Raw genomic sequence first — 233009 nt, 5'->3', positions numbered from 1 at the left:
CCCTCCCTATCCCCTTCTACCATGATATGACACTACCTCCCCAGAAAGAGTCTGTTCCCCTAAGCTCTTAAGGCAGGCAGCATTTTTCCCTTCTAAATCAGACAACAAAACATGAATTAGGTCTAAAATGAACCATGTTTCAGTGCTCAGATTTCTCAGGTCATATCTAATATTGTAGCTCCGTCCAACCCTGTTGGGTATTGTAATTCACTGAGTACTGTAGATGCTTTATTTTACAGGGTGTATTAAGAAGTCCTACAGCTCAGGGGTTTCAAGCCAGTAAGAGTCTACTCAGAAGACAAGGGCCCAGAGATAGGGTTATATTACAGACATCGTTAAGAAGAGTGCTCTCACCTCTGCTAGAGGGCTTCTTGAAGGTAGTTCGTGACGAGGAGGTAGTGAAGCCCTTGAGTTGATTAAATCCCTTAAGATGAGTTCTTGTTTGACTGTGGGCATCTAGGCCAAGCAAACTGAAAGGGCACAGATTTGTTTATTGCTACATGTGTGCTGCTCTAAGGGAGAGGGTCCCTGGTTTTCATCAGATTCTCCAAGGTCATGATCCCCCAAGTTATTAAGAACCATGGATTCTAGTCCAACTCCCTCTTGAAACTGATGGAGAATCTGAGATGGCAGCATAGATCGTGCAGGGACTTGACCATGATCAACACAACAGATCAGTTGCAGAGCCAAATCTGAACCCAGTTCCCCTGACTCCCGGTATAGCTCACAGCAACAGCTCATCAAACATTTTGAGGGCTTCCCTGGTGGCGCAGAGGTTAAGAACCCGCCTGCCAATGCAGGGGCCACGGGTTTGAGCCCTGGTCCGGGAAGATCCCACATGTCATGGAGCAACTAAGCCCGTGCGCTACAACTACTGAGCCTGCGCTCTGGAGCCCGCGAGCCACAACTACTGAAGCCTGTGCGCCTAGAGCCCGTGCTCCGCAACAAGAGAAGCCACCGCAATGAGAAGCCCGGGCACTGCAACAAAGAGTAGCCCCTGCTCACCGCAACTAGAGAAAGACCGTGCACAGCAACGAAGACCCAATAGACCCAATGCAACTAAAAATAATTAATTTAAAAAGAATGTATTAAAAAAATTTTGAGCACCTGCTGTATGCCAGACACTAGGATGGTGCTGGTGAAGAGGCAAAGATAAGTCATATGATGTAAAACCAGGCGTCAGCTATGACAGGACTTCTTCATCACATTTATGTTATGACCCAGGAAATATCTGTAGGGCACTCTGAGATAAACAGATGAGGCTGCCTGTGGCCAGAGGAGACTGTCTTGCCTGGCTACCCTAGTGGCCCCAAGGGCTCACCATTTAGCACACCTATAAACCATTCTTGACAGACAGGGAAGCTTTGAGCTAAGACACCTCCATTGAGCCTGGCAAGTGCTCTGCTGCCCTCTAAGCTCTGCTTGCTCGATGCAGCTGCTCTACGCACCTCCCTGCCCACACCTCCTCCACATCTTTAGTCTCTTGCCACAACTGGAACGCTATTTCCCTGAGCACACCACCGTTCTTACACATTTCAATACCCTCTCCCCTTTCATCTCCCAGGTGTCCCTCCCCCAGAATTCCTCCTCCTTCCTCAACATTTTAACCCCATGATTATGTTTACCATGATCTAAACTCCAAATTCCTTCTCCACTCCACCTCACTACCCACTAAATGGTTAACCTTGGCAGCACCTAAAATTTCTCCACCTTCAAACCCTCCCCCTTTTCTGTTCTGACACCCTCATCCTGTTCTCAGATCCTTCCTTCAACCTGTCATCTCTTATTCTTGGCTCTTCTCCAGGGCCACCACTTCCCCCCGCAGTCCTTAACTGTGGATGCTTCTAGGAATGGGTGCAATCCGCATTCTTTTGATTGTCCTTTGAGTAAAAATCTGTTTTGACAGGTTTCACACTATTCACTTATATTACTCGTTAGCCCTCTTTTTTGCTATTAGTCATCCCCACATTGACTAAAGATTGACTAAAGATTTTAGCACCTGGTTTACGGTCTCCCACCTTCTCTACCTCTGAATTCCAATATCTGATTTTTCTAGCTTCTCACTTCCACTTCAGCTACCATATTCCATGGCTCTGTCCTGGAGTTTATTGTCTCCTAGTACTGTTTAACTTATGAACTTCAGTTTGCCACCCTAACACAGGGCTCTCACAACCTTGTTCACACTGCATTGGTCTTCAATATTATAGAGACCTGCAGTTTTATGACTCGTACATCAGCCTCTACCCAGTCTGCACCAGAGCTATATTCTCACAGCACTCTCAATTTCTTTTTGGCAATGAATCCCAAGCCCTGGGCAAATGCTACAATCCATATTCTCTGCTTCTGCAGCCAGGTGGCTGAGTTCTGCTAGAAAAAAGTGACCCATCCACACACTCAGAAGACACCTGCAACCAGGCCTTCCAAATTCAGGTTCCTCTCCCAAATTTTCTTCACTCTTTTTTGGTCCAGTCAGTGCTTGATAAGTCCAGAGCCTCGAAAATATAGGTGAAGAGAGCGAGGCTCTCGGTTCTTCCCACGTCCAGCTACCTCCTCCACTTTCATTCACTGCTCTTACCTAGTCTCGACCCCTCCCTCTCCCTGGCCCCCATGACTCTCGCGAGACTTGGGGACCTCCGTTACGCACTGCCCAAGTCGAGCAGCGCACTTCTCGCGAGGCTGAGGCAGGGCTGGGCCCGACATGGCGGAAGGTAGGGTTTTTGTGGAGCAGCGCGGGAAGGCGCGGAGCTGTGGGGGCGCTGCTGGCTGGGCGAAGCAGCCCTGAGAGGGAATGGCCGGGCGTGTTCGCTTGGGGCACAGCGGGTCTCGCGAGCCTTCCTCTCCAGCCTCTGCCGGGCGCCTCGGGCCGGGGTACTGAGCGCTATTCCTATGGCAACGCCCCTCCCGGCGTCTCCGACCCCGCGGGACCTTGGCAGGGTGCCGGGCCGGTCGCGAGGTCCCGTGCCGGCACTAAGTGCAGCCTCGGGGATCCCGAGGGCCGCCGGGGAGGCTCCTTTGATTCCCGGCGGTGCTGGGACGGCGGGGGACGTAACCCTTCTCCTTAGGAAATCGAAACTGCTGTCCTGGCAGGTCCCGCATCCGGAAGGGGTACATCCCTCCCCTGCGAAAGAGCTTAGGACTCTTCCCAGGGTGAGGGGTGGGGGTGAGCCAGGGCTGTCACGGGCCAACGAGCCAAACAGGAGGGGGCTGTAGGCTCTGGGCTCCCCAGCAGCCTCGGGATTCGGGGCGGCTGGGATTCTTTCCCCAGGTTGAGAGATGTGGACGGGAGGAGGGGGTTTGCTTGGTAGGGGAGTTGGCCAAGGTCACGCTGCTCCTAAGAGATGTGCTAAACCAGACCTCGACTCCTTTGCCTCTCAGTCCTGTCTTTACCCGCTTTTGTGGCACTTTCTTTGTGCCCCTGCAGGTGAAGGCAATTTGGCCTCTCGGATTGAGCCTCCCTTAACGTAGCAATATTAGAAGCCTTCATTGTCAAAGCCTTGTTGTACAGGTGGCGGGAAAGGAGACCCAGAGATGGGAGTTACCTGCCAGGGACCCTAAAGTGACGCTGTCGGACCTGGCTAGTGTGCTTCTCCTGTACACCCCATTACTGGAGGAAAATACTCCTTATTTGACTTAATGTTTATTGAGTGACTGCAGTGTGCTGGTCCTCCACCTGTCCGATTGGTTTTGAGCTAAGCTTTGTCTGAACCTACCTTTACTTGGATCTTACTTTTGGGCAGCACCTGACAGTTTGCAGGCTTTTCTCATTTGGATTAGACTTGGCAACAACCTTGTGAAGGAGGTCTGGCATGGGTGTTACTTGCACTTTATAGATAAAGGAATTGAGGCCAGAGTTCTAGAGATATCCGGGTCAGGCACCCACTTTTTGTCTGCTCTTTCTACCATGTTAGACCCCCTGAGGGGGAAACGTCAGATAAATATTGTATGAAAGCAGAGGAGGATTAAAAGGAACAGAAGAAAGCTGAGGCATCCCCTGAAGCTAGTTTTTGGATGAGTCACAGAATGTTGTTTAAGATTTTTTAATACAGTGGGCAGCCAGCGAAATGGAGCTTGTTGCCCTGAGCAGTGAGTTGGGGTGGAAAGGTTCAGGAAGGCTTTATGTGAGGTGACGGGGACTCCATCGCTTTTACAGCAGTTAGGGAAGTTAAGGAATGTTTTGGGAATACGTTACCAAGATTGAAATTGTAGAAGGCAGTTGGTTTTTCATTCAGCAGTTTTACTGAGCACCTGCTGTGCCTCGCAGTCCGGTTCCAGCCTGAAGAGCTCCTACTGGCTGAATATGCTGATTGTTATCTTGCAAGTGCCTTGAGATTTGTGTTAGGATAACCTTGAGAGACATGCAGCTGGTGGAGAACACACCTTAAAACATCCTTTCAGGGTTAAATTGGCAAGGGAGTACGGATAGGTAAGCATAGTCAGAAGGTTCTGACTCGACGGTTTTTTTTTTTTAATTTATTTATTTTATTATTTTATTTATTTATTTTTCGGCTGCTTTGGGTCTTCGTTGCTGCGCGCGGGCTTTTCTCCGGTTGCGGCGAGCGGGGGCCACTCCCCGCCGCGGTGCGCAGGCTTCTCATTGCGGTGGCCTCTCTCGTCGTGGAGCGGAGCATGGGCTCTAGGCACGCGGGCTTCGGCCGTTGTGGCACACGGGCTCAGTAGTTGTGGCTCGCGGGCTCCCGAGCGCAGGCTCCGTAGTTGTGGCGCACGGTCCCAGCTGCTCCGCGGCATGTGGGATCCTCCCGGACCAGGGCTCAAACGCGTGCCCCCGGCACTGGCAGGCAGACTCCCAACCACTGCGCCACCTGGGAAGCCCTCGACAGTTTTTATTTTACTTTTTTGTGTGTGTTCCAATTTCCTAGCCTGTGTTCTGACTTAAGCTTTTTGGAAACAGTGTCACAGACTTTGGGAAGAATTGAGTGGAGCATCCTAGTCCAGTTACCTCATTAAACTGCAACTGCTTGTTATGCGCAGGAAGGCAAGGTTATCTAAACAGTGTTTTGCGCGGGGGTGTTACGCGGCATGTACTCTAATCAGAATTTATCGGAGCTGGCTATGCTTGTTCAGAAATACTCATTTAAATATAAACAAATAGCAGAAATCTGTGTCATGTAACAGTTGGATGATCTGTAAGCACGCTCTGTGGGAATTTCCCTGATAATGGTCTTTGTTAGGTGGTGTGAGTGTGAGCATGTGGGAAATTGCGCTTAGGAATAGTAAATAGAACCTGCAGGGGCTGAGTTATACAGTAACTTCTTAATGCGACTCGTTTAGAAACCAAGCTTCTTTCTTTCCATGCATCCATGGGTATTGGTTTGACCATATATATTTAGCTAAAGTCTCTCCTAAAATTAGTTGCCATTTCCACTCTACATCGCTGTAGCTATCCTTCATCTAAGCTTCCTTCATCACTCGAACAAGTCCCTCCAACTTGGTCTTTCCGCTTTTACTTTTTCTCCTTGATTTTGCTTCCCCATAGCCTGTTTTTATAATTTCCAGTGTTCCTTTTAAAGCATAAATCAGATCATGTCTCTCCCACTCTTCGCAATACACCTACCCTTCCACATGCTCTCCTCACTCCCCGTGGCTCTCCATGATCTTATATATATTTTATAATTTATATATTTTATATCTTATATATATTTGGAATATATTTTTCCAGAGCCTTCCAGTGACCTTTACAGGCCAACAGGATCTGGCCGCTGGTTAACACTGATACTTTATTTCTTCTCCTTCACAGAGCTCTTGCACACTAACTTCCTTGCTATTCTTTGTATTGTACATTCCCAACACACCTCTATATCTTTGTCTTGCAGTTTCCTTGGCCTCGAACAGTCTTTCTCAGTTTCTCCACGCAGCTAATCAACTTTTATTCACTCAGGTGTCTGTTCAGTTCTCACCTCTTTAGAGATCGTCCCTAGGTTTTGTTTGTTTTTTAATTCCCTTACTGGAATATAACCCCCATGAGGGCAGAGACTTTTCCTGTTTTGTTCACTGCTGTATCTTCCAACTTAGAATCGTGCCTATGGTTGAAGGAGTGGATGAATTATTGAGCATCATTTACCAGACATCAAGAAAAGTTGCCAGGAATTGCCTGGCGGTCCAGTGGTTAGGACTCCTCGCTTTCATTGCGGAGGGCACAGGTTCAATCCCTGGTCGGGGAACTAAGATCCCTCAAGCGGTGTGGCCAAAATAAATAAATAAATAAAATAAAATAAAATAAAAAAAAGAAGAAAGAAAGAAAGTTGCCTGGATACATCCTTAGTCTCTTGTCAAGTAAGCTGGCTGGTCCAGCTTTTAATGTGCTCTGAATAACATTAGCCTGCTGGGAGCTGCCTAACCTACTTTTCATCCAGCCCAGTTCAGTCTTAGCAATTTAAGCATGCTTAAGAGCTCAGTCTCTGCAGGCAGACATGGGTTTGAATCCTAGTTTTACTAAGCTGTGATCACAGGTAAGCCAATTAATTGCTCTCAGTCTCAGTTTCCTCAGCTTTGAAAGGGGGATAGTCTCTATCTCAAAAGAAATAGTGTATCATGCAGTCTACCTGCCATGCAGTTTGTCTCTTAGTCTCTCTTTTTTTTTAAAAATTATTATTTATTTATTTGGCTGCACCAGGTCTTAGTTTTGGCATGCGGGATTTTTTTTTTTTTGAGTTATTTTTATTTATTTATTTTTGGCTGCATTGGGTCTTCATTGCTGTGCGGGCTTTCTCTAGTTGCGGTGAGCAGGCTTCTCATTGCGGTGGCTTCTCTTGTTGCGGAGCACGGGCTCTAGGGTGCAGGCTCAGTAGTTGTGGCTCACCGGCTCTAGAGCGCAGGTTCAGTAGTTGTGGCGCACGGGCTTAGTTGCTCCGCAGCATGTGGGATCTTCCTGGACCAGGGCTCGAACCCGTGTTCCCTGCCTTGGCAGGCAGATTCTTAACCACTACAGCACCAGGGAAGCCCCATGCGGGAGTTTTTAGCTGCGGCATGCGGAATCTATTTCCCTGACCAGGGATCGAACCCGGGCCCCCTGCATTGGGAGCGTGGAGTATTAGCCACTGAACCACCAGGGAAGTCCCCTCTCTTAGTCTCCTCTTAAACCACTCTCCCCTCAATAAAATAAAAGTGAAAATTGGAAAAAAATGTAAGTGACTTGTTAAACGGAAAAATGATCATGGACTTTTATAAGCTTACTGGAATTTGGTCAGGAAAATACTTCTGACAACAATTCAAGTAACAAGGTGAAGACATTCTGTATTCTGGACAATACAGTATACAGTATTGTAATACAGTATATTATACAGTATGTATACAGTATACAGTAATGTATACAGTAGCCATTAGCTACATATGTCTTCTTAAATTTAATTAAAATTAAATAAAATTTAAAATTCAGTTCCTTAGTCATGCTAGCCTCATTCCAGGTGTTCAATAACCGTGTGGTTAGCGGCTCCCATGTTAGCAGACAGCACAGATGAATAGAACACTTGCATCATTCCAGAAGGTGCTGTTGGACAGCAGTGTTCCAGAAAATGCTTGGTATAGGCTGGTAGAAACAGGGAAAGGAGAAATTTTGCTCCTTCCAGTTTGGAAGTTTATCTCCATTTATTATTTTATTCATTCATCAGATGTCCCAGTCTGTTCATAATTATGTACTGTCTGGTGACCCCTCAAGCAGTACCTCTCTATATACCATTCCTTTCTTTTCTCTATCTTCCCTTTCTTTCGTTTCTGTCACCAGCAGAGGCTGTTAGCTTTCTCCTTGAGGATATATATATTTTTTTAAAACAAAGAAACAAAGTTTATCCAGTCACTGCAGTGACCGTGGATGTGCCAGAGTAGAGCTACTGAATCATGCTGAGATATGTGGGGTTCAGTCACCGGCAAGGTGAGTTGCTGTAGTTGGGACATTATCATGATTTACAGACATGCCCAACAAAATGAGAAACTATGTCCTCAGGCTCTCTTGTTAAATCTGAGTAGGCCAGGGACCTACAGTATTTATTGAACTCCACCTACTAAGGCACTGTAGGGTGGAGGATGAGATGAGCATGGAGTGGGGGTGGAGGGAGAGGTAGGGGTGGTTAAAAAAAGAAGAGCCAGACCTAGAGCCTATTCACAGGGAACACTGCAGTCCAGGAGGGGAGACGAAAGCATGTGTGTTAGAAACTGCGTTGTAGGGACTTCCCTGGTGGCACAGTGGTTAAGAATCTGCCTGCCAATGCAGGGGACACGGGTTCGAGCCCTGGTCCGGGAAGATCCCACATACCGTGGGGCAACTAGGCCCGTGCTCCACAACTACTGAGCCTGTGCTCTAGAGCCCACGAGCCACGACTACTGAGCCCGTGTGCCACAACTACTGAACCTGCACTCTAGAGCCGGTGAGTCACAACTACTGAGCCTGCACCCTAGAGCCCGTGCTCCGCAACAAGAGAAGCCGCTGCAATGAGAAGCCCGCGCACCGCAATGAAGAGTAGCCCCCGCTCACCGCAACTAGAGAAAGCTCGCGCGCAGCAACGAAGACCCAACACAGCCAAAAATAAATTAATTTAGATAAAAAGAAAAAGAAACTGCCTTGTAGGGTGGAAGGTGAAAAATGCTTAGGAGTTACTTTGAGAATTCAGAGTAGGAAGAGATGTTTTAGGGAAGTGGGGAGTATGCTTTGGGTGTCAGGGGAGGCCTTTGCTGCAGGAGATAAGCTGGGCTTATCTGGGCTGGACTTTGGAAAAATAGGCCGCTTTTGGACATGGGGAGATGTGGGTGGGAAGAGGTCACTATTCTCGGTGGAAGAAATATCAATAGCAGGATGTGAGGTTGGAAAAGTATGTTAAGGGCTAGATTATGAAGGGATTGGTTAAGCATTTGCATTTTGCTCTGTGGGCCGTGGGGTGAGGCTACTGAAAGGTATCAGCCAAGGTAGTGACGTGACTAGAATTGTCTGAGGCCTGTTGAAAAGGCTATATAATGTAGAGGATGGATTTGGGAGGGAGCGAGGGAGGGAGGCTGGAGTGGGTGCCGTAGCAATTGAAGATGAGTCCTTGGGTAAGGGGCATTGGGGTTGGTGAGGACTGCTGTGAGAGATACTCACTATAGACAGCATAAAAGACAGGACTCTGGAAACCTGTTTGCATGCTGACAAGAGGGCGATATCAAAGATGACTCAAGCGTTCTAGGTCTGGGTGACTCAGATAATGGCTGGGCTGTTAACAGGAAGAAGAGGAACAGATTTGAGAACAAATATCTGGACCTCAGGTGTGGACAGATTTTGCCATGCCCAATATACCTTTGGGTGGTTATGTCTTAGCAGGCAGTTGGAAGCATTTCCAGTCAGACTGGCGTTTGTGTGAAAATTAGCTAGTGAGCTAATATTTGTTGACTATCTCCTGTGAAGCCAGCCCTATCTGTGATCAGTGCTACACGGAGTGAGGTTTTTTCTTTTTTTTAATGCTGTGCTTTTTAAAAACAATTTATTAATTTAGGCTGCACCGGGTCTTAGTTGTGGCATGCGGACTTTAGTTGCAGCATGTGGACTTCTTAGTTGTGGCATGTGAACTTTTAGTTGCGGCCTTCATGCAGGATCTAGTTCCCTGGCCAAGGATCAAACCCGGGCCCCCTGCATTGGGAGTGCGCAGTCTTACCCACTGGACCACGAAGGGAAGTCCCCAGAGTGAGGTCTTGAAAAACATATTAAGTCACGCCACTGACTTGCAGACAAGTCTTAACAGAGTTGAATCACAATCAGGAAAAATGTATTTCATTTCTATTAAGTACAAGCAACTATTGCTAGGGATGACACCGTGAGCAACACACAGTTGCAGCCTTAATGGAAGTGGAACCGAGAGGGGAAGGCAAAGTTTCTCATAAAAGCATGCATATTGTGCTTTATAGTTTACTAACTTTTCTCTTTTGCATTGATGCTTAGTGGCACTACCGTCCAGCCGAACTCAAGTCCGTAACCTAGTAATCATCCCTGACTTCCCCCTAAGCCTGTAGTCAGTCACCAAATCCCGTGACTCCTATAAAGCTCTCGCATACGTTCTTTCCTTTCTGCTGTCATTCTGGTAGTTCATGCTAGTGGTTCTCAACCTGGAGAACCCTGCATATTAGAATCACCTGGGGAGTTTTTAAAAACTCAGATTTTTGCATCACTCAGCTTCAGCGAAGATCAGTATATCCCACAAAACATTTTTTTCAAACTGAGCCAATATTGAATAAAAGAGGGCTTTACTGGATCATTTTTTTAAACAAATATAACTATGTGCATATACACACATATACGTAAATAAAATAAGGTCATCTTTCCTAACTAAGAAGTCCTGAGTAATTGGTTTTATTTGTAAACTGGGGTAAAAGGATTTTTTAAAGCAAACTTTTGTTAAATAATGGCTTTTGGACTTCGTCAGTGCATTTGAGTTATGACAGAATTGCTAGACTTTAAAGTGTGAAAAGTCAAAATGTGAAATGTCTCTTAGCACCATTATGTTTTTAGTAATATCCAAACTTTGTGTGAACTGGGAGGGTACAGACTGGCAGGGGTATCTTACTATTCCTTTGTAATCTCCTCCTGATGGTATTCCTGTCTTCTTTCCCCTTCCCTTCCTCTTTTGTTTTTTTGGCCTAGCTGTGCAGTTTGCGGGATCTCAGTTCCCTGACCAGGGATTGAACCCTTGCCACGGCAATGAAAGCCCGGAATCCTAACCACTAGGCCACCAGGAATTCCTTCCCTTCCTTTTTTCATTAGGGTATTTTGTGAACTTGAATTCTCAACAGTAAATATATCCACTTATTTCTTATTCTCCATTACACAATTTTCCCATAGTTAGCACTCTTGCTTAGTGAATATTCAGTAATCCCAGTGAAAGAAAAATTACATCTTTAGTATGACAGGTTTAGGAAAGTAGTAGTGGTAGTAATTCATCACCTGTGAGGGGCTTATCTTTTCTGATGCCAACAAAGAAGACAGTATTTTCTGGGACTTTGATACATGCTTTAATGAAATATTGTTATGTGGAAGACTCTAATATATGTCTGAAACAAAAATTATTCTTGTAGTTCTCAAAATGAGATGTTATCACAGCTTTTACGATATTTTTCTTTTATCTGATGGACATAGTTAAAGCAGAGTAGGGAGAAAGTCAGTAATTAAAGAATTATACAAAGAACACTAATTCACTGCTAAAATTGGGACTAGAAAGTAAGAACTATAGAAGTGTAGAGAAAGGAAATATCAGGGTTTTGTTAGTCTAAAAAGATTTAATGAATACAGTGTGGGTTAGTATTGGAGTAGGCAGAGGGGAGTAGAAATCACATTTAAGGTAGGGAATGGAAAGAGCATTTAATTTCTAAATCAGTGAATTAATAATAAATACGTGTTTGATGTCCTGACATTAGAGCTGAAAATAGGTAGCATGGTACAGTGGGATGAGCATGGGCTTTGGCTTAAGATCTTAAATCATGTTATAGAACATTTTTATAATCTTAAAAAATTTCCTTGAACTCCTTTGCATTCATTCAATCCCATTCCCTTGACCTCTGGCAACCACTGATCTGCTTTCTACCACAAAGCCTAAACTATTTACTATCTGGCCCTTCACAGAAAAAGTTTGCCAACTCCTGACCTAGAAGGAAGAGTCTTATAAGGATCATTGTTGGTTCCTTTTCTGACTGTCCCATGACTTACTGATTAAAAAAAAAAAAAAAAAAATATATATATATATATATATATATATATATTGCAGTTGATGTTGGTCTCTTTTTTAGGCTATTCATAGTGAATGTAGATTTTTTTTGTCTCAAGCATCTTTGGTTAGGTCAAGAGTGATGAATTACAGAGAGCTCATCAAAATGTCTCGCCTCCAACTGCATTGGTGAAGAGCAAATGGGTATTGTTTGGAAAGAAACATGATTAAATTATAGTGCAAGTGCTGACATTCTTCACCGATACTTAGCATAGCTCTTTCGGCAAAACTGTAGGTTTATCTATTATTTAAATTTCTAGTCTTATTTTTCAAAAGGAAAGTTGGAGGAAGAGAAAGAAGAAGCCACAGCTGAAAACTAGTCACTTGATAAAGAAGTGGTAGTAAACCTTTAAACTAGACACTGTTCTAAGTAATTTAATCTATCTTAACTCAATTACTCCTCGACAGCACTCTGAGACACCATTATTATTGCCACTTTCCACCTGTGAAAATCGAAGCACGGAGAGGAGTAAGTGACTTGCCAAGGTCACACAGCTAGTAATGGGCAGGCCAGGGTTTCAGCCCAGTCAAGTGAGGCTCCAGAGTACACTCTTTTTTTTTTTTTTTTTTTGGGCCGCTCAGCATGTGGGATCTTAGTTCCCCGACCAGGGATCGAACCCGTGTCCCCTGCAGTGGAAGCGCGGATTCTTAACCACCGGACCGCCAGGGAAGTCCCAGAGTACACTCTCTTAAGGGCTGTATCATGTTGCCTTTCTAAGAATTGTAATAATTAACATTTATTGACCACTTACTGCAAGGCAGGTTATCTTCTAAGGTCTTTGTATGTATTAGCATGTTTAATGTTTACAACGTACTTAACATGTGAGGAGAAGGAGGCCTTTGCCTAGAGTGTCGCAACTAGAAAGTGCTGGGGCTGGGATCTGACCCCAGTCAGTCTACCTCTGGAGCCTGTGCTCCTCACCACTGTGCTGTGCTGTAGATTCTCTCTCCATTAGAACTCGACAGCTTGGTGGTACTCAAGGACACATTTGTATTGCCATTTGCAAGCAGACACATTGCCCACAGAATGATATCTCAGCCTTGGGTGCTGTCTCCATTATACTATGAAATGGTGTGGCAGTTGCAATACCACTGGTAGGTGCACCTGGGATCAGGGTTTCCTCCTACAAAAGATGCTAGGCGGGGAGCATCTCTGATTTCATGACTGAGAGCCCTATATCCTAAAGCCCTCCTTTCATCTTGCCTCTTCTCTTTGTAATTTATATAACCTTTGTAATTTATGTCTCGTGTTGTGAGGGAACTGTTGACCGAAACAACAGTGTCAGGGTCGAGGTTGCAGGTAGAAATTTGTGTCAGTAATTCTGGAGAGAGACTAGGGTTATTGCTGTAGATTTTGGATTTACATGTGTATAACTGATATCCAAAGAAATTTACAAGGATTCCTTGAGAAGGTGTTTCAAACAGAACTTTTATGATCTTTTCTTTAAGGGTTAAAGGAGTTGGTAATTTTCTACTCTTGAAGGCAAATGTCCTCATAATTCCCCCACATGAATCGGTATCCAGATTCTTTGTGACTATTAGCTTTGTTCTTTTCCCTCCTGTTTGTGAGTTCCTGTAGATACTACTTTGATTCTATATTTGGTACTCCTTTGGTGCAATCAATACATTATTTGTTTGGAAGAGGTGCAAATTAGACTGCCCTTTTAAAAAACTCTTAAAGAGGCAACTGCTGATGTACCATAATGCTTAGTTCATAGCTGGTGCTTCATAAATACTTACAGAATGATAGTTTAAGTGAAATGGAAATACAGAGTATTTACAGATGCTATAGTCTTGATGGATTGGAGCTCTTGAGCAAAAGGTTGGCTAGAATATGGCGTGATTGAAACCAAGGTTAAAGGATCCAGTTTGCTTCAGGGAAGAAAAATCTGCAGTCGACAGCCACAGGCTATATACCCTGTGAAAACTTGGAAGCTATCTCTTGGGCAAGTGGGATGTGACTGTAGCCACTAGTTTGAACTAGCAAGATAAGGTGTCCTCTGGCCATCCATTTAGTTGACTTAGGGAGAGGCAGGTGAGTGGTGCCAGTGACTTTTATGGAGGACAAGACTAGGTCTTGCCTTCTAATTATTTGTATTTCTCCTAGAGCCTAGTATTATGCCTGTTGCACAAACCCGTTGACTGATACTAGTTTAAAAGGAATATCTGACGAGGAAAACAAAAGACTGAAGCCTTTTGCTTATATTTTCTCGACCCAGTATGCTACAAACAGAGGCTTTATTTAAATCTTCTGGAGTACAGCATCACTTGTCTGGAGTGTCTTTCCTTGCGCTGGCTTAAGCCAGGTGGTCTTTCTCCGTGCTCTGTTTGCATCCCCTGTCAGAGTGCTGTCAGGTTTTACTGATTTGTCTTCTTTAATTGCCCATCTTCTCTATTACCCTGTAACTTTGTAAAAAAACATGTGCCAAGATGGTTTTCTTTACTTTGACACTGGCACTACATAGGTGCTTAATAAATTTTTACTGAATGACTAGGTTATACAGTTGTCTTCCTAAGAGATGAAAACCTTTGAACAAGTCAATGAATGAACAGAAAAATTGCAGTTCAGTCGGTCTTCTATCTAAACAGTAGTATTCCCAGAGCAGTCTGTGTGTGACTTGGGGAGGCACGTGCTGGGGGCTGAACTTTTCCCCCAGGCTAGTCATCCCCATACCTGCGGTAGTCTTAAAAGTACTATGTATTTCCTGTGACCCCACTCCCGATCTACTGAATTTGGGTGCGCTCTCTCTCTTTAGTTCAAACTGCCTAAGTGATTCTTACGCAGCCAGTTTGGGAGTAGTGTCATCAAGCACGGTCTGAGGCAAGAGGTGGGTAGGCTGCTGGTCGTGGGCCTGTCCCCTTCTGCTCCTCAGTTCACTATCTGGGAATTGAACCAAAAGAGATGATCTTTAGGTTCCTTCCCTTCCTAAAGTTTTGTGATATATAAAAACCCTTACACTTGGGTATTAGAAAATTATTTATTTTTCCTCATACTTGTAACTGTTTTCCATAATCTTTAAAATTTGTGTAAAATAGTATATTTGCTTTGTAAGTGCACGTAGATTTAAAATTCAAATAATATTACAAGACTTACAACAAAAAATAAATTTGCTACCCCTCAGACCCACTCCGCAGACCACTTTCCACTCTTCTCTGTTTACCTCTAAGTGATAATACTGCCATTTCTAGATTGATCAATTATAGACATTGACTGACTTTCCTATGGTAGATTAGGAGTTGCCTCTTTGAGAGCTTTTTTTAAGGTGCAGCCTAACTTACACCTCTTTCAAATGAATAGTAGTGATGATTTTTTAAAGCGTGTTAGGCTTTACTTTTTGGTTTGGGAATTGTCAGTGCAGACTTACTATACGAGGTGATGCAGTATTTCAAGTAGCTCGTTCAGTAGTTAGCGGTGTTTCCATTTCTGTTTTTACTTTTGTTCATCACCTCATCCTTCTGATAATGTCCTGTTGATTTGCCATGATTTTAATTGATCAATCTTAATTCCTAAGTCAATAAAACATTTGAAACTCATTCTCATGAGTTTTGAAAAGCATTCTCATGCTTTTCATGACTCAAAAAAAATGTTGTGTAAACAGTTATAATAGTTTAAACTATTTATCCAATAATTATGTAATTGTGAAATGCAGAGAGGAGGGTGGAGGCAATGCTGACAGTTTTGAGTGCATGTGCAAGTTACAGTAGTTTCATTGAATTTTTACTACAGCACTGAGTAGTAGATTCCTGGCCGCCCCCCATTTTACATATAAAGAAACTGAAGCTCAGAGAATTGAATTGCCCATGGTCCCCATAGCTAGTTACTAAAAGGATTTAGATCCCCATCGCTTGGACTCCAGAATTCACTACAGGTGTATTTGAATTTTTTAAAACTTGAATTGAAGCATAAGATACGTGCAAAGAGCAAAGCATTAGTATAGAGCTTAATGAATTACCAAAATAAAACATGAATGTAACCATTACTAAGTTAAACAACAACAAAAAAGGATGTTGCCAGCATCCCAGAGGGCACCCCTCATGTGCCCTCCCAGTTACCACTCTCCTGCCATTCCTCCAAAGATAACCATTATCGTGACACCATAGATTCATTTTGCTACTAGTGTTAGCAGTTTTGGGACATAATTTGAAGCTATTTCTAATTCATATGTCCTTTTACATTTTCTGTTACCACATCTAGAAAATGAGTGCCAGTTTTTCTTTAAAGAGACCCATCAACTCCATTTCTTTCTCTACAGGAAGAAAAAAAGTATAAATTTTTTACAATCACGTGAATTTATTGCTTTGTGTTAAATGTGTCCCCGTTTTAGGTAAATAATTGCAGTTTCTTGGCTCTTTAGTCTGAGTAACTATGAAGAACTCTTTAAAACCAGTGATTTGTCACACCAGAATAGAAGTGTAGACCTGAGTCCTACTGAAGGGGTTTTGTGTAAATGTAAATGCTAAGATTTGAAAAATATTGCAATAGGATCATTGTAAGTACTGTTTTCCTTTAGCCAGTGTTTTTTAAAACAATATTTGGTTTAACGGTTAGTAGGCCAAATAATTGCAGTATTTTGAAAAAAAAATAGTTTTAGGAATTCTCATCTGATATGTTACTCATGAGCAGTGATCATTTTAGCAGTTGTAAGCAAGTTTTCATCTTGCAAGTGCCTTCTCCTTTATTTTCCCAAGGATACTGATTTATACCTGAGATAGCCAGGTTTTTGACTCCAGGCATTTATTTAATGTGGATTCTCTAGATGAAGGGGAAGAAGTTCCCTACTGTATGTATGAAGAAGATAGGCTATTAGTATTTAAGTATTTAAACACATTTCTCTTTAAATATTTTTTTATAATTATGAAAAGAGAACACATTTGTTGTAGAATACCTGAAATGTGTAGGAAAGCGCAAAGAAGAGAAAAATCTGCTGATATTTTGTGGTATTTGTCTTTTTATTCCTCATATATGTGAATGTTTTTAATAAAACTGGACTTATAAAATATGTTGTTTCACAGCCTCCTTTTTTCTGTTAATAATATTTATAATTTGAAAATGCATGTTTAGTATTACATATTTCTTTGAAAACATTAATAGTTGCATAATAACTTCAAACTCATGTATCACTTTATTTAACCATTCCTTTGTTTTTTAAGTGGGAAGGTCAGTTTTTGAGTTGGGGTAGGGTTAGAGTCAGGTGAGTGAACGGGAGACATCCAAGATCCCTCCCACATTTCTTCTTCAGGTAACTAGGATAGATGCTGGTGTCATTTATTAATATAGGGACCATACAAAGGAAGAGCAAATTTGCTGGAAGCTTTGTTTTGGGGATAGAGAATTTGACGTGCCTGTGGGCCGCTAGGGAGAAGTGTCTGTCGGGCAGATGGATAGTTGAAGCTAAGAAGAGAGATCTGGAAGGCCAACATGGCCGCCGCCGCCGCTGGGAGCTGAGGTGCCGCCGCCGCCGGGCAGCCGGGGGGAATCCGCCCGCATCGCCGCCCTCGCCGGCCGGGCGGCCGCGGGGCCCGGAGCGCCGGAGGCCGGGGCTGGGGCGGCACCGCGCGGCGGCCACGGGGTCCCGCTAGAGCAGCCTCCGGCGGCTATGCCGAGGGCCCGGAGCGGCCGGCGAAGCAGGGGGGCCGGCGGGAGGGAGGAAGTAGACCTTCTTGCGAGTGCGAGCCAACCGGCAGACCCGACTGAATGCTCGGATTGGGAAAATGAAACGGAGGAAGCAAGATGAAGGGCAGAGGGAAGGCTCCTGCATGGCTGAGGATGATGCCGTGGACATCGAGCATGAGAACAGCAACCGCTTTGAGGAGTATGAGTGGTGCGGGCAGAAGCGGATACGGGCCACCACTCTCCTGGAAGGTGGTTTCCGAGGTACAAGCAGCTGACACATAGGCGGTGGCACTCTGGTGGCCAGGCCTCTGCTGGGTATCCATCTGTTGGGAGCCAAGAGGCCAGGGCTGGTGGCTGGTCATCCATTCCACCACGTGCAAGCTGCTGCTGGCGGGGCTCCTTTGTGACCGTGCTGCCTGCCTGTGATGTGCATATTAAAATGGATGTATTTGGGTGGGGAAATGGAACTGTGAGGCTGCAAGCTAGGAGTGACGAGGGGGGTCTCTCAGCCTCGGGTGATGCGTTGAAGGTGACAGCCAAGCCACGTTAGCACCTGCATAAAATATTAAAGGGACGGTTATGCATTTATCACTCCAAAAAAAAAAAAAAAAAAAAAAAAAAAAAAAAAAAGAAGAGAGATCTGCACTAGAGAGATGGCTCTACGGATCACTGGCACTAGATTTTGGTATCAACCACAGACCAAAGATCTGCTGCCTTGGGAGATCACACAGTGGAGAAGAGGGCCAAGGATAGACCCCCGGGGAGTGCCAGAGGTCAAGTGTTGGGAGGGATGCAGAGAAGCATGTGAAAGGGACAGAGCGCCAGAACTGGAGAGAAGGTGGCATTGTGGCTGCTGGAAGAAGAGAAGAAAAAGGGGATGGACAGTAGTGTCCTGAGTCACGTTACAGAGGTGAGGGAGGAGACCCCCTGGCAAGTGTCTGTTGGGTTTGGCAATTAGAAGGTCATCAGTGAGAGGAGTTTCAAGGGAGTGGTGGGGACAGAAGGAGGGAGTGGCAGGGGAATAGTGGGTGAGGAAATGTGTGTGGTAGATAGAGCTGGAAGGGCAGAGGTGGGTCAGATGTGTGGAAGGAGAGTTTTGTTTTTGCTAGGTACGGACCTGGACAGCATTATGTGCTGATGAGAAGGACTCAGCTGAAAGAGATTGAAGTTGCTGGAGGAGGCGGGGTTGATGAGCAAGCAGAGGACCAGGGGAGAGTGATGGGTTTGGGGCAGAGGTGGGTCAGATGTGTGGAAGGAGAGTTTTGTTTTTGCTAGGTACGGACCTGGACAGCTTTATGTGCTGATGAGAAGGACCCAGCTGAAAGAGATTGAAGTTGCTGGAGGAGGCGGGGTTGATGAGCAAGCAGAGGACCAGGGGAGAGTGATGGGTTTGGAGCAGAGGTGGAGGGATTAAGCTTGGATAGGAGGGAGATGGTCTCCCTGAGAAAGCCTAGGGTAGATGGGAGTAGTTGCTGGCCCGGTGGGGGTCGGTGGCAGTAGCTCAGTTTTCTCAAGACATTGGCCAAGAATGAGGCAGATTGGGTGGGAGATGGGCTTGAGGGTGGTGTCAAGATTTGGAATATCTGTGGTGGGGAGTAGGGGGTGGATGGACCGCAGCCCAGAGAATGACCATAGCAGCACTGTGGTTCCCTAGATACGATGATTTATGCATGGTTGCATGAATCCCCAAGACTCCGGGTGAAGGAAGAGAGAAGTCTCTTGACTGCTTGCATCCTCAGGGGAGTCTTCCCTGATGTCCCAAGTTAAATTTCTTTATTATAGGTTCTCATAGCTCTGTTCTTTTCTTCTAGTACTCATTAGAGTTGTAGTTTTGCATTTGGTTGTTGCAATCGTTATTTTAATTATAAAAATTTACTTTCCCTGGTAACTAAAAGCTCTGAGGAAAGATATGTCTGATTTTGCTTACCACTGTAGTGTCTGGCACCTCATAGCTACTCGGTAAATGTTTGTTGAATTTAATGAATCAAATACAGTGGTTCTCAACCTTTTAAATCTGCCCCAGCACACCTGTGGAATATTACTTGCTTCCCTCTGAACCATTATTGACTGCCCTGAGGCTTCCTGAGGGAGGGCAGGTGTCAGGTAGTGTGGGGTAGTGGTTAATAGATCACAGGCCCTGGAATGAGAATGCCTGGGCTCATACCCCAGCCCCGCCTCTCACCAGCTTCATGACCTTGGGCAAATTCTTAATCTGTGGCCCAGTGTCCTCATCTGAAAAGTGTGGCTAGTAATAGTACCTACCCCATGGGGTTGTCATGAATCTTGCATGAGAGTTCACGGAAAGCTTGTAGAACAGCATGTGATATGTAGAAGTTACTTATTACTACTAGTGGTTTGAAAAAGCCTCCCAAGTAATTTTGATAATCATTCCTGAGACTCCATATATTAAATATTGATCTTCAGGGAAACTGGGAAGGAATCCCTGGACTGTGATGGCACCCTGAAACAAAACCATTCTTGATCTTTTAGGAGTATCAATAAGAAATAGGAATGTCACGTGACTACAGTTGACCCTTGAACAACTCCAGGGGCTAGGAACACCTACGTTCCGGCACGGTGGAAAATCTTCGTGTAATTTGTAGCCCTCCGTGACCTTGATTCCTCCATATCTTCGGATTCAGCCAACTGTGGATGGTGTAGTACTGTATATATTTACTAATGAAACATATCTGTGTGTAAGTAGACCCACGCAGTTCAACCCCGTGTTCGAGGGTCAGCTGTCGTCATTTTGGTAGCCATCCTGGCTGCAGGATGAGGGATGAGTGGATGCTGTCTGCTTTACACCTGCTGTGGTAAACTTGATTCTTTGTCTCCCTTGCAGAGGAGGTGGCCAAGTTGGAGAAGCACTTGATGCTTCTCCGACAGGAGTATGTCAAGCTGCAGAAGAAATTGGCAGAGACAGAGAAGAGATGCACCCTTTTGGCTGCGCAAGCAAACAAGGAAAGCAGCAAAGAGTCCTTCATCAGCCGCCTGCTGACGATTGTGGCTGACCTCTACGAGCAGGAGCAGTATAGGTGAGCTCCTGGCCCTGGGCCAGTGTGGGGAAGCAAGCCCTTTGCTTTATTCCCAGGCCACATTGCAACTTCTCCTCTCTTATTGACTTTCTTCCCAAGTTTATTTCTAATAGTTGACCAGCCTTTAGTCTCTGGAATGTAAGCCCCTTGAGGCAAGATTTGTTGTTTGCTGCTTATATTCAGTACAGAGTATAGGAGTGATGGTGATAGCATCGCTGGTATAGATAGGAATTAGCTTACAGGTCCAGGGATCCAGAGGGGAGAGGTCACTTTCTCTTGAGCTGGTCAAAGAGGGCATCTTGGAACTAGTGGGTAGTGTAGCGTGATGGTTGAGGGTAGACTTTGAGCCACACAGCCTGTGTTAGAAGCTCAGCTGGCCACTTACTATGTGACCTGGAGCTATATGACATGCCTCAGGCTCCTAATCTGTAAAATGGGGATAATAATACGACTGTTTACCTTAGGGTTGTTGTGAGGATTAAATTAATAAAATACTGTTTAAGCACTTAGAACAACAGTCTAGCATAGAGTAAGTGCTCGGTTTTTAATTGTTATTAAAACAATATTGTTATTAAGTGAGTTTTGAGGTAAATGTTAAAGGCTGAGTAGGATTTAATAGATAAAGACAGTGATATTACTAGTAGAGGGAGTGGCTGAGAATAGGCTCAAACATGGGAAACATGTGGAGGATTTAGAGGACAGTGAGGGGCCCATTTTAGGGTACATGTCCATGTAGAGGAGCACTGGGAGAGGTGGGTAAGGTAGGGTGGATTGGGGATGCCAAGGTGAGGAATTTGGACTTGATCCTCTAGGAAGTGTGGAGCAGTGTTTTTGAGTTATAGGACTATCATAATCAAAGTGGCGTTTTAGGCAGATTAGCCTGGTAACATCGTATAGATGAAATTATAAAGAGACAAGAGCAGCCATGATGTTGTCGTAGATAGTCCAGACCGGAACAGATGAAGGACTGAGCTGGGATGCGGATGTGGAAAAGAAACATGGACATGAATGTATGTGGAAGGAAGGATTTGCCTACTAGGGAGAAGGATGATTGGATTAGATGATTAAGTAAAATTTTGAAATTATGACATTTAAAATAGATCAAAATCCAAAATTGCCATCTACCATCTTAATCATTTCTAAAAGAAAAGAAAAATTTAATAACAAAAAAATAGGAAGTACATACTCTGAGTAAAGGACAGGGCTTTCTTTAAATCTAATGGATGTATCTACTTGTAAAATATAGTTCATTGTCTTTTTTTCTTTTCCCCCTCCTCTTTTTCCCATGGACAAGTGAAAACTTTGTTTCCATTGGCCCCAGAAAGCCTGGCATTTCTATTACAGACACAGCTCTCCCACTGTCCAAGGCTCTTACCCGTTAGAATTCCCATAATTTACTTTCTGTAATACATAACAGTTGATTGCATTCTTTTTTTTAAATTTTATTTTATTAATTAATTAATTAATTTTTGGCTGCATTGGGTCTTTGTTGCTGTGCGCGGGCTTTCTCTAGTTGCAGTGAGAGGGGGCTGCTCTTCATTGGGGTGCGTGGGCTTCTCCTTGCAGTGACTCCTCTTGTTGTGGAGCACGGGCTCTAGGCATGCGAGCTACAGTAGTTGTGGCACAAGGGCTCAGTAGTTGTGGCTTGTGGACTCTAGAGTGCAGGCTCAGTAGCTGTGGCACACGGGCTTAGTTGCTCCGCAGCATGTGGGATCTTCCCGGACCAGGGCTCAAACCCATGTCTCCTGCATTGGCAGGCAGATTCTTAACCACTGCACCACCAGGGAAGTCCCTGATTGCATTCTTATACTGTAGTCCTTCTAGGAGACTGGGAATGAGACTGGGCAGTTTCCTCTTCTGGCCACTTTTTACCTGGTCGGCTATGGTATGATCCCATGGTTTTGGTGGGTCTCTCTTCCTCTTCTAAAACCTGTCCTTTATCAAAAGAAGGCTGAATACCTTTGTTATCTACAATTGATAATCAGATGAGGAATGGAGACTTCAAAGAGGACTTACCTTTTGAGATGGGATAAGTGAAACTGGAATACCAATTTCTGAAGCAGATGCTCTTTTACCAAGATAGGGGGGAAAAAAAAACTTTGTCCCATGAACATGCATTTTGTTGAATTTAAATAGTGTTTTTATGTGTATTTCAGTAATTGGAATAACTGAAGAGTCAGTGTTAAAATTTTTAATTTGAGCAATGTGGAAGAAATTGGTGCATTTCTTTTATTCTTAAGTTCAGGAGGAGGCTTTGGTCCCATAAGACAGTTAAAAATGATGGTTATATGTAGTTATTTACTACCATTCTTTTAACAAACAAGCTTATAATTTTTCCTATTAAAGTGTTTGATTGAGACACTCTAGCAAGAAGCTCTTTATTTATGTTTCCTCTCCAGTTGTTACATCCTAACATCCATATTTTAAAAGGAAATGCCTTTAATTGACTAGGATGAAATTTTAAAAAAATTGCTAGCCTCCTAATTGTTTCCGCATAGAGTCCTCATAGACTTGACCTGTCCAATTTTCCATTTTTGAATCATATTTTTAAAAATTATTATTATTAGAGATTATTAGTGAAATCCTTATATTTATTTACCTTTGAGATGTTAAGACTACAAAAGAAAAAATTTTGACTTGACATTTATGAATAATAGTAGGAATTTTATAGAAACATTCATTTTTATAATTTTGTGGCTAAAGTCAGATTTGTGGCAGAAACAGTAAGCAGTGACTGTTCATTTACATTATTAGAATTTAATACTTTACAAATAAATTTAGAGTTTAAAAATTATTTGTGCTTTGTTTTCATTATATTTTTTAAACCTTGTCATAGGATATGATATGAGACAGAGTTTTATGTTCCATTTTAAATAGAATATCAATTCTATTTCTTCTTTATTAATAGTGTTTTGTGTTAACAGTATTTTCTAATAGTTTGAAACAATAAGTACCCTGTTACTCTTTTGATCTAACATAATTAGTTGCAACTTGGTTAGTTCTTTAATAGAAGTAGAATTGATACACTTACATAATTATAAAGTATGTTCTAGACAGTGCTTTTGTGGGGTAAAATGTGTTTGCATCAAGCATTATATAGAAACAATATTCTGTTTGCATCTCCTTTTAAGTGGATGAGTCAATTCATGTAATAGTTTTTTCTTTCTTTCTTTCTCTCTTTCTCTCTCTCTCCTCCCTCCCTTTCTCTCTCCCTTTCTTTCTTTCTCTCTCTCTCCTCCCTCCCTCCCTTTCTCTTTCCCTTTCTTTCTTTCTTTCTTTCTTTTCTTTCTCTCTTTCTTTCTCTCTTTCTGTCTCTCTCCTCCCTCCCTCTTGCTCTCCCTTTCCCTTTCTTTCTTTCTTTCTTTCTTTCTTTCTTTCTCCCTCTCTCTTTCTTTCTTTCTTCATGTAATAGTTTTTGTGTATTTAGTTTCTAAAAGCTTTCCAACCTAACACATTATTTTCAAGGGGAATATGAAAATAAAAAGACGTGCAGATACAGGCAGGGTGATGCTGATTCGTGCCTGTGGATTGCTGCCAGCGTAGCCATCTGGCACGTGCTTGTGTCAGCCCAGTGGGTCACCCTTAGGTTTTTGTTAACTGCTCAGATGCTTTCCCACCTTGGCATTTGACATTTCAGAGTTAAAAATAAATAACTATTTGGAAGGCTCTTTTCATATAGCGGTTAAGTCATACATATGGAAACATGTTTGAAAAAAAGATTTCTCTCACCCCATTTCTTTATAAATGGTTGAGTAAAAAATGGCCAGTAATAGGTCTGAATGTTTCTGGTGAGAACAGGAGTGTAGATATTGGGTTTCATATTCTTGACTGCTTTGTCAAAGCTAATTTGCTCATGGTTTTTGGTTTAACCTTGCTTGAGCATTAGTATAGTGTGGAGCATTGCAGCACTGTAGTCTCAGAGCTGTTGTCACAGTCTTTAATCTTTCTGTCTCTCTCTCCTGATGATTAATCTTGATTTTTTTTTCTTCATAAAACCTCTTCTACTCTTTTTTTTTTTTTTTTTTTTGCCTCGCGGCTTGTGGGATTTTAGTTCCCCGACCAGGGATTGAACTCGGGCCCTCCGCAGTGAGAGCGCGGAGTCCTCACCACTGGACCGCCAGGGAACTCCCTCTTCTACTCTTTATGTGAATATTAATAATCCTATGTATCGATAACTTGTAGGTTCACCATCTTGTGGGTGACATTAGGGAATGTCTTTGAAAGCAGAACATCCCATTTGAACTAAAGCTAGCAGTTAGAAATAGAAAACGTGTCTAGCAACATATTGTAAATATGAGCCATCAGAATTCAGTGCTAGCATAGAGAAATAATTTTGCTGTGATTTTTTTTTTTTCTTTTGCAGATGTATGTTGATCAGTCAATACTCATATATTTATCAGCTGTGAATCCTAGCTATACCTAGTTATAATGATGTTTTATATCTGTGGGTATTTTTCTTCATCAGTGATCTGAAGATAAAGGTTGGGGGCAGGCACATCAATGCTCACAAGTTTGTCCTGGCGGCCCGCAGTGACAGCTGGAGTCTGGCCAGTTTGTCTTCCACCGAGGAGCTGGACCTGTCAGGTGAGCCTCTGACGGGCTGGGGACTCAAAACTCCCAGCACAAGAGCACTTGGCAGAAGGTTATGGTGTGTAATTTTGAAATATTTGTGGTTTAATGAACGTAGAATACTTTTCTTATAAATTGATGGTGACCATAAACTAGTTAAATAATTCGTGAATCAGTAGATTGTACTTTGTGGACACTTCTGTTTAATATCTGGCTAATAAATCATAAATATTTGAGGATTTACAGTATTCTTATAATTTATAAAATAAGAATATTTATCCAGAAACTCTTTTCATATAGTAGTATGTTATGAATATGGGAGCATGTGTAGAGAAAAATTTTTCTTCCACTCTAAGAAAAAGTCCTGCTGCTGTTCAGTTGCTTAAAATTTAATCATAGTTGCCAAAATTACTTTTCCTGGTCTATAAGAACTGAATTCAGAAGTAGCATTTATTTCAAAGAATAAGAATATTCTTTCTTTAACATCAAAGGATGACCATCAGTCTTCAGGATTTGAATAAGTGCATTGAGCTGTTTAATGTTATTATTTAATTGTTTTATTTTAAAGTATGTTGTGTAGAATTTGGGTAAATATGGTGGTTAAGTAAACTTAAAAACATCGTTTTCAAAAGTTGATTTCAAAATTGCATTTTCACTTAGTACTTGCCTAACAGCTGCTTAAAAAAAATAAAAAGAGCAAATTTTGAATTTAATTCTGCTATTAATAATCAAGAGAATTATAACATGTGGTAAGGAGCATACCCAGGCATTAAGATATGAGTTACTTGCAGAAGTGATTGACTGTGTGGAAAGTCTGAATTATGTCTTTGTTCAAAAGGTTTGCCAATTCAGAAGGTACTGTTTTCCATGTGTAGTGTTAGGAACACTGAGATGATTATAACACCATCCTTGCCATACAGAGCTCATACTCTGTTGGAGGAAATGGGCTAATAACAAATCATTTAAGGCCAAGGCTGTATATACAGTAGTATAATGGCTTTATGTCTAAGGTACAGAAGAGACCAACTTGGGCTGATGAGGAACGTGTCAGAGGTGGCTAACACCTGAGCAGTGTTGCACAGGTTAAATAGGCATTTATCTCAAGAATTTAGGGGGTAGATGTCTGATGCTTCTCCACTGTGAGTGAACTCTGTCTCATGATCATTTCTAGGATTTAACCTGAGGTCCGTAATTCATAGCTGTAAACACACAAATATACATACATGCATATACAGGAGCATATGCATTCATGCCTATAACTAAAACATCTACTTGAGAAACGGTCTTTACTGGAAGGACACCAGTCCACATGATTGAAATCTGAGCAGTTTTTCTTTTTTAAAAGTAAAATCTTTTGAAGCCGTATATCTTTGACCCCATATAACACAATTATGGATAACTTTTAAAACCCATTGGATCATGAGGTGTTCTTCACAATGCATGATAGGATCTTGATTACATGAACAGATAGTTTGCCAAGACTAGTAGAGATAATAAAATATTGAAAATATACAACTTAGTTAGAAAAAAGTTTAGAATAAGTTACCACCTTTTGATACCTACAGTGTCAAAAATTGATGGTCCCAGCAGTTGCGAGGCTCATGAAATTGGCATTCTTGCACATTGCCAGTCACATTATAAATGGGTATGAAGGGTTTAGAAAGCAGTTAGACAGATGAGCTATAAAATAGTCATACTTTTTTTTTTTACCTCATCATCTGACTTCCGTCAGATGGATTCTGTTATAGATAATTCAGACAGTGTAAATGTTTATCATGGTAAATGTAACTGTGAAACATTGAATACAACCAAAATGAATGAGTGGGAAAAATAAAATATGACTGCTCCCCAGAACAAACAAAATTACATAAGAACACAGAAAATTGCATTAATGTATGAAAAGCTTAAACATTGAACTTAAAATTTTGCTTTTACTTTTTTAGTACATTAGAACATTTAAGAGCTGCTTTAACACTATCTGTGACTATCTGACCACAAGATTGGATCACTGAGAAGCAGGAGATTTTCTAGAGTTTAGGAAGGTATAATGTTAATGCCTTTAAATGTCCCTGAACATGCCTCCTGCTGTAAATAATCGGCATGGTTTGATCCGGGCTACAAGGTTTGCTTTCAGGAGTGAGCGGCTGCAGAGTCAATGTTTCTGGTGGCTTTGGTAAATCAGGCATCTACTAAAATAGCTGTAGTGGAGCTTATGGTATCTTTTCTTTTTTTTTTTTTTTTAAGGGTTTTTAAATTTTATTTATTTATTTTGGCTGCGTTGGGTCTTCGTTGCTGCGCGCAGGCTTTCTCTAGTTGCGGCGAGCGGGGGCTACTCTTCGTTGCGTTGTGCGGGCTTCTCATTGTGGTGGCTTCTCTTGCTGCAGAGCACGGGCTCTAGGCGCGTGGGCTTCAGGAGTTGTGGCGCACAGGCTTAGTTGCTCCGCGGCATGTGGGATCTTCCCAGACCAGGGCTCAAACCCGTGGCCCCTGCATTGGCAGGCGTATTCTTAATCACTGCGCCACCAGGGAAGCCCATCTTTACTTTTCTTTATAAAGTTTATCTTTGAAGCGTATCTTTGAAGGATTCCAAGGAGGTGGTTGCATTTGTGGACCTGTTCATGTTTGTGTGTTTTGTGCAGGGTCCTGCTGAGTTGCCTGGGTGGGCATGGGTGTGATTACCTAAATCTGGGCTTGCAGCAACTGAAACTGCCTAAGAAGCCTGTGTGTTATACGATACCTGTAAGCACTACTGCCCATGGCTGCCTCACCCCTGAGGGAGATTGGAAATAGGCTCTTGTAAACAAGTGTATAAATAGCGTAAAAGCTGTGCTTTAAATGGTTGAATCTTTTCCACACTCATGAACTTAATAAAATCATTTTATGAATTTATTGGTATTTTGCTTCTTCAGAATTAGTCCATTAATATCACAAATGCTGAGTGGCAGGCACCTTTCAAGGTACTAGGGTTATAGCAGTGAACAAAATTAAATTCTTATTTGCATGGAACTTACATTCTTAGAGATTGACATCCTAAGTCTCACATTTTCTTTGGAGGTTCTTGTGTAACTGCTATTTCTTAAAATTCAAAATAAGCACAACTTTAATTCTATTAATTGTTATAAGAATTTTAGCACATGTTGATGAAGATACAGTAGGCATTATATACCAAGTATTTAAAATGTATTTGGGTACATGAAAGTTTTCTTAAATCATACCTTGTTCAAAAAAGTAAAATATTTTCTGCTTGATAAGATGCAGTGACAAAGGCACAATCACTTCTGTAGGATTCTTGCCATAAATGCATGACCTCAATCTGATTATGGGAAAGCATCAAACTAACCCAAATTGAGGAACATTCCACAGAATAACTGGCCAGTATTACTCAAATATGTTAAGGTCATGAAAGATTAAGGAACTGTTAGAGATTGGAGGAGACTAAGGAGACATGATAATGAAATGCAGTGTGGTACCTCAATTGGATTCTGGCCCATAAAAAGGACATTACTGGGATAATTGGCAAAGTTTGTAATTAGTTAATAGTATTGTATCGGTCCTAATCACCTGGTTTTAATAATTGTGCTATGGTTATGTAAGATGCTAATATTAGGGGAAGATGGGTAGAGGGTATATGGGAACTCTACCACTGTTCTGTTAAGTCTGAAATTGTTTCAAAATATAAAGGTAAAAAGTATAAATTTGCTTTTTATTTATTGGTTATTTTAAGTATAAAGATGTTTATAAAGTTACTGACTGATCAACTGGGAAGAGAAAGAATATAACTGTTAGCTCAACACAGTACAACAAATCTTGATGCACGATATTTACTTCTTTATGAAGTAAAGCAGTTTGCTTCAGGCTAAATGGTTTGTTTATAGCCTCTCTATAGCACTTCAGTAATAGCAGCTGACACTGAGCAGTTCCAATGCCGTAGAATGGCTGTTTTGAAGCTATAATTTCTTGCATGCTTCCTCCAGCAAAGATCTTATGGTTCCCTGGCATGAGAGTCTATGGTGAGTCATTCCGCTTTCCTGGAATGTGTCCTGCGTCCTGTCAAGCCATTCCAAAAACAGAAAGCATCCTCCTTCCCTCCTTTTCAGTCCAGTTAGGAAAACTACGCACCAAAGCACAGACCTGGGAGGTTGCACTGTGCAGTGGAAGGAGCATAGGGTCCCAGACTCTGTGCTCAGGCACACTAAGGTGCTCCAGCAAACGCACAGGGACAATAGTATCTGTTAGATACCATGTGAACTGCTAGTTCTAGGTTGTTCAGTTTCAGTATTTTGAAGATATCCATGGTTGTTTAAAATATGTCCATAAATTATTTGTTATTCCTCCCTTCAAAGGAGGATCCTGATTCCCCTCCTCTTAAGTATAGGCTGATTGAGCTTGTAAATGATAACATATTACTGCAGAGATAGGTTCTTAGAAGGCATTGTGACTTCTTCCTTGCTCTGTCTTTTGGATTGCTCACTTTGGAAGAAGTTCGCTGCTGTGTCATGAGGACACTCAAACAGCCTTGTGGCCTCCTGCTAACAGCTGAGACCCCCTCCCAGAGATTCTCTTAGAGCTTCAAATAATCTGTGTTATCTGTGGTCATGTCCCCTTACTCAACCCTAACATGGCTTTTGTGTTTTTCTCTCTAATCTCTGTTTATGCTAACTTTGTCTGTGTGTTGGTTTAAAATAGTCTGTTTTAATAATAATCATAGGAAATTTTTGTATAGCAATTAACATGGGGTGGTAGTTTACAGGTATTATCTCATTTATCTTTAGAATAACACTTTGAGGTAAGTACTATTGTTTATTCCCTCATATAGAGGAGGAATATATGGTCATCTACGTATTGAGCAATATATGCTTCCATCTATTGGCTAGTGTAAATAATGTTGCAGTGAATATTGGTGCACAAATCTCTCTTCAGGAGCCTGCTTTCAGTTCTCTTGGGTACATACCCAGAAGTGGAATTGCTGGATCATATAGTAGTTTTATTTTAAATTTTCGAGGGACTGTTTTCTATACGGTCTGCACCATTTTACATTTCCCCCAACAGTGCACAAGGGTTCCAGTTTCTCCACATCCTCACCAGTACTTGTTGTTTACTGTGTTTTGTTTTGTTTTGATAGAGGCTATTCTACCTGCTGTGAAGTGGTAAAGACTTGTTCGTTATGTTTAGTTTGCAGTAGTTTGCTGATGATGTATCTAGATACGATTTTCTTCTTGTTTAGGGTACTCTGATCTTGAATCTAAAAATTTAGGTCTGTCACCAAATTAGGAAAGGACCATCATTTCTTCAATATTTTTCTTCCTTGATCTCTTCTCTCTTTCTGAGACTCCAGTGACACACATACTAGACCCTTTGTTACTATCCAACAGGTCTCTTTGAGGCTCTCTCTTTTTTTTTCCTCCCAACCTTTTTTTTTTTCTGTTCTTCAGATAGGATAAATTCTACTGATCTATCTTCAAGTTTACTGACTTTTTGCACTGCTGTTTTCATTCTGCTCTTGAGCCCACTGAGTATGTTTTTATTATACATATCATATTTTTCATTTCTATAATTTCTATTTGTTTCTTATAGTTTATATGCTGAAAATTTTTCTTTTAGTTTCAAGTGTGTTTTCCTTTACCTTCTGGAGCACAGTTATACTAGATGTTTTCAAGTCTTTCATAAGTTCAATATCTGGGTCATCTTGACGTTAGCATCTGTTGGTTGTCTTTTCCCTTGAAAAATGGTCATATTTTCCAGATGTTTTTCTTTATCAAATGATTTTGAATTGTATTCTGGACATTGCCATTATGTTGTGTAGACTTTGGTCCTGTGTCATCCTCTGGAAAATGCTAAGTCTCCTTAGGTGGAAACTGCAGGTTCGGTTTCACCTGTGGGTGGTGGTTCAAATATCACTTCAGTTCTTAAAGCTGGGCTAGGACTGTTCCATGCATCAGTGGCTTAGAGGCCTATAGCCTGAGGCCTATGCGGCTTCGTACACAGAATTAGGAGATCTCCTTCTCTGGTTCTCTTCACTCTGGGATTCTCCCCTGACCCTTCAGCGCCCTTGGGGCTCCTTTTCCTGGTTCATCTGACCAGAAAGGTGGAGTTTTAGGCGTCCTCGTGGTCACTATGGCAGTGTTCCTCCTGGACAGGTCTACCCTCGGGACAAAGCCATAAAGGGAAAAAAAACAATGGAGAAGCTCGTCCAGTGCAATTGCTTCTTCAAGGTTTGCCTCCCCCTACAATTCAGATGCTTTTGTTTACTTTCAGAATCCTCTGGTAGCTGTTTTTGGTACACTGTCTACAGTTTTTAGCTATAATCAGTTAAAATAGCATGGGTTGTCACACTGCCATAACAGAACTAGACCCTCTATCCTTTTATTCCTTTTTGACACTGGGATTATTTAGAAGTACGGTATGAGGTTTATTTTTATTTCCAAGAAGTTATATTTAAGGGTACATCCTTAAACTGACTAAAGAGGATGTTTATACTGATAAAAGATGCAGTCTATGGGAATTCCCTGGAGGTCCACTGGTTAGGACTCGACGTTTTCACTGCTAGGGCCCGGGTTCAATCCCTGGTTGGGGAACTAAGATCCTGCAAGTCCTGCAGTGTGGCAAAAATAAAAAAGATACAGTCTATCATGATTTTTAAATTTTATGAGCTAAAAACTTTTTGTAAAGTGGATGAAGAAAAAAATAGTTGGAAACTCAAAGACAAACCAGAGTCATAGTAGGAGATTCAAAACACCTTTCTCAGGTTTGACAGATTGAATAGAGGATTTAAGTAACAAAATTAATTTCCTCAGTTTGCTTCATTTAATGGTTAATTGCATACAGATAAGTTTATTCCCATTCTTTCCAAATGTCTTATAAAACATTTATTTAAAATCAGACCAAAAAAAAAAAACCAACTGGGTCACATAGAAAATTTCAAGTTCTCCAAAAGAAAATGTCAAGTTTTCCAAAGCGTGACTATATGCATCGTGGACTACAGTGAAGTCGGAAGGTTGGGTGTTACCTTCTTTTCATCCTTGCAGTCACAGATTTTTACCAGCTTCTGCGCTGGGCCTGATGAGGGGGTGACGGCTTCTAGCAGCAGATATACCAGGCAAGTCATGGATGCCAACTGGTTTCACTTCTCAGAGTCTAATCTTTTTAAAGGTAATTTCTGGTTTATGGGGTCATCTGACTTTTATAGCCACTTGCTTACGTAGATTGGAAGCAGATAGACTGAATCACTTGCCTAAAAGTACACAGTTGCAAGCACATACCCTTCTTCTGGTTCATTGTTCTCTGCCCACCTTATACCACGGGCTGCTTAGTCTGAGTCTCAAAATGGATCTATTCTCAGTTTATTTTGGAGATTAAGGGAAGAGTCAAGGCAGGAGTGGGAAAGTTTGGCAATCACTTGGATCTTATTTCATTTGAAATTTTGAGGGCTTCCAGGACGTCCCTGCTAATGTGGTTTTTAAGAAAACTAGATTTTGGTTTATCAACCGTACAGGTCAAATTTGTTTGTTTGGACAGTTGGGGTAAGGGTTGTTAAAGGAAACCAGCCAAATTTTAAAACAAAATTAATTAAAGAAACTACCACAGAGAAGATATTTGAGGGTTGTGGCGCTGGGGATGGTCTCATCATTAGGAATAAGCTATCTTTCCAAGATAAGGCTGTATGAGCCGAGTGGTGGTATACGGGCAGACCTCGGAGATATTGCAGGTTCAGTCCCAGACCACTGCCATAAAGAGCAAAAATTGTAACAAAGTGAGTCACATGAATTTTTTGTTTTCCCAGTGCATGTAAATGTTATGTTTACACATAGCCTATTAAGTGTGCATTGCCATTATGTCTAAAAAAACAATGTACATACCTTAATTTAAAAATACCTTATGGCTAAAAATTCTAACCATCATCTGATAACACAGGGTTACCATAAACCTTCAATATGTGAAAAAACACTATCTGCAAAGTGTGATAAAGTGAAGTGTAATAAAATGAGGTCTGCCTGTACACAGTTTTGGCGTTTTTGGTGACTCTGGACAAATTGCATGGCCTACTTATTTTTTCTTTTCATTAAGAGACTACTGAGGCATTAAACCCAGTTTACAAAGCTAGCTTAGAATTTCACTGTTTCAAGATCTACTTTGTATACCTTAGACAGCTTAGTTGAAGTACTTCTTCAAGTAAATTGTTTAAATAAATCTAATTAGATTTTCATCTGATTTTAAAATGTTTTTCTCTCTCTTAAGACATTTAAAAAAGTATTATTACTACATCAGCAGGTAAGAGAGAAAAGGAAAAAAAATAGACCTTAACCTAATCACTGTTAGCATTTCGGTGCATTATTTTTCACTGTTTTTTTTTCCCCGCCAATTACACCTTTTTTTTTCTCCTTTTACTATCTGGCTACTTAAGGGGGATGATGGTGAATTAATGTGGTTGCAAGTTAATCAGGGGCCTTCAGTTTCACTCACTTGACATTACTCCCTTCAACCCTCTCCTCCCCACTAGAGTTGGAAGAGAAGGGGTTAATAAGAGCCATTCAGTTGTTGCCTAATTACTAAGTTAATGGGATGTTCCTGTCCCACGTTCCACCTTTCCTAGGTAATCAAGAATTGAGTATCATTTCTTAAACCTTAGCAAGCGTCAAAGTCACATGAAGGACTTGTTAAAACACAAATGCTGGGCCCCACTCTTATATTTTCTGACTCAATAGATCAGGGCGGGCCTGAGAATAAGACTTTCTAACACGTTCCCAGATGATGCTGATTCTGTTAGCCCAGGACCACAGTTGAGAACTATTGGTGTGTAGACCATGATTTTTTGAGTGATCCTCTGACCATCACTGACCTTTTTCTGATTAGCCAAGAGTTGATTTTAGTTGAAATCATAATTTAGATATTTTACATTATGATTTTCATCTCAAGCATTTCCCCGAGTTACTGTAAAGCATTTTAACTTAAAAAAACTACACAAGTAATGCATGTTCATTAAATAAAAATCAGGGAGAAAAGAAGCTAAAAGAAAAATTAGTTACAAATTCCTCCAGGTCGATACTTTTAGTGTATATCTTACCAGTCTCTCAATAGATAGACAGACAGACAGATGGACAATCTCTCTGTGGTCATACCACCCAGAATGTCTTCGATTTTGTCTGATCTTGGAAGCTAAGTAGGGCCGGACTTGGTTAGTACTTGGATGGAAGACAGACACGAAACTATGTATGTGGGTGTGGGTGTGTGTGTGTGTGTGTGTTTGTATGTGTATACACACACATATATACACAGACGAATATATTTAACAAAAAGTGAAATCATTTAATACATGTATTTTTAGTTATGTAGTTTTTTTACTTGCTATGTAGTGAATATCTTTTTATGTTGAATATAGATCTAAATAATTTTAATTGATGCAACATTTTCCAGTTTATACTCTAATTTATTTAATTAGTTCTCTTAAGAGTTTTGCTCCAATTTTTCATTATTAAAAATAATACTGCATTGACTATCTTATGTTTCTCTGTATTTGCTTAGTTATTTTCTTAGGATAATAATCTATATGTATGATTGCTGTGTCAAAGGTTATGCACCTCCCTGGCAGTCCAGTGGTTAAGACTCTGCGCTTCCACTGCAGCACAGCCAAAGGAAAAAAAAAAGGTTACGCACTTTTAAGAATCTTTGCTAGTCTGAGAAACAAAAAAAGTATTCTAGTTTAAGTTTATATTTAGTTATCAGTAAGGTTTATTGGCCATTTTATGTATCTTTGTGAATTACCTATTTATATCCATTGCTGATATTTCCATTGAGTGTCCATCTTCTCATTTTTATTTGTAAGATCTTTTTATTAGAATGTAAACTCTTTGCCATATGTTTAAAATAGTTTCCCCCAGTTTATTTGACTTATATCTTTAATAGGTTCATTTCCCCCACCTACTGCCCCGTGCAGAACTTTTAACACTTTTCTGGAGTCAGATGGTACCCAGAATGCTTAATTACCATTTTTAATGGCTGTGTGATACTTCTTTGAGTGGGGTCTACCAGAATTTAGTTTATTATCCTCAACTTTTAGGGGTCCTCAGGAAGGCCTGAGTATGTCATCTGTGCTTTGTTTTCAAAGTTTTTCTACTTTCTTTCTTTAACCAGATGCTAACCCTGAGGTGACCATGACAATGCTTCGCTGGATCTATACGGATGAGTTGGAGTTCAGAGAAGATGATGTGTTCCTGACCGAGCTGATGAAACTAGCTAATCGGTTTCAGCTACAGCTCCTTAGGGAGAGGCAAGTCACAGCAGATATATTCAAGCACCTCAGATGGTGGTGGCTGAGCTTTAATTATGCCAAGCTCTGGGAAAACAGCTGCTTCTGCTAATGTAAATAACTTTTGCAAGGTGTTCTTTTAAACGCAATAGTGGGGAGAGAATTTTATCTCCCTTGCTTCATGTTATCTTGTAAGCTAAATTTTGCCAAAGCTTTTAGGTATTCTCTTTTCTGTCACTGGTTTATTACCTGAGACTACATAGCTATGTGAGCTGATGAACTGAATGTGAAATAATATAATCCAATGTCCAACGCCTCAACTTTCCCTCCTATACCATTTCCTTTGACATTTTGTTCTACTTTCTGGTATATCTACTTAGAAGGAGTTCTTGGTCGTATTTTCTTGTTAGAAACACATTAATGACTAAATTAGTACATGAGAATCTGCCTCAGTAAGTTTCATAGTGTTTCTGAGGTCTCACTTCATTTGTTAACTGCTTTTTAGGTTCCAAGGAGATAGCCTCCTATGTTTTTTATATTGCATTTTCTCTGTTGCCCTCCCGAGTTGGCCTTTATAACAACAGAAAACAAAACGTTCACCAGACGATATCAAGCAAAATGCCCTTGAGTTTTTGTTGGAGATGTGGCCCTTGGTAGTCAGCTTGGTAGATGGAGCGTCTTTTTATGTCACTTAGTAATCTTTTGTATTCTGCGTGCGTGAAGGAATGGCTTTTTTCCTGGGTGGGTGGAGAGGTAGTTTTAGCTATCAAGAGGCATTCCACTTGTTGTGTTGCCCTCAGTGAGTCAAGAGAGACCTTGCTACTAGAGCTGCTTGTTCTGTTTTCATTATGAGGCTGATGTTTCCCCTGAGATGGCCCACTGTGCCCCACATGAGTCCAGTACACAGGTTACTCCTGACTATCTGTGATTGATGTGGGCTTGAGTGCATTTTAATACCTAAATACAATAAGTAAAAAAAAACCAAACAAGCAGGTCTAAGGTTTGTAGGTACATATAGTATTAGGTTAGCAAAGATAACTTTACTGTCAGGGCCTTTCTTTGGGTGAGTTTTTGAATCATCTGAGAGTGAAATGAGAATGATTTTAATTAGATTGAGTGTGATTTATATCTACTTTTTCCCCCCCAGATTTCCTGAGCTTTCTCCCATTGACCTTGTCAAACTTGCTTGTAAATTAAATTGCTTTGATAAAAGTGCCCTGCAGTTTGGAGTAGTTTAGATAATTGTAATCTGTGTAATGGATTCTTTAATTAGAATGTTTGTTGTTTATTGACTGATTAGGCTTCATAACTGTCAACATTACCAGATGCTCAATGTTGTATTGTTGGATGTGGGCATTAAGTTTATCTGTCATGGCTTTGTTAAGGGCTGGGATGGAAGAGACCCAGTAGCGGGTTCAATTGTTGGCTTTTGAAAGGTCACAGAGCGCCCACTGCTGCCTGCAGGAGAAATTACACATTTGAAATAGTAAGTGAAAGGGCCCCAACACAAATGTGTGCAGTTAAATGTGAAGCCCGTGTTGCTCATTTTTGTAATGTAGGGATCTTGGTGGTTTGGGAATGCTATCACCAGTTTGATGAAAAGGAAGTTTTGGGCATAAGCATTATCAGGAAAATACTCTTAAAAAAGGAGAGAATTAATAGTGTATGCTAACAACTGACAGTTTATATAATTTTTCCTGATTATTAACTACATGTTCAGTGTATGGTATTTAGAAAGTATAGAATGATATAAAAAAAAAAGGAAATCGTCTGTAATTCAACCACTGTTAACTTTTTGTTGTTCATTCTTTCAGTAATTTTTCTGCCTTATATTCACACACGGGATTGATAAAAAACTAGACAGGAGTTTGTGGGACGCTTGAGTATATGCTTGACTTTGTACTTTAAAAATTAGGTTTATCGTTTTTGTGCATCTGTGTCCTTTTTGTACTCTAAAATTAAAAACGTGTATTAACAGCAACAAAATCCCTTTAGAGGAAAGCTAGTCTGCGTTTCCACTTTTCAAAGAGAAGACACAACTGAGAATCTGAGTTTTTAGATATAATTACATGTTCTTCAGTTGTGTAAATCATGTCAGTTACTATTTATAGGCTATCCAAATAGTGAATGGCACTCTGGGGATCCTAGAATTTAGTGAAAATGAAGTGTCTGCCAGTTGTAACAAAACATCTGTCTTCATGAAACATAGTTGAGTATCTTGATGCAGTGTATTTTGGCAGTAGTAAGGAGGGGAATGGAATTTTCAGACTCTCAGCATTTGTCTGTAAAAATGCTTTGTAAAGTCAGTACTCCCTGAGATCACACCATGTTTTAGGATATTAGGATATTTGTCATTGTAAAAGTGGTAAAAGTTTCACATACCTGAAAAGAGGACTTTTCTCCTGGAATGCTCTGATTTCATAGCCTGGGTCAGAATGACTTCAAACATTGCTGTCAGTCTGCTAATAGTTTGGGGAAACTAGTGGTACAGACAGCAGAGGCTCAGAAATAGAACATTGTTATTCATTATTATAGTAACTTATTTAGATATTGTGACAATTTGATTTATAAGTGCCCTGGGGGAGATGCTTCTTCACGCCAAGCTGTGTAGCTTAAAAACAAAGCGCTTAAGCACAGGTCTTGGAATAAAATGGGTGCCTGCATTTACTGCCAGATGGAGAAATGACTCCACGATTATTCTTGCTCCTACCCTAAGGTCTCATTTGTGAGGTTTAGAAAGTTTGTTCCCCCTTCTTCCCAGGTCTTTCTCATGACTTTCCTGCTTTCCTCCCCCATCTCCCACTCTCCACTTGGTATCCAAACCTCACCTGTTAGAATTGGGAGTTATCCGCTCGCCAATCAGTTATTCTTATTTATAGTAGTACTGAAACCCATTCGTATTAGTTATTAAATTATGCAGCTTCCTTGAGAAGGACCTCAGCTTGCAAGCAAACATACCTCCTATGTACCTCAGACTGTGCAAGGCTTACATAGTTTTCCTTTATCTTGGAAAACACACAGAGATCCCCTGAACCTCTGAGATAGAGTAATGTCTCACGGGGGAGAAGGTGGGGTCACAGGGAGCTCGTGTAGTTTGGCCCCTCAAATTCCGTGGGCCTCAACTCAGGTCTTTCTTACCTCACGGTTCACTTTGCGTTCAGCACTGTGTGCTGCCCTTGTGATCAGAACATGGTTTTTGTGGGAGCTGGGGACAGAAGCGGCGGTGGGGTGTCGGGGAATACCTGACGCCACTTTAGGCCTCTCGACTGCCCTTGGAGGTGAACCTGATTTGTAGGGAGATGTTCAGGCAAAGGAGATGGGAGGGCCGTGTCACCTGCCTCCTTCCCCCGGGCCCTGTGCTGTGGAGGCCCACCAAGGTTTCCAGGAATTCTGGGGCAGTGGAAGTGTGGGCCTTCCCAGTGCTACATCTTCTAGGCTAGGACATGCGTGTGCCTGCTTTGTGCTACCAGAGGCCTGCGTGCAGCCCTCTCTTCCCTGACGTAGTTGGGGCTCTCCTAGTGATTGTGAGAGTCTTGTTATTGTTGCTGTTGTTGTTGTCATGTTGTTACCAGGCTCTATGGGACATCCGTTGTAGCCAGTTCTTCTCTGTCTGGTATACTATAGTTTGACTCTTAACTCAGTTGTTTCTATACATGATAGATTTTTTAAAGTGGGCTTTCTAAAATCAGCTTTATTGAGTTACAATTCACATACCATATAGATCACCGTTTGGGGAAGACCTTTAAGGAGGTGTTCATTTATTGAGGCATAGAGCCTCATATTTGAAGTGATTTCTAAGCCACACTGGTTGCATGATAGAGTTGTGCTAGTGGGAACTGCAAACATGTCCCCTACAGTTAAATACCAAAGGACTGAATTTGATGCATTGTGTGTTTGATATTACAATTGCCTGTGTGGTATGATTACCAAGTTTCACGTGATTACTTTCAAGGCAGTTGGGGGGTTATGCTTAACATATTTATTTACAGATTATTTTGGTTCTGACCAGAATGAGCAATATAATAATGAACTTCTAGTACTTGTAAAATATAGTAACTCAGCTGCAATTCATTCGTAGCTGCTTTGCTTAAACCTTACTTACACTTTAGTGCTATTGGACATGGCCAGGCAGTACCCAGATTATTGCTTTGGTTTGTTTGTTTGTGAATAAATTGGTCCTAATAATACTGTTGGTCATTAAAATTGTCTCGTAGATGTGAGAAGGGTGTGATGTCCCTGGTGAACGTCAGGAACTGTATCCGCTTCTATCAGACTGCGGAGGAACTGAACGCCAGCACGCTGATGAACTACTGTGCAGAAATTATTGCAAGTCATTGGGTGAGTGTGAGACCGAGAGGTGTGGAAAAGCACCTTCTCTGGAAGTCAGAAGACTGGGGCTTGGGACCTGGTTCCACAGAAGGATACCTCGCTGGCCCCTCATTTCCTTTCATAACAAAATTGAAGGCTAAGTAGTCGCATTAGGTGATCTGTGAGATTCTTTTGGGCTCTAAAAGTCTCATGGTTCTGATTTCGGAGTAGAGGAGCAGAAGATGGCTCAGGTCAAGAAGCAGGCTTGGAGCGGAGGGACGCAGGCCCGCTCTGCCCTCCGTCTGCGGGCGTGGCGGCTGAGCCCCGGGAGCGGGTGCTGCTGTGCGGCCCTCCGGGCGCTCCCTGCCGCCTGGTCGTGTGGAAGGCGCTGTTAAATGCACACGTGCCCTTCTTAGCTAGCTTCCATCATAAAGACAGGTCTTGCACTTCTTCGTCTGTTTTGCATTTTTCAGAAAATCATGGCTAGGGCTACGTTTATAACCTAGTTTCTGCAAATTGTTCGGTACTCCACAGCATTATGAGAAAAAGTGTCTTAAAGAACCGGATTTTAAAGAATTGAAACAGGAACGGTAACCTTTCTGCTAAAGCAGGTAGAAACTTAGAGAGCTGCAGCAGTAGAGAGCGGTGGTGACTCAGTGGACTGAATTGTTTGTGGAAGTTCTGATTAATTCTGTAGCTGTCACCCTTGTGGGGTTGAGGGGCAGGACTCTTCTCGCGGGCAGGGCTCCTTGTGACTCCGTCCCTGTGGAGTGTCCGCGTTGCCCGTGCTGTGCCGTCTCGCCCAGAGGCAGGGTAGTGCTGTGGTGAGGGGGGGGGGGGTCCTCGCTCGGCAGGTGGGCCTCTGGGCTCCAGATCCCGGCTTGGCCGTTCACTCAGTGTGCGAGCTGGGCACATTAATTAGCCTCTTTATGCTTTACTTTCTTCATCTGTGAATGGGGATAATAATAGTACCTACCTCATAGGGTTTTCGTGAGGATTAAATGAGTTGGGAAATGTTAAGCCCTTTAAAATAGGGCCAGACACATTCCAAGGGCTTCTTAAGAAATGTCAGTTGCCGTTATTGTTGATATGTTGAATCTGTTCTGCTTTTCACTGTCTCTTTAATCCTTAGGATGACTTACGGAAGGAGGACTTCAGCAGCATGAGTGCTCAGTTGTTATACAAAATGATCAAATCCAAGACTGAGTACCCGTTACATAAAGCTATCAAAGTGGAGAGAGAAGACGTGGTCTTCCTTTATCTAATTGAAATGGATTCACAGGTACTGTACCTTTTCCCCAAACTATACTTCTCTTGTTCTTCTCTACAACGCTCCTCACTTTCTCTGAGCCATTGCTGGCACAGTCTTTAATGTGCATATTTCTACTAGTAGTTTGTTCGAGGCAGTCTGAGCTTTTCCTCTCATGCTTCTCAGTTTTCTTCCAGCCTCTGCCCATTGCCCACTTCCAAAGACACGTCCACATTTTTAGATAGTTGTTACAGCAGTACTTAACTTCCAGGTACCAAAATCTGCCTTAGTTTCTCTTTTGCTACTGTAAGAAATTACCACAAACCTAGTGGCTTAAAACAACACAAATTTATTATCTTACAGTTTTGTAGCTTGGAAGTCCAGTACAGGCATCACCCATCTAGAAGTCAGAGTGTTGGCAGGCTGTGTTCCTTTCCGGAGGCTCTAGGGAAGCCTGCTTGTTTGGGTTGTTGGCAGAATTCAGTTCCTTGTGATTATAGGACCAACATCCCCATTTTCTTCTGGCTGTCAGCTGAGTCAGGGCCATTCTCAGCTTCTAGAGGCCACCACATTTCCTTAGCCCGTGGCCCCCTTCCTCTGTCTTCAAAGCCAATAGTGGCAAATCAAGTCTTTCTCGTGTCACAACTGTCTGACCTACTCTTCTGCTTCCCTCTTTCACTTTTAAGGACTCATGGGATTAGATAGATTGGGCCCTCCTGGATAGTCCAGGGACACTCTCCCCATCTCAGGGTCCTTAACCGTAATCACATCTGCCAAGTGCCTTTCATTGTGTGAGGTGACATAGTCACAGGTTCGGGAGATTAGGACGTGGACATCTTTGGGGGCTGTTCTTCTGCTTGCCACACCGCCTTAGAAGAAATGTAGCTGCTCTGGGCAGATGGCTGTGTCGTGTGTTTTATCCTGGGTGTCCAGGGTGTGGGGGAGGCATTAAACTGCTAGGAGGAATTAGATAGTTAAGCAAGCCACAGTCTTTTGTGAAAATGTGAGCTGTTTCCCATCAGGCTCTCTGAACCTCTGTCCTGACACTTGTGTTCCTACAGCATTGTCTGCATTTCCCCCTTGTACTGTCTTCCATGGTGTTTGCACCTGCTCTGTGATCCCCGTTAGTCCTGGGCTGCCTGAAAGGCGTGAGCCCTGAGGAGGCCTGAGAGAAGTTTGTGAATTCAGTTGAATTTGGAGAGTAAGCTATAGTAAGTTATAGGACTAAAATTTGACATTTGTGTGAGATGATTTTTAAGAGTCAAGGTGTGAGAGATTCAGTTGTATTCTCTACTGGATGGGTGCTGATTTACAAATTTCTCTGCGCAGCTCCCTGGGAAGCTGAATGAGTTGGATCATAACGGAGATCTTGCTTTAGATCTAGCCCTTTCACGACGACTAGAGAGTATCGCCACCACTCTGGTTAGTCACAAAGCTGACGTGGACATGGTGGGCAAGAATGGCTGGAGCTTGTTACATAAAGGCATCCAAAGAGGTAGGAAGAAGCGTATTTTATATTTTTCGCGGTGGGCAATTTTACTTTTATCCAGGTAACTTTTGAAGACTGACCCTGTTCCACAGATTCTCAAAGGCTTCTTGAGTCTGTACTTGCAGGCTACATGATTTAGAATTTGTGATCAGTGGGTCAGAAGAGAGATGGAAGAGCTATTGCCTTATGCCTTGTTGGTTAGGCTCTTCAGAATGTCAGCAGGACCCCCAGAAGAAGGCTAGAAAGATGGTACTTATAGAAAAAGTACCTTTTACTTGTAAGCAATTGATGTGTTATTTGCTTATTCAGTACATCGCTTTCTCCAGAAATTGTGCTAGGAAGACTTTACTTGTATCAGTTGCTGTAAGAGAGGGAAAGTATCAAGAACACGAATATTTAAACGCATTCTTGGATTCAAGAGTTTTCACTTTTACAGAATAGACTTGTCATAGATCATGACAAAGTGATGAAGTTTCATTTTGTTCTTGGGAAGTTATTTGAAATTGTAGCTCTGTTTGAGTACATTGTCATTAGTAGTGGGAAGCTATGTAAGTGATAGAATTACGATCAAAGCATTTTCACCTTATTGAATTAAAGGGAAACAAGTACTAGTCTTTTGTTTTTCCCATGGCCTTAGTAATTCTTAAGTCCCAAATGGATCCTGCCTGACTCTACTTTGCAGTAGTCATTTTTTTTTGACAGAGTGAGAAGCTATATAGGGGTAGAGTTCCAGTATGGAATGAAACCTTTCAGATGTCTCAAAGCCTTCATTTTGTAGAGTATAGAGGGATAGATGACTTGATTGAAGTACTTGACTGTGGCCACTTTTTTGTTTACATGTGGACATCAGAAACAGAGTACGTGTAATGGTTTCCCCATATCTTAATCATGTATGTTTAATCTTCCAGCTGTGCATTATTATACCGTTATTATCTCTGCTACACTTTTACCATTCACAAGTTGCTCCTAGTTGGTGGAATGTAGTTACTTCAAGTAAGGTCCTGTTGCAGCTGTGGCTTTGCCCTTTTTGGGCATAGGTTTTAATATAAATATCCCTCTAGGTCATGTGTTAGAGTGTTAAGCATGCTGGCTGATGGAGAGGAAAATTTTGTTCATCATGGGGAAGGAAATCCTTAGAGTATGTCAGTGTCAAGAGCAGATGCATTTTTCCCAAGCACCACTCCACGCTGTGCAAAGCCATTGGATGCTGAGCACTGGGTGTGTGTTCAGTGGGGAAAGTTTCCACCACATCAGGAACTATTCTTTCCCATACTGTTTAGTGTCTGAAATGTTTATTTTGGAAACAAGTAAACTTGTTACTAAAAAAACAATCTCAGAATTATGTCTCTTTCCTCTTAAGGACTTAAATTCTTATGTATGATGAAAAAACATCTTTGATGAGTTATTAAATATTTTGATGATTGCTTAGTTACAAGAATTGCCAAGAATTGGGGGTGCATTTTTGGTGCTTATTTGCAGATGATTTAATCTTCTGCTCTGAATTTATTAGTTGCTTGCAAGCGTGTGGGCTGCAGTGTGGGCGTGGTAAACTTGATTGTTGAACGTGGCAGTGTGGCCTGGTGTGGAGCACGGAGTATTGGCATTGGAGCCTGGATGTACCAAGATGGGAATCCTGGCTCATCCACTTACTCTGTGGCCTTGGGCAAGTCACTTAACCATTCTTGAGTCTCCTTTTCCTCACCTGTAAGGCGGGAATCATTTCTGCTTTACTGGTTGTTGGGAGACTGAGAGACAGGTTAGTAGCACACCTCGCCCAGTGACTAGCATGTGGCAGGGTCAGCCTGCAGCTCTTACCTTGCCCCTGTGTTGCAGTGCCATGACCAGCTTCAATTTCTGTAGGAATTTTTTTCACCTTTCCTTCTTCACCTTGAGCTGTCAGTCTGTTGACCTGCCCAAATGATTAAATTGAGTAATATACCTAAAATTTAACTGTTAACCTTACTTTTTTTTTTTTTTAATTTTATTTATTTATTTATTTTATTTATGGCTGTGTTGGGTCTTCGTTTCTGTGCGAGGGCTTTCTCTAGTTGTGGCGAGCGGGGGCCACTCTTCATCGCGGTGCGCGGGCCTCTCACTATCGCGGCCTCTCTTGTTGCGGAGCACAGGCTCCAGACGCGCAGGCTCAGCAATTGTGGCTCACGGGGCCAGTTGCTCCACGGCATGTGGGATCTTCCCAGACCAGGGCTTGAACCCGTGTCCCCTGCATTGACAGGCAGATTCTCAACCACTGCGCCACCAGGGAAGCCCACTGTTAACCTTACTTTAAGTTCATTGTAATATGAGTGAAGATCCTCAGTATATGAGGTTTAGGTCTGGTTGTGGACACACATTAGAATCTCTAACCAGAAGAGTCACCAATCATCCTAATAACCAAGTGTACCCATCAGTTTGTTTCGAGAGTGCACCTGTGAATGAGTCCACAGGAGATATACATGTGACCAGAGGGACGCCATCTCCTCTGATTAGCTGGATCTGAGCAAGAAGATGAATCCTTGCTTTTTAAAACAATCTTCTTGTGCTTATTTTCCTTGATGATCAACATCAATCAGTGGGTCTCTTAAGCAGCATGCTCCTATCTAATTGTTTGTAGGAGGTTTGCAGATGATGCCACCAACTGGAGCAGCATGAGATACAGCTTTTGTTAATTAAATAATGAAAGTTACTGCCTGGTCCCTGAATGAAACTTCGGTCAGGGAGCTTTGTTGAAAGAAAAATTGTGTGTGGATTTTTTTTAAACATTAACTACATTGTTAGGAATATTTTTATGTGGACAAGTCATTATACATTTACTTGGCAATTTCAGGGAGTGAAGTGATGAAGTAATTGGAACTGTTAAGCACCAAGCAGTTTTTGTTTTAACGGTTTTTGATGGAAGTCGTTCTAAAATGTATTAGAAGTTTTCTTATTGACAGAAACTTTATAAATGGTGTTTTTGGCATTTTCTGTTCCCTCCCTTGGTTCTGCTTTTTTGATGTCAGTTGTCTATTTCCTCTAGGTTGTAGATCCATGGGCTGACTTTCTGTTAATGTAAAACATCATCAATTTTCAGTTGCCAATAATTCCTAAATGACTTCTTGTGTAGGGTGCGTATATTGTATGTATGTATATATGTGTAAGTTAAAAAAAAAAAAAAAAACTTCGGCGCTTATGAATAAAGTAAATCTAATCTAAAAGCTATGATTCTTTTTAAGAGGGCTTAAGATATAAAAAGTTTTTTTATTATGCCATCCATCTGAATCCAACCATTGATCTGTACCCTTATTTCTGTGTGCACTATTGCCCAGTTTATCTTCTGTGTGTATAGTGTATTACAAGCTTTTCATTGACATATTTTAGCTTTACTATCTGTTTACTACTTAGTTTGGAATATATGCCAAGCTTAAAGATAATGAAACCACATTTCACCTGTCCCCCAGTACGTTATTTATCAGATTTGTCATTTTAAGGCTCTCTGTCCTCATAATTCTAAATTTTCTTTCCACTTCCAGAATGTAAGTGGCTTTCTCTAGGATATTTTATTCTATTGCTAATGTATTGTTTTTACATATTCTCTCCTAGACTGAATCTCTGTGGGGTTTGTTCATATTACACATTAGGGCCCTACTGAGAACCCTAGTATGTCTGTGTACATATGGACAGCAAAGGTCTGATCCAGGCTAATCCCTGATATGCATGTTACCTGCTGCTTTCAGAGCTCTACCGACATCTTTCTGTAAAGAAATCTAAGCTTTGGTCCTTTGCACACGATGCTGGTAAAGATTGTATCTTCCCCTACCCCCCAAGAAAAAAATCAGGGACAGAAGAATGAAAAGATTTCAGAAGGGTCTGGTTAGAGAACTCTTAAGTTACCCAGAATCATAATTGATTGGAATTAGAGCCAGTCTGTTAAAGTGGAACCTTATAACTTCAACCAGTCAGTCCATTTTCTTCCCAAACATGTCCCTGGTGCCTGTTTTGTATAAGACAGTGGTAGATACAAAAATAAATCAGACACGGACCAATCAGAATATGAGGGGCCTGTGGTGGCCTAGCCACCTCAGTGCCAGAGCTCACACTCTCCAGCAAGATGGTCCCTTGGAAGAAAGAATAGAGCGGATGGGAAATACTGAAAACCAGTTGATTTTGAAATTCCATGTCTACTGAAGACTAGATGAAACTCATATCATTCGGATGAATAATACAGGAATACAGCTAACAGACTTGAGAGCTTTGCCACTCCTGAAATCCTAAGCCCCGTTCTCGATATTCAGACAGCAAAAGTATAGTTGAAGAAGATGAAACGATATTGCGAGATATAAAGGAAAACTTCTCATAAGTGCCTGTGTAAGAGCCACTGCACGTATAGCAGGTTAGAGGTAAGTATTGCTTAGGTACAGACTGTGGTCAAGAATGAGAGAGGGAGATAAATTGTGTTGTGGAGGAATCTCGGAACCCTTTATGAGAGTTAATGACCTTCGAAGGATAGAAGCCTGGTATACTTAAAATTGTGAAGTGATATTGAAGCGAGGGGTCAGGACAGATGACAACAGGTAATCAGTTGAATTTGAGTATGTAAGTCCGTGATCTCAATGATGAGATCTTCTTTGTCTGCAGTTACTGACTGGTACCTTTTTGAGGAAACATTGGTCAGAAAAGCTTGCCCTGGGTGTTGTCATATGTGACCATTTCTTCTATTGTTTCTTTTCAAGGAGATCTCTTTGCTGCCACTTTCCTCATTAAGAACGGGGCCCTTGTCAATGCTGCTACGTTGGGTGCCCAGGAGACACCGTTGCACCTTGTAGCATCGTACAGTTCAAAAAAACACTCAGCAGATGTGATGTCCGAGATGGCACAGATTGCAGAGGCCCTCCTGCAGGCTGGCGCCAACCCCAACATGCAGGACAGCAAGGGCCGGTAAGTCGGGGAGCAGATCACCTGCTCTGAGCACAGTTCCCGGAGTGTTATTTTACGGTGGCACATAACTGGCAGGCGGGGACCTCATGTTTTTTAGTTCAGCATTATTCGCTCTGAATTCTATGGAAGTTACAAACATCGATTCGTTTTGCAAATGAGAGAGACGACTAAGGCCAGAGGCACTTGGGGAAACCATTTCCATCCTGGGTGACTGAGGTCCTTGGATCTTGAAGCAGTTTCTGCCATCTCCACAAAACTCCATTTCCACCTTCTTGTAAATACCTCCGCTTTAGACAGCTCTGTCCTCACAGCTTGCCATCTTCTTCCACAGCGTACTGACAGTAGTTGTCGTGTTCCTTTTGCCCCTTCCCAGAAATATTTGGTTGAGGATTCCTTGTGGTTTAGAATCTGAGAACGGGCTGCTTATCTCTGGGACAGCAGTGTGTGAGGCATTGAAGGGAGTTAAGCCACCTGAATCACCAACACTAGGGGGACCCACTTCTTATCATAGCAGCTCAGTATTTTGTACCTTTAAAAAACCCTCTCAAAAAATAACTGTGAGATCCTGTCAGAACAGGAAACTAGATTTGTGTGATGGGTAAGGTACTTAAATAAGGCGGATCTCCATGAACTCAGTATAATGTCATAATTACCTTATTTCCCAAAATAATTGCATTCTTTTTTTTCTTCTGGTGATTCCTTAATTTTTTTCCTCCAAGTGTAATAAATTCTGGCATTCTGTACCTCTGAGGTAGATACCAGCCTGGGAGTCCCTGTGCTCTGTGGTGGCCGTCTTCCTCAGGGCACATGAGGGCTAAATAAAAGCAGTGAAGGGTGGTTACTCAATTCCTACCGTTGCCACTCATAGTGTGTTTGAGTATAACAGAGAATTATGGGAAGAAAAAAATTTCTTTTCAGAATTGTGGAGGATAGGTAGGGGAAAGTAGGCATACCTATGGCAGAAACTACTGTTTTATTTGTTTTAAAAACGTGAGTACATATACATTCAATGAGGGTCAGTATTTAACTGAAGAGTATTTTATATCTCTTCCTTTTATTGATTCTTGTTCTTTTGGCTACTGAATAAATTGTAACATATAATCAGATCCATTTTCATCCTTTGATACTTGGTCATGGTTTTGGAAGACTGTTTGTCAGGATAGAAAAAGAAACCCTGGCAGAAATGGGGAATTTCTTGTGGATTCTAGTTGCCTCCTGCTGTGAGTGGTCCTGAACTGGGCCCGTCCTGAATTGACACCTCTTCTTCTTCTTCGTCCTGTAGGTCTCCCTTACACTTGTCCATCATGGCCAGGAATGAATACGTGTTCAACCAGTTGCTGCAGTGTAAACAGTACGTAGGGAGACATGGAGAAATGCAAAAGCAGTTGTGAGGGTGGGATTGTGAGTGAAAAATAATTCTCTTAAAATGTCTTTTAGCATTATCCATTTTAGTAAGTAAAAGTAAAATAAAAAATTGTCATTCATAAAGTACAAAGATAAAGAATGAGGCTGTTGACAGTACGGAGTGTCAGAAGACGATTATACTTGCTATTCACATTGCTTCCTCATTCCAGATTAGATTTAGAGCTGAAAGACCGTGAGGGCAGCACAGCTCTGTGGCTTGCCGTGCAGTACATCACTGTGTCTTCCGACCAGTCCGTAAATCCCTTTGAAGACCCCCCTGTGGTAAATGGGACTTCATTTGATGAAAATAGCTTTGCAGCCAGACTCATTCAGCGTGGCAGCAACACCAATGCACCTGATACAATAACAGGTAAAACACAGACCCCTAAGAGCTGATGCTCAAGTCTGGAGACCCCATGAAATATTGTGTCAGTGTTTTTACCAAAAATTTAAAAACTGAACGGCATGCTATTATGAGAATTATTTTGTACGTAATTTTAACCATAGTAAAAAGCCCGATCTTGTGCTTCCAAAAATCTAGCCAGACTCTATAAGTCCGTTAAGCTGAAACACTTCTATTTATTTAATGCAGTGAATTTCAGTCTTTCTGGACTCAGAACTCTTTTCACCCTCTTAAAAATTATATCCCAAAGAGCTTTTGTTTAAGTGGATATCTTTGGTATTTACCATATTAGAAATTAAAACTGAGAAATTTTTAAAAGATGCATTAATTAATAAAAATAACAACAAACCATTTTATGTTGACATATAACATTTTTTATGAAGAATAACTTTCAGAACAAAATTTAGTTGGAAGAGTGACTGGTTTCTAGTATCTGCATCTGTATTCAATCTTTTGAGATACGTTGTTTTGGTTAAAGAAGATACCCTCACACACTGATGTAGTTGGAAAACGGGGCATATTTTCAGAGCCTTTTCAGATAATTGTGGATATATTTCTTTGATACTACAGCGAGCAGAATTTATCAAGGGATAATTTTTTTAAGGTTAGTTGCAATATGGAATCTGAAACTATATCAATGAACTTTTTGTACTCTGTTATATAAAATCCATGGTCTGTGTGTGCTTTGAATGGATTTCTTCATGTGTGATTTTGTAACATCATGCCTTAGTCATTTGGAAAATCTTGTTTCACTGAGTTATGCAGATCTTCAAAATGTTCATTTATTTTAGAATCACATTTATTAATATCACCACTGATCTCATTGGAAAAGTCTTTTCAGTATTGAGAAGCTGTTAAACTTACAGTTGCAGACAAAAATTTTCCAAAATTCTAATATTTCACCTGCAAGATCAAATTTTATCATTTGGTGGAAATATTGCCAGTTGTTTTTCTTACAGAGACAGGCTTACTTTTTAAGAAATTGTCTGTCAAATAGTCAGGTTTGAATAACCATAGTTTGTTAATCAGTCATTCTTTCAAGTAAAAATGGTGTTGTTAATCAGTCATTCTTTCAAGTAAAAATGGTGTTCCGTGAAAAAACTGTTAGTTCAGCTTGCAGTGTAACAATGGCACAAGTGCTTTCCTTTGAGACAACTTGTGTAATTTGCTACACAACAGACGTAACATACTTTATTTACTTTATGCGTACTTCTTATTTTGTCACACAGAATTTTAAAGACATGTACTCGGTGTTGAGGTTTATTAAAGTTAGTAATTTCTGCTGCTTTATCAAGGGCCACCGTCAGTGAAACTGGTTATTTTTTGGACCGAGTGCGTCGCCGTGAGGAGTACAGTGACTACCACTAGTACATTTTGGGGCCCCTGCCTTGATTTGTGTTAAGGCTCCCCAGTTTGATCCACCATTGCTTTTGTGCCATCAGTGCAAATGTCAGCACAGTGGGAAAAAGCAGATAACATCAAGTATTATTATTATGAAAAGAGTTTTGACCTCCTGGACCCCCTGAAAGACTCTGAGGAACCCCTACGAATCCAAAGACCACACTTTGAGAACCACTTTTAATGTGAATATGTCCTTGATCTGACTAAATAAAACATGGGGATATTTTAAGGAGCGGGATTCCATATGGTTCAGTATTGAGTGCTAGCAGTGTATAAAGGATGGGTAAGTGCCACTAATGAGGGGAATTGGCCAAAAAAAAAAAAAAAAAAAAAGATAGATATTAAATATCCCTTCCCCTAAAAGAAGTTAATAATTAACTTTAAATAAAGGTCAAATGAAATCACCCTTTGGGTGACATAAAAGCTAAAGGCAGCAGTACTACAGGATAGGGAGTACAGGCAGAACTGTGTTTTAGACTAAAGATCCTCTGGAAATGAGATAGTTACTAAATTGCTTTTAATTTATAAATGTATGTTGGTTATTGACCATACTTCTACTGATTTCTGATTTAACTGCATTATAGAAGAGTGTGACATATAAGAGATAGGTTCTTTGGTGTTTCGGACTTGAATGTTAGACTCCTAGAGATACAGTTTTTATGAAAGTCTGACGTGTACTTGAAAAGAATTGCATTCTTTAATTGTAGGGTGCATGTAGCATTCTCTGTTTACGTCCATTAAATCAAGCTTGTTCATTGTGCTGTTCAGATCTTACTCATTAGCTTACTAACTTTTGGACTCCTTGATCTGTCAGTTTCTGGGAGGTATATTAGAAATGGTCACTGCGATTATGGATTTGTCCATTTTTCTTGCTAGTTCTGTCAATTTTACATTATATACTTTGAGTTTTCATAGACACATCAGTAATGTTTTAGCAGTAGCAGGTTATCTTTGTTCTGTAGGGAGGTATATGATTTAGTTATTGTGTACACTGGCATGACTACAGAAGTGAAAATGGGACTCTTATTAGGAGTCTCTCAATTAGAAAGACTCTTAACTAGGCGTGGAATCACTTTCTCTGAGGGAAAAGATAAAAATGGCATGGAAACAAAGCAGTACTTTGCCCCGTTGCTTTTCCTTGGTTTTAGTCCTGGTATTTAATTTATTTTGAGTTTTCAAATAGCATAGCTGTAGAACGTGAGACTTGTGTTTATCCAAAAAGGAAATGGATTTTAATAGAGAAAATACTGTTCTGGGACTAAAACCATTTCAAGAGGAAAAGAAGGAAAAAAAATTTTTTTTGTAATTGAGTATAATTGCTTTACAGTGTTGTGTTAGTTTCTGCTGTACAGTGAAGTGAATCAGCTCTATGTATACCTATATCCCCTCCCTCTGGGACCTCCCTCCCACCCCCATCCCCACCCCACCCATCTAGGTCGTCACAGAGCACCGAGCGGAGCTTCCTGTGCTTTATAGCATGTTCCCGCTAGCTATCTGTTTTATGCATCGTAGTGTATATGTGTCAATCCTAATCTCCCAATTTGTCCCACCCTCCCCGTCCCACTTGGTGTCCACATGTCCGTTCTCTACGTCTGTGTCTCTATTCCTGCCCTGCAGATAGGTTCATCTGTACCATTTTGCTAGATTCCACATATATGTGTTAATATACAATGTTTGTTTTTCTCTTTCTGGCTTACTTCAGTCTGTATGACAGACTCTAGGTCCATCCACATCTCTACAAATGACCCAATTTCATTCCTTTTTATGGCTGAGTAATATTCCATTGTATATATGTACCACATCTTCTTTATCCATTCATCTGTTGTTGGACATTTAGGTTGTTTCCATGTCCTGGCTATTGTAAATAGTGCTGCAATGAACATTGGGATACATGTGTCCTTTTGAATTATGGTTTTCTCTGGGTATATGCCCAGTAGTGGGATTGCTGGGTTATATGTTAGTTCTATTTTTAGTTTTTTAAGGAACCTCCATACTGTTCTCCACAGTGGCTGTCAGTTTACATTCCCACCAACAGTGCAAAAGGGTTCCCTTTTCTCCACACCCTCTCCAGCATTTATTGTTTATAGATTTTTTGATGATGGCCATTCTGTTAGGTGTGAGGTGATACCTCATTGTAGTTTTGATTTGCATTTCTCTAATAATTAGTGATGTTGAGCATCTTTTCATGTGCCTCTTGGCCATCTGTATGTCTTCTTTGGTGAAATGTCTATTTAGGTCTTCTGCTCATTTTAATTGGGTTGTTTGTTTTTTTGATATTGAGCTCCATGAGCTGTTTGTATATTTCGGAGATTAATCCTTTGTCCGTTGCTTCGTTTGCAAATATTTTCTCCCATTCTGAGGGTTGTATTTTCGTCTGGTTTATGGTTTCCTTTGCTGTGCAAAAGCTTTTGTGGGATTTTTTTTTTTTTTTAAATTCAGACAGAAAGTCACACAAATTATACTCATCCTCATCAGTTCACTCAGTCCCATCTAATTAATTTTTTTTTCATCTTGATCTTTTGTTAGCACTTTTATGAGTTCATCAGTTTTTCATTAGAGTTCTGAAAATGCTTATTCATTCAGTTCAGCAGTACAGTCAGTTACCAGAAACCTGTACTTGTCAGAGTCTTTTCCATGAATTTCTTGAAGATGAAACCCTTTTTTTTTTTTTTTTTTTTTTTTTTTCACACACACACACTGTATTTTATTTTTACAAGAGATAAATCGACTGACACCAAGCATTGTACATGGATGACCACAACAAAAGCAACAATGATTGCAATTACCAAACATGAAACACACTCATACTATGTCATAGTATTGACATTCAGTCCAGTAATCCTCCACTGTAACAGCTCCTTTACTTTGCAGTGAAAATTGATTTGTATATTCTTTGCCTCTGAGTCCTTGTGGAATTTTTTTTTTTTTTTTTAATTCAGACAGAAAGTCACAAAAATTATACTCATCCTCATCAGTTCACTCAGTCCCATGTAATTAATTTTTTTTTTTCATCTTGATCTTTTGTTAGCACTTTTATGAGTTCATCAGTTTTTCATTAGAGTTCTGAAAATGCTTATTCATTCAGTTCAGCAGTACAGTCCGTTACCAGAAACCCGTACTTGTCAGAGTCTTTTCCATGTATTTCTTGAAGATGAAACCCTTTTATAGGAACATATTTGCAAAATCATCAGAGTACACCCAGAACTGTCTGTAAATGACAAAAGACTTAAAAATGACCACTGTTAAAGATTTGATGAAAGTTCATAATAATGCAGTTGACAAGAAAATTAGTTATTTCTGAGATATACATTTTAAAGTAATAACTAGGATTATTACTTATAACATTATACCAGAACATATAAGATTTTTAGAAATTTCATGCAATGTCTGAAACATTTATATTAACATATTTCCATACATATTTCCATACAAATACAAATATAAGATTTTTAGAAATTTCATGTAATGTCGGAAACATTTATATTAACATATTTCCATACAAATACAAATATAAGATTTTTAGAAATTTCATGTAATGTCTGAAACATTTATATTAACATATTTCCATACAAATAACCCAATGAAAGTTTAGTATTAGTTGTTTTGTTTGTTTTTTTATACTGCAGGTTCTTATTAGGCATCAGTTTTATACACATCAGTGTATACATGTCAATCCCAATCGCCCAATTCAGCACACCACCATCCCCACCTCACCGCAGTTTTCCCCCCTTGGTGTCCATATGTCCGTTCTCTACATCTGTGTCTCAACTTCTGCCCTGCAAACTGGCTCATCTGTACCATTTTTCTAGGTTCCACATACATGCGTTAATATACGATATTTGTTTTTCTCTTTCTGACTTACTTCACTCTGTATGACAGTCTCTAGATCCATCCACGTCTCAACAAGTGACTCAATTTCGTTCCTTTTTATGGCTGAGTAATATTCCATTGTATATATGTACCACACCTTCTTTATCCATTCGTCTGTTGATGGGCATTTAGGTTGCTTCCATGACCTGGCTATTGTAAATAGTGCTGCAATAAACATTCGGGTGCATGTGTCTTTTTGAATTACGGTTTTCTCTGGGTAAATGCCCAGTAGTGGGATTGCTGGGTCATATGGTAATTCTATTTTTAGTTTTTTAAGGAACCTCCATATTGTTCTCCATAGTGGCTGTATCAATTTACATTCCCACCAACAGTGCAAGAGGGTTCCCTTTTCTCCACACCCTCTCCAGCATTTGTTGTTTGTAGATTTTCTGATGATGCCCATTCTAACAGGAGTGAGGTGATACCTCATTGTAATTTTGATTTGCATTTCTCTAATAATTAGTGATGTTGAGCATCTTTTCATGTGCTTCGTGGCCGTCTGTATGTCTTCTTTGGAGAAATGTCTATTTAGGTCTTCTGCCCATTTTTGGATTGGGGTGTTTGTTTCTTTGATATTGAGCTGAATGAGCTGTTTATATATTTTGGAGATTAATCCTTTGTCCGTTGATTCATTTGCAAATATTTTCTCCCATTCTGAGGGTTGTCTTTTTGTCTTGTTTATGGTTTCCTTTGCTGTGCAAAAGCTTTGAAGTTTCATTAGGTCCCACTTGTTTATTTTTGTTCTTATTTCCATTACTCTAGGAGGTGGATCAAAAAAGATCTTGCTATGATTTATGTCAAAGAGTGTTCTTCCTATGTTTTCCTCTAAGAGTTTTATAGTGTCCAGTCTTATATTTAGGTCTCTAATCCATTTTGAGTTTATTTTTGTGTATGGTGTTAGGGAGTATTCTAATTTCATTCTTTTACATGTAGCTGTCCAGTTTTCCCAGCACCACTTATTGAAGAGACTGTCTTTTCTCCATTGTATATCTTTGCCACCTTTGTCATAGATTAGTTGACCATAGGTGCGTGGGTTAATCTCTGGGCTTTCTATCTTGTTCCATTGATCTATGTTTCTGTTTTTGTGCCAGTACCATATTGTCTTGATTACTGTAGCTTTGTAGTATAGTCTGAAGTCTGGGAGTCTGATTCCTCCAGCTCCATTTTTTTGCCTCAAGACTGCTTTGGCTATTCGGGGTCTTTTGTGTCTCCATACAAATTTTAAGATGATTTGTTCTAGCTCCGTAAAAAATGCCATTGGTAATTTGATAGGGATTGCATTGAATCTGTAGATTGCTTTGGGTAGTATACTCATTTTCACAATGTTGATTCTTCCAATCCAAGAACATGGTATATCTCTCCATCTGTTGGTATCATCTTTAATTTCTTTCATCAGTGTCTTATAGTTTTCTGCATACAGGTCTTTTGTCTCCCTAGGTAGGTTTATTCCTAGGTATTTTATTCTTTCTGTTGCAATGGTAAATGGGAGTGTTTCCATAATTTCTCTTTCAGATTTTTCATCATTAGTGTATAGGAATGCAAGAGATTTCTGTGCATTAATTTTGTATCCTGCAACTTTACCATATTCATTAATTAGCTCTAGCAGTTTTCTGGTGGCAGTTTTAGGATTCTCTATGTATAGTATCATGTCATCCGCAAACAGTGACAGTTTTACTTCTTCCTTTCCAATTTGTATTCCTTTTATTTCTTTTTCTTCTCTGATTGCCGTGGCTAGGACTTCCAGAACTATGTTGAATAATAGTGGTGAGAGTGGACATCCTTGTCTCGTTCCTGATCTTAGAGGAAATGCTTTCAGTTTTTCACCATTGAGAATGATGTTTGCTGTGGGTTTGTCATATATGGCCTTTATTATGTTGAGGTAGGTTCCCTCTATGCCCACTTTCTGGAGAGTTTTTATCAGAAATGGGTGTTGTGCAAAAGCTTTTAAGTTTAATTAGGTCCCATTTGTTTATTTTTGTTTTTATTTTCATTACTCTAGGAGGTGGGTCAAAAAAGATCTTGCTGTGGTTTATGTCAAAGAGAGTTTTTCCTATTGTTTTTTTCTTTCTAAGATTTTTATTTAGAAGAGTGATAGTGCGAAGTAAAACATTTCTAAGCCAAGAACAAACATATTTAAGGCCATAGGAGTAAAACTAAAGTATTTAAGGAGCATTTTCTGCTAGAACTTCAGCTCACAGTGTCTTCAAAATGGTCATCTACCCCAGAGGTTCTCAGAGATGACCTCCCAAGCCTCAGCCCCCAAGGGACGTTTGGTAACATATGTAGACAGTCTTGATTGTCACAATAAGGTTGAGGGTCGTGGTGCAGTGGTTAAGAATCCACTTGCCAATGCAGGGGACACAGGTTCGAGCCCTGGTCTGGGAAGATCCCACATGCCGCAGAGCAACTAAGCCCACGTGCCACAACTACTGAGCCCAGGTGTTGCAACTACTGAATCCCACGTGCCTAGAGCCCATGCTCCGCAACAAGAGAAGCCACCGCAATGAGAAGCCCGTGCACCGCAACCAAGAGTAGCCCCCGCTCGCCACAACTAGAGAAAGCCCGTGCGCAGCGACAAAGACCCAACGCAGCCAAAAATAAATAAATTAATTAATAAAAAATAAGGTTGAGAGTGTTACTGGCATCTATTGGGCAGAAGCCAGGGATACTGCTAAATATCACACTGTGTACAGGTCAGACTCCTCACAGCAAAGAATTATCTGGCCCAAAATGTCAGTAGCACTGCTGTTGAGAAATTATGTTCTAACCAACCCTGGTAAGGAGACATAGCTTCCCCCTGGTCCTAGGAGGTGGCTAGTGGGAAATCCAGGGAGGAATGAATGTCTTCTGACTTCCAGACCAAGTGTTTTCTCCCCACACAGGCTCATTTGAGTCTCTGTGTTCACACACAGGGTGCCTGTGTAGACTTAAATGTCACCTACGTCTGGTGTGGGCTTGTAAGTTGTGAAAGGTGGTAGGGAAGGGCAGGGTGTGGTGCAGTGTGGAAATTGACCTCATTTTTATGCAAATGGCAGAATGAATATACCCATTTTCTCCTAGGAAATTGCTTACTACAGCGGGCAGCTGAAGCAGGAAATGAGGCAGCAGCTCTTTTCCTGGCAACCAATGGTGCCCACGTCAACCACAGAAACAAGTGGGTAAGTGTGACAGGACAGCCAGGTGAAGCGGCTTTGGTCTGTGGAAGAAATGGCAGTGGTGGATGGGTAGGAAAAAACAGAATAGATTCTCTTCAATTTTTGTCCAAAAAAAAAAAAAAAAATACATGGACATTGTTAAAAAACCAGAGTCTAGTAGATGCTTTTATCCTCAAATATTGGTTGATCGATTCATTCAGCAACCACTTCTTAAGCGTTTGTGGTATGTCAGGTCCTAAACAATACACTGTGGACTTCATGGTCTACTAGAGATTAGCAAACATGGACACAAAAACCTACCATATTAGCATCTTAATTTTTTGTAACATTTTGCATTTGCTAAAGTTTTCCTATGTGAATGTTTATTTAGTCTGTATCTCAAGCTAAGGCAGATGGTGCAGTGTTAAAGGGGGGCCTTTCGGGTTGGACATTTCTGGACTTACCAGGTTTCCCATTTCCCATCCTGCTGTATGTGGTCTTAGGCAAGTTGCTTAATGTTTCTGAGCTTCAGTTCTCATCTGTAAAGTGGGATTAATATTGATTTCATAAGGTGTGGTTAAGATAAAAATAAATGATAAATTTAAGTGCTTATTAGCATAACATCTGGGACATTAGAAACTAAATGATAGTTATTTTTACTTTATACTTTTCAGACAGGGAGGATGTGTTTATCTTTAAGATCACATTTATTCTGCAGCTACTTTGTGCTAGGAGCTTTAAGGTTATTATCCCTTTCAGTTCTCACAATGGATCTAGAAGCAGCATGTGTTGAAGAGACATTATCAACATCTGTAAATCCCTCATTTCAGGGTAAAGAACCTTGAGGTTCTGAGAGGTTAAGTGACTCGTAAATAACGGAGCCAGTATTAAGACTCAGGCACTACAACATACAGTTGCATTTTCTCTCAACAGCGCTGGGCAAAGCAGTAAACAGTAAGCTTGGTGTATGAGACAATGTGTCGTGGAAGCACAGCGGGGGGGCAGCGCCATTTTTTCCCACCATTAAATCTACTAATCTGTCTGCACCTAAACCTTCACCCGGCCTGCTCTCCAGCTAGAATGATGGCATGGCCCTGTACGCACCAGCGGCTGGTTTCTTGGCTTTGCTCCTGCCATTATGTGTGTCTGCTTCTGTCTGTCTCTCTCCTGTATCATCAGTGTTGCCCACTGTTCATTTCTAATAGCATACAGATATGCTCTACTGTCTCTCAACTGTAAAAAAAATTCTCCCTTGAGCCCACATTGTCTACCAACTGTTCCTTCTCTGATACCCTTCAGAGCAAAACTGGGTGAAACCTTAAGATGTAGAGGCACAGAGGAGACTCGACTTGAAAGCAAGTGAGAATGACACTGGAGACGGGTCTGGAATGCTGGTTTAAGGTCTTTGGACTTTATCCTGTGGGAAGAGAAAATCCACAGAAGTAGACAAGCAGTATGATCATTTTCGGGTTGAGAAAGCTTCCTGGGATAGCTGGTGGGGTGGATGTACCATTGAGATCCAGGCTGGAGCCAGGTGGGAATCATCTAGACAAGCAATGGCTTGTCCTGACCTCTGATACCAGATTTGGACCCAACGGGATGGGTTTCAGAGGAATTGCAGAAAGATAGTCCATGGGACCTACCTCTGTGGCTCTCAGAAGCCAGGGCTGGAGAGGTGTTAAGACGGTTGTGTTGGATCCAAGAAGAGAAGCAGGGGACTGGCCAGGGGGATGAACTGCTGTGGGGAGAGTGAATTCCATTTTGTGATTGTTGAACTCCTTTTTAAACATTCAGGTGGGGATATCCTGCAGGCAGTGGGAAAATTGGATGTACAGACAAGGCTGGAGATCCGGGTTTGAGAGTCCCCTGCTTGTATTCCCTGGTAGAAGTCATGGGCGTCGATAAGCGTACCCAGGGAGGCTGTGTGGGGGGAAGGACTGGAGCAGAAGACAGCCCCGAGGAGGAGGCTGTAGGGAGAGGGTGGGGTGGGAAGGGGGTCCACTGGGAGAAAGAAGTGAAAGAGCCAAATCCTTATCATCCAGTGAGATCACAGTGGCAGGACCCACAGGGAATCCCACACCTGGAAAGTCAACGGGCGGCAATAAAAACACGTTAACTAGAAATGAGGAAATTACAAAACCCGCTCAAAGAATTCAAAGTGGTTCCCTCTGGGGAAGGAGAGTTTTTTTTAGGGAAAAGGAGGTGAGATCTTGACGTTTTTCACAGCAAGCCTTGTAGGTGAAGCTGCTGGACTCTAAACAGTGAGGATGTGTAGCTTCGGTAGGAGCCGGTGCAGAGTGGTGTGTGTGTGTGTGTACGTGTGTACACGTATATGTATTCACACATATATACACGTGTGTATATGTCTTTGTGTGAATATTCCGCCACTGGAGAGAAACATGAAACTGGTAATAACGGTTCCTTCAGGGGAGGATAATTGGGTAGGTGGGGGGGAGGGCATGGGGGGAAACTTCTTTTCGCTGTACACTCTTGCACCTTTTGAATATTGAATCAGGTACTTCTAATACCAATTAAAATTTTTTTAATTTTAAAAAGTGGGGGAAAGAGGTGTTTCTTGATCAGAGTTCAAGATGAGGTTGATACAAGCTGGTGAAAGAATCAGGGCATCAGTGTGCTGGAGGGGATTAAAAAGCCATGACGGTCGACTGACAGCACCGCTTACCTCTGGGGCTGTGGATGTGAGGCTTTTCTGATTTCTACAGTGTTTATTTTAGTGACGCTTGGAGGTCGTCTGTTGTTTAATAATAATAATAATAATGTATTATTTTTATAATTAGCAACATAATTTTAAAAACTAAGTGAAGGGTGGAAATGCAGAGGATGAGGACCCAGGGTGTTTGGAGGGTGCTTGGGAGGACATTGGAGGAACTAAGGATGATGGCACAGGAGAAAGGGAAGGAGAGGAGACCTGAGGAGTGGGACAGACCTCATGGAGCTGGAGACAGGATGAGCCAGGGGCTGTGCCTGGCACTGGGGACCTGAGTTGCAGCACGTAGGCTGTCTTTGGCCCTTTGTGAAGGGGCCTCCTAGCCTGAAGTGCTCTGACTGGGACTATTCGTTTCTGTTCAGGGAGAAACCCCGTTGCACACGGCCTGTCGGCATGGCCTGGCCAACCTCACTGCAGAGCTTCTGCAGCAGGGAGCCAACCCAAACCTACAGACGGAGGAGGCCCTGCCTTCACCAAAGGAGCCTGCGTCCTTGCCCAGCTCAGCGGACAGCAGTGTCTGCCTGCAGACACCTCTGCACATGGCGATTGCCTATAATCATCCAGATGTGGTGTCTGTCATCCTGGAGCAAAAAGGTAGGTAGTTAGGGATTACTGCCCATCACCGTGACCTTTGCACAGTGGTTTTGAGTAGTTAATGACAGAGTTGTTGTTTCTTCCATTGGTGAGTTTTCTTACCCAAAAAATCCTTTGCAGTCAAACCAGATAAGCATATATTCTGGCTCCGGCTACTGTTTTTCCCTGTGTACATTTTCAGGATGGGGCCTGCCCACTTCACCCGCGGGGTTAAGGTTTAGAATCTCTGGCTACTCCTCTGTTGTTTTGGGGTGTGGTCCCAGGCCACTTCAGTGCAGGTCAAGCAGAGTTCTGCCTTGGCGTGAGCACTGTCTCTGAAAACTCTGCTGCCGCCGGTCTTCCACGAGCCGGTCAGCCCTCTCACCAACCTCTGAGCCTCCCTGGCAGGTGAACCATGAGAGAGGAGCCAGAAAGAGGGGCCGAGGGAAGCCCCTACCACGAGGGAGGCCCGTTTCCCTCAGAAAGTCATCTTCCAGTTTTTCTCTTTCCTGCCTTGAAATTTGTTTTACTCTTTCCTGTGCCCTTGTTAAGGCCAGCATCTTTTAGCACTGAGCTTATGGAAGGAAGTGGAGTGTTAGGTAGGCTGTGCCTTTTTCTTAGCCCACACAGGAGGTATGCAATGGTAGGACTTACGTGTTAGGGAAATGTCACCAGGGCATTGTTTTGATCCTCTTTTCAGTAATCAAGTAATTAATGTGTGTTTCCATCGTGGACGCTGTTTTCCTTTTGTGAAGATTCAGTATTTTAACCTTTAAAACCGTTCATTTTTCCTGATAAACTTTGCTCCAAAATATCAAATGTCTTGGCTTCCACTTCCCACAACAAGATTTATCAGTTCTCTTTGTATAGAAATGATCAGTCAGTCAGTTTGAGATTGAGCTGGTATTCTCTTGAATACTTTAAATGTGATCCATGGGATGGTGAAATCAAGTGTTCTTTTCCTTTTAAAAAATTTAGCTAATGCTCTTCATGCCACCAACAACCTGCAAATTATTCCAGACTTCAGCCTCAAGGATTCCCGAGACCAAACTGTGCTGGGCCTGGCATTATGGACTGGTAAGGTGGTGCCAGAGGCTGCAGACAGACATACGCCAGACGGTGGGCGCTAGAGGAAGGGAGGTGGAAGGGTTGGAGCTAATCATTTGTTGTAGGACAGCCTTTCTGTTTGGGTTCAGCCCGTAATATCCAGTGGAGAACTGCTGGCTTTGCAAAGTTGAGAGGGTGTTTGTTGTAGTAAGAGGTTGATGAAGTGGGAGAAGCTGAGCCCACGTTAATCGGGGCGTGTCTCTTTCCCAGGCATGCACACGATCGCAGCCCAGCTGCTGGGCTCTGGGGCTTGCATCAACGACACCATGTCGGACGGGCAGACCTTGCTGCACATGGCCATGCAGCGGCAGGACAGCAAGAGCGCGCTCTTTCTCCTGGAGCACCAGGCGGACATAAACGTCAGGTGGGCTGGAACAGCACTCCGCCACAGCACCAGGTCACGTTTAGTTGAGATGGTTCATAGCCTTGCTTGTAGAAGAGTTTTGTTCCTTGTTAAAGGGAGAGAAACAATGACTTTGAAAAAGTACCAATACAGTGTTGTAATTAAATGTAATCATAGACTCAGAAGGAGAATTGTGTGCTTTGCTCTTATTTGAACCTTTTGAGACCAGGGCACAATATTGCACAAATCTCATTAAAAAGGACAGTCCAAAATCAATTGTTTAAGTAGGAATTTCAGTTATAACAAAGAACATTCCAACAGATGAGCTATCAAAAGGCTTGAGGGGCGAAAATACACAGTTAAATTTTTATTATTTTTGTTTTTTCAAAGGAATTTATCTTTATCTCCAATGTCAGCTGACCCAGAATGACTGAGTGGGTGAAAGTGTTTTGTCAAGTGGGTAGTTGGGGTGACATTTTATTCAGATGCTGTTGAAAGCAGCTGTATGCCTGTAAGAGTTCAGCATGCTGGGATGTTTGGCAGTTATCTTCTCTGTGCAATAGGATAGCCTGGCTGTATTTTTTAAAAAGACAGGAGGGACAGATGCTATGGACAGCTTAACTTTCTCTGAAAGAATATTAATGAATGTGGGTGAAGTGTGTTTAAGGGATACAGTGGACTCTGGCCTCTAGGATGCCCAGAAGGGCACCCTTTATCATTTGGCCCCAGATACAAACATTGGTTTTGGTGTCCATGTCCCAGCAGGACTCAGGATGGGGAGACGGCTCTTCAGCTGGCCATCAGAAATCAGCTTCCCCTTGTCGTGGATGCCATATGCACCCGAGGAGCTGACATGTCTGTGCCAGATGAGAAGGGGAACCCCCCGCTGTGGCTTGCGCTGGCAGATAATCTGGAGGACATCGCATCCACTCTGGTGAGACAGGCTCAACTTCAGCTCCGTTTACACGTGGGGATATTGTGTGTCAGAGGTGGATTTGGGGCCTCCATAGCAATCATAAGGAGCATGAGATCTACCAAGTGACAGATTGGGTCAAGGGCAAGCAGTCCAAAGTCATGTTAAAGAAGCTTGCGGTTCAACGTAGCCTTGGCCAACACCTTTTCGTAGGGTGTCTTTATCAAGAAAACTACCAAGAAGCAAGAGAGCCGAGGCATTTCCTCAGGGGTCTGCCCCAGAGGTGGCTTAACTGGCTGTGGGATGTCCTCACTGTCACCACAGTGATAAGTTCTCAAGTCTCAGGTTTGTCCCCCTTATTCAGAAGACAGGCTCCAAAAGTGGAGGTAGCCCCAGAAGCTCTTTTAGTTTTGTGAAGGGCCTGAAATGTGACATAAAGGCATTTTACACCTGTGGATTTTACCCAACTGTTCTTGAGATTACCTGCTGTTTACAGGTGTGTGTTACTGGGGGCTCATGGGTGTGTGTATGCAGGCATTTGTGTGTGTTTTCTGTCCCTTCTAGGACACAGCTCTAGAGGGCACTAATCAAACATATCTTCCTTTTATTTCTCAAACCCCTCCCGCAGAACCTAGTGCAAAAACTTGCACCGAGCAGATTTTAATCAGTGTTTGTAAAACTAATGAATGGTACAGATTAAACTAAATATCAGTTAACTATCAGCTGTATCTCGCCTGAAAACTGGGTCTAATGATGTGTGTAGGGCTCACAGATGGTAATAAACGTGTTTACCTTTGCTTGGCAGTGCTTGTGAGTGACCTGTGTTTCCCTGCAGGTCAGACATGGCTGTGACGCCACGTGCTGGGGCCCAGGACCTAGTGGGTGCCTTCAGACACTGCTGCACAGAGCCATTGATGGAAACAACGAGTCCATCGCCTGCTTTCTTATTCGCAGGTCTGAGAGGCCTGAGTATCCCTTCAGATCTTACTCAGCTTATTGCAAACTGGCTCTTTTCTCATTTACTCCAACTATAGTCTTGACCTGCCTGTAGCTAGCTTGACCTTTGTAATGAAGGCTAGAGAGGGTCATTGTTCTGTCAGATGAAGTCAGCCAGGGAGAGGGGCTTATGTGCCCAGATCAAAGAGTCTAAAAGCTAAGCCAGCTTCCTGCTTTGGGAGCCGTATAGGTCCCTGTAGTCACGTCAGACCAGTTCACACAGTGAGACCAGGAGGCTGGGGTGGAGGAGACCGAATGGCCTCTGCAGGACTCCACCGAGTTGCCTGAGTCGTGCCAGCCTCCACGGCCTCAGAGTGCAGGAGGTGTGGGAGGTGAGGTTGTTCAGGAAAGCTTTAGAGCAGTAATTCTCAAACTTTAAATGCATGCAGATCCCCCGGGGGAGTTTTTAAGAGTTCTGATACCCAGGTTGCCCCCAGGAGCAATTGCCAAAGAATCTATGGGAGGGAGGGGATTCCCTGGCAGTCCAGTGGTTAGGACTCTGCGCTTCCAGTGCAGGGGCCCGGGTTCCATCCCTCGTCGGGAACTAAGATCCTGCAAGATACGTGGCGTGGCCAAAAAAAAAAAAAGAAAAAAATCTATGGGAGCAGGACACACACACCAGTATTTGAGGCCAGGGACCAAGGACTGCAGTCCCTGGTGGTGGCAGCCTTTCTGTTGGGTTGGATAAGGCTGCTGCTTTACACCTGTTAGCATGCCTTCAGGCTCGGTGGAAGCATGCCTTCCTTTTGCTTCCCCTTCCTTTCAGTGGCTGCGATGTGAACAGTCCCAGACAACCTGGTGCTAATGGAGAAGGAGAGGAAGAGGCCAGGGATGGGCAGACCCCCTTGCATTTGGCAGCCTCCTGGGGGCTGGAAGAGACGATACAGTGTCTTCTGGAGTTTGGTGCCAATGTAAACGCACAGGTAAGGAGAGTGTCTCTTTTCCAGGGAGATGGATGGTAACCCCAGAATCAGGGAAATCTCCTCTTATGGCCAGGGACCTTGCAGAGTCTCTGGTCTCGGGCCTCTGCTTTTCCATGACTGGGCCTAAGGGACGGACACACGAAGTGACGGTCTCTTGGGTCATGTAGCCTGTCTAGTAGTTTTAATGATTTCAGGTTAAGACTTTTCTTCTCTTTGCCTTTGTCCTTTCTACAAAGTGAGGAAGGTTCGTTCAATCAACTTTTCTTTGCCTCCTGTCCACATTAGTTACAGATTTCCATTGAGAATTTGTTCCTGTCCCAAGCTGAGTACTGTGTTTAGGAAAATGTTCCAGTAGCTCAATAGGGCATCCCTGAGTTACGTTCCTTGATGCTTCTCAACGTTCTAGCCTGTAAAGATTTGTGTGCAGTGGACTTCCCTGGCAGTCCAGTAGTTAAGGTTCTTCTAATACAGGGGACGGGTTCGATCCCTGGTTGGGGAACTAAGATCCCACGTGCCGCACGGTGCGGCCAAAACCAGAAAAGATTTATCTGGCCCTGCAGCCACATAAGTAGTGGTTTAACTTAGAGGTGAGGGTGACTGCAGCTTTTTTTTTAAAAAATAAATTTATTTATTTTATTTATTTATATTTGGCTGCGTTGGGTCTTCATTGCTGCACGTGGGCTTTCTCTAGTTGCGGCGAGCGGGGGCTACTCTTCGTTGCGGCGTGCGGGCTTCTCGTGGTGGCTTCTCTTGTTGCAGAGCATGGGCTCTAGGTGCGTGGGCTTCAGTAGTTGTGGCACACGGGCTCAGTAGTTGTGGCTCGCGGGCTCTAGAGCACAGGCTCAGTAGTTGTAGCACACGGGCTTAGTTGCTCCGCGGCATGTGGGATCTTCCCGGACCAGGGCTCGAACCTGTGTGCCCTGCATTGGCAGGTGGATTCCCAACCACTTCACCACCAGGAAAGCCCATACCGCAGCTTTTCTAAACCAAACGTGTTTGTGCCCCTGCTCACTGGAGCGTGGAGGTAACGGGGAGTGGCTGTCAGTCATCTCTGTGTTTGGCCTCTTGAAAAGTTGATTTCAAATACAGAGTGGCAGTATTGATTCTCAGAACTGAATTCTGTTTACAGGTTACTCCCCTTCATATTTTTCCTGGGTTTTATCTTTGCTTGGACATTGAAATCTGTGCCTTGTCCCCACAGGATGCAGAAGGAAGAACGCCTGTCCATGTGGCCATCAGCAACCAACACGGCGTCATCATTCAGCTGCTGATTTCCCACCCTGACATCCACCTGAATGTCCGAGACAGGCAGGGCCTGACCCCCTTTGCCTGTGCCATGACCTACAAGAACAACAAGGCGGCCGAGGCCATCCTGAAACGAGAGTCCGGGGCTGCTGAGCAGGTGAGTGACCGGCCCCCAACATTCTCCACGGCGCCCCAAGCACTAAACATGTGCCACCAACTAAACAGCGCTCTTCTAGTTACAGACATTGTACTCCCCTCTCTTAAACGTCGGCCGTTCCGATGCCCTGTCAGTGCTGGACGGAACGTGCCTGCTGTGCCCCGCATGCCAGCCACCTGCTGGTGCCGCGTGTAGAAGGGAGCTGGCGGAGGCTGGGCCCAGTGACAGGGGTTCCGTGCTGGTACAACTGAGGGCGTTCTTCGCTTTTGCTGGGTGGCTTCCTTGCCCTAGTAATGAATGTCTTAAAAGGGTTAAACGGAACTTGAGCGTTTGGTGTCACGTTGGGTCTTAGAGGAGCTGTCGGCGTCAGCTCAGCGGGCTCAGGTGTCCTTGTTCTGGACGGCGGGCTGCTGACCCGCAGCGTCACACTGGGCGGGAGGGGCCAGAGGCAGCTGATGTAAGGCGGGGGCTGGGATGGGCTTGCGAAGTCAGTTCTCAGACCCTTGAATCTCCATCCAGCACTTTATTTGTCTGTTTACGCCAAGATTTATGAGTAGCCATTTATGAAGGTAAATTGGAAACTTGGGACCTGAACAAAAGCGCTAACGTGGGTGGAGACTTTTGCTTTGTATTTCAGGCTTCCGTACATCCCTTTTCTTCAGCATTTGCCTCAGTGTGACTGATCGAGTAGGTGTTGACCTCACCCTTGCTCACATGGGGTAAAATGGTCATGAATGGAGATAGTCATTTCACATTTCCTCCCCATCTAGCCTGAAACCGGTGCTGTTGATCGAAGTCCTTGGCAGATATGTTGCTGTGTGTGTGTGTGTGTGTGTGTGTGTGTGTGTGAGAGAGACGGAATGTGGTGTGTGTGTAGCATGTGTGTCTCCCTCACTTCCTCCTGAGCCCTCACATTGATATGGCAGCTCTGGTAGCTGTAGTGTCCTGTGTGGTTTGATGTGAGTGAGCTTTTGTCTGCTTTACATCAATGGTGCCAAGTTTATGACATACTGTTGGCGGCCTCCCCCAACATGTATTATTATCCTGTAGCTCAGTGAAGGAGGAGACTTTCTGGAAATTTCTGAAGGTTTGTTTGGCTGCTCAAGGGTCAGGCTGGCATTGCAGCTGTGGTTTTTAGAATGCTGCATGCTTATTTTAGCCAAAGCAGGAAACCCCCAAAGCCAATGTCCACCATTGCCTTTCCCCATGCATCCCGGAATTCTAGTGCTTTCCTTTCCCTGTCCTTCAGGTTGTCTCTTTCTTGGCCTTTCAAGTCCACTCCTGCTGCAGGAGGATGCCGGGGCAGCTTGGGTTAGCTCCGTTTTTCTGAGCACGCACATGTGGTCACACGCATAAATACGCAGTGTGGGTCTATGGTGGGGCGTGGGGTGTAGGGCGACATTTAGTGTTGGTTCTTGGGAGGGAGCTTCTGGAACTGGAGGACTACACCGTGGCCTCTCCAGTGGTCAGTGCAGCTCGCAGGTGGTCAGGAGGCCCTCTTGCGGGGGGAGCCCACTAATATTTTGGCTCCCACTCGTTGCCTCAGGTGGATAACAAAGGCCGGAACTTCCTGCACGTGGCGGTCCAGAACTCCGATATCGAAAGCGTGCTGTTCCTGATCAGTGTCCAGGCTCACGTGAATTCCAGAGTCCAGGATGCTTCCAAGTTGACCCCTTTGCACCTTGCTGTCCAAGCGGGCTCAGAGATTATTGTCCGCAATCTGGTAAGTGTCGCTGAGACATTATCGCATGAAACGTGTGGACAAAGCATGTTGTAGCGTGTGTGCGCACTCTCTCATCACAGGTGTTTTGCCAGGTATTGTGAAAGGCCAGCAGGAATTTGGGGAGGTAGCCGGTACACTAAGGAAAGCAGGTGTGTCTGTGGGCAGCGTGTCCTGACTGCCCGGTGGGCGGGCAGATGCTGGAGTGAGGCCGCGAGGGAAGGCGGCGTGTGGGTGGCGGCAGCAGGGTGGGAGCATCAAGGGGAGGGAGGTCACTTCTGTCGTCTGCCTGCTCTGTGTCAGGCGCTCAGCTGGTGCTTTCCAGAGAGCGCGCCCGCGCTCTCCCTCCCCCTCCCCCTCCCTCCTCCCCCCCCCACTCTTTTTTTTTCATGAGTGTTTTTTTTTTTTTTTTTTTAAAGAAATTCACGTTCTTTTATTTATTTATTTATGACTGTGTTGAGTCTTCGTTCCTGTGCGAGGGCTTTCTCTAGTTGCGGCAAGTGGGGACCACTCTTCATCGTGGTGCGCGGGCCTCTCACCGCCGCGGCCTCTCTTGTTGCGGAGCACAGGCTCCAGACGCGCAGGCTCAGTAATTGTGGCTCACGGGCCCAGTTGCTCCGTGGCATGTGGGATCTTCCCAGACCAGGGCTCAAACCCGTGTCCCCTGCATTGGCAGGCAGATTCGATTCTCAACCACTGCGCCACCAGGGAAGCCCTTCATGAGTTTTTATATCTTTTTTTGAGGTATAGTTGACAAACAACATTAAGTTAGCTTCAGGTATACAACATTGATTCGGTATTTGTATATTTTGCAAAATGATCACCACGAGTCTCGTTAACATCTGTCACCATATGTAGTTACAGCAAATTTTTTTCCTATGATGAGGATTTTTAAATTTACTCTCTTAGCAACTCTCAAATATACACTACAGTTTATTCCCTGTAGTCACCACGCTGTGCATCACACCCCCATGACTTACTTATTTTGTAACTGGAAGTTTGTGCCTTTTGACCACCTTCACCCATTTTGCCCAGACCTCACCCCTGCCTCTGGCAACCACTAGTCTATTCTCTGAATCTGTGAGCTTGGGGTTTTTTGTTTTTTGTTTTTAATTATTTATTTATTTATTTTTGGCTGTGTTGGGTCTTCGTTTCTGTGGGAGGGCTTCTCTCCAGTTGCGGCAAGCGGGGGCAACTCCTCATCGCGGTGCGCGGGCCTCTCACTATCGTGGCCTCTCCTGTTGCGGAGCACAGGCTCCAGACGCGCAGGCTCAGCAGTTGTGGCTCACGGACCCAGTTGCTCCGCGGCATGTGGGATCCTCCCAGACCAGGGCTCGAACCCGTGTCCTCTGCATTGGGAGGCGGATGGATTCTCAACCACTGCGCCACCAGGGAAGCCCCCTTGGGGGTTTTTTGTTGTCTGTTTTATAAACTCCATGTGTGAGGTCATACAGTATTTGTCTTTCTCTTTCTGACTTATTTCACTTAGCATAATGCCCTCAAGGTCCAGCCATGTTGCTGCAAAAGATTCCATTCCTTTTTACGGCTGAATAGTATTTATTGTATATACATAACACAGCTCTTTATCCATCCCTACGTCACAGATACTTAGGTTGCTTCCATATCTTGGCTGCTGAAAATAATGCTGCAAGTAAACATGGGTGCATATATCTTTTTGAATTAGTGGGGGGTTTTTTGGGAAAAATACCCAGAAGTGGAGTTATTAGATCATATGATAGATCTATTTTGAATTTTTTGAGGAACCTTCATACTTTTTTCCTTAGTGGCTGCACCAGTTTACATTCCCACCAACAATGCATGAGGCTTCCCTTTGCTCCACGTCCTTGCCAACACTTGTTACTGATAATAACCGTTCTAACAGGTGTGAGGTGATATTTCATGGGCTTTTTAAAAATGTTTATTTATTTATTTATTTGTTTATTTTTGGCTGCGTCGGGTCTTAGTTGCGGCATGTGGGATCTTCCTTGTGGCATGTGGGATCTTTTTTTTTTTTTTTCGGTTGCAGCATGTGTACTTCTTAGTTGCAACATGCATGCGGGATCTAGTTCCCAGACCAGGGGTCGAACCGGGCCCCCTGCATTGGGAGCTCGGAGTCTTACCCACTGGACCACCAGGGAAGTCTCTCTTATTGTGGTTTTGATTTACATTTCCCTGATGATTAGTAATGTTGAGCATCTTTTCATGTACCTGTTGGCCATCTGTATGTCTTCTGTGGAAAAATATGTATTCAGATCCTTTGCCCATTTTTAATTGGATTGTTTTTCCTTTGCTGTGCAGAAGCTTTTTAGTTTGTAGTCCCAGTTTTTTATTTTTGTTTTTGTTGCATTTGCTTTTGGTGTCAGATCTAAAAAACTATCACCAGTACTGATGTCAGGGAGGTTACTGCATCTTACTTCTCAAAACTACTCAGAGGGATGTAGGAAATGTTTTACATTTTACAAAGGAGAAAATTTAATCTCAAAGAATTTTCTTCCCTCAAGAATATCAGTGGACTTCCCCGGTGGCACAGTGGTCAAGAATCCGCCAGCCATTGCAGGGGACATGGGTTCGATCCCTGGTCCGGGAAGATCCAACATGCTGCAGAGCAACTAAGCCCGTGTGGCACAACTACTGAGCCTGTGCTCTAGAGCCCGCGAGCCACAACTACTGAAGCCTGCCTGCTACAATTACTGAAGCCTGTGCACCTAGAGCCCGTGCTCCGCAACAAGAGAAGCCACTGCAATGAGAAGCCCCCACTTGCTGCAACTAGAGAAAGCCCACATGCAGCAATGAATGAATGAATGAATGAATAGATAGATAAATAAATAAATAAGAAAGAAAGAAGGGAGGGAGGAAGAAGGGAAGGAGGGAGGAAAGAAAGAAGGAAGGAAGGAGGAAGGGAAGGAGGGAGGGAGGGAGGAAGGACCAAAGGAAGGAAGGAAGGGAGGGAGGGAGGAAGGAAGGAAGGAAAATCAACTAGTTAGTAGTATAGCTGGGATTTTGGCCATTTCTCTTTGACCCCAAAGCCTGTCTTTTCCAGGACAACTTAATGCCACCCAGGCAGGGGAAGGGTCTGAGCAAAGATGTGGAGACTGGAAAGTGCATGTGGTGTTTCAAGTGGCAAAGTTTGGTTGAAATTTGAGCAGAGAGTAGAAGGAGATGTGGCTGGTGAGGCAGGTAGAAACCAGGTCATGGGGTCTCATATCTCAAACCAAGAACTATGAGCAGCCTTTATCCTTTCAGTAGTAGAGTGTTTGAGCTGAGAGCATGGTCCAGAGCCAAGACCAGGGCTCCATGTCACCTGGCTGGCTTACAACGCCGGCACTTGCTGGTGCCTCCCATCGGAACTGACCACTGGAGCACTTGACCAGCCCTGCCATTTTGGTGCCCTGCCATTTTTGTTTTTGAAGAATTCTTTTTAGGAAAATCCTTATGACTTGACATGTGTTGGAGCTGAGAGAGCATCTGCCTTGGGGGTGGGGTGTGAGGGTGTGGGGGCAGTGTCGGCCGAGAAGAGGCCTAGGGGAGGCAGCCGCAGGGAAGGATGGAGTGGAGAGTGATGAGGAGGTGGGCCTGACGGATGCCAGGCGCAGGCTGGATGTGGGGGGCAGCGGAGGAGGCAGAGGTGAATAGGGAGGTGCGCCCCGTGTGTGTCAGTCTGCCTGCCACGCTGGGAACCTAGGCGTTTTGAGGGTCATGGCCCCTTCCTCAGGGTTGTGCCTCTGTCTCACTAAGGCTTGATCTTGCAGGTGATCAGAGTCCCTAGAAACAGGTGATCTTCCAAACAATGGCCACGTAGTCCTCTGTCTATGAATCGGTATAGCTTAATGTGGGAACCTGTTCACACTGAAACAGTGCCTTTCTCCAAACCTCTCCCCCTGCTCTCAGTGAACCAGCCTTGGGGTTAGCGATGACCCTAGCACAGCACTCACGGCCACGAATACCCCTCTGTGACATGTCCTATTTGGACCTATGAGTGATTTGACCAGGCACCCAGAGGTCTTGGGGGGCTGGGACTTGGAAGTCAGGGTCAGAACCAGAGAAGCTGATCACTGCCTAGATTTTCCCAGAGGCCGAGTGCCTGCACACACAGACAAAGGAACCAAGGGTGGCCGCAGACCTCAGGAGAGGCAAATTGGGCTTTGACTGCAAAGTAGAGATTCTGTTCTGTTAACAGCAGCTGTCTTTGAAACTTTGTTAGAAAGTCGATGATGAATGAACTTCAGATACTAAATGAATATGTAAGACAATATTTAAAGGACCTTCCTGCCTTTGATTCTGTAATTCTTTGCGTTGCTTTCTTTCTTTTAAAAAAAATAATTTAAAAAAGGACATTTTTATTGTGGATAAACTTGAAGCATGTAAGGATATAAAGCAGTTAGTAACTCCCTTTCACTCCTGACTCTGCCCTGAGTTTGGCGTGTATGCTTTTAAACACCTTCACAGTTTGTGTATGTTTGTGTGTGTGTCTATACATTTCTCTGTCTCTGTCTCACCAAATGGAATCACACTATCTTCCTGTCTTCTAACGTGCCTTTTTCAATTTAAATTTTATTTTTTTCTTTTTCTTTTTTCTTTTTTTGATGGGTAAGCAGTGGATATACTTAGGGAGAAGCACACTCCCCAGAGTGGGGGCCGTCTCAGAAGGCGGGAGGCCTAACTTGCCTTTTTTTTAAACTTACTATAGCATAGATATCCCTTCATGTTAAACCATACATTTTTAACATCTTAGTGGCTACCAGTTCTATTGTTTGTATATATTATAATTCCTGTAACTAACTCTTTCCTGCAGTCTGGTTTTACTGTTACACGCAGTGGACATCCTTATATAGTGCACTGCAGTCCTGTGTAGTTTTATATACTGAAGTCTTAGAATTTCTGTGTCCTAGGGGATGGCTTTTTAAACATTTTGATAACTGCCAGTTTGCCCTTGGGATAGGTTTTGCTGGCCTGTGCCTCACCAGGAGTTTGCTCCCAGCTTTGCCGGCAGGGCAGACTCTGTGGATGCCAGAAGATAGGCAGGCTTGGTCCCTTACACAGGACCTTGGTTGGTTGTGGTAGAACGGCTGCTCATGTAATCAACTTCAACAGCTTCTTGCAGGAGCCAAAGTGAATGAATTAACCAAGCACCGCCAGACCGCCCTCCATCTTGCTGCCCAGCAGGACCTGCCCACCATTTGCTCAGTCCTCTTGGAGAATGGAGTGGACTTTGCCGCTGTGGATGAGAACGGAAATAACGGTAACTTCCAGTCCTTGCCCGTGTGCAGTGCTGAGCGCCTCGAGCAGTCCCTCCCTTCTGGGGTTGGAGGGGCACTGCCCCCCCCCGGGTCTGCTCCCCATCCTGGAGGCTGGCTCTTACAGGGGCAGGGCTGTGCCAGGAAATGCTCTCGGCCGGGCATGCACCCTGCTCCTGACCAGGGCCTGAGCGGCCTCCTGACGTGAGTGGTAACCCTAGAAGCCTAAATGGCTTCTTGTGAAACCACTGAGTCTCATCTCTGGATAACGGCAGAGGCAGAAAGTGAATCTTAGGAGGTTGCGTTTAGGACTCATTCTTGGGGGTGGTGAAGCGTGGAAAGGATGGTTCTGTGAGCGGACGGTGGCTGCTCTGGCCGAGTCCCATTTAGAGGGAGGCTCGTGAGGGTGAGGAAGAGCCGAGATCTTCTCTCCGTGCTTCTGGGCTCGCGCTGTAAGAGGGTCTCCTCCCCAGCTCTTCATCTCGCTGTCATGCATGGCCGGCTCAACAACATCCGGGTCCTCCTGACAGAGTGCACCGTGGACGCTGAAGCCTTTAATCTGCGGTGAGTGTGTGGGGTTCAGAGCAGAGGCCCGAGCTCCGCGTCCTCTGGCCTGCCCCTCCGAGCTGGTGGTCTCGGGCCCCTTGTATTAGCCCCAGGGGCATGCTGCAGAACTGTCCACTAGGGCACTTGACCAGCCTTTAGTACCCCGGAAGTTTTCTTTCTGAAAATACTTTTTAGGAAAATTTTTTGGTTTTTTAAATAAATTTATTTATTTATTTATTTATTTACTTTGGCTGTGTTGGGTCTTAAGTTTCTGTGCGAGGGCTTTCTCCAGTTGTGGCGAGCGGGGGCCACTCTTCATCGCGGTGCGCGGGCCTCTCACTGTCGCGGCCTCTCCCGTTGCGGAGCACAGGCTCCAGACGCGCAGGCTCAGTAGTTGTGGCTCACAGGCTTAGTTGCTCCACAGCATGTGGGATCTTCCCGGACCAGGGCTCAAACCCGTGTCCCCTGCATTGGCTGGCGGATTCTTAACCACTGCGCCACCAGGGAAGCCCAGGAAAACTTTTATGATTATTGTGTCCTTTAGATTTATCCAGCATCACAGAGTTCTGAAAATCCCATTTCTCTTGTGCATGATGGCTGTGGCAGATATATCCCTAACTTTTCCAACTTGTTTTATCAGAGGCCAGTCGCCACTGCACATTTTGGGACAATATGGCAAGGAGAACGCGGCAGCCATCTTTGATCTCTTCTTAGAGTGCATGCCTGAGTATCCTCTGGATAAACCAGATGCAGAAGGAAACACAGGTATGTAATAAGGTTTTTGTCTGTCCTGTCTCACTGGTGTTCCTTGCTTCCTAGAAAAACAAGAGCCCATGCCGAAAAACAAGGCACCCATGCCGTTACTTAAGGACATTCAGCCCAGTGGGCTGGGCTCTGTGAGAACCTGTCACAGATTCCTGACTTGGAATTTGGCAGTGTCTGATTTTAGGCACAGGCACATCTGAAGTGGGTCTAGTGCTCCAAAGCCATACCCATGTCCAGACAGGCCTGCCCACCTGTTTTTATTGCCCTCATCTACCTCGTATCCAGTCAACTAGATCCCTACCCAAGCTTCCAAATCCCAAGAGAGAGAGGAAATATAGCCACCTCACAGGTGCTTCAGAAGGAGGAAATGTGCTACAGTGCGTATTTATGTGCTTTGAAAAAGCGGCACGTTACATACAGATGAGGGCTGATGTCTAATTGAGGGGTTTAATAAACAGGCCTCTGTCATGGTAGTGCTCTAGCCACCCACAATCACTATGTTAATTTGTGTAGCTTTCATAGTGTTTTCGATGGACTTTTGCATTCGTTTTCTTGTTGAATACTCGCAACAACCTTATAAGGTAAGCAGTACGTATAGTGTGTCCCCATTTTTCAAGTAAGGAAACAAAGATGAAACCCAAATCTCTTTCTTCCCAGCCCAGGGCTCTCTGAGCTCTTTGCTGCTGCTGTATTCCCATTCATTTGCCATCATGCCAGACAGAACCTCGTGGCCTTTGGCAGCAATGCAGTCACCAAAGGGTGTCCCAAACCTTAGCATGGGACCAAATATTTTGTCATCAGTTCTTGGCCTTGGGAAGAGTTCTTGGCCTTGATTCATGAACATGTTTTTTAAGCCAGCAGTGGTGAGCCTGAGCTTCAGAGGACAGAGGAGTCAGCCCTGGGAGTGAGCTGCTGGACCCAGAGCCTACTCCAGTGAGCACCATTGCCCAGGAGCCGGTGAACAGGCAGGCGGGCAGGTGCTTCATGCCAAGTAGGCGGGGCCAGCAGGATGGCCTGGCCAGAGCCCGGGTGCCCACCAGGCCTGCACCTGCACAGGAGAGAGGCTCCATGGGGTAGAAGAACTTTCTGGAGCAGGTCTACTGCACTAATGTATTGTTTTCTCCCATGTGTACACACCTCACGAGTCTTTAGAATTATTTACATTGTGTGAAAAGAGCTTTGTCCCCCACCCCCCAGTGTTTTATGCCAGAGGAAGGCAGCTGAAACAATGGTATATTTTCCCTTCAGTGTGTGATCCCTCCTCAGTTCTCTTGTGGCCAAAACTCTGAATGGGCAGGAGTGTGTCTCTGGAGCTGGAGCTGCTCTGGACCCCCTGGCTTGTGGCCGGGTCCTTGGCTGCAAGATGCTGCAGATCCGCTGCGGAGCTGCCACGAGAGCCCCGGGGCCCTTGTGTGTCAGTGGGGACTTTGCCATCACATGTCCTGCCCTCGGCTGTGGGAAGTAGCCCTGCCCGTGGTTTTGTTTCCCAGTGCTGCTCCTGGCGTACATGAAAGGGAATGCCAACTTGTGCCGTGCCGTCGTCCGCTCGGGTGCTCGCCTGGGGGTGAACAACAACCAAGGGGTCAACATCTTCAACTACCAGGTTGCCACCAAGCAGCTGCTGTTTAGACTCTTAGGTGAGTGGCCCACTTTCTGCTCTTTCAGTGCAAGCGCAGTGACAGCATTGATTATCTGGACATACTGGTGACCTTGAAATCTCATAATGACTTGCTTCACTATCTGAACCAGCAGTTTTCCAGGCACCGTATGGTTTAGGACTTTGTGAATGCCATGAAGGGCCTTTGAGCAGGGGTGGGAGGGTCACTTTTGGCAGTTTGTTTACCGGGTGTCCCGCTTTGGGGCTCCCGTCAGTTTCCCACGTCCCTGGATCCTACCAGCAATCTGTCAGCTCCAGGCATTCCCCCTTCCCACAGCTCCTGACTGCGTGTGTGCACACCCTTTGTCCTTCAGCCGATGCCGGTTCTCTGCATCCTTCAGAATTGCCTTCTGGTTCAGCCCCACTGACTCTTCCTCCTCTGTGTTCCTTTTGTGGCGAGAGGAGAGTCACGCTTGATGATGTCATATTGCAAGTCTTTACTTGTCCCCATTGAGGTGGCGGAAAGACTCAGAATGCCTCAAGTGCCACTGTGCTGTCATCACCCACAGTGCAGATGGAACGGGGTTCTTAGCCCCATGGTATGTGCAGAGAAACGAGCTCGGACATACTTGGTAGCTGTGCGATCTTGACGTAGGTGACTTGCCCAAGGTCACAGAGCTGGTTTGTAGCAGAGCAGCGCCGAAGCACGGTGTTTCTGTATCTAGTCTACTATCTGCCGTGCTCTTGGTCGACCTTTTAGGAGCTCAGATCAGGAGCCCACACCATCTGCAGTGCTGGCATGTGGAAGGTGCTTGGTGACGATTGATTCCTCCCCGTGAGCTCAGTCTCCTTCTGTGCACGGAGCACTCAAAGCAGTGCCGGCGTGCGGTTAGAGAAATACTAGCGGCTGCTGCTGTCACCTACACTGGTAACTTGCAAGATAAATGCCCCACAGCTTCCACGGACGCGAAACTGAGCTCCTCTGCTGCTCTGCTTCTCTCTGATGTCTCTTCCCTGCCAGTGGTCCCACCTCAGACTCAGTCACTCTGTCCAGAAACCTGGGAATCACCTTCGTCTCCTTCCTGCTCCCTGCCTCCCTCTCAACCCCGACTTCTGTTTAGTCACCAGACCTGACGGATTCTGCCTGCTTCATTTCTCCTGTCTGATCCCTCCATCCCTGTTCCCCTTCCCATTGGGCCCCTGCCAGTCTTTCCAGCTGTTGGTCTGCCCTCTCCCTGCCATACCATCCCTGACTGCATGTGTTTCCCCCACAGACACTGTGCTGTTTCACTGCCTTAAGACCGTTTCCTTCTACCCCAGTCTGCCTGGCAAGCGCTGGTTCTCCGTATTTTCCTGTGTGACATTTTCTCTGACCCAATTAGAATATAGACAGCCCTCGGTCAGTTCCCGACCACCACAATAAAGTGAATATTGCAATAAACTAAGCCACACACATTTTTTTGGTTTCCCAATGCATATAAAAGTTCTGTTTACATTGTACTGTAGTCTATTGCATATGCAATAGCACTGTCTAAAAAACAATGTATATACCTCAATTGAAAAATACTTTATTGTTAAAAAATGCCAAAACAATTAAAATAGTAACATCAAAGGTCACTGATCACAGGTCATCATAACAAATATAATAATAACGAAAAAGTTTGACATTTTTGAGAATTACCAAAGTGTGACAGAGGCATGAAGAAAACGCTGTTGGAAAAATGGCACCGCTAGACTTGCTCAATGCAGGGTCGCCACAAACCTTCAATCTGTAAAAAGCACGATATCTACGAAGCGCAATAAAAGGAAGCGTGCCTATATGTTGCTTTCTTATCCTTCATGTCCCTCTGCGACGTGTTGCTTTATTTGCTGGGCCACTTCCCTGCTGCTTCTGAGCCCCGGGTCTGGCTGGGCGCAGCCGGTATCCGACAGCAGCTGGTCTTGTGCTGCGTTGCAGACATGCTGTCCAGGGAGCCTCCGTGGTGTGACGGCTCCAGCTGCTATGCGTGCGCCGCCAAGTTTGGAGTCACAACCCGCAAACATCACTGGTAAGACCGTCCCCGCCCGCCCCCCCCCCCCCCACCAATCACTTGCCAGAGGAATAAGGGGATTTCTGCTATGCCATTGCTGCTGCCTTGTCCCGTGATAAACCACGAACTTGCCAGGGCCCTGTGCTCTCCTGGGCAAAACTTGACCACATGGAGCAATGAGGTGACGGGACCCTGCACACTTCTGGTGATATACGGAGGCCAGCGGGCACTCAGACTGGTGGCTTTCCTGCTGAATGCTGGGGTTCACAGTGCTAGGTGGCCTGTCAGGCCTCCTGTCATCTTAGCCAGGCTTCCTGCTTGCAGTGAAGCTGAGTTGACCGCTGCGCTCCCAGGACGTGTGCTTCCCAGCCTGAGCGCAGGCCACTCTCCTGAGAACTGCGGAGCTGTTCCCATTACAGTGAGACTCTCCTTTGGCTCTTGCTGAGCCTTTCTTGAGCTTTAAAGAAAGAGGCTTCTCCAGGATCACTTTAACTTAATTGTTGGCTAGAATTTTGTTTTCATGGACTATAAATTATACATGCGTTGGTATGATTTGGCCGGCGAGGGGCAGAGCGGACCTCAGAGTGCCAGGTGTGGGCTTGCTCGTCCGATGGGGCACTGCCGTGCTGTGCTCGCGGGCCGGGCGGCAGTCTGCTCTCGAGAACCCCTCTCACACTTCCTTTCTTTGCTTCCCACAGTCGTCACTGCGGACGTCTTCTTTGCCATAAGTGCTCGACCAAGGAGATTCCTATTATAAAGTTTGATCTGAACAAGCCTGTGCGAGTTTGCAACATTTGCTTTGATGTCCTGACTTTGGGTGGGGTCTCGTAGTGAGCCCCCGGGAAGGTCCAGGCCACATCTTCGGTTGCCTCCCCAGCAGCTGCTCTGCTCACCAGCCTGACCGCCACCCCACCCCCCCCACCGCCCCCACCCCCCAGAGCAGGAGCTGGCAGTCGTCTTCTTGCGGCAATAGACTGGAACAATTAAGGACCATGGTGTGATAGATCCCATCTCAAATGATTCTGTATGATTGTCAGTTTATCAGACTATGATCAAGGTCACTAGATGTCTCACTGATTGGACCAGGCCTTTTAGCCTAAGTGGTAAATGTGATAGGAATTAGACCCCATTCTGCTAGCGATGTACAAGGATGCTTCAAAAACCATTTTCCCTTCCAGTAGCTTAGTGTCCATCTCAGAGCATTCATGAAGTCTTCCTGACTGGGCGGACTTCCTAGGCAGAGCCTAACCGTAGGAAGCTGGCATCTGGCTGCACAACAAGAGCTGGCTTTACTCTAGGGTAAGTGGCTGTGGACTTTTCTGCACAGTGTTTTCATAAAGGTAATAGGATCCTCTTGCCCTGAAATCTCGCTCTCTCTTTCTCTCTCTTTTTTTTTTTTTGGGAAAAGCTAAGCTGTATTTTTAGTGAACTACCCCTTTAAAAAAGGTGAAATCTTTCTAAGCAGGGTTCAAAGATGAGAGCTGAAAAATTGTGGCCTTAACAACTGAAAGCTTTACCAGTATTCATGCTACTCGGGTGTCAGGATTGCGGTGTGGCAGCTTGACACCTCCTAGCAGCCATCTTGTTCTCTCATCTTGCTGTGTCCTGTCTGTGGAGTCCTCAGTCACCTGCCACTAGGCAGTGGTGGAGAAAATGCACTTTTATTGTGCTGCACTTTTTATATAGCTGCATTATTGGTGATTCCAATTTAAAAATCCATATTCAAAAATACCCTCACACATCCGTGCATCAGTGATTCTAATGATCGGCTTTGACTGGACCTCAGCTCACACTAAGTCTTAAAGGGAAGACTCCTGCGGAGTGTCATTTGGAGCAGGAGAGTGACACGGGCCAAGTGAGGGGAAGGGGAATCTCCAGCCTCAGGCTGGCAGGTCCCATCTCCTTGACATGAGTGCTTCTTGCTGAAACTTTTCCAGTTATGTTGTGAGTGCTGTCCGTCCCAGGTCCCAGATCCCTGCCCCATAAGAGCCAACAGCCAAAGGCCCTGGCCAGGCGTGTGTGACCGCATCTTGGAAGGCTCGCTCGAGTTCTGAATGAGGCCCCCGGAGCCTACCAGGCCTTAGTCGCTGCTAGTACATGCATTAATCCTGAAGTGTTAAACTTCTTTTCTTTTGAAGGTTTGGCCAGTTTTTTAAAAAATGCACATTTGAAGAGAAACTTCTACCACTGCTTAAAAAAAAAAAAAACAAAACTCTGAGATGAACAATATGTGTTGTACAGCTATACTCAGAGATTAACAATCTCAATCATACATACTGTTTTTTCAGACATTTAACCACTACATTTTTTTGTATTAATGAAATATGGATATATGTGTAAAAGGGACTAAATATTTTTTTGCAGCAGCCTGTTGTTTTGTTTGGATAGTGGTATGTCCTCCATGTTGCTGTAGATTTATACATCCTACTGCCTAAATATGTGTGTAAAATGAGCTGATAAACCAGAGTGCTACTTTTTTTTTTTTTTTTTAACATTTCTGTGGATTTATAAGATATATATGCTTTCTGTGTTAATATGAGCTTGTGCACAGTGTTTCAAAGAAAAAATTAATTAGAAGAGTTCCCCTGTCCCCTAAAGTCTGTGACATATTTCATATAGAATTTTTATAGGAAAACAGCTAGTCTTGGCAAACACCTGACCACGTGAAGCATGTGGTCAGTTTCCATCTTCTGTTGCCTGAACAGGGCCTGAGGAAGTAGGCCTTAGTTAGGTGGCTTGATTCTTTAATTGGAAAGTAAGATAATTATGCTTCAGATGTGAATTGAGGTGGTCGGTACTTTTATACCTGTTCTTTTAACGTTCATGGTAGAGAGAGGAGGATGGGAATTCAGTCAGGGATGAGGTTGATTGTCCTGCCCCTGCCCTACTATACCAATTTCAATAACACTCTAATTTCACTTAAAAATCTTAAAATCATGTTTGAAACTGTTGAGTCAAGCTTCTTTTTCTTCACAGAGTCCAGGGATAGCAATGGTACCTAGCTGCCACAAGTTGGGGGAACATTTTGTGAGTTCTGCATTGGCTTCAGGGTGCATTCTTGTAGATCTAGAAAAAGCACCTTTCCACAGTCTTAGGCTCTCCCTGCCGTGCCGATGCGTACGGGGCTGTGTCTCAGGTCCCCTTGAGCGGTGGCTGACCTGGGGGGACTTGACATGCTCTCAGTCCCCTTTGCGCTCTCCAAGCCGTCAGACTTGGCTCTAGAACTGCCTGACTGTTCTTGTTGCATTTCAATCCACAGCTTACAGACTAATAGAAAAAACTCAATTTTATTCATTCAGAGAGTTGCCAACTGTGAATGAGTAGAGCAGGAAGAATAAACTTTACTGAAATATAATTTGCTGAATCAGTCAACGTTGTTACGCTAAATTAGCTTTTTAACTGCCTCATGCTCATCACCAGATTTATGATACAGTGTGTTCTTAACAGCCCTTTCTCTTTTTTTTTTTAAAAGCTGAAGGTACAAACCATGTGCTATATATATAAATGGAATGGCTAAAACTAACTTGCTATGATCCTCGAACACAGGAATTTCCCACAAACTTAAGTGCCTACACTTAGGACTTGTTAATTTTCAGTTATCTTTTTAGTGGCGTCTCACTGAATGATGTATTAGAATACGTGTTCCGTTTGGAGTTTGTTGCCTGTGCATTGTCAACCCCAGTTACCAACTTAGTCGAGGCTGGATTAGATTGTTCAGTTCACCTGCCATATTCTCTCCAGGAGTGGGGTCCACGTGACCACTAGTCCTCTACCTCAGAGCCCTGAGTTATTTGTGACCGCCCTGTTCAGCTTTCCTCTCTCCTCTCCCTGAATGGGGTCCCTGCATGGAACTCAGCGTGCTTGTGGGTTCACCACCACTCCCGGTTCATGTCTCCCACTTGTTGTATCGAATGGTATTGTGCTAATCTTATCTGTAGGCATGAAGTGGAGGAAATGCCTTGGGACAGGGGAAAACCTTGATCTCCATCTAGGTTTGTTTTTAATCTGGAGAAAAAAACCCTATTGAACTATGTAATGCTTAGATCTGAAAGGCAGACTAACTCCCCAGGTGACAGTAGCATGAGCAAGTAAATGTAATGCTTCCATGACAGCCCCGCGTGGAGCTTGCAGGTTGAGACTGAGAGAGAGCTCCAGAAACAAGCTTTCTTCCAGGACCTGGGACTGCTTCTCTCAGGACCAGGCCCAGGAGAGCTGGGCACCGGGCTGGCAAGACCAGCCCCTCCGAATCTGAAGCACCAAAGCTCCCCAGCCCTGCCGGGGAGAGGAGGAAGCCGAGGACGAATAACTTTCTAAAGGGTTTGGAAGCCACATTCTCATTTTGTGGAAGTAATTTAGTGAAGAGCTGATTATTTGACTAAACACTTATTAAATTTCCAGAAGTTATCATAGATGCCTTAAAGATTTTCTTTGGAAGATCATTGCCTGTACAGTTACTTTTTTGTGGGGCATAAATAATATATTAACCTGTTACAACCGACAACATTGGTTTTCTGTAGCTAGGGAGTCTTGAGTTGGCAGCCTGCTCAGCTTAATGACTTAATGTCCTTTTTTGGCAGATGTGTGGAGTTGGCTGTTACCATGACATACCTGTGTGCTATACCCAGGGGGAGGGCTGGGCCGAAACTGCAGGCACACATTTGGGTTGATCACCTTGGCTACCAAGCCATTCCGGGTGGTGCTCAGTGTGGGGCGAGAGCATCATATAGGACCATGGCGCTTAGCAGCATTGTTTGTTTGGAGTCCGTGTAATGGAATGTATTTTTCAAATATTGATATTTGCATTTTCTGTAACAATTCCTTATAAATAAAATGAGGTCAAATTGTACATTTAAAGTGGAAACCTTAATAACACATTTGTAGTTCCTTTTAATGCAAAAAGTACCAGTAAGCATTAAAAACAAACAAACAAAAATTTTAACACTCCTGCCATATGAATACGTTTCTTTTAACAACTATCCTCTAGGAAAATCTGAATTTCCAACACTTTTCAGAAACACATGGTTGACAGCAGTGAGAAAGCAGCTGTTTTAGGCATAATGACCAGCTGCCTGGACGTCCTGTGCTCTTGGCCCAGACTTCAGCTCATGGTGATGTGTGTGACCCCAGCTGCCCAGGCGCAGCCACCTGACCCCGCTGCAGCTCTCCCACGGACCCTGGAAATTCCCTCCCTGACTCCGTTATTTAGGAGCAACTCGAGAAGATCCCCCCATGGTGAGGTTTCTGCTGGCCTTGGTCTGAAGGGAGGACCAGTGCTGTGGGTTTCAGAGGAAACTAAGGAAAGTTTAGGGGTTTGCAAGTTAAAATCTAGTGATCCATAATCCCCCCATACAAACTGCACGAATCTAGTAGCTCACCTCGCCATCACACTTTCTTGAACTAGTGTTCTCCTTTCCCTTACCTGTTTTCCATTTTGCTCACTCCTGGTTCGGACCAGCTATGGTGACTGATAAAGCTCATTCTCTCGTGGCTTTACTCAGAGTTATTTAATAGGCACTGTTGGGGGCTTCCATGTAACAATCCCAAGTAATCCTAATAGCCGTCCCTGAGGAGAACACTGGTCATATTATGTCATAATATGTGAGTACAAACCGGCATGTTTCATAATTTCTGTGCCTTAATTTTTATGTCTGTAAAATAGAAGTGACCATGGTTCGTCCTAGCTCACAGGGTTGCCCTGAGGAAGGTGATGAGTAGTAAGTCATGTGTCCTTCCTCTCATGCAAGTACACGAATTCTGGTGTGCACAGCGAGGGTCCCCTCCAGTGCGGGCTGATGGGAGCAATGTCTGCTGCCTATTTGCAGGAATCTGGGGGCCCAGGCAATAGGAAGTGCTTTCGAGGATGGAAATTCAGATTTCCACAGATTTCTGAACAGATATCCCTAACCTGTCCGTAGGGTCTATCTTTTAGATCACAGTTTGTCCTGGAGCTGAGCAAGCTAGGGATGGCGGCAGTGGTCTGGTATGGGTCCCTTTGCAAGTTAAAGGGACTGAGCTGTGGCCACAAAATTCTGGGCTCTTCACTCTTAGTTCTGTGTTTCTAGAAAAACTGGAATCTCAGGATTAAAAGGCAGACGTTATAATTTCCTCTAGCATGTTAGAAGGCAGCTGCCCAGCCTTTGCTTTAACACTGCTCATGGTGTGGCAGAGAGGGAAGACCTGGGTATAAAGCTCAGCTCTGTCGTGTGATGACTGTTGTAACCATTAGATGTGGGGTGGGAGAATTTATGCCCCTTCTCTGGACCGTAAAAGACCCTCTCAAGGCTGGCATCGAGGTTCAGTGAGAACAGATAAAGCTCCCTCCCTGCTCAGCATGTTTGCCCAACATGTATTAGTTTTCTTCTCCACTTCCCTCTGTCAGCAAGTCTTAGCTGCCCGAGCTGAACTTTCTGTGGCTTCTATCAGGGAGGGACTACCTTCCTCCTCCATAGTCTTGCCCAGGAGGGAGGAAGGAGAGGCATTTCTCCAGTAACCACTAGCCTCTCATGGCTGAGCCTTTTGGATCATTAACATGACAACCTACTCTTGGCAAATCTTTTGAAGATTCACCCACTGCCCTGGTGTGAGGAGGCTCTTTACTATAAAGTAAGTGGTCGGCATCAAAAAGGAAATGAGTTCTCATTGAGCAAGGAAGTGGGCGGCCCGCAGAGGCTGGGTGAGTGTGCCCTGAAATGCGGGCTCAGGGGTCTTGCATCAGCCAGAGTTCAGGTCTGTACCTGGCTGGGATGACGCTAAGTGCCTTGTTTTGCTCTTTTTCTTTATCAGTTTGTTTTGGAAGGATCTAAACATCTCTGGACCTGGCCTCCACGCTGTCCCTGCATTCCTACCCCAGGAGTGGCCTCTGGCCGCTCTAACCAGGGCTTTACTCGGCTGTACTACAAGCTCCTTGAGGTCAGGAGCCTCGCTTCCCCCCAGCCCCGACCCCAGGGCACACAGATGCTTGGTAAATATTTGTCGAATAACTAAGGACTAAGGAGAGCAGTGGCAGTGACTAGTTCCCAGTTAGCCTGGGGTTGAGTCAGCAGGGATGCCTCAGGCACTGACCTCAAGGGCTGTGTGGAACTCAGAATAAGGTCCTAACTTAAGTTCGCCTCCTTATTTTCTCCTGCTCCAGGGAGGGCAGAGACGTACCAAACTATGGAGGCACGAAGATAGCACTGAATCAGGACAAGAACCTTGAGTTCTAGGCTCAGCTTCATCGCTATGTGCCTTTATTAAGTTCTTTGGGCCTTGGTTGCCTCATCTGCAAAAGAGAGCTAATTGTGCACACTTCCCGTCTCCTAGGTATGGTGGATATGGGGGTACAAAGCCAAGTGATCCTTGGTCCCTGTCTCAAAGAGAGTCTGCAGTCCAATGCGAGAGGCTGATAGGAAATTCATAGTTACGGGACACTGTGACATTTGTTATTTTAGAAGTGAACACAGTATTATTTTCCTAGAGGAAAGTGCATCTAAATCCACTGGTGGGCCAGTGGTTAATGAAGCCTCCCACTTGATTGAGCTAAGTTATTAAGAGGTAAGAGGTAGAAAAATTGAGAAGAAGACGTGTCATTCCAGGCAGAAGGGACAGCCTGGGTGAAGGTGTTGCAGGCATAAAGCAGCGAGGTGAAGGCTGGAGGGATCAGTGCACGTGGGAGGTGGTGGCAGAGATACAGAGGCTAAGAGGAGACGGACCCTAGAAGGGCCTCGTGCGCCGCTGAAGAGTTAGCAACTGATCCTTACAGATAAGGGAGCCACTGAAGAGGTTTAAACGGAGAATGCCCTGAACGTCACGGGGATGGCTTGGCAGCGTGGAGGATGGGCTGCAGGGAGTGCAGTTAGATCAGGTGAGAAAGGAAGGCCTCAGCCAGAGGAGGAGTACTGAACAGGTACGGGGGTGGGATTGCCAGCACCTGGAGACTGGTCGGGAGGAGGCGCTCAGGAGGGAAGGGGCTGGGGATGATGGCCAGGATTCTTACTTGGTGTGACTGGGAGCTTTAAGATGGCGATGGTGGAACCATCCAGGGGAACTAGAAGAATCACCAGGGAGAAGATGAAGACTAAATGCCAGAACTGTGGAGTCTGCGGTGCCTGCAGAAATGGTCAGGAAAGCCGCCTGGACGAGATGACAGGCTTGGCAGCTGACGCAGGAGTGAGAGGAGCTGGTGGGAAGGCGTGTGGAGGAGAGGCTTCCCAGGAGGCTGGAAGGAACCCCCGAGGGAGATAAGGGAAATGAGGAAAAAGCCAAGGGAGGCTTTCACGAGGGCCCTCAAATGTGACCGGTCCAGGTAGGTAATAATTGAATGTGGCCGTGGGTTTGCCAGTACAGAATTTATCCTGCTGTGGAGCAGGGAAGGGCGAAGCTGGGCGACTGTGTTGCAAGCAAATGGGGGCTGAGGAGCAAAGGCTGAGCACATGCAGCGTTTTCCAAAGCTTTGCTGGGACGGGAAGTAGGGACAGGGCCTCAGAAGGATGGGGCAGGAGGGAAGGGAAGTGAGCTGTTGAATGCAGACTTAGAGGGAAGAGCCAGGAGGCAGGAAGAGGTTAAAGGTACTGGAAAGGCAGGTGAGGAAGATCCTGGGTGGCAGAAGAGCAGCTGTGGCCAAAGGGCAGCGAGCCACGCCAGTTCAGGGCAGGCAGCCTCCGTTTTCTAGTCCGTGAATCTGGAAAGCTATTAAGTGAGATTAATGATAAAGGAGAGGAAAAACGACCAAAAAGGGAGGACAGAGAATGTTTAGATTAACAGCTGAGGGGATTGGGAGAAGTTGAGGTGAAGGCGCAGATGGGGAGACCATGCACCTGTAATCGCTCCAGATTCGTTTCCTTACCTGTAAGGTAGGACCTCCTTGCCCCCATGAGCTTAACTAGAATCCAGGAGGTAATGGGTATGAACTTGGTCCAGTGTGGGAGATTACAGATGACCCTGGACACACCACCCACTGTTGAGGCTGTTTGTATTGGCACTTGCAGCCTTGCCCAAACTTTGATGTTGCGCTAGCCAGTGTCCGTGTTAGAGCTGTGAAACTACCTTTTGCTCAAAATGCAGACTTCTCCCTTTGAAAACACACCACCCCTAATTTTAAGTGTTTGAAAGAGAAACAGTACCCTTGCTTTAAATTGTTGCTTTGTTCAGAGGCATCTGGATTTGCTGCATCCCTATAAGCAAAAACTTTTCCATTTCCAGAATTAGCCCATCCTGTTTTAATTGTCACCTCTCACTCACTATATTGGTCCAGCTCGAATTAACTCAATGTGGCTTTTGGTTGTATTGATAAATTCAAGTTTGCCTTAGGACAGAGGTCTTACTTTTAAGAAAGGTCGTAAAAGTCAGGGCTCACATTAGCAAGTGGGGAACCGGAACAGGGTTGTGTTGATACTGTTAGTTCATACGGCTTTTCTGGATGTGTCTACTTGTTTCTGAGTTGTAAGGGAATGATGTAGCCCCCGATGTCCTGACCAGGGTGGGAGTTACAAGCAGGGCCCAGGCCGGCAGCTGATCTGGGCAGCCTGGGAGTCCGTGGGAAGGAAGCTGTTGGAGCTCAGAGCCCTTCTGCGTGTCTGTCCAGTTAGTTTTGAGTTGGTCAAATTTGTGCCCATTAATACCTGCGAACTCCAAAGGATGATGGTGAGGAGATCTAGGGGAACAGTGGCAAGAACAGGCCGACCAGTACTAGGCAGGTTGCCAGGCGCGGGCCTCAGTCACCAAAATGGTGAGCCCATGGGGAGGGGCATGAGTCCTGTCTGCAGAGCATGGCCCAGTCCTTCCAGGCCCTCTTGTTTCATGCAGGAGCCATCCTAGGGCACAGGAGTCAAGGGCCCATTAGGGAAAGGCAGGTGAGGGTTCCCTGTGGGTTATGGACATACAGGGTCCCGGCTCAGAGGGGGACACAGCATGTGATGGCTAGGGGTGGGCAGCCTGTGTATTCCTCCAAGTTGGGGTGGTCCAAGTCCCCACGATTTCTGTGCGTAGGGTCGTCCGGCGTCTGGTCACTAGGGGGGCCAGTTGTTCTCACACACACGCAGTGGGGCTCCTTGGCACCTGGCTTAAACAGCTTCCTGGGGACGCCAATCCAGTCTCTGCTCACACCTCCACTAAGGAGAGAAGGAAAGAGGGCTGCTTGAAGCATGAAGTCGTGAGTTTCTCTGGGAAGGGAGGAGAGGGAGAAGTGAGCCAGGCCTTGTGAAAAGTAGAAGCCGTTTCACTTGCCGCCTTGGTGTTTTCCCAAGGCGGCGGTCTGCAGTGCTCACCCGAACCTTCTTGCTCTCCCCCGAGGCCCTCCAGCTTCCCCTCCGAGGGCAGAGCCCGTCGTGCTTTCACTGCTGCTCCGGCCCCTGCCCTGTGCCTTCCTAGGAGGCGGCGCCACTTCCCTGCACTGGTGGCAACACCTGTGAAAGGCTTTCCCCCACTGGCCTCTGAGCGTCTCAAAAGCAGCGTCTGGCTTGAGAATCGCTATCCCAGAGCACGTGTATTTTGACAAAGTTCCCCTGGGTTAACAGTCAATTTATGGCCTCACTGAACAACACAGATGTGGTGACCTAGAAGATGGATTTGGGGGAGAGGCGGGAGGAACAGAAGGGAAGCCCGTTTACCTCCTCTGGGAGCACCAGAACCGGCTGCCCCTGGTTGAGCTCCACTCAGCATTGCATGGTGGAAACTTCTGCTTCTCTTTCAGTTCCTGTTTATTTGCCTCCACGCCTTTGGTGATCATGGCTTCTGCCTGGGTCAGTTCTGGAGTAGGTAGCCCATCCTCTCCGTAGAACCTTCCTGTCACCCTCCCTGTGGTGACAGGAAAGCTGACATCAGAGTAGCCGTGGGAGGGGGGGCAGGAACAGAGGCTTAGCTCCTGCAGAAGTCCTAGTAAAGCCGAGTCCCCAGGGCTTCCGCCTTCCACAGTAGCCTGCTGGCTGCTGATTTATTAAGAGCTGGTTGGAGGGACTTGTGTTGCCTTCTATCCCGATGTCTCTCAACATCTTATACGACTCTGGATAGACGCCTCCCTGTTCTAGATGTAGAGTCCTCCAGCACGGAAATTATAAAATCTTTCCCCTTCCGGACATCGGTTCCCTGAGAGTGGAACCACATATCACTCACTTTTCAATGTTCCACAGTGCTTGAGGTACACAGTAGGTGTTCAAGAAATGCTTGATGAATGAATGGCTTATTGCATAACATGTTTGTGGCTCATTTCTTCCCTACATTGAATTATTTTGTCTTATATGGATATAAATAAGTCATTCATTGAGTGTTCACTCAGCATCAGAAGCTCTGCTAGCACTTTACCAGTATTTTGTAATCCTCCTAATACCCGTTTGAGAGAGAAATCAGTGCTCCCGTGGTCCTAGGAGACGGGAGATTGAATAGCTGGGAAGTCTCTGCAGCTAGTAAGTGGGTCTGGCCCCGAGCTCATGCTCTCCCTTCCACTATTCTTTTCTGGCTCAGTCCTTCAGTGGACAAACTGAGTGGAAACTGGTTTCAGTTTAAAATCCCTGTCAGAATTTGTAAGGTCTAAGCTATGGCAGTGGTCAGCAAGTGGTCAGTGAGCCTGTAGGCCAGAGCCAAGAAGGGATCAGTTCTTAGATGCAGGGACTTTCATCTCCGAGTCCTGAAGTGCAAGTGGCTTTCACAGCAGCCCCTGTCACAGGGCAAGAGAAGCAGCAGAAAGCACTTCTAGAAGGTTTGCCCAAGTAGGAGGAGGTATCCATACATACCTGTCCCTGCTGTGTCTGTCCAATCTTCTCAGTCCCCGAGAACTGAGATTCCAGGGTACGTTCATGTACCCAAGATTCAGTTCATCTTCCCAAGTCCAACTCCCTATCCTGACCTTTCCAATTCTATTCTTACCACTTTGTTTTTTCGGCTGCTCCACGTGGCTCGCGGGATCTTAGCTCCCCAACCAGGGGTTGAACCCAGGCCCCCTGCAGTGGAAGCGCAGAGTCCTAACCACGGGACCGCCAGGGAAGTCCCTATTTTTATCACTTCTGCCTGTGTTCCCTGGCTTAGGAGCCTTGGATCTCTGACTCCTCCTTCACATCTAAATGTACACTTCCCTTCGTTCATGTCCAAACCATGAGCGAATCGTGTCGGTCCAACCTTTAAAAAACACCCTGATTCTGCCCATTCCTTTCCATTTCCACTGCTACCACCCTAATCCAGGCGATGGATTACGATAGTGGCCTCCCAGTGGTCTCTGCTTCAGCTCATGCCTTCCCACAGTTCTTTCTCTACGGAGTAGCTGGGTGACCTTTTAAAAACATAAATCGCACCTCCATGCCTGGTTTATACCCTCCTATGGCTTCCTAAAACATATGGATAAAACACAAACTTCTTATCAAAGGCCTCCAAGACAACCATCTGACTCGTGTTTGCGTCTTCAGCCTCTTCTTAAGCTGTTCCCTCCCTCACTGTAGGCTCCCTGACCATGCTTCGCTGCTCCCCACCTCGGGCACTCTGTTCCCTCAGCCTGAAATACTCTCTTCTCAGATCTCAGGATGGCTGGCTCCTTCTCACCTTCCAGGTCTCAGCTTAATTTTCATTTCCTCCAGGAGGCCTCCCCTGACCGGTCTGCTCTAAAGGTGTCACGCACATGCCCACACATGCATCACATTAGTTTTCGTTTACTCACAGTCCTACCTGGAATAGTCTCGTCACTTTACTAGTTTATGATCTCTCTCTCCCCGCCAGTGAGGCCCCAGCGCTCAAAGCTGCTTAGTGCAGAGCACTCACTTTGAACGCTTGTGAGAATAAGTGAAGGGGTCAGGGCCCAAATCCCAGGCCTGCAGTCTGTGAGTTGGCCTGGCACCGCGCTTTCTCCTATAGAGGGTCTCTGTATGCATGGTGACAAGCCTGTCCTGGTGGGTTTTAGACATGAGACCCAAAGAGAGGACAGCAGTAGTAGAGGCAACAGAGAAGGAGGTAGAAGCTGTGTCGTGAGAATGGCGGTCACCATTGGCCGGGTCTCCAGAACACAAAAATGACATCTCGTTTCCCCTCGAGGCCTGGCCATGTGGCTGCCAAGATGGCTTCCTGCTGTCGCCCTTCAGTGTGCACCCGTGTAATAAACCTTCATCTTCTGCCGCTCTGTCCTGAGGGTCTCTGGTGCCCTGAAGGAACCTAACACTGCCCTCCCCCTACAGAATGCGCTAACAGAGGACAGGGACTGCATTCAGCCCGTCTGTGGCCTCACGAGGACCAGAACCACAGCGTATCCACGGCAGACACTCGAGTATATCCTGACTTCAACTGCAGTCCTTCTGAGGCATTGCTGACCATGTGCCCCTCACTCCCCTACACGTGAACACTGTTCAACAAGACTAGTTCACTCATCTTACCAAACACATCAGTTTGCCCCTCAATATCAGTGTGATGTGTTTGGTCTGGCATCCTTTGCTGACACACAGGACTCCACTTTTATTCTTCTGTGTTGGGTTTTTTCCTTATTAACACAGTCATGTTTCAGCTTTGGTTTGGCAACTTTTTGGGGAAAAGGGAGAACCAAGCCTTCTGAAGGCCAGAAGGATAGAGGTCAGTTCCTTCAGTGGCAAACACAGTTGTGATCTGAGGAGTGGCCTGGTGCAGACTGGGTGAAAACAAAGTGCTGCAGGTTGGGGTGACAGGGGCCAACAGTGGTGGGTATGGAAGAGGGGGCACCGGAAACAGAACTTCAGATTCATGAAAAGAGCCTCGGCTAGTTGGATGTGGAGGGAGCAGAGGAGTTAGTGAAAATGCCAAGGTTCTCAGCAGAGGTAACCCAGGGAGTAATGACAGAAGCAGACATGCAGGGGCATTAGGGGCAGAGAAAGAACTTCCAATTTAGACCTGTTCCAGTGGTGAAGTGGCCCTGATGTTCCTCAGGAAATTAGCCGTGTCTAAGTGGGCTCCAGTGAGAGGTCAGGGCAGCAGTAGATGGAGAAAAGGGGCCCAACCATCCCAGATTTCAGTGTTTGTGAAGCAATCTACTGTTTCGTGTCTAACATTTCTTTAGGACACCGTTAGGTATCTTCTCATTTAGGTAGCAAGTGCGGCGCTCCACACAACTGGCTTGAACAAGTGTTTGATGAGCATGACTTCCACCTGGGAGGGAGTTCGTTGAGGATGGGCACAGGTTAATGTCTGTCTCCTTCGGGGACGAAGTAAAAGGATATTTGTCAAAACCACTTGCAAACAGGCTTTGAGCCTCCCTGACTGTGTCTGAAGCCAGACGCCTGGAACACGGTGAGACGGGGAAGCTGCCCTCCTGGGCGGGTTGCTCAAGGGTGGCGCAGGCTGTGGGGCAGCAGAGGCCAAAGCCAGTGGTCGGGCAGTCCTCTCCCAGGAGCGAGAGCGAGGGAAACAGGGACCTCCCCAGCGGGCCCGTGGTTAGGACTCGGCGCCTTCACTGCCGAGGGCCTGGGTTGGATCCCCGGTCAGGGAACTGAGATCCCACAAGCCGTGGCACGGCCAAAAAAAAAAAAAAAAAAAAAAAAAAAAAAAAGTGATGGAAACAAGTGCCCCAGCCATTTCTTTCTGGGACATACCGCCACACTGACAGCCAGAGTTTAAGGTGAAAAATCCATGGGCATTTTTCAGATTTTAACCTTGAGTCCAATCCCCAAAGAATTCTAGCCCCTTAAAAAAACTGCAAGACAAACAAAACAAAACAAAAAAACAACTGCAAGACAACTAAATGAAATCTATGGAAATGACCTGTGGAATACTTACCGATGAATTCATAATTCTTCTCATAGAATGAAAGCCAACTTTGGAGTGTCAGCATCTCAGAAAATGACAGGTCAGATACATCATCCACAAGGCCTCCTTCAGAGTAGTCCCCGGTCACAAACGCTCTGGATGCGTCTCGGCCTGCAGGGGAGATGTTTCCAGTAGATTAACTTATAAATCACCAACACTGTAGCAACTCAAGAATCTGTTTTCTGAGAAACATCTCCCAAAAACCCTCACTCCCCAGCCCCCAGCAAAGCTGATCCCTCCTCCCCCTCGGTGACAGACGCTCCTGGATCTTGGACATGCTTTCTGGCATGCACCCTGTTCTTTCATTGGCTTTCAGCAACATTTCGCATGGTGGACCATGTCCCTTGGCTTCTGTGACACTATACTCTTGGTTTTCCTCCAACCCCTCTAGCTCATTTTCTACCAGTCTCAGACATCAATTCTTGTTCACCTCCTTTGCTCCATCCACACCCTCCACTTGACAGTCTCATCCACTCCCGTGGTTTCAAGTACCACCTCTATGCCAAAGATGCCAAATTTTTATGTTTAGCTCAGACTTCTCTTGAGCTCCAGACCTGTATATCCAGTTGTCTTCTCAACGTGCCTTAGATGACTTTCAGACATCACAAGTTCAAAATGTCCATACTGCATCCCCAGCCCCTGGAAACCTGCCTCTATTCTAGTACTCCCTGTCTCGGTTAATAACCACTTGCTCAGCCCAGAAATGTAGTCCTTGACTACTCTTTCATCCCTCACATCCAATCAGTCCCCAAGTCCTATACTTTCTTCCTAAATATCAGTCTGCCTGGCCCCATCTACTACTAAGCAAGCCCGGGCTGCCGTCATCTCTCATCTGAACTACTAGAGTAAGCTGCTAGGTCTCCCTGCATTCATTTGGTCCCCCGCTAATCTATTTTCCATACAACACTTAGGCTGATATTTTAAATAAGTCGATCATATCATCTCTTGCTTCAGAATCCTCAGGGGCTTCCTTTTGCCCTATGACAAGGTACATATTCCTTAACAGGCCATTCAAGGCTCTGCACCAGTCACCGCCAGCCTCACCTTGCCACTGTACTCCCCTCCTCACTCTCCTCCTCCCCCACTAGGCTAAGGCCTCTAGTAACACCAGTATGTTCTCCTTTTAACACTCATCACAAAAATAACTGATTAATTGCTTATGTGATAACTATTTAACGTCTGTCATTTCTACTAGTCTGCAAGTTTTATCAGGGAAAAGAACACACCAAACTTAAGAATCAGTTCCCCAGTGTCTGGTAGTGCCTGATCTTTAGTAAATTCTTTTTTTTTTTTTTTTAAGAAATTCACGTTCTTTTATTTATTTATTTATGACTGTGTTGAGTCTTTGTTTCTGTGCGAGGGCTTTCTCTAGTTGCGGCAAGTGGGGACCACTCTTCATCGCGGTGCGCGGGCCTCTCACCATCGCGGCCTCTCTTGTTGCGGAGCACAGGCTCCAGACGCGCAGGCTCAGTAATTGTGGCTCACGGGCCCAGTTGCTCCGTGGCATGTGGGATCTTCCCAGACCAGGGCTCGAACCCGTGTCCCCTGCATTGGCAGGCAGATTCTCAACCACTGCGCCACCAGGGAAGCCCTAAATTCTTAATAAATACATGACTGAATGAAACCTGTACATTTATAGTTAATTGATTTTCAATAAGGGTGCCAATTCAATGAGGGAAAGAATAGTCTTTACAACAAATGGTGCTGGGACAACTGAATAGAGACATGCAAAAGAATGAAATTGGACCCCTACCATATATAAAATTGACTCAAAATAAATCAATGACCTGAATATATGAGCTAAAAATATAAAACTCTTAGGAGAAAACATAGGTGTAAGTCTTTGTGACCTAGGATTAGGCAATGGTTTCTTAGCTAGGACACCAAAAGCATAAGCCACCAGAGAGAAAATAAATAGGATTTGGTCAGAAATTTTAAATTTTGTGCATTAAAGGACACTATCAAGAAAGTGAAGCCCTGAAACCATAAAACACCCAAGAGAAAACATAGGCAGCATGCTGTTGGGTTTTTTTTTGGCCGTGCTGTTTGTGGGATCTTAGTTCCCCAACCAGGGATCGAGCCCGGGCCCTCGGCAGTGAAACTGCAGAGTTCTAACTACTGGACTGCCAGGGAATTCCTGGCAGTATGCTCTTTGACATTGGTCTTGGCAATATTTTTGGGAATGTCTCCTCAGGCAAGGAAAACAAAAGCAAAAGTAAACAAATGAAACTACATCAAACTTAAAAGCTTTTGCACAGCAAAGGAAACTATCAACAAAACGAAAAGGCAAGGGAATTCCCTGGCGGTCCAGTGGTTAGGGCTCCGTGGTTCCACTGCAGGGGGCCAGGATTTGACCTCTGGTTGGGGAACTAAGATCCTGCAAGCTTCGAGGCGCAGCCAAAACAAACAAACAAACAGAAAACCCGAAAAGGCAGCCTACTGAATGGGAGAAGATATTTGCAAACGATATATCTGATAAAGGGTTACTATCTAAAATATACAAAGAACTCATACAACTCAACATCAACAGAACAAAACAAAACAGGGACTTCCCTGGTGGCATAGTGGTTAAGAGTCCTCCTGCTAATGCAGGGGACACAGGTTCGAGTCCTGGTCCGGGAAGATCCCACATGCCGTGGAGCACCTAAGCCCGTGTGCCACAACTACTGAGCCTGCGCTCTAGAGCCCGTGAGCCACAACTACTGAAGCCCATGTGCCTAGAGCCCGTGCTCCACAACAAGAGAAGCCACCGCAATGAGAAGCCCGCGCACTGCAACAAAGAGTAGCCCCTGCTCTCCGCAACTAGAGAAAGCCCGCGCACAGCAACGAAGACCCAACGCAGCCAAAAATTTAAAATTAATTAATTAATTAATTAAAAAACAAAACAAAAAAACCCAAGCAACCTGATTAAAAAATGGCAGAGGACCTGAATAGACATTTTTTTCCAAAGAAGCTATACAAATGGCCAACAGACAAGTGAAAAGATGCTCAGCATCACTAATCATTAGAGGAATGCAAATCAAAACCACAATGAGATATCACCTCACACCTGTCGGAATGGATATTATCAAAAAGACAACAAATAACAAGAGTTGGCGAGGATGTGGAGAAAAAGGAAACTTGTACACTGTTGGTGGGAATGTAAATTGGGGCGCTACTATGGAAAACACTATGGAGGTTCCTCAAAAAAATTAAAAATAGAACTACCATATGATCCGGCAATTCCACTCCTGGGTATTTATCCAAAGAAAACAAAAACACAAATTCAAAAAGAAATATGCACCCCTATGTTCACTGCAGCATTATTTACAATAGCCAATATATGGAAGCAACCTAAGTGTCCATAGATGGGTAAATGGATATACACATATACAGTGGAATATTAGCCATAAAAGCGAATGAAATCTTACCATTTGCGACAACATGGATGGACCTATAGGGTATTATGCTAAGTGAAGTAAGTCAGAGAAAGACAAATACCGTATAATTTCACTTATATGTGGAATCAAAAAAACATAACAAAACAGAAATAGACTCATAGATACAGAGAACAAACTTGTGGTTGCCCACAGGGAAGGAGGCAGGAGGTTGAATGAAATAGGTGAGGGAGATTACGAGGTACAAACTTCCAGTTATAAATAAGCATGGGGATACCGCATAGGGCATAGAGCCAATAATACTGTAATAACTTTGTATGGTGACAGATGGTCACTAGACCTATCGTGGTGATCATTTTGTAATATAAAAATATCGAATCACTATGGTGTACACCTGAAACTAACATAATATTGAGTCATTTATACTTCAAAAAAAAAAAAGTGAAAAGACAACCTGCAGAATGGGAGGAAATATTTGCAAATTATATATCTGATAAGGATCTAAGTGTCCAGAATATATGAAGAACTCATATATACAACTCAACAATAAAAAGACAACTCAATTTAAAAATGGACAAAGGATTTGAATAGACATTTCTCCAAGGAAGATATACAAATGGTCAACAAGCACATGAAAATATGCTCAACATCATTAGTTATCAGCAAGAAGCAAATAACCAAAACCACAATGAAATACCACTTCAAACCCATTAAAATGGCTATAATCAAAAAGAAAAAAAAAAGACAGTAACAAGTTTGCTGAGAATGTGAAGAAACTGGAACTCTAATACATTGATGATGGGCATGTAGGTTGGTGCAGCCACTTTAGGAAACAACGGGCAGTTTCGCAGAAAGTTAAACATAAGTTACCATATGACCCAGCAATTCCACTCCTAGGTATATACACAAGAGAACTGAAAACACATGTCCACAACAAAACTTGTACATAATGTTCATAGCAGCATTATTCATAATAAGCAAAAAGTGGAAACAACCCAAATATCCAAGAAATAATGAATAGATCAACAAAGTGTGGTATAGCTATACAATGGAATATTATTTGGTTCATAAAAAGGAATGGAGTCTTGACATGCTGATACATCATGAATGAACTTTGAAAACATTATGCTAAGTGAATGAAGCCAGACATAAAAGGCCACATGCATGACTCCATTTACATGAAATGCCCAGAAGAGGCAAATCTTTTGAGACAGAAAGTAGATACTGGTTGCCAGGGGCTAAGTAGTCGGAGGGGTTGGGGAATGACTCCTAATAGATATGGGGTTTCTTTTGGGGGTGATAAAAATGCTCTGGAATGAGATAATGGTGATACTTGCACAACTTTCTATGTTAAAAACCACTTGTACTCTTTAAAAGGGTGGATTTTATACCATCTGAATATCTTTTTAAAAAATAAAAATATTGACTGACTGAGTGAATAAGTGAACATACCTGCTTCCCTACTAGAGTGCATAGGTGTTGGGGAGCAATGTTATAATCTCTGATTCCTCAGCACGTGGTACAGGGCCAGCTACATGGCAGTGGTCAGTAAATGGATGGTGAATAAATATTGGGCACAAAGGAACTCAGTCAACAGTAGAGCACATTGCAAAAGAAAAATCACTCCAGAAATGGAGCGTTTTCTGCTCACACTTGTGCATACAGCCATGATGGCTGCATCAGAGTGCGGCAGGAGAGTGCACCAAAGTGTCCTCACCTGGCAGGTAAGTAAAACACTTGATTCCAGTTCTAGCTCTGCTTCTAACTCATTGTGTAGCCCTGGGTAAGTCCCTTCCCCTTCTGGACTGTTTGAGGAGCTCAGCAACACCAACTGAACTTAATTCCTTCTCTGTCAATGCTTCTATTTCTTAAAAGTTCTCCCTAAAGACAGGGAAGTGACTTGTATTTAAGTACCAGAGGCAGCTTCCCAGTTCTCCTGAGATAATGACAAGGGGGAAATGCTTATTTCATATCAGCTTAGTCACTGGCCGTAGGCTTGCTCGTCATTTTCTTTTTCTTTTTTAATCTAGGAGATAGTCATTCTTCTGGGCTGGTAAAACGACATCTCTAAAAGTAATAGGCTGGTGCTCCTAGTTCAAGTGCTGTCAGGACTTAGTTGTGAGGGCTTTAGGCAAATCACATCCTCCAATCCCCCAAGATATAAAATAGGGAGGACAGAATAATCCTCATTTGACAAATGTTCTTTGAGGCCTAACGTGCCAGCTTTGTTCTAAGTACTGAAGGACTGTAAATGGGGCCAGACTCCTTCCCTGTGCTCTAACCTGATAAACTTTTTTAAGGAAGGCAGACAAATGCATTTGTACTAGAAGCAAGAACGACTCAAACCAAATGTACTACTTTTAGGGGAAACCTGGAGTGGGGGGAAAGGAAGATCGCTTCCGATTGGGGCACATTGAAGAAATGGTTGGAATCATTTCCAACCATTTGGGGAACTCTTGAGGCCGGGGACAGGGCGTCACTCATCTCTGGGCCCTGAGAGCCACGCAGTGTGGCACAAAGCAGGTACTGGGGGCTTCTGCTGGCAGGTAAAGAGTAACTAGTAAGAGGCAAGAGATGTGTTTCTCCAGCCTAACTCAGGAAGAGTGGTGGGGAAAGACAAAGCAGAGGCCGGCAACAGTTGCCCACAGTCCTGCCCGAGTCAAAACAGACCAGAAGGATATGCAGCTGAGCCCGGTCCCCATGCTGGTCTGACGAATGTGGGGAGGAAAAGAGGAAATGAATAAACGAATGAATAAGTGAATGAATGAAGCGCAGGCGCCTACCGGCCCGCGTCGTAGCAGAAAAAGGCGTGAACCGCCCCGCTAATACCTGCGAAGCCGCTATAGTGGGCCCCAGGCTCGTAGTGCCTCCGGCCAGAGGACACATAGACGCGTCCGAGCAAGGCCAAGTAGAGGCCCGGGTCCCCAGGGCGGCCGCGATAGCGGGCCAGCTCCTCGGGTATGAAAAGGCGAAAGTCAGCGCGGGGACTCCACCAGCCCATCAGCCGTGCGGCCGCCGCCGCCGCCGCGGCCAGGCCCAGCCAGAGCCCACGCCTGCCGAGCCTCAGCATTTAGACAGCCGCACCGCCTCGGCTCCTCCGAGGTTGCTGCCTCTCTGTCCACAACTAAGATGGCGGAGAACCGGCCGCGACGTCACCGGCGCGACGCGCGCTCTCCTGTGTCCGCCTGTCACCAAGGGGACAACGGAGGGCTGAAAGGGGAAAGTCTGGCGAAAAGTTCACTCCCTGGCTCCAACTCTTTCTCGTACTTTTCCAGCATAGCTAGCGACTGTGGAGGGATACCGAGAAAGTGAGCAGCGGGAAGGCTTCCTGGCCGGCAGATTATCTGCCCCCAACAAAGACGGTGGCAAAGGAGGCCGCGGGATGACGTAGACGTAATGACAGACGCGCCGTCTTGGAAATCAGGTTGCCCTAGCTAGCTGTCTCACGACAGGTGGAGTCCGCTTGACGGCGCCTTTGCGACATCAATCCTCGCTTGTCGGCGAGGAAGCCGGAAGCCGCAGCCGCCGCCGTCCCTTCCCCGTCCCCGCCCGCCGGGTGCCGTCGGAGGTTGACAGGTCGTGGCGGGGAGGCGGCGGCGGCGGCGGCAGAGCCGGGCGCCCGAGACGGAGACCTCATGGGGAACGCTCCGAGTCACAGCAGTGAAGACGAGGCGGCAGCTGCCGGGGGCGAGGGCTGGGGTCCGCACCAGGACTGGGCCAAGGACTCGGGCACGACCCCCGGCCCGGGCCCCGCGGCTCCGGCGCTACCTCCCGCCGCAGCGCTACTGGAGCCGGCCCGACTGCGAGAGGCGGCGGCTGCGCTGCGGCCCGCGCCGCCCTGCGAGTCTCTGGTGTCCAGGCACCACGGCGCGCTTTTGCGCTGGCTGGAAGAGCGGCTGGGCCGCGGCGAAGAGTCCGTCACCCTGGAGCAGTTCGGGGAGCTGCTGGAGGCTCGTGGCGCCGGCTTCTCGGGCGAGCGGTTCGAGGAGGTCAGGGTTGACTGGCGACTGTGGGGCGGGGGCAGGGCGGTCGCCCCCAAGGGCGTGAAGAGGTGGGCGGTGGCTTTGGAGAGGCTGGGCAGGAACCCATAGGGTCTGCAGGTTCCCAGAATAGGACCATGAGTGTGCCGGGACTCACAGTGGGCGCTTCCAGCCTGTTCACTTCGGGAGGCGACTGTGAATCTCTTTAACCTTTATTAGAGGTGTGGAAATCCTAGACTAGGCCGTTCTTGCTCGGAAGTACTGGACAAGTGTAGATGTCTTTGCATGTTGCTGTAGTATAGACCTTTGTGCTGTTGCCTGACGCTGCATCAACTACCCTCTGGAGCTTCCCTATCATGCTCCAGAATGGTTTAAGGGAGATGTGCTCTAGGGATCAAGGGAGTGGCCATGAAAACCATTCTGTTTTATTGGCCAGTGGGTTTTCGCAGAGACCCTTCTGAATCCAGTGTGTGGGCCTGACGAATGTGGGAGGAGAATAACACATATTGGAAATTTTCGCATTCTGAAAGCCATTCTCATCATGCAGAAACTAGCTTTTCCAAAACACACATTTGTTTTAGAACTTTGAAAAGTCATATTTTCCACTCATTTAAACCTACCTAGAACCTAAAACTGATAGGCAAATACCAGGTTTCCTGTCACTACTTGTAATTATATGTAATAGTTTTGGGCATAATCACCAACATTGTCTCAGTTAAGTGATGAACAGCAAATTGATATGGCAACAAAATATTTTCCTAGAAAGGGATCTTAGAAATTATCTGTACTGCATTTTTCATTTTAGAGTTAAGAACTGATCCAGGATCACCCTGTGAATCATTGGCAAAACGGAGACCGTCACTCAGATCTCTTGGTTTTTTTGTTTGTTTTTCTTACATCACACTACCTCCTTCTTGGAGCCCTGTTTCTTTAACTCCACAATGTTATAACAAAAAGGTGCTTAATTTGTGAAAATGGGTAAACCATGTAGTATATTCAGTGTCAATGAAGGGTGAGTGCATAAAACAGTAAACTGACAGGTACTTGTAATGCCATTAAAAAGTGATGTACACTTTAAAACCAGAGGCTTTTAAAATATTTTAAGGATGTTTTCCTCTACATGGCCAGAATTCATATAATGTGGTTTGTGTGTTTCTTATATTTTCCTTTTAAAAATACCTGTAAAGAATCCTGACTTTTGAAAATGTTGGTCATATAACTTAGTGAAGTGTCTCCATTTTTTTTTTTTTTAATTCCAGGAGCATACATAATACTTTCCACTCTATCTTTTGTTTTGTTCTGTTTTGTTTTTTGGCCATGCTGCGTGGCTTGTGGGATCTTATTTCCCTGACCAGGGATCAAACCTGGGCCCCCTGCAGTGGAAGTGTGGAGTCCTAGTTACTGGACTGCCAGGGAATTCCCAATACTTTCCACTCTAGTCCTAGGTGTATAAAGAGAAAATGAAGCAGTGTCAGAAAGAGCTGTGCAGATCTCTTGAAGGAGTTAGCACATTTCAGAATTGTCCAAAAGAGAATGGAGAGAAACAGTGTTTACATTGTGAGAGTGTCTGACAGGAATAGAGCTACAGGACTCCCGTAATGTAAGGCCAGGAGTCCTCGAGGTGTGGTCCAGAATTCACTCAAGGGCTGTGACGTTATCCGTTCATTCATTGAGCAAATATTTGTTGGGCATATACTGAGTGCTCAGCACTTGGATGACAGTGGACAAAGCAGATAACTTGTTCTTAAAGAGTATCTAGTACTGAAAGTGATGCACATTAACCCAGCAATTATAGGTGTGGTGAGTATTATCCAAGGGAAAGCATAGTGAAAAAATAGGAGTACTTAACCTCATCCAGGGTGTCAAGGAAGACTTACCTGAGAAAGTTAACTTTTCAGCTCTGATTTGAAGGCTGAAAGCAGACAAGGAACAGAGGTGTTAGCAGTGTTTCAGGCAGAGGGAGTCGAATACACAAGTCCCAAGTCCAGAGAATAGAGAATCAGAAAAAATGGTAGGATGTGTTATGGTTACAAAACTGCTTCAAGGGACAGAAAATCCAGTGCATCAGTGCTTTAAATGATAAAGAAGCTTTTTATGTGAAAGTCCACTTAGGCAGTCCAGGATTGATATAGCAGTTTCACAGTTATCAGGGACCTGACTCTGTCCATCTTCTTGTGCTGTCATCCTCCACAGTCACCTTTACTTAATGACCCAAATGACCTGTTGCTGTTGCTTTGCACAACCAGCAGGAAAGGGAAAAGTAAGGAGAGGGCCACAAACCTGTTTGGCCAAACCCAGTCACATGGCTACACTTAACTGCAAGGGAGGCTGGGAAAGATCCTTATTCCATGGCCGTATATTCAGCTAAAAATCAGGATTTAATTACTGAGGAAGAGGAAAACAGATATTGGGTTACAATTTCATAAACTGCAGCAGGAGGAGAACAAGGCTAGGAAGCAGGCAGGGACCAGATTGTAGAGCAGGTTCTCATCGGTGTATAGTATTTACTAGTGTAATGGTAAGAGTTTCCAAGTTGTACATGTTGGTTCTTCCGGCTCCTGTTGCCATCCATGTGTACCCAGCTGTCTTGTCTTCACATTTCTGTGACCTCAGTTGCTTGAGGTGTTGTCCTAAAAAAATTCTTGAACTTGTACCAAAGACCAAAGTCTGAAACGTTATCATTTTATAGTACAACACACCTTTTCTCTTGGTGGGTGTGGTCCATGGAGAAGGACTCTTTGATTTGCTCACAGGGAGCAATATTTAATTTAATTGACTCCTATGTAGAAGAGGAATTAGAGTTAAATTCTTATTTGACATCAGAGATTAGAGATTAGATATTGTGCTCTTAATATGATAAGCTTCCAGAGAATCATGTATGCTCTGGAGCAGGAAAAAAGTGCTGAACACAGGATGATAGCAGATGCCTTGAATGTGGGAATTTAGTACGAATAGGTCTTATTTTAGTAATTTTCTGTATTAGCTTTGGTGCCTACTTTGTGAAATTCATTGGGTTGTAAAGTTTGAAGGAAGGACCATTTTCTTTTTTGAATTTTATTTTATTTATTTTTTATGCAGCAGGTTCTTATTAGTTATCCATTTTATACACATCAGTGTGTACATGTCAATCCCAATCTCCCATTTCATCCCACCACCACCCCACCCCCTGCCACTTTCCCCCCTTGGTGTCCATACGTTTGTTCTCTACATGTGTGTCTCTGTTTCTGCCCTGCAAACTGGTTCATCTGTACCATTTTTCTAGGTTCCACATATATGCGTTAATATACGATATTTGTTTTTCTCTTTCTGACTTACTTCACTCTGTATGACAGTCTCTAGATCCATCCATGTCTCTACAAATGACCCAATTTCGTTCCTTCTTATGGCTGAGTAATATTCCATTGTATACATTACCACATCTTTTTTAAAAAATAAATTCATTTATTTTATTTTATTTATTTATTTTTGGCTGCGTTGGGTCTTCATTGCTGCGCATGGGCTTTCTCTAGTTGCGGCGAGCGGGGGCCCCTCTTTGTTGTGGTGCGCGGGCTTCTCATTGCGGTGGCTTCTCTTGTTGTGGAGCACAGGCTCTAGGCACGCGGGCTTCAGAAGTTGTGGCGCACAGGCTTAGTTGCTCCGCAGCACGTAGGTTCTTCCTGGACCAGGGCTCGAACCCGTGTCCCCTGCATTGGCAGGCAGATTCTTAATCACTGCACCACCAGGGAAGTCCCTACATCTTCTTTATCCATTCATCTGTCGATGGGCATTTAGGTTGCTTTCATGACCTGGCTATTGTAAATAGTGCTGCAGTGAACACTGGGGTACATGTGTCTTTTTTTTTTTTTTTTTTAAATTTATTTATTTATTTATTTTTGACTGCATTGGGTCTTCGTTGTTGGGTCTTCGTTGCTGCACGCAGGCTTTCTCTGGTTGCGGCGAGCGGGGTCTGCTCTTCGTTGTGGTGCGTGGGCTTCTCATTGAGGTGGCTTCTCTTGTTGCAGAGCTCGGGCTTTAGGCACGCGGGCTTCAGTAGTTGTGGCACTCAGGCTCAGTAGTTGTGGCTCGCGGGCTTAGTTGCTCCGCGGCATGTGGGATCTTCCCAGACCAGGGCTCGAACCCGTGTCCCCTGCATTAGCAGGCGGATTCTCAACCACTGCGCCACCAGGGAAGCCCTTCTGGAGAGTTTTTATCATAAATGGGTGTTGAATTTTGTCAAAAGCTTTTTCTGCATCTATTGAGATGATCATATGGTTTTTCTCCTTCAATTTGTTAATATGGTGTATCACATTGATTGATTTGCGTATATTGAAGAATCCTTGCATCCCTGGGGTAAATCCCACTTGTTCATGTGTGTGATCCTTTTAATGTGTTGCTGGATTCTGTTTGCTAGTGTTTTGTTGAGGATTTTTGCATCTATATTCATCAGTGATATTGGTCTGTAATTTTCTTTTTTTGTAGTATCTTTGTCTGGTTTTGGTATCAGGGTGATGGTGGCCTCATAGAATGAGTTTGGGAGTATTCCTTCCTCTGCAGTTTTTTGGAAGGGTTTGAGAAGGATGGGTGTTAGCTCTTCTCTAAATGTTTGTTAGAATTCACCTGTGAAGCCATCTGGTCCTGGACTTTTGTTTGTTGGAAGATTTTTAATCACAGTTTCAATTTCATTACTTGTGATTGTTCGGTTCATATTTCATATTTCTTCCTGGTTCAGTCTTGGAAGGTTATACCTTTCTAAGAGTTTGTCCATTTAAGGAAGGACCATTTTTATTCATTTGTTTACTGTCTTAGCACAGTCCCAACTCATAGCCAGTGCTCAGTAGGTATTTTCCCCATGGAGCCCTCAGTTTGATTTGACAGATTGAATATGGTACAGTCCTCATTCTCCAACCTTATATTTTATATTTAATCCGTAACCTTTTAATAAGAAAATTTTTCTTCTCTTTTTTTTTTTTCCACACCGCACGGTTTGTGGGATTTTAGTTTCCTGACCAGAGATTGAACCTAGGCCCTCAGCAGTGAGAACGCAGAGTCCTAACCGCTAGACCACTAGGGAATCCCCAAGAAGGTATTTCTTGACATTGGAGGAAACAGTTAAATACAGTTTTAGTGAAAACTTAAAAAGGTTCTTAGTCACTGTTGGGTTTAGAGGAAATTTGGAGAAAAGTACCATCTTAGCATTATCATGTCATAGTATTGATCAATTAATTTAGAATGGCTCTGAGCCCAAGAACTATGCAAATAGAATTATGCAGATGTAATTCTGTACCCTGTGAAGACACAGAGTGTGAGAGACATGTGAATGTACCGTAACGCGGAAGCAGGCTACAAGCATTGCTTACCCTCAGCTCAGAGTCTGTAGAGGCTCCCCACTGCTTGAGGGATCAAGTACATATTCCTCTGAATGAGTCGGAGCCCACAGGCCAGCCTGTCTCCCTGTCTGACCTTATCTACCTCTGTCCCCTGTGGGACACCTGCCTTGTCCTGTGTGTGGACCTTGCTTCTATGAGTTCTTCAAGATTCCCTGCCTTGGCACCATCACCTGGTGGGGACCAAGCCTTTCCTGTGGCATGATTCGGATGGCTTCTGTATGATCATATTTTCAGTCCTACCCTTGAGGCTCTTGTTTCCTGTTCTGTACAGGTCTTCCGGCACCTAGAGCACACTGTGTACCCTTGCTCTGCCATGGGGCTCTGAGGCACTGCCTGCACTTCTCCAGCACACAGGAAGACTTCAGTAAGCGTTGGCCATTGATAGTGATGAGGCAGTGCAGAAGAGGAAGATCCTGGGGGAATTGGAGGTTATTCAGGCTCTTTGTGCTTTGCTTTGGGGGGAGTGATGGTATTGGCTTTCTTTTGGAGAACTTCACAATCCATGAGAGCTATGGAGGAAAGGTCACAGATCTGTTTTGCCTTTCCCTGATTTCCAGAATACCACTACATTATGGACTGTCTTGCTTTAGAAACTTCAGTGGCTTCCCATTGCCTTCACAATCAAATGTTAGTCTAACATGTAGGTCTTTATACCCTTCCACTCTTACCTCCCAGTGCTATTTAGCCAGCCGTGTCCATTTACTGTTTCCCATATATGAGGGGAATTTTGTCCTTTGCTCCCTTTCTCTCGCTTCAGCCCTTTGCTCCCTCCTAAGCCCTTTCCACTTTCAAGGACCACATAGAAGCATTTAACAGTAGCATGGGAGTTTGGGAAAGGCTTCACCAAACCAAAGCTTGAGAAGCTGAAAGAATTTGCCGGGAAAAGAAAGAAAGGGATATTCCATTTGAAAGGCACAGCATGTGCAAATATAGTGAGAGAAAGCAAAACTTGGGGAATGATGTTTCTTTGGGACCTGGTCTAGAGTCTGAGTTGGCCGGGACCTTTGTAGCCATTGCAGGCAACCTGTCCCTCACCTGCCCCAGGATCCCTTCTGTAACATCCTGGACAGTTAGCGTGTTAAAGGTATCAGCGAGTTTTCTGATTTATTTACTTATTTATTTTTTACATTTTAAAAAATAAATTTATTTATTTTATTTATTTATTTTTGACCGCATTGGGTCTTTGTTGCTGTGCACGGGCTTTCTCTAGTTGTGGTGAGTGGGGGCCACTCTTCGTTGTGCTGCACGGGCTTCTCATTGTGGTGGCTTCTCTTGTTGTGGAGCCTGGGCTGTAGGCGCATGGGCCTCAGCAGTTGTGGCATGTCGGCTCAGTAGTTGTGGCTCGTGGGCTCTAGAGCTCAGGCTCAGTAGTTGTGGCGCATGGGCTTAGTTGCTCCACGGCATGTGGGATACTTTCTGGACCAGGGCTCAAACCCGTGTCCCCTGCATTGGCAGGCTGACTCTTAACCACTGTGCCACCAGGGAAGTTCCGAGTTTGCCGATTTATAAGTCTGCCTGTTCCACTGTTCTTTTTTAGACTGAGCTTGAGAATTGGGCCCTGGACTCAGCCTACTTGTGGGCAAATCCTAGTTCCACCATCCTCAAGCCGTGTGACCTTGATTGACTTACATGACCACTCTGGGTCTCAGTTGCCTCACCTATAAAATGAGCATAATAATAGTATCTACCTTATATAGTCAGTGTGAGGATTAAATGAATTCATGTAAAGCCCTTAGAACAGTGTCTGGCACATGCTTAATGCTCAGTAAATGTTGCTGTTAGTGGTGTTATTCTGTTGTTCTGTCTCTGCTCTAGCATTGTGTACTCCATCTTCTGTGACAGCCCTTCAGTACTTCACTTAGACATGGAATGTGAAACAGTCTTACAGATGAGTTAACTAAGGCCTTAAATGGGTAAATGACCCTTTCAGCCAACAAGTGGCAGAACTAGGACCAGACCTAGATCTTTTGACTTCTGATGGAGTGTGCTTCTCCAAGTTGAACCAGTGCGCAGCCTTTGTATGTAAGCCTGGCATTCTGCTTGTCTGAGCCCACAGTTCTGGCCTGCGATGATCTTGGCTCATTCTCTTATGTGTACTGTGGTCTTGATCCCAGTAGTGGTTAAGAAGGTTAGACGGGAATGGTCTGAGCCCTGCCCCATGCTGCCCTCGGGCCAAGGCGAATGGATGGAAATCTGTAGTCAGCCAGCCCACTTTTCTGTCTCTTGTCTGAGAGGTGTATCAATTATGGCCTCTAATTAGAATGTATTAATAGTTCTTTGCAGTTTACTAGGCATAGTCTTGTTCATGAAATCTTTGGATCCTCACAACAAGCTATGAAGGAAGGTTGGGTGGGAAGAGGAGTTGAGACTTAGAGAGGCCAAGAGTCTTGTCCCAGGTCTCACAGAAAGTAAGAGGTCCATGTGACACTTATCTCTTGTCCACATTTCCCCTTAGTCTGACTGTGTTATACTCTTTATCTCCCGCATGCTCCCTAGCATAATGCCTGCACTTGGGAGCTGCCTGCATAGCTGTCGTGTGGATGGCAGAGCACGTAGCGGGTGTGACAGGAAGAGACCTGGAGCAGGAGAGGAGGAGGAGGAGGAATACAGCAGATCAGTCCAGGTTGCTGTCTATGTGGAGACTCCATGGAAATTGGGGGTCTTGCTCTGTATGCAGAGAGGCGAAGGTAGACTTGCTTTACTTTGCACCATGAGGCTAGACCCAGTGTATCGAGTTGGGTCTGGGGCCCCACGTTCCAGGGCAGTGAGTTTCAGACTGTTCCTTCAGTGGGTTGGAAATCTATTTAGTCAGTGTTAACCTGCAAGTTAAAAAAAAATGAAAGAGTAGAATGGAATAGAAAAGATCAGGGTACATTATATCTGATAAGAAAAACTACATTGTTTCACCAAACTTTTATACCAATTACATGTATACTGGCTCATGATATAAAATGTATTTCTTATAGTGGATCAGCCGATGAAAGTTGAGAAGCACTGCTCTGAGGTTTATTGTCAAATTGGAGGGATCTTGGAGGGGGCAGCCAGGATGGGAATGAGACCAAAAGCCATACCAGATAGACAACTGGCTGAAGGATGGAGGGTTTGAAGAAACTCGGAGGACCTGATCAGTGTTTCCAGTGATCTGCAGGCTGTGTTGGGGTAGAAGGAACAGATGTGTTCTGAAGGGTCCCACGGGGTGGTAACATCAGGGAGGGAGATTTCCATTTCTAATATAGAGAAGAGCATTGTTGCTGTCAACTGGCCAGAAGACATGAGCTTCCCATCACCAATGTATGTCACAGAGACACTGGAGAAGGGGTTCAGCAGTATAAAGGAACATATTTTAAGAGATCTGTAGGTCCATTCCAATATGGGAGCCTTTATAGATCTGGGATGCTCGGCCCCCTCCACCCTTAGTCTTCTCCAGCAGCCTCATGGCACCCTTGCTGCGAGATCTGAGCTTTGTAGCCTGATTGGCCAGGTTCTCTCTATTCTGACCTCTGTGTGTCTCTTCATCCCCCGTCCCCACCTCCTTTCCACACCACCAGTAGGTTATAGTTCTCACAATCTGTGGTGCACTCTGTGTCTATTCTCACACTCCGTCCCCTCTACCCAGGATGGCCTCCCTGTCTTCATATACTTGCGAATTCCTAGTTATTCATTAAGACTCAGTTCAAGCGTCATTTTTCTGAGGATCATTTCCTCCAAACGCCCCTACCCCTCCTGGGCTTCTGGCTTCTGGAGTGCTTCTGTTAGCTCATGGCATAATGGTTGACAGTGTGGGGTCCCAGACCAAACCAGGATTGGAATCCAAGCTCTATCATTTACCAGTACTAACCATGTGACCTTGAACAAAATGCTTAACCTCTCTTTCCCTCTCTAGTAAAGCGATAGTACCGACCTTAGGGTTGTGGAAAATATGAGTTGATCCAGGTGAGGTACTTAGAACTCTGTCTGGTGCCTAGTAAATGCTTACTTAATCGGAAGTATCAGCTATTATAGTTGTTTATGCTGTTACTTCTATGTTATAATTATCACACCTATCACATTGCTGCTCTCGGTTTACGTATCTGTCTTCTTCTAGGCTGTAAGGATTTTGGAGAGCAAGGACTACGCCCTGAATCCCAATATGCACATACCCAAGCATGGGTCAAGTGTATATGGCTGCCCGTCGGATGGTGTTGAATAAGTGCTAAGTAAATTGGCTTCTGTGAAACAAGCCAGATGTTAAGTGTTAGATTTTAAAACGTGTGCATTTCTTTTCTTTAAGGACGATTCCTTTTTATTTATTTGTTTGTTTATTTATTTTTGGCTGTGTTGGGTCTTCGTTGCTGCGCGAGGGCTTTCTCTAGTTGTGTTGAGCAGGGGCTACTCTTTGTTGCGGTGTGTGGGCTTCTCATTGCGGTGGCTTCTCTTGTTGCGGAGCACAGGCTCTAGAGCGCAGGCTCAGTAGTTGTGGCGCACGGGCTTAGTTGCTCCGCGGCATGTGGGATCTTCCCGGACCAGGGCTCGAACCCGTGTCCCCTGCATTGGCAGGAGGATTCTTAACCAATGCGCCACCAGGGAAGCCCCTCTTTAAGGACGATTTCTGAGTGTTAGGAAATCATGTATTTGTTTGGTGAAGCTGTTAGCAACGCTCTTCTGATATTTTTTCTCACCCGACCTGTCTTTATTTTGTTTGTTTGAAAATTCTCTTTATCATATCCATTAACTATTGACAGATCAGCAGAGTCTGTTAAAAATAGCAGAATGTCACCGTTTGTATAGCCTTGCTTATATAGGATTTTTATCAGCCATAAACGGCAGGAGTTGTGTGGGAATTTGGGAACAAACAGCACTTGAGATGCAGGTGGCACTCGAAGTGCAGAAGTTCTGGTAGGAGTAGGACTTGAGTGCTATTTGAAATTTAGAGGGTGAGTCTCAGTTTTAAGGTTTATACTGAGTTAACATGAGCACAAGGTGCTGAGAGCAGGTTTTAGAGATGGAGGAAAGAGATGGATAAGAGAGGCCTTTTGAACACTTGGTCTCCGGACTGCAAGGAACCCCAGGGGTTATCTGGTCAAAGGAAGGAGAATGGAGTCGTGGTGAAGAACATGAGCTCTGGGAGCTTTGTAGTCGAATACTAGCTGTGTGACCTTGGGCAAGTTCTCCGACCTCTCTGTACAACTGTAAAATGGGGAGGTTAAATAGTAAGGGCTTTTGCTGTTATGAGGAATAAATGATATGTACACTGCTTAAAATTTAGCCAGTGCTTAATATTAATTCAGAGCTTCCCCAACCATCTGTCATTCCCAATTTAATGGGTTACAGCTGTACTAATCCCCTCAGACGCTGAGTCATACAAATACTATTTTCTCATTATTCTGTAATGTGAAGGAGTTGGGAAGTAGCTGTCATCGGTACTGCGTATTCACATCCTGGGACCTCAGGGCAGACAGAGGTGTGCTTCTGCTCTACCTCCCTCCATATCCCTTGGCTCTACTTTTTATATTGGGGTGTGCTTAAAATTTCTTAATATTTATAATTTCCTCTTTATTATTATAAAAGCAACATATGTAGGTTACTATATTACCACTATTAACATCTTGATGTTTATTCTTTCAGATATATCTATGTATCTATCTATCTATATTTGGTACCAAAGTGGGAAGTGCATATTTGCTTTTTGTTCAAACTAACAGGAGATCATTCTCTAATATTCTTCTGTAGCCTAGTTTTTTCAGTTAGTGGTCTTCACTGTTCCATTAATTTCTGTTTAAGTAATACCCAGTCCCCCCCAAAATTTATCCAGTTGTCCCACAGATCTTCCTTTATGGCTGATATATCCAGTGTACATACAGTTTTATTTAGAGAGGTACTATTCATCCATCTGCTTCCCAGCTTCCAAAATTTTGTTGCTATTGCAACATCTCCTGTTCTCTTTGTCCTTATGCTTTTTTTTAAAAAAAAAATCCCTTTATAATATTGTCTTAGTGGGATTTCATGAGGGAGCAGAGGTACATGCATTTGTTTAGTATGACTTCTTTGAACACTCCTGTTGGCTGGTTGTCTAGCTGTTGCTCTGAAGCCTTGAGGGATGAGGTGGGCATTCCCTCTAGAGCCTCCTAATCCATCTTTATACCCCAGTAACAGCAGACACATCCATCTTTTTTTATTTTGATGAAGCATAAGTATTTTAAGAATTTTATAAAATATTGATCTCATTTTATTTTATTTGTTTATTTTTTGAATTTTATTTATTTTTATACAGCAGGTTACTTATTTTTTTTATTGAAGTACAGTTGCTTTACAATGTTGTGTTAGTTTCTGCTGCACAGTGAAGTGAATCAGCCATACGCATACACACATCCCCTGCCTCTTGCACCTCTGTTCCCTGCCCCGCCTCCATCCCACCCAACTAGGCCATCACATAGCACCGAGCTTAGCTCCCTGTTATATAGCAGGTTCCCACTAACTATCTATTTTACACATGGTAGTGTATTTATGTCAAACCTAATCTCTCAATTCATCCCACCCTCCCCTTCCCCACCATGTCCAAACATCTGTTCTCTACATCTGCATCTCTGTTCCTGCCCTGCAGGTAGGTTCATCTGTACCATTTTTCTAGATTCCACACATATGCGTTAATATACGATATTTGTTTTTCTCTTTCTGACTTCACTCTGTATGACAGACTCTAGGTCCATCCGCATCTCTACAAATGACCCAATTTCATTTCTTTTTATGGCTGAGTAATATTCCATTATATATGTACCACATCGTCTTTATCCATTCATCCAGACATGTGCATCTTTATGATGAGCTTTTCCCTCTAGCTTCTATCTAATGACCTTAACTGCTCCTTCCGTTACAACCCATCAGGTATTTGAAGAGGAGTCTATTACTCCCAGTCATCTTTTCTCCTTACTGAAGATTCCATGGTCCTTCAGCTCTTCTCACAATTCTCGTCTTCTCTTCATCATGGTCTCTTTCCTCTGATCTCTTCTATTTCATTTACTTTGGGTGTGTGACTTCCCAGCTAAGCTCAGCTTTCCTGATTGGGTCTAATCAGAAAAGAACAGGATGGTATCTTCCCTCCTTCTGAGCATTATGCCTTCATTAGTGTAGCCTTTGATAACTTTTTGGATTAATGTAGCCTGTTAACTCTTTGGATAATCCCCCAAAAGAAGTAGAGGCAAAAAGAATGCTATAATCTCTTTTTTTAAAAAATAAGTTTATTTATTTTATTTATTTTTATTTTTGGCTGCACTGGGTCTTCATTGCTGTGCACAGGTTACCTCTAGTTGCAGAGAGCAGGGGCCACTCTTCGCTGCGGTGCATGGGCTTCTCATTGTGGTAGCTTCTCTTGTTGCGGAGCAGGGGCTCTAGGCATGTGGGCTTCAGTAGTTGTGGCACGCAGGCTTTGGTAGCTGTGGCTCACGGCCTCTAGAGCGCAGCCTCAGTAGTTGTGGTGCACGGGCTTAGTTGCTTCACGGCATGTGGGATCTTCCCGGACCAGGACTCGAACCCGTGTCGCCTGCATTGGCAGGCAGATTCTTAACCACTGCGCCACCAGGGAAGCCCCAATCTTTTTTTTTTTTAATTGGAGTATAATTGTTTTACAATGTTGGGTTAGTTTCTGCTGTAGAACAAAGTGAATCAGCTATATGTATACATATATCCCCTCCCTCTCGAGCCTCCCTCCCACCCCCCTCCCCAAGGATGCTATAATCTTTCTCCCACATTCTGCCTCTAAACTCTGTCCCCCTTCCTGCATTTATGTCCGTGGTTTTTGGACCCAAACACAGGAATTTGCATATGTTCCTATTAAACACTGCATTGTTCAGAGGTCTGTGATGGAAATAAGGGTATTTGTGTCAGTCATGAATCGTCAGTGGTACATTTCCATTTTTCTTGGAGGGGGGAAGTAAGGAAAGAGGGCAGGAGTTTTAAGAAAGAGAGAGGATTACTTAGAAAGGAGGTAGAAGACTCCTAAAGTATTTCATGGTGAGGGATGTTTGTGAGTGAGTGTATCTGCAGGAAGAAAGAAGCCCCTGATGAAGGAGGACTTGAGATCTGGGGAGAGGGGCAGCTGCTAGGTGAGGAAAGTCTTTAGGATGTGAGAGAGGGTCAGGGACACAAGAGGAGGTAACAGTGCAGATTAGAAAGGAGAAGAGGACCACTTTGCACTGCTCCTTTTGCTTTCACTATCCTGGGCTCTGTGCCAATGTTACTTAATCCAGACAGCAGTCTGTGAGTTTGGTAATATTTGCTCCATTGTTCAGATCAAGAAGCTGAGGCTTATGGAGGCAAAGAAATGTGTGTAAAGTTACATGGCCAGTTAGTGACAGAGCAGGATTCAAGCCAAATCCCATGCTATACCCAGTTCCCCAGATGGCCCAACATGAACAGGGAGCAAATTAGATTATGGTTAAAGGTTAGTGAAAACAGGGCTATGAAGTAGATAAACCAAGTTAGCGCTCGTGTCCAAAGAATGTTTAAAAGAAAAAGCCCAGATAAACCTGAGGTGCTACCATAAGCCAATGCTTTGTTTTTGGCACTTTGTAACCAGTTGAACATTTTTGCAGTGGTTGCTTTCTTCTGAAATTATTTGGGGGAAGGGGGCTTACTCTCTTGAGAGATGAGATGATGAAATTGTGCATACGTGTAGCAATACTTATGCACACATTCTGCAGAGCATAGTGAATTACTATCCTGAATGTATTTGTTCTTTGAATGATGTATAGGAACTCTTCCCACAACAACAATAACAACAAAAATCACTGGTCTTGGGAAGTGTCAAAAAAATTATTCAGGATTTGGAACAGACCTGATTTTCTTGCATCTCGTCTTTTAGGCCTTTGCCCAGTTTGATGCCGAGGGTGATGGTACCGTTGATGCTGAGAACATGTTGGAGGCTCTCAAGAATTCCAGTGGAGCTAATCTTCAAGGGGAGCTGAGCCATATCATCAGACAGCTGCAGGCCTGTTCTCTTGTTCCAGGTAAGGCTCTCATCTGAGTGCTGAATGCTGAAGAACGCTCTCTTAAAGCCCAAATGAACTTTGCTGTAATATGGGTTGTAATTAGGCAAGCTTGTGGGCACCATGAAATAAATGTACTTCTCTGATAGTCTTCAGGAAGCTCGTGGTCTGAATTAGTGTTCAGTATAATCATTTCTCTTGTTCCCCAGTACAGTGATGGTTGAGCGGTTCTACCATTTTTATGAACCTTTGTCATGAGACTGCCTTCCTTAGTGGATCTCTTTATTTCAGTCTCTCAGGAAGCCTTCCTTGGCCCCAGCTGTATGTTCTCTTAGCATCCTGGATTTGTTTTTTGCAGCATATTACCGTTGTAATTAATTAATTAATTATTACTCACTTATTTGTAAATGTCTGTCTTCACTCTCATCCTGTGAGCTCCATGAGGGCAGGGAACCTTTTCTTTTATTTCTGTTGTGTCCTCACATTTAGTACAATTTTTGGCACATGGTAGGCACCCAGTGTTTTTTTAGAAAGCTATCACTCTGAAATTTAACTAAGAATAAAAATAGCTTAAAACTAAACAATACTTCTACATTATACCTATGAAAAAATTTTGTCTATGTTTTTGATGGTTTCTTTAGGGGGCTCAGAAACAGAATCAAAATAAAATTACCTTTTTTTTTTTCTAGTGAGAAAACAATTGTGTTTGAAAGGGAAAAAAAAAACAAACTTGGCATATCATCCTTTTGGTTCAGTTTATCTTATCCAAGAGCTTTTCCTGCTCTGTGCACTTGGAGTCATAGTACTTAGTATAGAGCCTGAGCTCGGGCAGCAAGGAGGCAGATAGACTTGTTGGATACATAAATGTAACTCTGATTGTCCTTGACCTCTCTGACTTCCTGCTGAGGATCTATTGAGCTAGGGAAGGATGGTTTCTGTATCTCAACGAAGAATGCCTATTTCCACTCTTCCTCAAATTGTCTTTAATTGCGTAATTTTTATAGAGCATTATAGGTAACGTGTACATGTTAACTTTTCTCCTATTCTCATGGCAGTTAAAATTATGCTTTGAATTATGCATAACTAACTTACATCTTGGCATTTACGTATTACTCCCACCTCTGTGTTACCAGCATGTGGATAGCATCAGGAGTTTATTTGAACACTTCAAAGAGATGTTTTGGGAGGAGAGGAAAGGAGTGGAGACCAGGGGATCCACCATTACTTAGTGCACCATTGCTCTGGGTGACCTTGAGGAGAGGGGGAGATTAGGTTAGAAAAGTTGGGGGTCCAGATCCCAAGGTTCTTACCTTATTAGCAGGATTGTGAGTTAGGACTTTCTTTCTTTTTTTAAATTACAACACTGAAGGTAGCGCTACTTTATTTTTTTAAATTATTTATTTATTTATTTATTATTTTATTTATTTATTTTGGCTGCGCCGGGTTTTAGTTGCAGCATGCGGACTCTTCGTTGCGGCATGCATGCGGGATCTAGTTCCCCAACCAGGGATGGAACCCAGGCCCCCTGCATTGGGAGCTCAGAGTCTTACCCACTGGATCACCAGGGAAATCCCAATGAGTTAGGACTTTCTACTCAAAATTTTTATCAACAGCCAACTTAAAAGAGTTGTTTTTTGCAGTCCTAGGCTGAACCTTGGTGAGCTGACCTCACCTCTCTGGTGGGATCCTAGTTCCCTGGTCCCTCTGTCTAACCCAGACTGACATTTATTCCTTTTGTTTCTCATTGTATGGGTGCTGAATGTTTAAAAGAGAGACAGTCCCTTTACCGGGACTGTTTCAGCATATGACAGAAGTTTTCCCGTTACAGGCGTCACACGGATTCTGAGATCAGTGCAGCATCAGCAGTGTCATCACGTGAGGCTTGGGTATTACTGTGGGCATCTGCTTAGAAAAGAACTGTAAGAGGAGAGGCAAGGGATGGCATCAACTTCTGCGGCTTAGGAAATCAAATCAGTGTCTCTGGGTTTTGTGTAGGGGGCAGAATCAAATGGGCCGCTTCAAGGGCACAATTTCTCCTCAATCTTATGTTTATCTTTAAAAATCAATGCAAAGTTTCCTTCTGCTCTCATATAATGTTTCTGTTCCACACTTAAAAGTAGTTTCTCCTGGGCTTCCCTGGTGGCGCAGTGGTTGAGAATCTGCCTGCCAATGCAGGGGACACGGGTTCGAGCCCTGGTCTGGGAAGATCCCACATGCCGCGGAACAACTAGGCCCGTGAGCCACAATTACTGAGCCTGCGCGTCTGGAGCCTGTGCTCCACAACAAAAGAGGCCACGATAGTGAGAGGCCCGCGCACCGCGATGAAGAGTGGCCCCCGCTTGCTGCAACTGGAGAAAGCCCTCGCACAGAGACGAAGACCCAACACAGCCATAAATTAATTAATTAATTAATAAAAAATAAAAAAAAAAAGTAGTTTCTCCTGTGGACGTCTGGAGTCCTGCTCCAGGTGCTGCTTATGTGGGTGTGTTCAGTTTGTGACAGTTTATCAAATGATACAATTATATGTACTTTTGTTTTAATTAGAAAGAAAAACAAATCCTCTCCAAATCTACAAGCATATCTGAGCTCCAGGAAAAGCTGCCATGTTTATTCTCTCTTCACTTAACCGCCTGGGTTATGTGCACCTCAGTTCAAAGCATGTTATTGTAGGTTATGAGGAACCATGAAAGGATTTTAAACAGGGTAGACATGGCCTGTTTTGTGTTTTTGGAAGATTACTCAAGTTAATGTCAGACAAAATGCAGCCAGGGGAGCCGCTTAGGATATCTGGGGAGGTGTATGAATGGGCGGTGCTGAGGCCAGAGCCTGGGCAGTGGCCAGAGGGATGGACAGATGGGGGAGACTCCAGAGGAGCCACACTGGAGAGAAAAAACTGGAATGGCGGAAGGAGCACTCGGAGGCAGTGGGAGGAGCTGTTTCCGGTCCTGCCCCTTTTTTGTGGTCTTGGTCTGTCACCTGAGCCTCATTTTCCTCAGCTGTAAGAGGAGGATACCAGTACCTTCGGGGCCTTATCCCCCCCAACCCTCCACCCCCCATCTTATTGTGGGGACCAAAAGAGGTGCTGTGTGTGGAAGGACCTTAAAAACTATAAGATGCCATCGGGAATTGTGGTCAGGGCAGTGGTTATATTTTCATTATTGTGGTCTTCTGTAGCTTAGTATAAAAGCAGTTATGCCTTTACTCTCTAACGTGATAAACTTTATTCCTAGCCCACATTCTATAGGCAAAACTTCTTTAAAAATTTCTAGTTAGTATTTAGGTTTATAAATTAAACTTATAAAAATTTGAAGCTTGGATTGAAACAAATAATCACTATTCTAAGTCTTCTAAACTTTCTGTTAAACTACAGTGAAGTTAATTTTTAAATTGAGATTACCACTGATTCACTTCTTAAAAGCTTTTTTAGATTTTTCAATGATTAAAACTGAAACTATCAGTGAGGATTCTTACCGGCTGCTTTTAATTCAGCTAGTTCAGAGAGGCTGCCAGGCAGGGGATGTAGAAACTATTGTGGTGGGTTCCCGAAAACACCAAAGATGGATTTTGTCTGCTTAGGTTTCATAGACATATTTTCAGAGTCCAAGGAGGGCCTGGATGTTCACTCGTCGATGATTCTGCGCTTCCTGCATCGCAACCGGCTCTCTAGCCCCGTCATCCCCTACCCTGTGCTGGACCACTGCAATAACATGAGCACCATGAGGTCTTCTGTTCTGAAGGAGGCTCTGGATCAACTGGTACAAAAAGAAAAGGGTACGTGTGCGGGGGTGGGGGGCGTTCTTGAGAAAGGCGTGATCATCGTTTCTTCCCAGTGTGCTGTTTATTGATAGGACGAGCCAATACTTCTCCCTGCTTTTATTTCTGAAAACGTAATAGTGACCAGTTTGTAGCACAAGAATGTGACCTGCTCTGCCTTTCCCCTCCCCCTCTCCTTCCCCTCCCCTCCCTCTCCCCCTCTTCATAACCCCAAGTCTCTGCTCAGGTGTGACTTCAGGAAGGCCTTTTCTCATTACCCTTATCTAACTAGTGCCCCCACCCCCGCCACTCCCCACCTTTTTGTTACTATCCCCTTTGCAGGTTTAATAGTCTGAATGGCGCTTCCCATCATCTGAAGTTGTAGCACTAGTGTTTACTTGGCGTTTTTGTCTGTCTGTTCGCTTCATTATCCTTGGCACCTGGAACTATGCCTGCCACGTAGTAGGTACTCTGTGAATAGTTGTTCAGTAAATGAGGGAAGACACTACAGACTCACTTAGTGACCACAACAAAAGTTGATACTGTGAATTGGCAGGTCCGTGGAACATAATAAGAGTCCAGAAATAGACCCAAATACATGTGGGAATCTAGTACCAGATATAGTTAGCATTACACGTCAGGTTGGAAAGGTGAATTAGCAAACAAGTTGGGTTAGGGAACTGGTTAGCCATTTGCAGAAAAAAATGAAACAAGATTCTTAAGCCACTGTATTCACGAAAATAAATTTCAGATGGATTAAAAAGTTCAACCAAAAAGAAAGCTATAAGAGCTAAAAACCCTGACATGGGAAAACCTTTCTGAGCAGGACATGAAACTCAAAAACTACAGAAGAAAAGATTAATAAGTTAGACTGTATGCAAATTTAAATTTCTGTACAGCAAAAAATATAAGCAGAGTCAAAAGACAAATGACATTTTAGGGAACAAAAGTATATTTTGTAACATTGTGACAGACTCAATTTTTTTTTACTAACTCTGACCTTGGGCAATTACTTAATTGCCTTAGTTTCCTCATCTCTAAAATGAATTAATACATAAAAATGTGTAGAAAAGTGCCTGGTTCACAGTAAACAGTCAGTAAATATTACTTACTATGTATGTGTATATATACATTACATAATGTACATAAAATATATAAATTGATAAGAAGACTTGTGACCCAGTAACAAAAATAGATGAGGGTAGGACCAGGCCATACTCAGAAACACGAGTGGCTTACACACAAGTGGCTTAAAAAAAATCTCACTCATAATTAAAGAAATGTAAATTCAAACTATAAGGCATCATATTCATCTCTTGGTGGTTTTGCAGATATATCAATGGATTTGTGTTGTATTACAGTCAGCTCATGGAGCAGTCCTTCTGCTTTATACGTGTTCTCCAATTTGGAAGGAGATTTTTAAGGAGCATTTATTTTTCTAGGGCCAAAGTGCCAAGCATATTTCTGCTAGATATTTTAAATGATCTTTTTAAAAATTCTTTGTGAAAGAGGTGTCATGATAAAATCTGGTTTTTCTTGCAGAGAGCCCTGGAGATCTAACTAGAAGTCCAGAGATGGACAAACTCAAGTCAGTAGCAAAGTGCTATGCTTATATAGAAACATCCTCCAACCCTGCAGACATTGACAAGATGACAAATGGAGAAACGTCATCATACTGGCAGTCAGATGGCAGTGCCCGCTCACACTGGATTCGGTGGGTGCTGTAATACCAATTCTTGAGTGAAAGTCCAAGAAAATTACCCACTTTCTTTCTCTTATCCCATCAATGTGTTAAAAAATTATTTTTTTAAATTTTAGAATATTTTCTATTTAACTGGCTAGTGTTTTTCTTCTTGTGACTATCTGGAAAGATGCTTTAAGAATCAAGTTAGGACTTCCCTGGTGGCGCAGTGGTTAAGAATCCGCCTGCCAATGCAGGGGACACGGGTTCGAGCCCTGGTCCGGGAAGATCCCACATGCCACGGAGCAGCTAAGCCCATGCGCCACAACTACTGAGCCTGCGCTCTAGAGCCCGCGAGCCACAACTACTGAGCCCACGTGCCACAACTACTGAAGCCTGCGCGCCTAGAGCTCATGCTCCACAACAAGAGAAGCCACCGCAATGAGGAGCCCCCGCTTGCCACAACTAGAGAAAGCCCGTGCACAGCAACGAAGACCCAATGCAGCCAAAAATAAATAAATTAAAAAAATAAATCTATTTTAAAAATTATTAAAAAAGAAAAGAATCAAGTTAAAGGAATCATGTAAAATTATCTAACCTGGTTCATATATTCATAAATATGGATAATTTCTTTACTTGGTCTTTTAAGGGAGAAAATTAGCATTTGACTAATATTTTATGATACGGATTTCAGTTCTTTTTCACTAGTTTTCAGGAAGATTAATATCACAAGGGACATGTGCTTTTCTTATATCTGATGTGATTTTACTTCTTAAGATTTTTTCTGCACGTTTAAAAAATTTGTGTGCAACTAAGTTGGCCAGTTTAGTAGAGAAAGAGGGAACAGGGGTGGTCAGGAATCCTGGCGTGGAATTTTTTTTTTCCCCACCCCCACACAGCACGCGGTGGGGGGTGGTTCTTAGTTCCCTGACCAGGGATCGAACCCATACCCCCTGCAGTGGAAGCACGGAGTCCTAACCACTGAACCGCCAGGGATCTCCCCCACTGGAGTGGAATTGATGATAGTAAACTATGATGAAGCTGCTATCTAAAATTTCACCTGTCCCTTCAGAAAATGGGCTGATTTCAGTTGATGGAAATAGAAATAATTACCTTGTTTTCTCATAGAGGATAAATATGCTCTTTAGCCATCTGTACATGAGGGAATATACCCAGTTCTTTGCATGCAGTTTAGAAATTTGCTTCCTGCCAGGTAAAGGGATTTTGTTAGACTGTTCATATTGTACTTTCTTGCTTGTATTAGTAGCTTAAAAGGAAATAGAAGATTGATCTTGAACTGAAAGGAATTTTAGAAACTTGGGAAGGTCATAAGGACTTTGAAACTAATAGCCAGCATTTGAAGTTAGTTGCTTTTAGGGGAATCAGTCTTGGGGTATATCACATGTAAGATCTTAGAGATGGGACTTGTGGGCCCTGCCAGTTCTCAACCTGTATAAACACTTGTAGTTTCTGCTCTCCGTGTTTTCCAGTTTGAAAATGAAGCCAGATGTTGTGCTTAGGCACCTGTCCATTGCAGTGGCTGCCACTGACCAGAGCTACATGCCGCAGCAGGTGACTGTAGCTGTGGGGAGGAGTGCCAGCGATCTTCAGGAAGTCCGTGACGTGCACATTCCCAGCAATGTCACTGGCTACGTGACACTGCTGGAAAATGCCAACATCAGTCAGCTCTGTGAGTCAACCAAGATACGTCTTGCCCTTCTAACTAAGGGGATTGGGAGGGGAGGAAGAAGTCATGTTTTTTGGCGGGAAGACCTCTGAAGTAGAAAAGCTGTTTACTTTTCTTTGGAGATCTGATTTGCTTCTCATCATATACATGAAAGTGGTCATTATTTCGCCTATTCAGTGTTTTTAAAAGTTATAGAAAAGCAGTAAAACCTATTTTAATTAAAAATATTTTATTTTTGTTTTCTTATTAGAAAATTAGAAATATTTAGATAAAAATTATTCAAAATCCCACTACCCAGAGATTGTCGCTGTGAATGCGTTGGTATGGATCCTTCTAGACCTTTTCTTATATTTCTGTGTGTGTGTATGTCTGTGTGTATAAATACACACACACACGCACATATATGTATACACATTTTTAAAAATAAAAAATAGGTTTGCATATATATATATTTACATATATCTATACATGTTTTTTTACAAAAAATGGTGATATTTTGTACGTGCTCTTTTGTAACTTTTTAACGTGTTGTCTTATCATATATTCATGCACACCTTTATTTAGTGTTGTAAGAATATGCCTTAATTTTAACAAGCCTTTTATTCTTGGACATTTAGGTTGTTTCCATTTTTATACTATTATAACCTTGCTTCACACATAGCATTTTGGAAATAATCACAATTCTGTGATTTCTTTCCAGGCTTATTTCATTCAGGGAGCCGGAATGCTTCATGTTTTGTCTCATTTCTTCTAATGCTTTCCTGGGCCAAAAGAAGTATTCTTACTTTGCTCAAAGGAACTGAGGCCTGGGGAGGTAGAGTCTTTGTGTCTCACCCCTGGGCAAAGAAGTAGTTAAGCTTGTGGAGTAGAAGCTTCCTGTCTTATACTGTGGTGGTCTTTTCTCTAAATTGTGTCCTTTTAAACTTCTCACCTCCTTTCCAACCCAAATAAGAAATTATGACAGCTCTTAAAAGTGAGTCATGCCTATGCCATTTATCTGGACTTGATAATTAAAAAGAAATTCTCACAACTGCTATGAGCCAGCTGCTGTTTCATAACAACATCCAAATTTTGGAACTCTAGGAAAAATTTTTAGACATTTTCTTCCCGTGTATTTAATCAGGATTTTAAAAATGCACTTTGTGTTAATTATTAGAACTCATAAATGCCTGTGAAGCTTTGTGATATAAAGATTTAAGCCACCCTTAATTTTACACATGATTCTTTTGACTCCTTAGATTGGTCAATGCTTTTTTGACAAATTTATTATATATACTAGCTCCATTGCACACATCATTTATTTCTGGCATCAAAGTATATCTTCAGAATTTTCTTTTCGAAATGTGAATTACTATCTTGCTTTTAGTTGGAAGCCTAGCATTTGCTGAACTGAAGAAGTTAATCCAATACTGAATTTGTTGTTTGCGCTTGACAGATGTCCAGATTAACATAAAGCGTTGTCTTAGTGATGGATGTGACACTAGAATTCATGGTCTGAGGGCTGTTGGCTTTCAGAGAGTCAAGAAGTCTGGGGTCTCAGTCTCAGATGCTTCTGCAATATGGTATTGGTCTCTGCTGACATCTCTGGTGACGGCTTCCATGGAGACAAATCCCGCCTTTGTCCAAACAGTGCTACGCAACACTCAGTAAGTCGCTTTGCTTTCCAGTCTTGTCACGGGGCGCTCATTCTCTAACCCTTTAGGGCGAGTCACTGAGCAGCCTTTGATCATCGAGACTCAGTCAACAGCTGGGCCCCAGGTGCCCTGTTGTTTCCTGTTTGTGCCTTCAGCTCCTATCTTGTGAGGGGGTCCCACATGCCATTCCTCTTCCTTATCCACTGGGGAACAGTTGTTCACATTTACATAGCAATTTATATGGGATAAAACACCTTCAGATGCTATATATTATTTACCTACTTATGTCATAAAATGTATCTGTAAAAATTATCCCTGTTTTATAGACAGGAATACAGTGACCTTCCCTGAGGTATATGACCAGGCAGTGATGGATCAGTTTGAATCTAGGTCTTTGGACCTAGGCCCTAGGTTGAAAGCTCTTTTCACTAAAGAGTCAAATCTTTTCAAGGACACCAAATTAATTTATTTTTAAATGTAGAGTACCTTTGAAAATTTTCTTCTAAAAACTGTTAGGGCAAAAAGACTCAGTAGTAATAGATAAGGCAAAACAACTAGCTTCAGTAGCAATGAAGTATTAGTATTATATGTAAGTTTAATAACTGATAATAGGCACTATTAGTGCAGGCTATCAAAATATCAGATAAAAGAGATAGCTAATAGTTTGTTCTGTAGATGTCTTTTGAGATTTGTTATTGCTATTAAATAAAACTCTTCAGCAAATAATACTGCTGGCAGTGCTAGATCTGAAGGGTAATATTTGGCCAGACTCCTTTCTTCCTGCCTGTTTTAAAATTTAAAAAATAAAAAAAATTTCAAACTTAGAGAAATATTGCAAATTTGATGCAAAAAGAAAAAGTGGCTTCTTCCTGAGCCAGTTGAGAGTAATTTGCTAACCTGATGCCCCATGGTTCCTGAATATTTTATTTAGTATGTATTTCCTGCAAATGAGAACATGCTGCTACAACCATCAAAATCAGGAAATTAACATTGATATACATTGCTACCATCTAATTCTCAGATCCCGTTCAAATTTTGCTAGTTGTCTCGGTAATGTCCTTTATAGCAAAAGGATCCAGTCCAGAATCATACTTGGTATTTCATTGTCATGGATCTGTAGTTTCCTTTAATAAGGAACAATTCCTCTGTCTTTCCTTGACTTTTTTTTTTTTTTTCCTTGACTTTTAAGACTTGGACACTTTTGAAAATTATAGGTCAGTTATTTTGAAGAGTGTCCTTCAGTTTTGGTTTATCTGAAGTTTCATCATGATTAAAATTAGATTTTGTATCTTTGGCAGGAATATCATAGAAGTGATGATGGGTTCTCATTGCATCCCATCAGCGACACACAGCTTCAGATTGTCCTATTACTAGTTTGGTGATGTTAACTTCGACCTTTTGATGAAAGTGGTGTCTGCCAGACTTTTCCAGTGTAAAAGAATTCTTTTCCCTTTGTAATTAATAAATATTTTGTGAGGAGGTACTTCGAGACTATGTAAATATCCCATTCCTCATCAAACTATATTGGTATGACTCAAGATTGCTGTTTTATTCCCTGAGTTATAATCCATCACAGTTTTGGCGGTCAGATTGGCCCAGATTTGGCCGATGGCAACCCCTTCAGTCTGGTTCATATGTCCTTTTGATATGTCCTCATCTTCTTGGAACACTTCCTTACAACAAGATATTCCAGGCTTATCTTGAATGTCCCCTGCCATAGTCTTAGAATCAGCTGTTTTGCTCAAGAGTCATGGTCACTCTTAGTGGAGAGTTGTGTTTAGAAACTAAACAAACTAAACTCATTGCTGTTGGAGTGTTGCTTCTCTCAGTGTACACAGCTGGGAAATACATGTTTGTGTGTAAGTAATAGACGCATATGTGTATGCACAGACACATTGACACCTATATTTATTTCTATATCTGTAACACTGAAAACTCTGAGTTTATACTTCTAATAAACTCTGATAACTTCTAATTCTAATCCAGCACTACTGTTCATTCTAGTTTTCTCCCTTTCTCTATTTGTAACTCCCTTCTATGATTGTGAGAAACCTGGCTCCCATCATCCCTAAAATATTTACTTATTTAAACAATCCCGCTCTATATAACCAGTCTCCCACCTCCCTGGCCCTTGCCTGGACACCCTCCTCACCCTCTTGGTGCTTGCATTCCATGCCAGGCTGTCCCTTTGGTCCGTACCCCACTCCAATACCTCACTCTGGGCCACCATGCACCCCACCCACCCAAGGACACACGAGTGCCTACCTTGCACAGCCCTACTTTATGGACTGAACTTTCAGGAAGGGGAAGAGGAAAAGTTTTCTACCTTATTTTTGTGAAGCTACGCCACGTTGTTGAAGAACGGATATGTCCCTAAACAGTTGTAATGGTTAATCGGCAATGGTATCTTCACTCCTAACTTTTAAATATCAGTGATCTTAAAACTATTCTAAAATTTAAAAATTATTTTTAAAAATCAATGAGGAAAAATAAGTAAGAAAAAAATATTATGAAACAAAAGTGGAAATAAATTCTGTAAATCCTTGCATGCCACTTAGGTGCATTTGACCTTGTTGATCGACTGTATGTTAGTGTAGCTGCCCTACTGATGCAGCTCATATAGAGGGGACAAGAAACGAGAGCAGAGTGGAAGCTGACACAGTGTTAGCCTTGCTGTTTTGTCTCTGTTGTGAAATGTAGAAATTAAATAGTTTCAGGGATTCCCACTACTATTATCATAAAATGACTATCAAGTGTAGAATTTTGAGTGACTTTTTCTGTACCTTCACGTTGTTCGTGGTGCACTCATTGCCTAGCACAGTTGCTGGCACAAGTAGGTCTCAGTAATATTTTGTTGCATAAATTTATTAGATGACTGCTGGTCCAGAGGAGGTAAAGCTATTGTAAAAGGAGATGAGAAAAGAGAAACATTAAAGGAGACTCTGAGGTAGAAAGGCCAAGAAACACAGGCAGGAATAGAGGTGACAGGTGCTGATATGTTTAGGATAATATAAACATATCATGATGCATCTTTAGATACAAGAGATCTGAAGATGAATTTTTTGTGTGTGTCACAAACAGCTCTGCCCCTGGGGTCAAGTTTTCTAAGAACTCAGGGTTTTTCTGTAGACATATGTCTTTTGCTCATACTACTTAAAATGAACACTTGCTTCCAGAGGGTTGAATGAGCTTTTATAGAGGGAAATGGAACTCTTAAAGAAAAAAGAAAAGAAAAGAAAGAAAACCCATTAAACTGTTTAGCACCAGGACCCCTGCAGGAAAAAGGCTGATCTGTGTTATGTACCAGGTTCTCTGTGGGAACACTGTTTCTTGATAAGGGATTAATCCAAACAAACTTCCAACAATTTTTTTTTTTTGGTCTAAAATTGTATTATTAAGTTTATTGTTTGCCAGGGATTGTTCTGATCGCACATCTTACACTCCTAGGAAGGCACTGCAGCACATGCCTCCACTCTCCCTCTCGCCAGGACCTACAGATTTCTCAACGTTCCTGTCTCCCAACGTTCTGGAAGAAGTGGACGGCTTCCTCATAAGGATAACTAGGTAAAATCAAGGTTGAGGGCTTCCCTGGTGGCGCAGTGGTTGAGAATCCGCCTGCCAATGCAGGGGACACGGGTTCGAGCCCTGGTCTGGGAAGATCCCACATGCTGCGGAGCAGCTGGGCCCGTGAGCCACAACTGCTGAGCCTGCGCGTCTGGAGCCTGTGCTCCGCAACAGGAGAGGCCGCGATGGCGAGAGGCCCGCGCACCGCGATGAAGAGTGGCCCCCGCTTGCCACAACTGGAGAAAGCCCTCGCACAGAAACGAAGACCCAACACAGCCATAAATAAAATAAATTTAAAAAAAGATGGCTAGCAGGACATCAGAGCCGTTTAAAAAAAAAAAAAAATTAAGGTTGATAAGGGCTGATGGGGGATGGAGGGCATATGTGCTTGATAAGTCTTTTTTGTTTTTTTAAATTTTAAAATCTTTTAAAGATGTTTTTTTTTTTTTAAAGAATCATTTGTAGTGACTGAAGGGACAGTGAAATAACGGTGCACCCATGTAAACTCCATGATCTAGCAGCACAGCTGCCCTCAGGAATTAGGGGTGGGTGCTGAGTAGTCCTCGGATTCAGCTAGAGCAGGGGTCTCAAAGTCCAGAATGCAAAGCCTCTCAGTTCCCTCACATCCCCAGCCCAGCACCTGCTGTCTCCATGCACAGGTCTAACAAGCCTGATTGTCCGTAGACCTGGGAAAGGACACCCTGCAGGCTGTTTGAGGGGTCGCGTAGTGTGGGGGCACTCAGCTCTGTCACAGTGAGCCCTGTTAGAGTACAAACCAGGCCCTGAGCCATCTAGACAGGGTTTTTTCTTTGTTTTTTTCTTTTTTGGCCACACCACGTGGCATGTGGGGATCTTCGTTCCCCGACCAGGGATCAGACCCATGCCCCCGGCAGTGGAAGCACGGAGTCCTAACCACTGGACCGCCAGGGAAGTCCCCATCTAGACAGGTTTAAAAGTTTCAGTGTAATATGTTTAAAAAAGCAGATGTGATGTGGAATAGATCTAAAATATGTTATTGGTGCTTGAAGGAACAAGCCTTAACTCTCTGACCAAGCCAAATTATTACCCGAGGCTTCTTCATAGCAGGGGTTTATTACAACAGCTTATTTATTTTTGGTTTATGAAGTTTGACTTATTAAAGTTGATAGCATTACTTAATACTTATAGGTGAAGGTTACAGGAGTGAGAATTTAATTTCCTGGTCCTCTGGGTTGATTTAGTTTTTCTTTAGGCTGTCTTAAGGATTTTGAAAAAGTATTTCTGGTAAACAGAGAAAGCATATGGCAGGTTGATTTTGCTCATGTAATCAGTTACACAGAGTTTGAGCTACCTGGATTTTCTCATAATTTTAAGAAGTGAAGTGTTTTTTGTTCTTTGTTTATAGCTGCTGTTCTACTCCAGAGGTGGAGCTGACTCTTCTGGCTTTTGCACTAGCAAGAGGGAGTGTTGCCAAAGTGCTGAGCTCCCTGTGTACTGTCACTGACCACCTGGACACACACTATGACGCCTCATCCCTCATCTCATCCATGGCGTCAGTCAGGCAGAGCCTGCTCCTTAAATATGGTAAATGACCTCTGCGTGATGCACACGTCATAAAACCATCACCAACGTGGGTCTTCCCGGCATCTTCTTATCTTTTTGTGTAGTTTGTGGGCTCGGTCGTTATAGTTATACAATGATTTCTGGTAGAACGTATCTTCTTTGGGGTTGGTAGGGAGAAGGGAGATGTTAGTTCATTTATGGATGCGTTAGCAGAAGAGGCTGAGTGTTCACTACGCTGTACTCCCAGGAGTTACTGGCCTAACCACTTAGGCTTGGTGGCCATTTGAACACAGCCGTCTTTGATAAAGTATGGGAGTGTCTCATGGTGTAGGTCAAGAGGTTGGGAAGTTGGAGTACCTCTCATCTGGAGCAGGGAGGAAACTACCCCAGACCCAGAGCAAAGGATCCTTGTCTTGGAATCCATCCCTCTGCATCCTCGTGATAGTTTATAGCTGGTTGGAACCACATATATGGTCATACATACATGCCTGCCACCACTTTCCCCTCCTGGGCCCAACGGCATCCATCTTAGCACTTTTCTACTGACCCAGGATGGGGCCTCCTAATCCTTCCCAACACTGGAGTCCGTACAGCTACTCTCAGATGACTGCAGTGGCCATGTGCTGTCCTGGCCTCTAGTGCTAAAGCTTCTGTCCACAAGTACAGCATTGGATCCCATCCTCTTCAGTAATAGAGGCAATACTGTGATATTTCCTCATGATGTTTGTACCTTTGCCTTAATATCACTTAATAATGTATTTTATGTTTAATTTTTTAAGTCTGACAATCGATGTCTTGTAAATCCAGTCCCTCCCCAATTTTGGAAAGGTCATTTTTTTGGAGGGGTAGGGGCCCGTAGAAGGCACAGCCAAATGGGAGGGATACGTAGTGTCTGGAAAATATTCTCCAGAAAGGTTTTTGATTCAGTTTAGCAGTTACTTGAGCAAGGAGCATGGGATGGAGGAGGAATGCATAGGGGGACTGTTCATTATTGATAATGTTCTAGTTCTGGGTTGGGTTATAGGTTAATAGGGTTATAAAGTTTTCATTATATTATTAAAACAAAAGAAAAAGAAAAGTTTTCAGATCATTATAGCAAAAGTTGATTTTTATAATTTTGAAAACTTTCAAAATTTGCCTGGAGATGTTTTAAAGAAACAAGACCCAGAACGCTAAGACATTATTTATATATTTAAATGCAATTACAATAAAATTAATTACTGGCTCCAAAACAGTGTCTTAGGAATTCCTCCCTTCCCCTGACTCAACACACAAATATGTTGAGCCTGTGCTATTAATCTGTGTCTTATAATGCGCTTTGTTTCCAGCTAGTGGTTATTCTAGAATGATTCTTCTCAGAATTACTTAGGGACATAAGCTGTACTTTGTCTCTTTCAGGAAAGCAGAAAAGGATGGTGTCAACATTTGTCTAATATTACTTCCTATTTTAGCTGTTAAATGGGTGCACGTTTCCCGAGCAGTCTGGGTGTCCACAGGCTCTGCATTTGCACTGATGAGCATTCTAGTTTCCATTTTTTCATAGTGCTAGCTTCAGGCTGTCTCTTTCTCTCTCTTTCTTTTCTTTGATCAGGTAAACCTCTGCAGTTGACTCTTCAGGCCTGTGATGTCAAGGGAAAAGAAGAGAAGTCAGGACCTGAAAACCTCCTTGTTGAGCCGTGGACGAGGGACGGTGAGTGGTGGACCTGTCGGGTTTTAGTGAGTAGAAAGGGCCATGGTGCTCACTAGAGGCTGTGTGAAACCGCGCTGTGGTCTTCAAAACTTTCAAGATATGCAGTCTTCGCTGTGATGTCCTTCAGTTGGCTTCAGTGGTTCCTGAACCATTTGCGTGATTTCTTTACTACAGCGTTGCCACCTGCTAGGTGTCAGGCACCTGTAACAACTTAAAAGTACTTGAGAGCCTTCAGTTTTGAAAAGCAAAGACTTCTCCTCTTGGAATATAAAAAGTTACCATTTTTAAGTTCAGATTGTCTTTCTGTTGTGTTATGTCAAAGTATTGAGAAACTCAGTGGATCAGTGCTAAAAATGTAGCTTAAGATGAGGGTATTTCTCCATATGGCTGCTCTGGCATTTGAAGTGTCTGGAAGGAAGCCTCACTCCTTGCCTGGCGTCAGCATGGTGATTGCTGATGTGCTGTTCAGCACTGTGGCTCTTTTCCTCATCCAGGGAGTGTTTGTGAGTCTCTTCCTCATCCGTCGTGTTGGCCAGCTGGTTAGTCTCCTGCACGTGTCCCCTTCCTACTCACTGTACTGCTTTGAATGTTGCCAGTTCAGAAGAGGACGTGGAATGTTCCAGCAGTTATCAAACATTGAAGGGAACTGGCCTTACCACTTTGGACTTGGTTTCCCCTTGGCTCTCCTCACAGCAGAACAGACCTTGTGCGTTCTCAGTAGTCGCCTCCTCTCTGTCCTGTTTCCTGTGGGCATTAGCACCAGTGAAGTAAAGACGCCTGGGAAAACGTGCTTCACCAGTCACACCTCCTCCCGGTGGTCTTCTTAAACCGTGACTGCCTCACAAGGCAGGCTTCTTGCAGTCCTCGCTGAGCAGCTCAGCCCCTGCAGACACATTTCCTCCCCCACATTCATCTCCTGCCGCCCTGAGGGCCACCGCAGACCGCCCAGTCACCCGCCGTCCAAAGTGGGGTCGGGAGGAGGCGGTGGCAGCTCTTTGCCAGTTTCCCCCTCCCCACACCCAGGAAAGGCAAGACCACTCTACCAAAGGCCCCCTGCATTTTTCCTTTGCTCTCTGAAGAATTGGGATTTTTGTCTCTGGAGTATGTAAGGCAGAATCTTCTTAAAACCAGTGTATGGATTTTTTTTTCATACTCTCATCATCATCTACTGAAAGGCCTCTCTTGTTCTATCTTACTTTTTTAAACTTTTATAACAATTTCAAATCATCTCCATCTAGTCTTTCTTTTTAAAGACTTTATTTTTTTTTAAGAGCAGTTTTAGGTTTACAACAAAACTGGAAGGAGGTACAGAGATTTCCCATATGCCCCCTGCCCCACACATGCAGAGCCTCCCCCATTATCCACATCACTCACCAGAGTGGTACATTTTTACGAAGGGTGAACCTACATTGACACATCGTAATCACCCAAAGTCCATAGCTTACTTTAGGCTTCACTCTTGATGTCTTCCATTCTGTGGGTTTGAACAAATGTATAATGACCTATATCCATCATTATAATACCATACAGGGTGTTTTCATTGTCCTTAAAATCAGTCTGGATTTTTAACACCATTCTAAGTCTGAAAGCACCACAGGTTTTTCTGTAGCTATTGAAATGCGTTTGCCAGCTCTTCTGCCTGGTCTGATTTGAATAGTTTGTTACTCTCCCTGTGTCTTATCCATCCACCTCTCCTCCCTGCCTTCCACCTAACCTTGCATGGATAAATTGCATAAACTAGTTGTAGTGTGTGGATTTGTTATTTTTGTTGTGTTTCTGATGAGCACCCAGGTGGGGTGTGACTGGGCGTGGGGAGGAGCCTTGGTTTCCCCTGGTCTCTCCGTTCACAACCGTCACTGTCTGTTTCTTGTAACTCAGGTTAGGATTCGGTCCTCTGCAAAAAAATGAACCTGACGAGACAGGGAGGACAGAGGAAAGTCCTCACAGCTGGAACTGTGGGGTTTTGAGGAGTGATTTGTTTCTTCCCCTTACGGGGGCCAAAGCTCTTTTTCACTGCTACCTTTCAAGTTCCCCAGCTGCTGGGAAACACTGGACGTTCCCCCTTGCTGCACAGAGTGCCCGGAGAACCCGAACGTGGGCACTCCGAGGGCTGACCGCCTGTGAGTCACAGCCACGGGTCTGGCGTTTTAAAGGAGTGCAGGCTGCTGCCAATAGAACTGAAGGAGTAGGGTTATTAAATTCTTTACGTTTGAGATTGGTTATTTTCTTCTTGTCATTTTAAGAGAGTAAATTGGGCAGGCGGGGCATGGTGTCCAAACAGTTGTAGCTTTAAAATATTATAGGTTAGACATATGAGCTGGTTTTTTACCAAGAAAAGGAAGCACAGAGGTTTTATTTATTTACTTTTTAAGCTTTGTTTGTTTAATGTATGTATTTATTTGGGCCTTAAAAAAATTGATGGCAATGTTATTTTAAAAGAGTCTGATTCTTTTGACTTAAATTATTGCTTCAGCTACTTTGAGACTAATGAAAACTGGCAGCTACTCCCAGGCAGCATTTCGGCCTTTACAGTAGGTTTGATTAGTTAGAGGCATCCAGACCTCCGAGAAAAGGTGACAGTTCAATAATTGGGATAGTTTTTAGTATTACTGTTAGTAGAATTGTGTGAATTTCTGGCCGTATGGCTTCTTAAAATTGTCTGTAGAATTACTATTTGATAGCATTAGGTCAATAATAGCTTCTCCCTGTGATTTAGTAAAGGTTCCTTTGGATTTAATTTTCTTGGTTTTGGTGAAAAATAATGCATATTGTCTTATGGAGATTTAACTTCACAAATTTTTGTTTTATTGAACTCAGTGTAATAAAATAAGCATGAAATTGGTTTTAGTCTTTTCATCTTGATAAGGCAGAGTGGTTGAAAGCAGTTCATGGTTTCGGGAAGAATGGGTGGTCAGGCTGATTTGAGTAAATGTGTAAGTTATATAATTTACAGAGGTTGGAAAGAGAAAAGCAGCCTTGGATTTAACAGACCTTTTTGTAAATTTTTAAAGGATAATTAACAACAGCAAAAGAGGTGAACCACAACTCTCATACAAATATAAAATGAACACATGTCAATCTTTTTATTTATCCCATTAATTACTGAGGGAACCAGTAAGATGTTACAAGCAGGTCAAAGGAGAACTCATTAATACACATAGACCAGTAAGAATGCTGACATGAATCTACAGATGGTTGCAAAATTGGTCAGTCTTCATAAGGAATAATCAGCTATGTTCCTATAGACACAATTTTTATTTCTGTGGACAAGAATCTTTTGCATTACTGTTATTATTCTACAATTTACAGAGTTGTAAAATAGTTCAGAGACAAAGAAAGGTGGAGATGACCCAAAGAGTGCACTAAACAAACACCCAGCATTCTTTTTTTGCCCATTTCAAAGACTTTTACAGTCTTTCCTGACAGAGTATTCAAGAAACTATCTAATTCCTCTCTCAGCCTTTAAGCCTGCTTGCTTCTAACAGCCCAGCCAAACGTCAGTCATGGTTTTAGGAATGGTTCAGAAAGATGATTGATTGTCCAGTCTTTTATCTCTTTGAATTAAAGTCACAGTCCTTATCAACTTTTTATTTCTTTATCGTTACCTCAGAGCCGAGCAGCCTGTATTGTTGAAAAGTTGAAAAGATTGTGCTCTGACCAAGTTATACCTGGACCATGATCTGTTACCTCGGTGTCTATCAGGGGGGTTGCTTCTGCCCAGAGGGGAATTCTTTTTCTAATTTTCTTCTTTCTTTTTCTAATTTTTATGAGAGAACCAGATAGACTAGATGCCCTCTGCCTCAAAGGATATGCTTTGGTTTTGTTGGTCTTAGTTCTTAGGGTTATTACAGGTGCCTCAGTCATCCTAACTTTAGTTTTTCCTTTTTGTAGGTTTTCTTACAGAGACTGGAAAAACCAGAGCAAGTATTATTTTTTCTACAGGAACTGAATCTGCCTTCCAAGTTACTCAGATCAGAATTATGGTAATTCTTATTCTGCCTTCTTTAGGAAATGTTACTACTATTTTTAAAAATAGGATTGTATTTCAAAGGTCCATGTCACTGGTTTTTCATTGAACATTTAGTGATTATTTATTCTGTGTCAGGCCTGTAGCAGAAGGCAAGGGCACAAAGATGAATAGATTGTTAAGTCTGTAAATGGTGTGAGTATAAGGATCAAGAAAAGTAAGGAATCATTTCTAGGGAAGCAGCTTTCTTACTTTTCCAGGACTTAATGTATTTGAAATCTCATTTTGTTGGTTTGATTTTTGCGTTAAGCTATTTGAATTTGACCATGTTATTTGGGAACAAAATGGCCACAGAACTTTGGTCCCTTTGATGTACTTTATTTAGATCTCTATTTCCAGGTTCGACGTGGTGGCATTGGTGCCCAGTGTGGGTTGGTGTTTGCCTATAATTCATCTTCTGATAAATTTCATGCAGAAGAGCACTTCAAAAGGTTTGAAAAATATGACAAATGGAAGCTTCAGGAATTCAGGCAATTTGTAAAAAGCAGGTAAGGAACAGAATAAAAATCTTTATAGTTAATAAGATTGTATACATTCTCTTATTGGTGAAGTATGTTTTCTTTATAGAAAAGTTGCTACTAACCCATCTTCAGTGGCCATGAGCATTCATTGCTTTCTGGCAGCACATGTGAAGACATATATTTTAATTTGTTCATAGTCTCTTACTCGGTCCCTTCTGTGACCAGGTATACACATCTTCAAAATGGTTGGGTAATAATACCTGCCTGAATTGTGGGCAGCCTGAGGTCTCTAGTCTTATCTAGCCACTGGAAAATTTACCCAGGCCCCAGCTTCCCTCCTCCTATTTTTGTGTTTTTACCGAAAATATTTATTAAGCACCTACGATGTGCTAGACCTGATGCTAGGTACTGAAGATACCGTAATGAGCAGATTGGCCCGTTCCCTGCTCTACAGAGCCTACTGTTTAGCTCAGAAGACAGATGATAAAGCCTACAGTGTCACAGTACTATAAATGCGAGGTAGCTAGGAGGGATAAGGTGCTCTGGGAGCATATGGCAGAGCACCTGACCTGATCAGGGAAGGCTTCCTGGAGGAAGTGTTGAATATGGATGAGCTAAAGCTAATTAACTACTTGAAGAAGTGGAAGCAGAGTGTCCTGAGCAAAGAGCAGAGCAGAGTTGAGAGCTCAGGTGGGGTCTGGCGTACACAAGGGACTGACGAGCCCCATGTTGCTGAGGTGTGCCGTGAGTTGGAGAGTGGGGAGAGGTGAAGCTGGAGAGCTAGGGAAGGGTCAGGTCATTGAAGGCCCTTTTGTCTCTGTTTCACGGTTTAGACTTTATCTTGAAAGCCATGGGGGCAGGGGCAGGGAGCAGGGTGGAGTGTTTGCTGAGGAGCTTCAAGAAGAACGAGGAGAGCTCGCATTCGTGGTTTGGAAGTGCTGCTCTGGAGCCTGCTGTGTGAGGTGGGCTGGAGGAGAGCGCGCGGGGAGGCCAGATGAAGTGGGGGGAGGCTGTCACGGTCACCTGGGAAGCCAGAGTGTGGGTAACCTCAACTAGAGCAGCAACAGGAGCCATGGAGAGATGTGGACGATTGAAGAGACGGCTAGAAAGGAGAAGCAGCAGGACCTGGTGAGTGACTGATGTACAGCAGGAGAGAGAAGGAGGCTTAGGCCTCAGTGAGTCCTGGATTTTTGGCTCGCCAGAGGGGACATTGGTAGCGCCTTTTTCTGAGACAGAAAATACCTCGGGGAAAACAGGTTTGTGGGAAGATGATGAGCTCAGTTTTGGTCCTGTTGGATTTGAGGTTCTAGGAAGTCTCTGAGATATCCCACAGCTAGTTGGATAAACAGGTGAGGAACCTAGAAGAGATGTTGTCCTGAAGGCAGAGATATGAGAGACATTTCGGTGATAGTTTAAAATGAATTAGAAGAGATCATTCTGGAGGAGTGTGTGGGCTGGGAAGAACAGAGACTTTAGGTCAACATGCTGAGAGGCACCAGCATTTATGGGGCAGCAGAGAAAGGGAGGCTGAGAAAAACAGCCAGAGAAGCAGCAGGGAAGCCAGGGAAGTGTCCTCATGAAGCCAGGGGAAAATCGTGGTTAAAGAGGTAGGGAGTGGGCAACGGTGTTGGATGTTACCCCAGAGTCGGTGAGGTAAGTCTAGAAGTGGACTTGTTGGATTTAGCCACAGACGTCGTTGGTGACCTCTTGGACAGTGTTACCTCCCTAATTACTAGTAGCAAGTTAAAACTCATGCAGCTGAGCCCGAGACTTGCCCTTTTTGCTCCTGTATTTCACAGGTAATGGGGTGCTGGAGTTTTTACTATCACTGAGTACTGTACTACTAGGCTTTCATGTACGTATGAACCACCGATAATTGTGTGAAAATGCGGATTCTGAATCAGTGGTTCTGCCTGGGGCCTGAGACCTTCATTTCTAACAAGCTCCCCGGCGACTCTGATGCTCCCCGACCACGGATCACACTTGGAATAACAAGGATCTAGAATAACTTCCTCTCTCTGCTGGACTTCCTTTGGTGGCATCCCTGACAAAGGGTCACTCAGCCTCCCTAGAATAAATATCCTTAATGATGGAGAACTCACTGCACTTCAGTAACATATTCTATCTATGTTTATTGAAATCTACACTTGTAATTTCAACTCTGTGGTCTTAATTTCAGCCCTCTAAATGAATTGAAACAAATCTGTCTCCCATCACGCATACATGCTTTTTAAAAAGATGCTTTTCTTTTTAAACAATAACTAGAGATTACACTTGTTTCTAAATAGCTGTGTCCCACTCCTGGGACATATTAATATAGGTTTTTTTTTTCCCTAAACCTGCTGTCAAACAAGATCTTTCACATCTTATATAGGATGATTTTTTTTTTGAACCTAAATGCAGGCTTATTTGCTAGTCCCTTGTTGATTTTAGCTCCTGGTTCCAGCCTGAACTACTCTGAAATCCTGATTTGCTTGGGCTACATATTATCAGTCCCTCTCCAGTTTGGAGATCAAAATGGTAATAGACATGTGTCTGTCTTCTTGCCTTTTTTTTTTTTTTTGTCTGCCCTCTGGTCAGACATCGGTCAGTCAGCACACTCTGGGACCAGCTGTTTGGTTGCTGTACATATTTAAGAGGACTGATACTTAGCTCTGTTTTCTCCACCCTGCCTGTGAGTTGGTGTAGTGAGCAAGGTTGCTTCTCCCCACTGTCTGACATCCTGCCAGCTCTCTGTATCTCAAGGATTTCCTTGATGACTCCCGAAGGGTGAATTGAAAAATCCTCAAACACACCATATTGATGAAAGTCATTGACATGGTTTGGGGCTAAGATGGAATACCACCTGTCCCATTGGTTTTAGGGTTAACTATATCATGAAAGGTTTATGCTAAGAAAGACTTAATGGTAAGAAGAGAACGTTTTTTTCTCTCTGTTACAGAACCTACTCTGGGTCCTTTGTCTTTTTCTTCTTGCTGTTTTCTTCTTGTAAATCCCTGTGTTTGCTTATCTTATCCATACAGAATACTCATGTGTTGGCTAGCTTGTTAGCCGTATCACAGACTAAATAGTTTAAAGTTTTAGGAATGTTACTTGAAAAGACTGCCATTTTCTCCTTCTCAGTTATTTAATTCCTGAAAAGGAAGTACCATTCAAGTATCCAATTTTAAAAAGAAACAGGGGCTTCCCTGGTGGCGCAGTGGTTAAGAATCCGCCTGCTAACACAGGGGACACGGGTTCGAGCCCTGGTACGGGAAGATCCTACCTGCCACGGAGCAACTAAGCCCGTGCGCCACAACTACTGAGCCTGCGCTCTAGAGCCTGTGAGCCACAACTGCTGAGCCCGCATGCCACAACTACTGAAGCCCGCGTGCCTAGAGTCTGTGCTCCGCAAGAGGAGAAGCCAATGCAATGAGAAGCCCGCGCACTGCAACAAACTGTAGCCCCCACTTGCCGCAACTAGAGAAAACCCGTGCGCAGCAACGAAGACCCAACGTAGCCAAAAATAAATAAATAAAATAAATAATAAAAAAAAAGAAAAGAAATGGCACACAGTTGTACTTCTTCAGCCTTTGGGTTGAAATGCTTCCCTGGAAGGACTTTTTTTTTTTTTTTTAGAGCACTTTGCCTGTCCATCAGCTCACTTATTTATTTTTTTTTAATTATTTATTTATTTATTTATTTATTTATGGCTGTGTTGGGTCTTCGTTTCTGTGCGAGGGCTTTCTCTAGTTGCAGCAAGTGGGGACCACTCTTCATCGCGGTGTGCGGGCCTCTCACTATCGCGGCCTCTCTCGTGGCGGAGCACAAGCTCCAAACGCGCAGGCTCAGCAATTGTGGCTCACGGGCCTAGTCGCTCCGCAGCATGTGGGATCTTCCCAGACTATGGCTCGAACCCGTGTCCCCTGATTGGCAGGCAGATTCTCAACCACTGCGCCACCAGGGAAGCCCAGGACTTCTTAAGTAATAGGGAAAAATCCTGAGGCCTGTGGAGGCTGAAGTTTTCCTTTTTTGGAGCTCCAGGATCTGAAAGCTCCTCAGCTTTTACCCTTCAGCTGTTGCAATTGTGAATCTCAGGCCAGTCGTACCTATGTTAGCCAGACCTAGGGAAAGAAAACTGAACCTGCCTCTCCTTTGGATTTTTCCAGAAGCACACACCAGCTGTTGCATTGTACCTTATTCCTGAGTATCTTCATCTCAGATGCCTTGACTTCAGGTCTCATTCTTCAGATAAGCCAGTTATCTAGAGAAGCAAACTTCCCTTAGTTCCCAGGTTATATTTGGGACTAATAATAGTTCCCATTGCACAGATGAGGAGGCTGAGAAGTGGGGAGGATGTTACCACCAGCTCCCTCGTATGCTCAGAGAGGCACCACGTGCCACACCCCATCCTCGATTGTTAACCGACAGGCCGTGTAAACAAGTTAAATGCCATTTAGGTGGTGCCTTATTCGTTAGACCCTTGAGAAGTTTAGGAATAGGAGAACATTTTGTGATTACCTTTGTGTTTACAGGATTGGTTGCCCGTCTGATAACCTTGGCGAGGATGATCCTATTGGCTGGTTTGAGCTGGAGGAAGAGTGGGATGAAGCAGATGTCAAGTTGCAACAGTGCAGGGTTGCCAAGGTAAGTATCAGTGAGGTGTGGCCTTCGCACACTTGCCCACTCCCCTCCTTTTGTACTGTGTTTATCAAGCAGTTATTGTGTGCCAGTCCTGTGCCAGCACTGGAATCCTGCAGGTGAGTCAGACGTGATCATGACCTTCACGGAGCTCCGAGTCTAGTGGGAGACACAGATGTATGAGACACTGTGATATGGGCTGATAAAGAGACACACGGGGCTGTTGCAGCCCGAAGGAACAATATTTACCCAGCCTGGAATTCACTAGGGAAGGCTTCCCAGGAAAGTTGGTGCGATGCCAAGTGTTGAAAGTTGATTAAGCTGTCATCTTTAGCCGGGCTGAGAGGTGTGGAGAAAGGCCTCTCAGGCTGAGGGAGCAGTAAGTCCACAGGCCTAAATGCAAGAGAGATGTCTTTCCGTAGCTATGAAAGAAACAATGATTATCTGGCTACTTAATTTTTTTTAACCTCCGTTGTGAATCTTAGTAAGAAGCTTAAATAAGAGAAACAAGAACTATCTTCAGGACTTGTACATAGTAGGTGCTCAGTAAATATTTACGCAGCTAAGTAGTGGATTCTGAAAGGCCCTCAACAAAGGATCTTTCACTATAATAAGCAGAGAGTGTGCATAGAAGTTGGGCTTTGCAAATGGCTTTAGCTTTGAGCAGACAAGGCTGTGTCCTGGGCTCCCAGCACATGGATTACAGGTAAGTGGGGGCTTGGAGATGATCCCTTAGGGCAGTCATTGACTGTTTTCACCATATAGCTCTTGTCTTTTTCAAAATGACTGTGCCACAGAACAGACGTCCTTCTCTTATTCATCCTGTCTAATCCTGTTTTTGCCTTGAAGCAGGAATAGTGCCATTTCTCATATTGTGATCTTTCCCCAAACCTGACTTCAGTGTTTGTATTGTCTCTTCCCTGTTTGTTGTAGTTGCTGGACTTACACTTTGTGTCTCCAGTGCTAGGCATAGTGGTACCTCATTAATTATTAAAGTCACAGGAAGACCTGCCCAGAAAGGCCTTTATTTCCCTTTTGTCAGTACCTGGGGCTTCTAAGTCCTTCTCGTCACCTCTGTCTTGTCCTTTTCCAGTATTTGATGGTGAAGTTCCTCTGCACCCGCCAGGAGTCGGCAGAGCGCCTGGGAGTACAAGGCTTGAGCGTCAGTGGGTACCTCCGGCCCGCGAGGGCAGAAGCGGAGCAGAGCATCGTCCGTGCTCACTGCAGAAAGGGCGTGGAGGAGAGCGTCTGTGGGGCCACACTGCTTCTCAGGACCCTTCAGTTCATCCAGCAGCTCGCCCATGACCTGGTAGTGTTTCCTCAGTTGTTAGACCTCATTCCTTTGGGAAGAGTAACGACAGTGTCTGGGGAAAGGAACACCAGCCGGTGAAACCTGGCCGTGCTGAAGCCATGCAGTACGAATGAGGAGGGCAGGCATCGGGCTGCTGTGATGACGTTGGGAGGCCAAGGGGAGTGAGGCGTTGGGCATTGATGGCGTCAGTCAGTGGCAGACGAAGTGGCATGTGGTCACCATTGTGAGGTTTCCTGGGATAGACCTGCATACAGATCTTAAAGAGCCCCAGCTTTGGTTGCCAGGGAGACAAAGCACATTTATGGGATTTATGTCTTCTTTAAGCCCTAGAATTATTCCTGAAGTTTAGGTGAATTCTGTTTGTTTACTAAAAGTACCAAAAATAATAACAGGATTTTTTTTTTTAATTGAAATATAGTTGACTTACAGTATTAGTTTCATGGTAATCTGATCCATGCAAAGTTATTATAAAATATTGACTATATTCCCTGTATTGTACATTATATCCTTGTAACTTAAATTTTATTTTATACCTAGTAGTTTGTACCTCTTAATCTCTTTCACCTATTTTTGCCCTTCCCCACACTCCACTCCCCTCTCGTAACCACTAGTTTGTTCTCTGCATCTGTGAGTCTGTTTCTGCTTTGTTATATTTGTTTGTTTATTCCATTTTTTAGATTTCACATATAAGTGAAAACTTACAGTATTTGTCTTTCTCTGTCTGACTTATTTCATTAGGCATAATACCCTCCAGGTCCATCCATGTTGTCACAAATGGCAAAATTTCGTTCTACTTATGGCTGAATAATATTCCATTGTATACATACACCATATCTTCTTTATCCATTCATTTGTTGATGGACACTTAGGTTGCTTCCATATCTTGGCTATTGTAAATAATGCTGCTGTGAACATTGTGTTTTTGATACTGACTTCTACAGTCACTAATAAAAACACAGTGACAGTCTACTCAAAGAAAGGTTCTTGCAGCCATCACTACAGAGAACATGGCTTATCACTCAGGAATCCGGTGGAGCCCTCTCACGTGTGGTACGCAACAGTGTCTACTCTTGACCTGCATTCTGCTTCAGGGCACATTCAGAGGCTGGTGACTCAATTTGTATATGGATTGTTTGGTCTTTGTTACTGGAGCTCTCCTATCACAGCAGAAAACAGCAAATGAGAGGGAGATGCGTAGGAGTAGCAGAAGCGATCACAGCAGAATTGATCTTTCAGCCTACATGCAGGGAAGGGTCAAAGCATGCTGCAGGATGGTCCTGGACAATAATCATCGCCAAGTAAAGATTCACTTATGTTCCAGGTGTAGTATCTGTGAAGTCAAGGAGCTTCCATGGGGATGTGTGTGTATATGTTACGTGTATATATACATTCACGTACATATGTACACACACACGTATTTTAGAAAGTTTCACACCAAAAACAGTTGTTCATGGACTTTTTAGTTTAAGCATCAGTTATGTTGGAATTTTACACATGCGGAGCCACCTTATCCCTTAACAGTGAGAAGTAAATGAGCCATTACAATATTTCTCTAAATGCATTTTTCAATTTTATTTTTTCTGGTCTTTATTATTTTTTAGGTACAGCAGAAGGAAAGTGGCTTAAAATACAGATCTTTTCTGGACTTCGCGGGTCTTGATTTGCAGATCTTTTGGGATTTTTACAGTAAATTAAAGCAAAAGTAAGTCAGAATTTGTTACAAGATGATAATCGTATATTGATAAGCACAACTGAAAACACTGAGTTTTGCTGTTCTAAAAGGACAATTTTTTTCTTCCAAGATTTTTTACTTCCTACTAGTTTATACTACTCTGATTCGAAAGATTTGGTTATTGTTGAAAATAAACATCTTACATTTCTACAAAGTGCTTTATTTGGGCAGTGTTTTTGCAAGCATTTTGTCATTTATATTACAACCTTATAATGATAAGCAGGTCAAGGATTATAGTATTCTCATTATACTACTGAAGAAACAGAATCAGAGGTGCATTTCTTTACCCAGAGTGGGCACAGTCAGACAGGGTCTGTGTTTTCAGACTCTACCCAGTCCATTGTTCTTTCCTTTCCACCTTTCTGCCTCTGGTTGGCATTCTTTTTACTGAGCCTGATGCCTAGCGGGGAGAGCCCTTTGTAGATAGTTGTTTGGCTTGGAGGGTAAAAGCAACTTGCATTTTTGCTCTCTGACATTCTTTGTCTTTCTGTAGCCCAAGGGAAGAATGCATCTGTGCCCAAACCCTGCTTCTGCAGCTCCTCCAGAGCTGTTTCTCCGTGCTGCAAGGAGACGCGTCGGCCACCTCTGAGGACGCCAAGGCTCCAAGCATGAGCTGTAGGCGGGTAGAGGCCGCCAAGGAGCTCTACACACACCTATGTGATGGTAGGGATTGGGGTTCTTCTTTACTGTGACCCTGAGCTCGTAGCCTGCAGGGCCTTTTGCTTTAGAGAACAGGGGGTCCTCTGACCATGCAAACCCAGGAAAGGGTTTACATCTTTGGAAAATGAGTTTCCGTGATCCTCTTTTGAATCATTATTTGCAGTTCAGGATTTAGTCCCTCTTCAACGACTTCCTCCTGGTTTCTGATATACAGTTGTGTTATATTGAGAGTAATTGCTGTCACACTCCAGTCTTCACTTCAACTGAGACACGGGGATGAGGCTGATAGATTGAGGTGGGGAGATGATAATATTAATTGAGAATAAAACACGTGATCATCTGAAGTTATTTTTAAAGCTTCGCCAAGTTGTGTCTCAAAAGGACAGAAATAATGAAATAAAAGCTGGTACATAGAGTATTTATTTTTGTTAAATGTAAACAAATAAAAAAATAATTTCTTTACACTGCCTAGCCTGTACAGAAGTATTTCTTTGCTCTGGTAGCGAGTTTATGGGCTAAAGCTGATATATATATTGTAAGTGAATAGGTGGGATATATTAAAGCTGATTATTCATTTTTATCAGTGGTGGATAGGGTGGATGGAGACTCTGCACCCATGGAAATATTGAAACAAGAAGTCAGGAATACCCTTCTTAATGGGGCTGCCGTCTTCTTTCCTGATCGACAGACCCGGCGGGACCATCTCTTCACCATGATGGTAATTATTTACGTTAAAAGTACGGATTCCATTCCAGAACTCTGTTGGGGTGAAACTTATTAGTCTTTGTTTTCTCTGAATATCCTCTGTTTCAGTTTCCTAAATGTGTATTTAATACTGTGTGCAAAGTTTTGTGTGGGACACAGGTATCTAAGGACATAGCACTGTACTCAGGGTGGGGATGACAGATAATCCTGACCTCCGTTTTAGAACCTGTTGAATCACAAAGGGAGAGCTTAGTCTCCTTCAGCTTTATGACATGCCTACAACCAAGTGTTCTTTTTAACATTTTAACCTTTTATTTAATATTTATTTTTATTTATGCATTTATTTTGGGTCTTAGTTGTGGCACATGGGATCTTTCATTGCGGAGCGTGGGCTCATCGTGGCAGGGCGCGGGCTTCTCTCTAGTTGTGGTGCACAGGCTTCTCCCTGGTGGCGCACGGGCTCCAGAGTGTGTGGGCTCTGTAGCTGCGACACGAGGGCTCTCTAGTTGTGGCGCGTGGGCTTAGTTGCTTGTGGCATGTGGGATCTTAGTTCCCTGACCAGGGATCAAACCTTAGTCCCCTGCATTGGCAGGTGGATTCTTAACCACTGGACCATCAGGGAGGTTCCAACATTTTAACTTTTTTTTTTTAAAATAAATTTATTTATTTATTTATTTATTTGTGGTTGCATTAGGTCTTCGTTGCTGCATGCGGGCTTTCTTTAGTTGCGTCGAGTGGGGGCTACTCTTTCTTCTGGTGTGCAGGCTTCTCATTGTGGTGGCTTCTCTTGTTGTGGAGCACAGGCTCTAGGCACGCGGGCTTCAGTAGTTGCAGCACATGGGCTCAGTAGTTGTGGCTCACGAGCTCTAGAGCACAGGCTCAGTAGTTGTGGCGCTCGGGCTTAGTTGCTCCGCGGCATGTGGGATCTTCCGAGACCAGGGCTCGAACCCGAGTCCCCTGCATTGGCAGGCGGATTCTTAACCACTGAGCCACCAGGGAAGCCCCTATTTTAACTTTTTATTATGGGAAAATCTAAATACAAAACTAGACTAAATAATACATATAATGAATCCCTCCAACCCCCTAAGTGTACTCATCACCTAGATTCAATAATTATAAACTTAGGCTAATCTTGTTTCATCTGTAATATACTTCACCCACTCCCACCCCTCTTTATTATTTCAAAGTAAATCCCTGACTTATTTTATTCATAAATATTTCAGTTTATATCTGTAAAGAAAATACAACCAAGTTTTAATCTTCCCACCCAAAATTATGATTTATCCTAGGAATTCAAGGATGGTTTAACATTAGAAAATCAGTCAATGAAATCAGAGAGGAAAAAAATCATATTGATAAATGCAGAAAAAATTTTAATAAGATTAACTTCTGATGATGATTCAAACAACAAAACCATTAGCAAACTTGATATAAAAGGGAAGTTCCTTAATCTCTTGGAGGGCATGTATCCAAAACCTACAATAAACAATGTACTGGTCTTTGGGACACTGACTCATCCCTTCCAAAATGAGGTATAAAACAAGGATGCTTACTGTCACTGCTTCTCTTTGATATTATATTAGAAGGCCTAGCCAGTGCTGTAGGACAAAGAAAAGAAATTTTAAAAATAACAATTAGAAAGAATAAAACAAATAATCATTATTTGTCTGTTTAGACAAACAACTATTAGAATTACTGAGAAGACTTTGATGAAGAAAACGAGATGCAGCATTTAAAAGGGCATTTCTGTATGTAACAGCTAATTAGTAAATGCAATAAAAGTGCCCTGTCGGATGCATAAAGCCCCATAGAAACAAAAAAGGGAATAAAAGAAGCATAAAATGTGGTCCCTGATGCCAAATGACTGCAGTCCAGTTGGGGGCACTGCCACAAGGAAAAACTGACCCTATATGCAATAGGTGTTTAGAGGAGAATTTTGTTCAGGTTAAGTGATGGAGGAAGGTTTCCGAGAGGAGGGAGGATCTTTGGTTGTTTTCAGCTGCCTGCAAAATTTGCATATCAGCTTGAGGGATCAGGTTTTTTTCTTCTAGTTTTATTGAGATATATTGACATACAGCATTGTATAAGTTTAAGGTGCACAGCATAATGACCTGACTTACATACATCATGAAATGATTATCACAATAAATTGGATGAACATCCATCATCTCATATAAATTAAAGAAATCTCAAAATTAAAGAAACGGAAAAACAATTTTTCTCCTTGTGATGAGAACTCTTAGGATTTACTCTCTTGACCTCTTTCATATATAACACGCAGCAGTGCTAATCACATTTATCACGTTGTACGTTACATTCCTAGTATTTAGCTCATAACTAGAAGTTTGTACCTTTTGACTGCCTTCATCCAATTCCTCTGACCCCTGCCTCTGATCTCTTTTTCTATGAGTTTGTTTGTTTTTGAAGTGTAATTGACCTACAGCACTACATTATTTCCTGTTATACAGCATAGTGATTCAATATTTCTGTACATTTCAAAATGATCACCACGATAAGTCTATTTTATGATATGTCACCATATGAAGATATTACATAGTTATTGACTATATTCTCCACACTGTGCATTTCATACCTGGGACTCATTTAATCTGCAGCTGGAAGTTTGTACCTCTTAATCTCCCTCATCTATTTCTTCCCTCCTTCCACCCCTCTCCCCTCTGGGAACCACCTGTTTCTGGGAACCATCTTTGTATCTATGACTTTGTTCCTGTTTCGTTATGTTTGTTCATTTGTTTTGTTTTTTAAATTCTACATATAAATGAAATCATACAATATTTGTCTTTCTCTGTGTGACTTATTTCACTTAGCATAATACCCTCTAGGTCCATCCATGTCACAAATGGCGAGATTTTATGGCTAATATTCGTTCATCGTGTGTGTGTGTGTGTGTGTGTGTGTGTGTGTGTGTGTGTATATCTCACATCTTCTTTATCCGTTCATCTGTTGATGGGCACTTAGGTTGCTTCCATATCTTGGCTATTGTAAATAATGCTGCAATGAATATAAGGGTGCATATATCTTTTCTAATTAGTGTTTTTGTTTTCTCTGGATAAATATCCAGGAGTGGAATTTGCTGGATCATATGGTAGTTCTGTTTTTAATTTTTTGAGCACCCTCAAAAGCCATTCATTTTCTATAATGGCTGCACCGATTACATTCCCACCAACAGTGCACGAGGGGTTCCCTTTGGATCAGTTTTTACTTCGTGAGTTTTAACCTTTGACAGCATCAGCTGACTCTGAATTGTGGAAGAATCTCTGTCCCACTTGTTTGCTGGAAGCATTTATCAGGCAGCTGAGCAAATGGTTTTTTTGTTAGCTCGTGTCCCACACAGAAAAATAGAGGACATGCGACCTCTTGAATGACATTGCTGTGTGTTAGTAAAGCAGCCCATTAACTTTTCCTTTGCCCATCTATCTGACAGCAGTGGTAAGGTCTATATTTTTTTTCCCTTCTCGTGCAGATGAATTAAACTGCTGTCATTTGTGACCATATCTTATCTCTCCCGCCCTCTTGCACCAGGCAGGGCCCTGGGTCTTAAATCCTCTGGAAATCTCTGCCAGTGCCTTGCATAGCAGTAGGTGTTCAACACATTTATTGAATTAAGAAAAAAAAAAAGTGCCCGCAGAGTAACCCATAGCCTCATCAGGGGATGTGATTCCTTCAACTGTCACCGTAGGCTGTTTGGACTTATACAGAGAAAGCTTAGATCCTGTTTAAAAAAACAAACAGAAAGCTCACCAGAAAGGCGCTCTGTCTCTGCCCCCTCCTCTTGGGATGGCCTGCCCAGGGATGAAAATAGACATCTTTTGGAAGTCACCTTCCTAACATTTGCATCAAGCTTTCCTGCAGGAAGGCTTGGAAATGTCAGCTTCCGCAGTGAACAGACGTACACCTGCCGTCTCTTGGTTCTGCTCCCTCTTCGCGCTGGGCCAGGTCTAAGTTGGGCCCGTCAGGTGGTGTGCTGACCCCGGCTTTCCCCATGTTTGGGATCAGTGGGCCATGGCATTTTGCGCTGCTCTAGGGCTCTAGAATGTTGTGGAATAGATTTCCTGACTATGCAGCTTCTTGTGTTCTAGAAGAATGTCACCGAGCAGGAACACAAGCAGTCCCTGCAGCTCACTTTCCGCTCACTCTGCACGTATTTTAGGTAAGTCTACAGTTCTTTTCAGCAGTCCAGTATTTCAGATCTTTGCAGCGTTGTTTTCTTGAGCTCTCCCTTCCTTTCCCGTGCTTTTGGAGTAACCAAGTACTTCCCTCACTCAGCCAGGTTTCTAGAGTGAGGTATCAGTAGACTCAGAAGTGACCAAAACAGTGGTAGAATAATAGTCTTGTCAAGAGCTTGCTCCAAGTCCCAGTCACTGTAAGACACTTCAGAGTTGAACCCATGGGGAATCGCCTTGAATGCTTCAGTTTCTACATGATTTTTGAAGACAAAAACAGAAGCTGAAGGAGTTTGGAGTCCAGTCCTCAAGTCTAAAAACCCAGATACGTTAAAGCCCAACTGCAGAGGCACAGAGTGGTAGTTTAGCAAAAACTGTGCTGGGAGGGGTGACATGGAGACCATTACCTGCTTTGACTCCCAAAGAAGCTCATGGGCCTGTAGGTTGCATTATTAGAGGTATATATAGACTTTTGAAGGAGGGAGGGGACTAAAAGCCTGAGCAACTGTCTGCAGGTCAGACTATACCTGGTACGGAGGCCGATTTAGAGGACTGTATAAAATGTCTTCAGAATCGACTATCAAGGATGATGAAAGAGCCTGGGGCTCATGTGAAGAACCTTTGAAGACACAGGGAGTGTTTAGCCTGGATTGTCAGATTAGCAGTCATGAGGTTAGGTGTATTTCCTGTTGGTGGCCAAGGTGATTTATTCATCGTGTTTATTCCCTGGAATCTTTTCTGAGGACTTGCAGATTTATGGGCCTGTGCTTACATAAGTACATGTGGACAGACAGTGGCACAGACCCAGCTGGGACCCTGGCCTTTTCCTGACCCAAACTCCTCACATCCCATAGAACTGACAGTGAAATCTTGCTAGGTTCCCTTTTGGAACCTTTAGAGATAGACAGCGTGAAAATCCCCTTCCTGAAACAAGGTGTCATGACTAATTTGTGTCCTTCCAGTGATAAGGACCCAGGCGGCCTTCTGCTGTTACCTGAGAAAGGCGACCTGGCCGGCGTGGACATCGGTGAAGTGCTGGCGGCCGTGAGCGCTCTGCTGTCTGTTGCCGCTCGAGAGGTAACTGATGCCGCACTGCTTCCTGTGCCTCTTGCCTTTAGGAGACGGGGTGGGGCAGTCATGGCTCCTTCCCCTTTAGCCCTCATTTACAGCACGATTGTAACTTTGCCGGTGACTGTCACACACGTGCACAGAGGTTTCCCCGCCTGCCTTTGCTTCTAGTCAGCAGCTCCTGCAGATGAGCGAGAGGGTGCTTCCCTGCGCCTTGGTAGTCAGCCAGCAATAAATACCTGAAAGTGCTCAGTAAGACTCCCTTTGAAAAGGAGTGGGTATTTACTGAGTGCCCTCGTGGTGTCAGTCAGCGAGCCCAGCGCATAGTCCTATATTTGTGGTGTGAATTCTGTGGAAAAAGCCTTTAACTTTTTTTAAAATTTAAGATTACTTAGCAAACCCACAGGCTAATCAAATCTGAAAAGATGGTCTCTTTTTTTCTGTGCTAATGATATTTTAAAGTTTTTTTCTTTTTTTTTTTTTAACATGAAGGATTTTGTTTCTCAAAACGTAGTCCATTTGTCACCTGGATCAGAATCGCCTGGTACATTGTGGCAAACATTTGGATTTCTAGGTCCCACCCCAAGCTACTGATTTAGAATCTCTGGGGGTAGGGCTTAAAACTCTGCATTGTATCAAGCACCCCCAGAGATTCTGAAGTAGCAGAAGCCCTGTAGTAGCGGACCAAGCACTGCCTCTCTGGATAAAATACAGGAACCAGGGAGTTAGAGGAGATGTTGTGGAGAGAGTGCAGACCACACCCTTGATGTGTTTAATGACGTGGCTGAACTTGGTGTCTTTAAATCTCTTATGTTTTTGTTGGTGCTTTGCTGTTTTCAGGTTGCTTCTAGAGCCGTGATTTAGTTCATTCCCAGCTGCCTGCGGTGGTAGGCCACTCAGCACTTACCCCCCCATTTGCTCACAGGGACCTTAGAGAGCTTTCAGTGTGCTGGGTTGTCATTTGTAGTGTGCTAGGTCACACTGGGCTGGCCACTATTTAGACCTAATATTAGTTTAAATTCAGGGTTATTTTTATTTTACTGTGATGCCTGTGTTCTTTAAGGTAATGTATTGACTTTATAAGCCTTAACTGTTTTTAATCAATGCTCTATTTTCTGCTGTCACGTTAATGTTCTCTTTGGTTATTTTCTCCTTTCTGTCTTCTTTCCAGACCCATCTCTTGAGTCTCCCTTAAAAATCTTACTCCAGCCTACTGCCCATCAGTTTTTGCTCTGCCCTGGTTAGCCGTGTGTCATTCTCATCTGTTTTTATTTCTGCCATTTCCCACACTTGCCCTTTCTTCTGGAGCTCATCTAAATTCTGTGTTTCCCAGACCGCTGAATTCTTAAGTTCTACGTTCCCATCATCAGTGCCCCTGGGCACAAGTCTCCAGTGTTCTCACTGGTTTTCGTGGGTGTTAATTCTGCCTCCTGCGTGAGCCGGTATGCGCTGGAGCCAGGACTAAAACACAGGCTATTCGACTCTTAGTCTTGTCCCCTTTCCACTCGGTCAGGTGTGCTGTGAGTTGTACGTAGAGAGCGAGATAGCATTTGTCCAAGAGAATTCCTTATAATCTTCACTATTTGGAGATCACATGATTGTCTTTTCTTCCCTGTCACTTTCCTGTGATACAAAGGAAGTTAGAAACTTCACTGAACCTCCCAGGCCAGGGATCACTGCAGCCATTGAGATATTTCCTTGAATTATCTCTTTGAGTAAGAAACATTTATGGTTGTACTAAAGAAGAAGAGTTAGATTTAAAAAAACTTTTTTTCAAGGTGGTCAGAAATGTACCTAGTCTGAAAAATTTCTCGCAAGTCTGTTAATTCAGTAGAGATCCACTAAAAGCCTGCTATGTGCCGGGCCCTGTGCGAGGCACGGGGGTACAGTGCCAAAAGAGCACAGTCTTGAGGAGCAGGCAAACATGTGATCAGTTATAACACAGTAAGGGCCTAAAAGCATAGGTCCTGTGGGTACAGAAGAGCACACCTGACCCTATCTGGTGGGAGAAGGCAGTAGAGCTTGAGAAGGGCTTTTTGGAGGAGGTGGTGCTGGAGCTCCTTGTGAGCCCACGAACGGAGTCTGATCAGGCATAGAGGAAGGGGTGTTCTTAATCGAACGGCATAAGTAACAGGCCAGTGACAAGATGGGGAGGAGCAGGTATTTGAAGAGGAGAATGGTAACGGCCAGGCTTTGAACATGTTGGGTTTATGGTTCTGGTAGGACTTCAGGTGACAGTGTCTGGTTGGACCCTCAGGAGCTGAGTCAGTGCTGGAGATGGGGATTTGCAGTCATTCACCAGCAGGTGACAGTTGAAGCCATGAATGTCAATGTCCTCTCATCGCCTGTGGGCATCTGTGTAGAAAGGGCAGCCAGGAGAGTAAGAAGGAGAGGCAGGAAGAAAGTCAGGGGCCACAGAAGCTGAGAGAGGAGAGAGCTTCAAGTAGGACCGTGGTTGGCACAGCTACCAGGGCTGAGGTTCAGTGGGGAGGCTTTGCTCTCTAGGTGGCAACTAATGCCTTTGACGAATGGCTTCAACGAGTGGTGGGGGCAGGAGGGGTAGAATGGCAGGGAGGGGAAAGGCAAGCACAGCAGGTGTAGGCAACTTTTTCAAACGGAACACACGTACAAAAAATATGTATATTGATGGACAATTTAAAGAAACAACTATCCATTTTAAGAAGTGGAACATTACCAATATTTTTGCAGTCTGCCCCCCCTGCCCAGTGCCCTTCCATGGCTCACCTTCCTCCTTCCTCATCAGAGGTAGCCACCATTCTGAAATTTATGTTCATCATTTCCTTGTTTTTCTTTCTACTTATCCCTACATAGCAGGCTTGTTTTCCCTGGTTTTGGTCTTTAATGGAGTCAAGTGGCATACAGTCTTCTGGGACAAGTTTTTTTCACTCAACAGCATTTTTGAGATTCATGCATGTTGATGTATGTGTTGCAGTTCTCCCCCCCCCCCCACCCCCAACCCACTGGCACACAATATTCCCCTTATGAATCTGCCATAATTTATTTATCCATTTTACTTTGGAGGGATAGTTGGGTTGTTTCCAATTCGGGGCATTTACATGGAAGTAATATATCTTGTGGTTTGTAGATGCAAGAATTTATCCCTAGAGGTCATTTGACTCTTCAGAGAAACTGGAGAATAAAGATGATGGTTAGAGAGCCATAGTGGGATAAAGAATTGTCTTTTAAAATGGGAGAGATTTGATTGAAGGCTCAGGGGACGGAGCCGGAGAGAAAAGGAATTTTTGAAGATGTGTGTGAGAGAGAGAGAGAGAGAGAGAGAGAGAGAGAGAGAGAGAGGGAGAGAGAGGGAGAGAGGGGCGAGATAACCGTGGCTAAGGTTCCTAAGGGGTGGAAGGGGGATGGCACGTGGAGTCCAAACCATCTGTAAAGGCTCTGAACAGCTGGAGGGCAAGAGAGGAGTTTTCATAATACCATCTTTCTTGGTCATTTTTGGGTTGAATATTCCCCACTTCTCTAGAATCTCTTTGTCTCTGACAGCTGCTCTCTTAGAGTACGCCCCTGGCTGTGTTCTGTGAATGGCCTGTTGTAAACACTTTCCATTTCTCTCCTCCCTTGTAGTGTGAGCTGTTGATGGTCGATGGGGCCCAAGGGGAGGTGGGCTCTGTGCTCTTCTCCCTGTTCTGGTCTGTCCAAGGCAGCCTGCTGTCCTGGTGCTACCTGCAGCTGAAGAGCACGGACTCTGGAGCCAAAGATCTTGCCGCTGACCTTATTGAAAAATGTGAGTTTCAGTACAAAATCCATGAAAACAGATAGATGTTGGGGTTTGACTCTGTGTGTGCTCTCTTCTTAGTACCTCATGCATAGAACAGAGTGTGTGTGGTTTTCATTTCATTATTACAAATCAGATCTGTTTTCAGGTTGTTATTTTCTTCTTAAGATGGAATTCTGTAGCATGTCTTTTTGCTCAGTTTCCTGTCTGAATGAAGTAGTATGCCTAAGTGTTTTTATTGTACGGTTGGGTAATTTCACGGCCTAAACATTGCCTCTGCGGTCATACAGCACTCTTAGATGATACTGTATTCTTCAGTAGAGTCTGTCTTCCCTGTTTTAATCAAATTATCCAAAAAAGAAAGTCTTGAACTTTAAAAATCTAAGGTACATGTGAGCACTTCTGTGATCTTTGCTGGTACTGAAAATATTCAGATTCATGTCCCATAAACCCACAGAAAATTATATGAAACCCAACAGGTTCTGAGAATTTGTATGTAGAAAAATCAGTTCCATCAAACTTGGTCTCAGCAGCCATGTCAAAAATGCTTACAGTATTGAGTCTTGGCTCTTCAAGTTTGGCCTGCCATATGGCGTACCTAGAGACAGGCCCTTTGTAAACAAAGGGAGAGGCAGACCAGTAACTGGGTTGGTCAGCCATGTACCTTCACGTATAAAAGGGATATCTCCACCCCATTGAAAAGTAGCAAAGACAAAAAAAAAAAAAAAAAAAAAAAAATCACTCACTTTAAAAGTAAACTTTTACTGAGATTTGCAGTGCTTTTCCCTCCCAGAGGAAAACGTTTGTATGACACTTAAATGGTCTCGTGGTCTTTCTGACAGGGAATTCCCTCCACAGCTTCTGTGACCCTCTCCAGCTTTGTCCTTGATGATGACCAAGCAAGTGATGTTTCTACCATATAAAATATTAATTATTTTCTTTATGTTTTGACAGATGTGGGACAGTTTCTGGCACGCATGAGAGTGATTTTGGAATCTCTTTTGTCACAGTATAGCGGGAAAACCGTAGTAGAAAAATTATGTAATTCGGTGTTTTCAATGGCAGCTCGTCAACTGGTAAGACAGAGTGGCAGCCATTTGTAAGGGGTGGGAGGGGGCAGAGTCTGAGGTGGACGCTAAGTGCTTCGTTCATCTTCCTGTAGGTGATCTTTCTGCTGGACTTTTGCACATTAGATATTTCACACTGCACGCTCTTGAGAGAGTTCAGTGCCCTGACAGAGCTGTTGAAGGAGCTCTGCAGTGACCCTGATGGAGGACTGAACAAGGTACCTCGAGCTGGCATTTGAACCTGCTTTGTATCCCCTCTTAGGAGCGCTGTGACCATACGTAATGAGACATACCACTCAGTTACAGGTCTACACGAATAAGTTACCTCTAGAAGAGCCCCCTCTGTGTTTTATCAGTACTTTATCTGTGTCTATCAACTTTATCAGTGTTGGTTTTGCCAGCAAGGATAAATGCCAGTCTGAGTTGATTTGGCATGGTCAGCATTAGATGGGAGACACAGAGGAAGCTGTACATAGATTAATTTCATCGTTCTATAGCACATGAAATTATATAAAAACCATGTGAATGATTAACCAAATTGAAGTCCAGAAGAGAAAATCTGTGTTGAAAGGCAAATTAGAGGGTTGGGTATTTAAAAGCATTTTCTGCCTTACTCAGCCTTATAGGACAAAAAGCTTTTTCACTGTCTTGTTTGAATCTCACAACTCTGTGGGAGTAGAAAGGGCATATATTTAAAAGCCTGTTTTAAAGACAAAAAAAGCAAAGACTGAAAAAGGGAGGGAGAAGACAAGATGGGCTCAGGTTTGCCAAGGTCTCAAATAGAAGTGTAAGGTCTTTCATGCTAGTACTGGAACTTCATGCTAGTACTGGTTTGTAAGAAATAGTTCTTACAGATAGTCATATATAGAAAATATATTAGAAAAATAAAATATATTAGAAAAATAAAAGATAATCAGAGTTACTATAACGCAATAGAAACCCCATGTCTTCTCTGCTGAGTAAATGTATGTTGATCGATATGTATAGATGGGAACGTCAGGTATATTTTTAGCCTGTGTGATGATTTGAGTAGGGATGTCAAAGGCTACTGTCTGGGGCACTGATGCACAACACAGTTTCCTGTGTATGGCTGGATGTAGAGTGATGAAAACCCTTCTTTCTTAACTCATTTGTCTACGTAGCTGGATGTCGAGACTTGGCAACAGGAACGTCCTGTGGTGTTACATACGTGGACCAAGGAGTCTGCTCACAACTATGAAAATAACTGCCACGAGGTGTCTGTCTTTGTTAGCCCAGGGGCAACCTATTTTGAGGTGGAATTTGATGAGAGATGTGAAACTGAAAAAAGGTACAACAACTCACCTGTTCTTTTTCCCCAAGCAATAATGGATCAGAAATGAGAGACGGAAAGTGATAGAGATTATGCTTTCACAGGTATGATTATCTGGAATTTACCGACGCTAGAGGTGGGAAAACACGCTATGACACAAAAGTTGGCACTGATAAATGGCCCAAGGTGAGTGGTGTTCCCAGAGAGCCATGCCATACTTGCTTTTGTGTCAATTCTCCTTTTGTCAGCCTCAGGCGGTAATAGAGATATGGTCTTTGAAGGGAAGCACTTATATTACACTTTTCGTAAAGGGAAGTGTTTATAGCAGAGTTCAGTACCTGTTTTGTAAATAAAGTTTTTTGGGATACAGCTGTGCCCATTTGTTTGTTTCATCTGTAGCTGCGTTGGCACTGTAGTGGTGGGGTTGAGTCGTTGCAACAGAGGCTGTATGGCCCAGAAAGTCTAATGATTTACTCTCTGGTTCTTCATAGGACCAGTTTGCCACCCCTGGTTTATATCACATTGTCAGAGTAAATGGGGAGTTGTAATCCTTAGCAAGAAAGGGCCAGTGAGTCCAGGAGGGCCCTGACCATGGTGATGAAAGCCAGGATCTCCCTCACAGTTAGGGCCGCATGGTCTCTGGGGCTGGGAAGTTAAGTGCTGCTTCACCATTGACCTTCTCTCTGCTGTCCACGGTCCTGGTTGGGAGCAGAGGAGCGGGCAGCATGCCTCAGATGGACATCTGAGGTTTAGAAAACCGACCAGCAGTTTTCAACTTTGCTTCTTCGTAACATGCAGTTGTGAATTTTCTGTTTCAGTCACTCCGTTATACATTTCTCCTTTAGTAGTTTTGGTGGGGGTGATAAGATATAATGGTAGGAATATAGACCAATTTTTTTTTTTTTTTTTTTGGCCGCGTGGCATGCGGGATCTTAGTTCCCTGACCAGGGGTCAAACCCATGCCCCCTGCAGTGGAAGCGCGGGGTCTTAACCACTGGACCACCAGGGACCAATTTTATATTTAGACCAATCTTATATTTAGATTTTTTTGAGTCGCGAAGAACATGCTTATTACTGAAATGCTACCTTCTCTAATCAGTTTGACCACATGACTTCTTTGTTTGTCTCTAGAAAGTGACCTTTAAGGCTGGTCCCCGGCTGCAGTTTCTCTTTCACTCTGACAGCAGCAACAATGAGTGGGGCTACAAATTCACCGTCACTGCCTATGGCCTGCCTGATGTCGCCGTGTCTTGGGGCTTGGATTTACAGCTCCTTGTTTCCCGGCTGATGGGACGCCTCGCTTCCCAGTGCATGGCACTCAAATCCCTGCATCGTAAGTCCACAGACCATCCCTTCCCTTCTTGCTAACAGCCACATTGAAGAGCAAGGTGGTACCCCTTTCGTGTAAGTTGTCTCCACATAGCGACAGAGCAAAGGGGATTGATAAAATTCCCTTTCAGTTTCCTTTAAACTAAACCAGAATAAGATGTCTACATTGACACCATTTTCATCAAGCTGCTTGACTCAGACACTGGGGACATTGCCGAGGAAGGACACGGTGGCTTCCCTGTCTGTGGAGGACAAGTTGGGGGGGAGCTGAGTTTTGGCAGCGTTGTCATCATTTTTTTGTGAGTCAGTTTTGGCGTACTCCAACAAGAAGGCAGAAATATGGAATAAATTAATTGTATATTCTCTAATTATGTGAATATTTGTGTGAATATGTATAAATATGTGAACGCGGATTTAGCCTTAAAGTGATTTCAACTTATTTGTTAAATTCATCCAAGGATGAGTGAAACAAGAAATAGAATGAAACTTTCTAGTGTATTTTATTTCTATATCATGTCTTGAGTTTTTCCTCACTTTAAAAGTAAAATATCATAGAAAAATTGCGTAATGGAAAAAAGCCAAGGGGAAAAGCCATTTTTAATCCTAATACCCAGAGATAACTATTATTAACATTTTAATCTATTTCTATCTAATCTTTTTTCTTTGTTTATTCATAAACACATATATGGTGGGTATTTAATTATTGCTGTTATTGTTTTTACAAACTTAAGTTTACGAATTGTGAACATGTCCCCATAATGAAACATTTCTAAATGGTCTCCTGTTATACCCTAGAGGTAGTTCCCATTCTGTTTTCAACTTACTACACAGGTTAGTCATTTCAGAGGAACCTGTAACTGAAGCTGTCGTACAGAATGGTAACATTTCAGGACTGCCGGATGGCTTGGGTTCATTGGGGTATTTGTTTATGAAGTATCACAATTACATTCTGCTAAATGTGTGTGAATTCCCTCCAAGTCTTAATGCCCAAGTTTTTTTAAAACCTTTTCTTCACCAGTTCAAAGATTCTCAGTATATTAAGGAAAAAATAGAGCTCTCATCAGCCTTCTTTTTCTCTTTCCAGAGTTAGGAAGTAACATGGCAATACCTCAGGCAAAAATGGCATTAGTCCTAAACTCCCCCTTGTGGAAACCTGTCTTCAGGCACCAAATATGTCCAGAGTTGGGATTAGAAGCAAGCTGGCCCACTCACCCACCCCAGGATAATAAGGAGGTATTTACTCTTTTCTTGTCTTTGTATTTGGAATGGGAAATGTTTACTAATATTTATTACTTTAAATTATAAACATCTGTGTTTGTATCTTATCACCCCCACTAAGCTGTTAGCTCCTCGAGGGCAGAAACTATCCCTTGTTCACTTGGGGTCCCCAGTGTGCCCCACAGGGGCCAGTGTAATGGGTGTTCAGAAGTATTGACTGACTGATTCTTCAGTGATATACAGTAGGTGCTCAGTAAATCTCTCTTGATGGAGTTATTAAACAAACAAGTCGAGTCTATTTCCGGTGCCCGCTGAGTCAAACTTCAGAATAAATGATTTATGCTGTACTTATTTGTTCTCCATGGAACAGTAACACATTATTTAGGCTTATAATAATTAAAAACGAAACAAGTTTGCCCACTGTCTCTTCTTCATCTCTCCGCCCCTCTCTCTCTGCTCTACTACTTTTCCTCCCTTCTTCCTGCCTCCCCCTACCCCAGTTCTTCAGTGGTTAATTGCTGAATCCAGGGGTTCTTGCTCAGCTTCTCTTCTCCTTTGCCTCTCTGCTCCTTCAGACCCTCTCTTCTCTTATTCCATGGCAGCCCACTGTCTTCTCTTGATCTCACCACTCCATCTACCTCCTTTATTGACCTCTCTTCTTCCTCCTTCTCTAAAGAGTAGGCTTCATTTGGGCTTTCTCCCCTTTCCTGCACCCCACCAAGACTTGATCCTGTCTCCTCTCTTCTGTTGTCATATCTGTGTGAAAAATACCTAAATGTCAGTTTCCAGCCCTGGTTCTTCTCCCAGGCTCCAGTCGTGTATCCCCATCTTGCTGTTAGGTATTTCCATTTCAGTGTTCTGATTCCCTTTAACTCAGAGGTGTAAAACCAGGACGTCTCCCTGGACTTCTCGCTCCTGTTACTGTCATTATTGTTTTCCCAGGCATTGAGCCACTGCCCCCTAGCATCGCCTTTATCCCCACCTTGTTCTCACCTTTCCTGTCCAGTCAGCTGCAAGCCCTGTGGCTTCTTCCTTGAGATGTTCATCACTGTCTGTTTCCTCTGTCTCCATCTTTATTCAGACCCTCATCTTGCACTTGCATTGTTAACATTGGTACCTACCAAGTTTTTTTTAATCACTGCATTATCTTGTCATTCCACTGCCAAGCACCATTAATGGCTCCCCGTTGCCCACAGGGTGAAGTCTAAACTCCTCAGTGTGACAGTCAAGGCTCTCTACAGTCTCCTTTCACCTTACCTATCTGACTCTAGTTCCCACCACTCCCCAGCTGAGACTTCAGGCCAGGTCAGTCTCCCCACTGACTCTTAACTTTTGCTCATGGTTGTGTTCCTCAGGGCCAAACCTGCCCAGTCTTCAGGGTCCAGTCCAAAGCCCATCCCCTCCAGGAGGCTTTTTTTAGTTACTTTAACCTGCCAGGAGCTCTCTCCTGTGAATTCTCAGCACTGGGTGTCCCTTCTAGGCATTTGGCACTTGATAATCTTATGCTTTACAGTAGTGGTAGTTTTAATGCTTTTAATGTTTTATTTATGTTTACCTTTTTTTTTTTTTTTTTTTTTAACCCATGTATCTGTCTGATCTCCCCGAAGTAGATTGAAACTTCCTGAGAGTATGCACCGCGTTTTATACTTCTGCTTTGGCCTAGTAGGTGTTCAGTAAACTTTATTTTTTGAATGAATGCATTAAACATGATGGTTTTTCTTGTTGTTGTTGTTGTTCCCAGGTTAAGAACATCCCTGATGATCCCTGCCACCAATTTCTTCTTGACTTTGCACAGTCAGATCCTGCCCAGAACTTCTGTGGGCCATATTCAGAACTTTTCAAAGGATTCATACAGGCATGTAGAAAACAGGCCCCAAAGACAGATATAGTTGCTGGTTCCACTATTGATCAAGCTGTGAACGCCACCTTTGCTGCTCTGGTGTATCGCACTCCAGACTTATATGAGAAGCTGCAAAAATATGGTAACTTATATTACAGGGAATGTTTTTGATCTGAAGGCCAATTGCTAAGTTTTAAGAAAGCTTATCTTAAGTGAAAGTGTTAAAATATTTTGGAACATAAACATACTTCTACAACTATAGACTTCATCTTGTCAGTCCTACTTTGCCAGTCAAAAGATTTGTGACCAATTTATAGTTAGCAGATTGCAGTATATAGCAAGTAGCCTTGAGTTTCCTAATGAGCAGGTAATTTGTCTTTATCCAGAATTCTCATGGAAAACTGTGGAGAAGTTTAATGGAAAGAAACCTTAACTTGGGTTGTAGTCCCAGCTCACAAACTAGAAGTTGTGCAGCTTCAGGTTAATCAGATAACCTTTCTGCACCTGAGTATCCTTATCCGTAAAGTTTAGAGTTGATTAGCTCTAACATGCTAAGAAATTCCAATTTAAACCTGAGATGTTTAGGTAATTGAATGTGCTAATAACCAAGGAGGAAATGCAGGTATTAACTCCATCTTTAGACTTGCAGCTTCTTTGCAGCACCATCCCTGCTTGGTTTCCTTTGTTGATAGCCTGCTCCTTGCCGTTTCTTTTCCTCATGTCCCCCAGGGATACCATCTCTGTGTATTTACTGTAAGTGTAGACTGCAGCCTAACAGGACCCACGGAGAGGGAGGGTCTCTCCCTACTCATAATCTTTCAGGGGAAAAACATTTCAAACCCAACGTAAAGACAAGTTATGGGCTGTCCCAAGCACTTTGGCAGGATATGTGTTCTTTCTATGGTGCCGATGAAAGAATCAGGAACAAATGCTTCCTTCCTTAGAGTAGGTAATTGCTTATTGCTCTAATTATTATTATTATTGATATTATTAGCACTGCTACCTTTATTGCTTAGTCCTGTGTGTTCCACATTGCAGAGTTTATTTCCTGATGTCTAAATCATCTCAATTACTCCTTCAAATCTTAGTATTTCCTTTAAGAAGCTGCTCAAGTAAATAAAACTATACTGAAGCATGAGTGATTTAAGTAAACAACTGTCACATGGGAGAGTATATTTCTGCTGGGGATGAGGGGCCAGCTGACCTGTATGGTTTTGAAAAAAATAATTCAGTAAATGTTTTCATAATCAAATTGTAGTAAGACAACTGGACAACCTTTGTTACCTGTGGGAACTTTCAGTGGAAGGATAAAAGCCTTGTGAGTTAAAAGCTGAGAGGTAGAACTCTCCCCCGGCTCTTTTTCAAATCGTGTTCAGCTATCACATACCTATTTGCAGTTAAGAAACACACAATCAAATGTAGGAACTAGAAATATTTTACCAAATACAAGTTGTTTCTAGAGTACCTACCACTGTTGCTTTGAAAGAGGTGCAGCTGGTTCCCAGTTCTTTCTGTCCCTGCCTCTAAGGGGCTATTCATGGGTTCTTCAAGACTGAACTACTTTGAGAGTGGTCCTTGTCTAGCTAATTTGCTCATCTTTGTCTAAAAATTTGTCACCCTTTTGGGTTAGAAATGTACGGGAGGAGTTTTTCAACTAGACTCTAAGCTGCTTGAGGGCAGGAACCATGTTTGTTTTTTTCAGCATTGTATTTCCCAGTGCCTGGTATAGAGCCTGGCACATTCTAGGTATTCAGAAAATACACTGCATTTACATTGGCTCAACAGAGAGCGTCACCGTGTTCTAGTAATTTATCCTCTGGTTTTTAGATGAAAAGGGGCAGGCCTCATGGGTCTTTCTTTAAAAAAAAAAGACAAAAAAGAAAACTTTTTTGTTATTTTTCTAATTATAAAAATAATACCTATTCATGTAGAAACTTACAAAGTACAGAAAAGCTTAAAGTAATAATCAACTATAATCTCACCACTTCAAGAACATTTTTCTATATATCTACCTGGCCTTTTATTTAGGTATATTTATATGTGTACATATGTATATATACACACCATGTTTTTACTATGTATACTCTTTTTAAATAAGATAATTTTGTACATACTGTTTCATAACCAGCCTTTTTTACTTACTATATACCATGAACTTTTTTCCATGTTTTTTTTTTAACATCTTTATTGGAGTATAATTGCTTTACATTGTTGTGTTAGTTGCTGCTGTATAACAAAGTGAATCAGCTATACATATACATATATCCCCATATCCCCTCCCCCTTGTGTCTCCCTCCCACCCTCCCTATCCCACCCTTCTAGGTGGTCACAGAGCACCGAGCTGATCTCTCTGTGCTATGCAGCTGCTTCCCACTAGTTATCTGTTTTACATTTGGTAGTGTAGATATGTCAATGCCACTCTCTCACTTCGTCTCAGCTTACGCTTTCTCCTCCCCATGTCCTCAAGTCCATTCTGTACGTCTGCGTCTTTATTCCTGTCCTGCCCCTAGGTTCTTCAGAACCCTTTTTTTTTTTTTTTTTAGATTCCATATATATGTGTTAGCATATGATATTTGTTTTTCTCTTTCTGACTTACTTCACTCTGTATGACAGTCTCTAGGTCCATCCACCTCACTACAAATAACTCAATTTCATTTCGTTTTATGGCTGAGTAATATTCCATTGTATATATGTGCCACATCTTCTTTATCCATTCATCTGTCGATGGACACTTAGGTTGCTTCCATGTCCTGGCTATTGTAAATAGAGCTGCAGTGAACATTGTGGTACATGACTCTTTTTGAATTATGGTTTTCTCAGAGTATATGCCCAGTAGTGGGATTGCTGGATCGTATGGTAATTCTATTTTTAGTTTTTTAAGGAACCTCCATACTGTTCTCCATAGTGGCTGTATCAATTTACATTCCCACCAACAGTGCAAGAGGGTTCCCTTTTCTCCACACCCTCTCCAGCATTTATTGTTTGTAGATTTTCCATGTTAATAATTATTTTTTACTCACTTTTAATAATTTTATTTTGCTTTTAATTTTTTTATATTTTACTTTTATATTTTTACTTTTAATATTTTACTTTAACAGTATATCCATTTCAGATGCTGTTTGTTTGAAAAAAGTTAGTTTGAAGTAACACAGAGAACCCATTACAGGTGTTTGTGGTTTAATTGATAGTTTTTTCCCCCCAGTCCTCTCTTACGACCCCCCATGTGCGAAAGTCAGGGGAAGAGTTTTCCTTTGCGGAGATTGGGAGGTGACTTTGGGCTTCATGTTGCAGTAGTGAATTGTGTTAACTGAATGTAACCTCTCCTTTCCCCAGTAAACAGTGGGGGCAAGACAGCCCTGAGTGAGGAGATCGCACAGGTGTATTCCTTGGCAGATGGGATTCGAATATGGATGGTAAGGTTTTCCTTTGCATGTGATTTTTATATATTTTGAGTTTTCCCACCGTGATATCATTGAATTAAGGTAAGTAGCTCTCTTCTCAAGAATTTAACTTTAGGAATGTTTTTCAAAACTAAAGTTCAGTGATGTGAATGGATTAAAAAATAATTTAGAACCCTTGAAATCATAATTTGGTGAATGTTGAGATTGTCAGAGTAAATAGGGTTCAGTTGAGCCCCCCCCCTTACCTCCTTCTGTAACCCAAAGGCTGCTCGGTGGAACCTAACCTTTTAGACCAGGGGGAAAAGCACTGCGTTAGATTCTGGGCAACCAATGACAGTTTTAGGCAGAGGAGAGCACTCTTTCAAAGGAGAGGGCTTTCTGCATTTTAGAAAAGTAGTTCTGCAGCATTGTTCATGACAGCAATAAACTGGAAGAACAAAATGTCCCATTTATAGAACAGACAAAAAAATTATATATTATATTACTGTATAATACTGTATTACAGTGAAAGTGAACGAAGTAGAGCTGCCTGTATCAGCATGGGTGGTGCTCACAAATGTGATGATGAGCAAAAAATAGCAAGTTGTAGAAGAATGCATAGGTATGATATTCCTCATATAAAGCTTAAACATAAACTAGATCTCTGTTATGTACATAAATATGTAGTAAAATTATACAGATGCATGGAAATGATAAACATCAAATTCAGGAGAATTGTTTTTATTTCTTAGGTGTGGAGATGAGTATATATTAGTATTATTTATATATATATTTACAACCACCTTAAATATTGTATAGTAATTGAGAAAGCAGTCTTAAAATAAATGAGTAGAGGCTGGTAATAAGATTGAAAGCAGGAGACTAGTTGTGGTAATTAGATGAGGATGGCTTCTGCTACTTGGGAGATAAGATAATTAGACTGTGTGATTGATCTGAGTGGTGAACAGGCAAATGGAATTTAGGACTGTTTCTGTGTTCCTGGTTTGGGTGACTTGGTGGGTGGGTAGAAGTGTTGACCAGAATAGGAAGAATGGTCTTGGATCTGGGAGTGGGGTGCTAAGTTCAGTTTGAGACATGTTAAGTATGAGGACATCTAGGTTATTTAAGACATCTAGCTGGAGAATTTAGTAAATGTGAAAGAATATAAATGTCAAGGCAGAGATAACGATAACTTCAAATCATTGGTAATAGTTTTTTTAAAAAATGTATGAGTTTATCCAGGAACAGACAGCCTTGGACAAAATCCACAATGATTAGAACATTGTTGGTGCTCAATGTAGACGAGATAGATAGATGGAGACCCAAATGAACAGGGACTCTCAAAAGAAACTAAAAGGTATCATCATCAGAATGGTGGCGGGTGAATCAGAAGAGTGTGTTGACAAAGGAACCAAGGCAGTAATAGCAATTTAAGAAAGAGTGTCCGATAAAGTCAGCGGCCACACACAGTTCAAGTAAAAAGGATTTGGCAGTTGTGACAAAGCACATTGTAGATTATGCTTCTGGTTTAGCATATGACAGACTGCCGATGATTGGACGAGATACCAGCCTTCTCTCTAAGACCTTGGTCTACATACATCACACGTGGTCTTCTGTCTGGGCTGTCAGCACCATGGCCCAAACTGTGACCATTGCCTGTGCTGGTACTAGAAGCACCGTTCTCTGCCTGGCAGTCTCAGCATCACTTAGAGGTGTCCCCTCCTTCGGAGGAGAATAGAGATCAACTTGTGGTTGAACCTCTGCTGCAAACCGGGTGTGTGATTTCTGGCCACACCACACGGCTTGCAGGATCTTAGTTCCCCGACCAGGGATTGAACCCGTGCCCCTTTCAGTGGAAGCACGGAGTCCTAACCACTGGACCTCCAGGGAAGTCCCGAGACCTCACTTCTTTATCTGTACTAGGTCAGCTTTAGGTAAGGGCCCCTCCAAATCCAGGGTTCTAGAATTTTTTAAAGAATAGGGTCATGGTTACAAATCCCTCCCAAATAACACATAGTTGAAAAGGAGGAAGTTTTGCAGGTAGACCTTTAGGCAGCTTCAAATCCTGAATTATTTCTAGGACAAACAAAAACAGCTCAGTGCTGTGCACAGAACTGTAAAGTTCTCCAGGATCTCAACACTGTGTGCTTTTGAAGTAGTTTGCTGTGGCTGCCCTTGCTGCCCTGTCTGGACAGCGTAATTATGTGGCTCAAATCCTTCCCCAGTTAGAGATGAAGCAGAAGTCCCAGATGAGCCTGGGGAGTGAGGCAGAAGAACAACGCGGGTCCGAAGCTGCTGAGGTGAACCCCGAGAGCCTGGGTGAGTGCCAGCTCCGGCTGTCGTCACTGGGCCTTCTGTTTCCATTTTGTAGAAAACCAGTGACCCACCTTCTAGATAAGTTTAGTTGAAGCTGTGTTTACCTAGGGAAGGTAACACAGGCACTAAATGTATTTTCCAAGGATGTTCACAAATAGAGAAGTGCCAGTTGTTAATTGTTTATTAACATGATCCAGACGGAGCATCTTTCTAATTACTTTCCTTAGGAGGCACGAAGTGCTTTTTGAGCTACATCTTGTTATGTTTTTGAAGTGTATTCACACTAAATATTTAATGAAATTAAGGAATTACTGTTAATTTTTTAAATTTCCTGGTTACGTTATTATTTAAAACTTTTTTTTAGTAAAATATACTGAAGATTTTACAGATGAAATAATGTGATGCCTGGGATCTGCATGGAAATAATCCATGGAGTGGGAGTGGGTGAAAAAAGACTGGCCTTGGATTGATGGCTATTAAACCTGGGCAAGGGGAAGGGTCCTTATACTGTTCTCTCTCTATGTATGTTTGAAAATGTCCACAATAAAACTTTAAGTGTGCTGATGATAGTGCTAGGGAGATTTTGATGTATATAATGAGAGAAAATTTGATTCTGTCCTGTCAGTAGATGTGTATATCACTGTGTTAATGGGGGTATTTCTTGTCCTAAATTGTAGAGTTTAAGTAGATTACTTTCAATGCAAAAGTAGGCAACAAGTTTAATTTCGACTTTTTTTCATTATCTTTCTTACTTTTTGCATTTAGCGAAAGAGTGTATTCAGAAGAGTCTGCTATTACTGAAATTTTTGCCCATGGGTGTAAGTTCAAAAGAAGGCTGTGGCAAGTTGGTGGCTGTAGATGACACAGATCATCTGCGACCACTGGACAAGCGCCAGAGGACAAGCTCTGTGGTGGAAGAACATTTCCAAGCCTCTGCATCTCCCACCAAAGCAGCGCCCCCTGCTGTGGAAGATAGGAGTCCTGGCTTGGATGTCCAGCCCACGCTGCCGCCCAGCAGTGGCGCTCCTGCCGCAGAAGTGTCCTCTGCCACAGCCGAAGAGCCCTCGTCACCTTCCACTCCCACCCGGCGGCCTCCCTTCACCCGGGGGCGGCTCCGGCTGCTCTCCTTCCGCTCAGTGGAGGAGGCCAGACCGTTGCCCACAGTGAAAGAGAAGTACCCTGTGCTGAAGGATGCCATGGACTTCATTAAAGATCAGTCACTCTCCCACGAGAGGTGAGTGCCTTCTCTTTTCAAGCAGCAGGTACCCAGTCTCGTCAAAGACTTGAAGTTCATGTTAAAAACGAGCAAATGATACTTGGAGGACAGATCAAGATTTGTCTTAGAATGTTCAAGAAAAAAGTTTTAATATTTTTTTTTTTCTTTTAAAGAAGTATTTTTTTCACTTGAGATTTGTACATTATGCTGTATGTACATTATATCTCAATAATGTACCATTTGGATAAGAAAAGAAACATTCCTCTTGGTAGCTGCCAAAATAGATTTGTCTTATTTTAACGCTGGGAGAAATTCAGGATTTGATATTTTCTGACAAAATCACTTGTCAGTGGGCCTATACCTCTGAAAGTATTGCATGTTTTAATTTCCTGTCCTAAGTTTGTCCCTGGTTTACCACAGAGACAGAGTTCCTTTTTAATCAGTTAATTGTTCAACGTGAGTTGTTGGGCTTCTGGACAGTGAACTGATTTGTAGTGCTGCCGAGTAATGACTAAAAGTAGCAAACAGGTCTTGCTATCCTTCCTGAATGATACCTCACAATAGTGTTTCCTTTTTATTAATACGGCATCAGAACTTGGGTAGGGGTCTGTTTTCTTTCTGCCCCAGCTCGAGAGTTTTCTGGGTGTTCCTGACTTGAGTTCTGTCTCCAGTGTTGTAAAGGTTCTTTCCTTGAGGAAGGCCCAAGCCCGGAGCATCCTCGAGGTCCTGAGGATCATTCAGTGTTGTACGGAGTCCCTTGGGCAGCCTCACTGCTTCCACCCGCCTTTCATACTTTTCCTGTTGGAACTTCTGACCTGCCAGAAAGAGTTTACCAAGTAAGTCCAAAGTACGAGCCTGCAAGGGAAACAAGCAGGGGTCGTTTTAAAGAAATCCTGATTGTCTTCTCTAATTAAGAGCTCTATCATTTCCATATAGGATACAAATTTATGTTTTTGAACAATTCATTCTCTCATTCTAAGGAAATGATTCTATCCTTCTATCTATTCTATTCTATCTCTCATTCTATCCTTTTAGTAAGTAAATACCAGAACATGTTTATTCCTCTTGATGAATTTATCAGCTTTATTTTACCAATGAGGGTGGTATTGCCTGTGTACCCGTACTCATCATTTGGCTCCTGGAAGCTGTGGGCCAAATTTAATGCTCATTTACCGTAACAACATAAATCTAAGTACCTCACAAGGTTGTTTCAGCAGCCACTCGGTAAATACCTCCCAAATGTTGTCTATACCAGCCACTGTTCTAGGTGTTGTATATAGCAGTGGGCAAGGCAGACAAGATCCTTGTTCTAGTGGAGCCTGTATTCTATTTAGGAGAGACAGACAAAACAAAACAAACACAAACAAACGAAAAACAGACATACATATATAGTGGTAATCTGGCTATGTGGTGATTTCATACAGAGTGACCTAATTTGTGGAGTTGGGGAAGGCAGGCTGAGGAGGACATGGAACCAAGGCATGAGTGACCAGCTGAGATCCGGAGAAAGAACACTACAGGCAGAAGGACCACCACACAGACCCTAGGGTGGGGGGTTAGCCCGAGGAGCAGAAAGACAGCCAGTGTGCCTGAGCGAGAGAAATAGGAGGAGGTGAGGTCAGAAAATTAGGGCCCATATTATGTAAAGCTTTGTAGGATATGGTTTAAGGTGTTTGGATTTTACCCAGAGTTGTAGGTGGAAAGTCCCCGGAGAAATTTAAGCCCAAGGGGAACACACTGTGATATATATTTATGAAAGATACTTCTGGCTACTACATGAAAAAGAGTGGAAGGAAGAAAAGCAGTGGAGAGACTGGGAGAGACTGTTGCAGTAGCCCAGGCAAGAGGTGGAGGTGGTTTGGACCAGGAGATAGTACTGGAGAAGGAGAGAAAAGGATGAGATTCAAGATACACCGTGGAGGTGGAATTGTAAGGACTTGTTGATGGATTAGATTTAGAGGGTGAATGAAAAGAGTCATGGGGCAAGAAGCCTCTAGGATTTTGGCTTGAGCAGCTGGGTTTTACTGAGGGGAAGAGAATGGAAGAAACAGATTGGGATGATAATCAAAAGTTTTGTTTTGGCCATGTTAAGTTTGAACTGCTTCTTTCATACCCAAGTAAATATGAGAAAATAGAGATAAGAGTCTAAAGTTCTCGAAAGAAACCAGGAGTAGGGATAGAATTTGGATGTCGTCAGTATATAGATGGTACGTAAAGCCGTGAGACCAGATGAGACCTTCTAGAAAGAGTGCAGAGAGATGGACAAGAGGGGGCCCCGGACTGAGCCTTAGGGGCACTTCTTTATTTAGATGAAGTCAAGCACAGGAAGAGGAGTCAGCTGAGGAGACCAGGGAGTGACCACCAAGAGCAAAAACCAGGGGATGGTGGTGCCGTCGAAGCCGACAGAAGAATGTATCTCAAAAGGTAGAAATGGGACTTCCCTGGTGGCGCAGTGGTTAAGAGTCCACCTGCCAATGCAGGGGACACGGGTTCGATCCCTGGTCCGGGCAGATCCCACATGCCGTGGAGCAACTAAGCCCGTGCACCACAACTACTGAGCCTGTGCTCCAGAGCCCGTGAGCCACAACTATTGAGCCCGCACACCACAACTACTGAAGCCCATGCGCCTAGAGCCCGTGTTCTGCAACAAGAGAAGCTACCACAATGAGAAGCCCGCGCACCGCAACAAAGAGTAGCCCCCGCTTACCACAACTAGAGAAAGCCCGTGCACAGCAATGAAGACCCAACACAGCCAAAAGAAAAAAAAAAAGATAGGAACGGTCCGTTGTGTCAGATGCTGATGTGAGAGGTTGAGCGAGATAAGAACACAGTGGATTTGACAGCAGTCTTACTGGAGCCATGAGGCCACAAGCCCTGTTGGACTGGGTTGAGAAGAGAATGGGGGTGATGAAATGGAGAGGGAGACTAGACAATTATTTCAGGAAATTTGGCCTTAAAGGGGAGCAGAGGATTAGGATAGTAATTGCAGGGGATGTAGCATCAACTGAGGGTTTTGAAGAGATAGCAGAGTATACTGTACACTGGCGGGAGTGGGTCAGTAGTGAGGAAAACTCGATGCAGGAAGGAGGGCTCAATTGCAGTAGCAGTGGTGTAAGTAGAGTGGTCGGCCTTTGAGAGCCAGGGAGACTGTCTCTGGCAGCAGGAGGAAACGCACTGGGATAAAGATGCAAGTTGGTTGGTAGGTTTGGTGGTGCGAAGATGGGGGAGTTCCTGTGGGATCATTTCTGTTTTCAAAATATAAAATTTGAGGGTAGTTATCAGCTCTAAATAATGGCTTAGGAGGAGGCAGTGGAAGTTTAAGGAGAAGCAGGAAGGTTTGAACTTAGTAGTGAAAATTGAGACAGCCGGTCTGATTGCCTGACAGTTTGGAGAGATTATTTGAGAATTATGGTTGTGAACGTGAAGTGCTACTAGTCAGCTTGGTTGTGTGGTGTTTCCTCCAGCAACAATTAGCTATTTTGATGTAGACATATGATTTCTCAGGCAAGTATGTGGAGGGAGAAGGCAGCAAAGGACTTGGTGATTGCTAAGGTATGATTATGGTGACGGGCCATAGACTTGAAGCTGAGTACGGGGCAAAGAGAAAGCCTGGCGGCAGTGGTGGATAGTCAACGTGAGGGAGCGTCATGGCTTGGGGCTCCCTGGGATTGGTGGGAGTCGCAGTGTAGGTGAGCAGGGTGAGAGGTCACAGTCAGAGCAGGATGTTCTGAAGTCAGGATTTCAGAGGTAACGCCGTTACTGTGGTGACAAGGTCAAGGAAATGACCCTCAGATGGGGATGGCAAAGGGGCTGGAGGAGAAGATCGCTGGAGGTGAAGATGGCAGAGAATCCAGAGGCAGCGGAACTGGGGCATCATTCCCATGGGTGTTGGCGTCTCCAAGGTGACAAGGGTCAGGGTCGGAAAGACACTGAGCTTGGCACTAAAGTCGTCACTGAAGGGAGGCAGAGGGGTGGGCGTGACTGTGTGGAGACGATTAAGTTTGGTAATTTGTGACGAATACTTAACATGGTACCAGGCGCTCAGGTAGTGGTGGGAAGGGTGGTTTTTATACTAACAAAGAAAGGTTAATAATTGTCATCTCCGTACTCCTGGTGGGCAACCTTCTTGATCCAAGCAGATGAGTCACTTGCTGTTTTGTCTGTTACTTTCTGCAGTTATGTTTTTATTTAGTTAAGTTTCTGTGCCACTTCGTTAGCAATTAAGTGATTAATGTTCTGGCAATTAAGTGACTGGTAATTTCTTCTGTTTCTAGTTATTTTGGACACCTGGAGGGCTGTGGTGCCGATCTACACAAAGAAATTCGAGACACTTACTATCAGTTTGTTCTGTTTTTGGTCAAAGCAGTTAAAGGATTTAGTAACATAAACGACAGGTACGGGATAATTTTATGATTTCTAGAGAAAAAATTATTTCTGTTTTTTCTGATTTTTTAAAGAAATACATGTCCACTGTTAAAAATACAGAAAAGCACAAAGAGTAAAATAAAAATAACCCCTAATCTTACCGTCCAGAGCTAATTGCTAATGTTAACTTACCAGTATATTTTCTCCCAGCCTTTTTTCTATATGGTGTGTGCAGTTTTTTAAGGTGGATAGGTTTTGGTTCATCTGAAAATTTGTGACCTGTTTTTTTCAGTTTTAAAAACTTGAATAGACACTTTGCTGTACACCTGAAACTAACACAACATTGTAAATCAGTTATATCCCAATAAAAATTAAAAACAAACAAAACTTGAATAGAAAGCCATTCCCCAGTCTCCTCCATAGTAAGTGGTTTAGACATAAACCTTAAATCAAATGGTTCTTCTCTACATCTGAGCTGTATAACCTAGGCTAATTTGGCCTGGCCCTGACCTTGCTGTTTATCAAAGGTGAGTTTTACTACTCGGTCTTTTACCGTAAAGTGTCCCCTGTGGTAGTCCTAGCAGGGTGGAGACCTTTCTCTTTATGCTTTCAGAACTCTTTTGCTTAAGCTGTTGTTTGAAGAAGGTTTGTATGGAGTCTGAGAAATTTGAAATGAGATTATAAGGAACCCAAACTAGCAATCTGGCGTTCCCTTCTGTTTTCCACTGACAAACACACCAGGTCTCTGATTCGCATTGTTTCTGTTGTCTCTGTGGGTGATGGGCAGCTTTAGTAACTTTCACCTTCGTGGCCTCTTCAGGTCCTTGCTGCCTGCCTTGTCCTGTGTCCAGACGGCCCTGCTTCATCTTTTGGATATGGGCTGGGAACCCAGTGATCTCACCTTCTTTGTTGACATTCAGTTACCAGATCTCCTCATGAGAATGTCACAAGAAAATATAAGTGTCCATGACAGTGTGATCAGGTAAGGACACAGTCCTGCACTCTGCAGTTCCTACAGTAGCTCGTCAAGTACAGGGATCGTAGCACATTCAGAGCTCGGGCCTGGAGCTAGACTTTCTGGGGAGTATCCTGGCTTTGCCACATACTAGCTGGATGACCTCGGGCAACTTTTTAAACTCCTTTGTGCCTCAGTTTCCTCATCCTTAGAGCTGGAGGTAATAACAGTACCTACCTCAGGATTGCTGCGAAGAATGAATGAGTTCTGTTTCTCAGTGTTTAGCAGGTATCTGGTGCATGGTGTTGTATATAAACTGGTGGTGGTGGTATTGTGAACTCAGCATGAGTTTTCTCCTCATTTTTGGAGATCCTCATATAGCTCGTTGAATTAGAGAATCCTTTTCTGTTGTTGTTGGTGGTGGTGTGTGTAGGTGATTTTTAGCCACTATAACCTCTTGCACATTACAAGGACTTAAGGTATGAGGGGAAAAAATAGTATGCAAAGTTTTTTTTTTTTCTTTCCACTTCTCATTCCACTTACCCATTAATCACTCATGTCTGTAGAAAAGAAAGAAGAGAAAGGGGGAAGAAGAGCAAGAGGAGATAATTAGGAGGAAATCAGTGAATGAGTCAACACCAATTTTCACTCTCTCAGAAGAGATATCCTGGGAAGAGGAGATAGAATTTAAGCGGTCTCCTTGTTCACAAACCGCAGCCACTGCCCTGCTGTCGGAGGGCGCTCTTGGCGGAGGGCGCTCTTGGCGGAGGGCTGGGACACAGCACGGGGTGGGGGGGAGTGGCTGGGGCATCAGCGTGCTGGCTCTTCAGCCATCAGTCTGCTCCTTGTTTCAAGCTCCGCCTGCTCCTACGTGACCCAGTCCTCGGGAGTAGGGGCCGCACCTTCCTCGCCACTCCCCATAGCACCCGCAGCAGAGCTCAGTCTGAGTGGGCCTGAAGTCAGTTTGTTGGAACACGTGAATGAACAAATGTGTATTTGTTGGTTGGTAGATGTTTTGCATTTGCTGTCGAGCAAATACTTTTGTATTTAAAATTCCGGTTGCTGAAACAAACTGTAAACTGAAATTATGGAAAGCTATAATTTTGCACCCAAAAGGAGTCCCTGAGATTATCTATTAGAAATGAGGAAACTGAGGACCAGGGCTGAGTGCTGTGTCCAGCTCTTACAGCAGCCAGTGGGAGAGCTGAGGCCCCAGGGTCTGCTGACTCCCTTCTCATGCTGCTGCCACTAGGGTGTGCTGAGCATGTCCAAATCGGACTTTTTTTTTTTTTAATTGCTTTATTTGGCTCCAGTGCCTGGCACATAGTAGGTTCACCACAAATGGTTGTTGAGTGGGATTATGCCACGTAGGTACAACCTTTCAAGCTCTAATTCCTCACCCATTGCAGTCTACTCTGGAAGGGGCTTCTCCCTTTTTATTGGTATATATCTGTCAAACATCTGGCAAATCCTGGGGCTTTGAAAACCAAATTGACCTCTTCCCTTCAGAAGTTTAAAAGTGCCTCGTGTATTAGACCCGTAGGACACAGAGTCTGCTAACAAGCACTTTCCTTGATTATTGGGAGAGGCATGCTTTTCTCTCTTTATGTCCTTCTTTCAGCCAATGGAGTGAAGAAGATGAGCTTGCTGATGCCAAGCAGAATTCAGAATGGATGGATGAGTGTCAGGATGGCATGTTTGAGGCCTGGTATGAAAAAATAGCCCAGGAAGATCCAGAGAAGCAGAGGAAAGTAAGACCTCTCAACTAGAGTAACCTGAAGTGACTTGCTAGGAGTTTGGAGAGGAGAGTCTGTGCGGGGGAGTGCCAGCAGGCTGTCCCCTGAGAGGGCTCCAGGCGGCAGTCAGTACCTTAGTGAGTGGCCATCACCCAGCCTGGTCTTTAACCTGAGGGGCCCTGAATCCTGACTTGACCACAATCAGGTGGTGGTTCCCTCCCGTAGAACTAGATCTGCAGGAAATAGGCTCGTGGGGCTAAAGTAAAATAATAGGTGCCGGTTTATTAATTTATAGTGGGAAATAGAATTGCTGAAGGCCCTGGATTCTGGTGTCCGTGGTACATTCTTTTCCTGTAGGCAAGCAACTTGGGAAGTCATGTTTCAATCAGAAGGTTGCCTGGTGAGCGTGGAAGCAGCCATGTGTGCCCAGAATCAGTTACATGATTCATATGTGTAGAGGCATCAGGCTCACGTAGCCTGCCATGTCCATCTCCACATTAGGGGTTTATCTGTCACCACCACATTATGCCAGGCATCTGCTGCCTCAGGTGCATTCATTTTCTTAGTTTGTGTGCCTACTATGTGCCAGTTACTTTGCTCATTTGGCATCTCTGTGGTACTTGGACGGAGCACACCAACTTGGCCTTTGCGATTTTTCTCTCTTGTATGTTAATACCTTACTGGGAGCCATTCTAAGGTGGCTTGGCATGTTTGCTATGCTATACTACTGTATGGTGACTTAGTGGTTTACTTCCCTTATTTCTAGGCCGTAAAGATAAAGCATACTGTAGCCTCCAGGGACTTTGCAGTAAAACAATTTGTTTTGCTCATGAAATGGTGCCCTTACTCTTCCCCCAGAAAGTTTTTCTTCTTAAGTGCCAGCAAACAGTGCTTCTTTTGCAGTGTTTCCGGTATCTGTGAACACTACCCTTGTCCAGCCGAGTACCCAAGCCAGAAATCTAGATGTTGTTCTTGACCCTTCCCTTTCGCGGGCCCCTATAACCAGTCAGCCCCCAAGGTTCCTCACCTCTGCCTTCTACTACCTCTCAGCTCTCCCACCTTCCACCATCTCACTTTTGGCCCAGTCCAGCCCTTATCGCCTGTTGGGGGGTTGCTTTAACAGCTGCTGTCAGGGTCGGTCTCCCTGTCTCCAGTCTTGCCCTCTCTGATCCATTCTCACTCAGCAACCAGAGGGGCCTTCAGAATGCTCAGTTACTCTTCGTTTAAAACGTCCGTGACTCCTTAGACTAGCATCCCAGGCACCTGTGGTTTAACCTTTCTAACTTTATCTGGTTATCCCCCCTCCACACTGTATTCTACATACGGAATTATTGCCAAGTTCATGAGCCCTTGTCTTGATCCTTTTGTGCCTCCTGTAGAACTTGCTATTGCTTTTATCCGGCGTGCCCCCCACCCTTACCCCCACCCAGCTAATGCCTGTTTGCCCCTCAGGTCTCACCTGAGGAATTAGCACCTTTGAAAAACCTCCACGTGCCCTGTAAGCCTCCTGAAATTGTCTATCCAAGCCCCTATCGTACTGTATGCTGTCATCTGTTTGCTTCAGGGAATTCCCAGCTAGACACTAAGCTCCTTCATCTCCTAATCCTAGCACCTAGTACAGTGCCTGGAATATTTTAACTACATACTGAAGGATGGATTGATTACTGAATAGTGGCCACATTAAAAGTCTGTTGGTTAATTGTGTTTTATTTCATCTTATAGATGCACATGTTTATTGCTCGCTACTGTGACCTGTTAAACGTGGACATCTCTTGTGATGGGTGTGACGAGATTGCCCCCTGGCATCGCTACCGGTGTCTGCAGTGCAGCGACATGGATCTCTGCAAGACTTGCTTCCTAGGTAAATTTCACGGCCTGAGTGTGCCATACCCAAAAGGAATAAGCATTTCTATTTTCTGTGATCTTGTCATTTTTTAAACTCCCACTGTACAGTAACAATACTGCCCCAGCAATGTTCTCTGACTTGTTGGCGAATATGGCCCTTATCTCCCCAACTGAATTGGTAAACTCTAGAGCTCTGTTATGTGATGTGCTGTCATCTTCTATCTTGCTGGGTATAGGCACTTGATAAACACTCAGCACCAATGAATGTACATTCAGTTGAGTTTTCAGGAAATGATTTTGCCTTCTGAATCATGCAGTGTTTATAAGAAGTAAAATACACACAAGCAAACTTCAGAAAGTCTTGAATCCTCTTGACTTGTAGGTGCTGAGATAAAGCAGGTTGTCAGTAGTAAGCAGTTGAAGGCTCTTTGTGTGCATCACCCAGTCGAATAAGATACATCCCCTGCTCTGGAAGCATTTATAGTCTTAGCAGGAGACTGGACCTGCTCACAAAATGTATATTCCAGGACAAGAGTGTACATGCTGAGTTACAGATGAGCAGTATAGATTGTTCTGGAAAAGTTCAGAAGTAAGGAAGGCTACCGTTGCAGGAAGACTTGTGGAGGAGATGGGATGTGAATTGGTCTTTGAAGAAAGTTAGAACTGGGTGATGTGAAGGAGACAGTGGAGAGTGCATCATCATCCAAAGCTGAGCAAGTCCAGGGACAGAGGAGTGAGCATATGTAGTGTGTTTAGACAGACTCTCCAGTGTCTGCCGCTGAGTGATAGGTTGAGACAGGTTGGGCCCAGGTTGTAGGACCCAGAGATACCAGGCTCAGGAATTTGAATGAGTCTACAGACAGTGAGGAAGGTTTTTCAAGAAAGGTGTTAACATGACCAGAGCTATGCTAGAGAAAGGGGGTTCTGTCCATGTAAGAGTTTCCTTTAGGAAATCAATCACAATAGTGACAAGGGGATTAGTGCCTGGACTGGGTTCCTGGCAGTGGGAACTGAAGTGGGTCAGAGGTAAGGAGCATTGATCAGGGTGTATGACGGGGCTCAGAGACCCATTGGACTCAGAGTAAGAAGGAGACCAGAGCTGTCAGTCTCTTTCGTGACTAACGTTCTTTCTCACTCAGTGGGTCTGTGGTTATGGAGTCTGTTTTCATCTGTGATTCGGGAATGAAAAAGTAAGAGCAAATACCTGATAACTTCTCAGTGCCTGTTAAGAAGAATACACCAATATTTGTTAGAGGAGGGGTCATGGGCGACAGCCCACAAATTGGTGTGTGGACTTGTGCTGCCAGATGGAGGTCATGATGGGATTGGTGACCTGTTTGATCAGACTCCGTATTGCGCTGGAAAAGCAGGGTCAATGCACGGTACCATTGCTAAGATGTTCCATGCCAAGAACATCGTGCATATGCTAAGAGCCACCTGGGGAACCCTTGGTCTCCAGAAGATGCCTGTGGCCCGTGACGCCCCGATCAGTCTGTTGGGAACAACCCTGCTTCTTCTGGGGTTGGTTTGGGTTTGGAAACTAGCCCTTCTAAGAGCCCTTTGCCCAATCCACCTCACGCTGCTGTTTTTCCCCCAGGTGGGGTGAAGCCTGAGGGCCACGGAGATGACCACGAAATGGTCAACATGGAGTTTACGTGTGACCACTGCCAGGGTTTGATCATAGGCCGGAGGATGAATTGCAATGTGTGTGATGACTTTGACCTTTGCTACGGATGCTATGCGGCCAAGAAGTATTCCTATGGGTATGTCTCAGATGACCTCTAGCCTGGTAAACTTTTCTTCATGTATTCCTTTGCCTTTTTTTTAATAATTTAAAAAAAAACTTGCATTATAAAAAATTTCAAACATACCCACAAGTAAAGAGAGTAGTACAATGAATCTTCATGTAACAATGACCCAGACTCAACAATTAGGAATATTTTGCTATGTGTGCTTAGCTTATTCTTTTTTTTTTTTTCCCTTTGTTAAAGTATTTTAAAGCAAATTCCAAACCTTAAATCATTTCCTTCCTGCATACTTCATATCCATCTCTAAAGATTATGGTCATTTTCTCACGTTACCAAAATGCTATAACCACACCCTGCGAAACTTCACAGTAAGGAATTCTTACTTCACCTGGTATCCATAGACAGTCTTCTGGGGGTTGTGAAATCCCAAAATGGAATGTGCAGTGTTTGTTCCTTTTTCTGAAGGGAGGGCCCATACCCATCTTTAAAATTTTTTTTTATATAAATTTATTAATTTTATTTATTTATTTTTGGCTGCGTTGGGTCTTCGTTGCTATGCGCGGGCTTTCTCTAGTTGGGGCGAGCAGGGGCTACTCTTCGTTGCGGTGCACGGGTTTCTCATCGCGGTGGCTTCTCTTGTTGCGGAGAATGGGCTCTAGGCGTGCGGGCTTCAGTAGTTGTGGCGCGTAGGCTCAGTAGTTGTGGCACACGGGCCTAGTTGCTCTGCGGCATGTGAGATCTTCCCGGACCAGGGCTTGAACCTGTGTCCCCTGCATTGGCAGGTGGATTCTTAACCATTGCGCCACCAGGGAAGCTCTGTCTTTAAATTTTCAATAACCACAGTCTTAGAGGTACCTGATGCCCAGTCGTGACCATGCAGGTGGTCACCTGAGGCCCCATTCTCCCTTTTTGGGGGCTCACAAAGGCCTGTAGGCCTTAAAAATGTCTTGCCTTTGCAGCCACTTGCCTACCCACAGTATCACTGCCCATCCGATGGTGACCATCCGGATCAGCGACCGGCAGAGGCTCATCCAGCCCTACATCCACAACTACTCCTGGCTGCTCTTCGCCGCCCTGGCTCTCTATAGCACCCACCTGGCCAGCGCCGAGGACGTGGATGGCGAAAAGCTGGATCCCCAGGCCCGCAGCAGTGCTGCCACCCTGCGGAGCCAGTGCATGCAGCTCGTCGGTGACTGTCTGATGAAGGCTCACCAGGGAAAAGGTAATTGTTCCTCATGCATGGAAACCAGACCACCCCTCAGCTGCTTGTGAAGCAACAGCCCCAGCGGAAGTGAAATGCAGTGCTCAGTTCAGAGGCAGTAAAACCCAGTTTTCCACAAGAGGTGCTCACCCTGGAGTGGAACCTAATTTTAAATCCCCAGATGCAGGACTTCCCTGGTGGTCCAGTGGGTAAGAATGCGTGTTCCCAATGCAGGGGGCCCGGCTTCGATCCCTGGTCGGGGAACTAGATCCCACATGCTGCAACTAAGACCCAGTGCAGCCAAAATAAATAAATAAATAAATAATAAATAAATATTAAAAAAAAAAAATCCCCAGATTCATTTGAGAGAAATGTTGGCATTAAAGTAGCATTTAGTTTCTCTAAAATATTTCATGAAGATGTAAAAAAAATTAATAATTAAAACTCTTGATGTCTGGGGATGAAGTATTTAGTATTTGAATACACCAGACTTAACTTTGCCAAAGGAATGCAGCCTTTTTTTAACCTGGAGTGCAAATCTACTTCCACACAACTGTGTTCTAGATGAGAGCTAATTATAACTAAAATAGTTTGATTAGGGACTTCCCCAGTTGTCCAGCGGTTAAGACTCCGCACTCCCAAAGCAGGGGGCCCAGGTTCAATCCCTGGTCAGGGAACTAGGTCCCACATGCCACAACTAAGAGCCCACATGCCACAACTAAAGATCCTGCATGCTGCAACTAAAGATCCTGCACACTGCAACGAAGATCCTGCGTGCCGCAACTAAGGCCCAGCGCAGCCAAATAAGTAAATAAATAAATATTTTTAAAAAAAAGTTTGACTAATAAAATATCTAGATGACTTTGCCTCTACTGAGGGGTGCCAAGGAGAAAAATAATGTGAATGTTCAACTTCTGAGTAATTTAAATTCCTTTCAGAATAATGGACTAACTCCCCATTCTAATAAACATTAGGGAAATCAGACTTGGATGAAGTAGCAGGTGGGTAATACCAGTGCTTCAGAGCTATTTCGTTATCTATTTGCCAGTGGAAATTTAGAAGTCTGGCTGTGTGGGGCTACTACAAAATTTTAATGTTTATGATTTTCTGAACAGACAATCCTACTGTATCTTTTGTCCTCTGTTGTTAATAAAGTACAAGTATCCCCCACTATCGAAACTTTCGGTGTCTGAAATTAGGAGCTGAGTAGATTTGGACAGCCGTGGCGGGGCGGGGTGGGAGGGTGGAGGGTTGGACTGAGTATTCTTTGGTTCAGTTTGTGGAGAACTCAGCCATGTATTTCCATATAGTAGCAAAGTGATTTATGGCATTTGCAGGGAATAATCCTGATTATAAAACTTTTAACCATTCTCTTATTTGCTTCCCATGTAGGTCTTAAAGCGCTAGCTCTTCTTGGCATGTTGCCAGACGGTGACTCTACTTCAGAAAAGCCGGCCCCACCGGTCACTGTGCCCACCCTGACACCAGAGGAGCGGCCAGAGGCAGAAGCCGTCCAGGCTGCTGTGGAGCCAGCCGACGCGGGCCCACCTGTGCTCCGCAGTGTAAGTAACAGTCCTTCCCTGGGCAGAATCACGGGTGAGCTCAGAGCTTTCTCATGAGGGACTGGAGTACAGAGGTTAACGGTATAGGCTCGTGACCCAGATTGCCTGGGTGCAGATCCTCTGTCAGACCTTGGGCACGTCACCAGAATCTCTTCGCTTTGGATTTCTCGTCGGTAAAAATGGAAGGATAATAATGATAATACCTATTCCTTAGGATTGTTGTGAGGATTTACATGCATGACATACATTGAATTAATGTCTGTAAAGTGCTTTAAACAGTGTTCAGGAACTTCCCTGATGGTCCAGTGGTTAAGACTCCGTGCTCCCAGTGCAGGGGGCCTGGGTTCAGTGTCTGGTCGGGGAGCTAGATCCCGCATGCCGCAACTAAGATCCTGCATGCCACAACTAAAATCCCGCATGCCACAGCTGAAGATCCCGCATGCCACAGTGAAGAGCCCGCATGCTGGAACGAAGATTTCCTCACGCAGCAGCGAAGATCCTCCATGCCGCAACTAAGACCTGACACAACCAAATAAATAAATAGATAAATAAGTAAACATTTTTTTAAGAAAAGCAGTGTTCATATTAAGTTCCCTGTCAGTGTTAATTACTCCTGTTCCCTGCCTCCTGTGGTTTTTATAAGAATTGAACAAGATTATGCACCTAAAGAGGTTGGTTCCTGACCTATGGTGAACACTATATATGTGAAACTATTTTTATATTCAGCCAACAAATAGGTGATACTAATTGCTTACTACCTACCAAGTAGTTTACGTATGTAGTTTACAGTAGTTTACAAATGCTTGTGTAAGTAGAAGAAAAGCCTTCCTGGATCCAGGTGGAACCTGTGACAGTGACATTGAGATTGTTCTGTGGAAGAGCAAGCAGAGCTTCCACGACGCTGCCTCCAAAGTTTGAGCTGGTGCTGTAAATGCCCCTGGCTTTGTTTGCCTTAAGTGCTGCTGCTGTTTCTGTCCTCTGTCTCTGTTGTGGAGGATCCCCATTTGGCAGTTATAGCTCACTGGGATCCTGTTGTCATTTAGAGGAAGGCAAAAGCAAAGATGGCTGGCAAAAACTTGAAAATTCTATTAGCTTCATTCCACCAGAGAGCCAGCACAGGACAGGTGACATAATAACCTTCGAGCCTGTTTTGACCACAAAACCCCTTCTCCAGGCAGCATTGTACCCACCCACAGATTATGGTGGGGCAGAAAGAACATTATCAGCAGAGACAGGATAAATCAGCAGTCTTGTCTTCACCTTTGAGCCTGGGAATAATTGTATCTTCTTGTGGACTCCCAGCATCTTATGCTACCCATCAGCACAGCGCTCCCCATGTATCTACTTATTCATTTATTTATATGAAAATGGACTCAATGAATTTTTTTTATTCAATGGATTAAAATCTTTTACTTTTTATTACTTATTTTGATGCTCGAATTGTCCTGTGTTTGGCCAATGGAAACTTCCAGCTGGCTTTTGTGTCCTTTCGATATGTCTCCATGTACTTTCTTAATTTTTGATACAAAAAGATGTTTCAGGCTTATCTTAGGCTTTCCCTGCCTAGGGACTGGAATCAGCCTTTTTCTAAGGATCTCCCAGGGCATTATTTTTATTCCTGAGGTGTCCCTACCTCTTTTGGGTCCTCGTCCCATCAGCAGCTGGGTACACCCAGGGTACCTTGCCTCTGGCTCTGGCTCTTAGTCTTCTATCTAGCAAATTGCAGTTTCCAACACTGTGCCCACAACAGAACCCAAATGTCCCCACTACAGTGGTCCTAAGAACCATATCCTATTTGGGCCCTGAGTACAAATTACTTGTTTTTGAACTTCTACGTGTTTCTGGCCAATCCTAGGCTGTATTAAGGGTATTGTCCCTCCTTCCCTCTAATGTCTAGAGATACTTTTTGTTTTAAACAACTGAGAAGGCAGTCTCAGCCAGAGACATCATCTGTCTACAACGGCCTCTGGCCAGTAATGAGACCCTCTTGAGTGCCATGTGGTGCAACTGCAGTGGCTCTTTGGAGTCCTGTGATAACAGGAAAGAAGATCAAGACTAACATTATCAGCCAGAACTTTGGAATTATATTGTTTTCACAACGGGCCACATAGTACAGAGAGTATGGTGTTGGAGATCTTTTCAGAGGGTACATTTTTAACAAGGCAGGTAGCTCTCCCAGTCTCGGTCCCCTTTTTGGACAATCTTTTTTTTTTTCTATTAAATAACTGTATTTAAACTTACATAGAGATTGAGAAATCCAAGATCAAGAAACAAGTCAGGAACAGAGCTGGGAAAAAAGGTCAGGTCTATGGATCTCAGCTTCATAGGGGAGAGAGAAAGTAGGGGACACAGTGGAAAGTAAAGGCACATTTGTCTTCATGTGGATGAAGCTGATAATGCGTCGATTCATGATCTAGATGTGTTATCTTCCAGATGCAGAAAGCAGTTAGCTGACTTAACATAGGGAAAAACCGACAGTGACATGAGGACAGGGAGGAGTCGCTAATTAGTGTCACGGGGGCAGGTATCTGTGTCACTGACTTTAATGATATTTTTGACTGGAACAGCCATTTGCTTCGTGTTTTCTTTGAAAACCTCATAGTCTTCAGGGCTCAGATCATGGCCTTTGGCAAGGGCCATCGTCAGGGAAGTCATGAAGCCGTCCTCACTTATGTTGACTAGAAAAATAATACATACCTTCCTGCAATCAGGAAGTGTGTGTAAATTAGTCCCTCCCTGAGTAGAGCATGCTGAACCAGATAGCCACAGGTTTTTTTCGCAAGGAGGCTGAAGCTTTGACATGTACAATTAACCCTTCGATAAAAGGTGACCCCGATGTCACCATTGGATGACTCGTTAATAAGCAGAAGTGCATCCTTAGTGGTCCATTTTCACTTACCGTGTTTTCATTGTTGGCAGCCAAGTAAGTGGTACTCCAGTTTCCAGTCCACTCTTCAAGCGCCCACTTTTTCTCTTCCATTTCCATTTTTTCTTCTGCATCTTGGGCAATATAGAGAATGCCTTAATTAAAAAAGTATGTTGTAAAAATGTCGCTGATGGACTTGCTCGATGCAGGATTACCACAAACCTCAGAAAGCTCCTATCATCCTGTGGTCAAACAGAACTGGTGCTGTGATCAGTTTCAAGCTTAGATTCAAGTTCCATTCTTGTCTTGGTTCCATGGTGTGCATCGGGCAAATCTCTTGGACAGTCTTATAGCCACTTTCTTCTTAGGGGGGTGTTGAGGGTAGGATTGATTGTTGAGGTTACAGTATCTGGAGAGGGGAGGATAAGTCAGCTGCCGCTGGGAGATGCCAGGATCTTCTCGTGAGTGTTTAGTGTTGGACAGCGCTCCATCTTTGGCTCCAAAGTGTCCTGCCTTCACAGACTCTTTGGAGCTAGGATGCCTCCACCATGCACAGAAGACTTCCTGCCTGGCCTGGTTTCCATATATAAGCCTGTGTGACAGCAAGGAAAAGTACCCTGAGGGCCCAGGGAGTGCAGGTGATTTTTGGGGTGACTCTGAGTGACTCCTAAGGAAATTCAGGTCAAGGACTGTCACCCTGCCAGTCTGGGCAGCTCACTGCCAGACTCCTGAGTCTGGAAAACCCTCCCAGCTCCAATGAGGGCCCCCTTTGTAAGTCTCTCTGCCAAAATGGAATTCTCAAAAGTGTAAAGTCAGCTTACTGTGCTAGAAGGAAATCCACACCTTTGTTTTTTTTCTTTTTCCCCAAGAGAAGAACTGTCCATACCTGGCTTCTGGAAGATAAATAGAATGTGTTAGAGGTTTGTACCAGAGCCATTGCTTATGTGACTGCAGGCTCTGACAGAGTGGCATTTGGAAGGTGTTGGGGGGATGTGATGCAGTGATTACTGTCTTAATTAGAGTACAGATTTATCATCAGAAACGAGGGGCATTCTCTAATTCAAAAGTATTTTTGTTTGTGAAGACTGATTGGCTAGTGATTTTAAAAGTTGTATTATTTTAACAAGTAAACTTTTATAAGAAAGAAACTTTAATTCTTTTACACTCACCGTTTTGTTTTTAGGGGAAGAGGGATGTCCCTAAGGAAGTCACACCTTTAGACTGCAAGCAGAGGAGCAAGGCAGGGGAAGGTGCATCATTACTGAAGGGTCCTTCCTGCCAGACGCAGATTTCAGACTCACCTGCAGATGCCCGCGCACCTACAGAACTTCCAGGTAAACACTCTGACAGTTACCTTGATCTCTTTCATCTTAAAATGCACGCATACCCGTCCCTGACTTATTTCTTGCACACAATTTAAAATTGGCTAGCACCCAAGGGTGCATGGTTTCTCAGTTCTGCATCAGATGGTACTGATAACACTTTGAAAGTCATCTTTCCTTCATCTTGCCTGCTTTCCTACCTTGTTCATTCCCTAATTTACTGAGTGCCTTCTCTGTGCCAAGCACTATGCTAGGCCCTGGGGATGAAACAGGGACCAAGTCAGACAAATGGACACATAGCTCCTGCCCTCACAGTGCTGACAGTCTGGAAGGGTTTAAGACAAAGGTGTGTGTAACTCATTTGAGCTGGGATGTGATTCTGTCCAGGAGAGAGGCCCAAGTGGGTGTTAGCGGTGATGGGTGTGTAGCTGGAACAGGTTGTGTCAGTGTAAAGCCCTTGTAAATAAGGCCTGCATGGGACCCTGAATGTGCTGAGATCTACTGGGGGGAAGGGCATTCAGGGCAGAAAGAACTACACGAGCAAAGGCCCCAGAGTGGGAACCCCCAGAGAATCCAGGCAGTCCCTTGGGGGGCAGGTGTGGAGGGAGGGAGTGGAGCGCTGGAAGGTGGAAGTGGAGAGGTGCTGTGCACTCTGCTGTGGAGGCCCTCGCACACCTGCTGGGGATGACAGCGCAAGGTCAGGGCTGTTTCAGGGCGACTGAGGAGCCAGGAGAGGGGGCGCTGTGGGCAGAAGGAGCGCCGGCAGCAGATGCCAGCCTGTCCTCAGGGGGGCCCGGGGAGGCGGGATCCTCCCCACGTGGCCGCTCTGTGACAGGCAGGGGTGAGCGCCGGCATCCTGCCCCGTCCGTGGGGCCAGCTCTCAGACGGGGCTGACGCTTACCTCTGCAGGGCCTATAATTCTAAGGTCCAGAAAACAGTTTGACACTCGATGTCAATGCAGGTCATCAAAATCCACTCTGGTCTGATTCCTCGGAGGAGCAGCGTCCCGGTTCACGTACAGTTTAGTCATCCATCGAGTATTTACTGAGTAGCTGCTGTGCTCCAGACACATTTCTAGGTGTTTGTGATACATCATTGAAAAAAAACAAAAATCTAGAGGGGAAGCCAGACGGTAAACAATCAGTATCAAATAATATGGTGTGTTAAAAGGTAATTAAATGCCATGAGCGCAAAAGAGCAGGGGAATGGAGAGCGCAGAGGGGCTGGGAGAGATCGGAGGGCGGGCTCAACCTTAAACCAGGGTGATCAGGACAGACCTCCTTCAGTAAGACGTGTTCAGCAATAGGTTTGTAAAGTCCCAGCTTGATTCTGTAGTGGCACAGGAACAGTGCAGTGGTTTACTTGCCTCTTCATACACACATAGAACCTGGCAAAATCTGAAAGCTTGGTGTTTTACAACTCAGATGCTGAAAATTCAGAAGCATCGTGTCAGAAGCCCATCGAGGAAAAGGCAGTTACTCCAAGCCCTGAGCAGGTGTTTGCTGAGTGTTCCCAGAAGAGGATTTTGGGATTATTAGCAGCCATGTTACCTCCCTTAAACTCGGTAAGAGACAAATTGGCATTTAAAAAAAGGGGGGGTGGGGTGGGTAGTGTTATGCATAGAAAAAATTTTTGGAAAGCCATATACTGAAATTAACTGTTAATTGCAGTCATCTGTATATCCCTGGGGTAGGATTATAAATTAAAGTAGGATTGTAAGATGATACCTGAGAATGTTTATTTCACAGTCGATTGTCCCTAAGCCATTTGTGAAAGACACTGCATAATTCCTTTGGCACCAGGCCAGTTATAAATAGTATATGAAGGAGATGGAGTGTTTAGTTGGTGTGGTTACATAGATTTTTGTATTGAACAGATTCTTCTCCTCTCTCGACAGGATCCCACAGTCCCCCTGATAGACCTGGAGCACGTGCTCCCACTCATGTTCCAGGTCGTCATCTCAAACGCAGGCCACCTGAATGAAACATATCACCTCACCCTGGGTCTTCTCGGCCAGTTAATCATCCGCCTTTCACCAGTGGAGGTAGATGCCGCAGTGACCAAGGTCCTCTCAGCCAAACACAACCTGTTTGCAGCAGGGGACAGTTCCATTGTGCCAGATGGCTGGAAGACCACCCACCTGCTCTTCAGCCTGGGAGCTGTGTGTCTGGACAGGTAGCCACCCCCACTCTACCCCACCTTGGTGTTCATTTCTTTAGGTCAGTGATCTGGCTGTTGATTAATTTCAGCGTGCTTCCGTGCTCTTGTCTAGGGATCTTTTGTGAGAGTGGAATTTGTTTTATTAGCAACACTGTCAACCAACATTAAAACTGCGCTTAAAACCCACATTAAGACAGCTGTGCAGTCTGGGCACTCTCTGGTGATATATATTCTGGTTTGTTCTTTCCTGAGAGTAATAAGTGTAGGCTTTGGGGTTGAAGAAAATAGATCTATTTTCATTATATAAAAGTAACATAGGGCTTCCCTGGTGGCGCAGTGGTTGAGAATCTGCCTGCCAATGCGGGGCACACGGGTTCGAGCCCTGGTCTGGGAAGATCCCACATGCCACGGAGCGGCTGGGCCCGTGAGCCACAATTACTGAGCCTGCGCGTCTGGAGCCTGTGCTCCGCAACAAGAGAGGCCGCGATAGTGAGAGGCCCGCGCACCGCGATGAAGAGTGGCCTCCGCTTGCTGCAACTAGAGAAAGCCCTCGCACAGAAAAGAAGACCCAACACAGCCAAAAATAAATAAATAAATAAATAGAAAAATAAATAAATAAATAAATAAATAAATAAAATGTAGCATTTCAGTTAGCTAATCTACGAAAACACCTTTAAAAAAAAAAAAAACCCGAATGGAATCACAGGTGCACTTTTTAAAAAAAAGAAAAAAAAAAGAAAAAAGTAACATAATCACAATACCTAATTTGGAAAACCAAAATGAGGGGAAAAAATCACCTTGCCTTGTACCACATCAATGCATCTGGTGCTGTTTTATTCTCCCCACTGCCACCACACTGCTTGCAGGATCTCAGCCCCCTGACCAGGGATTGAACCCGGGCCATGGCAGTGAAAGCCCAGAATCCTAACCACTGGACCACCAGGGAAGTCCCTGGTGCTATTTTAGTATATATTTCCTGTGCGTGAATGTGAGTGTGCACAAGTGCATATGTGTGCGTGACCTTTTATAGAGATTTTTAAAAGCATAGCTGTAGACTTGAGTATATATAAAGTATAAAGTAACAAATCTTGATATCCCCCCCACACACACTTATCATTATATCAAAAGCATCATTCTGGTAGTTTATTTGTTTGTTTGTTTTGTTTTTGACTACTTTACATTTATTCCAGGAAATCAAGGAGGGTTTACAGTTTTAAAATCACTACATTAACAACAACCAAAATGGGAGTGAGGGAGTACAATGTGATCATATCAACCAGTGAAGAAAAATCATTTGATAAAGCACAACAATGTATTCATGATTTAAAGGAAACCTTTAAGTAAAGGAAGAATAGAGGAGTAGGCTCCTGATCAGATAAAGAGTTGTCTAACATTCTGGTAGTTTTTAAATTAATATAATGAATGGCTCATTGGCATGCTTCTGGGTCTGCCTTAGAGTGTGGCGACCTGATGAGTTGAATTTGGAGCCTGTGCGCTGCCATCTCATGGAGCTCTTGCCTTCTAGCCGCGTGGGCTTGGACTGGGCCTGCTCCATGGCGGAGATCCTGCGGTCACTCAACAGCGCCCCCCTGTGGCGTGACGTCATTGCTACCTTCACAGACCACTGCATCAAGCAGCTGCCTTTCCAGCTGAAGCACACCAACATCTTCACGCTGCTGGTGCTGGTCGGCTTCCCCCAGGTACGCCACTGAAGGCCTGGCCTCCTCTTCATCACATGCACAGCGTATATCTTTGGAAGTTTTTTTTTCTTTAGTTGTATAATTTGCCTTTACAGTATTGGTATATTTTCAAGATTATGGGATGGTTTGTTCAACTTGCATTTTTAACAGTTTAGCCATTTGATTCATTTTCTTGGCTTTGAATAATAGGTAACTGTAATATATTAAATTACAGAGAACTTCAAAATACAGTTGTTCACTTTGGCATTCATCTTGATCTCATTTCTACTTTTCACGTCTCTCAACTGGTTGGGACGAAGAGAACTGTGAAAACATGGCTTTATCCAGCAAGCACTTAAACCAATTCTGTGCCAGGCCTGTGCCAGGCCCTGGACTTAGAGATGGGAAGAACCTTGTCCTTGAGTGCTTGTTGAAGTCAGCGGCACAAGCAAAAGGCACTGTGCTGTATGTGCTGCTGAGTTGCCTTTTCTGTCTGTGTCATGTTCAGGTCCTCTGCGCGGGGACCCGCTGTGTTTATATGGATAATGCCAATGAACCACATAATGTGATCATCTTGAAGCACTTTACTGAGAAGAACAGGGCTGTGATCGTCAATGTCAAAACCCGGAAGAGGAAAACAGGTCCCAAGCATAATTATTTTTTCTAAGAATGAGAGACAGTTGTCTAATCTCTGTATACCCTAAAATCAGTTAAGATATCTTGGTTCTTGCCCCTGCGTGTGAATTTTTAAAAAACAAGTTATAGCTCCCTGAACTTCTTTTTGCTTGTCTCTGAGGTGATGTGGTTGAATTGGAATCACTTTGAAGGCCCTTTCCACACTGTTATTTTGTGTATATGGCTCTGTGTTTTTGGGTTGGCTAGATGTTTAGGTTCTGAACAGTTACTTTTTTCATTTGCCAGTGTCATTTGTTTTCTAATGGGTAATTTAAATATATGATGGAGTCAGGTGGCTACAGGACTGTAAAATAACTTCACATAATTGTATTGGCATTCATGTCACTTTCCACTTTGTTTCATCAATAGAACAGTGAAGGTACATCATTATGTGCCCAGGTCTGCTCTTGAAATAATCTGCTTTATCATTCAGCTTCAGCACTAGGCACTGTCTGTGCTATTTTTGTGTACTGTGCAATGTAAAAGTCAAGGTTTATTTATTTGTTTGTTTGTTTGTTTGTTTGCATATGACTATCCCATTGTTCTATGACCATTTGTTGAACAGACTATTCTTTCTTCATTGAATTATCTTGGCAACTTTGTGAAAATTAATTGACCCGTGTATGTTTGTGTCTATTTGTGGATTCTGTTACGTTCCATTAATCTATATATCTGTCCTTATGGGAATACCACATTGTCTTGACTGTTGTAGATTTCTCCTGAGTATTGAAATCAGGTTCTCCAACTTTGTTATTCTTCAGAATTGTTGGCTAGTCTAGTTCCTTTGTCTTTCTGTATAATTTTAGAATCAGCTTGTCAGTTTCTATTAAAGAACCTGCTGGACTTTTGATTGGCATTGTATTGAATCTATAGTCCATTTGGGAGAACTGACATCTTACCAATATTGAGTCTTTTGACTTGGGAGCATGGTATATCTCTCCATTCACTTATGGGATAAATTTGGGTCTTATAAAATGTAGATCCTTAATTTCTCTGAACCTCACATGGGGTATCAGATGCCTCTTCTCATTCCTGGTTTTGGTAATTTGTATCTTTTCTTTTTTGTTTCCTAGACTAGCCAGAGATTTATCAATTTATAGGATCTTTGCCAAGGACCAGCTTTTGGTTTCATTGATTTTTCTCTGTTATATCTGTTTTCTCTTTTATTGATTTCTATCTTTCTGTTATTAATTTCCTTATTTCTTCTTGCTTTGAGTTTAATTTGCTCTTTTTTCTTTTTCTGGTTTCTTAAAGTGGAAGTCTAAATCACTGATTTGAGACCTTTCTTTTTTTGTTGATAGAAGCATTTTAATGCTGTGAATTTCCTGTTAGGTGTGGCTTTATCCACATCCATAATTTTTGATATGTTGTGTTATCATTTTCATTCAGGTCACAGTATTTTCTATTCATCTTGTGATTTTTTTCTTTCTTCTGTGATTATTTAAAATTTTGTTGTTTAATTTCCAAATATTTGGGGATATTCCAGATATCTTTCTGTTATTGATTGCAAGTTGTGGTCAGAGAACATACTATGAATGATTTCAGTCCTATTAAGATTACTGCAATTTGTTTTATGGTCAAAAATTTAGTCTGTTTCAAATAAGATTCCATGTGCACTTGAAAAAAATGCATATACTGTGTTGTTGGTAGAGTGTCCTATAGATGTCATTGAGATCAAGTCATTTGACAGTGCTGTTCAAGTCTTCTATACTCTTACTGATTTTTTGTCTATTTGTTCTAACAATTACTGAGAAAGGAATGTTGAGGTATCCAGCTATAATTGCGTGTATGGTCTGTTTCTCATTTCATTATGAAACGTTCCTTTTTATCCCTAATAATATTCCATGTTCTGAAATCTACTTTAATATTTAGGTAGCCTCTCTAGCTTTTTTGTTGTTGTTGTTACTAACATTTGCGTGATGCATCTTTTTCTGTTCTTTTGCTTTAACCTCCCTGTGTCTTTACATTTCAAGTGTAGATAGCACATAGTGGAGTCTTCTTTTTTAATCCAGTCTGACAATACCTGCCCTTTTTTTTGTTGTTTTTTTTTTAATGAAAGTATAGTTGATTTACAATGTCATGCTAGTTTCAGGTTTACAGCACAGTGATTCAATATATATATTCTTTTTTCAGATTCTTTTCTTTATAGGTTATTACAAAATATTGAGTATAGTTTCCTGTGCTATACAGTAGATCCTTGTTGGTTATCTGTTTTATATATAGTAGTGTATGTCTGTTAATCTCAAACTCCTAATTTATCCCTCCCCAGTACCTGCCTTTTAATTGAGATGTTTAGACCATTTGTATTCAATACACTTATCAGGATGATTGAGTTCAAATCTACTATCTTCTTATTTATTTATTTGTTTGTTTGTTTGTTTGTTTTTTGGCTGTGTTGGGTCTCCGTTGCTGTGCGCGGGCTTTCTCTAGTTGCGGCAAGCGGGGGCTACTCTTTGTTGCGGTATGCGGGCTTCTCATTATCGTGGCTTCTCTTGTTGCAGAACATGGGCTCTAGGTGCATGGGGTTCAGTAGCTGTGGCACGCGGGCTCTAGAGCACAGGCTCAGTAGTTATGGTGCACAGGCTTAGTTGCTCCGCATCATGTCAGATCTTCCTGGGCCAGGGATCGAACCCATGTCCCCTGCATTGGCAGGTGGATTCTTAACCACTGTGCCACCAGGGAAGCCCCTCTACTATCTTCTTGCTTGTTTTTTGTTTGTCACATCTGTTCTTTTTTCTTTTTTTCCTTCTAACTTCTTTTGGATTGAGTCGTTTTTGTTTTTGTTTTTTTTTAATGATTCCATGTTATCTCCACTATTAGCTTTAAAGTATATCTTATTTTTTTAGTGGTTGCTTTAGGGTTTACAGTAGTTTACCTTCAAATAATTTCTTACTGGTTGCATTAGGGTTTATAATATACACCTTTAACTCATCGTGGTCTATCTTCAAACAATCTACCACTTCACATATAGTGAAGAAACATAGGTTTTCTATTTTTATTCCATCATCTTTTGGACTGTTGTTGTCCCACATTTTACTTTTACATGATATAAACCTCACAATACATTATTTATTTTGCTTTAAAAGTCACATACTTTAAAAGGGATCTTAAAACGAGAAAACAATAACTTTAATATTTAGCCACATATTTACCATTTCTGGTGCTCTTCATTCCTTGTATAAGTTCAAGTTTGTACCTGGTATCATTTTTTTTTTTTCCTGAAAAACTTCCCTTAATAACTCTCGTAGTGCTGGTCTGCTGCTACAAAATCGTTATTTTGGTTTGTCCTACCAAACCAAAGAAATATTTACTTTGACTTCATCTTTGAGATGAATTTTTCTAGGTAAAAAATTGTAAACTGGGAGTTTTTTCTTTGCATACCTTAAAGATATTGATCTTTTTTCTTCTGGTTTGCATAGTTTCTGCCATGAAGTCAGCCGTCATTCTCTGTTACTCTTCAAAATGTGTCTCTTTTCTCTGCCTGCTTTTAAGATGTTTCTCTTAATCACTGCTTTTTAGCATTTTGATTATGATGTGCCTTGGCATGATTTTCATTATGTTTCTTCTGCTTGATGGTTTAAAGAGCTCCTGGATCTATAGATTTATAGTTTTCATCAAATTTGGGATTTTTTTGATCATTATGTCTTCAAATAGTTTTTTGCCCCCGACTAGGACACTTCCACTCTCACTGTGGGAAGACAGAATATTCTCAGAGTTCTTTGTGAGCTCCAAGAATTGTTCTGCCTACTGCTTTTTGACAGTTCTTTCCTAGAACTGGGTAGTTTCCTATCTAGATAGTTTCCTCTCACATTTGTGTAGATCAGTATTCAGCCAAAGACTCATGAGGAACCCTCTGTAGATATCTAGAGGGGTCTCCCACACACCCCTCTCTCTGTGCATCTCCCTTCTCTGTGATATTCTACCCCATAAGTTCTAGCTGCCTTGACTTCCCTGAACTCTGACCTCTGTCTCCTCAGTTCATTAAAACTAGACTTGGATTTCCACTCCATGCTGTGCAGGCTGGAAATAGTCTCCAGATAGCCAGGGCTATTGGAAGGCTCACCTGGTTTGTGTCCCTTCTTTCAGGGGTCATCGTCCTATACTACCTATTGCCCAGTGTCTGCAAACCATTGTTTCATGTATTTTTCCAGGGTTCTGGTTGTTTAATGTAAGAGAGTAAATCCGATCCCTTTTACTCAGGCTTGTTCTGAAATGGAAGTCTCTCATGTGTTCTGTGTTTATGAACTTCCTTTAACACCTTTGGAGACAACCTGTTTGTGTGAGTGGTAGGAATGTGAATTGCATCTCTTGGTTGCTTGGTGGGTAGGTGGCCCAGTACCACTTTTGTGCTCAGCTGCAAGCTGGCCTTAAATATAATGGCTAAGTTTGAAGCCAGAGAGATTTGTGTTTTGGGGTCTGCAGTTCTTGCTTCAGTAAGGCACATTACTGGGGAAGAAACTTATCTGCAGGAAGTATTAACTGTGCTTTTTGTGCCTTCTTTTCCTGCCTGACATCACCCTTCAGTGAAGGACTACCAGCTGGTCCAGAAAGGAGGAGGACCGGAATGCAGCAACTCTCAGGCCCAGCTGAGCCAGTACTCCCAGCACTTTGCCTTTATTGCCAGTCACCTTCTGCAAACCAGCATGGACAGCCATTGTCCCGAGGCAGTGGAAGCAACTTGGGTCCTGTCCCTGGCCCTCAAAGGATTATACAAAACACTAAAGGTAGTGGTGAGCTTCTTCCATTTGCTGATGAATCTGGCTGTGATTTAACTCCTGCAGGGTATTAACTAGAAGGAAATACTACTATCTGATTTCAATGGATGGTTAATCATAGGATCTTGATTATTTTTAGAAATAATTGGTGCCTTGCACATGGATAACTTTAAGGAAGAAACAGAATTTTCCCAACAGTTGGTTCTCTGTAATTTTTCAGTCCTGCCTCATGGAACCAGGTGCCATTACCTAATGGGCCCGTAACCTTGGAAGATGAGAAGAAAAATTGAACAGTTTCTCACTTCCCTCTGAACCACGGTCCCTTCTGGTTCATCCTAGGAAGAATAAAGGGGGCTAATATCTTATGGGATCTTGGAGCAATAGATTTGGCATTTGGTGTGAGAGAAGACAGACAAGTTAAAGAGCTGGGCGATAATTGACACGGAGATGGGAAGCCTTGACTTGTGGGGAACATGATTCTTCTACCATCTGAGGGGCATCGATAGGGAGGATCTTTCCAACAGAACTAGCCATGGGAGAAGGATCTCATTTGGAAAGTTTATGCGTTCCCTGACTTTGGCAACACTGGCGAGGAGGCCATGGAACGACTCAAGCACCGCAAGGAGATTGGACTAGATGGCATTTCAGCTCTGGCCCAGCCCTGAGAGTTTATATTTTTAGGCTTGAGACCACACATCTGCTGTTTGTTGATTTCATGGCATTTATCACAATCTACTGTTGTTTTAGTTGTTTGCATTACAGTAGGAAAGAGAAAATAAACTCCCTGAGGGCAGAGACCATTTCTGTCTTTGAATCCTTCATTCCGTAAATATTTGTCTATTTGTCGAGCACCAGGGGCCAGATGGAACTAAGTACGTAGTGTTGAACTAGAAAGAAGGTCCCTGCTGTCGTGGAGCTTTCAGCCTAAACTGCAAGGGAGACAACAAAGAGCCTGCAAGGAAATCCACCATGAGTCAGAAAGAGCCTTTCTGAGGAGGTGAAATCTGAGGTGATAGATGAGGAGTCTGGGCAGAGCATTACATCCTGGGAGAGGTCCAACTCCAGGCCTGGTTGTCAGGGAGTAGAAGGGGCTACCTCAGGGCTTGAGGACAGTGCGAGGAGGAGATGAGACCACGGAGACAGGCAGGGGGCCTGCAGGACCTTGTCCGCTATGAATAGGGACTCGGGTTTCAGTCTACAGGGCAGTGGGAAGCTTTTGGAAGGTAGGGAGCAGGAGAGGGACATAAAACCTCTGTTCTTCGCACAGGACTCAGCACATAGAGTGTACGAGGCTTCCGAAATACTTGTTGAGTGAATGAATTAGAGAGCAAACAGACTTAGCTTATGGCTCAGGTTCAGAGTTTCATCCTCCCCATTGACTCTGGAATTTTCACCAGAAGGTGAACTTGGGCCACTAGCTGAGACTGGGCTCTGACAGAGAGGCCTGCTTCTCCCCAAGTGACCCTTACCTTCTTCACTCTGAGGCAGTTGCAGATCATTCTTTTTCTGTTTGGCAGGCTCATGGTTTTGAAGAGACCCATGCTACCTTCCTTCAGACTGATTTGCTGAAGCTGCTGGTGAAAAAGTGCAGCAAAGGGACCGGCTTCAGTAAAACGTGGCTCCTCCGGGACCTGGAAGTAAGGGACCAGGGTGATTCCTGCTGCTGTTTCCTGCTGCAGATTTACTGGCCTGGGAGTTAGAACCACCAGTCAGTTACAGCTGGTTCTGCCCTGTGCACTCTCATCTGGTGCAGTTGTTAAAACAGTGTCTTATATTTGTCTTCCCCTTTGGAAATAGAGATTATGACACCTGTCCTCCCTTGTCAGGGAAAATGAATTTGGTGTTTGTTCAAAGAATATTGGAAGAGAAGTATTTTGTGGAAACACACGGTTGACCAATTATATCATGGTAGTAAATCTGCCCTTGAATTATTATTTCCCTTTAAACTTCCTTTGAGCTAAAATCAGTTCCTAAATTTGTCCTCACTTATGTTTATTTTATGTAGGATTTTAGTTGATAATTTTCATTTTATTACTTTTCGCCATAGGCCTTCGATTTTTCTTAGTGGAATTACTGTGGTTCCCTGGGGCGTTTCTGTGCCAAGTGTCAGCTTCAGGTCAGAAAAGGCTGCTGCTGTATGGGGGTGCTCAGCTGGCCATTCTCAGTCACACAGAGGCCTGAGCTCCAGGAAACAGCTCTCAGTTGCCACAGGAGGATTTGGTTAGGTTTTAGGAAGATAACGCTAAAACATATTAATGGCTAACCTGGTGAACATCTGAGCTCTTGTTCTTTAGGAAATATTTTTAAAGTAAATTTTTTTTACATTCAAAAACTTATATTTTTTATATTCAGAAAGTTTGAAAAATAGAAAAGAAAGAAAAACTCCAAATTTCATCCCCCGCAAACAGAGCTACTGTTAGTATTATGTGTATTTCCTTTTTCTAATTTTTTTCCTTCTGTGTTTATATTACATACATAGGTTTAGATTGTACAATGAAGCACGCTGTGGAAATAAATTGAGGTCATGTGATGGCCATTTTTCTAAGTTGCTGGGTAGTTTTCATAACGACCATCTTTAATGGCTGCAGATGGTCCATAAAGATGGATTTCAGTTTTTTTGCCATTATTAAATGCTTCATTGACCATATCAGGAGTATAGCTTTTTACACATTGTACATTATTCCTGGAAGATGAGTTACCAGGTCAAAGGTTATGAACATTTGTATAGCTCCTTACATTTCACCAAAATGCCTTCTAAAAGGGTGATAACAACTTACACCGTCAGGGGCAGAGTTAAACGCGAAGGTCCCTTGTAGTTTCTGGTCAGCATTTCTTTGATTATAAGTATGGTTGAACATGTTTTCATATTTCTTTACTAATCTTACATTCTTTTTGTGAATTCTGATGTCTTTTAAAAGGTTCAGTCAGATGTTTTCTACCCTTTGAGGGTTAAAGATCTCACCCACTAAACACTCATGTTCCTGCCCTGCCTGATTTTCTTTCTGTGTAGATTTTGTCCATCATGCTGTACTCCTCAAAAAAGGAGATCAGCACTTTGGCTGAGCATGGAGAGCTGGAGCTGGATGAGCGAGGGGACCAGGAGGAGGAGGTGGAACGGTCAGTCAGCAGCCCGGGTGAGCCGGAGCAGAAAAAGCTAGACCCTCTCGAAAGCCTGGATGAGCCCACCAGAATATGTTTCTTGGTACGTTCTTGGGTCACAGTGTGGACTGAGGAAGGGACTCTAAGGAATGGATTCTCTTTGACTTGGACTGTGTTTTAGCCTCCATGTGAAAATGCTTCAGACTGATGTCCTGAGAATGCACTTCCTGAAGACTCAGTCGGTATTGTGCAGAATTCGTCCAGAGGGATGGAAAAGCCCTATTACAACAGTAGTTCTTAATGTTTGGGGGTCATGGACCCAAAAGCTTTAGATCGTTTCTCCCATAAACTGTACTTGCAAATATTTTGTAAAATTTTACATGTAATTTCAGGCCTGTCCATAAATCCCCAGACGACAGTCTGTCCTCACAGTTTCTCAGACACACTCCTACTTTCCCTGGATAATCCACTCTTCCTCAGAATGATGTGAAAATGGGCAAGGGCTAGGACTTCAAAGGATCTAACTGTGTGAAGAGTAAACAGAGAGTATGGGGTGGATATAAGAAAAGCAAGTACAGTTTTTAAAAACATGAAAAGAAAGTCCAGTACTTAGATTTATGTGCCACTTATCAAACTTGAGTGCAAGGCAGCTGCTACAGAGAAGCTAGCAATGGATACAATTTGGTGGGTACTTATTGACTATTAGCAGTACATTTGTTTGCATGATTTTTTTTTTTTTTTGGTGTTTCCATGTTTTATATCTTCCTTTGAATTTATAACAGTAATGCAGATTTTACAGTCCATGTTTTAGGGCTTATAATCTTATATGCATGAAGTGCCCATGTGATGTTCTTAAATTATAACTTGTGGTAACTTTAGGAAATAATTGTTTTATCACTTTTGAGGTCAGATCATCAATAATGTGTTAAAGCAGTTTAAATTGTCTCTCTTCTACTTCCTCCTTGTGGCCTTCAGATGGCTCACGACGCCCTCAATGCCCCTCTGCACATTCTCCGGGCCATATACGAACTGCAGATGAAGAGGACCGACTCTTTCTTCCTGGAGGTTCAGAAGAGGTAAGGGACATTTAGATGCAGCCAAAGTGTAGTGAGTGAGGCAACAAGTAAGGGCGGGACTCTGTTTACCTCCTGCCAACAAGATGTGGATAAAAACTCCTGACAGGCCAAAGAGCAGTTGGTTTTCAGTTCTTCATAAAGCGACATGAAAGCTGGCTGTGCCACACCGCATGGCTCATCTTTGAGTTGTGTTGTGTGCTTCTCCTTTAGGAAGAACTTTATATTCGCAGTCTGCCTCTTAGAGTAAACTCGTTGTGGGGGCAGAGTTTTGACACAGACGCCAAGGTTTCTCTCCCATGTCAGCCCAGGGAGCAAACGGTGCAGAGCAGGACCTTCTGGTACATTCTGGTCAAAAGTGTCCTTTCGTTTGTTTGTTTTTTCACTTCTGTGCATTATTTTTGTGTTTTTTCTTCAAGGATTATTATAAAATTAACAATATACCCTTCCTCTTGGCCAGGAAGTTCAGAGCTAGTTCTCGGGCCCAGCTCTTAAATTTGTGGAGAACTTTATGTTTCTGCAACTAATCTCCTCCTCCATCCCCCACATCCTAGTTTTGACTTCCTATTCTGATTTATATCCAATTCCAATTTAATTTTCTTTTGTTATTTCATATTTCTATTTTCCCGTATGTATTATCTACTGCCTCAAATCCTTTGTGAGATGAGGCAGGGTTGCATCAGTTAGGACACAGAAGTATCATGGTCAAGGAGGATGGAATTTGTTTTCCCTCTCATGGCGCAGTCCAGAGGTAGGCAGCAGCCTAGGGTGGGTGGGCGGTCTGCTTCACAAGGGACCCCGCACCCCCAAGGGTGCTGTCCTCACCTGTGTCGTCAGACCTGGCTCCCCGACACCAGCTCTTTGTTCCAGCCCAGAGGAAAGGGGGAAGGTGGGTAAAGGAGCTCATCCTTAACCCAGTTGTTTGAGGGCAGGCTGCGGAAATGGCACGCGTTACCTCACTGGCCTCCCGTTGGCGTGACCCTAGTTGCATTGCTGCTAGGAGGACTGGGAACTGTGTCTCCAGCTGGGTGATTGTGTATCTTGCTAAAACTTCAGGGAACTTTGTTTCTAAATGAAAGGAAGAATGGATCCTAAGGGATGGCTTGCATCTCTGCTGTGGGCACATGGGCACGCGTGCACGTTCATGTGCACATTTGCATGCATGAATAGATGAACACTGTGAATCTAGTGTGCGAAATATGGAACGTAATAACGTAATTGCAAAATAACAGGAAAATAACTCGGATCGGCATTTCTGCAAGTTTCACTGCAGGTTAAACTCTTGCCTTTCTGTAACTCAGGTGCCCAACTTTGTGTTCCTTCCTTCTCTTCAGGTTTGACGGGGATGAGCTCACCACCGATGAAAGGATACGGACCCTGGCTCAGAGGTGGCAGCCCAGCAGGAGTCTGAGACTGGACGAGCAGAGCGCCAAAGCTGTGGATACAGACATGATTATCTTACCATGCTTGGTATGTCGCCCCACCTGGGAAGCAAGGTGTCCCTCCCGCCCCCACCCCAGTTGTGAGCAGGCCAGGCCTCTGTGACGCTGGTCTTTGGGTTGCAGTCCCGTCCCGCACGCTGTGACCAGGCCACCACAGAGTCAAACCCCGTGACCCAGAAGCTGATCTCCAGCACGGAGAGTGAACTGCAGCAGAGCTACGCCAAGCAGCGGCGCAGCAAGAGCGCCGCCCTCCTGCACAAAGAGCTCAACTGCAAGAGCAAGAGGGCCGTGCGGGACTACCTCTTCCGCGTGAACGAGGCCACAGCAGTCCTGTACGCCCGCCATGTGCTCGCGTCCTTGCTCGCCGAGTGGCCGGGGCACGTGCCGGTGAGTGAGGACATCCTGGAGCTGAGCGGCCCTGCCCACATGACCTACATTCTGGATATGTTCATGCAGCTGGAAGAAAAGCACCAGTGGGAGAAGGTAATTAGGCAGCCGGGCTGGGCACTCACCCCACTTGCTCCTCCTCTGTGTCCCTCCCAGCCCCCCGCCGGGGGGTTTGAATAGGCTTCCTCTAGTGAGTGCCTTCCTGGAGTGAGGTTACCTGTGTGGCTGTACAGCCCCCTGACAGGTGTGAACGCAACGAAGGCAGGGTCAGGTCGCTGTTAAACTCTCCCAAGTACTGGCCTGGAGCCGAGCTCATGGCCTAGGCAGACTTGGTGCTCAGAGAGTGTTTGATGTAACGATCCCACGAAACCTGCCCTTGCAGCTTTCTTTTTTTGTTTTCAGACTTATGAGTCTAACTCTCCTTGCTAGCCTGTCTCTTCTCATGTCCCCTAGGGTCTCACACAGTGTGAAGTCTGGGAGACAGGGTTAATTATGATTCTGACAGCCTGTTCCCGTAATACAGGAAGCCTTCCAGGAAGGTTTACGTCTTCTGTTTTAAACCATGGTTTCTAGAATGTCTACCTCAGGTCAGACACTCTGCCAGCACTTACACCTGTGTTACATTGTGACCCAGAGAGTTTTATTGGTGAAGAAATCAAGCCCAGGAGGCTTGTCCAAGGCTCCCAGCTTCTGGGTGGCAGACGTGGGGTCTTACCAGAGTCTGTGCATTCTCTTAAGTCCAGTGCTCTATTTTCTTTTTTTCTTTGGCCACACCGTGCGGCATGTGGGATCTTAGTTCCCTGACTAGGGATCAAACCCGTGCCCCCTACAGTGGAAGCACAGAGTCCTAACCACTGGACTGCCAGGAAAGTCTCCAGTGCTCTAATTTTAAGTTTCAACTTGACAAGTGGTGATCATCTTTTGTTTTGTTTTTAAATCAGATCTTCAACTTGGTCTTTTGAAGTAGTGCTGGGTTAGCAAACTTTCACAGGGCTGGAAGCATCTCTTCTACTTCCTTCTGTGTAGAACCAGGGGACCCACATAGCAGAACTCAGGAGCCCTGGGCACAGTCTCTAGCTGAACTACGAAGTTTTGTCACCGTCTTCCCATGTTTCCTGCCTGTGTCCCACCAGATACTGCAGAAGGTGCTCCAGGGCTGCCGAGAGAACATGCTAGGCACCATGGCCCTGGCTGCCTGCCAGTTCATGGAGGAGCCAGGAATGGAGGTGCAAGTGAGGGAGTCGAAACACCCGTATAACAACAACACCAACTTTGAGGTACGATCCAGGGTCGGCCAGACTCGCCCAGCCTCAGGGTGCGCAGCTGGCAGGACCTGCAAGGGTTGCTGAGTAGCATGAATCTCATCAACTCCCGCTGCGGCTCTTTCTGCCTGGACAGACATGGCCTAGAAAGTGCTCCCATGGTCTCAGCAGCAGTCTGCCTCCCTGAAGCCAGTCCCGGGAATCTATACAAACAAGTCCTCTCTTCTCCTGACCTTGTTTTAATAGAAAGCAAGGGGCCACCCGGCCCTGGAGGAGAGATTCCTCTTCCTGCAGCAAGCTCCTGAGAGTGAGGCCTTGGTGTCTGGCAGAGACTTTGAGTGTGGGTCTGGGTTCAGCCCTCACTCTGTCCATCTCCTGATGACCTGGCCACACCTTGGAGTCTCCCACCCCTTTGTTTAATTACCCAGAACTGAAAAGCCTCATCTCTTGCATCCTTAACTCTGTACGTGGACAGAGAGATGCAGGAGTTTGGATGAGGCAGGAGGGGGGCGGCCTCAGTTATCTTCACTGACCTAGTGCTGCTTGCATTTCTTCATCTCTTTTCAAAATGTTGGAGCTGTCGTTCTGAGTAGGTGATGGCCTGTGGCCACAGTGGTGGGTGATAGAGAAACTAATCCTGGATATGGTTGTTGCCAGCTGAGGTTTCGTTTTGCAGAAGAATAAACCTCCTCACTCTACCTTCTAAGCCTCTTTTCTTCCCCGGCTCCTAGGCTCTGTCCCCACTCCCCCAGCCCCACGTAGACACACCTAGTGAGCTATCGAGTTCTGCCTCAGAGCGATCACCTTACCTTCTCCGCTGCCCGGACTCCTCCCCTCCCCTGGGTCCTTCCCGCTGCTGCTCTCTGATCCCCCACTGCTGGCCTGCCCCAGCCCTGGCCTTGCTGCACACCAGCTGTCACAGTGATCCTGGTACAACACAAACCTAACCTAGGCTTTCTCCTGCTTACGGTCTTTCCAGGGCTCCCCCTGCTGTCCAGACAAGTCTCAACGCTTCATTTTAGCACACAAAGCCTTCTGCATCTGTCCCTGCCGGCCTCTCCAGGATCACGTCACCCCTGCCCCCATCTCCCAAGCATATGTGCACACAAAGCTCAACCTGTACCTCAGACACATCAAGCTCCTGTTATTCCCTGAACATGTCAGGCTTTCCAGTCAGTGCTCTTTCCTTTGCCTGGAATGCACCCCCAGGTGCTCGTCTCTCTCTCACCTGCCTCCTGCCATTCCTTCCTCCTGGACAGGCTGCTCCTGTGCCCCCAGTCTCCACAGCAACCCAAACATCCCTTCACTGGGACTCTTTTCTGCCCTCGCCTCCCCTCCCCGCCCCCCCCCTCGAGCTGTGCCCCATGCTGCACAGTGTGCTTCCTGCCGTGTTTGCAGCCATGTGCGTGCTCCCCGACCCAGCTGGGCCGAGAGCTCCTGGAGGGCAGGGGCTGTGACTCACCCCTTCTTACATGCCCAGTCTTAACTGCAGGATTGGCACAAGGAAGCCCTCAGTCACTGTCCAGTGGCCAGCGATGACAGGAGTGTCCTTGTTTTCCCTCCTAGGATAAAGTTCACATTCCTGGTGCAATCTACCTCTCAATCAAATTCGATCCTCAGTGCAATACAGAGGAAGGCTGTGACGAGCTAGCCATGTCCAGCAGCGGTGACTTTCAGCAGGATCGACACAACTTCAGTGGGTCTCAACAGAAATGGAAAGATTTTGAGCTTCCAGGTAGTAAATAAATACTGAGTTATACAGACTCTTAACGTTAAGTACCTAGAAGGGAAATTGTTGAAGGATTTAAAACTGTGTTGAATCTGTTTCAGTGGAAAGCGCTCACTTGCCTTTCCCTGTTGCTGCAGTATCCTGACCTGTTTCTGATTCTTGTGTGCCCCAGGAGATACTCTGTATTACCGCTTCACCTCTGACATGAGCAACACCGAGTGGGGCTACAAATTCACTGTGACGGCTGGGCACCTGGGGCGATTCCAGACAGGTGTGTGCTCTGGTCTTTCCGTTTGCATGATCTCCCGGCCCGGGACACTCTGGGGGTCGGTGCCATTATGTCACTGATCTTTGTTAAAATCAAACCAGGTACTTTTCTCTGAGACTTCAACGAATTTGTCTCACAAGGCCCACGCACGTCACTCGTGAATGTACTGGAGTTGGGCAGGTTGTAACTTCTAAAGAGCCATCTGTCAGGACCTAGGAAAGATGCTTGTTCTCTTAAAATTTGCCAGGGCATTCTGCAAAAAGGAAGAACTGAAAGTGTTCCTATGTTGCTTTTACATAAGGCATAATTTCAGGCGAAATGTAAATGATCACAGTGGTTTCCTCCTATTCGTTAAAACTTGAGCAGCTTACAGTTTTTAAATGTCTCTGTGTGTGCGGGTTGCCAGGATTCGAGATTCTGAAGCAGATGCTGTCAGAAGAAAGAGTTGTGCCGCACCTCCCATTGGCCAAAATTTGGGAATGGCTGGTGGGTGTGGCCTGTCGCCAGACTGGTCATCAGCGGTTAAAAGCCATCCACCTACTCCTGAGGATCGTGCGATGCTGCACCCACAGGTAAGCTGCCTTCTGGATACGAGTCCCTTGCTGGGTATTTGTATTGTGAATATCTCCCCCCACTTCGGGGCTTGCCATTCACTCTGTTAGTGGTGTCTTTGATGAAAAGAAGTTTCTAATTTTAATGTCTTCCAGTTCATCACTCATTTCCTTTATGATAGAGCTTTCATTGTCCTATTTAGGAAATTTTTGCCTTACTTGACCTTGGGGTCATGAAGATAAAGCTTAATTATTTTTTCTTCCATATTTAGGTCTACAATCCACATGGAATGAATTTTAGTGCATGATTTGAAGGGTAGGGTCATGCTTTGCTTTTTCTCACACATGGATCTCCACTTAACTCAAAAGCCCACCTTTCCCCTCACCACACTCCAGTGCCATCTTCATCACAGAGAAGGTGTCCATATACACATGGATCCATCCCTGGTTGCTTTTGTTCCATTGGTCTTTTTGGTTATCTTTGTGCCAGTACCACACTTAGATATTGTAGCTTTATAGCAAATTTACGTTATCTAGCAGTATAAATCCTTCAACTGGTTCTTCATCTTCAAGATTGTCTTGGCTAGTTTTACCCTGCATGTCCATGTAAATTTTAGAATTAGTTTATTTCTTTTTCCCCCCCCCAGCTTTATTGAGGTGTAATTAACAAATAAAATTGTAATGTATTTAAAGTGTAGAAGGTAATGATTTGATACATAATACATTATACATTGTGAAAGGATTCCCACAATCGAGTTAACTAACACGTCCGTCACCTCATATGTTTACCTTTTTCTGTGGTATGTGACAACACTTAAATTTCACCCTCTTGCTGAAATTTGCTTTTCAGCAAATTTCTGTTATGTGTTATAGTATTGTACACTATTATCAACTATAGTCACCATGTTGTATAATAGATCCTCAGACCTTATTCATCTTGTAACTGAAAGTTTATACCCTTTTACCAGCCTTTCCCCATTTCCCCCACTTCCCAGCCACTGGCAACCACCATTCTAACTCCCTGTTTCTATAGGATTGACTTTTTTTTGGATTCCACATAAAAGTGATACCATGCAGTATTTGTCTTTCTTTATCTAGCTTATTTCACTTAGCATAATGCCCTCCAGGTTCATCTGTGTTGTCGAAAATGGCAGGATTTCCTTTTTTCTCATAACTGAATAATATTTCATTGTGTATATATACACCACATTTTCTTTATCCATTCGTCCATTGACAGGCGTTATTTCCAGACATTGGCTATTAGGAATAATACTGCAATGAACATAGGAGTACTGATAATCTCTTTGAGATAATGATTTCATTTCTTTTGGGTATACCCAGAGGTGGGATCGATGGATCATTTGGTAGTTCTAGCTTTAATTTCTTGAGGAACCTCCATACTGTTTTGCATAGTGGCTGTACCAGTTTACATTCCCACCAACAGTGCACAAGGGTTCTCTCTTTTCTCGACATCCTTGCCAGCATTTGTTTTCTCTTATCTTTTTGATGGGAGCTATCCTAACACAGGGGAGGTGATATCTCATTGTAGTTTTGATTTGCATTTCCCTGATGAGTAGTGATAATTGAGCACCTTTTTAGGTACCTGTTGGCCATTTGTATGCCTTCTTTGGACAGATGTCTCTTTAGGTCCTTTGCCTATTTTTTTAATTGGGTTATTTTTTGCTATTGAATGGTATGAGTTCCTTGTGTATTTTGGATATTAACTCCTTATCAGATATATGATTTGCAAATACTTTCTCCTAGTCCACAGGGTGCCTTTTCACTCTGTTGATTGTTCTCCTTGCTGTGCAGAAGCTTTTTAGTTTGATGTAGTTCCACCTGTTTATTTTTGCTTTTGATATCGAATCCAAAAAATCATTGCCGAAAAAAAAGAAAAAGAATATTAAGGGGACTTCCCTGGTGGTCCAGTGTTTAAGACTCTGCACTCCCACTTCAGGGGGCGCAGGTTTGATCCCTGGCCGGGGAACTAGTATCCTGCATGCCGTTCAGCATGGCCAAAAAAAAAAAATTGCCAAGACCAATGTCAAGGAGCTTACAGCCTATGTTTTCTTTTAGGAGTTTTACAGTTTCACGTGTTACATTCAAGTCTTTAATCCATTTTGAGTTGATTTTTGTGTATGGTAAGATAGGGGTCCAGTTTCATTCTTTTGCATGTGGATATCCAGTTTTCCCAACACCATTTATTGAATGGTGAGAATATTCTTTCTTCATTACATATTCTTGGTACTTTTGTCAAAAATTAATTGACCATATATTCATAGGTTTATTTTTTGGCTCTCTGTTCTGTTCCATTGCTCTATATGTCTTTTTTTAATGCCAATACCAACTCCATACTGTTTTGATTACTGTATCTTTATGGTATAGTTTAAAATCAGGAAATGTGATGCCTCCAGCTTTGTTCTTCTTTCTCAAGATTGCTTTGACTGTTTGGGTATTTTTGTAGTTCCATATAAATTTTAGGATTGTTTTTTCTATTTCTGTGGAATATGCCATTGGAGTTTTGATAAGGATTGCTGTAGGTTGTTTTGAGTACTATGAACATTTTAACAATATTAATTCTTCCAATCCATGAACACAGAATATCTTTCCATTTACTTTGTCTTCTTCAATTTGTTTCATCAGTGTTTTATAGTTTTCAGTGTAGATCTTTCACCTCCTTTGTTAAATTTATTTCTAAGTATTTTATTTTTTGGATCCTATTGTAAATGGGATTGTTTTCCTAATTCCTCTTCCTGATAGTTCATTGTTAGTGTATAGAAATGCAACTGATTTTTCTATATTGATTTTGTATCCTGTAACTTTACTGAATTTATTTATTAGTTCTAACAGTTTTTTGTTGCAGTCCTTAGGATTTTCTATATATGATATCATGGCATATGCAAACAGAGATAATTTTACTTCTTACTTTGCAATTTAAGTACCTCTTATTTCTTTTTCTTGCCTAATTGCTCTGGCTAGGACTTCCAGTACTATACTGAATAGAAGTGGCAAGAGTGGGCATCCTTGTCTTGTTCCTGATTTTCTCTGTACACACATGAGTGCACCTCTCTCACCTGATGGGATTTTGATGGACTCTTTAGATCAATTTGAGAAAAATCAAGGTCTTCAGAATATTGAGTTCTCTAATACACAGTCCTCCATTGTATAAGTCTCAGTAATGTTTTATAGTTTCCTATGTAGAGGACTTGCACAGCATTTTGTTAGATTTATTCCTAGGTATTTAATGTTTCTGATGCAATTGTAATTGGTATTTAAATTTTTTGCTTTTTAATTGTTTCTGCTGGTATATAATTACTTTTCATGTGTTGCCCTTGTATCCAGTGACCTTGCTCTGTTTGTTAATTCTAAGTATATATGCAGATCACTCGGCACACAGTCATGTTATCTACAAATAGTAAGCTTTATTTCTTTCTCTCAATCCTTAGAAACTTTTCCCTTTTGCCGTTTTGCATTAGCTGGGACCTCCAGTAGAGTGTTGAATGGAACTGGGGATTGAAGACATAAGAGTCTCAGAGGGAAGGCATTGGTGACTGTGCCACACACATCATCCATGCACTCAGTCCCTACCCTCCTTGCTTAGACCCCCACGTGTCAGGAGTTCAGTGCACCCTTTTCCGGCATTTTTAAGGCACACAGACTCACAGAATGCTAGTCAGAGTGGAGTGATGATACTCAAAGTAACATGGTGTCTCGTCGTGTAATATGGAGCTGTTATTCAAAAAATAAAGGACTCTCCAAGTCAGGAAAGATAAAGTGATGACTTGTGTAGTCAGTCTATGTACAGGCTGGCAGAAGGGAGGGAGAAGGGGAAAGCTGGGCATGATGGCTGCCACCACTGTGTCCTCATACGCAGACATCAGGGGTCACTTGGCCCACGGGACTTAGTTCCGTTCTTGTGAGAGCGGCCTCCAGTGAGAACTGTCTGGTTGAGTCACGTGTATGAAACGTGTCCCATCTCTACTGTCTTCAGACCGACGGGCCCTTCCTAGCCGCATTGTGGATGCATTCCTGCAGTGTGCTGGCCATCGCCTACCCTCCTTCCCGTAGGGACTGTCCCACAGCCCCTCGGTCCCAGGGGCCGAGACTGGAGGGGGCAGAGGGGAAAGGCAGCCCCCAGGGGAAGGATGGCCAGCAGAAGAACTGCCTAAGTTCTGCCACAGATGTGAGCCGTGCAGGTGCATTTTACCTCCCACTCTAGTGCTTTCCTGAAAACTCAGCTGTAAAGCTGTCTCTTTAAATCAAACCTCATTTTCCCATTGGTTTACTTTACGAAGACTTATTCCTCTGGGAGAAAGTGATTGGCCCCAAGATTATACTTCTTTTAAAATTCTTTTAAATTCTTTTAAAAATCATATATTAAAGAGAAAAAGCAAAATTTAAGATTATAAATGTATAAAATCATGTAGTAAGTCCCAGAATCATGTTTCTCCTCTGAAGGATGTTGAACTGGAATTAACCTCCCTCTGGGTAAAAAAAAACTTCAGTGCAGTCTCAACAGAGGTCTGTCTAGTGAGAAGGATTCTGCATTACTTAGAAAGACTTCTGGCCTGAGCAACTTTTTATAAGCATATTTCTTCTTTTATGAGCCTAAGATCATAACAGTGGTTGTTGTTATCTTTTAAATCAGTTTTTTTTTTTTCCTTTCTGATTATTAAAGCAATGAGCATTGTAGAAAATCTAGAAAACTGACAGGGACAGCCACTGATAACATTTTTGATATGTTTATTTACTATTGTTTTTAATATGGTCACACAATACTATATATACAGTTTTTAAATTTTTACATTTTATGTTGCGTATTTGCTCTTTTCCACTTAACATTTATCTTGAGATTTTTTTCCGCTGTCACTGGAAGTTTTTAACAACCATTTTTAAAGATGTGCAGTTGATTTACGTGAATGTGCTTGAGGATATCCTTTTCCCCGGAGTCCTGGTTTGAAGTTGAGATGCTGCCCCTTTTTTTATTTGCCATTGGTGAATATTTTGGGCTGTTTTGGGGGGTGTGAGGTGACTGGAACTGTCTTGTCCTGCCTTTACTGGACGGGGGTGGGGCGGGGAGCGTTGGAGCTGCAGTGCCCAGCAACTACCCTCCGTCTGTCTGACGTCTGATTGGCGTGACCCCAGCAAACCATACCCCTCCCCCACAGCGACCTCTGTGACCTCATGCTGTTGAAGCCCCTGTGGCAGCTCTTCACCCAAATGGAGTACAGCCTGTTTGAGGACGTGACACAGCCTGGCATCCTGCTGCCCCTGCATCGCGCCCTCACCGAGCTCTTCTTTGTCACTGAGAACCGCGCCCAGGTGAGGGCCTGTCCTGCCTCCCCACCACCTGGGGCCAGCGCTGGGCCTCAGGTCACAGCCCTCTGAGAGCCCGGGGTGTCATGGGGGCTTGGCAAACCCGCACAGGGAGGCAGGCGTGGCCTGGGGCCCAGGGTTCCCCTCTCTCCCGCCCCAGGGAGCCAGGCCCTCCCTGAGATTGCTTGTTTGCTCAGGCCTGATGCCAAAGGGGGAAGGAAACTGCCCTGCATCGACCCTTGACAGCAGTGAGTTTGGGAAAATAAACCAACGGGTTCTTTCTTCTTCCTCTTTTCCCTCCCCTCAGCACAATAGACTCATTGACTGTGAGAGATGAAAGGGCCTTTCAGAGCTCTTTAGCTTAAGCCCTCGTTTTATAGTGAGGAGACTGTGGTGAGTCAGGACACCTGGCTCCCCCCGTCCCGCTCCTTCTGTGGCTCCCAAGGAAAGCAGGCAGTGAGATGCCCGGCGGAGTGGGCAGCAGTGTCCCACCCGAGTCTTCTGGGGCCGTGGGTCGTGGGTCGTGGGTGGGTGTCCGCTAGCAGGTGGCCTCTGACAGCTGCCCTCCGCTCTTTCCGCAGGAGCTCGGCCTGCTGCAGGATTACCTGCTGGCCTTAACCACCGACGACCACCTTCTGCGCTGCGCGGCGCAGGTACGCCCTCCCCGGGCAGCCGAACCTCCCCCGGCACCCGTGCAGGCTCCACCCCGGCTTTACACGGGGCTCTGTTCCGAGTCGGCCACTTCCTGCTGGTGTCACAGAGAGCAGCGGAGCCCCATTTATCAGTGTCGTTCGTATTAAACTGTGGGGTCAGTAGACACTAGCAAGAATTTGTGGCTTTTAGACCAGAACAACCAGTGCCTTAAATTTATAGTTTGGCCGATCCCTGAAGTTTCCATAGAGTTTTAGATTTCAGATATTTTTGGATGTAACTTTCTTCCCTGGTAGGAGAACTCCTCTCTGACAGCTATTGGGTCTCAGGGCCCCTTTACGCTTTTAAATTACTGAGGATCCCCAAAAGCTTTTGTTTATGTGCGTTATATATATTGATATATACCTTTAGGAATTAAATTAGATTTTAAATTTAGTAATTAAGTTAGAAATTACATGCTAAACACTTACTTCTCAATTTGTTTTTTAAAATAATCTCATTCTATTTAGTACTACAGTTGTGAAAAACAACGGTATTTTTCAAAACAAAATAATTTTTGAGAAGGGTAGCGTTGTGTTCCATTTTTGCAGATCTCTTTAATGTCTGCCTTAATAGAAGACAGCTGGATTCACAGATCTGTTTCTGCTTTCAGTTGTTCTGTTATCACACAGTAGCCTCTGGAAAACTCCACTGTATACTCGTTAGAGTATGAAAGTGAAAAAAGAGAAATAATGTCTCGGTATTATTATGAAAATTGTTTTCACAACGCGGAGCCACTGAAAGGGTCTGGGGAACCCGCAGGCTCCAGACTACATTTTGAGAACCTTAGGCTCACAGACTCCTTGAACATCGTAGAGCGTGTGGGCTGCATCCACAGTGGACAGATGGGGACACTGAGGCTCAGAGAAGGGAAAGATTGGCCCGCGGTCTCACTTGAGGGGACATCCAGCTGGGACTCCCGGCCAGCGCCCTGCGCTCTGTTCCTGGCAAGTTTTCTCAGTGAACCTGCGGTCCTCCTACAAGAAGGGGTCAGAGTGCCTGCTTAGAAGCGGGCTTCCCCCATCCACTACAGAGGGGTTTGTGTGAATTGTCCTGAGACCCGAAGGCCGAGTGAAAACTCCCTCCCCTCCCGACAGATGCCTGCCAGCCCTGCCATCACCACCCGTGGTGTCCCAAGATTTCACACAGTGAAGTCTTGACATTTGACCATTTTGACACCGGAAGCTTAGCGTCACACATCCCTGTTGGCTCCTGCCTCTCGCCGGCCGCTGTGTCCCGTCTCCTCATCCTCATTCTGGCCCTCCCTACAGCCTGTCCGCTTCGCTGGACCGGCGCTCTGCCTCTTCTCCCTGCTTCCACCTCTTCCTTCCCCAGCGCCCCCCCTCCCCTGGCTCCTGCTGCCTTGGCTTGGAGACCAGCCTTGGCCTGGCTCCAGGGCTTCTGCCTTCCCAGCATTGCTTCCGGGGGGGCCCCCCCACTGGCTGTTTGTTTCTTCCCTTCTGCACCTTTGTGCTGCTGTCCCCATTCCCTAAACGGCTTTCCCAGACCCCCCGCAGATGTGTCCTCTGAGCCCGCAGAACTGCCCCTGCTCCTCTCTCGGGACAGTGATGATTCTGCCTACATTTGGAGTTTCCATGTGGTCTTTCTTGCTAGCTTTGTCTTTCACTCTAGACTGTGGTTCCCCTGCTGAGGGGAACCACATCTGGCTCGCGTCTGCCTCTCCCCTGCCCCCCTCAGGTGCTCAGCTGAGGGTCTTGTTCTGTCAGCAGTTAGTGACCCAGCAGGTGACCGGTTCTTGACATTGGTGATGACTCTTTCTCCCTCCACAGGCTCTGCAGAACATTGCTGCTATCAGCCTGGCCATCAACTACCCAAACAAGGCCACCCGCCTCTGGAATGTTGAGTGTTAGCCCTTGGTATGGTGTGCATGGAACTAGCTAATCTGTCCACAAGGACCTTAGAGCAGATGCCTAAACTCATTCGGGAAGATTCCTGTGGCGTTGGTGCCTGGCTCTCCTTGAGCTCCCCCTTCCACCCCAACTAGAATGCCAAGCTGCCACGTCTCCGAGAACTTCCCGTGTCACAGGCCCGGCACCCGCACGTACCATAGCATGTGAGAATAAGCAGACCAGTGCAAAATTATTCAGAAAGGGCAGGCAGCAGGCCCTTGAGAAGGTTGTTCAGAGGCCAGCCTCCTCCAGGGTCTGTCCCTGCAGAAGCCGCAGCCCCAAGAAGACCTGGCTGCAGCTGCTCTGGCAAGGGCTCTGTCTCCGTTGAGCTGGAACTGCCTGCACTTGACCTTCAGAGGAAGACAGGGTCTGCCCTGGGCCACCTTTCTCAGCAGGACCTCCAGCAGCAGCCTGGGAGCTCCTCTTTTGCTTTTGCTTCTTGAGACTGGGTCATCCAAACCAAAACCAGTGAGAGCCGCTCGGGGCTGCCACCTGGTCCCCACCATTCAGTACGGAACCCACTGCCGCACTGGCCCCCTGCATAGCCTCGGCCGTCCCGGAGAGATCCTTGGTGAGAAAAAGTGCCCTTGGGAACAGCCAGCAGGCCGCCGTGCACGTCCGCCTGTGCACTGCTCCCAGCACAGCCGCGTTGTTTTAGTTGTTGTTTTAACATATTTCGGTTCCCACCTCATGTTCTTAGAAAGAACCACACCAACTCCCTTGAGAGAGGCTCGGGGGCATGACCAGTGGGTCGGTCATTCAGGGGGACAAACTGGTTTGTGTCAAAGTAGCAGAACTTGAAGAATACTCTTTAGCTTCTGTACCTAAAGACTTGAAGTGTAATCAGAGGATATCTTACTTTAGAAGTAAAAACAAACAAACAAACAAAACCACATGATTGTATTTCTGCTCCACGGTCGTGGTAATCCATCACGTCCACCTCTGGGACTCTCCGTGGTTATTTGGCTGTCACTTGTCTGGCAATAACTACGTTAGTTCTAGTGAATGCTGTTTTCCACCTTTTTTTTTTTGTGGTTGTAGTCTTGCCCTGAAGTGCTGATTACTATTCTCTTTCCAAAGCCACGCTTTGGAGTGTGAGGCTGGGTTGGCACGTGTGCCGTGGATAAGCCTCAGTGGGACTCGCCACTTGAAGAATGTTTGAGCCAGCTGCCATTTAAGGGCGGGGGTCTGGGCCCGAGCATGTCCCCCCCACACAGGGCCAAACCCAAGGAAGGCTCATCATAGCCAGGGCCAAGTTGAGCAGATCAGCACTGCCATGGCCTCGGAAGCCCCCTCTGCAGGGCCCAAGACTCCTGGTCCCAGGAGCATCTCACCACAAGAGCACTTTTGCCTTCTGGGTCAGGAGGCCAAGGTGCAGCGACCTTCTGCAGCCCTGGAATTGGATTCTCAGCCCAGCCCCAAGCTGCATATGGAGCCATTATGGAGGGAAGAATTCAAAGGAGACAGAAACAAACAGGACAGGTCCTGAAGCTCGGTGACCTGAAGCCCATCACCCTGGCGTCGGAAAGGCCCGGGCCTGGCCCGGTGTCCCACGGTGTTGAGGTGTGAGGCGCCGCTGGCTTGGTAGAAGCGGCTTTCTCATCTTTTGCTCTGCCTGCATCCCCAGAGAAGGGCCTACGCTCCGTACCACCCAGACCCGGGTGGGTCTCGCAGTGAGGAGGGAAATCACAGAGAAGCGCTGTGCTTGGGAGGAGAGGTCCCTCCTGCGGGCTTGGGCTCACTGAGGGGCTCCACGGAAGGTCAACAGGGAGATGGTGCACTCACTGCTTACCCTCGCCGTGCCCCCCCCTCCCCGACACCCCTCCGTGCCTCAAACTGACAGCAGCCACCAGCTTTGCTCCCCATCCTCCCGCCTGGAAGATAAACTGTAAATAAACGCTGGACTCCTCATAGCTTCTCTCTGTACACCACCCTTGCTATTCTGGTCTCTGTGTTCAGTTTGCACAGAATAAGCCTCGGTTTCCCCTTCACACACAACTGCTGCTCTCTCCTGGCAGGGCCCTGCCTGGCCCAGCTCCCCTGCATCCCATCCGCCTCTGCTTCCAGCCACTGGGTGGCGCCGCTGAGCCAGGCCCCGCTCCCCTGGTCCCCAGCTGGGCCGGCAGCATCCGAACGCGCGATTTCCATCAAGACCAACATCCCTCTGATCCTTCTTAGGCGGGACTGCCTGGAATGAGATAAAACTGGCAGGAATGAAGGTGTTGTGGAAACATGTGCCTAATCTATAAAGAAATCTGTTCCAAACCATGTATATTGTACAGACAGACGCTGTTCCTAACGAGGAGTGACTTATTTTCATCATCGTTTTTAATTTGTTTTCTTACAGGTTTACGATTTTGAATTTTTCTTATTTGGTTGAAGGAAAGAATTTTGATTATATCAGCTGAGTAAGTTCAGCCTGTATAAAGGATGTTAAGTTGTGGGTAAAATATGCAAATGAAGAGAAATATATTGTACAAATTCTATATAAAAAGGTACACTTGTGTGTGGGCTTTTCTTTTTTTCCTCCTCTTCCCCTCCTTCTGCCTCTCTTACGAAGATGATACCTGGAGTTTCTACCAAGTCCGTCCTGATGAATTTCTAGAATCCCATGGCCTCAGGGTAGAAAGGAATCAGAAAGGTTCTTAGCTCCGATACCCCTCCCAGTTGCACCTCCTGCCTTGACTGTAGCCGTACAGGAGACGCCCCTCCCCTCGGGCTTATGGTCTGGGGGCTTATGCTCAGCCCCTGCTCCCTGGGCCTGTCCCTCTGCACAGCTACTCAGAGGTTTGTGCATACACACGCTCTCTCCCCGGTCAGCGCCTCTCCAGCCGCACACCCCAACTGCATCCCAGGCACCCCTCACCTCTTGTAGCTCACAGGACCTGTGTGCAGCCAGCCGAGAGGAGGAAGGCAGGGGTCTGGTCATGAGGCTGCTGCCCTTCCAGGGCCCGGTTTCCTCCTTGCCTGCCTCTGGACCTGCTTCTGACTAAACACGAGGCCAACGTCTACCCATTCTGAGGTCTTGTGCTTCCTCCCTCACATCGCTGGTTTGCCACTTACTGTTCTGCCCCCTTCTCAGCCACTTTCCTGGTGCTGAGGGCTGTCTCATGAATGAGAGAAGAGAGACTTTGGTGGGAGCTGGACAGAACCAACCTTCGAGACCCATCTGTTCCGGCCTGAAAGCATCTTGATACATCCCCCCTAAAGCCCCCAGACAGCCTTCTGAGGAATCCGGGGCCAGGACCCAGGACACAGACTCAGCCCTCATCACCCCTGAGGCCGGAGAGAAAACTGGATCAGCGTGAGGCTCAGCGGAACTGGGTGCTCCCAAGGCCTGTGCAGCCGCTGAGTCTCCCTCTAGAGCCTGTTGGTGACGCTTCCGCCCTCTCCTGTCTCACAGTGTTACCTAAGCAACATTGATTTCTTGGGCCTTTACTCCAAACAGTCGGCCTGGAGAGGCCGGCTGTGTTGTGCTCTGTCCGTCTGAGCCCGGTGCTGCTGCTTTGACACTGCTTTTGCTTGGCTGGAAAGGCTGCCTGCTGAGATTAACCCACGAATAAACAATAGAAGGTCACAGAGGTCAAAAGCAATCTGAACTCAAGCCTTTAAGAACGGAAGGGAAACACAGTTCAACCAGCCAAGCCTCCTCATTTGAGAAAGAACTAGAAGCTGTGAGAGGTCAGCTTGAAATCGCACAGGAAGTGGTGGCAGAGCCAGACCAGCTCAGTGCTCCTGACACACCAGCCCCAAAGCTATCACCCTGGTAGGCACCGGCTCCTTCATTCAACAAACAAATTTCCTCAACCAATCAGCATTATGCTAGGTGTTGGAGCTTCGTGTAAACCACCCGGTTAAAAACCCAGGCTCTGGCTTTAAATTCTGATGTTTTCAAGGATTTTAAGCCCCCAGTGTTTCCTCTTCATATACTAAATTCTCCAGTCTGCATTTTAATTAAAATGGTAATTTCTATTAAAAACAAAAAAAACCAGCCTCCAGGTTGAGGCCAAATGTAAACATGGCCCTGTGTGCCCTATATGGTGGACCCTGTCACTTACTCACTGCCCTTTCCCACCCACTCCCCTTCCCTGCTAACAGAATCCAATTTTTTTGCAGGTGGCGACTGGAGATACTTTAATCTCAAGAAAGATAGGACCTTCCGCTAGCTCCTGAGGAAAGTCACGATTGGTTTAAATCCGTCTCGGTAATCTCATTTCTATTTGCTGAATGTTCACTTTTCCAGTCCCTCCCACAGTCAGGGTACCTGTGTGACCCAGTTCTGGCTAAAGAGAATTCAGCTTAAGCCTGTTGGGAGGCCTTGGAGAAGGGATTTTGCCCCGGCCCCCACTTGTTCCTCTTGACTGTGGTGAGAGAGCATCATGCTTGGCACTCCCGCAGCAGTCTTGCTGCCACGGGGCAAAAGCGAGCAGCAGAAGGAAGAGCCTGACCCCCTAATTACACTGAGCGCTGAATGAGCCCTAGAACCACCAACCTCCAGAAGTGCGCGCGCGCGCGCGCGTGTGTGTGTGTGTGTGTGTGTGTGTGTGTGTGAGAGAGAGAGAGAGAGAGGGAGAGGATGAGAGAGAATATGTTTGTTGTTGTGCGGTCTCTTACAGCTGAAAGCAATTCTGACCCAAATTTATGCAACACTTTGGCTCCAATAGTTCGAAAAAATGTCGTACTTCTGTCTCATCACGTCAATATGAAAGGTATATGGAAAGCAAATATGTAAAAATTCCTGAAATAAAATCAAAGAGACTTCTGACAGTGTCCAGTCAAGCCACAGATGACATTAAGCTGCAGCCATTGCCAAGTTATTCTTCTCCTTTGTAGGGATTCTTGGTACGGAGCTTTGCTCATGCTCAGTGAAGTTCCAGACTAACTTTGGAGGCGCTGCCCTGCATTTACTGGGATTTCTTCAGTTGCAAGTTAAACCCACTCTAAACTAACTTAATTTGAAAGAGAATTTATTGACTTACAAAACTGAAAAAGCCCAAGTTGCATCTGGCTCCAGGCAAAGCTAGATTCCAGGTCAGTCTGTCTGTCTCTCCCCACACCTCCCCCTCCCTCCCCTGCTGTGCTTCCCTCCTGGGTTTTCACAAAGGTGAAGGTGAAGAACCAGGTGATGGTTCTCCTGTCCTTTCCAACCTGGCCGCTGCCCACCACTGACTCCCCGGTGGCGACAGCCTCTCACTGTCTCTTCATGTGATGCTTCCCTAAGTTGTTAACTGATGTTTTCTAGCCATGATTTAACTTCATGTTTACAAAGCTACTTGGGAGACCCATGAGTTTGCAGGTTGTCAGCCCAGAACTGCTGAGCAGCACAGCGTCCATGACAACGGGGCAGGAGATGTGCCGGGAGAGCCCCACGCAGGTGTGCTGTGGGTCACGCCAGCACACCTGCTCGACCACTCAGCTACCCTGCCGGGCAAGACGCCCCTCGTCCATTAGTGGTATAGACGTTTCCCATACAGAAGTGGAGAAAAACATCCAAAAACAACCAATCTAAAAACAAAAAGGTTACATGGAAAAGAATGAGCACAGGTATATCAAGCAGATGAGACCAGAAAATCAGGGTCATTTGGTATTAGGCAATACAATTCAAGACAAAAAAAAATTAAACTGGACCAAATGTCATTTTATGGATCAATATTTTCTGTGGATAAAGAGGGTAATTTGTGGGACTTCCCTGGTAGTCCAGTGGTTAAGACTCTACGCTCCTGATGCAGGGGGCCCAGGTTCGATCCCTGGTCAGGGAACTAGATCCCGCATGCCACAGCTAAGAGCCACATGCTGCAACTAAGACCTGGCGCAGCTAAATATATATATATATATATATATTTTTTTTTAAAGAGTGTAATTTGCAATTAAAACAATTTTATGTACCAAATCCCACCAGAAATTACATAAGGCAAACACTGCTAGAAATGTGTGGAGAATTGAGCAATTGTAATGGAAGGTAGGTGACATCCTTCTCATTTACCAGCAGGTTATTTGAAAAAAAAAGAACAGCAGAGTTGTACGGAAGCTTTCATGACAAAGCTCCCCTTCGCTGAGACTGCCCATGGAGAGAGAACCTCCTGAGAAGGAGGGCAGTTGACCCTCCCAGGCCTTGACTCTCCCAGGCCTGCCTCCCGTCGCCGAGGGTCCCCTTCCGGGTGGACCATGTCATGCTACCCTGGGGGCCTTGTGCTCCCTCTGCCCTGCAGGCTGGGTATGGACATAGGCCTTCCTCTTACTCCCCATGACACAACCAGGGCTGGGCTGGGCAGCTCATCAAGGCTTGTCAGATGGCCAAGGCAGAGCAGGCAGGAGCCACAGCACAGCCAAATCTACCACAGGTGACTGGCTAGCTCTGGTCATCAGTCAAAGGATGGGAGGAAGTACCCTTCAGGATTCAGAAAGGACAGGAGCTACCTTTTCCTCTCTCTAAAGCACCTTATACAGGGATGGATTGGGAGTTTAGGGTTAGCAGATGCAAACTATTATATGTAGAATGGATAAACAACAAGGTCCTGCTGTATAGCACAGGGAACTATATTCAGTACCCTGTGATAAACCATAATGGAAAAGAATATGAAAAAGAATGTGTGTGTGTGTATATATATATATATACACACACACATACATATATGTGTATATATATATATATATATATATATATATATATATATATATACACATATATATGTATAAATAACAGAATCACTTTGCTGTATAGTAGAAATTAACACAACATTGTAAATCAGCTATACTTCAATCAAATAAATTTTAAAATAATTAAAGCACCTTACACCAGCCCCTGCTCCAAGTCCTCACTTTCTCTCCCAGGTCCAGTTCTTCCCAGGCTGATGGGCAGTGGAAATGTCTAGTTCCTACAGGGACACCTCCACTCAACTTCCCATCATGGTACTAACAGGCTGGCTAGACCACAACACAATCACCCACCGTCTCTCTGTTCAAGAGTCTTACAGCAGTTACTAGCACTGCTCTATTCTTAAGTAAGTGTGGGTGCGTACCTGTGCTTGTGTGTGTATATGTAGATCATGCCCATAGAGGAGGCCTTCTTTTCCAGTGCTCATGGATAATTCCTAAAAATGGATCCTATTGCAGCCATTGTATTAGATATGCTGGACACCACATCTCTTCCCATATAATCTTTCTAAGGAAGGGAACTATCGTAGGTCATTCTTTGGTGAAAAAGAGAATCCACACTGCAATTACTATTTTGAAGTTAATGACAGTGAAAAAATATAAAAATTGTGCATGTGGAGGGTGGTCAAAGCTTTATTCAAGGAAAATCATAACCATAAGTGAATTTTTACTAACATAAAGAAAGCAAAATTAAATGAACTAAGTGTTCATGTCAAGAAGTTAGAAATCAAAAAGCAAAATAAATGTAGGCAAGATAACAGAAAGGAATGAATGAAGATTAAAAATAAAATAATAAGATTTTATTTATTTATTTATTTTGGCCGTGCCACGTGGCATGTGAGATCTTGGTTCCCTGACCAGGGATTGAACCCGCGCCCCCTACAGTGGAAGCACAGAGTCTTAACCACTCGACTGCCAGGGGAGTCCCAAAATAATAAAATTTTAAAAAGAAAAAGCAAAGAGGATAAACGTGGGTCCTAGACATGTCAGTCACAAAGCTTACAGGTCCACCATCCTTCTTAGAAACAGCCATCCCATTCCTGCCTCTCTGCTAAGGGAGGGGGGCCCTGGGCTGCTCCTTAAGAGAAGCTTCTGACAAGAACTTCAGTGAGGCCCTGAGCAATGGAGGCCCAGGATAGCCAGGCATAAAGAGCTCTGTCCAACAGAGGCAGTGTCAAACAGCATGACATCAAAGATGGGAGCCATAAAGGAGAGATGGACAACTTGGACTATTCAAAAGTTAGAACTATTGCAAAGGAGAGGAAAGCTTGAAAGCATGTTGGGTCAGATGCGGAAAACAAAGTTTGATTCCTACCTCACACCTTACATCAATATAAATTCCAGAGAAAGAAATACAACTGGCCAAAGAACATATGAAAAAGAATGTGCAATCTCATTTATAATTGAAATGTAATTCAAACAACTGTTTTATCCATGAGGTTCACAAAAACTAGAAAATTCTACCTTACCCAGATGTCTCACACATTGCTGGTGGGTGTGCAAACTGATGCAACCTTTCTGCAAGATCTAAGTAAATGCTGAATATATTTACCCTTAACCCAGCAATTTCACACCCAGGAACGTATCCCCCAGAAACCTTAGAACATGTGCACAAGTGTGTGTGTGTGTGTCTCTCTGTTTTTTTTTGTGCCGCACCGTGCCGCATGCAGGATCTTAGTTCCCTGACCAGGGATTGAACCTGTGCCCCCTGCAGTAGAAGCGCAGAGTCGTAACCACTGGACCACCAGGGAAGTCCCACAAGTGTGTCTCTTTGTTATTCTGTTGAAAGAAATTTGGGAAGCTCACAAATATATGAAAATTAAATAACATACTCCTAAATAACCAATGAGTCAAAGAAGAAACCAAAAGGAAAATTAGAAAATGAAGTGAATAAAAATGAAGATACAAAACACCAAAGAGCAGCTAAAGCCATGCTTAGAGGAAATTTTAAGCCGTAACTACCTACATTAAAAAAAAGAATGATTTTAAATCTGTAACCTAACTTCTACCTTAAGACAATGGTAAAATAAGAGCAAACTAAGCCTAAAGAAAGCAGAATGAAGACTGGAGTGGAAATAAATGAAATAGAGTTAGAAAAACATAGAGAAAAATCAATGAAATCAAATCCTGGGTCTTTGAAAAGATCAACCATATTGACAAACTTTAGCTGAATTGACCAAGAAAATAAAAAAGAATACTCAAATTACTAGGATCAGAAATGAAAGAAGGAATATTACTACCAACCTTACAGAAATAAAATGGATTATAAAGGAAGGCTATGAACAATTGTATGCCAATAAATTAGATAACTTGGATGAAACGAATAAATTCCTGTAAAGATACAAACTACCTTCAGGAACCCGGGCCCCTGGCAGTGAGAGCGCCAAGTCCTAACCACTGGACCACCAGGGAGTTCCCAGAAATAGAAAATCTTTAACAAAATATTGAATTAGTAATCAAAACACTACTTACAAAGAAAAGCCCAGGACCAGATGGCTTCACTGCAGAATTCTACCAAAATTTAAAGAAGAATTCATACCAAAGAAGTCTTCACAAACTATTCCAAAAGTGGAAGAGGAAGGAATACTTCCCAACTCATTCTATGAGGCCAGTATTACCCTGACACCAAAATAGTGAAGATAGCACCAGAAAAGAAAGCTATAGGCCATTGTCTCTTATGAAATTGGATTCAGAAATCCTAAACAAAATACTCACACAAATCCACATCACAGAAAAAAATTATACACCATGAGCAAATGGAATCTATCACAGGAACGCAAGGTTGGTTTAACATCTGAAAATCAATTAATGCTCTACACCATATCAATGGAATAAAACCAAAAACCACAGGATCATCAAAATACACAGAAAAAGCATTTGACAAAATCCAACACCCTTTCATTAAAACAACAAACTAGGAGTAAAAGAGATCTTCTTCTATAAAGGGCATCTATGAAAAACCCACTGACATCATAGTTACTGGTGAAAGACTGGATGCTTTCCTCTTGATATCAGGAGCAACACAAGGATGTCCACTCTCACCACTTCTACTCAGCATTGTACTGGAGGTTCTAGCCAGGGCAATTAGGCAAGAAAAAGAAATGAAAGGATTCTGTATTGGACAGGAAGAAGTAAAATTATCTCTATTTGCAGATGACATGACCTTGTATATGGAAAATCCTAAACAATTCACTAAAAAACTACTAGAACTAACAAATGAATTCAGGAAGTTTGCAGAATACAAAATCAATATGTATAAAAAATCAATTATATTTCTACATATTTGCAATGAAAAATCCGAAAATGAAATTAAGAAAACAATTCCAAAAAAACAAACAAAAAACAGCATCAAGAATAATAAAATACTTAGGAGTAAATTTAACAAAAGGAGTGCAAAATTTATCGGTGGAAACCATGAAACATTGTTGAAAGCAACTAAAGATCTAAATAGATTTTAAAACATTCCATATACATAGATCAGAAGACTTATTGCTATTAAGATGGCAATAGTCCCCAAACTGATCTATAGATTCGGTGCCATCCATTGTCAGATTCCCAACTCACTTCTTTGAAGAACTGGCAAACTGATTCTAAAATTCACATGGAATGACAAGGGACCCTGCATAGCCAAAACAATCCTGAAAAAAGAAAAATGGGGAACTCACACTCTCAAAATTTACTGCAAAGCAACAGAATTTCAAGATAGTGTGATGCTGGCGTAAAGATAGACATATTACTAAATGAAAAAAACAAGATATAAATAATGTCAACAATCCCATTTATATAAGAAAAAATATGTTTTTCCTATAAGGAAAAGTCTCACAACATTAACATTGCATGAGTAACAGTGCTCGTGCAAATAAGGGTAAAATTAAATATGCAGGCTTGAGGCCTGGCATGTGGGGCTCAGCGTTAAGGGTGGTGTGGTGACCCAGGTCCAGGGGCTGCCCCAGGGTCAGGGCTTCATGAGAAACGGGCAGCTCCTGTTTGTTCCAAACTCCCAGTGCCTCTCAGGCAACCTGGAAAAACACAATTCCCCAAGCAGGAAACCCACCACATATTCCAGCCTGGAGCTCAGAAAGCCAAACCCTGTGACAAATTTAAAAACAAAACTTGAAAAAGCAAACTCTCACAATAGAATGTTAAAAAAAACAAAACACAAAAAACCAACTTTTATTTTCCTTTCTTATTAATAAGTACCACACGTTTATTGCAAATTTTTTTTTTTCAAAATACAGATAAGCAAAAAGAATATTTCCCATAATCTCACTGCCAATGATGACCAATGTTAATATTTTACTGCAAATGTTGTGAGATTTTCACTATAGGTCAAAAAATTGTAGACACTATAACTTATTTTTTCATTTAGTAATACGCTGTGAATGTTTTTACATGTCAGTAAATATACATTTATATTATTACATAAAGCACCTGTTCTTGCCATTTTCCCTTCTCTCACAGAAGTTTTCCTCTCTGGGGCTCACCCAGCAGAATGCCCGCTCCTGGCCTGGACTCAGGCCTGGCCAATCAGAGCCTTCTGTTCCCCTGCTACAGTGATTCATCCAGGGGTGGGCACATGACCCAAGTCATTCCAATGAAACTCTGTCCCAGGACCTTTGCCGCAACTGTGGAGAAAGAGAAGTTCTCTCTCTACGGGGGTTGCTGGGACACAGGAACATCAGCATGGCCCTTCTGCGCTCCTGTCAGGAGCCTAAGAATGAGGATGCTTCATCACTTGATTCAGCCATCCTGACACCAGCTACCTTGAACTTGTCAGTCACAGGAGCCGAGAGTTTCCCATTTTTGCACACCTACTCTGAGATCAGCTTCTGTTACCTGCAACCAAAAGAGGCCTAATTCAGTGAGCTAGGAGCCAGGTGCTGTGCCAGGCTCAGGGACGTGGCGGTGACAGACAGACCCAGTAAGGTCCAGGCTTCCTCCTGGTGGCTGACCTTGTCTGAGGTCTCCCCACCAGCCTGCCCAGCAAGGCAGCTCTCTGGGTCCTTCCATCCACAGAACCCTGCAGATTTTGTAAACTCTCCTGTACAACTCCCTTGTTGGCAGGAGAGCAAGAAGTTGAACTCACATTCCCCCCACATGCTTGACTTCACGTTCCACATTTCTTAAAGTCTCCCACGGTAGCTAGAATTTTGTGTAAATTCTGCATTCTCTACTATTATGTCTTAACATTTAAAGAATGTGTTCTCCAAAAATCTTGGAGTAAAAGTAAGATACACCGTGCTTATCCTGTGTCTTTTAGAAACTAGACTTTTATCTAGATAAAAGTAAAGATGAAGATATATGACTTGTAAATATTTTCTCCCATTCTATGGGTTGTCCTTTTACTCTCTTAATAGTTCCTTTGATGCATTAAAGTTTTAAATTTTTTTAATTGACATATAGTTAATTTACAATGTGTTAGTTTCAGGTGCATAGCAAAGTGATTCATATATATATTCATATATATATATATATATATATATACACATATATACATATATATTCTTTTTCAGATTCTTTTCCATTATAGGTTATTACAAGGTATTGAATATAGTTCCCTGTGCTATGCAGTAGGTCCTTGTTGTTTATCTATTTTATATATAGTAACGTGTACCTGTTAATCCCAAACTCCTAATTTATCCGTCCCTTCCCCTTTCCCCTTTGGTAACCATAAGTTTGTCTTCTATGTCTGTGAGTCTGTTTCTGTTTTGTAAATAAGTTCATTTGTAACTTTTTTTAGATTTCACATATAAGTGATATCATATGATATTTGTCTTTCTCTGTCTGACTGACTTCACTTAGTATGATAATCTCTAGGTCTATCCATGTTACTGCAAATGGCATTATTTCATTCCTTTTTATGGCTGAGTAATATTCCATTCTTTTTTTTGAATTTTATTTTATTTTTTTATACAACAGGTTCTTATTAGTCATCCATTTTATGCACATCCGTGTGTACATGTCAATCCCAATCTCCCAATTCATCACACCACCACCCCACCTCCTGCCGCTTTCCCCCCTTGGTGTCCATACATTTGTTCTCTACATCTGTGTCTCAATTTCTGCCCTGCAAAACGGTTCATCTGTACCATTTTTCTAGGTTCCACGTATATGCGTTAATATACAATATTTGTTTTTCTCTTTCTGACTTACTTCACTCTGTATGACAGTCTCTATATCCATCCACGTCTCTACAAATGACCCAGTTTCGTTCCTTTTTATGGCTGAGTAATATTCCATTGTATATATGTACCACATCTTCTTTATCCATTCATCTGTTGATGGGCATTTAGGTTGCTTCCATGACCTGGCTATTGTAAATAGTGCTGCAGTGAACATTGGGGTACATGTGTCTTTTTGAATTATGGTTTTCTCTGGGTATATGCCCAGTAGTGGGATTGCTGGGTCATATGGTAATTCTATATTTCGTTTTTTAGGGAACCTCCATACTGTTCTCCATAGTGGCTGTATCAATTTACATTCCCACCAACAGTGCAAGAGGGTTCCCTTTTCTCTACACCCTCTCCAGCATTTGTTGTTTGTAGATTTTCTGATGATGCCCGTTCTAACTGGTGTGAGGTGATACCTCATTGTAGTTTTGATTTGCATTTCTCTAATAATTAGAGATGTTGAGCAGCTTTTCATGTGCTTCTTGGCCATCTGTATGTCTTCTTTGGAGAAATGTCTATTTAGGTCTTCTGCCCATTTTTGGATTGGGTTGTTTGTTTCTTTAATATTGAGCTGCATGAGCTGTTTATATATTTTGGAGATTAATCCTTTGTCCGTTGATTCGTTTGCAGATATTTTCTCCCATTCTGAGATATGTCTTTTCGTCTTGTTTGTAGTTTCCTTTGCTCTGCAAAAGCTTTGAACTTTCATTAGGTCCCATTTGTTTATTTTTGTTTTTATTTCCATTACTCTAGGAGGTGGGTCAAAAAAGATCTTGCTGTGATTTATGTCAAAGAGTGTTCTTCCTATGTTTTCCTCTAAGAGTTTTATAGTGTCCAGTCTTACATTTAGGTCTCTAATCCATTTTGAGTTTATTTTTGTGTATGGTGTTAGGGAGTGTTCTAATTTCATTCTTTTACATGTAGCTGTCCAGTTTTCCCAGCACCACTTATTGAAGAGACTGTCTTTTCTCCATTGTATATCCTTGCCTCCTTTGTCATAGATTAGTTGACTATAGGTGTGTGGGTTTATCTCTGAGCTTTCTATCTTGTTCCGTTGATCTATGTTTTTGTTTTTGTGCCAGTACCATATTGTCTTGATTACTGTAGCTTTGTAGTATAGTCTGAAGTCAGGGAGTCTGATTCCTCCAGCTCCGTTTTTTTCCCTCAAGACTGCTTTGGCTATTCGGGGTCTTTTGTGTCTCCATACAAATTTTAAGATTTTTTGTTCTAGTTCTGTAAAAAATGCCATTGGTAATTTGATAGTGATTGCTTTGAATCTGTAGATTGCTTTGGTAGTATAGTCATTTTCACAATATTGATTCTTCCAATCCAAGAACATGGTATGTCTCTCCATCTGTTGGTATCATCTTTAATTTCTTTCATCAGTGTCTTATAGTTTTCTGCATACAGGTCTTTTGTCTCCCTAGGTAGGTCTATTCCCAGGTTTTTTATTCTTTTTGTTGCAGTGGTAAATGGGAGTGTTTCCTTAATTTCTCTTTCAGATTTTTCATCATTAGTGTATAGGAATGTAAGAGATTTCTGTGCATTAATTTTGTATCCTGCAACTTTACCAAATTTATTGATTAGCTCTAGTAGTTTTCTGGTGGCATCTTTAGGATTCTCTATGTATAGTATCATGTCATCTGCAAACAGTGACAGTTTTACTTCTTCTTTTCCAATTTGTATTCCTTTTATTTCTTTTTCTTCTCTGATTGCCGTGGCTAGGACTTCCAGAACTATGTTGAATAGTAGTGGTGAGAGTGGACATCCTTGTCTCGTTCCTGATCTTAGAGGAAATGCTTTCAGTTTTTCACCATTGAGAATGATGTTTGCTGTGAGTTTGTCATATATGGCCTTTATCATGTTGAGGTAGGTTCCCCCCTCTATGTCCACTTTCTGGAGAGTTTTTATCATAAATGGGTGTTGAATTTTGTCAAAAGCTTTTTCTGCATCTATTGAGATGATCATATGGTTTTTATTCTTCAGTTTGTTAATATGGTGTATCACATTGATTGATTTGCGTATATTGAAGAATCCTTGCATCCCTGGGATAAATCCCACTTGATCATGTGTATGATCCTTTTAATGTGTTGTTGGATTCTGTTTGCTAGTATTTTGTTGAGGATTTTTGCATCTATATTCATCAGTGATATTGGTCTGTAATTTTCTTTTTTTGTAGTATCTTTGTCTGGTTTTGGTATCAGGGTGATGGTGGCCTCATAGAATGAGTTTGGGAGTGTTCCTTCCTCTGCAATTTTTTGGGAGAGTTTGAGAAGAATGGGTATTAACTCTTCTCTAAATGTTTGATAGAATATCACCTGTGAAGCCATCTGGTCCTGGACTTTTGTTTGTTGGAAGATTTTTAATCACAGTTTCAATTTCATTACTTGTGATTGGTCTGTTCATGTTTTCTATTTCTTCCTGGTTCAGTCTTGGGAGGTTATACCTTTCTAAGAATTTGTCCATTTCTTCCAGGTTGTCCATCTTATTGGCATAGAGTTGCTCGTAGTGGTCTCTTAGGATGCTTTGTATCTCTGTGGTGTCTGTTGTAACTTCTCCTTTTTCATTTCTAATTTTATTGATTTGAGTCCTCTCCCTCTTTTTCTTGATGAGTCTGGCTAATGGTTTATCAATTTTGTTTATCTTCTCAAAGAACCAGCTTTTAGTTTTATTGATCTTTGTTTTTGCTATTTTTTTTTTGTTTCTGTTTCATTTATTTCTGCTCTGATCTTTATGATTTCTTTCCTTCTGCTAACTTTGGGTTTTGTTTGTTCTTCTTTTTCTAGTTCCTTTAGGTGTAAGTTTAGATTGTTTATTTGAGATGTTTGTTGTTTCTTGAGGTAGGATTGTATAGCTATAAACTTCCCTCTTAGAACTGCTTTTGCCGCATCCCATAGGTTTTGGATCATCGTGTTTTCATTGTCATTTGTCTCTAGGTATTTTTTTATTTCCTCTTTGATTTCTTCAGTGATCGCTTGGTTATTTAGTAACGTATTGTTTAGCCTCCATGTGTTTGTGTTTTTTACATTTTTTTCCCTGTAATTTCTAATTTCATAACATTGTGGTCGGAAAAGATGCTTGATATGATTTCAGTTTTCTTAAATTTACTGAGGCTTGATTTGTGACCCAAGATGTGATCTATCCTGGAGAATGTTCCATGCACACTTGAGAATAAAGTGTAATCTGCTCTTTTTGGATGGAATGTCCTATAAATATCAATTAAATCTATCTGGTCTGTTGTGTCATTTAAAGCTTGTGTTTCCTTATTAATTTTCTGTTTGGATGATCTGTCCATTGGTGTAAGTGAGGTGTTAAAGTCCCCCACTATTATCGTGTTACTGTCGGTTTCCTCTTTTATAGCTGTTAGCAGCTGCCTATGTATTGAGGTGCTCCTATGTTGGGTGCATGTATATTTATAATTGTTATATCTTCTTCTTGGATTGATCCCTTGATCATTATGTAGTGACCTTCCTTGTCTCTTGTAACATTCTTTATTTTAAAGTCTATTTTATCTGATATGAGTATTGCTACTCCAGCTTTCTTTTGATTTCCATTTGCATGGAATATCTTTTTCCATCCCCTCACTTTCAGTCTGTATGTGTCCCTAGGTCTGAAGTGGGTCTCTTGTAGACAGCATATATATGGGTCTTGTTTTTGTATCCATTCAGCAAGCCTGTGTCTTTTGGTTGGAGCATTTAATCCATTCACATTTAAGGTAATTATCGATATGTATGTTCCTATGACCATTTTCTTAATTGTTTTGGGTTTGTTTTTGTAGGTCCTTTTCTTCTCTTGTGTTTCCCACTTAGAGAAGTTCCTTTAGCATTTGTTGTAGAGCTGGTTTGGTGGTGCTGAATTCCCTTAGCTTTTGCTTGTCTGGAAAGCTTTTGATTTCTCCATCGAATCTGAATGAGATCCTTGCTAGGTAGAGTAGTCTTAGTTGTAGGTTCTTCCCTTTCATCGCTTTAAGTATATCATGCCACTCCCTTCTGGCTTGTAGAGTTTCTGCTGAGAAATCAGCTGTTAACCTTATGGGAGTTCCCTTGTATGTTATTTGTCGTTTTTCCCTTGCTGCTTTCAATAATTTTTCTTTGTCTTTAATTTTTGCCAGTTTGATTACTATGTGTCTCGATGTATTTCTCCTTGGGTTTATCCTGTATGGGACTCTCTGTGCTTCCTGGACTTGGGTGGCTATTTCCTTTCCCATGTTAGGGAAGTTTTTGACTATAATCTCTTCAAGTATTTTCTCAGGTCCTTTCTCTCTCTCTTCTCCTTCTGGGACCCCCTATAATGCGAATGTTGTTGCGTTTAATGTTGTCCCAGAGGTCACTTAGGCTGTCTTCATTTCTTTTCATTCTTTTTTCTTTATTCTGTTCCTCAGCAGTGAATTCCACCATTCTGTCTTCCAGGTCACTTATCCGTTCTTCTGCCTCAGTTATTCTGCTATTGATTCCTTCTAGTGTATTTTTCATTTCAATTATTGTCTTGTTCATCTCTGTTTGTTTGTTCTTTAATTCTTCTAGGTCTTTGTTAAACATTTCTTGCATCTTCTCGATCTTTGCCTCCATTCTTTTTCTGAAGTCCTGGATCATCTTCACTATCATTTTTCTGGATTCTTTTTCTGGAAGGTTGCCTATCTCCACTTCATTTAGTTGTTTTTCTGGGGTTTTATCTTGTTCCTTCATCTGGTACATAGCCCTCTGCCTTTTCATCTTGTCTATCTTTCTATGAATGTGGTTTTTGTTCCACAGGCTGCAGGATTGTAGTTCTTCTTGCTTCTGCTTTCTGCCCTCTGGTGGATGAGGCTATCTAAGAGGCTTGTGCAAGTTTCCTGATGGGAGGGACTGTCCATTGTTCTTCATACCTTCATAAATGTATACCACACTTTCTTTATACATTCATCTGTTGTTGATAGATACTTAGATTGCTTCCATGTCTTGGCTATTGTAAATAGTGCTGCTGTGAACATTGCGGTGCATCTGTCTTTTCGAATTAGAGTTTTCTTCTTTTCTGGATATATGCCCAGCAGTGGGATTGCTGGATCATATGGTAACTCTATTTTTAATTTTTTTAAGGAACTCCATACTGTTTTCCATAGTGGATGCACCAATTTACATTCCCACCAACAGTGTAGGAGGGTTCCCTTTCTCCACACCCTCTCCAGCATTTGTTATTTGTAGGCTTTTTTTGTTTGTTTGGCCTCACTGCGCGGCTTGTGGGATCTTAGTTCCCCGACCAGGGATTGAACCTGGGCCCTCGGCAGTGAAAGCACCAAGTGCTAACCACTGGATAGCCAGGGAATTCCCATTTGTAGACTTTTTGATGATGGCCATTCTTACTGGTGTGAGATGATACCTCATTTTATTGGGTTGGCCAAAAAATTCTTTAGGTTTTTAAGTAAAAATAAAAGACACGTTTTTCATTTTCACCAAGAGCTGTATTGAACAACGTATTCACTGTTTTGTTCCACTACCTTCTGCCATATTTCAGGCAACTTCATAATTCCATCTTCCCAAACCTTTTTATCTTTTCGAGCAAAGAACTGTTCAGGTGCCTTTTACAGTCTTCCAGGGAATTGAAATTTTTTCCATTAAGAGAATTTTGTAAAGACCGAAATAAATGGAAATCCAAAGGTGCAATGTCTGGTGAATACGGTGGGTGAATCAGAACTTCCCAGCCAAGCTGTAGCAGTTTTTGCCTGGTCATCAAAGAAACCTGTGGTCTTGTGTTATCCTGATGGAAGATTATGCATTTTCTGTTGATTAATTCTGGACACTTTTCATCAAGTGCTGCTTTCAGTCAGTCTAATTGGGAGCAGTACTTGTTGGAATTAATCGTTTGGTTTTCCAGAAGGAGCTCATAATAGAGGACTCCCTTCCAATCCCACCATATACACAACATCACCTTCTTTGGATGAAGACCAGCCTTTGGTGAGGTTAATGGTGGTTCATCTCTCTTGCCCCACGATCTCTTCCATTCCACATTGTTGTACAATATCCACTCTTCATCGCCCATCACAATTTGTTTTAAAAATGGAATACTTTCGTTACATTTAAGTAGAGAATCACATGCAGAAATACATCAAGAAGGTTTTTTTCGCTTAACTTATGTGGAACCCAAACATCAAAGCGATTCACATAACCAAGCTGGTGCAAATGATTTTCAGCGCTTGATTTGGATATTTTGAGTATGTCAGCTATGTTCCGTGTGGTATAACGTTGATTGTTCTCAATTAATGTCTCAATTTGATCGCTATCAACTTCAACTGGTCTACCTGACCATGGAGCATCTCCAGCACAAAACTTCGCAAACCACTTTTGACATGTTTGATCAGTCACAGCACCTTCTCCATACACTGCACAAACCTTTTTTTGTTTCAGTTGCGTTTTTACCTTTCTTGAAATAATAAAGCATAATATGCCAAAAATGTTACTTTTTTTCTTCCATCTTCAATATTAAAATGGTTACACAAAAACTCACCAATTTTGATAAGTTTTTTTTAAATGCACACTGATATGACAGTTGTCACAATACAGTCTAACAAAGTTGTTTCGAATGAAGTGAAAGACAACTAAGGGCTACTAGAGCCATCGTACAGAAAAAACCAAACGAAGTTTTTGGCCAACCCATAGTTTTGATTTTCATTTCTCTAATAATTAATGATGTTGAGCATCTTTTCATGTGCCTGTTGGCCATCTGTTTGTCTTCTTTGGAGAAATGTCTATTTAGGTCTTCTGCCCATTGTTTTGATTGGGTTGATTGTTTTTTTTGATATTGAGCTGTATCAGCGGTTTGTATATTTTGGAAATTAAGCCTTTGTCGGTCACATCATTTGCAAATATTTTCTCCCATTCCATAGGTGGTCTTTTTGTTCTGTTTATGGCTTCCTTTGCTGTGCAAAAGCTTATAGGTTTGATTAGGTCCCATTTGTTTATTTTTGCTTTTATTTCTTTTGCCTTGGGAGCCTAACCTAAGAAAATATTGCTATGATTTCTGTCAGAGAATATTTTGCCTATATTCCCTTCTAGGAGTTTTGTGGTGTCAAGTCTTATATTTAAGTCTAAGCCGTTTTGAGTTTATTTTTGCGCATAATGTGAAGGTGTGTTCTAACTTCATTGTTTCACATGTGGCTGTCCAGCTTTCCCAGTGCCACTTGCTGAAGAGACCGTCTTTTCTCCATTGTATATTCTTGCCTCCTTTGTAAAAGTTTTTAATTTTGATGAAGTCCAATTTATCTATTTGTCTTTTGTTGCTCGTGCTTTTAGTGTCATATCTAAGAAACCATTATAAATTTCAAGGTTATAAAGATTTACCCCTATGTTTTCTTCTAAGAATTTTATAGTTTTAACTGTTTGATTCATTTTGAGTTAACTATTGTGTATGGTGTGAGGTAAGGGCCCAACTTCAGTCTGTTGCATGTGAATATCCAGTTGTCCCAGCCACACAGACCCCTGGGCTGGGTGTCTCCCAGGCCCCCTGAGAACCTTGAAGAGGGGACACACTCACACCATTTCGGAAAGGACAGGTCTACTAAATGCCAGACCCAGCTCAGGCCAGGATGGTTTGGGTCTTGGAAGATGAAGAAAGACAGACTAGGAGAAAGGAATATGATGAGTAAAGATAGGACAAGACGACAAAGCAAGTGGGGAAATAAGCTGGAGAAGGTGGGAGGACACTGAAATGAGGGGACCGGAGGCAGGCTGGCTGGGAGGGAGGGGGAGCCCACCAGTGACCAAAGGGCCCAGAGTCTGGGGTTGGGGTAAGGCTGAGGCAGGAGACAGAAGTCCTGGAGCTGAGAGCTCCTCACCCACCCTGCCTGGATGGCCCTGAGGATAAGGATCCTTAGAGGATGCCAGGCTTAGAGTGCCTGGTGGACTGTTCTAAGCTCCTGGAAAAATAACTGGTCCCACCCCGCACCTCAAAACAATAGATGTCAGCGTTTCCAGGCAACCTCGCACAGAGATCAGCCTTCTGAATTTCAGGGGCCTGACTGTTAGAGTTCAGCTCCTGAACCTACCATAAACAAGTATGTGCCCTTGGGCAAGTCGCTTAGCCTCTCTGAGCCCAGGTAAACCATCAAAGGAGGAAAACCTCAGTGGGGATAAAGGGAGTAAGGTCAGGCAAAGTGCTCAGATTACACCTAGCACATACTGCATGCTGAGTGTCAGTTACTGTCTTATGCCAGGAACCCAAGAAGTTTAAGGACACTTGTTTTCCAATTATGTCTACATTTAGTTTTTTACAATGATGGTATATGCACTTATGAGCACAAAACCCAGTGACGCTTAGGATCTGTGTCTTGGCATTTTCACCCGGGGCCTGCTCCTGGCTGGGGACCGGAGGCCGGGGCGAAAGCCATACTATTGGTTTGACCTGAGCGTGGCCAGGCAGCGCTTGGCTTGGAGCCAGCTGCAGCAGGAAGCGTTTGCTGCCCAGAGTCCCCGACCCTTCGTGCCTGGGGACGCCGGGCAGCGGCTGCCTCTGGGAGGAGCTAAGGCAGACCCTTTGTCGGCGGTGGGCTCTTGGAGCCTCACAGAGGCCCCCAGGCTGGCACATGACCTCTTTTACAGCCTGGGAGTCATCTCAGAGGGCGGGTGACTTGCTGTAGGTTTCACGCATGTTTCTGGGGATGGAACCCCAATCTGACCCGGGCTCTCTGCACCCCTCTCAGAAGGCTGAGGTCTAGGCCCAGGGGCCGTGGGAGTCTGAGACGCACGCCCCACCCCCCACCGCCGGGCTGGAGAGTCACATCCGCTGTTTGGCTGTGGGCGTGGGCTCTGCAGCACCTCCTTGGGGGGAAGCTGGCATTGTGTCCTCAATGGCCTGTTGTGGAAAAATCACACACAGAGAGCAGAGTAAACAGAGGACCGAGGCTGCCGCCATGGGAACCGCCGGGTGGAGGTGGCAGTGGAAGCCAGAGGAGGGAGGCTGTGGCTTGGCCCAGGCTCACCTTGGAGCCCGGACTCTGCCAGCACAGATCCAGAGGGCCTACCAGGTGGCTTGAGGAGGTCTGAAGCTCAAGGAGTTCCCCAAGGTCACCCAGCGAGCCAGGGCCAGGGCCAAGGGCAGCACCCTGGCCTCTCGGCTCTAGTTGCTCTGCTTGCTCCCTGCTCTCCCAGCCAGAAAGGCTGGCAGAGGAACAGCAGGTATTTCTTTCTGAACTATCATTTCCAGGAGACTCTGGGGACAGCCCTTATCCTTTATGGTCCAGACTCTGACCTTGACTGATGCTCAGAGCAAGGAGCCATC

The 233009-nt window shown here is 43.7% G+C and overlaps 3 protein-coding genes, 2 non-coding genes and 1 pseudogene across 11 annotated transcripts; 4 read left to right on the top strand and 2 right to left on the bottom strand.

Annotated features, from left to right (window-relative positions):
* The first annotated feature begins 2654 nt into the window (after positions 1 to 2654).
* ANKFY1 (ankyrin repeat and FYVE domain containing 1) lies at positions 2655 to 83091 on the top strand. 2 transcript variants are annotated; one of them, XM_059908818.1, is made up of 25 exons: positions 2655 to 2708; positions 20192 to 20384; positions 24850 to 24968; positions 35082 to 35217; positions 39411 to 39534; positions 40637 to 40786; positions 42083 to 42248; positions 46952 to 47156; positions 48439 to 48507; positions 48731 to 48930; positions 57295 to 57392; positions 60459 to 60690; positions 61648 to 61746; positions 61987 to 62140; positions 62885 to 63053; positions 63868 to 63986; positions 64795 to 64951; positions 66153 to 66353; positions 67900 to 68076; positions 73165 to 73312; positions 73781 to 73871; positions 74494 to 74618; positions 76109 to 76255; positions 78173 to 78263; positions 78944 to 83091. In XM_059908818.1, the coding sequence occupies exons 1-25, from the start codon at positions 2699 to 2701 to the stop codon at positions 79074 to 79076; spliced, it is 3513 nt and encodes a 1170-aa protein (XP_059764801.1). In that variant the 5' UTR covers positions 2655 to 2698; the 3' UTR covers positions 79077 to 83091. The 2 variants fall into 2 exon arrangements, with proteins under 2 accessions (XP_059764801.1, XP_059764802.1); XM_059908819.1 differs by lacking the exons at positions 78173 to 78263; positions 78944 to 83091 and adding an exon at positions 77490 to 77735.
* A 21-nt stretch (positions 83092 to 83112) lies between these two features.
* On the bottom strand, positions 83113 to 99627 carry LOC132356081 (neuferricin). 2 transcript variants are annotated; one of them, XM_059908820.1, is made up of 4 exons: positions 99176 to 99627; positions 92940 to 93080; positions 88832 to 89018; positions 83113 to 88384 (listed from the first exon to the last, which is right to left on the bottom strand). In XM_059908820.1, exons 1-4 carry the CDS (start codon positions 99414 to 99416, stop codon positions 88117 to 88119), a joined length of 837 nt encoding a protein of 278 aa, XP_059764803.1. In that variant the 5' UTR covers positions 99417 to 99627; the 3' UTR covers positions 83113 to 88116. The 2 variants fall into 2 exon arrangements, with proteins under 2 accessions (XP_059764803.1, XP_059764804.1); XM_059908821.1 differs by having other exon boundaries at positions 83113 to 88333; positions 99176 to 99624.
* Positions 99628 to 99854: 227 nt separating this feature from the next.
* On the top strand, positions 99855 to 215698 carry ZZEF1 (zinc finger ZZ-type and EF-hand domain containing 1). Of its 5 annotated transcripts, none has more exons than XM_059908025.1 (56): positions 99855 to 100335; positions 114529 to 114673; positions 118229 to 118423; positions 119948 to 120119; positions 121577 to 121776; positions 122474 to 122587; positions 123209 to 123419; positions 126855 to 126971; positions 128356 to 128534; positions 130105 to 130203; positions 134095 to 134186; positions 134570 to 134718; positions 139206 to 139317; positions 140405 to 140620; positions 142225 to 142325; positions 142849 to 143018; positions 143600 to 143733; positions 147821 to 147891; positions 148867 to 148981; positions 152573 to 152732; positions 153678 to 153799; positions 153886 to 154008; positions 154933 to 155099; positions 155186 to 155267; positions 156213 to 156414; positions 157495 to 157643; positions 159370 to 159610; positions 162802 to 162881; positions 165074 to 165167; positions 165930 to 166398; positions 167052 to 167216; positions 170655 to 170774; positions 171566 to 171727; positions 173322 to 173451; positions 175159 to 175297; positions 176879 to 177044; positions 177989 to 178251; positions 179623 to 179792; positions 183842 to 183992; positions 185405 to 185544; positions 185878 to 186155; positions 187666 to 187840; positions 188328 to 188460; positions 193019 to 193218; positions 194727 to 194846; positions 196220 to 196411; positions 197284 to 197384; positions 198716 to 198851; positions 198947 to 199306; positions 200344 to 200487; positions 202039 to 202207; positions 202374 to 202472; positions 202876 to 203041; positions 208189 to 208342; positions 208918 to 208989; positions 215053 to 215698. In XM_059908025.1, the coding sequence occupies exons 1-56, from the start codon at positions 99982 to 99984 to the stop codon at positions 215107 to 215109; spliced, it is 8997 nt and encodes a 2998-aa protein (XP_059764008.1). In that variant the 5' UTR covers positions 99855 to 99981; the 3' UTR covers positions 215110 to 215698. The 5 variants fall into 5 exon arrangements, with proteins under 5 accessions (XP_059764008.1, XP_059764007.1, XP_059764006.1 ...); XM_059908024.1 differs by lacking the exon at positions 215053 to 215698 and adding an exon at positions 210817 to 211826 and having other exon boundaries at positions 147824 to 147891; XM_059908023.1 differs by lacking the exon at positions 215053 to 215698 and adding an exon at positions 210817 to 211826.
* Positions 130587 to 131280, top strand: LOC132355819 (etoposide-induced protein 2.4 homolog; annotated as a pseudogene).
* A 924-nt stretch (positions 215699 to 216622) lies between the features above and the next one.
* Positions 216623 to 216695, top strand: TRNAR-CCU (transfer RNA arginine (anticodon CCU)). The gene has a single exon. It is a non-coding gene; the product is annotated as a tRNA-Arg (tRNA).
* A 2573-nt stretch (positions 216696 to 219268) lies between these two features.
* On the bottom strand, positions 219269 to 219341 carry TRNAR-UCU (transfer RNA arginine (anticodon UCU)). Its single transcript has one exon. It is a non-coding gene; the product is annotated as a tRNA-Arg (tRNA).
* Positions 219342 to 233009: the final 13668 nt, after the last annotated feature.

The sequence above is a fragment of the Balaenoptera ricei genome, chromosome 20 (genome assembly GCF_028023285.1).
Source record: "Balaenoptera ricei isolate mBalRic1 chromosome 20, mBalRic1.hap2, whole genome shotgun sequence".
Lineage (NCBI taxonomy): Eukaryota > Metazoa > Chordata > Mammalia > Artiodactyla > Balaenopteridae > Balaenoptera > Balaenoptera ricei.
Note: the sequence above shows the minus strand (reverse complement) of the source record. Positions and strands in the feature narration are given on the sequence as shown.

What these genes read in the sequence shown, in the direction of transcription:
- ANKFY1 (XM_059908818.1), top strand. An exon ending in TGTCATCCTGGAGCAAAAAG is followed by an intron (nt 60,691 to 61,647) that starts GTAGGTAGTTAG and finishes TAAAAAATTTAG; the next exon opens with CTAATGCTCTTCATGCCACC. An exon ending in GGGCCTGGCATTATGGACTG is followed by an intron (nt 61,747 to 61,986) that starts GTAAGGTGGTGC and finishes TCTCTTTCCCAG; the next exon opens with GCATGCACACGATCGCAGCC.
- LOC132356081 (XM_059908820.1), bottom strand. Translation starts at nt 99,416, where the DNA reads ATGCTGAGGCTCGGCAGGCGTGGGCTCTGGCTGGGCCTGGCCGCGGCG. An exon ending in CCACTATAGCGGCTTCGCAG is followed by an intron (nt 93,081 to 99,175) that starts GTATTAGCGGGG and finishes TCTCCCCTGCAG; the next exon opens with GCCGAGACGCATCCAGAGCG. An exon ending in GAAGAATTATGAATTCATCG is followed by an intron (nt 89,019 to 92,939) that starts GTAAGTATTCCA and finishes CTGTCACCACAG; the next exon opens with GGAGGGTGACAGGAAGGTTC.
- ZZEF1 (XM_059908023.1), top strand. Translation starts at nt 99,982, where the DNA reads ATGGGGAACGCTCCGAGTCACAGCAGTGAAGACGAGGCGGCAGCTGCC. An exon ending in GAGCCTGCTCCTTAAATATG is followed by an intron (nt 128,535 to 130,104) that starts GTAAATGACCTC and finishes TTCTTTGATCAG; the next exon opens with GTAAACCTCTGCAGTTGACT. An exon ending in TTTAGTAACATAAACGACAG is followed by an intron (nt 170,775 to 171,565) that starts GTACGGGATAAT and finishes TGGCCTCTTCAG; the next exon opens with GTCCTTGCTGCCTGCCTTGT.